Below are 288,358 nucleotides of genomic sequence, written 5' to 3' on the forward strand. Positions count from 1 at the left end.
ACACAAGTCCATGTTCCAGAGTTTAGATAAATGAATTTTAGCCCCTATACCGCTGAAGCTGTTAAAAAGGTTTGTGGGGGTCGATGTTTTATATAAGTATCTCTGAAAGTACTAACTTTGTTTTGCAAAAATATGATGATTCACTAAAGTGGCATGATTATATTTTATCGGTTTTTGTCAATAACACCATAACTGAGAAGGCGCCAGTACCTATGCTTGGTTGGTTGGTTTAGGGAGTAAAAGTACCAAGCTATGGGGTCATCACTCCATTGCTAGTGCCTGTGTGGTGGTAGCCTCTTGTGGGATTTCTGTGTACCTCTTGCCATGTACACAGCATACATCTCCTTTAACAAAATTTAGTTTTTCCTTGCTCTGCTGGATTAATATGAATTCTTGGGTTCGTGTAGATTCCCTCCAGTTAATTATTCACTTAATCAGAAATGGATAGCTGCATAGCTGCAACTTACACAGAGAGACCTTTCGACCTAAAGTAAATCATTTGTTGTGCTATTCTTATTTTGATGAGCATTCCTGTCTAAAAAGTTATGTGAATAGATATCAACTGTAGGAGGGCACTATACCCACAGTATTTCAATTTCCACGTCATGTGCGATCGTACACTTCGTAAATAAAGTGCAGTATCCTAGGAATCTAATAACATAGATACAGTATCCTAGGAATCCAGCAACATAAGTGCAAATATTATCATTAGCACGTGTAATGATGTATGTCTATCTTTTCCATGTTCCTAAAGAAAAGGAACCACAGAATCAAGATTGAAGTTGGGACCGTTCATAACGTCTGTGAGAGTGGACCGCCTGGTTCAAATTATACGGTATTAGACAGTATTAGATACGACAGTTTTTCGTGTTTATCAAGTCCAAGCAAGCTAAAGGACAAATACGATAAAATTGTGAAAATGATGGTAGAAAAAATTCTACAACACAAAAATAAGTTAAAGATTGTGTAAGCAAATTGTTGAAAAAAGACGCAGAAGATGTGTCAGTTGCGAAATATTGAACAAGAACTGAAAGTGAAAACCTCAGTGAATAATAAAATATTCTCACTAAGTGTCATGCAACTATCCTCAGTCGATGACTTGCCGTATGTGCGCTCCACCTCGTCAGAGAGAACACATACTTTAACAGACATCTCGTCTGTTGATGTACACTAAAACAGAAAACTAGGACACTACATTCACTCAAGAATATGTTTCAGACAGACTTAATTACTCAGTAGGAGTTATGAAGCAAACGTGCATTAATTTTCTCTTCAGTTTCTTTTGTGGCCTCTCGAGCCCTTTAGATACCTAGACCAGTTTTTATATTGGTCCCAATGAAAGGCGGTGGTTAGTTGCTTCAGTTCGGCAACAGTTGCCTCACTTCTTCGCTCCACCGTTGCACGGAGTTGACAAGCAGTAGTTACACCGGCGCTCTGTCCCCAGCGTACCAGCTACCTAAAGTTAATTTCTAACGAGCAGATCGGCTCATTACGGGTATCACGAAATTTTCGCCACTTTTAGTACGATCTCTCTACCCTAGCGATTATTCCGTCGTAATCGATTATTTGACAAGTTTATTTTTTATTTAACTCCTAGCCCCCTCCACCCTCCACCCCTGTCACACAAGTGTCGATTAGCACAAGGGAGGGAAGAAGTATGCTCCATCTGTTTGTGAATCGTCAAAACTTTTGTTCGTGTGTGGTCGTATTTGAACTACTCGTGTTTCGTGTTTCCTGAGGTTGAGTTTGGAGAGCAGACGAGCATTTGCCAATATGAATGTCGAAAATCGAATCAAAATTCACAATCAGCCTAGCCGGTGAACTAGACCAACCGTTATTAATCCCCTTCGCTGATTCTGTCTGGGTCTGGCTACCTCTCTATGTTGGAAGCTAACGAAGTACACGAACATTCAAGAAAGGTAATAGGAATAATCCACTAAATTATAGGGCCATATTATTGACGTCGATTTGCAGCCGGATTTCGGAACATATATTGTGTTAGAACATTATGAACTACCTCAAAGAAAACGGTCTATTGACACACAGTCATCACGTACTTTGAATACATCGTTTTAGTGAAACAGAACTAGCTCTATACTCATACGAGACGATGAGTGCTATTGATAAGGGATTTAAAACTGACTCCGTATTTCTATATTTCCAAAAGGCTTTTGACACTGTACCACACAAGCAGCTTGTAGCGAAATTGCGTGCTTATGGAATATCATCTCAGTTACGTGACGGGATTCGTGATTTCCTATCAGAGAAGTTATAATTAGTAGTATTTGACGGAAAATCATCTAGTAAAACACAAGTGATTTCTGTCGTTCCCCAAGGTGGTGCTATAGACGCTTCGCTGTTCCTTATCTATATAAACGATTTGGGAGACAATCTATGCAGCTGTCTTAGGTTGTTTACAGATGATGGTGTCGTTTATCGACTAGTAAAGTCATGAGAAGAGCAAAAGAAATTGCAAAACGATTTAGAAAAGATATCTGTTTGGTGCTAAAATTGACAATTGACCCTAAACAACGAAGAGTGTGAGGTCATCCACATGAGTGCTAAAAGGGATCCGTTAAACTTCGATTACACTGTAAATCAGTCACATCTAAAGGCCATAAATTCAACTAAATACTTCGGAATTAAAATTACGAACAACATAAATTATAAGGAAACATAAAAATATTGTGGGGCAGGCTAACCAAAGACTGCTTTTTATTGGCAGGACACTTAGAAAATGGAACAGGTCTACGAAAGAGACTGCCCACACTACGCTTGTCCATCCTCTTCAGAATATTGCTGTGCGGTATGGAATCCATACCAGATAGGAGCGACGGGGTACATCGAGTATTGGCGTATTGTGACGAGCCAGTTGCTCGGTCTCCATTGACCAGACGTTTTCAATTGGTGAGAGATCTGGAGAATGTGCTGGCCAGAGCAGCAGTCGAACATTTTCTGTATCCAGAAAGGCCCGTACAGGACCTGCAACGTGCGGTCGTGCATTATCCTGCTGAAATGCAGGGTTTCTCAGGGATCGAATGAAGGGTAGAAAAAATGGTTCAAATGGCTCTGAGCACTATGGGACTTAAATTCTGAGGTCATCAGTCCCCTAGAACTTAGAACTACATAAATCTAACTAACGTAAGGACATCACAGACATCCATGCCCGAGGCAGAATTCGAACCTGCGCCGTCGCGGTCGCGCAGTTCAAGACTGTAGTGCCTAGAACCGCTCGGCCACCTCGGCCGGCTGAAGGGTAGAGCCACGGGTCGTAACACATCTCAAATGTAACTTTCACTGTTCAAAGTGCCGTCAATGCGAACAAGAGGTGACCGAGACGTGTAACCAAAGGCACCCCATACCATACGGGTAATACGCCAGTATGGCGATGACGAATACACGCTTCCAATGTGCATTCACCAGGATGACGCCACACACGGATGCGACCATCATGATGTTGTAAACAGAACCTGGATTCATCCGAAAAAATGTTGTTTTGCCATTCTTGCACCCACGTTCGTCGTTGAGTACATCATCGCAGGCGCTCCTGTCTGTGATGCAGCGTCAAGGGTAACCGCAGCCATGGTCTCCGAGCTGATAATCCATGCTGCTGCAAACGTCGTCGAACTGTTCGTGCAGATGGTTGTTGTCTTGCAAACGTCCCCATCTGTTGACTCGGTAATCGAGACGTGGCTGCGCGATGCGTTACAGCCATGCGGATAAGATGCCTGTCATCTCGACTGCTAGTGATACGAGGCCGTTGGGATCCAGCACGGCGTTACGTATTACCCTCCTGAACCCAGTGATTCCATATTCTGCTAACAGTCATTGGATCTCGACCAACGCGAGCAGCAATGTCGCGATACGATAAACCGCAATCGCGATAGGCTACAATTCGACCTTTATCAAAGTCGGTAACGTGAGGCAACACAACAACGTTTCACTAGTCAACGCCGGTCAACTGCTGTTTGTGTATGAGAAATCGGTTGGAAACTTTCCTCATGTCAGCACGTTGTAGGTGTCGCCACCGGCGCCAACCTTGTGTGAATGCTTTGAAAAGCTAATCATTTGCATATCATAGCATCTTCTTCCTGTCGATTAAATTTCGCGCTTGTAGCACGTCATCTTCGTGGTGTAGCAATTTTAATGGCCAGTAGTGTGTTTTCCATTAGGTATACTTGGTGCTGCTTGTATTCTTAAACGCGTATTCTAGACGCCACCGTAGTGAAAATAACTTTCTCACGTGACCAAAATTATTATAGCTATTTTCCTCTTTTAAGTTGTGCGCGTTGGTGAAGAGAGACAATAATTATATAATATTAAATGGAGAGTGTAATTGTAAAGACTCCATAATAATCACAATATTTGTTGTAGATGAACAGTGACTGCCTCCTGAGGTAAAATTACAGAGGCAAATAGAATGTCGTCCTTCGTTATGCTCTTTAGAGTCCTGTTATTAATTTGAAATAAACAAATAATGTCTTGTAACTATGAGGATCTTTCTAAAAACAAAGAATGTTTTGATCCGACGAGCTGCGTAATGCTCCCTCCAAACCCCGGCACCTTGTAATAGACATTTCTAATTGTAGGTGGATGAAAGCGAGCAGGAATTGACGTTTTCTGTTTAATTCTGTGATTGTAAAAAGCGTGACAAAATTAACTATCCCACCAAGTGTGAGGTTCGTAGTGTCGTACGTTTTCTGAATGCGAGAAAGGGCGCCTGTTCTAAATTTAGGGACAGAAATTGAACAACGAAGTTTCAGTTCGAAAGTGCATATCACGCTTAACAGAGGGCGAATGAATATTCGTGATGATGAATGATCGGGCAGAAGAGCCACTTGGGCGCATCTTGCTGCATTCGCGAGACATTTGCTTCGAATGTTTAAGTGGGAAGATTCAGAACACTCGCACTATAGCCAGCACGTGGTCCCCAAACTGGAGGCTATTTTGAGGTGAAAGTACTATGGAAATGACAACGACATGAAAGAAAACTGTTTCGACAGGTGCGACAACTGGTTATGCAGAAGGCATAGGAAAGCTCGTGGAGCGCTATGATAAATGTTGAAATCCGAATGACGGCTACTTACAAAAACAAATAAGAGTTGAACATATGTTGCAAAATGTCTCATAAAGTAAATGTTCTTTGATTTTAGAATGATCATCGCACAATCTGTTGCTGTGTATTCTCCATCTAGACCTACGCAATTATTTTCTTGGGATTCCATTACACAGGTCAAGGACACCATTTACAAACTACAGCAAAAGAACAAAAAATAATGGCCAATTATAGTAACCGGACTTCCGCAAAAATCTGTTATGAATGAACCACGTGTAGTCATCTACCAACCTGTTATACACATTAAGAAGAACATCACACATTGTTACATCAACAGCAGCATTCATTATCATGAATATTTACCGAAAAAAAGCAGAAAATGCAAGACACTATCCTCACCATAATAAATTGCCGAAGGAGATCAACGAGACAACTAAAAACGCAGACGTTCAAAAAAATTATTAAAAATAATGATACATAGTTCAAGGGCTATTCAGAGAAACAGAGTAGGGATCAGTAAGAAATTAGTACAAATTAATAAGGGAGACCTCCGTGATGTTACCGCTTACCGTTAAAAATATAGCCAATCTTACTGTAAAACATTACAGCCAAGGGTTTTGATAGACAATATACTTATCTAGTTCCATTTCTCTGAGTGGAACATCTCACCACATGTGGGGGGGATACTCAGTTTTACAGACAAACAGATGAGAAAATAGGGAAAATATAATTCAAACGTTGAAGTGTCGTCATGGCTTTGTGTGTGTATGTATATGTGTGTGTGTGTGTGCATTTATGTGTATGAGAGAGAGAAAGAGAGAGAGAGAGAGAGAGAAAGAGTGTGTGTGTGTGTGTGTGTGTGTGTGTAGTGTATATAATTTGTGTGTGTTTGCGTGTGTATATGTGTGCGTGATGATGTGTGTAGTGTAAGCAGTGACCAATTAAGTAACATAAATAGTTAGTATTACAGCATTTTATCGATTACTGGTTAATTTGTTTTTAAATATGTATTCTATATACGAAAAAAGCATTGTGCATATCATCTAAATTCTTTTTCAGATAAACCTATATCTATTAGTATGGCTATATGTAAAACTTAATTAACTTAATAGTTCACCTTTTTGTATTAAGATGTCATGTCAAACGTCACTATGTACATGATTTGTGAATGTATAAACTAATGCAGTGGAAGTATACAAAATAACAGAGAAAACTGTTGGCGCGAACAAGTGCGAAGAGTTGGCTCTAGCTTTATCAAATTTACTAACTGGAAGGAAACGAGTGACAGTGCTGATGGAGAAGGTCTGGGAGCAGGCAGCAAAATTTTAAAATTAATTAACCGTGAGAACAAAAATTACTGAAGGACGAACACAATAACGAAAGGGAGTTATTTATTCATCAGCCTCAAAGGAGAAGGAATAAATTATTTTGTTATTACACAGCAATTTCTGCTGTAACATGAACAACGCAACGAAATAGGAGCAACAGAAAATCCAACAGCTTTTGTCAGGCAAGACTGGACAATAAAACCCTGAAAATATGTGTCAATTCTATCGGCTTTAGTTTAAAAGAAAACATTGTAAATGCGTGATCATGTGTGAACCACAGGACGTAATGGAAAAAGAATTCAACTGGCTTGTGGCTCATTTAGACAGGACGTGGTTCTATGGATATTACAACGTGAAAAAAACGCAGAAAAACTGAAAACGCGAAGAATTTTGTCGACCCATAATGACAGTCACGGCTCCCAAGGGCGTAACGACCTTACACTATGGGAATGACAGTGGTTTCTTAAATACACTCACGGGAAAAAAATCGCAACACCAAAAAGGAGTTATGGACGTAATTGAAAGTTGATGGCGTGTTTCTACATCTGAATAATGATGTCGATTCAAATGTAGCGCCAGTCGCATTTGAGGATGAAAATCAGATTTGCGCTGTAACGATCATGAGCGTTAATTACCTTTGAGATTGAAGTCGTAAGTTGATGTTAGTAAAGAATGCCTTAAGGAGACAAAGACGCCATTATCAACACCTCAATGAATTTAAACGAGGTCGTGCAATAGTACTAAGAGACGGTGGAAGTTCCTTCCGAGATACTGCAGAAACGCTTGGCAGGAATGTAGCCACTGCACATGATTACTGGCAGCAGTGGTCACAAGAAGTGCGACTGTGAGAAGACCACACTCCGGACGGTCACGTGGCACTGCCGAGAGGGAAGACCATCGCGTTCGGTGTACAACTATGGCGCATCGTACTGCATCTGTAGCAACAATTTGAGGAACGGTTGGCACTACATTTAAACAGCGAACTGTTACAAATCGGTTACTTCAACTCCGAGCCAGACGCCCAGTAGCGTGCATTCTTCTGACCCCAAACCACGGTCATCCGCGACTTCAGTGGTGTCAAGGGAGAGCTCATTGGAGGGCCGAGTGGAGGACTCTTGTGTTTTCTGAAGAAAGTCAGTTCTGTCTCGGAGCCAGTGAAGGCCGTGCGTCCGTTGCATGGAGGCCAGTTGAGAGCTCGTAGCCAACCTGTCTGCGACACACTGGACCTACACCTGGCGTTATGATCTGGGGTGCTATCTTGTACCACATCGAGAGCATTCTCGTTACTATGCCATGCATCCTGTCTGCAAATTTGTACGTCGGTCTGGTGATTCGACCTGTTCTGCTGCCATTCATGGAAAGCATTTCAGGGGATGTTTTCCAACAATGTAACGCCCGCCCACATACCGCTGTTGTCACCCTACTACACTTTGGCCTGCTCGATCACCAGATCTGCCTCCAATCGAGCACGTATGGGACATCATCGGACAACAACTCCAGCGTCATCCAAGAACAGCATTAGCCGTGCCTGTATTGCAACAGAATGGGACTCCAGTGCACAAACTGACATCCGGCACCTGTAAAACACGAAGCATGTAAGTTCACATACTTGCGTTCAACGTTTTGAATGTTACACCGGATATTAATGTGTCAGAATTTCACATTTGCAATGACTTACCTGGCGCGTACATTAGCCTGTTATCTTCCAATGTTAATCACTTAAATATGTTACCCAGAAAAATGTGTTACAGAAATTTCATTACTCTACATTAATTATTTTTTGGTGTTGCGGTTTTTTCCCCTAAGTATGTAATAATTTGGCTTATTTACTTTCTGAGTAAATTAACAACGTGTGCACTCGTAGTGACGTCTATGGACCGATGCAGATCGCCTTTTTCTTGTTGTTTTTCCTCTGTGGTTTGTGTTCATTTGTCAGCAGGGACAAATTTGTAAATGTAATTGCAAGAGGTGATATTTCAGATGTATCATGCTGTTCTAAAGACATGAATAGACGTAAGTGCGAAGAATGGCGAAAGATGATTTTCGGTTTAACGTATACCGCGTTTTCAAATGTAGGACTACGACGGTGTGTCATTTATTTCAGAGTCGCAGCTGCTGAAAACATGCTTTCCATTATAATGAAACGACAGTTGGAGTTAAATCACGTTTATTCTTTAAAGAAACCACGAGAATACTTTTTCAACAAGTTAAACGAAATGACACAACAGAAAAGAGTTCACTGAACACGTCACAATCGTTACAAAGTTACCTACAGTGCAGCAAAGGTTATAGCGGGAAACCTTATTTTAGCAGCTGCTCTGGACAAGATGTCTACTACCTTCACTGCGTCAGCTGGCAAGGTAGTGGCAGATATGCCTTTGTCAGACAACATTGTCAGTAGTCGAATACTCGGTATAGTTGACAACATTAACAATCAGTTTGTTGAAAAACCCAAAGGTAATCGTAATTTCATTACTCATTTCAGTAAGGCTACAAGCACAAGGATATTCATATACGATGTTACTCGCTGTTTATACACAACAGGAAATTTTTTGAAGATTTTCTGCTACGCAGAAATACAATTCTTGCAACGAAAGCAACTCTTTGAAATACTAGAGTCGCTTATGGAAGAAAACAACAATAACTGGGAAAATGGTGTAGGCGTGTATACAGATGGACGTCTTAGTAAGGCTGGCTGTTACGCCAGATAGAAAGCTCCCATCCACAAAGAAGCTCACCGTGCAATTTACGGTAGACACATTATTTTATTCACCGAGAAGCACTGTCATCAAACAACGTGAGCTCTTTCCTTCATGATGTTCTTCAGTTAGTGACCGACGCGGTAAACTTCATCCAAAGTCACCTACTTAAAGAGAAATATTTTCAAGAAATGTGTTTCGATACGTGGGCCGACTTTTACACAACTCTCGCTGGTTTTCAAATGGTTCAAATGGCTCTGAGCACTATGGGACTTAACAGTGGAGATCATCAGTCCCCTAGAACTTAGAACTGCTTAAACCTAACTAACCTAAGGACATCACACACATCCATGCACGAGGCAGGATTCGAACCTGCGTTCGTAGCCGTCACGCGGTTCCAGACTGAAGCGCCTAGAACCGCTCGGCCACCGTGGCCGGCGCTGGCTTTCAGATGGTAATTCTGGAAAAGCACGTATGAACACAGGAATGAAATATACTCTTGCATTGTTCAAGAGAAACATTTGAATGTTATGTCAACAGTAAATAAAAAGGAACTATTGCATTTTGTTGTTTTCGAAACTTAAGTTTACTTATATCACATTTTGAACCAATAGTCATATGTAAAAGGAACGTCGGGTGATTGTGTCAAAGGGAGCCATGGAGCCAAAAAATGTTTGAAAGCCGCAGTTCTATGCTACACTTCCAGGAAAAAAACAATCAGAAAGATTGAATGATTTATTAAAGAGGAAGATCTTTACAAATTGGTCATATTGACATTATGGCTAGAGTTCTTGGATGTCCTCCTGTGGAATATCGTGCCAAATTATGTCAAAACCTCGAGATGTTTTGAGGACCCTGCCCATAAAGCTCCAAAGTTCTCAACTGGGGACAGATCCGGTGACGTTCCTGGCCAATTAAGGCACTGGCAAGTGTGAAGAGAGACAGTAGAAGCTCTCGCCATGTGCGGGCTGCCATGGTCTTCCTCAAATGTAAGCCCAGGTTGGCTTCACTTGAAGGGCAATAAAACTGGGCGTAGACTATCGTCGACGTACCGATGTGATGCAAGAGTGCTGCGTATGACAACCGTAGGAGAACAGCTATGAAAAGAAATGGCGTCCCAGACCATCACTCGTGGTCGTCAGTCTGTATGGTGGGCGACAGTCTGGTTGGCAGCCTACCACTGTCCAGGGCGTCTCCTTGCATGTCTTCGCTGGTCATCGTGGCTCAGCTCGAATTGGGACTCATAACTGAAAACAACTTTACTCCAATCAGTGATATTCAAGGTAGAAGACGTGCCTGGAAATGGTCCGGATAATTGTGGGATACAAACCAGGCTCTCGTTCGCCATGCAGCCCGATAACCAGGAGTGTTGGTCTGGGATATCATTTCATTTCATAACAGGACCCCTTTGGTTTCATCCGCGGCACCCTTACGACACAGCGGTTCGTAGACGATACTCTACACCCAGTTTTCTTGCTCGTCATGGCAAGCCATTCTGGGCTTACATTATAGCAAGATAATGCCCGCCCAAACATGTTGAGGCTTTCTACTGCTTGTCTTCGTGACGCGCCAATTGGGCAGAATTTGGCACGATATCGCTCAGAAGGAAGTCCAGCAGGCCTGTCAATCAGTCACAAGCCAAATAACTGCTTGCATAAGGGCCAGCGGTAGACCAGAGCGTTATTGACCAGCTCAATTTCTGAAGCTCTTCGTCTTGAATAAATCATCCAATCTTTCTTAAAATTGTTATCATTTGTTTGTCTGTATATGTTCGTTACATTTACCGATTTTCGACCTATTCGTATAATTCCAGCTGCGCGTATCCTCCGCAAAATTCTGTATTTACTTCTCATCATAATGAAACTTCCTTGCTTTACCAGAGATGGTGAATTGGAGGTACTATACGACTGCGTTCCTCCGACCTTTGAACTGACTTACCCAGACTATTGCAGGGTACCTACAGGTAAACATGGATTCCGTTCGCCGGTCGCTGTGGTCGAGCGATTCTAGGCACTTCAGTCGGGAACCGCGTTGCTGTTACGGTCGCAGGTTCGAATCCTGCCTCGGGCTTGGATGTGTGTGATGTCCTTAGGTCAGTTAGGTTTAAGTAGTTCTAAGTCTAGGGGACTGATGACCTCAGATGTTAAGTCCCATAGCGCTCAGAGCCATTTAAACCATTTCTGGATTCCGTTCTGCGTTAGGTAGCAAGGCGGCGCAGAGCTCAGCACACCGAACTTGTGTTCAGGAGAAGGGAGGTTCAAATCTCCTCCCAGCCATTCCGAGTCAGGTTTTCGTCGTTTGTCAGAATATCTCAAGGCAAATTCTCGGAACGTGGTTTTGGAACGGACACAGTCGATTACCTTACGCAGCCTACCTAAATTATAGGTTCTACTTCGTCTGTACAGACTTTATTGTAGACTGGACGTTAAATCTTAGTCTACCTTCCATTTTAACAACACTGTAACTCGGTATTTTTCAGAGAAGCAAAGCACTGTCCGAGATGAATAGAGTGGGAACTGACAGAAAAAAAGGTCTAGAGATCTGATCCCCGTCATTAGTACTCGTAGTTTGGTACTTTCTCTCTTTGCCGTTGAATCCCATTACGATTGAAAAGGAAAACTATCATCCAAAAAAGAGAGCAGAAATTGAAAAATTAAGAAACTCGATAAGACCCAATTGACAGATTACGTCCTACAAATAAATTATTTCTGTTAATATTCCTGATCACGACAGTTAGGAGAATAAAAGAGCTTCCTCTAGTTCACTGAATAATTAAACAAAGTCTTGACTGGCAATCAGTCACATAACTCAAGGGGCACATTTACGGGCAGTCGAACTTCTCTTATATTATACGAAAGTAGAATAATACTTTATAAAATACGAGTACTTATCGCGCAGTTCGTCAGTGCTGTGGGGCTCCCATCTTAGAACGGCCATCTACGAAGAGTGGAATTCTTCCCATACAAAGGATGAGAAATGCTTGTCTCTGAACGGAGAGGTACAGCCGTAACGAGTTAGACTGCATCAGAAAATTTGTAGCTTGCTGCAAACAATATCGAAAGCGCCGCCTTGGTACCTGTCTGAAATTTGAAAATAATCACAACAGGAGACGACGAAAATTTTCTTGGCTCTCCTAAAGCATGCAAGCAAACAAGTGCTTGCCGTCCCGCTGGTGACGTAGATGCTCGTGTTTTGAAGGGGCAGCTGCCTCGAAGAAGGCAAATGGTACAGGTTCTCGGCCGGCCGTCGGCGATGAAAGGGCGAGCCAAGAAAAGGCTGGGGGAGGAGGACCTGTCCAGCGGCTGGAGCTGGAACGGAGGCCACTCTAGGCCGTTTAAATGCGTCCTGGTCTTCTGAGAATGAGGCGACTGTGCGCGTTCACACTTGTGTGCGTGTGCGCTTGTGTGGGGACGGGTACAGATAAAGAACACGTGTGCTCATCTCTGCAGGCGCCCATGGGAAAAGACTAGCTCTGCACTACGCCCCTCACCACCACAGGTTTCCTGCTGGGTTCCTGAGAATACTTAACTTTCACGTCAGGAGACGCACCCTACTATCTAAAGTCCAGCATGGAATTTATGTTGCCTACAAAATCTTCCTTCAAGGAGTATGTTGTTTTAGAAAATCATATTACGCTGTGAAAAAAAAATCATTCTCACTAACATTTGTTTTTATTTCCTTTGGACGGCATTCGCGATCTTTAAATGAGAAATTGAAGGGTGATGTACTGGTAGCGATCATTTACGAAACACAACTCATACGATATCCGTTTCACGCTTCCATTATCAAAACAATGTGATCGCCAGTGATCGAGAAGCATTCATTGCAATACGACGTAGGACTACTTGTAACAACTATCGTATCAGTTTACGGTATAAACTATGCAAATATCTTTTTCAGCTTTCCCTTATGCACTAGATATGAGTAAAAGAAATAATGACAATTTTTATGACACCTGCTCGATTATGATTTGCTCTTAGAATCTTCTATGGATATATTTATGTCCTTCATGGGCGTTCCAATACGTTCTTCGATTGATATATAGTTAACGACTTACATAAACTTACCTTTGCACGGGAAGCATCAGACTACACATCTGTAGAACTGTAGATAAAGCTACTGAAACTGAAAATGCCCTCAACGAAAGTATCGATCTTATATTGCTGGTCGCTAAAACTGTTGCATCATGATGGCGGAATGTAACAAATGTCAAATTGTGAGGACATCTTCTGCATGTTTGCAAACGTAAATGATCACCCTTTCAGTTCAACCGCTCAAAGTATGTAGGCGTAAACAATCAACAAAAAATGGTTCTAATGGCTCTGAGCACTATGGGACTTGACATCTGATGTCATCAGTCCCCTAAATCTTAGAACTACTTAGACCTAACTAACCTAAGGACATCATACACATCCATGCCCGAGGCATGATTCGAACCTGCGACCGTAGCGGTCGCGCGGTTTCAGACTGAAGCGTCTAGAACCGCTCGGCCACACCGGCCGGCAAACAATTAACATTTTGGATATCGGAAGAAGATGCCATAATTGTTGCTTCTTCATGAAATTATGACCGGAGTCTTGCAATTTTTAAAACGAAATTAATCACATGTTTGACAAGGTTTCTTCAAATTGAAAACCGATGTATACGATGAAATAATAACTTTCACGTCCCGTAGTATTTTTTTCTTTTACATGTCTGACACTAGGCATCTCACCCTGAAGATCGCGGTAAGATGGAAAAATGAATTTAATACCACGACCAATTTTATTATATATTTTACTGTCAAGTAATACGAAATAAAAGTTCGTATTGCAATTAACGACCTTCCTACGGTTGATGTTTACTGTTTTACAGCACTGTCGTTACTCATATCTGCTTTGTATGTGCACGTTTTATAAACCACTTCTGACAGTGAATGCTCTGAATTCATCCCACTTACGGTCGGTTTTCTTCGCAGCAGTCCCTTTTACACGCATACAGTAAAAAATCGATTTTACTTTTCTCCCTCGTTTCGCAGTTCTGGAAGTTTGTTTGGTGACAGAACTTATCTATTGAGCTGCCTTTAAACTTTATAGGATTTCTTGGAGTATCAAGAGAGATGCAGTATTCTTGCACCGTTTCTTCGGTGTTTAGAAAGTTAGTTTCGGAAGAATCGTTTCAAACAAGGTCGAGGTGCCTGCACTGGGTGCAACACTTGCGTTAGATGCAATTCCTGCGCTTACAGGTTAATTAGGAGTGCTGGGTTTTTAGTTATCAGATCCACCAAGAATGTTGGTTTCATTAGGACGCTTCTCCGTAATTTTCAGGCATCATGTGCATATAAATAAATACACAAAAAAAGGTTACACGCCTGTCCATCTTCTACCAAAGCAAGTAGAGCATCTTGGCATGTATCGAGATCAGACGGAAGTATAAATACGTGTATTGCAGCAAAATTGATATAACTGGCCGTACACACCGTTAGCATTGGTGAAAATGGATAGAAATCACTAACATTGTTTTTATATATAATTCGATTACTTTACAGCGTAAGTACTAATACATACCACAGTCTTTGGGGTTCCAACGACGAAAACATCAGTTACAACTGCACGCACCACTTGCCCCACGAGACTGACTCAAGAAAGCAATGAACCGCTGAGTGCTACGCTCTCTTGACACAGTCAACTGAAATGAGCAAAAAGCCATCATACCGCAGTTACCATCTTGCCCCCCCCCCCCCCCCCCCCAATTCACTCTAATACAAGATTACGCAGTTGATTCCTCATTCAAAAAAAAGATTTTTATGTTTTTGTTTATGAGAAAAGATCGAATTATTAACGAGCAGATAAGTCCACAAGCAGGTATGGCAACTGGACAGGACCGTGGCGTCTCGAGTCTGCGGCATATAGTTTCGTGATGCTGCTGTCCGCACTGGTCGTGATCCCATGACAGGCACTTGAATATGGAATCGACAGGTTCGGGAAGGCCATACTCAAAGCCATGTAACGATTCTACGCGAGTAGCTAGGATTGCCGGCAGGGCGACCATTGCTAAAGCTTTGCCCGACACGACGGTAGAGTCAGGAGCTCCGCCTGTGGTGCACCGCGTGACAATACTGGACAGAGACGCCTCCCAGTTCAACGTACATCATTTCGATGGATGTATTTGTATGCTGAGGCTATGATCAGAACATATCCTCATCCTCATAAGGGCCCACTACTTGATCTTATGGTATTGTGGTGGGAGGGGGGTGAGGGGAGGGGCAGGGTGCCGGAGGAGGGTGGTGGGCTGCATGAATTGGGTACACAAGACCGCTTGCAGCCTGCGCTGCCCTGACCTACCTCGATACTGAGGGTGTTGCCCTAGCCAGCACGTTCTCCAGTTTCCTCACCCTTTGACAACATCTGGTCATGCTTTGCCGTGAGTCTGGCGCACCACTACTCGCCAGACACAACGTTTGATTAACGCTGTTGAGGCAGCATCACATGATACCCACATGCGTTTTCTGCTCGAGATCGTGCCGCGCCACGACAGAGCCACTGTCGCTGCCAGACTTTGTTGCTGTGTGTATTAAAGTTCGCACCTTCCACGCTGTCAAACCAGCCACAAATTTATGATTTATTACTACTGCAGAGTATATGCGTAATAAGCAAAACTTCATTATCTCCTATCCTCCTTGGCATTGTCATTTTAACGGCGAGCGACATACTTCTAATGACTGACTCTGCCGTCTACAAAAAAGTTTACCAACATTTTCGAGTACTCACATGAGATTCGTCAAATTGTCGATGACTCTAAAAGTTCATAATAGGTACAAGACATTGAAGAAATCGATAATAACAGAAACCAAAAGGGCGAGAATTTTTCTGTGTGGTTGATACTTGTAGTTGTGCCAGAGGAAAATGAAACACGGATACCCGACCCTACGGCTACATTTCCAGACATAAATTCGGGATGAACGAACAAAAGTCATAAGAATCGCAGACGGCGGTGCTGTCGTTAGTGAAATTAAAAATTTCCCCTAACCCTGAGAAAATCATGTCATTACATAACATTAAAAGTCAAAATTCAGATTATCGTCTGGGCTGGTGTGGTGAAACAGGTAATAGCTCGTAATGTTTCGGCAAATTTCAACTATACAGGCAGCAGCTGTTTGAGTAGTTTCGAATAAACTGTGGACAAGTCTTGATAACTCTGCACACAATGGTGTGAGGAAAAAAGATCTTTCTAAATACAAAGGTTGTCACCTGCTACATACTGCTTCCTCTGTTATTATAAATGTCAGCTTCGTGTGTGCAGCTCATTTTAACGGTTATTCAGTCCAAAACTTTACTATGAAAGAGTGATGCAATTATGCAATGTGCGTGCGATCTTAGTTCCTCATACAAAAAGAAGTGTTAGTGCCTGAATACAATGTGGAAGCAACAGACTTTATTTGCTTCCTTTTTGAATCAAAGGCAGCGTATTTCACAAGACATACAGTAGTGGAAATCAGTATAAATTCAAGGTTCCACGAAAGTAATAGCACCATGTCTGAAGCATTCATGTATCGAATTTACTATGAAAGTAGTAGATACGTATAAGACAAATCCAACCATGGCGGAATAACATAGTTTCTTTCGTAACAAAATAAGGCGTTCGCATTTTCTGGACGGAAACTGGTATAAAGGCACTAACTATCTTGTTGATTTACTGCATTGTTAGTACTTTGTCCAACCTGCGTTCTACCTAATTACGTCAAACATTCTCTTAGGCACTGATTTCATCAATGTTATCCGTTCTTCCAGTGAAGTTTTCCCCCACTATTCTCGTTGGGTATCGCGTGTCGCGTTTTTCAGTTCACGTACGGCCTCGAATGGCCTTCCATTGCGGTAAACACGCCTTGCAAGTATTCCCGAAACCTTTCCATGGGGTCCAAATCCGGGCTACGTGCCGTCCAGGACGAGACATAAGTACCTTTACTCTCAAACCAATTTTTGGTTATAGTAGAGACATACACACATGCATTATCTTGTACAAACATTAGAGTTTCGTCCCGTAGGTCGTCATACATTCTGATCAATTCTGTCTGTAGCGTCTCGGTGTACATGTTAGAATTCATTCTAGTGTTCAACCAAGAAGTGCGTGATTTATTTTTAGTGCAAAAGGCTGCCCAAATATAACACTTTCTCCAGCAAAGTTTCTGCTCATTCTCACCTTTTACTCTGTCCTCAGAGCGTGCTAATAACATTTAAATCCATCCGGTCCATCTAAATTAAACTTGTTCTCATCACTGAAGCTCACTTCATCCCATTCTGAAGTCCATGACATGTTTTTCATCTAACTTCAAACTAACCTGTTTTTGTTTGGGTGTCAGAGCAGGCTTCTGTAGTCGTTTCTTCAATGCAAAATGTTTGTCATTTCATAAAAGTTGTTACACACGTCTAGCAGTTACTGGCAACTGTAAATAAGCAACAAGATGGGAAGACTAACGGTTTGTGGCCTTTGCTTTTAGCAAAAGTAACCCTATCTATGATTCAGGTAAATTTCTACTGTGCCCATATTGTTGTACACGTCCATGTCATGGACTTTTTCCACCCTCTGTCACCTGAATCGTTGTTATCTTGCACATCTGTACATCGGAAGGGATACCTTTTGACTCCATTTGTCAGTGTTCTGGATTTCATACTATTGCATATACTTTATGCACAACTATTCTAACTGAATGCCTTTATACTGTAGATGAACGTGAATCTATTGAAAAAGCAATGCTGCTGTATGGGATGGTGAATTACTTATAGAGTCTTCAGTTTCTTTTAATCAGTCTTCGAAGGAAAAATGTACTATTTCTAATCCATCCTTAACGCATTATGCTAAACAAAGTGTTGAACACGAGATTAAGTAACAGCCAGAATGGGAGTTTAGGTACAATTGGCTGTGTTTTGACCGCGAACGAGTTGGATCTTTTTGCAAATTTTGTGAAAAGCATTTAAAAGTGACATTGGAGCTCTACAAAACAGAGCCTTTCATTAAACTTGGAAAAACTACTGGAAGCAGGGGAAAAGTAGAGAAACATGGCAAGTCACAGTAGCATGCAAAAGCCATTCCACTTTAAACGGTACGTTACAGGAATCAAATGCTTCAATTCATGCGCAAGACAATTAAACAAAATGAAACTAAAAAAGTGTTAAATCGCCACACAGAGTCTTCTTTAATTCGAAGTGTACATTTTCTTAGTAAGGAAGAAATACCCCTCACAACAAAATATGAACCTCTAATACTTAAGCTGGTACCGTACTAAAAAATTACATTAAAATTGTAAAGTAGGTTAAATTTCAGAGTGAAAGGCCCACATATGTTAGCAAATATACTGCTTTAGAATTATTAGGTTGCGCTGGTGAGGTTCTAGACAATAAAGACGAATAATTCTCCATGATAAATACTTTTTATCAAAGGCAAACGACTCTACAAGCGTTTATAATCAAAGAAAACTGTCTTTGCTAGTTCGTTATGTTGCACCGTTTTCTGAAGTAAAGGAAAGGTTTTATGTCTGGTTGAAATTGAAGGGTACGACAGATGAATCTATATGTATAGCAATTCATAGTGAATTAAAGAAAAGAAACTTTTTCTACGGCAAAATAGTAATACACTCATTCGATGGTGCTCCTAATTTTAGTGGTTCTGTCACTCGGGTCCACGTTCGATCATCGGAGAAAAGAGAACAAGACTTGCCATACATATCTGCTGACACAAACTATAACAATAAACACCCTATAATAAAACATACATTTGACGATGTTAATTGTTCAGGATGTGTATAAAAATTTTCGTGGTTTTCCTAAACGAGAAAATGTATTGCGTGGAATTCAGTGTGTTTTTGAACAATCTGTTTTAAAAATAACCAAAGCTGTCGTCATCCGCTGGTTAGTATCTATTGCACAGTTCATGCTATATTCCTATAAAACAAGCCCATTATAATGGCATGCGAACATAGACAAATTTACGGTGGGGATTTAGTAATTTTGACAGAAGGAATATTGTTAGAAATGGTGAGCTAAAATTTCATCGTAGGTATAATTATTTCAGGCGGTACATTTTGCAGAAACTATCAGTCAAAATCTTACAACCGACTGTACTTGTTTCTGGAAACATAATACATTTAAGAAACATCGACTGCCTTTGTGATTGTGATGAATATCGTGTGAAAAATGAAACATTAAATAAAGTGAAAAAACTACAAGTGGACGCAACAGGAGTTGAAAATGTACAATTCATGGAAGACCAGAAACGAACTATGAAAAACCTAAAGAAATTTGTGAGAAGTGTGATTAATGAAATTGAGCAACGGTTCGATGATAGATAATTAAACAAAATGAAGCTGAAAAAAGTGTTAAATTGCCAAGCAGAGTCTTCTGTAATTCGAAGCATGTATTTCCTTACTAAGGAAGAAACACACCACACAGCAAAATATAAATCTATAATTCGTATGCTAGTATTACATTTGAAAAATATGTATAACCAATGATGAAAAGACTGATAAATATAGTTTATACGAAGAAATCTGTGTACTAAATAAAACTTTTGAACAATTACAAATATTTTAATTGTCTTAAATGATTTCAAGAATTTAATGATAATGATTCTAATGAACTGTAATTGACGTTAGGACATAAAAATATTGACCACTTAATTGCTGACATGCGTTGATTTAAGTATGTCGCTCATAATAAATCAGAAAATGTTTATTCTCTTATCTTAATGGCCAACGTCGGCTATGAAGTACTAAGAACACTCGCTGAATGAGTGTTGGACATCCCCGTTTCCACTTCCAGTGTGCAAGTCATTCAGCACAACGACCAGGGTAATCATAAAATTACGAAACAGGGTGGGTTAGGATCGAGGCTCTCAGTGTTCGGTTTCTTACCGAACTGTTCGATATTTCATCCCCGTATTCGGTGACGAAGATGAGTGGTTTGGTATTTTTAGGATCCCATTCATATCACTAATTCATTTAACGATTTGTATATTACTTTGGTCACATTAAAAGAGGGTAATAAATCATTTAAGAGGGATTGTTTCTTCGGAGCAAAAGCTAACCGAGATATGTTAAAAATGAATGAGGCTGATAGAAATAAATTCAAGAATGAAGCTCTCGTAGCCTACCAAAAAGACGAAGATTATCTTAGAAAGTGGTTTGACTGCTAAAACTCTTCTTTTAAGGTCTTCAGTTCCACGGATGTAGTAAACGTAGCTCCTACATATGAAAAATATTTTCAGGCATCAGAAGTTGTGAGTACTGAACAGTAAATTGATAAAGATAGTTTATACAAAGAGACCTCTGTACTAAATAAAACTTGGGAACAATTACAAAGTCAGTGATATATGTCCACTAACTCGCTCTACTGAAAAACTTTTTTAAGCGGAAAAGAAACCGCTAACACAAAGAAATTATCGGAAAGATGAAAGCCATTCCACGCAGCAATACCTACGTGGAAATAGTCTTCAGACACATGAATCATTTACGGTCTGACGCTAGAAACAAACTGAGTGTCGATACGGTAAAAGCTGAATTATGCACTCATTGTAATTGAAATTTGTGACGTGGAACGAGTTTCAGTAAAAAAATTAAAGGTAACAACAGTTTGTTGAAAACTGTAACTTCATATAACGTTTAATGTTTACTAAGTGTTTTATTGTGTTGACACTCATCCCCAGTTCAGCAAATCATTTCGTCAGCCAATGTTCGGTAATTTTGTCAGTTTAATCTGGCAACCCAGGTTAAGGATACACTTCAGGCTTGTGTGAAGATATCAACAGCAGAGGACGAGAAACCTACAGAAACTTTCAGTTATGCTGTATCATCTACAGATATGCTGTAAAAACCCTCGATGCATTAGTTTGCTGTAAATGTAAGTTACTGCATGCAGTAATATTATTTTATTGATTCTCATTATTTTATTCTTTAAGATAATTAACTAATTTAGTTTACAGCTAGTTAGTACCCACACATAATTTAATTAAATGTAAGAGACGAAGCGAAATTTTTAAGTACTAATACTGTTGCTATTTTTTTAGTATGGTATCACTAAAATCTGAAGCCTATAACATTCCTTCGGCCCCATCCCCTTTGCGCCCCGGAGGAAAGCAGCTGTATCCATTCCTAGGAAGAATGCTCTGGCCTGTTGGATGGGATGAATAGTGTACTGAGTACAGAATATGGATTGAGAGTAAAAAACAGAAAATTGAAAGTACTGTGAAGTAGCGGAGATATTTATAGCGACAACTTAGTATCGAAGCTGGGGACCTTACGTTCGGTCCCCGTTGGGAAACAGCGTTTTGCAGCAATACGATGCTTCAACAGATGTAAACTGCTAAAAAAAAGCGTAGCGATTCAGACGGTTAGTTACTTGTTGTACTAACAATGATCACGGTTGTTGGAAGGGTACGGTTTCCTTACATAGTGGACATGAGTCACAAAATGTAAGTTAGTAAATGTTGATACATATCCATCACGTAGTTTTAACGTGTTTCTCGACTTCCAATGTATAACTTTCTTGACAAAAATTAGCCTCAGTAATAAATGGCTTGCACTAAACTTTTCCCCACATATAACATACCGAAAAGCTGCAGACCTCGCTAAGAAACGTCTGTTTTACCAATGCATTCATTCAGCTAATGCATTTGAAACATGTTTCAGACAGGTATTTTTGGGTAAATAAATCTCTTTGTTGACAGAATGAAACTGAAACTGTCATATAATAGGTTCTTGACACAACTACGGTTATCAGCGGCTCCATTTTGCGAATGATGCTTATCAACTAAACAAAAGTTAACCTACTAAAAAAGGATACCGCAGTGTGACTTCAGACTCCTTGTAAAACAAAAATTTGTTCCGTGTTAACTAATTCTACTATATCAGAGAACAATGATGTGACGCTTTCCACGTCTCACGAGAAAAGTGCGAATGTTATGTGGCAGTAAACTTATGAATTTTCCGTTAACGCGTGGCAGTTAGCAGAGGCAATCTAACAATTCATCTCCCACATTATCTTGTCTTTTGTGATATATTATGTTTATGGTATAATGTTAGCAGAAGTATGAGGGGATTTTTCGCAACGTAAAAATTAACTTACCTCTACACAAATGTAAAGTCTTCTTCGTGAGACAACCAAGGCCGAAATCACTTCGTAACTGCACAAATAGTTCATCGAATGTTAATAAAAACACTATAACAAGAAAACCAGAAATTTACAACAGTATATGCATATAAGTAATATGACACACTGCTGTGAGTAAATCATCTGCGAAATAAAATACATGTGCTGCAAGGAAGAATCTTAAAGCAGATTTGGAATTCTCGTATTCATCAGTCACATTTTTTCACTTCTGATAGAAAAAACAGCCCTTAAAATAGTGCAAACCTCCTGTACAGTGGTTGATGACGTGAGAAGAAAATGTAAACAATACTTATTGTTACCGTTTAGCTGTTTTTGAATGCCAGAAACCTAAGAGACGTCATATTTGCGCGTCTCTATTCCAAGTATTTGAACTTAGAATGCCCTGTTTTGCCTCAATATATAATACTTTAGGACATAATGGAGGGAAAATAAGCACGGTAACATTCGCTCCCATTCAAATTTCAATGACTTTGGAGATACTCGATATATTAAGAACAGTAGCTCTTAGTTATAGCTCAAGATTCTGAATCGAGTAATTCCAAGTAAGCTGCATATTTATCTAGATTCATTCGTTAGAGCTTAAAATGTGTGGCTTGGCTTACTGGTTCATTATCGCTTTATAACAAAATCAGTGTTTCCCACGAGTTCTGTTACAAGTACTGTATGTACGCGTAACAGTCAATCTGTTCTTTGTAAGCAACAAGACGGTGTTACGTCTTTAGTATTTGTTACAATTCTTTTCATAATAACCTATGTCTTTCATCATCACACTTATGATAACGATACTGAATTTCCTTATAAAGGACTTACTCAGAATGCCCTTTATTTTATTGGAAAAAGTCTACTCATTTAATCTTTTTACAGATTCGTAGTTCATTAGCTAAAAGGAATGATGAAAGAGCGTACTTTAGCCAGTAAGTAGCTTCTTGCAGGGAAGAAATATGATTGCCCGATTGTGAACTAACTGAAATCAAATAATATGGCAGCACAAGTAACTAAAAGTAATATTGGCCTTCTAATTTACAAACTGCAACGGAATATCACTTCTGCTGAAGGAATAGTGGATATGCCATGATTCACAATTGTCTTCCTTTATGGAAACTTATTTCCGTTGGTTTTTTCAGCGACAGTTGTTTTGACTGTAATCATTACTAATGAATCCAAGCAAATAATTGTAACTAAATGAGAAGTTACTAATGGCGAATAGTTCACAGAAATGTGTTTAGGTAAAAGCCAGCATAAAAATCGTCCATTGTTTTTTAAAAGCATCAACAAATCATCCTAAGATGCCTAAAAAAATACGTTTCTCCTCAAAGGCAGGACGCAGAGCGTTATCTGGGATCGAGTGTCATTTACAGTTGGCGAAATAATTTCTAGGTTGTACTTTTTGTTTTAGGTCATCCGTCTTCTGAGTGATTTGATGCTGCCCGTCAGGAACTCTTCTCCTCTGACAACCTTTTCTGCACACAGAGCACCACTTGCAGCATCCTCAGTTATTTGTTGGATATATTCCAATCTCTGTCTTCCATTAAAATGTTTGCCCTTTGCACCTTCCTCAAATATCGCAGAAATTATTCCTTGATGTCTTAACACATATCCTATCGTTGTGTTCCTTGTTCTTATCAGTGTTTTCCACGTTCTTCCCCTCACCGATTCACAGCTCTTTTATCAGGCCACCTAATTTTCAACATCTTTCTGTAGCATCAGATCTCAAACGTTTCTTTTCTTTATCGGTTTTCCCACAGTCCATGATTCACTTACACGCAAAGTAGTGCTCCATTCCTTAGAAATTTCTTCCTCAAATTAAGGCCTATGTTTGATACCATAAGACTTCTTTTGTCCAGGGATACCTTTTTTGCCTGTGCTAGTTCGCTTTTCATGTTCTCCTTGCTTCGTCAGCCGTATGTTATTTTGCTTGCAATGTAGCAGAACTCGTCTACTTCGTGGTCCAAATTTGACTTTAAGTTGATCCCTACGCTCAGTTTCGGTATGCGTCATTACTTTCGTCTTCCTTCGGCTTCCTCTCAGTCCATATTCTGTACTCACTACACTGTTCATTTCATTCAGCAGATATCATAATTATTCTTCACTTAAATTGAGGGCAGCAATGTCATCAGTGAATCATATGATTTATATCCCTTTCACTTTTAATTTTAATTCCACTCTTGAACCTTTCTTTTATTTCCGTCGTTACAGCTTTGGTGTATAGATTAAACAGTAGCGACAAAAGATGACACCCTTTTCTTACATCCTTTGTATTCCGAGAAGTTCATTCTTCCATTCTTTCTGTTCTTGTACACACTTTGAAACGTCCCCTTGGAAAAATTTATGAATGACTGTGCTGATAAACCTTTTACATTATTTGATTTTCAAACAGCTGAGCAGAACTGAACGTACTCAGACATTTCGCTCTTTACCTATTCTGATTAACACTAAACTGACACACAGTATATTTTTAGCGCAACGCAATCTGACTTTGAAAAATCCCTACAAAAGAATGGCCCTGACTAACAATAATCTATACCTTTAATCAATCACTTACCTCACAAAAATCTTCGTTACTCGAACTACTGCAATACAGCGAGCGCCACTACTGCCAGCTAAATAAAAGATTCAAACTACTGAAGGCACTAACTACTGGTAGGCATAGTTAGCAAATGAAAGATTTTGATAGAGAACAAACGATGTATTTACCTTAATAGTGTTCAAAAGTCATAATATATATATATATATCAGTCCATGATATCCAATATTATAAATTTACTCTTTCTGATGGACACACGTCCAGATCGTCCGCTCTCAAAATTCCGCCATCTCTCTCCCCACATCCACCACTGCTGGCGGCTCACCTCCAACTGCGCAACGCTACGTGCTGTTAACAGCCAACTGCGCAACACTACAATAGCAAATTCCAACAATGCCACCCAGCCACAGACTGCACGCAGCACAGCCAGTGATTTTCATACAGAGCGCTATGTGGCGGTGGCGTTACCACTATAAGAACCTAAACAGCCTACTTACATAGCCCCCATGCTCCCCACAAAAAAGTTTACAAATTGTTTTGGGCACTGGCCAATACATATTTGTTAAATTTTTTTCACAATTACAATAACAAAGAGATCAAATGCACACACTTATTGATACAATGTTGGTCAAAAGATAAATTTTCTCACCGTCCATAAAGACAGTCCTGATCTTTCATCACAGTAAAATTGCAGTGTTTTTCTCAAAGTCTGAGCAGTAAAAGAAAATGCACACGGAAGTAGTGGATTTCCATGCAGTCTTGAACAAGTAGCGTTGTCCTTCCAGCGGAAAGACAGTGCTGACTCTTGACATGCAGACAGGTAATGGGCCACAACAGAGCAAACCATAATATATATATATATATATATATATATATATATATATATATATATATATATATATATATATATATATATCAGTCCATGATATCCAATATTACAAATTTACTCTTTCTGATGGACACACGCCCAGATCGTCCACTCTCAAAACTCCGCCATCTCTCTCCCCACATCCACCACTGGTGGCGGCTCACCTCCAACTGCGCAACGCTACGCGCTGTTAACAGCCAACTGCCCAACACTACAATAGCAAATTCCAACAATGCCACCCAGCCATAGACTGCACACAGCACAGACAGCGTTACCAATATAAGAACCTAAACAGCCTACTTACAACTTCATATCACCTGTTATTCCGATAACTTAGTCCTGTTTTTCTCAGGTTTTCTAACATCTTGTCTCATTTTACGTTGTTGAACGCTTTTTCTAGATCGACAAATCATATAAAAATTCCTTAATTTTTCTTAACGCTTGCTTCCAGTATCAATTGCAACGTCAGAATTGCCTCAATGAGGCTTTTACCTTTCCTAAAGCGAAACTGAACGTCATATAACAGATCTTCAATTTTCTTTTCCATTGCTCTGTACATCATTCTTGTTATCAACCTGGGGGCTTGAGCCGTTAAGCTTATTGTGTGATAGTTCTCACATTTACCCGCTGTTGCTATTTTCGGGAATGTGTGGATGATATTTTTCTGAGAGTCTAATGATATGGTTTTCTGCCTCTTAGATTTTACTCATCAACTTGTCGTCTCGTTGCCACTTCCGCCCCTCCCCATTGATTTCAGAAACTCCGTAGGGATGTTATCTATGCCTCCAACCATATTTGATCGAAAGTCATCCAAAGGCGTGACAAACACTGACTCTGCTACAGTTACATCTACACTCCACTAGCCCCGTTACGTTGTATGGCGGACGGTGCTCTGTGTACCAGTTTCGTTTTCCGCTTTCCTGTTTCATTCGCGATTAGTTCACGGGAAAAAAGATTGTTGGTAAGCCTCCGTTCGAAGTTCAGTTTCTCTAATTTTAGTACCATGGTCTTTTCTGTTCTGATACTAGATCCCCCATGCGTTCCATATCGACTCCAATTTCTTCTTCTATCACGTCATCAGACAGTTCATCTCCCTCTCACAGAACTTCAGTGTATTTTTTTCCACTTAACTGCTCCGTACTCTGCGTTGAACGGTCAGGTTCCTCTTGTATTCTTAACGATGGCACCTTTACTTTTAATTTCATTTGAAGGTTTATCTTCATGCTAAGTCTGTCTTGTTTACTAACATTCCTCTTCGATTTATTCGCATTTCTCCTGCTGCCAAATTCTTATGCTTCTGTGCACTTCCTATGTGACTTATATTGCTGTATTTCTGTCTTTTCGTGGACATTTTTGTACTTCCTCATTCCGGTGTCCATTACCGAAGGTTCTTTCGCAATTATCTTCCTTTTATTTGTGTTTGTTCGTCCAACTTCTGGGATTGCCCTGTTTAGAGAGGTCTATTTCCCTTTAACTGAACTGTTATTCTGATATTCATTGTCACAGTGTCTACAACCTGAAGGAACTTCAGCGACATTATTCTTCGATATTTCACTAACACATTTCTCACCATACTGATTCTCCCGGACGATTCTCTTAAACTTTGGCCTATCCTTCCTCATTACCAACCTATGATCTGGGTATACATCTGCTTCTAAGTATGCTTAACATTCCAGTGTTTCTGTCACACCATATTGTTATCCAGCTGGAATCTTCCCGCCTCTCTACGCCTTTTCATAGTACAATGTATTCACTATTACAAGATGAAATTTATTGCAGAACCAATTAGTCTAACTGCTCTCTCATTTTTATTACAGTTCTCTCGTAACTCTGTCTTCTGTTCCTTCACCTACTAAAGCATTCCAATCCTCCATGATTATTAGATTTCCGTCTCCCCTAGACACTGAATTACAAGTTCAATAAGACATTTATTTTCTGTATCCTAGTTTAGTGTAACAGGACCTTTACGTCAATAACGATCCGTATAGAAATAGTTGCAAGTTCAGTCGTGGGTAATGCACGAACTCTGTCCGGTAAAATTTGCAGTAATACTGTCAGATCTCGACAAAATAACTTGTTGTTGCAAAGACTCGCTATTTAATTTTGTCGTAGGGAAATGCAAAGCTGTATCCTTCAAGAAACGTAGAAGCGAAATTATCGTTTAACTTTACGTCCTTCATGTTGGACCTGGATCGACCACATAGGTTCAGTTGTACGTAAAGCAAATAGCAGGCTACGATTCATTGATAGGGTGCTGGGAAATTAATATTCGAACATAAACGGCTCCCTCCATATAACTATATGGCGAATAGCTGAATAGTGTCGACGCACAACGGCTGAACAAAAATATGGAAACACTGTGAGAAATGCATGCATGAACAAAAATGTAGGTGAAAGGCGAGCCTGCGGGTGGCGCTGTGGTAGCTGACCACGAACGGCGCCAGCGGAATGCCCTCAATACGTTGCAAGGGTCATTCGTAGTCTGAACAATGTTCTGTGTAGTTGTACGTCCATCCTTTTGGCAGGAGGTCTTTGGGATGATGGCTGTTTACTATTGTGAGAAAGTAAAACGCCTGCAGCCGTCCTTATGATTTTATTTATTTTGTTGCAACCAGTTTCGGCGCTTTAGTGCACCATCTTCAGGTTGTAGTTTATGCGGAACGGGTTGTTAAGATCGGTATATATATGGCATCAGAGGCCAGCGCACTGGATACCCAGATAATCTGAAAACCTAGGTGTCAGCACTCTAACCATCAACTGCCAACTCAGTCCCGCATCAGCTACAGCCTGTAAATGGTGCACTGAAGCGGCGAAACTGGTTGCAACAAAATAAATAAAATCACAAGGACGGCTGTAGGCGTATTATTTTCTCACAAGTGTTCTGCGTAGCTGTGAGTGCGTTTTGTAGGATTTAAGTGAATCCGAACGTGGGCAAATCGTTGGTGTTAGTATGGCGGGTGCCGCCGTAACCAAGTGAGCTGAAGCGTTTGGTGTTACAAGAGGCACCGTACCGAACATTGATGAGAAAGCGGGAAAACACCATCCGCTAAGTGACAGTGCTGACGAATGTGTCTGCTGAGTGATCGTGACAGACGGTCGTTGAAGAGAAATGTGACGAAAAATAAGGGGACGACAGCTGCGAAAGCCACTGCAGAACTGAGAGCCGTATAGGCGAACACTGTCCGCGCCAAACATGCACGAAGGGAGCTCCGGAAGAAGGGAATTGAAGGGCGAGGTGTAATTCCAAAAGTTAACATCATTGATGCAAATGATCGTAATCGGAAAACGTGGTACCGAAGCCACAAACCAGGGCTAAGGAGCTGTGGTAGCATGTCGTTTGATCAAATGGCTCGTATCTCCACGCTGTTTCCCGTTTCTGGTCGAGTTTACATCTGGCGTACTCCGTCCCAAATGTACGATGCGGACTCTTTGCTGCCAACAGTGAAATACGTATGAGGTTCGATGATGATTTGGGCTGTCATATCGTGATATTCTATGGGCCCCACGGTTCCTCTGCAAGGTCGCATTACTGATAAGGACTACGTGACCTTTATGGCTGATTAGGTCCATCCAATGGTACAGTACTTGTTTTCTAATGGTGACATTGCTTTCCAAAACGACAGGGGCCTCGTGCACAGAGCTCGCATCGTCCAGGGTTGGTTTCATGAGCACGAGGATGCATCGTCGTACCTCCCGCGGTCACCACAGTCCTCAGTTCTCAATATTATTGAGCATTTGTGGTACAATTTTTAAGAGAAGGATGCGTCATCGCTATCCACCTCCATCATCGTTACCTCAACTTGTCACTATGTTGCAGTAAGAATAGTATAAGAATCGCTTGAAAATCACACAGGACCTGTATTTATCCATTCCGAAAATAATGGAAGTTCTCCTGAAGGCGAATGTTTTTGCTCTATCGTATTAGGTATGGTAATTTGTTGTGTTTTTGGTGTTTCCATATTTTTCCACCCCCTGTACATGGGTCTCATACCAGGTCGTACTAATGGGGGCACCGAGAGTATGTAAAACAGAAGGGCAATATTAGTCACAGGCTTGTTTGAATGGCAAGAGATTCTAACACAGTTGTTGAAGAACACTGGGAGACACTCGAAGATGGGCGGCGCACATCTAACGGGAACCTGCTTAGAAAACTTCAAGAGCCGTCTTCCAGAGCAAAAACCACGAAATATCTTGGGCCCCCTTCATATATGTTTCGTAGGGACCGTGCAGATGAGATTATACAAATCACAGATCAGAGATGTACAAGCAATTATTCTTCCCTCTTTCCGTTCATGAATGTAAATGGAAGTAACGTTAGTATATTGACTTATTTATTGGTTGTTTTATCCTGGATAGATTTGGGATTTCATGCCTTGTCCTACATCCGACATATTTTGCATTATGTTAAAATAGCGACAGAGGCGTTATGAAATGAATCAAATGTAATACACTGAGAAGAATCCATAATATAACTAGTGGATACCAGCAGCAACTATATGAAAGGAAAACAGAACAGATACGGTGATTCAAACTAACGCTTGAAAGTCGCAGAAGCGATGCAGATGACACTGAGACAAGTAGTTTAATAGAAGACACAAGGGGCTGCAAACGTCGGGAAATACGCCAAATGTGGATGAAACATGTTGAACATGTGACGTCGCCAAATGACGTACGTCGCCGGAAGTGCAGCGGTGAAACCTACCGGTCTGTCGCACCCGGTCATCCCAACCCAAGTCAACTACTCACGTCGGTGCGGCTTCGGTCCTACGTGCGCGAAAGGCTAAGGGTTCGAGTCTTGCATCTGGCAGATAGTGCTTTTTTTCATTGCGTTACACTGTTATGTGTTTACATTGAGGTAGGATTCTTTACTTTTTACCAGTTCCGCGGTTTATTGGAAAGTACAGTACAACAAAAACCTACCGTGTTCCGTCACAGTTAAATACGTGTAGGGTTCCGTATTTCGTCCTTACAAGTAAATGACCTGGGTTTTCTTTATTAAATAATGTCTGTAAACTAAAAACTAAGGGACAAAAGGAAAGGAAGGCAAAACAAGAATAGCTTTTCCTTGTTACAGCGAGGATAGTTGTTCTATAACTAACTTTTACGACTGACAACGTTTACGAAAGGTATTCGAAATTTGCGTCATTGTGCATTAATGTGTAGCACTGCCGCCTGCCGGAAAGTGTAGGATCGACAAGCCCGTGCGATGAGGAATACCATTTGGTGACGTCCCATGTTCAACATAATCATCCACTTATGGGGTATTTCCCGCCATTTGCAGCCCCATGTGTCTTGTAGTATATTACTTGTCACAGTGGCATCTGCGGCACTTCAGGTGGTTTTAACGTTAAGAACCTTCCTGTATTTCAGTTCATGGAAATTAGAACAACAGAGGCAGATTACAATCAGGTAGAGTTAGACTGTTGGCGCTGCCAGTAATAGATGTAGCAGATTACCATCAATTGCATTTAAACTGTAGGTGTTGGTAGCAACTGGTGTGACAGACTACCATCATAGATTTAAGCTGTAGGCACTGGCAGCAATTGACGCCGCTCATTACCATCAGCTAAGTTGCATATTTGCGTCAATCAGATACAGTGGCTAAAGCGGCTAGCTTCCTCTCATTGATTTAATTCAATTCCCATAACAGTGATTGTCTTTCCTTCTATTTTTACCACCAGGTAGATCTAATCTGTAGGCACCGGCAGCAGTTGGTATGGCAGTTTACCATCAGTTAGATTTAAAACTATACGCAGTGGTAGCCATTGGTGTGGCAGATTGCCACCAAGTAAATGTAAACAGTAGGCACTGACAGCAACTGACAGGGCCAGTTACCGTCACGTGGATTTATATGGTACGCACTGACAGCAAGTGATGTGGAAGAAATGGTGGAAGTCGTAGAGAAAGGGGATCATAATAGAAACCGAAGTGGTGGAGACAGTGGGGAAGGAAGTGGCTTCAGTGCTTGATAATTGGAAACAGAGAGAAGAATAATGTTTAGTATATGGAGGCGTTTTCCTTACTGCTTGACAAAGACAAAACTGACCATACTTAAGGGAGATGTTGTGAGGTTGACAAAAGGAAGTGATTCCGTTTTCTCTTAGATACAAAGCAGGGCACAGAATTTTGCGCAGATTACGGAATACTTGTTACAGAAGCGGATGACGCAATAGGGAAAGAGTAAGCAACGATTATGTTTTTAACCGACGGGCAAAATTAAATACTGAATTAATGAAATTTTGTGTTTATTGTGAGATGACAGGTACTTGATCTCTAATGTGAGGTATCAGAGTCCAAGCACACTAAAGTGTGGTGTCACCGCCAGACACCACACTTGCTAGGTGGTAGCCTTTAAATCGGCCGCGGTCCGTTAGTATACGTCGGACCCGCGTGTCGCCACTATCAGTGATTGCAGACCGAGCGCCGCCACACGGCAGGTCTAGAGAGACTTCCTAGCACTCGCCTCAGTGGTACAACTGACTTTGCTAGCGATGGTTCACTGACAAATTACACTCTCATTTGCCGAGACGATAGTTAGCATAGTCTTCAGCTACGTCATTTGCTACGACCTAGCAAGGCGGCATTATCAGTTGCTATTGATCTTGTGATTCATGTACCGTCAGACCGATGTTCACCATTAATGGATTAAAGTTAAGTATTCCACCAGCTGCATCCGTTTTTCTAAATTCTAATTTCTCTGTCCTGTTCCAGACCTCACGCCAGCCTGCGTGAGCTAAAACGCGTGCCTTTCGGCTTCCTCTCATACCCGGTCTTGGCTCTCCTGCCAACCCACAACATAAAGAGCCAAGGAATTAGATTTAGCATCTGGTAATTACGTACCTTGTCTGGCCACAATCATCCTTACTGGGGTATGAAGCACTGACTTCATTGGATTGTTTGATGTTACGCATGGAACGCTTACAGCCATTCACAGTTCTAACCACCTACATTTCTCAGCACTCATCCACGTTGGGTTGCATCGTAACATTAGAGGGTCAGAGCACGATCCAGATCTTGTGATAACATATGGATAGCCTATAGGCAAGCAGAAGTTTTTCTGCATGTGGTGATAGCATTTTCTGCCCGGCGTAATAGCAATTTTGAGAGGAAAAAAAAGAAAAAAGAAACACTGACATGCAGTTGGTAGAGATTACCTTAAACGTAAATATAGTAAACAGTTGACCTAAAAATTCAGCAGAAATCAATGGGTTTTATTAAAAATGAAATTCCTCCAGCTGTACTTAAGATTTTTTATTTACTTCGCTAAGCGCCGGTCGGGGTGGCCGAGCGGTTGTAGGCGCCACAGTCTGGAACCGCGCGACCGCCACGGACGCAGGTTCGAATCCTGCCTCGGTCATGGATGTGTGTGATGTCCTTAGGTTAGTTAGGTTTAAGTAATTCTAAGTTCTAGGCGACTGATGACCTCAGCAGTTAAGTCCCATAGTGCTCAGAGCCATTTGAACCATTTTGAACAATTTACTTCGCTGCTAGTTTCAGGCCCGTACACTTTGATGAAACCAGTTGTTGTGTGGCTCAGTCTAGAAGTCCGCGGTGAGATCAACACGTGCTCCTCATGAATGGCGGGCAGTAACTATTTCCTAGTTAGTGCCCACCATCCACGTGGTGCAAGTGTTGAACTCGCCGCGGACTTCTAGACTGAGCCACACACAACTGACTTCATCAAAGTGTACGGGCCTGAAGATGGCGTTGACGCAACGCCGAAACTAGTAGCGAAGTAAATAAACGTCTTAAGTACAGCTGGAGGAATTTAATTTTTAATAAAAATTATACCAACTCTGTCCCACCTTCATCCAGTTTAAATGTGGATGTACGAAGAGAAATCAGTGGATTCAAAACAAAACAAAACACGGATCTAACTAAGTCAAATTTGCAGAGAACGGGCCGAGTTAATTAAATTAGCTTAGAGATTCCAGTGCCTCTGGATGACACAGTGTTGTTGGACGTGCTGTCTTTCGGCTGAAGCAACACCAAGCATCTTACAGTGTGGCTCAAGTCGTAAAGCTGATGAGGCTGTGTGAGTGTAAGACTAGCCGCGCGGGATGAGTAATTTTAGTGAAAGGCAGTTGCAGAGGAGTCGAGACGCGGGCCACAGGGTTTCCCACACGAGGCACGGCCAGTGCCACCGGCACCGGTCCTGGATGTTTCCCTTCAATTAAGCGCGGCTCGTCCATTAGGGGCGACCGTTGGCGCGCTGGCTGCAGCGGCGTGCAGCCACAGCCACAGCCCCGGCCCCACACAGCTGGCCGGCAGGCCGGCTGGCGGGCTGCACGCGCCTCCCGGCCCGGCCCGGCCGCCTTTGTCTCGCGCCCAGCGGCCGCCGCCGCCGCCGCCGCCGCCGCCGACCCCGGCCGCTTCCGCCATCCGGCGACGCGCACTACGTGCACTCGCCCGCGTAAATCTCTTGACACTTCACCGCAGTGCTCACCTCGAGGAGATTGCGATGGCAGTAAGGGAAGATCCCGGCGAGAAGATTTGATTAGTACTTGTTCCATCGATCATGAATACGACACTTCGTAATGATGTGGAACGTGTCAAGTTAATAAAAGGTGTCTATACAAGATGTTACATTAGACAAAATATTACATGACAATAATTTTTATTTATTTATTTATTTATTTATTTGGAGGTTGGGAAATTACCTACTTACTATATCCAAAAATTCATCTAATGAGTAGAAGGAGTTGCCATTAAGAAATTCTTTTAATTTCCTTTTAAATGCTATATGGCTATCCGTCAGACTTTTGATGCTATTAGGTAAGTGACCAAAGACTTTTGTGGCAGCATAATTTACCCCCTTCTGAGCCAAAGTTAGATTTAACCTTGAGTAGTGAAGACCATCCTTTCTCCTAGTGTTGTAGCCATGTACACTGCTATTACTTTTGAATTCATTCGGATTGTTAGTAACAAATTTCATAAGTGAATATATATATTGTGAGGCTACAGTGAAGATTTCTAGCTCTTTAAATAAGTGTCTGCAGGATGATCTTGGATGAGCTTCAGCAATTATTCTGATTACACGCTTTTGTGCAATGAACACACTTTTACTCAATGATGAGTTGCCACAGAATATCATGCCATACGAAAGCAGAGAATGAAAATAGGCGTGGTAAGCTAATTTACTCAGATGTATATCGCCAAAATTTGCAATGACCCTAATAGCATAAGTAGCTGAACTCAAACGTTTCAGCAGATCCTCAGTGTGTTTTTTCCAGTTCAACCCCTCATCAATGCATACACCTAGAAATTTTGAATATTCTACCTTAGCTACCGATTTCTGATCGAAATCTATATTTTATTAATGGGGTCATTCCATTTCCTGTGTGGAACTGTATATACTGTGTTTTGTCAAAGTTTAATCAGAGCTCATTTGCAGAGAACCATTTAATGATTTTCTGAAAAACATTGTTCACAATTTCACCAGTTAATTCCTGTCTGTCGGTTTTGATAGCTATACTTGTATCATCGGCAAGACCTTCACCATACCCACTCTACGATGTCCCAGAACTTCGTATTAGCGTTGTTGGTCTCGAAGGGAAAGCGAAAGCGATCATCAGCATAGTGGCCAACAGTTTAGTCTCTTCTTGGGGACGTGATGCTGATGCCGTGTAGCACCGCTTGTAGCCTTGATAATGAGAGTCTGCAAGTTTCTTCAGGTATGCCACGTCAAAGTGGAGCAACATTGGCCCAGTCGAGCAATGAAAGCATACATCAATGATCGGTACAATACGAACTTGTGCGTGAAGTCCTGTAAAAACTGATGTTGTCATCTTGTGAGAGGGAGTGTCCAACATACACATTAAAATGATATAGAAGAAAAGGCGTCACCTAATCACGGAGAATATTGTGTGAGGGTGAGTCAAATGAAAACCTTAAATTTGTAATAACAAATCGAAATTTTGCGCCGCTATGCTGTAAGCAGGTAAGCGTGCTACAAACAGCGAGCAGGTGGCAGCATAGTGCAGATGCACACATACCGTCGCAGTATCATTATAAAGATGGCTGCCCCACTTGAGACTTGCACCGGGGAAGATCAGCGTTCTATTATTCCGTTTATGCGTAGTGAAGGTGTGAAACCTACTGAAATTCATCGACGAATGAAGGTTCAGTACGGTGATACATGTTTGTCACAGCAGCAAGTCTACGAATTGAGTAGGAAGATCAGAAATGGTGTGACTTCAGTGGAAGATGCTCCTCGTCCAGGTCAGGCACAACGAGTTGTCACTCCACAGAACAATGCAGCAGTTGAAGCCATAGTGAAGAAAAACCTCCGAGTGACACTGAATGACATTACAGCATTTTTGCAGATTAGTCACGGGTCAGCACACCACATTCTGCATGATGTGCTCCAATTTGACAAAGTCTGCAAGATGGGTGCCACGGCAACTGACTCCTGAAATGAGAGAACGACGTGTTGATGCTTGTGAAGAACTTCTTCGGTGCTTTAAATGAGAAGGTGATGGCTTCCTTGCAAGAATCGTTACTGGGGACGAAACCTGGGTGCACTTCCACCAACCGGAAACGAAGAGAGCGAGCAAGAGATGGCGCCATTCCTCATCACCAAGTGATTTACATATGTTTGGAACACTCAAAGACGCAATGGGAGGAAATAAGTTTCGTTCTGATGAAGAGGTACCCCACGCGGTGCATCAGTGGTTGCGCGGACTACCAAAAGAAATTTTTTCTAACTGAATTTATGCACTTTGTAGGCGCTGGAGGACTTGCATTCAGCGTGGGGGAGATTATGTTGAGAAGTGATACAGATTTGTACCACTTCTGCACAATAAATAATATTTAAAAAATATTTAAGGTTTTCATTTGACTCACCCCCGTAATAAACATCCAGCCTTGCAGTCTAGGGCTCCTTGTCACGGTCCATGCGGCTACCCCCGTCGGACGTTCGAGTCCTCCCTCGGGCATGTGTGTGTGTGTTGTCCATAGTGTAAGTCAGTTTAAATTAGATTAAGTAGTGTGTAAGCTCAGGGACCCAAGACCTGAGCAGTTTGGTCCCATAAGATCTTATCACAATTTTTTTACAAATGAACATCCTGGCTCATACTCATGGTAACCTGAGCGAGGAGACCTAAGTACGTTACCAAAGATCCCCAAAACATCATCGAACCACCTGCAGCTTGAACCACACCCTCCATACACTGGAGATTAACTGCTCAATGGGCTTTCTGTGCAATAGTCGCTTTGCAGCACATGAAAACAGGCAAAACCGCGACTTTTCGGACCACACTACGTCCTTCCCGTCCGTTGCTGTCCTTCCTATGTAGTCTGGCCCGTTGAAGACGTGAGGCTTTAATGTGCTACTGTGACCAGTGGCCTTTTGCAAGGTACCCGACTCCTAATGTTAATTACATGCAGTTGCTTTCACAATATTCTCTTTGAAACTGATACAGATGGGCCTGCCTTCACAGACAGCATCAATTTCTCTCGCCTTTGAAACCGATTGCCATCAATAAGCACTCATTCTCATTTATGGTAACAGACGGTTATGGAAGCAAAGTAGAAGAAACACCAACAAGCACATAGAATTCGCCAACTTAGAAAAAGCGTTCTACAGCATAAAATGTGCATAATGTTCGAATACTGTGAAAAGCTGGAGGAAGTTATAGGGAAAAACGGGTAATATACAATATAGACAAGAACGAAGAGGCAATAATAAGACTCGAAATGAAAGAACGAAGTGCTCGGTTTAAAAAGGGTCTTTCACCCCTACTGTTCAATCTACACCTCGAAGAAGTAACGACGGAAATAAAAGAAAGGTTCCAGAGTAGGATTAAAATTCAGAATAAAAGGATATCAATAATAAGAATCGCTGACGACATTGCTATCCTTAGTGTACAGAATCTGCTGTATGCAATGCACAGTCTAATGAGTACAGCATATGGAATGAGAGAAAACCGCAACAAGACAAATGTAATGAGACGTACCAGAAATGATAATAGCGACAAACCTAACATCAAAATTAGATATCAAGGTGACAAAGGTCGGAGATTCTGCTACATTGGAAGCAAGGAGGACATAAAATGCAGATTAAAACAAGTCCTGGCAAGGAGATGCCTGCTGGTATTAAATGTTGGGCGTAATTTTAGGAAGAAATTTCTGAGAATGTACGTTTGGGGCACAGCATTGAATGGTACAGAAACATGGACTGTGGAAAAAAGGAAACACAAGAGAATCGAAGTGTCTGAGATGTGGTGCTACAGACGAGGATCAGGTGAAGTGACATAAGGAATGAGGAGACCTTCCGCAGAAACGCGAAGGAAGGAACATACGGAAAACACCGACGAGAAGAAATGACAGGATAATAGGACATATGTTAAGGCGTCCCGGAATAACCTCAATGCTACTACAGGGAGCTGTAGAGAGTAAAAATAGAGGGGCAAGAGAGAGATTGGAATACATCCAAGTAGTAACTGAAGACGTAGGATGCAAGTGCTACTCTGAGATGAAGAGTTTAGCCCAAGAGGGAAATTCGTCGTGGGCAGCATCAAACCAGTCAGAAGATAGATGATTAAAAAAAATGGTTAATCTCTTCCTAAGACCAATATAGACACACATTCGACTGTCCGAGCTGATACGCCATCAAATCGGTCAACTTCATTCCTGGCGTGATCGTAGGCACGTCCAACGACGACAGCACCTCCCTGCCTTTACGTCACGCGAGTGTCTTATTACGCTTACTCCCGATTGGCACGTACGCACCATTTGACTGACACGACTTACTATCACAAGACCAGTGGGTACAACTTCAAATGTTCTGCTGTGTGTGAAATCTTATGGGACTTAACTGCTAAGGTCATCAGTCCCCAAGCTTACACACTACTTAACCTAAATTATCCTAAGGAGAAACACACACACCCATGCCCGAGGGAGGACTCGCACCTCAGCCGGCATCAGCCGCACAGTCCATGACTGCAGCGCCTTAAACCGCTCGGCTACTCCCGCGCGGCAGGTACAACTTCTGCAGCACCTGCAGCGTTCCAAGGCGACCCGTTTACTCCATTTAGAAGCCAACTAATGCTTTGTCTGGTGATCCTGTTACACTACTTTTGCATAGAAATTATCGTATGAATGAAAAAAAGTGATCCTGTGTTAAAGTTTGAGTGTTGGCTATACGTTCTTTGCATTAAAATGAAGTATAGATCTATTTTAGAAACCATATTTTCTGTAATCAAAGACCACAATAATCAAACAATTATTTGTAGCACCTGAACCATAACAACGATTAATTATTCCTACTTACTTAAGCTGCAGATCATTACGATTCTAGAACAACTAATAATATTAACAGTTTGGTTGATCCTGGGGTGTTGATCCTGGAGTTTGTAAATCTGACGAAAACCTGTCGAAACAGGAAACCAAACACTTTCAGACTTCAAATTATTCTTGCCTAAAATTACTTCTGATTTACTGGCGCAAAGAGTACGAAGAGTTCGATGGATGGGGAGGGTGGGGCGCAAAATGTATTTTGCTGCAGGTGCTAGTTGCGTTGGTGCCATCGGCTTTTATGCAACGTAAGTTATTATTTTGTTTTCGTTATTCAGTTTGCATTGTACCTTCTCATAACACTAAAGGCGCTAATAAGCATAGCACTAAAAATAAAAATGATATACATTATTAACTATATAATCACATTCAGGGAGGAAAAGAGGTAACGTATGTGCTCATAAGCTTACTAAAACTCAACAACAGGAGCAACAATTCAAAGCGTTTTTAGTTGAACCTCTTTTACCTAACAGTGGAATGCACGAATAGACAACATCTGTGTGTGCATGTGCGTCTGTTTCAGTAATCAAGTTAACCATAGACTGAGTGTAATATAAACACCACTTACAACCACCGAATAAATACAATGCAGTTCAGTACTGAGAAAAAGTATTTTTCTTGTAATCTTGTGAAAGTCTTACATTATTTCCGAATATCATAATCTTAATCATCACCATTTCCTTGGGGCCTCTGTCCAACTGCAACTCGTTTCGGCCATGTTACTATAGATTTGGCAGTGTTAGTCGCAGAGGGTGGTCAGATGCCTTTCCTGTCGCCACCCCAAACCCCCTGGGACGCAATTTGTGTACCCCAGCTGTCTGTGTCTAGTGTAAGCCATGCAACAGCGCGAACGTCTTCAGATGTCTGCGAGTTGTGTAACTGAGGCGGAACGCGGGGAACAGCCCGGTATTCACCTAGTGGGTTGTGGAAAACCGCCTATAAACCACAACCAGGCTGGCTGGCATACCAGCCGTCGTCGCTAATCCGCCGGGTGGGTTCGATCCGGGGCCAGTGGGCCTACCCAAGTCCAGGAAGCAACGCATTAGCGCTCTCGGCTACCCTGGCGGGCCATCAAAATCATAATCCATGGAACGAAAGGATAACTACCTATTTATCAATATTATCCCTCAGAACGCGGCGCAAGGAGGGTGAAGGTGGCAGGTCTATCAAACCGGCTGCCTTTTGCCCTTTGAAAATATCCTCAGAACTCATTCGGACAGCATGCAGAGTGGCCGCGGGGCAGTAATGGAAGGATTGAAGCAATGAAAAATTCCCGCCACTGTCTCGAATTGAACCCAGGACTTCCTGGGCCTGTGTTCTTTGAAAGATGTTGGGTTAAAATTTTAATATGTTGCTAATTCATCCTTCCTTTCTTTATGACCAGACAGGCACAGGCCATGCTCTATTATTTTAACCACTGTATTTTTATTTTACTTTTGTTTTGAAAACTGATTTTATAATATTTCTATGACCCTATCTTGTTAGGGGATGTATTGGTTCAAATGGCTCTGAGCACTATGGGACTTAACTTCTGAGGTCAACACTCCCCTAGAACTGAGAAGAACTTAAACCTAACTAACCTAAGGACATCACACACATCCATGCCCGAGGCAGGATTCGAACCTGCGACGGTAGCGGTCGCGCGGTTCCAGACTGTAGCGCCTAGAACCGCTCGGCTACCCCGGCCGGCAGAGGATGTATTGTATTACTCTATGTGAATATGTGACTGGAAGTGAATTCAGAATTGGACAGAGTGAATCATTCAGCCCTGGCGCGGACTGCACACGCTTGGATATTGAGCTAATGAAGATAAATCTATAGTAACTGTCAGTGAAGTTAGTATTACACCGTATGGAAGTTAATTAGAGCCAATTTCATATTATCTATTGAAAGTTTCACTCATATCAAAGTATTTCTCAATGAAAAAAAGGAAAAGAGATAAAACGTAACCTATGGACTGGCTTCGGCGACTTTTGACGTAGGTTTTCACTCAAATTTAAGACATTAGCGTAAGTATTAAGCGAAGAATTGAGGTCGTTTGCGTTACACATATACACTACTGGCCGAATGCTGTCTCAGATCTTGGCAATAGACGCCAGCTGCGATGGGCACACTCCTCTGATGCAGTTCGTAGCATCAAATACTTTCTTTGTGCCACTATATGGATAAAAGTACATTAGGAGGACTCACACTGGCCTTTGCGACAAATATTTTCTTTAATCTCTAACGGCCTCATCGTCGATGGATTTTTAACTCCAATAACCCTTCTTTTCTTTTTTCCCCAATGTTTTTCACTGAAAGCAAGTGTCGCACGAAAGTCGAATGGTCGCAATTCATCACATTTGCCCGAAATTGGGTGCACCATAGTGATAAACCTAAACTATAAAAACGTCGTTCAGGTTCCGTTGTTCTTCTTGAATGTGACGTGCTACAGACCCGAAATTTAACCAACAGGAAGAATATGCTGTGATATGCAAATGATTAGCTTTTCAGAACAATCACACAAGTATGCCTCCGGTGGCGACACCTACAACGTGCTGACATGAGGAAAGTTTCCAACCGATTTCTCATACACAAACAGCAGTTGACCGGCGTTGCCTGGTGAAACGTTGTGATGCCTCGTGTAAGGAGGAGAAATGCGTACCATCACGTTTCCGGCTTTGATAAAGGTCAGATTGTAGCCTACCGCGATTGCGGTTTAGCGTATCGCGACATTGCTACTAGCGTTGGTCGAGATACAATGACTGTTAGCAGAATATGGAATCGGTGGGTTCAGGAGGGTAATACGGAACGCCGCGCTGGATCCCAACGTCTTCATATCACAAGCAGTCGAGATGACAGGCATCTTATCCGGATGGTGCAGCCACGTCTCGATCCATGAGTCAACAGATGGGGACGTTTGCAGGACAACAACCATCTGCACGAACAGTTCGACGGCGTTTGCAGCAGCATGGACTATCAGCTCGGAGACCACGGCTGCGGTTACCCTTGACGCTGCATCACAGACAGGAGCTCCTGCGTTGCTGTACTCAACGACGAACCTGGGTGCACGAATGGCAAAAGTCATTTTTTCAGATGAATCCAGGTTCTGTTTACAGCATCATGATGGTCGCATCCGTGTTTGGTGACATCCCGGTGAACGCACATTGGAAGCGTGTATTCGTCATCGCCATACTGACGTATCACCCGGCGTGATGGTATGGGGTGCCATTGGTTACACGTCTCGGTCACCTCTTGTTCGCATTGACGGCACTTTGAGCAGTGGACGTTACATTTCGGATATGTTACGACCCGTGTCTCTACCCTTCATTCGATCTCTGCGAACCCCTACATTTCAGCAGGATAATGTATAACCGCATGTTGCAGGTCCCGTACTGGCCTTTCTGGACACAGAAAATGTTCGACTGCTGCCCTGGCCAGCACATTCTCCAGATGTCTCACCAATTGAAAACGTCTGTTCAATGGTGGCCGAGCAACTGGCTCGTCACAATACGCCAGTCACTACTCTTGATGAACTGTGGTATCGTATTGAAGCTGTATGGGCTGCTGTATCTGTACACGCCATCCAAGCTCTGTTTGACTCAATGCTCAGGCGTATCAAGGCCGTTATTACTGCCAGAGGTGATTGTTCTGAGTACCGATTTCTCAGGATCTATGGACCCAAATTGCGTGAAAATGTAATCACATGTCAGTTCTAGTATAATATATTTGTCCAATGAGTACCCGTTTATCATCTGCATTTCTTCTTGGTGTAGCAATTTTAATGGCCAGTAATGTATTTAGTAGTACCGAATCTACTCGCGTAATTAAAGGTTTTGAGTTCAATCTTTTATTTCTTTTCGAAACGCGTAAAGCCCACATCGCGCACACGCGATCTTAGGCCTAATTTTTCGGGTATACAAGTTTTGAGTCTTTAACGTTATTTCAAGTGCATTACGTTACTATGTTAATAGTATGCGTATATATTAGTGTTCCACATAACTGTAGTGGCTCTTGTGATTTGTAGTTAATAGAGTATTATTGTTATTGTCTAGACAAATTTTGTAAAACGTTCGTAAGCAACTACGAGCGAGAAGTGTGTGAGTTGTTGTAGGGAAGTTAGTTCTGTGGTTCTGAGTAGCTGTTGCGACAGATGGTTACATTGGAAGGAATGTAGTAGCGTGGGAATTGGGGAAGAAAATGGCTCTCTTCCATGGTAGTGCAAAGTATGTTCAAGGGATAAGAAAATAGCTGAACAGAAAGGGAAGGTTAGAGCCCTTAAGGCTGAACTGGATAGTGCTAGGGAGGAGCTGACAAAGTTAAGAGGGGAGAAGGGTGAAGACAGGTTCCCAACTGCAGCAACGAACGGGGGCCACAGAAAGAGAACAATATCTGACGGTTTGATCATTGGCATAAGCGATAGATATACCTTGCTAACTCAGTTAACAGATGAAGAGGCTCAGGTGGATGTAAATGTAGTTAATACTCAACAGACTTTCGCCAGAAAACCGTTTTAAGAAAAATAGAAAGTTGGAGGAAAGTTCTGTTGTTAGGTAGTAGCCATGGAAGAGTTGTGGGCCAGATCTTTCAGGAAAGATTAGGTGATAGGTACTAGGTCACAAAATTTCTCATGCTCAGTGCATATCTTAGCCAAGTGATAGAGGATGTAGGATCATTATGCAAGGATTTTACAAAGCAGGATCGTGTCGTAGTAATGGGTGGAGCAGGAAACAGTATTGATACGGATGAGCTCTACAATATTGAGTGACCTGTGAAAAATAGCATCTGTAACGAACCATACAAATGTTGACTTGGTTCTTGCTTATGCGATATAATCGGTTGAATAGCTCTGTCAGGAGAGTCAATATGGAGCCAGATCAGTTGCTTCATACGGTTACTTTATCACGCATAGGTTTCCTTCCTGTTGATGCTATTGATAGGTGGAACTTCACAAGGTGTGGCCTGAATCTCAGTAGCAAAGGAAAGGTTAAATTGGCCAGTATGATAGCAAACTTTTTAAGAGAGAACACTACTGAAACTCATAGCAGTGCCTCTTTTTTAGGCTAAGATCAGAGTCCAATGAGTCAACACTGAGTGAAATTAAGTTTAATGAGAAGCTCAGGATGGTACAAGAGGCGTTAAAATATCACAAGATTCTCATAAAAGGACAGTGAAAAATAACATTAATACGTAACAAGGTCCTCACAGAAGTACAGTAAAAATTATAGTATATTGCATCAGAGTAATAGGGACTTAAAAAACAAAGTAGATGAGCTTCTTCTTTGTTTAGAATGTTTAGAAACTGTTTGTGGAATAGATATATTATCATATAGTCACAGATATGGAAACGGTAAATGTAGTTCGATATAAGCTATCAGCACACGTAAATAGAGACACTATGGATAGAGGAGGAGTTGCCATACGTGTTAAAACATATCATGGTGTGAAAAATTTAGAAACTAAAAAATTTTATATGGAGTAACATAAAGAAGCAAGTATGCGAGCTTAAACTAAATAATGGTACTTCTATAATCGTAGCTGCGTGTAGGTCCCCATTCGGAAATTTTCAGCTGTTTTTCAAAAACTTGAATTCTTTGCTGTGCTATCTGTTAGACACAGGGAAGCAAATTAATGTTTGTGGAGATTTCAGTGTAGGTTGTATGAAAGAGTGTGACAGAAAGCTAGACACTGAAATATTACATGGTTCTTTCAATTTGACGTCTGTTATTTATTTTCCTACTCAGGTAGTAAAGGAAAGCAGTACACTGATAGATAATGTTTTTATATACCAAGATAAATTTAATCAGCTATTTCCTTTTAAGAATGGTCTGTCTGATCATGATGCACAGCTAACTACAGTATATAACATAGCTCAATACAGTAATGCAAAACCGTCCTCCAAAGCAGTGTGTTCAATTACCATTTTAACAAATGCTAATATGAGGGAAAGCTTGCAACAGTTAGACTGGGATAAGGGGTACAGGGAACATGCCGCTAATTTAAAATTTAACCTTTCTTATGACACCTTTATGAGTATATTTGAGAACAATTTCCGTAAGAAAACAGTGAAACAAACTAGTAAGAAACCACGTAACAAGCCGTGGCTTACTAAAGGGCTAAAAATATCTTTAAACAGAAAAGGGAAAGATCCAGAAACATTCAAACATTATAAAAACTAATGAGCCGTATTAAGGAAAGATACTAAAAAGTCCAGAAGTATGTTCGTTACATCTGAGATTGGCATCTCTGATGATAAAATGAAAACAATTAGGAATGTTACTAAAACCGAGAGTGCAGGAAGACTGTATTTTTATCCGGCTCAATGAAAATCCTGTTAACAAAAAGTCAGAAGTAGATAATATTTCTAATAATTATTTTTTATGTGTCGTAGTGAAAATAGGATCCACCTATTCATTAGAAAATGCAAGGCTGCATATGAAAGAGGCAATATCTATCCAATTTGATAAACCTCAAATTCAACCCACCTCTCCTACTTAAATTAAGAAAATAATAAATCCACTCAAAAGTAGTAGCTCACATGGAATTGATGGCATTTCCAACAGAGTACTAAAAGCTTGTTCTCAGCCACAAATGTAGTACCCCAGCAGGGCATTTTTTTTAATAGACTGAAATATGTAACTGTAAAACTGTTATATAAAAAGAGCATAGGTCTGATACTAACAACTACCTCCCAATCTCACTTCTGATGGTTTTATCTAAAATTCTTGGAAAAGTAACATATTCAAGAGTAGCTTGCCATATTTGTAAAAATGAAGTACACATCAATAAAATGTTAATTTGGTTTTCAGAAAGGCTTTTCAACAGAAAATGCTATTTTGCTTTCACTGATCAAATATTAAATCCTCTGAATATGTGAACATCACCCATTTGGATATTTTGTGATTTGTCAAAGGCTTTTGACTGTGTGAATCATGAAATTATTCTAGATAAATTTGAGTATTGTGGTATGAGTGGTACAGTGCACAAAAGGTTTAATTCGTATTTAGAGTGCAGAAGGTTGAAATTGACAGTACAGATAGTCTGAAAAAATCAGCAGAGTTCTCTAACTGGGAAAGTATCGAAATGGTATCCCATATTATTCAGTCTTGGGTCCTTTATTGTTCTTAATATATATTAATGACTTTCCAGGCCATATTCATGAAGATGCAAAGCTAGTTCTTTTTGCTGGCTATACAAGTGTAGAAATCACACCCAGAAAACAAGAATTAGCTGAGGAAATTGTAAATAATGTCCTTTGGAAAATTATTAAACTCTTCTCTACAAATGGACCCTCGCTAATCTTTGAGAAAACACAGTACATGGACTCCTATACAGTAAATGGCATAACACAACTGATAAATATAGACTTTGAATAAAAGTCTGTTGCTAAGGCAGAATATTATAAATTTCTGGATGTGTGCACTGATGAGAAATTGAGTTGGAAGAAACATTGATGACCTGCTGAAGTGGTTAGGTTCAGCTACTGAGTTATTGCAAATTTTGGTGATAAACGTATCAATAAATTAGCCTACTATGCCTATTTTCATTCACTGTTTTCATATGGCATCGTAATTTTGGGTAATTGATCATTAACAGATAAAGTATTCAGTACGTAAAAGCGTAAAAGCGTGTAATCAGAAAAAAAACTGGAGTCCATCCGATATCACCTTGTAGACATTTATTCAAGAAACTCATGATATTCACAGAACCTTCACAATACTTGTATTCACTTATGAAATTTGTTATTAATAACCCACCCCAATGCAAAAATAATAGCAAAGTGCTTAACTACAACCCTAGAAAAAAAGGAAGACCTTCCCTATTCTGGGTTAAATCTGACTTTGGCACGGAATGGGGCGAATTATGCTGCCACAAAAATCTTTGGTCGTTTGCTAAATGGCATTAAAAGTCTAACAGATAGCCAACCAGCATTTAAAAGCGAATTAAAAGAATTCCAGAATGGCAAGTCCTCGTACTCGATGGATGAATTTGTAGATACTAAGTAGTAACTGTAAGAAAAAAACGTGTAAAGAAAATTGACACGTTCCACATAAGTACGAAATGTCGTATTTATGATCTATGGAACAAGTTTTAATGTGATGTAATACTCCTAAGTTAGGGATATTTCTTTATAGCAGGGGTGCTCAACCCATTGATCGCGATTAACGGGTCGATCGCCATGGCTTTATGAGTCGATCTTTCAAAACCTTTGTCCGAAATCTGTTTAAATGAGCTGTTTTTGTAAAATACCAGTTCTCTGACAATGAGTGTTTCACACGGCTAAATCTGACAGCACTCTCTCCCCCTCTTTCGTCTCCATACGCATTTCACCGCCTTCAACGCTCGCGTCAAGCCAATCTCTCCTTCTGCTTGGTGAGATTACTACTCGCGAACGGTAATTAAATGTGAAACGCTTTACTCAAATAAAGTCAGAACTGTTGAATCAACAAACATCATGGGATCAAGAAGCTGCAAAGACGTATATGAGCAACCTGACAGCACTGAAGACAGTTTGGAAACGGATTTTCGGATTTCGAGGAAATGGAACGTGTTTTAGTTTTCATAGCTCAATCTTTCCAGAAAGAACGTGGAAGATATTTAAAGTGAGTAGTCATTTCTCTTGCAATGAATTGAAGAGGAAATAATTCTATTTCAAAATGATATTTCCTTAAAGTGAAAATAAAACAAAAATAACTTTGGAAATTAGTGAGTGTTAAGACATCCCTAACACTGTGAAAGTGGCATCGTATGTTTTATCGTTTTCGGCTCAACTTATCTATGTGAGACAGCATTTTCAACGATGAACGAAGTGAAAATTCAGTATAGCAATAAACTGACTGATATTCATTTTTCAGACTATGTAATGTTGGGTGTCATAAATTATTCACCAGATCATAATAAACTTTCCAACAATAGGCAAAGCCACGTAGGTCACTAAGCTTTTTTCAACAATTATGATGGTGTATATTTTAATTTTTTTCACATGTGAAATATCTTGAAAACTGGTAGTAGACCTACAACTTTCGACCAAGAGAAAAATACCTTTTATGTATTTTGTGCAATTAAAATGGTTAATATTGGGCACAGTGTTTTTTGTGCTGGAACCTTTCAGAATTTTTAAATCAGTAGATCTCTAAAGCAACTAAGTAACTTGTATTTTATCTCAAGCCTTAAAAGTTAGAGCACCTCTGCCTTATAGGAACCAATTTTAGACGTTTAGCCCCATTTGTCTGAATAGTGCAGCATATTCCTACAACAGTGTCATGCCGGGACCATTCAATTAACGGATTACTATATTCCGAGATTTTTCTAAATCGATTGAGGTGAATACTAAAATGGTTCCTTTTAAAAAGCTATAGCCGATTTCTTTGCCCATCTTTGTCCAATACGTGCTTGCTCTGCATCCCTAATAATTTCGGGGTTGACGGGACATTAAAACCCAATCTTCCTTCTTCCAACATCAGAATGATGTGTATCTACTCGTAGGAAAATGGCAGAGCTGTTTTCAGACAGTACGAAGGCCTCTCTCAGTGACGTGTTTGGAATTTCGTCTGTCCGCGAGTCGTAGGAACGCATTTCCTCAGTGCTCAATTGCGTGTTTGATTCGATGTCATGATTTTTTGACCAGGTACTGGTTCTCTGAAAATGTAAATTTGTTTCACAGGTATGTACCTTTCATTACATGATACTGAAATTATGTGCGGATTAAGGTGTACACTTACCCAATAAATCTGTATCTTTATTTGAAATTTTACAAAACGTAACGCAGTCCAGTGTCTGAGCGTAAGAAGCAACTGTTCATCAAATCTGCGGTTTCTTTTGGATTTTTCTTGAAATCCTTTGAGTGGTGGTCTATTTCAGGCACATGGCGTATTTTTACTGTGTAATTTCAGCACCTAGGAATAATACAGCGATATGTCGTTGCAAAATAACAGTGATACGTGTAAGTGGTACCATGGCAAGCAAGATACGTTTTTACTCGTTTCATATTGAACTGCCTCAATATTATTCGTAGCTTTCGAATTTTAAAAGTTGATTCTTTTTCCATTTCGTGAAATTTATGGCCTAATTATTTTACCTATTTTTTCGTGGGTTCTCATATTTCAAAACTAACGGTCATTTCTGCTGCTCTCTGCTCTAAACGCTCACTGAAGTGTTTCTTAACATCCATAACTTTCAAACTATTTTTTGTTCATAGTGATCTAGTAATCTCGTAAGTCCACCTCTAAAAAGCCAAGTGGACGGAGCCTGATTGTTATGTTGACGTCCACCACCCACCTTTATTAAAATTTCTCCGCTTACTATATAGCTTTTCCGCATTGACCAAATCTGACCTCCAAGTGGGCTGTAAATGCATTGTTATATTTTTCACTTGATTCTTAGAATTTCATGATAATATGTTCATCACCTGATACGTATTAGACATTTTATTGAATTTTTTATTTTTTTGTTAACTGCGTATATTGCCTCATTTCCGAATTTTTGTAGAGTTTTTTCTGTGGTGTTTGCATACATTAACCAGCTTTTCCAGTTTTTCTGTAACTTTCTAGATAGATTTTAAATTTTCTGTTTGCAAATAGTATTAATTTTTTAAAAAATTTCTTTTATTTCATAGCATTCGAGTTTCTGTCGTAGTGTTAACCATGCAGTTTCCGACACCATTTGATTTGCCTTACTCCGATAAGTCCAGTCCTCTTATAAACTCTATCAGTGTTCTGTTCAGTTACTACGTCCTGCTAATCGGAACTCATTATGTTTAACGTGTCTCTTGTTATTTTTATTATGTTATTCCATCATAGTAATCAGTACACCATTCTAGAAAATCGGTGCTGCTTACCCGCAGCTCTGTTGACACATGTGTCACTTTCTGTTGGCCTTCACATTGCTCTCAGGTTCCTGGTTTAAAAATGTGATCCACACAGGTCGACTCTTTAATTTCACTGTCAGTCTCAGGTCCGAGGAGAAACATTTTTATTTTTATTCTGGGATAAATAGATTGAATACTTTCTGGATAAGCAAAACTAATAGTGAAACTTTCGTCGACAAGGCCACCAATGGAAACGCCGGTATAGGATAACCATTTACGCCTGGCCGCGACAATTTTGTCGCCACTAGCGGTCACTGAAGGCCCGATCGTCCGTACCAAAAAGTTGTTTTAATGGGGAAAAATGATCAATTCAGTTTACGAAAATATGTCACTACAACATAATCGATCAAAGGGTACGTTTTTGTAACATCTTTGCACTGGTAGGAAGGGTGAAATATTATTAGTAATGTAGCTTCTCAGACCAGAAATGCTGTACTCTAACAACAGAACAATATTTCTCTTTTCGTCACTACCGTTCTAAATATCAACGTTTCTCCAATTCGTAGCGCTAATCACTTGCAAACTGCAACGTGAGTAAAAAGCCTACCTTAGTCATGAGGCAGTTGTATCTGATTCAGTTTCGTGGAACGGTTCTCAGTATAATGACATCAATAATTCTGGAGATAATAGTAATCATATGATTAAGAGGTGTTTGCAGATACGGAAACTTAACTGAGATGAGACCCATGAATCTTCTTAAGTTTTCCACACTGCAAGAAGTCCATTTACCTGCCATACAAAATTTGTGTCTTATGACAGCATGTACAAGCAACAACTAAATATTTTGGCTGTTATGAGCATCACTAATCCCCCAGCATCTTACCTTGCTTCTGTCTACTGTCTCAGTGCCTATAAGCTAGCATAGAGGCAACTAGGGACTTGAAACTCCCTGGCAGATTAAAACTGTGTGCCGGACCGAGACTCGAACTCGGGACCTTTGCCTTTCGTGGGCAAGTGCTCTACCAACTGAGCTACGCAAGCACGACCTGCGCCCCGTCCTCACAATTTTACTTACGCCAGTACTTCGTCTCCTACCTTCCAAACTTCATAGAAAAGGTCTCGAGTTCGAGTCTCGGTCCGGCACACAGTTTTAATCTACAACGAAGTTTCAAATCAGTGCACACTCCGCTGCATAGTGAAAGTTTGATTCTGAAACTAGGGACTTGTTCTCACATGATGGGCTTATGTGACGCTTATCTTTTGTGTTTGTCGAATGCTGTTCGCACTGAAATCGAATTATATGTGTCGCTGTGATAGGGTCGCTTAGGTTTGAGAACTAGCACGAAAATATTCGCTATGCAGTGATAAAAATGAGTAAAATCTGTCACTAAAACATTTTTCTCTGGTCATCGCTTTTCAGGCTGCTACTATAGGGCACGTCATGACTTTTCTTCGACGCCTGCCTCTCCTGCTCAGAGCAGTAGTTACAAAGTTTACGGTTACTGTGGTACCACGGATGTTATTCCTTGACGTCTAAACACATAATCTGTCATACTAACCATCTTCCACGTAGTCAGAGTTATTATTCCTTTCCTGTTCGCTTCTGTTGAATACTTCTTCACCTATTAGCGGTACACTAAATTGTCACTGTCCTTCTGAAAAACCACATCTCACTCACTTCGATTCTCTTCTATTGCGATTATCCCACAGTCCATGTCTCACTTCCATACAGTAGCGCGCTTTAGCTGCAGTAGCATGAACAAACGGACCTGATCGACCTCAATTGTGTTGCGCCTGGTTTGTATGCAACCCACATAACGTAACATACTTGCAGATCTTTCAATCTCTTTCAGATACAGTCATTTGGCTATACACTGCTCCGTACGACTGTGCAGATTAATACCACGATAATGTGAATACTCGTACTAGGAAACACGTTATTCGAGACGACACAGTCTTTAACATTTGTAAACTCAAATTTATATAGTAAACGATATTTCAGCAGTATTTCAGAGACGACACAGTCTTTAACATTTGTAAACTCAAATTTATATAGTAAACGGTATTTCAGCAGTATTTCAGAAAGCAAGGCTGGACTTAATATTGCATTACGATTTTTTATTTAACTGAACATGGACACAGAACCTCTGTCCAGGAATAAACTGCGCACAGGTTTAACGCTGCTGACCACACACGAAGAGACGTTAATTGTTGAAGTGTTTTTCACCAGTAGCTAGGAATGGCATGTTTGAACCTGAAAGGATGTAATGAAAACTTATGTGTCTGACGGCCAGACGAAACAAACACCTCGTTGACAATTCAAAAAGAGACGTTAGAAGTCACAATTAATTTTCGCATGCAGTTTAGTGCTCGCATACTACAGCGCGAAATTACATGTTGAAAATTTTTGTGCCGAATCGGGATTGGAGCCCGAACACGTGTCTGTTGTGGAGACCGCGAAGAGTTGTAATCTTGGGGAAACAACGAAACAATGGAACTGTATCATTCTAAAGGGGTCACATGTCACTAAATGGGAGATCTGACCTAGAATGCCAGTACAGTATCAATAGTTTCAGCATTTCAACTTCAAATACAAGAAGAAATAATTGCCCTTTGACCTTACATTACTACTGGTTGTTTAATAAAATAAAATTACTGTTGTAAGAAATATTCCTAGTGACAGACAGTTCCTACTTGCAACGCCTTCCACCAATGTAGGCCTAAACTACGCTAACTCTCCTATAGTCGTTACTGAAGGGACATCAAGTTTTATATGGACCTGAAACCATGGTCAACCGTATATTGTTCACTTTACGTTACCAGAGGTGACAAAGAGTCTGTTGGTGATTCAGCGTACAAAGTTAGAATCATTCCATTTGACCACCGAACTACACATGTAGCGAGTTCATGATTTTGTCGTAATATATGATACTCCACACTGGGTGACCATTCTCAGTCCCTGGAGGTGGATTACAAAATGGTTCAAATGGCTCTAAGCACTATGGGACTTAACATCAATCCACTAGACTTAGAACTACTTAAACCTAAGTAGCCTAAGGACATCACACACATCCATGTCCGAGGCAGGATTCGAACCTGCGACCGTAGCGGTCACGCGGTTCCACACTGAAGCGCCTACAACCGTTCGGCCACACCGGCCGGCTGGTGGATTACAACCTTTTCAAAACATTAATTTCCTTGTTCGTCTGTAACGCAATTCGTCAGCTGCCTCGGCTACTCAGTATGTGTATAGTACTTGATTTTGTAATCAGTGAATGGAAATTGCTTAACGACGGCCAGCTGCACGAACTGATGCGGAGGTTTCTACAGGAAGTGTTGTTTTATACTTGAGGCGTTTTGGCGCTGAATGTATTACTGGGCTAGTAGAAAAACTAGCCCGGTGTAAACTTAAAGCCGACATTCGAGCACATTGTTCCCTTTATTATTTAAAACCGGATTTCGTCTCCTATAGTTGCTTTCGTAAGGGCGCTGTGACATTTGCTCATGCAGCATATGATGTGAAGAATGTTAAGTATGTAAGATTCCAGGAAAAAATACACTTGTAAAAAGAAGGATAATCCGTATGTTCGCGTACATCTGGTTTGGCGTGCTATCACGTAGGTTGCTAAAAGTGTATTGATAAAGTGTCATTTTTTATTTGAGGTTCTACAATGGTTTTTGTCGCGACTTATTGAATGTTTCACATTTAAAGGTTATGAGAATCGTTGGTTAAGGGTTGGAAAATGGAGCATGAAGCAGTTAAAAAGTCTAGCAGTTGTGATTTGTTGTTCACGGCGGATTTAACAGACGGTTGTAGGCTGTGGAAGCAGTTGTAAACATTTGTGCCTTGTATGGCGGAAATAGTACCAAACACATCACATCAGAAAACGATTTTTCGTTTTAGTCACGATCGGTTCGACGTGAATTATTTGTCACATTCAAGAAGAACAACGGAACCTGAACGATGTTTTTATAGTTTAGGTTTATCACTATGGTGCGCCCAATTTCTGGCAAATGTGATGAATTGCGACCATTTAACTTTCGTGCGACACTTGCTTTCAGCGAAAAACATTGGGGAGAAAAGAAAATAAGGGTTATTGGAGTTAAAAATCCATCGACGATGAGGCCGTTAGAGACGAAAGAAAATATTTGTTGCAAAGGCCAGTGTGAGTCCTCCTTATGTACTTTTATCCATATAGTGGGACAAAGAAAGTATTTGATGCTACGAACTGCATCAGAGGAGTGTGCCCATCGCAGCTGGCGTCTATTGCCAAGATCTGAGACAGCATTCGGGCACCACATAAGACAATCGACCAAGGAAACTGCATCAAGTGTTGCCACTGTACGAGAACGCCCATCTGTGCTCTGCTGGTTTTCTGAAGAATCTATCCAGAGCTAGCCTAAACCCATCCCTACCACTCTTATTCTTCTAATCTTGTGGCCCCAAACGTTTATCTTTCTTGCTCCATATCTAATAACTTATTTGTGGACCAAAATCCTGTGTAAACATGAATTGATGGTATCCTTATCTCTGAACCAGCTGTTTTCTACAGACCAGGAATCCAAAAATACCTGAGCATCATCAGTCTGTTGTAGTTAATGTGATAGAGTACATTGTATATAGTTTTTCTTTGATGTTTCTCTCTTATATTCAATAAACCAACGAGAGCTACTATAAAAAAAATTTTCTGTTCTAATACAAGTGATATATCTTTTTTCATGATATCCTTACAAAGAACGTATACCTCAGTCAACAAAAAAGATTTGCAATATAAGCGTGCCTAAAACTGCTCAATTAGATACTAACACTTCTGACCTGTTGTCTTTCCGTGTGTGAAGCCCTGAATCATACCCAAGAAGCATTTCGGGGTACCGTGAGGGTTTGTAAATCCGATAAATGGCTCTGAGCACTATGGGACTTAACACCTGTGGTCATCAGTCCCCTACAACTTAGAACTACTTAAACCTAACTAACCTAAGGACATCACACATATCCATGCCCGAGGCAGGATTCGAACCTGCGACCGTAGCGGTCACGCGGTTCCAATCTGAAGCGCCTAGAACCGCACGGCCAAACAGGCCGGCGTAAATCCGATAGTGAGAGTAGACCCCAAAAGAAACCTCGACATCACAGGTAGTAGAATTCCTTAAATTCATCTACTTCGTGATCACCAACTCTCGTGTTAAGTTTCTCGTTGTTCTCATCTCTGCTCATTACTTTCGGTTTTCTTCGGGTTATCCTCTTTCCCCATTATGTACTCATTACGCTGTCCTTTGCACCCAACAGATCGTGTAATTCTTCTTCACTTTCACTGGGAATTATAATTTCATCAGCGAATCTTATCACTGATATTTTTTCACCTTGAATTTTAATCTCGCTTTTGAAATTTTCTTTTATTTGTCATCGTTTCTTCGGTGTATAGATTGAACAGTAAGGACGAAAGACTACATACCTGTCTTACACCCTTTTTAATGGGAGCCCTTCGTTCTTGGCTTTACATTCTCATTATCCCTCTTGCTTGTTGTACATATTCTATATAATCCGTCATGCCATTAAGAATTTCGTATCTCCTGCAACACTTAACATTGTCAAAAGCTTTTCCCAGGTCGACAAATCCTACGTTCGTGTCTTGATGTTCCTTTAGTTTTGCTCCCGTTTTCATCCGGAACGTCAGAATTGCCTGTCTGGTGCCTATAACTTTTCTAAAGCCAGATTGATCGTTATCTAACAGATACACAATCTTCTTTACCATTCTTCTTGTCTGCAACTTGGATGAGCTGTTAAGCTGAACGTGCAATGAATCTCACACTTGTCGGTTCTTGTAATCTTCGGAATTGCTTGGACGATATTTTTCAGAAAGTCTGATGGTGTATCCCCAGTCTCATATATTTGTTGCCACTGTCTCAATGATTTTAGAAATTGCTCTGGATTGTTATCAATCCCTCCTGCCTTATTTGCTATTAAGTCTTCCAAAGCTCTTTTAAATTCTAATATTTCCACCTCGTAAGAAAAGGCAAAGCTTGTATACAGGTCTGTCGTATTAGGTGAACATAGGTGAGGTGTTTGGCGCGTATAATTGCTTGTCAAAGCCACGGCAGATAGGAGGCCCAGAGAGCAACAGGTTCCTCCGACTTGGCTGGAGGTGAGTGGATTAGGGCTTTGTGCGCATGCGCGCAGCAGGATGCGGCTTGCTGCTGCTTGCCGCAGGACAAGACAAACAGAGAACCCCCCTCCCCCCCCCCCCCCCCTCATGCTGCCCTGTCACACCCGAGCCGGGCTGGGGCATAATTGCCCGGCAGTAGTGGGCCGGCCGGTCCGGCTCCTTAAGTTCACCCCGCGCCAGCAGACCGGGCACGGCTATTCAAGAGCTCGCCTTGAAAGGAAAAAGAGCCCCCCTACCAGAAGCACAAGAGAAGATTCTTCCTTTTTTCATTCCTTCTTTCTGTCTTCTTTTCCTTTCCACTGTTGTCATCTTTAACGTTTCATCAGCAGCGATGTTCAGTTCAGTGCTGTCGGGAAAAGAGCGAATGTGATTAAATCTTTCTTGATCATTAGAGCGATCCAGTGAAAAAACGGGAGAATTTTTCGTCTGATCTCGCCAGTTCTAGTTACTAACAACAGGAACAAGAGCTTTTTTTAGTTATTCCTGATCTATGGTATTCTGCTTATAACAACTTGAGAGAAACTCGTGTGGAAGACAGACAAATCTATAATTATAAAATGAGATTTTCTAAGATGCAGTATTAAAATGACACCGCACTCCCCCACCAATTCCGCTAGCGTAACCCTCCCTTATCTAATTTTATAGTGTGGTGAAAAGTTGATAATGAAACTTCAAAACTACTCTTATCTCATAGAGAGAGAAAAAGAAATAAAATCCCGGAAAGACTATCTACATCAAATTACAATTCAGTGTACATTGCCAGATACCCTTTCCAGTATATGGCGAAATGATGTGTTGCGCGTAGTTTGTAGCGAAACTGTGCGGTGAGAGAGAATCTTTCATGAATGTAAACCAAGCAGAAACATTACAACAAGCATGTAACTTCAAAAAATGTGGCGTCTGTAAAGTATGGAAGATGCTGAGAAAATTACTACTTTCCCTGTTTTTACGATAATCCCAGAACGTTTAAATTATCAACTGTAAAATAAGAAAAATTATCTACTCGTAATTTTATATGCAAAATTCCTGTCTACACTTAATAATTCCTTCCTGGAAGTTTATTTCCAGTCCCAAATTCCTGTTAGCCTTTTTTTCGTGCCTCATATCAAAATATTGATGGATACAATATACTGAACTCTATTTCGGTCTATTTGAAATGTAAGTCCTGTACTGTTTCTGCTGCTACACTTGGTGTATGGACGCCAAGCTAACGTAAATGGCTGATATCTCGCCTAATCGCTACAAAAACGTTATTTTCTTTAAGCGCCTTGCCATCTGGAGCTCCCACTTCCGTCACTTGTATTTCTGGACAACCCTTGCATGTAACCATAAACTTGGACGAGTTTGGCGAATGTAAGGCGGTTCTCGCTGCCGTCCCTGCACACTTTCTGAACTTTCTGATCAGAGAGATTCGGCTGAAAAAACATAGAACACGGAAATCAGACTGTCATTCTAAACGGGGAGAAGTCTTTAGATGTATGAGTAACTTCGGATGTACACGAAGGAACTATATATGACATTACTTTTCACAATATGTGTAATAGACCTAGTAGGGAACGTCGGTCGTTCCTCGAGGTTAATCGCGGATGATGCTGTTGTACACAGAGAAACTGAAACGCTAGAAAATTATAGCGAAATGCAGGAAGAGTTGCAAAGGAACGACGCTTGGCGCAGGGTGGGGTGACTGACTCTCAACATAAAAGAAAATGTAACATACTGCGAAACGTAGACAGGAAGACTATGTATTTTATGCTTACATGATTGCAGAACATCCAGTGGAAACAGTTACTTCAATAAAATATACAGGCGTATGCGGACGGAGCGATCTGAAATGGAAGTACCAAATAAAGTTAATTAGGGTAAGGCAGATACCAGAGTGAGATTCATTGGAAATTCTACAGAAAATGCAGTTCCTCAATGAAGGAAATAGATTAGAAAACACTCGTTCGATCAGTACTTGAATACTGCTCGTCAGTTATGGGTCTGTACCATGTAGGGTTGACAGAGGGAATAGATAAGTTCCAAAGAAGAGTTGCACGTTTCGTTATAGGTTCATTTAGTAAGCGAGAAAGCTTAACTGAGATGTTGAGTCATCTCCACTGGCAGACGCTGCAACAGGCGTTCCACACCACAGTATGTTCATAGAAGAGTCAACCAGTATATTGCTTACTTCTAGGTATAGCTCGAGAAAAGACCATGAAGTTAAAATTAGAAACGTTCGAGCCCGCATGAAGGCTCAGCAGCAATCGTTCTTCTAGAGAATCATTTGCGAGAGGAAGAGAAAATGGGGGTCATCGTAAGCTGCTTGACGAGTACACATGTAGAGAACAACTTCACTTATCCCTGATTACAGACTTCTAAAACTCGCGCCGCCACGCCAATTCCGCCACAGAGGACTCAAAACTCTCCAACAGGGCTGCCGCTCGATACTTCGACTTCGCCAGCTACCAGCCAGCACTTCAACGAAATTATTTTGACATGCAGACATTTCGACCAGTCAGTCTCCGGAGCAGAGTCGAGGCACTTCGACTGGCGATTTCCTCTTAACGCGCATAGTGCTGCCTGCGGACTCTTTCAAGGTTTTTGACAGACACCAGCCATCCAACCTGTGGGAAACACTCACCTTTGAAAACCGCCGGGTCGGACTTCGCTACCTCCCTTCTGCCAGTTTAACCAAAGACCAGACCATTATCTCCAGGCCGGAGTGCACAAGCCGTCTCCCGGAAGCCGGGAATCCGACGCTGTCGCTCAAATCAGCGACGAGCAGTTTCCGACGATCGCGACCCGGAACTGATACGTCACAGAGTTATAAAAGAAACTCCGAATGGTACAGGATTGAGAAGGAAATCGGCCGTGCCCTTCCAAACAGAACTATCCCGGCTTTCGTCTTAAGTGGTACCACTAGGATTTAAACAGACACCCTCCTTAATACAGGTTTAGTGTCTTAACGGGAGGGAAAGAAGTCTCCAGCCGGCCACTGTGGCCGAGCGGTTCTAGGCGCTTCAGTCCGCAACTGCGCGCCTGCTACGGTCGCAGGTTCGAATCCTGCCTCGAGCATGGATGTGTGTGATGTCCTTAGGTTAGTTAGGTTTAACTAGTTCTAAGTTCTAGGGGACTGATGACCTCAGATGTTCCATAGTGCTCAAAGACATTTGAACCAAGAACTCTCAAATTCAGGAGGGTTCGAGCGAGAGTGCAATAATACTCCTACACTATTTCTGCGACTTACCCTTCAGATAGGCGACCGCGTTATTTGCGTTTTGGAGGACGAAAAAGCCGTGCAAAAGTTTTCATAGACGTTTGAACTCCCTGTACAAACTGACCCATCTTGACATTTATATTTTTATGAGTAACTTGAGACGACTACTGACTTTTACATTCCGCTTAATATCATTGGGCCTGATTCCGTACCGAAAACGGATAAGAAAACGAAAGAAAGGCAGGTGGGCAAAATACTCGAATGCTAAAATGGTGAAATGGATATATAGCACTTATTACACGATACTTCGCACAACGCTTACTTTTACCGTTATTTTAAAAATGTCTTCTGAATTATGTACGATCTTTTCTTTGAACACTTTTTCTTCGTCGTCCAGGTAGGTAAGGCGTTAAGATAACGATTCACCTTTTTTAAACTGCTGTAAAAAAAGTGTAATGGACCTCTTTAGCTTAGCATTGCCACACTACTACGAAGGCGTGTTGAAAAGTAATACTGCCTAACTTTTCATATGCCGTTAAAGCTTTTGGATAAAACAAACGTTGTTTACATTCTACGTCTTTGTTCTACATGGCTGCATCTTTATTTCCCTACATCGTCAGAGGCGGCTCTCGTAATCTCGATATTTCATGACTAGTTGGTAGTTATTAGTCGTCGTTAATATTGGTTTCTTTCTGATCTCAGGGCGTGGTTGATTTTTTTTTTTTTTTTTTTTTTTTTTTTGCGAGAAGACGCCGTAATTTACTGTCTTTGAAATTCGTCGCAAAACAAGGCTCGTAGTGGACCGAATATTTCGTAGTATCTTTCTGTCTTCAACTTTGATCGATTAATCAATGAATAATGACAATAATATTTAAGCAAGTTGTGTTCAAATAAATTTTACACCTTTGTAAGTAAGTTGAGTTCATGTCAAAAGTTAATTTCGTGAGTTATTATAAAGTAAATGTTCATTAATGCTAGCAGTCAAAGATCCTATACGCATGTTAACTTTCGTTCCATTTAATGAAAACATGACGATCGTGCCACTGTGCTGCGTAATGTAGCGAACGAAAATAAAGTTCTCACTGTTTTGATTTTGAATTAATTCCTGTCCACCAAAACTCCCTATCCCACCTCCCTCAATTCACTTTAAAAAAATTAATCATTAGTCCCGTTTAATAATAAAACTTTTCCCTTTCACAAAGTTAACTGCTTTGTGAGATGGAAGATACTTCTGAAATTCAAGTTTTGAATACTTCCATGCACATATTTTCACAATAAGCGCTCACACGAGCTAAAACAGTACAGACAACGTGGGACAAGATGAGCTGAGGTAAAATGATAAAATGACGAAATAACAGCGAAATACTAATGCCTCGACTATTGACGGACTTACAGGTTGAAATAACTAGAGTAGTTTCATCATCGGCTTGGTGACGAACATATTTCTCCTTCTCCCAATGGGAGACCAGCTTGTTGATACCTCCACTGCAGAATGTTTGACTTTGTTGACACACCACAACCTCGCCTCTGCTTGCACCGCTTTGTCAGTGTCAAAGAGAAGTCCTGGAAGGTACTTTTTAAGTTTTTAAAACAGTTCAATATCGAGTGGGACCAAGTCGGTGCAGCAAGGGGAATGAGCGATGACAGAGAACCCAAGGCGTCAGATTTTTGCGGATGTCGCAGCGCTCGTGTTTGGTTTGACATTTTCATGGGGACGGAGAGGTTACTCCATGTATGGACGAACATTTAGAATTCGTGCTTCAAGTTTTCTGAGGGTCTCGTGGTACTACGCCTTTAGGCATGAATTCCAAATGCATCACACCTTGAACATCCCAGAACACTATGAACGTGACTTTTCCTGCTGATGGCATGCTCTTTAAAATTTTTGGCGTCAGTGATCCTTCGGGGCGGAACTCCATTGATGCTCTCAGTTGTTTTCCGAGTCAAAATGGTGGACCCAGCTTTCATCACATGTCACAGTGTTATTAAGGAACGCATGGCCTTCACGCTCAAACCGCAAAATAAAATATCGATGGACCTTCATCCAGCTCTGTGTGATGTCAGGAGTGAGCCTTCGAGCCAGCCACCGTGCACACAGTTTTCCGTAACGCAAATCTGCAGTGGTGGCCTGTACACCTTCTCGTGATATGCCACTCTTACCTCAGAGTTGTTTCTGTGTCGCCCGAAGATTTTCTCTGGTGAGTTCATCGAGCCGATTCCTATGCGTCCCGTCGGTTGCCGTACGCAGTCGTCCGCTCCGAACTCTGTCACAAATGTTGAGGTTAACACCATCATGCCGGCCGCAGTGGCCAAGCGATTCTAGGCGCTGCAGTCTGGAATCGCGTGACTGCTAGGTTCGCAGGCTCGAATCCTGCGTCGGGTATAGATGTGTGTGATGTCCTTAGGTTAGTTAGGTTTAAGTATTTCTACGTTCTCGGGGACTGATGACCTCAGATGTTAAGTCTCATAGTCCTCAGAATCATCTGAACCATTTGAACACCATCATTTCCTTAATTTAGAACATGAACAACCCAACGTCGACACTGCTGATGTCGATAGAATCGTCACTGTGCACAACTTTCATTCTTGTGTGGATTTCAACTGGAGACACTTTTTCTGCGGTCAAAAACACGATTCCAACATGCTTTACCCACGTACCGACGTATTTCAGTTACACACCCCCATATTATACGCTTCGAAGCTCTCTAGCGGCAGAGGATTGCAAATTGCATCTGCGTAGAGGGAAAGTCGGCCGAGTAATGTGCGTGGCATGTAATACCTCAAGCGATATTGGGAATAAAATAAAGAATTCGAAGGCATTACGTTTCAACACGCCTTCGTATAATATTGTCGATTAACGTGTTGCGAGCAGTGGCTAAGAGAAAGTAATAGGCCTGCTGTTAGCTGTGGAGTTCGTGCACTGGAGATAAGGGCAGTTCTGGACGGTTTGTGAGATTGGTCTGTAGAGAAAGTAAAACTGGCGGAGTTCGTTTGAGCCAGAGCCACCTCACTTGATGGCCGATCTGGTGCTTTGTGTCAGTCAACAAAAGATCTCCATGATAAACATTATGGAATGTGTTAGACGATTGCGTAGCGACTGTGATGAGTATTGAAATAAAAAAAGTAATGTGCCCCGACCATATTTCACAGCTAGCGTAAGGTGGGAACCGGTTACTTCCAGACGGCAGCGCGGCACACGTCAGATCGTGGGGGAGAGCGCACGGGAGCTGGTTCGGTGCAGAGCCCGCTGCGCCGCCCCACGGCAGCAGCGGCGGTTTGCATGCGCCGGGCGGCCCCTGCGCCGCCCCAATCTGCGTCGCCATCGGCCCCTGACGCCGCCGCCGCCGCCGCCGCCGCCGCCGCCTCCAGCGCAAATGAATTCCTCGCCGGACAGCATCGCGTCACGCGCCGCACTCAGCCTCTGGGAATCCCCTCCGGGCAGCACAGTACAGCGTAGTGCTCCGACACGCGGTACAACCTGTTTCGCTGCAAAGCGGCAATTTGCAGGTCTCTTATATGACTGTAGTCATAAAGTTTCAATTGTCACTTCGCAGTATTACGTCCCGCGCGAGAGTACCGTAGCACGCCCCTAGAGGAGCCAAATGAAACGGCGCAGTCCGCTATGAAATGAAAATCCGTTTTCTGCCTTTGTGACGGAACAATGCTGCAACGATCCATGCTCAAAAAATTGTGGAGCAGCCAAAAGTCGCATACAAGTTATCTTTGTTTACACCTTCCGTTCGTCAGACGCGAGCAGCTTCAGAAGTTTAGCAGTCAATGGGCACACTTGGAATGTTTTTGGCTGTGTACAGTGCCGTCGACAAACACACACACACAAAAATTCCTGCTGTTATGTAGCACAAATACTTTGAGCGTGGTTAAACAAGCGTTTGCAACTGAGAGCTGTCTGGAAAAGGTGGCGTTCACGGGCGCTTGCTTTCATGTGTTAAGGAGGTAGGGAAAGGTGACTCTCGAGTCTGGGAACGATGTTCATGATTTTTTTCTACAAAATAACAAACAAATTACAAAACTAACTTTAGACCTGTATTGCACACCCTTAAGCCCAGAGGACAATACATGACATGGCCGAGAGCCTTCGCATAGTGCGGGGACGGTTGGTGGGATTCCTGAACGCCACAGTTTTCAGCCTAGAACAAACTTCAAAGACTGTTTCGAACCTGGTAATGTTATCTAATGTAGTACGTATGGATACTTTTTGAATGAACGATTGTTTACCAACTGGCGACACTCTCAAATAAAAGTCAATCTATTCGCCAAAGAAGTCGTTATGAAAACGTGCATTCAAAACAGAAATTAAAATTTATCGCAAAAATTATATGTGCTGCAGTAGAAAAAACGCCGACTCGGAATTTACAGAAAGGCATAATGGAACTGCATGTGCATTTCTTGTGTTATATCTTCGGCAAACGTGAAGAAATGTTGCTTCGAAAAAACAAGCGTTTAAAGTTTCAGATTGCGTTTCTTAATATTGAAACTGAACAAACCTTTAATCAGGAATGGCAGCCAGCATCGTTCACTTGGTCTTTTTGTATCCAATGTCGAAACACTCTTCTTTTGACGAAATTAAATCGATTAACCGGGATCCGCTTACCAATCGAAGTATTTTTTTGAGATATGGATTATTTTTCGAACCTTACCCAGCCGTATAAGAACGTTTGTTTGACATTTTCAAAGCACTCATGTTTTACTTCGGACAAATAAGCAGATACAAGCACGTGCTTTCAGACTGTTTACCACAAACGAATCATGTTACAAAGAGAAATATTTTTGAGAATAGCACTTTAGTTTATACTAATTCTCTATGTGATGCTATTCGAAACTAACAGGACCCCTATTCCGTCGGTAACTCTTATAGTATTACACTGGCGGCAACCGAGCGCTCGGATGTGCCAATCGCCATGCAGTAAATGGCGGTTTTAACATATTTCGACATTTATGGCACACTTTATATGAATGGATCTTAAAAATAGACACTCGAAGGAATATTTGAAGCCAATAAAAAAATTGGCTCCAAACCCAAAAAAAAAAAAAAAACGAAGTTGTACACTGGTCTAGGTCGGACGTGGGGTGAACAAGAATATCGCCTAGGTGCGTGTTAGAGATGGCGCCCACATGGCACTCCATTAGGTGTGTGTGAACATTATGCCGCAAACCACACTTGCATATCCATCCCTATTTCTAAAATATACACGACAAAGTTGTAAAGATAATTTTCGGACACCCTTTACTTACCAGTGCCATCCTTTATATCAGTGCTCCAGTACGAATTAATTAATTGAAATTTGGACTCTCAATCTATCAAAGCGGAAAGGCTATTAGAGAAGACGGAGTCTGAAAGATCATCATGGAGTTATATCTAGGGGAGATGTCATGACGTCACAAGTTTTTGACCGACGTACGCCATGTTAGTTGCCAAGAACATTAGTTTCTGCTCAGAATGTTTTTATATAAAATGGCAGCTAACGTCATTTAGGGTGTAATAATTAGTCCGATTATAGTCTTCAGTGCACGGGAATAACATTTCATTCGTAAGGGGACTAGTTCAAGCGATATTTTCTTTCATGTACATGAATTTTGGTTACCTATTTAGTTTTACTATAGTGGTTTTATTTCCGTCATACGAGTTTATGTTTCCTACCAGTCCAACTCGAGAAGTACTTTAGGTGAACGCTATGGAAAGGAAAGATAGGAGATCGACTAAACAGAGTAAAATATGTAACCAACATTTTTGGCAAGAAGACGTAAGCTGAACATCAGTCGCGTCAGACCGTGTTAAGGAGAGTGCTGGACGACGAAACAGGCCGTTTCGTATCACATACATCTCTTCTTGGTTATTCGAAACGTATAAGTAAAAGAAAGTTACTCAAATGGAACGAAATGCTTCGTATTACTGGATCCAGTATGCGTTTAAGGCCAGTAAAACGTCTAAAAATGTCTTTCTGACTCTATAGGAAGGACGTAATTAGGGTTTAACGTCTGGTTTGCATCGACGTCATTAGACACGAAATAAATGTTCAGATTGTTTCAAAATGGGGTACGAAACCGGCCGTGCTCTTTCAAAAGAACCATCATGACACTTGCCAAAGAGCGATTTAGAGGAAATCATGGTAAACTTAAATCTAGATGGCCGGACATGGAATTCAGCCTTATAATATTGATCAGGACTGTAATAAAAAAATAAGCATCAAAGAAATTGTTCCACTATTCCAAACATTCCGACGCTGAGTCAAGGGCCAAAACTTCGACGGACTACTGAAAATCGTACAACGACAGTAGTCTAAGAAGGAGGATGTAAAATCACGGAATGGTGGGAGGGGGAGGGGTGGGAGCGGAGGGGATGGTCAAAGACAGAAACGTGAAAGTTGATTCCGTGTGACTCCTTTACGCGTGACCCATTTTCTTGGTCAGTTAACGGAGGATACGTGCTGCGATGGCGTGGCGGCAGGACAGGAGCCTGGGACGTTCTGGCAGCTGCCTCGCGGGTGACCCTGCTGCCCTTTGGGGTCGTTCCCTTCCCGTTGCCAGCTGCTACTGTTGTTCACCTCGCGCTCTCACTGTGCCACGCAGATGGTGCCCTAGTTCCGTGGTAGCTCTCCCCTTGAGGTTACAACAGGTGTTCCCGTCGCGTAATCCCGCACGCTGATTTTCGTCTGACTTTCTCGTTCGTTTGCAGAGACACCTGCTGAGCGGTAAGTAATTTTCGTGCTTTCCAACATTTGCTTGTATACACGACGATTTAGCTGACTTTGGCTATAGGTTTTACGCTACCCGCAACGCCTTCAAAAACCACACGCAAGATTTTCATACTCTCTCGTCTTGCTACGTATAAACTATTAAATAACTATACCTTTTTCTAGGAAATATAATGTAGTTAAATTCTGTATTGGGACAGATTTCTGTTGGAGGCATCTGTACTCGAATTACTCAAGAAAAACGCGTTTAAAGTTCGCTTTTATATGTTTCTCTTGAATAATTTGAATAACTAAGGCCTCAATAGAAAACGTATCCTAGTACAAAATTTTACTACACTAAATTTCCTACAAGAAGCTCCTGTTCATTTTCGCTGTAGGACTAATAGTTTGTTAATAGCAAGTGAGAAAATACAAGAATAATGTGCGTGGTACTTGAAGGCATTGCGGGTTGCATATCACCCATAGGCAGGAGCTGCTGAATCACCCTGTATATGTGTTTAAAGCACTTGGCTATGTAGTAATTGGTACATCTTTTTTTAAATAAAATATATTCAATTCATGAACAGCGTTAACATAGACTTTATGTCGTTTGTACTATATAATTATTGATTTACCTCTTTATTATATCCATATCTATTCCCCGTAAAGCATCTATGATGTGTGCAAATGCTGTTGACCCCGTCCTTCCTCCCTTTCTCACTTCCAGTAGCGAAGAAGCGGGAACAAAGATTGTTGGTAAGTGTGCGTCTGAGCTCCAATCTCGCCAAATTTACCTTCATGATTTTTTCGCGCTATTTACATTATCTGATCAAAAGTATCAGGAAATCTATATGTAACGCGATACTGACCACTAGATGCCGTGAGAGACGGACCTGCCAGTATAAAAGAGGACGAGGAGTATCTTGTTGACAGTAGAGAAGCAGTAACAGCAGACTGAGTTGGTGATGAGCCATCAGTGACATCGAACGTCGCCACGTAACTGGGAGCCACCTGCGTAACAAATCCACCACAAACATTTCAACCCTTCTAAAGCTGCCCAAGTCGACTGTTGGTGATGTGGCTATGAAGTGCAAACGTGAAGGAACAATCACGACTAAACCAAGACGAGACTCAGCTCATGTAGTGGCGGAGGGGGACCGTCGAGCTTTGTTGAGAGTGGCAGTAAAAATAGCGTGGAATCAGTGGAAGAAGCCACTCGTGAGTCCCAAAGTGCTGCCAGCAGTCCAGCTGGCACAATGACTATGCGTAGAGAATTAAAAGTGGTAGAGTTGGGCAATGGTCGAGCATCTCCTGCCGGCCGAAGTGGCCGAGCGGTTAAAGGCGCTACAGTCTGGAACCGCACGACCGCTACGGTCGCAGGTTCGAATCCTGCCTCGGGCATGGATGTGTGTAATGTCCTTAGGTTAGTTAGGTTTAAGTAGTTCTAAGTTCTAGGGGACTTATGACCACAGCAGTTGAGTCCCATAGTGCTCAGAGCCATTTGAACCATTTTTGAGCATCTCCTCATTACCCACATATTTTTGTAGTCCATGCTAACCAATGTTTGAGGAGGGGTAAAGAGCGGCGACTGTAAAGCGTGACTTGGAGTCATGAATCTCGCTATGCCCTACGGATATCCAATTCAAAGGTTTGCTACTGGCGAATGTCTGGCGAATCTTAACAGTAAATACGCCTCAGGGCCTAACGCCTCTCTTGAAATGTCTACCACTGGAGCTGTATCAGTATCTGGGACGCTCCGCCCTAATTAAACGAATCTGTGACCAATGTCGGTGCTCTTATTTGGACATATATTACACTGCCGGAAAAAGTGCTACCTTCTCAAGCACTTCGTTCAGCGGCACCAGCGTATAATATGTGCATACTAAGGAATTTTAGTATTAGTGACTCATTTGTCACAGTTGTTGGATAAAGACGGCTGCTGTCCACCCAGTGTTTTGAGTCTGCAGGCAGTAACAGGGCTCAGTTTAGAAGAGAACAATTCTAAGGAACAACCATGCTGCACAGACGAATTTGTATTCCTGTCAAACAACATCAACAATTTGAACGGAGCCGCTGGGCCTGCGGGAAGCTGAATGCACGTTGAGCCATTGCGACTCTGTGGTTACCGATTCTGCAACTACACTGAAGCTAAAAAGAAATTTGTATAGGCATGTGTATACAAATACAGAGATATGTAAACAGTCAGAATACGGTGATGTGGTCGGCAAAGCCTATATACGACAACAAGTGTCTGGCGTAGTTGTTAGACAGTTATGGCCGCTTTAATGGCAGGTTATCAAGCTTTAAGTGAATTATAGCAGACGCACGATCGATGGGCACAGAATCTCCGAGGCAGCGACGAAGTGGGGATTTTCCCGTGCGACTATTTCACCAGTGTACCGTGAATATCAGGAATTCGGCATAATATCAAATCTCCGCCATCGCTGCGACCGAAAAAGGATCCTGCAAGAACAGGACCAACGACGACTGAAGAGGACTATTCAACGTGACAGGAGCGCAACCCTTCCGCAAATTGTTGCAGATTTCAGTGCTGAGCCATCAATAAGCGTCAGCGCGCGGACCATTCAACGAAATATCATCATATGGGCTTTCGGAGCCGAAGGCCCAGTCGTGTACCCTTGATGGCTGCACGACACAAAGCTTTATGCCTCGCTTGGGCCCGTCAACACCGACATTGGACTGTTGATGACTGGAAACATGATGCCTGGTCGGACGAGTCTCTTATGAATTAGTGTCGAACAGATGGACGTGTACGGGTACGAAGACAACCTCACGAATCCATGGACCCTCCATGTCAGCGGGGGACTGTTCAAGCTGGTGGAAGCTCCGTAATGGTGTGGGGCGTGTGCAGTTGGAGCGACAGGGGACGCCTGATACGTCTAGACACGCCTCTGACAGGTGACACGTACGTAAGCATCCTATCTGACACCTGCATCCATTCATGTCCATTGTGCATTCGGACGGACGTGGGCAATTCCAGCAGGACAATGCTACACTTCACACGTCTAGAATTAGTGCAGAGTGCTCTAGGAGCACTCTTCTGAGTTTAAGCAATTCCGCTGACTGGCCACCAAACTCCCCAGACATGAACATTGTTGAGCATATGACGGATGCCTTGCAACGTGCTGTTCAGAAGAGGTCTCCACTCCCTCGTACCCTTACGGATTTATGGACAGCCCTGCAGGATTCATGTTGTCAGTTTCCTGCAGCACTATTTCGGACATTAGTTGAGTCCCCCCCACATCGTGTTGCGACACTTCTGCATGCTTGCGGGGCCCCTAAAATATGTACCAGTTTCTTAGGCTCTTCAGTGTATATACATCATTTGTCCATGAGGGCGTGGTAACGGGTATCAGCGCGCTCTGGCTGCGATTGGAGTGAAGCTAAAAGTTAGGCCAGTCGCGATTAAGAGGAGGGTTGGCAATCGGCACGGTGGGGAAGTGGTTCTCTCCGTGGTTGAGAGAGGTGAGAGAGAGACAGAGAGAGAGAGAGAGAGAGAGAGAGAGAGAGAGAGAGAGAGAAGAAAGGGGACTGGCTTGTTTGTCGCGAGTCCAGCTTGGCAGCTTGTGCGGTTGGCATCTTATGTCGCTGAAGGACTGCTGTTGACTTCAATAAGACTGCTACACGTGGAGCAGTGGTCACAGGTTTAGGTGATGGTGACTGCCTCCGTTTCTGGTGACATATATTCTCGTCCCCGTGCTTACAACGGCAGTGGACTTGTCTGTGACATAATCGAAGCATTTTGAATAGCCTGTTAGTTGTTTGTTGCGGCGGGTAAAGGAAGTGATTGGTCCGTCAGACTGTTCCCGACAATGACTCCAAGCGATCTGTCACGGTATTAAATTTCTGCTAGTGGCATGCTGGTATTTATATGTAATATTTTACGAATTTGTTTCTTAATAAGGTTTCTCCCCTGAAGTCTTGAGTTAGTTTGTTGCAGGCTATTTTGTGTACCAGGAAGCAGGTGATACATTTGTTAATCTGTTTCTCCTGCTCAGAAGCTTAAAATATTTGGCTATGGTCTGCCTTGTGGTCAATTATCGTACGCAACATTTAATATAACATATTAAGTGATGTACGCATTCAATTACTCCAAGTTCATAAATCTTGGCAGTCGTGTGGCTGTGGAGTAAGTCAGGAAAACAGTCAAATCTGGTCATTCAAGAGTTTTTGTAGTTCGGTTTTAAATTTATATTGTATTTTTAAATGATTGTTAATTTATACTGTTCTAGGTGAAGTAGTCTCACCTAGGGTTATGTTTAATATTTTATTCCGTTCACCTTAGAGCGAAAATAGGCCTTGTTACTAATTACAATTTGGTTCTTGTGTGATCGTGTGTAAGCACATACTGCTCCTCAGGTTTCTGTTTGAATCTGTGATCCGTTATAAGTAAGCGGGTCAGGGTGGCCCAAAGTGCTGAATCCTGTGTTAAATTGTCTAGTGGGTTTTTGTTTGTTACATCTGATCTTTGTATGCCATCTTCAAATTTGTTATTTGAATGCACTGATCTTTGTTCTGTATGCCAGACAGCCGCCTCACGATTACACTAGTCCTAGCCCGGACTGGCGGTTGTGCATCGTGTACCAACTTCCTCTACGCTTTTCCTTTCCTGCTTGGTCTTTCGTGGTCGGCCGAACGCAATTCGACTACCAGGCAGACGAGTGTGCCCGCGCTAGGTGTTCCGTGGTCCCGTGTTCGGTCGCCGAGCTTGGCACTAAGACACGCCATATCGTCCAGCAGTTCCAGAACAGAAGTTAAATTACCAACTCGATCTTTTTCAGATATTCTGGCATCAGCTACTATAGTCCAAGCACCCCAAGGGACCACTAGCCACAACATATGAAATAATACCTTGGCCGTTAGTTTGTATACCTTTATTGGGACCACTATTTACCTTTTCCTTCCTGTATGTTCTAAATTTTCTTTGTGGGAGCTGTATTGGCGATCTTATTATTCTGTTCATTAAAGGCTGCGTACTGCTGAGTATTTGTACACTGGAAATTGTTCCGCCTTGCTGCTTATGCTAATCGTAAATTTGCTTGAGTAATGGGACTGAAGCCTTAATGTTTTTTTTTTAGGATAAAATTCTCTTCCAGGTTCTCAACAAAGATTAAATGAATACTGTAATTATTTGCCTATTTTTATTGGCATTTAAGTGCCTTTCATGTTAATTGATTGTTTCTTAACTTGCGGTACGCACAACCTCTGTTCATATTAACTAGTATTGCAAAATTGTTTGGTGAACACTATGCCAAAGATATTTAATCACTGAGTAAATTGTTAAATTTAATGGTGAATAAAAGTATGTAGTAAGAAAGCGAATGAAATTTTGCTAACCTCTGGCCCAATTCTTCCCGAAATTGTCGGTGGTTAACCGTTCAGACGTATCTATCGTCTGATTGCTGCCATGTTGAGCCCACTGTATCTGTGGTGTGTGGCTGCATTTAGCAGTAGTATGTGGAACACTCACACATCCGTAGACCACATTCTGGACGTCCTCGTAGTAGAGACGCAGGTCGAGATCGACGCATTGTGCGACCAGGTGTGCGGACCGAACATTAACAATGACCTATTCTGCCCATATGTTGCACCTGCTGTGACACCAAGGACCATTAAGTATCTGCTGGAAGCAGGACTAATTTTAAGATCACGTGTGGCTCTGGTCGAGCTACTACTGATACGACACCACCAAATATGGCTACTCTAGCTTCGTCAAAGAGTCCGCTGGAATGAGGAATGACACTCCGCGATTTTCAGTGATGAGAGTAGGTTCTGTCTGTACGAGAGAGCTGGATGTACATGTGTACAGCATAGACCTGCTGAGCGGCCTATTCCATAGTGCAATTGCCCAAGACACAGAGGTCGCGTTCCGAGATTCACAATGCTCGGAGTCCTCAGTTACAACTTGCGGGAACATTTAATGTTTCTGCAGTGATAAAAGTACCAATACCCGCTACACTGGACAGCTTTTATCCCCGTGCCGCTGGCATTTCTTCGACACGAGATAGTGCATTTTTTCTGCAGGACAATAGATGTCCACATACGGTTGCTGTGATGCAAAGGGCTCTTCCTGTTGTTCAACAACTGCCCTGCCGAGCAATATCGCCAGATCTCTCGCTAATTGGACACACAAAGGACGTCAATCGTGAATTTACTAGCTCCCCGGAGCCCGTAAGAACTATTACCGAAATGCAACAAACGTTGCAAGGATCCTTTCTGAGCGTATGTATGCGAGAATACACGTCTGAGTTACAGCCAGAGGGGTGTATACTGTGTACTGATGCGACTGTTTGGACACCCTTTACTGTGACAGCAATCCATAGGGTTTTCATTAAGTCCGAATTCGTTATCGTGTCCTTCTACAATGATGAGCTACAATGATGTCAGTACAATGAGCTTGTACTTGAACGTGCTACATTTTTTTCCCCAAGAGTGTCTGGTACGCTTACGAAACTATCAATATTGAAGGGTTTATCTAATGAATCTCAGGCTGTCAACTGCCTTTCTTGCAATGATTTTTAAGTGGTTATTGCGTTTACTAAAACCTGCCGTATAAATGGTACTGCAAGTCGTGTTTTCTTAATCATAAAATATTAAGAGAGATGCTATCAATTTGTGCATAGTAAACTGGACAGGTGAATTAAAGCGTGTCAGATTTACCAAGAAAATGTAGATAACAGAGACTGGCAGAAGAATAAGTGCAAATAAGAGAAAGAAAGAGAAGACAAGGGACTACCTTATTCTCTGCCTTCAAGCGCTCAATCTGAGGAGTAGTTAAAGTGTGGCAAGAGTAATTTTTATGTTAACGCTCATCCTTGTCGGAACCTTTCCTAATCTGTGTGCCTATTCGCCTAGTTCGCCTATCAATAACTACCTGATAACGAAGCAACTATTTAAAAAAACTTCCTAAAGGTTCTTTTAAAAATTCATCTTAACGCGATGAAAAGCAATCGACGAGTCGCAGGCAATGAACTCATCTGCGATATATTGCAGCATCGTTGGCAGTCGGAGACTGCAAACTGTGGCCTCCTTCATTCTGGCAGGTTTCAACGTCTTCACATTGATTATTACTTTGATAGTAAAACATTACCTCCCACATACACGAGAGTGTGTTGAAAAGTTATGCGTCCGAATTTGTCCATGTGAAAATTCTTAAAGCTTCTTGAACTAAAAAAAATTAAAAAAGACATTATTAATCTTCTGCATCTTTATTCTTAATGTCTACATACATTTTATTTCGCAACATAGTCACCCGGGCGACGAACACATTTTTCCCAATGAGAGAACGGGTTGGGGATTTTCTCTGCTCGGGGACTGGGTGTTCGTGCTGTCCTCATCATTTCATCCTCATCATCATCAATATTCGTGGCAGTGGCTAGATTGGACTGTGTAAAAAATTGGACCGTGAAAAACTGGTACTTTGTACGGGCGCTGATGACCGCGCAGTTGAGCGCCCCAAAACCAATCACCATCACCACCAATGAGAGATAAGTTCGTTGATGTCGTCATTGTAGAGTGTTTGACTTTGTCGTTCGAACCACGACATCAACGTCTGATTGCACCACTTCATCACTATCAGAGTAAAGTCCTCTAAGATGTTCTTTTAAGTTTTGTAAACGAGTGAAAATCGGATTGGACCAACCCGGGACTGTATGGAGTGAACACAAAGGTTTCGGAGTGTAGCAAATGTCGCAGTGCTCGTGTGTGTTCTGGCACCGTTATGCTGAAGATGGTGCACCATCTGTGGATTAACTCTTCGATTTAATGCTCTCAATTTTCTGAGTTTTCTGTTTTCGCACGGACAGAATTACATTGTACGCCGCCATACTACACGCTACAATTTGTAGTCCTCAAGCGGCAGAGGGCTGCAAGTATGTAGGCATGAAGAATGAAGATTTGGAGTGTTAATAACGTCTGTTTTATTTAAGAATCTTTGAGAAATATCATATGAAAATTCCGGAGGCATTACTTTCCACCATGCCATCGTAACAAGGCTACTCTCCGTTTCCTGGGTCTTTAGCCCTCGCTGATAATTTCTGCTGGAGATTTTCGTTTCGTAATCTGTGGTTACGGAATCATCTGATGCCACATACAACACGAAATCTTCCAAAACCACCTAGAAACCAGTCCACGCAGAATTTCGTTCCTAATGTGGACCAGTCGCTACGAAGCAGGTGGGTATGGTAAATCATTGTAAACCCTCTGCCCTTCGTGATTCTATCAGGGAACCAGAGGTAATGGGCGTCAAAGATGATAAAACTTCACATTATTATACTGTCTAAAAGTTTAAGTATTTGTGGAAGGCTTGTTGAATTTGTTTCTCCTAGACTAACTAAAAGAGAGGAATCTTAATCAGATCGGTTGAAAGTAAGACAAACAAGAGAAAAATACTTTCAGTATATCTGTAAGAAAGCTGGTGCAGTAGTATTAGTAAATCCAACTTGAGAGAGAGATTCATGCTTGCTCTGAAAAATAAAATGAAAAATAGTGCAACTCCAGATATAGATATTATACCTGGCGAACTTGTAAGCGAAGAAAGAACAAAAATTGCAAAGTCGGTTGCATATCCTCGTGAGTAAAATTTAAGATCGGGAAAAGCTAATCAATAGCTTTCAGCGGAACGTTATAAGATAAACGCCGCAAAATGTGAAATTTATCGAATCGATATATAAGAGTAGTGTGCCAATATAATGAATATGATTACATGATACCCTGAAAGCCACCTAATGGTGTATGACGGAAGGTGCTTTCGGTACCACTAACAGTGAGTGTCGGTGAGCCTCTCTGTATTGGCTTTAATGTCTCAAATTTTCTCGTGGTTATTACACAAGGTGTATATGGGAGGAAGTATTACATTGTACGACCCCTCCCGGAAACTACTTTCTCAAAATTTCAGTAGTAAACTTCTCCTGACGCACAACGCTTCTCTTGTAACGTCTGCCGCTGGTTTTAGTTGAGCATCTCTGTAACGTTCCCGCGCCGACCAAACGATCCGGTGACGAAACGCGCCGCCTTTCGTTGGATCTTCTCTGTCTCTCCTGTCAGTCTTATCTGCTAAAGATCCCATATTGATGAAGAAATGATGTTTTAGAAGGAAGAGAAACAGCACTAAGACTAAATTTCTAGCTGATGAGGCTGCTACTTGAAAACGAAGAAACGCCTACATCATATCTGACCAGGTCTGATCTCACAAGGAAAAAACAACTATTACGATACCGTAGATACAAAAGATATCATATCAAACTCTTCAAAATAAGTTGAGAGCAGCAATACTTCCCATGTGCACTCGCTGTGTGCCGACAAACTCAAAGAGGAGGGATAGTACAGCTAAGCTCTGGGTCCCTCTGGGATGCGTGCCAGGTAGACCTCATGTTGGTCACGTCCTTCCAATCTCGCCAGGGTTTTAATGCGCTTCGCTTCGAGACTAAACTGCTTCTCGAGGTGGAAAACACGAGTTACGTTGGTGTTTGACTACAAAAACAGCCGTAATCTGCAATTCTGGCAACAATCTCGACTAGCGTAAAAGTATTTCGACTACGTCAGAGGCCGTGAAAGCGCGTGGGTTCAACAACTGTAAGGACGTTCATCCCAAAGCCACGCCTCGCAGTTTAGGTGAATTGTCGATCTAGTGTGGAAATAAACTGGCAGGAGTACTTCTACAAGAACACTGATGGGTGTTAGTTGATACATGAGTAAACGCATTATCGGAGCGCTGAATACACTCTTGTATTTACCCCTGTCATCAATGCGTCTGAATACTGATTCAGTCATCAGAGACTTGCTTATGCGTAAGATTGTGTCTCTGGATTTAACTTCTACTGCCTCTTTTTCTCATACTTCTTTTTTTTGGCGTTTTTTTTCCAAGATAATATGTAAATGGCGTGTGGCTAGGGCTTCCTGTCGGGTAGACCGTTTGCCTGGTGCAAGTCTTTCGAGTTGACGCCACTTCGGCGACTTGCGTGTCGATGGGGGTGAAATGATGATGATAAGGACAACATAACACCCAGTCTTTGAGCGGAGAAAATCTTCGACCCAGCCGGGAATCGAACCTTTGCCGTTAGGCACGACATTCCGTCGCGCTGACCACGCAGCTACCAGGGGCGGACTTTACTAAGATTTTTCCTACTCTTTTGACAGCTATCTGACAATTTCGGATTTAGCTCAAATTTTCCTCAATTTTCACTGTCCTACTTTTCATCATGGCGTCATTTGTCTTTGTTCATTTGTGTTTTTACCTGTGCTTCATACCACTGCATAGCTCAAAATCTTATAATCATCTGCTGAACGGTAGGCTTTACAGTCAGTAATGGGGTTCCTACATAGTGGCTAGCTCTGGAATATGTACACAAAGGTGTGCCTACCTGTTGTGGCTCAGGCTGCCATCTGCTAATCAAAGCTTCTTCTACTCCAATTCTTTTTTGATGGCTTGTGTTTTTATTACTGACCACTTACTGTTATCGGCCGAGACCAGCGATGTGTCCACATACACATTCTCTTTCGTGACTGAGCTCCTTATCTACTAGTATGATCTTGTTTTTTTGTTTTTGTTTTTTGTTTTCCTTTATTTCAGAAGGATCTCTAGGCCTTTACTGTTTAGTAGGGGACAGTTAAATTCAAACGGAACGGGAATCGGTACACGTATTTGTTGTACGTTTACAGATAAACAAATGATTTAAATTTCAGAACAATTTCATAATTCATTCAAGAGAAAGGGTTTCATAACGATCATGCGAAATCCAGCTAGCGCTATTCATCCACGAGACTCAGAGGGCCATAGACACGGGTTCCCAGGTAGATGCCGTGTTTCTTGAATTCCGCAAGGCGTTCGATACAGTTCCCCACAGTCGTTTAATGAACAAAGGAAGAGCATATGGACTATCAGATCAATTGTGTAATTGGATTGAAGAGTCCCTGGATGACAGAACGGAGTATGTCACTCTCAGTGGAAGTAAGTGTGATTTCAGGTGTGCCACAGGGGAGCGTCGTAGAACCGTTGCTATTCACAATATATATATATATATGACCTTGCGGATAGCATCGAAAGTTCACTGAGGCTTTTTGCTGATGATGCTGTAGTATATCGAGAGGTTGTAGCAATGAAAAATTGTACTGAAATGCAAGAGGATCTTCAACGAATTGACGCATGGTGCAGGAAATGGCAATTGAATCTCAATGTAGACAAGTGTAATGTGCTGCGAATACATAGAAAGAAATATCCTTTATCGTTTAGCTACAATATAGCAGATCAGCAACTGGAAGCAGTTAATTCTGTGAATTATCTGGGAGTAGGTATTAGGACTGATTTAAAATGGAATGATCAGCCGGCCGGTGTGGCCAAGCGGTTAAAGGCGCTTCAGTCTGGAACCGCGCGACCGCTACGGTCGCAGGTTCGAATCCTGTCTCGGGCATGGGTGTGTGTGATGTCCTTAGGTTAGTTAGGTTTAAGTAGTTCTAAGTTCTAGGGGACTGATGACCTCAGATGTTAAGTCCCATAGTGCTCAGAGCCATTTGAACCATTTTTTTTGGAATGATCAGATAAAGTTGATCGTTGGTGAAGCGGATGCCAGACTGAGATTCACTGGAAAAATCCTAAGGAAATGCGCTCTGAAAACAAAGGAAGTAGGTTACAATATACTTGTTCGCCCACTGCTTGGATATTGCTCACCAGTGTGGGATCCGTACCACATAGGGTTGATAGAAGAGATAGAGAAGATCCAACGGAGAGCAGCGCGCTTCGTTACAGGATCATTCAGAAATCGCGAAAGCGTTACGGAGATGATAGGTAAACTCCAGTGAAAGACTCTGCAGGCGAGACGCTCAGTAGATCGGTATGGGCTTTTGTTGAGGTTTGGAGAACATACCTTCACCGAGGAGTCAAGCAGTATATTACTCCTTCCTACGTATATCTCGCGAAGAGACCACAAGGATAAAATCAGAGAGATTAGAGCCCACACAGAGGCATACCGACAATCTTTCTTTCCACGAACAATACGAGACTGGAATAGAAGGGAGAACCGATAGAGGTGCTCAAAGTACCCTCCGCCATTCACCATCAAGTGGCTTGCGGAGTGTGGGTGTAGATGTAGATAAACTGAACAAGACAACAACGCCTTAGCCCATCTATGGCCCTTATGCAAGCAGGAATTCGACTTGGCATTGGTTGATAGAGTTGCTGGAAGCCCTGCTGAAGGATATCGTGCCAAATTCTGTGCAACGGGACCGAGCTAGTTGGCAGACCCTGTCCCCAATGGTCCAAACGTTGTCAGTTTGGGAAAGATCCGGTGACCTTGGTGGCCAAGGGATGGTTTGGTAAGCGCGGAGACAAGCGGTAGAAACGCTCACCATGCGCGGGCGGGCATTTTGTTTCTGAAACGCAGTCCCAGAATGGCTTGCAATGAAGGGCAACGAAACGGGGTACAGAATATCGACTTAGTGCTGTGCTGTGAGGATGCCGAGGATGGGAAGCAGAGGCGTCCTGCCATGAAAAGGAGCAGGACCCCAGACCACCAGTTGTAGTGGGACGCGAAATTGAAGCGTCACCCATCCACCAGTGTCACCCCAGTTTGCAGGTGAATATAAGTTAATTTAGTGTTTTTCATGTATTTTTGTAATATTTGTAATAGTTGTGAATTGTCTAAAGTTTTGTATTTAATTTTTTATGTTTCATGTACGGAGAGGGCGGCGGAACGAACGGAGACAGCATCTTCACTGCCGGGACCAGAGAGAAAATTGCTGGTCACTAAACGTCGCGGGTCGACAGCCAAAGAGCAACAGAAGATCCAGAAACCGAGTTGTTGCGTCGTGCTTCTAAAAACTGGAAAAATAAGAATTTGTAATGTTTCTACAACAATGATGTCATAGAAAGTTTAATCATGTTGTAAATGGTCAGTCCTATCTTGTCAAGGCTCAGGTTCACGTCTATATGTAGGAAGATAATAAACTAGTGGATACTACTAAAGTTCAAATACGTGTTCGGAGAATTTATTTATGAAGAATTATGTTAACGAATTATTAATTTATTTGACAAGATTATTAATTGTGACAACGTTCATCGCGAGTTTGAATCTGGAAAGTTTATTCAATGTGGTTCTAATATTTGTTAAATCAGATAACTTGCATTAATATAATTTCTGAGAAGAAACAAAACGACATCTAAATTGAAAAAAGTTTGCACAAACAAATTGGACTGAGTGACGTAATTCTGCGCATACGACTCAAATGATGATGTTTTACAGTTTCGTTCAAGAACCATTCAGAGACAATTTAAAAAGAATTTGAATAATTTTGAAGTGTGTTGTAACTGACGTAGGTGACGAAGTCTGCACACGGTCATATGTCAAAAGAAAATCATTTATACAAAACTTGCGTCGTTACACTACACAGTCTGGTTATCGGGCGACTGACAGGACGGTATCCCCTCGCTGTCCGGGGCGTCTCCAGACACGTCTTCAGCCTGGAATCTCACTCACTGGAGTTGAACTGTCTTCAATGGTCAGTCCCGCTTCGAGCTGTGCCCAAGACCAGCGAATACTTTTTTCCGATGATATTGCTCCTTAGCTTCCAATGATTTCTTTCGCAGATATTCATTATATATATAAGAAAGAGATAACAGAAAAAACAGCACAGCTTAAGGAAGAACGCAAGAAGTTCAGACCCCTGCTGGCAGTGCACAGTGTCTCAACATATCTAACTGACCAGGAATTCTTAGAAGAGCTCTACGAAATAAACCTGAGTGAACACATTACTAAAGACGAGCTAGATAACAACGTTAAAATAAAATTTAAAACAAGACCAAAGGGCAAAAGGACAGCAAACAATATTCTGGAAGTGTCGCCAAGTGCACGATTACTGTTGATTCAAAAAGAAAGGGTTTTTATTCAATGTGAATCTTTTTACATCAAAGACTTTGTTGCTGTACAAAATTGTTTTAACTGTTGGGGCTTCGGTCACCCATAGAAGCGTTGCGACAAAGATCCAGTATGTGTAAGATGTGCAAAACCGGGACACAAAAAGTCAGAATCCAGGCAGGAGAATCCTGTAGGCTGTATACCATGCAAACACAGTTTTGAGGCATCAAGGGATCACAAATTTAGCACTGGAGGGCAGCGTGGAGGGTAAAAATCGTAGAGGGAGACCAAGAGATGAATAAACTAAGCAGATTTAGAAGGATGTAGGCTGCAGTAGGTACTGGGAGATGAAGAATCTTGCACAGAATAGAGTAGCATGGAGAGCTGCATCAAACCAGTCTCAGGACTGAAGGCCACCACAACAACAACAACAACAACTTCCTAAGGGTTCACCAGAAATTACCTTTATTCCCATTCGGCAGGACGATAATTTCGATCCCCATCCAGCTATCGGCTTACGTTTCCCTTGATTTGCTCATACCGTTTAAGGCAATGCTCGTAGGCACGACGGATTTCCTTTCCCATTCTTCTCTAATGAGTTCGTTGTCGACGGAATGTAAAATACTGACTTTCTTTCCTCCTTCGACTTCGCTCCATACCCAAACGACCGACACCGGTACCTTCTCTGGTTTCAGCTTTTGAGGAAGAATGGGTTGCCATTCCTCTGCAGTCACGCATACATTGAAAGCAAACCCAGCAGATTTCAAGCAGTCATAACGACGCAGTCTGAATACAGCCCATTTTGTCGTCGACAATACACTTTTGATCGGACAGAGTACTTTGTGCTCCAGCAGGGGGTGCCCGCCCACAGGCCTGTGCCGGGCGCTCCCGGACGCGTGCCGGAGAGCAGTTTTTGCGAGCGCGGCCAGCACGTGCCCCGCTCGGCGACCGCAGTCGCTCCCCGCTGATTGTTACTGCCCAGCGCGGCAATCTGGCCGCTCGTCTGCGGTCGCTCCGGCGGGCCTACATCTGTTCTGCAGCGAGAACACGGCCGAATCACTTCCTGCACGGCCGTCACCGTGTTCCGCGAATTGAATACCGAGTGGCTACACAGAACGACGAGCGAAAGAGGCTGTAACATTTTGTTATTACTATCCAACTTAACTACCTCCGATAGAGGGCAGTACTGGAACGATACCGCACTCATCCAGCAACCAGACCTATCACGTGTTACGAAGGAGATTGTTACAAGTCAATTCGATCAGGTGAAACAGCTGCGTCGACTGCTCTTTTTTTTCTTTTTTCACTGGCTACATTGATAGCAACATTTACAACACAATCGTATGTGAACTGAGTCGAAAGTCATAAGCCGAGAAGCGTCGGCAACTCTGACCTGCTTTCCAAACGTTACAAAATTCTCCTACATACCTCGCGAGACTAACACTATTGGAACAAAGGTTATTGCAGAGAAACGATCTAACCGCTGCCAATTCGATTGATCCCAGAATGAATCTTCCACGCTGCAGCGGAGTGTGCGCTGTTTTGAAACTTTCTCACGGACTGAAACTGTGTCGGACTGGGACTCGAACCCAGAAACTGGCCTTTAACGGGCAATGTTACTATCAACTGAGCTATCCCCTCAAAGATTCACTTGTGCCAGTACCCCCCTACAAATATTCTCAACGAAATTCTTGAATGTGAACAAATTAAACTTCCGTGACATCAAAATTTACACAATGGTGGCTTCCCGCAGCGCTTTACATTGACAAAGATTCTCTCGCTAACAGATCGACTCCTCTCTTTGACATCTAGCGTCCAAGTGAACGCCGTATTTCAGCGTGCTTTTTAAAATACATACTAACGTTGCGAGCCTGACAACGCCAAGCTTACTCGTAGGCGTTTCGTAAACGGCGCCCAGTCTTCCGCCGCGGTATATTAATCGTAGGCATGTAGGCGCCCCGCAGCCCGACAACCATCAATCTCGGGGCCCAAGTGGGCCACAAACCGCACCCCCACCGTCATGCAGAGCATGTCGCCAACAAGAGGGAAAATCTAGCAAGGGCTCCGCACGCCCCCCATTCGCATACCAAGCCTCGCAATTACCGAACAGTTATCCTGCCTGCCCTCACGCATGGCCCCGCTGCATTAGTGTCACCAGAATGCGGACGCTGCAGCGCCTGCAGAACAAGGTGCTCAGGTGGAGCCGAGCCCGCACACCCCACCACTCACGAGAATTGTCACTCACCGCGAGGAAGCGGATATCGTAACCCTCAAGACGACCATACGCAACAACGCGCGGCGGCTCTATGACAAAGCGGATGCCTTGCGGTACACTGTCCATCGATTACGCCACGTTGGGACCACACCTTCACGCCGCTGGCATCGACATCCGGTTCCCCTAACCATCCTAGAGGAATCGGATTCCAACCATGGCTAACGATAGGCCTGGCACGCCCACCACGGATGCAGCCTTTGGCGGGACTTGCCTCCATTCTATGTCCAATACTTTCTCATCTTATCTGCCCACGTTAGACTAAATCTTTCTGCCTGACTGATGTAGTACTGTCACCGTCGGAGGGTGGTACGCGACTACAAGTCCCACCGCCACACCTCTAAAGTGCATTGCAGTGACGCAGTGTCACTGCCTTGTGGATAGATTTACTGCCTCACCAGCACAGTTAGACCGCAAAAAACCGGTGATGCTGTATTGTAACATATCACAAAAAAACTCCATTCGTTTGCACGTTCATCTCGCTCAAAATTTGTAAGCGAAGTGAAGTATGGAAATAACGTTACCAGTTAGACACAAATTTGCACGGAATATACGCTGCCACGGCGCACCTCCACCCCTATATGCCCCACGCGCCACGCACCCCCCCTTTGCTTGGATCTCGGTATCACTACTTAAAAATATGTCAGCATAATTTAACTGACTAAATCAAGCCATATGTGCTTTGTGAACCGCTCATTTCGTCTGTACCTCAGAGCTTCCGCGATGCCACGCGGAAACATTGCCAGGCGCGGCTAGAATCCATACGCTCTTGGCGCTGGGCAGCATGCAAGACATATTACGCATCTCTACTGTATATATTTAGTTGGAAACGTTTATTGTCGCATTCGTATTAATTTGTCTGCTCCGTTACACTACCACTCATTCTGCAAGGAACAGACGGAAATAAGTAAGTAAACTGTTTTATTAGTTTAGAGGTAATCGTCATAATAGTGAATAAAGTTTTCTCCCTGTGAAACAAGACGCTCAAGGCCTTCATTGAAAGATGTTTCCAGTTGCCTACAGCGCCATGAGGATGTGCAAGGGCTTCCCAGCCAAACTTGTGCAGCCTTGCCAACAGCCACGCCAGCCCCGAAAATGTCATGATGACCGTTTTTCTTTGACTATCTAGAAAAAAGCGCCACAATTAGCTCACAGTAGTAAGTGGACTTACTTTACATGTGGCAAGGGCCTTATCGACCATACGCCTGCTCTATGAGCCTCTTCCACTTCTGCCTGTCCAATGTGCTGTTTGTCCAGTTGCTGCTGCTGTTCATCCTCATTGTGTCCTCCCGAATGTTATCCCGCCATCTGATTATGGGTCTCCCTCTTCTTCTCGTTCCTTCTATTGTTCTGCTGAATGCCATTCTAGGCAGTCTATTCTCTGTCATTCTTGCTATATGACCTGCCCAATTCAACCTTCTCCTCTTGAGCACTTCGACGATATTACGGTGTTTGTACAGCCCTCTTAATTCTTCATTTTTTCTTTTTCTCCATTCCATGTTATTTTCGTCGTATACAGGTCCAAAAATTCTTCTTAGTACTTTTCTTTCGAATACTAACAGTTTTTCTTCATCTTTCTTTCTAAATATTAGTGTTTCACATCCATATAACATCACAGGTATAATGGTCGATTGGTATAAGCGGATTTTGAAGTTACTGCTAAGTGATCTTTTTCTTAGAATTTTGATGAAACTGAAAAGTGTCTTGTTTGCTGTTGATAAACGGGCATCTATTTCTATATCTGTTCTGTTGTTATTATTAAAAATACTTCCTAGGTACTTGAACTGGTCAACAGTCTTGAAATTGAATCCGTCTACAGTCAGAGGTGCAGCTTATCTGGTTTTCTTACTTATGGGCAGGTATTCTGTCTTTTCTTCATTAACATGTAATCCTGTTTTCTCAGCAATTTTGTAGTAATTTTGCATCATTCTGATTAATTCTCTTTTGGAACTACTTATTAGTGCTATATCATCTGTGTAGGCAAGTCTTGTAATGTTCACACCCTGTAGCTGGATCCCTTGTGGACTGGTTTTAGAAAATTCTCTATCAATCTTCTCTAGGACAAGGTTAAATGAAATATGTGAAATGGCATCCCCTTGTCTCAGTCCAGTGCACACCTTAAAATCTTTAGTTTCTCCTACCGGTGTCTGTATGTGACATAAAGTTTCATCGATACACATTTTAAGTAATCCGATTAATTTTGATGGTATTTTAAATTCCATCATTATATTTAGGAGTGTCTGTCGGCGTATGCTATCATAGGCCTTTTTAAAATCTACGAATAATATGTGGACATCCACACTGAATTCCCACGCCTTCTCAGTTACTTGTCTTAGGGTGAATAAGTGATGTAATGTGGATCTATTTCTGCGGAAACCGCATTGGTAGTCCCCAATCTAGTTCTTTTGTTATTGGTATCAGCCTGTTTAATAGACAGCTTGATAAGATTTTGTAGGTGACATCCAGTAAGGCAATTCCCTTGTAGTTATCACAAACTAGTGGATCATTCTTCTTAAATATGGGGCACACAAATGCAGTTTTCCAATCTGCAGGAATGGTTTCCGTCTCCCAAATTGTTTCTATTAACGCCTGTATTTCTAATTCCAGTTGTGGGCCTCCATTCTTTACTAACTCAGCGTGTATCGTGTCCTCGCCACAATCCTTGTTGTTCTAATTTCTTTATTTCTTGCTGTATTTCATTTACTGATGGGGTAGTAACTGTATCAGCTGTATCAATTGTATCAGGTTCTTCCAATTTAAAGTAAGAGTGTGGGTCATTGCAGTTGAGAAGTTGTGAAAAGTATGTCTTCCATCTGTTTTGTATGTCACTTTTGTTGGTCAATATTTTCCCATACTGATCCTTTATAAACTGTTCCCTTTTATTGAATTTACCAAAGAATTTTTTTATATCTTGATACATCTGCCTTGTCCTGTGATGTTGGAAACCATCCTCTGCTTCTCTGATCGTATTGTTACAGTATTCCCTTTTTTCTTGTCTTAGAGTTCTTTGCGTTTCTTGCCGGAGTTTATAGTATCTTTCCTTCAATGTCATATTTTCCCTTTCTTTAATCCATGCATTCCCCGCATTTCTTCTTTCCAGCACTTTTTCTTGACACTTTGTGTTAAACCAAATTTTATTAGGTCGTATTCTTTCACCTATGATTTTGGAAGCTGTTTCTTGAATACAGCCCTTCAGGTGTCTCCATCTGCTTTCGACATCCTGTGTTTCTGCATTGGTCAGTCTCGGTTTTGTCAGGTTGCTTCTAATTTTTTTTTGCAAAATTTTCTTTTATATGTACTTTCGCCAGGTTTCCTATTTTATATCTTGTAATTTCTTCTCTATTTCTATTTACTTTCCTTTTGAGTTTTACTTTCATTTTTGATATTAATAACATGTGGTCTGTGTCACAATCTGCTCCCCTAAAGGTTCTGACATCTTTAATGCTGTTTTGGAATCGTTTCTGGATAGATACATGATCTATTTGATTGACTACCTTTCCATCTGGTGATATCCATGTTCCTAAATGAATGCGTTTATGTTGAAATTTTGTGCTGGTTATCGTGAGGCCATTTGTAATTGCAAAGTTTATAAGTCGAACCCCATTCTCTGAAATTTCCTTGTGTAAGCTAAAACCTGCGATGGTTGGCTTGTAGATTACTTCCTTTCCTACTTTGGCGTTAAAATCTCCTAACACTATTTTCACATTGTGCCTCCTTAATAAGCTGTACGTTTGTTCCAGTTGGCTGTAGAATTCTTCTTTCGTGTTGTCATCCTTATCTTCTGTGGGTGCGTGTCCATTTAGAAATGTAAAGTCTAACCACTGCGTCTGAATAGTGATGTATGATATACGGTTATTAACATGTTTGAACTCCCTTACTGAGTCATCTATTGATTTATGAATGTAGAAACCGGTTCCAAACTCATGGTGCTGACTGCTGTCTCCATACATTATTGTCCCGTCTGATATTTTCAGTGAACCTGTTCCCTGCCATCTTACTTCTTGGAGAGCTACCAGTTGCACTCTATATTTTCTTAATTCGTTTGCTAGTGTTTGGGCAGTTTCAGGACGATACAGGCTTCTAACATCCCATGATCCAAAAGAGAAATCCTTGTAGCTTTGCCACTTTTTGTTTCAGTAAATCCTGTCCTATTTCTGAGGCTGGCGTTGAGTATCCTGGCCCTTTTTTTTTTTTTTTTTTTTTTTGTTTACATGAGCGGGTTGGTAGCCCTCCGCACAACCCCCAACCTGGAGGACCGGGAGTCTTGATTTTGGGGTACTCTACCCCTAGGAGGGTTGCCTTCACCGCAGCCGAGCAAGCCTCTCCTGCCCGTGCTAGTTTGGTTCACCCCGGGTATTTTATTTCCCTGGTACCCTCTATATCTAGAGAGCATTCCCCTATCTGGGGAGGCGCCCGATGGGGGACTAGCAAACCCCACATGGGGACACTCTGCAAAAATTGAAGCGCGCCATTAGGTCCAGGATGGCACCATTCTGTTGCAGGATAATGCCCGCCACATGTTGCCAATGTTGTTTCGAGTACGCTACATACGTTTGACGCGGAAGCCCTTACATATCCTCCAAACAGTCCCGATCCCTCCCCTTGCGATTTCTATATTTTTTGAGCCGTGAAGAAAGGCATTCGTGTCTGTCGATTTGCTTCGGTCGAAGAATTGCACTGCTGGGTGCCATCATGGTCCTGTAGCCAACCGCAAACATTTCTCCATGAATACGTTGACCATCTCGTCTCAAAGTAGGAAAATTGTATTAACAGTTAATGACGATTATTTTTGGAATAATAAATAGTTTACTTACTTGTTACATCTGTCTAGTTTTCATTTGAGTGCCCCTTTTAATTAACAGTCGCAAGCCAGTGACGCCTTAGCCCACAAGACGCGGTTAACCTCATCACAGCTCCAGCTCTATAATAAAAAGCCCTGTAGTTTGTAACCTCCCCACAAAAATTCTTTCTCATCTATGTAACCTCAAAACAGAAAAATTCCTAAACTTCTCAGCAGTAAAAATTATAATTATATCGTTCACATTCAGTGTAACATCCCAACAAAAAATAAATTCAGTACCCTGGTAATAATACAATGTAACTAAACTCTCAATTAAATTGTCGCTCACTTATAACTTTTCAATAATTGACTGTGAATTTAACCTGGTAAATTTTGGACGTCAGCAGTGCTGCGTCATGGCCCTGAAAGATCATTCTGAATAAAAAAGAAAAATTCTTACCTCAATGAAGTTGCCGGATAACGCATATATATATGCTCTTACAATAAATTTTTCTGGCACAGCCCTGTGCAATGCTGGCCGATAGATTTGTCATTTATGAAAAGAAACAACTGATTTTTCTTTTGCAATAATCGGGATGATCATGGATTGAAGAAATTACTAGATTCTTTAAATTGAAATGAATGGTTGTTAAAAGTTACTTTTTATGAGAAAGATTATTATTAGGACAATTTTAAAACATTTACATGGGACTTGAGATAACAAGGCTCCGGCATCGCTGCACCACGACCGGCCCAGCCAACACGATACACCAGACCAGACTGCTCGCTAGCAACAACTTACTCCTACAGCTACACAGTTCCAACTGCAGTCAACACTGCTCTCTGGTCTGAGATTCTCTTATACCTTACATATCGCAGGCAGCGCGTGAGCAAAACATCGAAATTACATCTGCTCGGACCTCTTACATAACGCTCCACTGGGGGAGGGGGGGGGGGGGGACAAAAATTTGGCAGCGATGGTGAGTCATTTGGACTTGCCATGAGCAACAAATTTTTCTAAAATCTATTTAGTTACTAAGTCTACAGTCACAGAGTATATACGTTATTGATAAGTGCAGAACATATTAAGTAATGAAATAGAGTGCACACGCACTGAGTACAGAATATATCAAGAAATGACAAAATGTACATTCAATGGGTACAAAAGATATTAACAAATGACAAAGTGCACACGCACTGTATAAGTCTTTAGCATTTTTACATAACATATCATGAAGTGAAATAAAGTGCACACACACTGAATACAAAATATATTAACAAATTACATAAAGTGCACACGCACTGTAGAAGTCTTTTGCATTTTTACAATACATCATGGAGTGAAATAAAGTGCACACGCACTGAGTACAAAATATATTAACCAATGACATAAAGTGCACACGCACTGTAGAATTCTTTAGCATATTTAGAACGACTGATCATATTAACAATTGAAATGAAGTGCACACGCACTGTAAAAGTCTTTAGCATATTTAGGAACTAGGAAAGGAATGGGAAGGATTGCATCATGGTTGTAGCACAGTAGGTTCCACGTAGTTGCACCGAAAGTCCATATCTTTCTACAGAAGCACAACACCAAGTGAGACAATCTGAAGTTCTCTTCTCTGAAGTATTTATCAGTGTAGGCAGGACACTGAAATGTTGTATTAATATTGTACGTTATCATTTTCGTAGTACATTTGGTACACCAAACAGTAGGACCATAATGACATCTCCATCGTTCAAGGTGGTGGACAGCTTGATATGTCAACACCACATTCTTGTAGAATCCATACTCTCACATCAACGTAGAATTAGTGCAAAAATCAAATATAGTGCTCCATGATCATGAGGATGGACAGGACAAACGGATATTGCAATAATTTCTGGTAATTAGGTCAGAAGGTGAAGGACACTAAGTCTCATGCAAGTCATCTTGAGAATTACATTAATGTATCAACCGATTTGAATAATTATTGGCATTCATTGGTTAGTTACTAAACATTTCTGTACTATGTATGGAGTATTACAGAACAGTATTCATAAGTCATCTTATTACAGTAATTATTACAGAACATTATTCATAAGTCATCTAATTACAGTAAATATTGTCACTCATTGGCCAGTTACAAACCATTTTTATGCATTATTCAGCAGTCATCATTCAAAGCAAGAGTTAATTAATGGCATTGCACTTATACATACGTCATCATATTACAGTAAACAGTGGCATTCATTGGCCAGTTACTAAACATGTAGCAAGTATTGAGTATTACAAAACACTATTCATAATTCATCTGATTGCGGTGATTCTTGGCACTCATTGTCCAGTTACAAGGTATTCATATAGTTTTACAAAACATTATTCAGTAGTATTCACAAGTCACCATTCAGAACAAGAGTTATTGCGTGTAGCAACAAGTTGCTAGTGACTATATATGATATCATGTAAGTGACATAAGACATATTTAAAATGTAAGACAGTGTAACTATTAGTCAAGGTCTGTAGTCCACTAATACATAGACATAATGGAATCAATACATCAGAAAAATTTGCGTTAAATTTAGGACTAGAAATATATCTTAAACTGGTAGCATTATTTAGTTAAATACTGGGAATAGTTGGGACTGGTAATAATATATATATATATATATATATATATTTATTTTTTTTTGCTAGCAGTGCATTGCGTTGGGATCGATAATTGCTGGGGCATGAAAATATATGCTTTTGACTTATTGCTGGAAATAAGGATTAATAACGTCATTCGTCATGAGTCAGCTGTATCAAGGTTATGAAACAAGTAGAGTATATGTGATCACATTCATAAATGATAGACACAACTGGGTAAAAAAAATGCAAGTACTGGAACAGGTTTAATAACTAAATGCCTATAGCATATTAATATCATGAAAAGCTTCTCCTGAAAAAAAATGTACAAAATGGATTATTACCCTGAAAGAAGAAATGTATTCATATTACGCTGAAAAGTCGTAAACTTCGAATTAACAGGTAATGAAACGTGTACTTAATGTCTGTGTACTGTAGCTGTCTTTCCCAAAACATTCAGTCATTATACTATGCGACATACTGTCAAAAGGAACTGCAACAAATACTTAAATAACTACATAGCATCTCTTAACTAATAGTAAATATATAAACTTCTTCATTATTCTCATCTGCAAAGAAAAACTTCATTATTCATATTATAATAACTTCATCATTATCATCATCTGCAAAGAAAAACTTCATTATTCATATTACCATATTCTTCGTATAACCATTCATCATCATTTATTGTCATCTGCAAAAAAATAGACACTTCATTATTCATATTCATATTACCATTTACTTCATACAACTAGTCATAGTATAGAGCTTCTTACTTCTAGCATATTTCATCACTAAAACTAACATGTGTAGTTCTGTCTGACAGCTTGCTCAATTGCCTCGTATTCTGAAAGAAAAATAATTAATTAAGACTGCTATTGTACAGTGTGTATAGTATATTCTTGTTAATCCTTGTTAATTCTGACCCATTTACTCTTCATGACAAGTTATTGCATTTTCTTTCGTTCATTCCGATGGTAAAATTTCCATTTCATAGTAAATCACTGTGGTTTGTTTAACTTATTTCTTTTACACGTTATTGCTTTCTGAAAAAGATGAATAAGGATTAATATGTTGCATTTAAATCATATACCCATTAAATAAAAACTTGTTTCTAGTGATACGACTAGGCATACAGCATAGCATGACAGAAAACGTATTACGTCAAAAACACAGACAGTTTTCAAGTGCAAAAAATGTATACACAGTGTCATAATGTAGTAGCAAAAAATGTAGAATAGTAAAGATGTTGAGATATCATAAGGCAAAATGTCAAAGTCAACTGGTGTTTGTTATATCTTAAAGATTACATAGTGCATACAGACAAAAATTCTACTTTCGATAGGAAAACAATCATACATACACAAAAAATGAAAAATGTGCACGGTCTGATATATAACGACAAGAAAAGCGACCTGCTAACCTTACCATGCCGGGCACTTGCCAAGAAAAAGTATGATAATCATCAGTAAGTAGTCATATAAATATAATTGCATAAGTGGCCATATAAAATTCAGGAAATGGCATTACAGTGTGATAAACCATAAAATATATTCATTCAATAAAGGGTTTAATATTGGAGACATGGTGATTGATTTTGCATTTTCTGGTTCTCAAAAATTCGACGTGTACTACATTGGGGTGAGGAATGCTGCGAATTCGATATGGACCTGCGTATAGAAGCTCAAATTTACTGCATCTACTGTTTCCTCTGTTGGATAAATAGTGTGTACGTACTCATATCTTCTGTCCAACGTGAAGGTCATGGCGTGTACAAACCAGTTTTTGCTGTCGTCTCCGGCGCTCTGCGGCACGCTTGATGTTGTTAAGTGCAATGTCAATTATTTCATGGTGGCGTAGTCGACGAGATGTAGGAAAAGATACTAATTCTTTAATTTTGTTAGGTGGTTCAACATTTTTCAATACAACAGTCGGAGATAGCATAGTAGATTCATTTGGTATGGAGTTCATTACATCCTGGAATGAGAGTATGTGTGTATCCCAATCAATATGTTTTTTGTGGCAGTATATTCTACATAGTTTACCAATTTCTTTCATTAGTCGTTCACAAGGGTTCGAAGAAGCGTGATACTTGGATATATAGATCGGAGAAATGTTTCTAGCCCGTAACATACGTGTCCATATCGCAGATCGAAATTGTGGTCCACTGTCGAACATTACTTTCAATACATGCCCTACATGAAGTAGAAAATGCTTTACAAATGCATTCGAAATAGTTTTAGCAGTAGCTTTGCGTAACGGAGTGAAGGCAACAAATTTTGAAGTGAGTTCAACAGCGACAAAGATGTAACAAAAACCTCTATTTGTTCTGGGAATTGGACCAAAAATGTCTACAGCGGCCATGTGTCTCAATTTAACGGGTACAATGGGATGTAACGGAGGAATATGTGAAGTCGTGTCTGATTTAGCTTTCTGGCAGATTTTACATGACGCTAAAACTCGTCGAATACGTTTCTCCGTATTGGCAAAATAACAGTTCTGTCTCAGTATAAGAAAACATTTTCTGGCTCCATAACTCAAATGAGTATACCAAATTAATTTGTTAACAAGTTCGTCAGGAATGCATAATAACCGATTGTTGCTGTCAGGGTGAGAGCGGCGAAACAGAATGTTATTGCGTACAGTATAATGGTTTCTAATGGTAACATTATTCCTATCGTGCCAAAGGTGTTTTATTTCTCTCCACACGTTGTCCTTGCTCTGCTCTTGTGCTATGTCTCGTAATGACGACGAAATGAAATTTTCAAATGCGACTTGTTGAATATACATAACGCTAAAATTTGCTTGGCAGAAGTTGGTTGCGATGTCTTGCTGATTATTGTTGAGAGAACGGGATAGTGCGTTTGCTACAATATTTTGTGTACTGGGAATGTGAACAATGGTAAAATTAAATTCCTGTACATAAAGTTTCCATCTGCTTAATCTGTCATGTGTAAATTTCAAGAAATTTTATAGAAGTTTTGCCAAAGTGCGATTTGTTAAGATTAACTGTGAGTCCTTGTGCACGAAAAGTTTGCAACAGTTGTTCCAGAATCAGATTATGTTCAGACCAGTTAGCTTCTGCAATAAGAATGTCGTCTACATACGTTGTGATTCTGTCTTTAAGTTTTGTCGGAAGTATAGTATTCAAACCGAGAATAAACGCTGCTAAAGAAATTGTTAAACCGAACGGTAATTTACAAAATTGATAACAGTCACCAAAACAGAGAAATGTTGTGTACTTTCTGCAGTTCGGATGGAGTTGAATTTGCCAAAATCCCGATTTCAAATCTAATGTGGAATAAATAGGAGTACCATAAAATTTCTGTAAAAGTTCATCTTGTGTCTGTGGGCATTCTGTTTCATTAATAATAATGTCGTTCACATGACGCGAATCAAGTACGAGGCGAAGTGAACCATCCTTTTTCTTAACAATATGGAGCGGGTTTATGGACGGACTAACTGCCGGTTCAATAATTCCTTGGTCAAGCGTAGCTTGCAATTCTTTATTAACTTGTTCTCTATGAATATATGGAATGGGATAATGTTTGGCTTTAAACGGGTCGTGCTGTTTAACTTGAAATTCATACAGAAAACCGAACATACTACCAAGGATGTTGTCAAAAACTGGAGCTTGCTGTAAAAGAATATTGCGTAGTTGAATACGTTCGTCGTCTGTATTTGCACTGCTCTGTTTAACTTTATCAGAAATCATTTGCATAACGTCATAGTCGGCTTCGTCTGGTGTATTATAATTGCGTACGTACATATCTGTGAACAATGTCAAATGACAGTCTATGTAACGCGATGTAGAAATGACCTCTGTTCGATTAATTGTTTGTTCTTCTACAGATAAAGAGTGCTGAAATTCTAATGCCAGTTGTATATTTTCATCCTTTAACATTAAATAGGAATTTTGAAAGTCAATAATTGCGTCGTGTTGTACCAAAAAATTCGTACCTAAAATAACGTCTGTTGTCAATAAGGGAACAATCCAAAAATTTGAGTGGAACGTATGACCTGCAATACAAAATGATAAGTGTGTCTGTAACTTTACATCTACTTTACCACATACTGCTCCTTTTATTTTAGTTTTGCCTAATGGTAACGTAGGATAAGTATTCTCTTTGTTGCATTCGTTGAAGGTTTCTTCATTTATGGCTGACATAGGTGATCCAGAATCGATTACTGCTGAAAATTTGGATGATCCAATCTTTACTTCAATGACAGGGTGGGAAATGGTTTTTTGAATAACTGGTTTTTCCTGCAAAAGAGTGTCTCGGATGTCGCCAAAAGTAATAACATTTTCGTGAACAACATTCTGCGTGTCAAAAGTAGTACTTACGTTGTTGGAAGATGCAACCTGTACTGTATCTAGTCAAATTCTTTCTGACGTGCTGTTATTTGCGGGGGGATGCTGTTGCATTTCAACTATTTGAACTGTTCTGTTATTTCTTCCTGACGTGTTACGTTCGGGATGATACCGACTGTCTGGTTCATTCATGATAATCTGTTGTTGTGGTTGATTCTGCTGCTGGTAAGACCGACTGTTATTAAATGAACGCTGAAAATTGTGCTCATTACTTTTACGTCTGTCATAGTAGTCATTGCTATACAGCGCGTTGCGATAAGAGTTGAAATGACGTGTTTTCTGTACGTACTTATTTCCTTGTTGCTGTGCGTTACTATTTGTCGGACCCGACGCTATACGTGTAGGCGGCGAACCATTTAAGCTTGGTTGACCTTACTGACTACATTGTTGGTTAGGTATGCTAACCAGCTGGTTTTGTTGCTGTTGTGTGGAAAACCCTCTATTTTTACCAAAATGTGTTTGCGATTGCTGAAAATTTTGTCTTATTAAAATTATGCTGGTATTTCTTTTTATTTCGTGAGTGTCTAATGAAAACTGTCACTTTCGGTAAAACTTGTCATATCTGGTTTTCTTTACTCATTCTTAATTCTAAATAGATCGATAGTTGAAGAGATGTTTTGATAGATATAAAGGATAGTAAAAGAGAAGGCAGCAGTGCAGAAAACTAAAGATGAAATAGCACTACTACGGCTCGGGGCCCTGTGCACGCTACGGCACTTATTCATCGAAGTGTAATGAATCCCCTGAGGTCACTTACGCACTGCAAATAAATTTTGGTTTCTGTGTTACAGGCAATGCCGGTGAAAATTCAAAAGCAAGTTGTTGTATCCAGTTCAATTGTAGTTTATGCATTACAGGCCAAGCTGGTGAAAGTACCAAAACAAATTGTCGTACCCAGTCCAAAGAGTGAATCTGTGTTCTGTCATTTTGAAATACCTTAAATTTCCTAATGGATAGAAAGTGCTTGTAATCAAAATTATCGTCTCTGTATGCCTGAACAGGTTCAGGATTGTATGAGAATCTATTTGTCTGTGTCTGTTCAGATTCTAAGTCACGTACTCTCTGTAAATTACGTAAGTTACACTGGCTGTGTAAGTCTGACAAATGTTCAGAAAGTGGCGTATGCTATGATGTGTTACAGGCTGAGACATTTTTCATCTCAGTCAATTCGTGCTGTAAAGATGACAATTTTCTACGTAATGTATTATTGGACGAACCTACCTCATTGATCGTCTGCTGTAAATTTTGGAATTCGGGTGATTGATTAAGCGAAACTGGTGACGTATCGTCTGATTTGGTGTCATTATTATTTTCGATAACATCAATACGACTGGCCAATTCATCATATTTTTCTGTCAGTGCTTTTACCTGATCATCGTTTTTAGTATCACAAGCATTAATTTGTTTTTGTATTTTACATGTGATTTTGTTCAATTTCTTAACGTCTGCTTTGATAGCATCGGGATACTGTATTAGTTCCAACTTTTCAAGTCTGTTGGTCATTGTCTGAAAGTCTAATGGGTGTGTGTCTGTTTTTGTTTTAAGATCGGAGATTTCATCATGCAATTCGGTGTTCAACTGTTTGATTTCGTCCGATACTGTAGCAATATCGTTGTCTACGTATGTTTTTGGTTTCGTAAACAACTTTCGCTTATCTTCCTGTCTCTGTGCAGTAATTGTTTCCATGACTTGCTTCTTTACTTTCTTCTGTTCCTGTACAAATTTACGGTAACGCGTTTCACTATTTTGTAGGTAGTGATTAAAACGTTCGTCAATTTGACTGTTTTGTTGGTCAAATTTCGTGTCTACTTTCTCATCCAGTGTGCGTGAAAGTTGTGATGACATTAATTTAAACTCGTAACGTAACTGTGTTGCGTTTTCAGAACATTGATTAGCGACTGCACTAATTTCATCTCTAAGTAATTTGGTTGTGGCTGCATGTGTATTACTTAATTCTTGTGCAACAGATCTAATTTCTTCACGACTATTCCTAGCATAAGCCTTAATTTCCTCACGTAATTGTTCTTCAGTATCATGACATGGCACGGCAACGGCTGCAATCTGTTCACTAAGTTGTTTGAAATTGTTGTCTTGATCTTTCTTCGACTGTTTGGAATTGTTGTCCAGTTTTTCATTAAGTTGTAGCAATACTGCCATAACTTGATCCATGCTGTGTGTTGGTGTATCTGCATTTGTCGCGTTTTGTGTAACCATTAGGTCATTGTCTGATTCACGAAAAGGTTTGCTAACTGGATGTGCTCTGTTGGTCACTGAATCAAATAAATCTGACGTATTATGACTACATTGTTCATCTTCGTGAGAAAAATTTATCTGTTCACAATGCAAATTTTGCAAATCGGGTGTGTCAAACTGGGCAGCGTTCATTGTAACGGAACGTGCCACGTCATCAATTGTTACATTTACTGTGGACGTAATTGAATTTGTTTGTTCATCATTAGGATCAACATCATTACTAGTGATCGGCACGCACTGATCATCTGTAACTAGAGGATTATCACTATTACACTGACTGTCGCTAGTATGATCGGTCAAATTATTCGAGTCGGCTATTTCACTCATTGCACATCGCGATGTACTGTTAACAGTTTTCCGCGGCATTTTCACAAATCAAAATTAAGCACAAAATGAAACAAAGACAAAGCAAAAATGGAACAAATACAATTACAAGAAAGAGCAATAAATTGCCGATGATCTGTGAAGGAAAGAGTGACAAATTAGTAAATGCGTTGCGCCAGATGCAAACTACATTTAATATTAAGTAAATAAGAGCAGATATATAACTGACTACTTCTCAGAAATTCACAAAGAAATACGATCCTGGCCGGTTGTCGCCAAGTGTAACCCTCCCACAAAATAAAAAATAATATGAATAATATTCACATTTAGTGTAACCTCCCAACAGAAAAGTTCCGAAACCTCCCAACAGTTATAACATTGACATTTAGCGTGACCTCCCAGTAAATAAATTCCATAAACTACCAATAATAAAATGTGACTAAGCTCTCAATTAAATTGTCGCTCACTTACAACTTTTCAATAATTGACTGTGAATTTAACCTGGTAAATTTTGGACGTCAGCAGTGCTGCGTCATGGCCTTGGAAGATCATTCTGAATAAAAAAGAAAAATTCTTACCTCAACGAAGTCGCCGGATAACGCATATATATCTGCTTTTACAATAAATTTTTCTGGCACAGCCCTCTGCAATGCTGGCCGATAGATTTGTCATTTATGAAAAGAAACAGCTGATTTTTCTTTTGCAATAATCGGGATGATCATGGATTGGAGAAATTAGTAAATTCTTTAAATTGAAATGAATGGTTGTTAAAAGTTACTTTTTATGAGAAAGATTATTATTAGGACATTTTTAAAACATTTACATGGGACGTGAGATAACAATACTACATATGCGCGAGTTTGCTTTTACCTTATACAATAATGCTCAGGCTCCGGCATCGCTGCACCACGACCAGCCCAGCCAACACGATACACCAGACCAGACTGCTCGCTAGCAACAACTTACCCCTACAGCTACACAGTTCCAACTGCAGTCAACACTGCTCTCTGGTCTGAGATTCTCTTATACCTTACATATCGCAGGCAGCGCGTGAGCAATACATCAAAATTACATCTGCTCGGACCTCTTACAAGTTAACCAACTAATTTCAAGAAAGATTCTGATATCCAACGAATGGACTTGAGTACGTTCGTAACAACCCTACCGCCTTCTTTCTGACTCTCAAACGCAGTTTTTTCTTTATGTCTGTTTTTACGAATCTGGTGACCTCAGTGAAGCAGCGTGACCTTGCTACAACTTTATCTTCTGTAGCGTCTAAATTCTGTCTCGCAAATTCAAGTAATAATATTAACACCTGGAAGACAATGCTAGTCGATAATGCACTCTTTACTTAATCTTGACCTCATATTTGCCTGACTGAATTGTAATTCCATTGTAGAAGCATGTAGCAGACAAATTATTGAGTCGTTTTATTCAGCAACAAAATATTTGGTGGACTTCACTGATTACCTTGAATGATCGTTTTGGTAACTTATTTTTGCTATGAAACGTAGTCACAGTATTGATCACTGGAACACGAACTGTGGCTAAACTCACTTAAGTTTTAGTCTTAAAACTCATCTCTGATATTTACAGTCGCCACGTTTGATGGAACGATTTTCAAAGTTAAATCCGTTTTTCAACTTGGAACTGTTACATATGTTGTGTTTTAATAGAATTAGAACTAGCTTTTGAGAACTAGAATGAAACTGACAAGATATTTATCGACTTTCAGTCGTCACTTGATGTCTTTTCAAAAAACGTTTTAAGTTAACATTTGTCATTTGAATAAAGTTAACATACTCTTGAAAGTTTAAAAAATGATTTTATGCAAACAAGTGTCACTCAAGTATTGCAACAAAATGACCCGTCAATGACGTGTAATACTCTGTCCCAATGAATTGAGTATAACATAGAAATTACAGTTGCTGCTGTTACATTCAGCGTTTATAAATTTTTAGGTGGGAATTAAGAATATTGAAATGAGTACTTGAAATTAAACACTCACGAGTAGTACAATTTAAATGTCTCTATATGGACCAAACACAAAACACTGGAACAACAAAATAAATAGTTCGTAATTTCCCTTGTTATGAGCAGTGTAACTGAGGTTCAAATGGCTCTGAGCACTATCGGACTTAACACCTGAGGTCATCAGAACTTAGAACTACTTAAACCTAACTAACCTAAGGACATCACACACATCCGTGCCCGAGGCAGGATTCGAACCTGCGACCTAGAAGCGCTCGGCCACAACGGTCGGCTGTAATTGAGAATATGGTGCCAAAAACGCTTCTGCAAATTATTCACGACTGTGGTTTGAATGATATAATGGCGTAATAATGGCTGCACTTGTCAAACCTGTTTACAGCCAATTTATACATATATTACAACACCACAATATAACTAGAGAAGCCATGCAACCACAGCTAATATTCAGTTGGTGCATAATTTCGTAGCATTTTTGTCTTGCATATTGGTATTCCGATTGCTATGGGTTTATTTCTGGGGTGTCATAGTTTCATTTGTAGTTCACGGATGCTATTTGAGTTTACTTATTGTCATTTTGTCATTCGGAGATAGTGAGTGTAGCCGTGGACGCTACAAAATGGAGTGCCAAATGGGGAAATCGGAACATTTCTGTCACATTCTTCTGTTTATGTTCAACAGAGGGATGACAGAAACATTTGCGCAATGTATGGAGATGATGTCGCTGGACAGAGCATGGCAGGAAAATGGTTTTCTCGTTTTAAGGAGGATCTTTTTGACATAAGTGACTCTCCACGTTGAGGAAGACCTTCGAACTTCGATGAAGATTGTCTAAAGGCATTAATCAACTATGATCCACGGCACTGTAATTGAGAATTGTCAGTTGTGATGAATTGTGGTCATTCCACCATCGTGCAACATATGTGTGCAATGGGAAAGATTAAGAAACAGGGTGTATGGGTAGCGCATGCTCTAAGCCAAAATCACAGAAATCACCAGATGGCCATCGTGCATCTCTGTTCGTTCGTCATCAGTTGGCTCGTGATAAACGTCAACCATTCCTATCCTGTATGGTTACTGGTGACGAGAAATAGTGTTTTTATGGTAGCTTAAGGAAAATAAAGGAATAGTTCAGCCGAAACACAGCAACAGCTCACAGTACAAAAGATCTGCGCACCTCCGCAAAAGACAGTTTTACGCATCTGGTGGAAGAGCGACGGCGTAGTGTACTGTGAATGCTTCCCCGAGATATAACTATCATTGCTGACATTTATTGTCAACAACAGACACGCAGTCCACAAACAAATTGCAGACGCAGAACCACGTCTGCTAGAGTGACAAGAACCGCTGTAAGTACTGCGCCTTCAGTCCGTAGCTCGTGGTCGTGCGGTAGCGTTCTCGCTTCCCGCGCCCGGGTTCCCGGGTTCGATTCCCGGCGGGGTCTGGGATTTTCTCTGCCTCGCGATGACTGGGTGTTGAGTGCTGTCCTTAGGTTAGTTAGGTTTAAGTAGTTCTGAGTTCTAGGGGACTGATGACCATAGATGTTCAGTCCCACAGTGCTCAGACGCATTTGTGAACCTGCGCCTTCAGATTTTCACGTTTTCCGCTCTCTGTCAAACATCCTTCAAGGAACTTCCTTTTCGGGCGAAAATTCATTCTGAACATAGCTCGAAGCGTTGTTCGTCCCAAAACCACGTCATTTCTACAGTCGTGGCATCGAAAAGTTACCCCAGCGATGGCAGTCTGTTGTAAATAGTGGAGGAGAATATATTAACGATGTCTAAAGTCTCTGTTATGTGTGCCTGTTGTTTAACTTACGCACCGAGTCAATAATTATGAGAGACGAACGCAGAAGCATTAATAAATGGCTGGTAAGTACTTATGGTGGCACAGGACAGAGTGCGCCAAAACATGACCGCTTCCAGTTGTGACTGGCTACTCCTCATAGCTCAACGTGTCTGCAGTTAAGGCATTTCCACATAGAAAGTGTTCCCCAATATGAAATGCGACAAGGCCTCCTATTACCCATGACTCTACACTGTCTGCCAGGTCTGTGGTCTGCACCTTTAGCCTCTTAAAAAAGGCGTTCACCGAATGGAACTGCGAAAGGCAAAAAGTTTGCCTTCCCTCAGGTATAACGGCTTCCTCTTTTCTTATGCATGATATAGTATTTATTCAAAATAATATTTAATACTGAGTTAATAAGGAACTCAGACCATACAGAAATTTTGTGTTTTATCATCTTCATTCAAGAACACCACTTCATTCGTGCACTTGGCATTATAATTAAATTTTAGAAAAATTCTTAAGTAAACGGGACAGATCACTGCAACACACTATGTACGTGGTTACTAAAACTGTCCGTTTTATGTTCACCGCTTATAGATCTGCACACTGCTTTCAACTGGCTACGAGCAGCTGTCTAAGACGATCAAGGACAACAACAAACAGTAGTACAGTGCAGAATCAGTAGGGAAAGAGTCACATAAAAATATGACTCTGAAATCTGCATCGAAGGAAAGGAAATTTGTTGGTACGCCTTAACCCTAGGGAAGTCCGTCAGTTTTAGCCAACACTAGCTCCAGGTAGCTGACGGCACCACGCTGTGAGGCTTCTTTGGACCGCGTATGTTCACACTCGCTAATTCACGACTGGCTTCGAAAAACAGGAAACATCTAAGCAGAAATAAGAGCCCGAGCATGGAAACGCAGTTCAGAGAGTTTGTTAATCTAGTTGATCACGGATTATCACTAACTCCAAAACTGCTAAATGCTGACCACATTAAAACACAAACTCCATCCCAGAGGGTCCACGACTTTTCAACTCAACCCAACGAAGACTGGCGGCAAGATTTAGGCTTTCAGTCGATCTGAATGGAGAACAGAAATGCAGGCATTCTCATTCACCATTTCCTGCTCCTCCTAACAGCACTTCTATAAGGCGTAGCTTCCTGGTGGGATATTAAGAACTTTTCCTGCAACGGGTGTCGGAACCGACAATTTACCCCCCCCCCCGCCACCCCCCCCCGCGCCCCCCCCCCCCCGCCACCCCCCCCCCCCGTACCCCAAGGCCACATTCTACGTGAGGGACACAAGCGACTGAAAGCGCGCATCATCTTCAGGCGACAAAATACGACCCCAGATATAGCTACGGAAATGTCTCAGGTTGGCGTCGACCATTGTCTGCTTGTCCGCTACATTTGGCAACGTTTAGATTCAAACATGTTTCAATTTTCTCGCTGCATCAGCACGCATTACAGTGACAGCGACAGCTGTAAGTCTTCTCGGAGAGGCAATGGAGCAGACACGACGGTTGCTGTCAAACACTTATGACCCGATTTTAAGAACACCATTCAGTGAAGAAATTTGATTATTTTGCATCTTACAGCTTGATATCTTCGGTCAATAATGGACCGTCATGCTTTTCGTTATTCGTCATAGTTACTGCACTCCACGGAACGAAGTAAATGATTTTCAAATTTTTTTAAAGAGATTCAAAAGATAAAAACGCATTTTGGTATAGATTTCGTATAGTTCATTTTACTCCTAGATTTCTGCATCTGAAAAGTAGTCTACATATCAAAATTTTATTTAAAGTTGAGAACAGAATGATATCTCTCTTAGTTCTCGACATTTTGGAATGTACACTCATGTTCAGAAAACAAGAACACCTTGAACGACTAGCGGTAGAACGTTCATATTCATGGGACGCATAGATTACTGTGTTCTCCGGGTATGATTAGCATTTGAACCATGTCGGCCCGCGGATTCAAGGTCAACATCGATATCGCAGCGCAACACCACCTACAGGTAAAATGTGGCTGCGGCCCTCATTATCGCTATAAACCGAGGGTAATGGATCAGTGAGACTCGAGCAGACGTGCAGGATGCCTCGCAGATGTATGCATGAACCGTACCTTCGGAACAGTGAGTTGGAAAGAGGGCGCAATATTGGCGCGAAAGAATGTGATGCATCCATCTGGGAAACTGCTGCTCGTGTACGACGAAGGCTTTAGACAGTGCAACGGGACTGTGCCGAATAGTTCGCGGAAGGCCGTAGAACACGGCAAGATGGGTAAGGTAGCAGCACCCAGGCCATCCCCCCTCCAACCCCCGCCCCCCACCTCATCCGAATGGCACTACAGTACAGATACGTGTCCTCCTCAGCTCTGGCGCAGTGGTGGAACAGTGTAAGATATCGTACACCATCAGGCGCGACAGTCCGTCGCCGTTTATTAAGGCACGGGTTGTGTACAAGTCATCCACTTCTCCGCCTACCTTTGACGAATGTGCAGAAATATACTAGACGGCAATGGTGTATGGAACGACATCACTTAGGATAGGACGAATCCCGATTCCGCTTGTTTGAAAATGATGAGCGCATTTTGGTTCGCTGCAGATAGGGGGTGTGGCCTTACAGTGACTGCATTTGCACAAGACATACAGCGCCAGCTTAACGCCTCATGGTGTGGCGTGATATTGGGTAAAGCTACAAATCACAGTTGGCGTGTCTCCAAGGCTCTGTGACCAGTGTGACCTACGTAAATGACATCCCGCGATCCGTCGCCACACTCTTTTTGCACCACACTCCAAACGCGATTTTTCAACAAGACAATGCACAACCACATGTTGGTGCACGAACATTTGCCTTCTTGGTGTCATAGGGTGTCAGGCTTTTCCCCTGGCGCGCCAAGTCACCAGTTTTGTCGCCAATCGAAAATGCGTGGGTCGTGGTGAAGCGACGGGGGCAGCGCTGTGGCACGATGCCAACCACCACAGATGAGCTGTGGAACCAGGTGAATGCTACATAGATGGCTATACCACAGAACGCCATTCGCGCCTTATACGCGTCGATGCTGTCACGCATGGAACAAGTTATCAGGGCTCATGGTGGACCGTGTTACTAATAGGCAACAGGACACATGCTGAACCGAGGTGACTGAAATGCTAATCATTTCTACAGAACATACTAATGTACATGTTCTGACTCTAGTCGTTCAGGGTGTTCCGTTTTTTTTTTTTTTTTTTTTTTTCTTAACGTATGGATGTGACAGACGGCTCGAAACGAGGGCTTTTGCAAATGACAACACGCAGAGAGGATGTGTTTTGTCGTGTAGTTAGAATTTTGGTTAAATGTTTGAGCGAACTGAAAATAAGACTCCCTATAAGTTACAAAATGGTTTTTTGTACGAATTTCCACAGCCAAACGAAGAGTGGGAACGGATAAATGGGGTATCAGATTGACCAGCATGAGATCTAGTTTAGGAAATAAATATTTAATCCAGAATGAAATTTTCACTCTGCAGCGGAGTGTACGCTGATATGAAACTTCCTGGCAAATTACTATGCGCCGGACTGAAACTCGAACTCGAGACCATTGCCTTTCGCGGGGGAGTGCTCTACCATCTTTTCTTTTTTTTTTTAATCTCAATTTTTTCTATCTTGTTCGTTGAATTCGTTTGGGGTGGACGTCCAATGACTCCCGTTCAGGCTCTTCGTTGATTCGTTTACTCAGTTTTTATTTTATTTTATTTTATTTATTACAGACTTCAGCTAACCCTCTGGCCCTACACACTGAGCTACCGTGCCGGCAACCATCTCAGCTAACCAAGCACGCCTGACGTCCCATCCTCTCAGCTCTAATTCCACCAGCACCTCGTTCACTACCTGCCAAACTTCACAGAAGCTCTCCTGCGAACCTTTCAGAACTAACTCGTGGAAGAAAGGATATTGCGGAGACATGGCTTAGCCACACCCTGCGGGATTTTTCAAGAATGAAATTTTCTCTCTGTAGCGGAGTGTATGCTTATAGGAAACTTCGCAAGTTCGAGTCTCGAGCCGGCATACAGTCTTAATCTGAAGCAAAACTTACTAACTTGAAGGAAATTTGAAATATTTCACAAATATCTATTACTGCTTTTAGCTATATAAATGAATTGTCAAAAATTTCATTTCTTCAAGGTTTAGCTAATTTGTCCATAAAAAGATCCACATAAAAACATACATTGGTGTGATATTTAACTGTCGAAAAGGTTTCCTTCGAATCAGGTACTAAATTTAGAACTTTTTTAGAACGTACGATGCTAGGAAGGCAAATGAGGTGTCAAAAAGACAATGCTTTCTGAACAAAACTTCACGATAAAAAAATTAAAGAAATTGGTCTGATGTTTTGTAAAATCATTTGTCTGAAAAGAAATAAAATAGGTTATAGAAATGATTGATGTTCCTTTGACTGATGCTTGAAATCATGTACAGCAAATGAGGCACATTAAATGCTTCTCTATTCTGTTTTATTCCTTACTTTTAGACACATCATTTCAAAAAACGTTTGATCTTTCTATCAAAAATTTTGAATGCTTTATTTATGCAGACTATTTAGGCGAATTGAAACACTTGGCATTTAGATAGTTTGCTAATGAATTACATTCCCAACTATCAAATATCAATCCTATTTCATGGTTGTTCAGTGGTTTTTTTAGGAATTTAATAAATGTGAAAAGTGTGGGCACACACTTAAAAATAAAGTAATTTTTCAAGACCTTTAAAAAATTTTGAGATGCTGTGTAAAGAGTAGAGATAACATTTAGAACACAGAACAAGTGATTACATTGTAACCGAATCAGTTAAAACATAAGAAATGACCATATCCGTCTACAGTCCCGAGAGCCTCGACAACGCCGATTACTAGCCAAAGGTTGTAACGCCGGAAATGCATATCCTCGTATTTTCATCTATTGTACTATATTTTTTTCCCTTGTTTTGTTACCTGAAGATATAACATTTCTGTGTCTTTACATATTGTAATTGTTTTAGTATTTGTATATATATATTTATGCATTTACGTCGATGTATAATTGGCTTGTTTCGTAAATATTATTTGTATTTTACTCTGGGTCTTGCCTAGGGGAAACTATGCTATCGAACGAATACATCGATAGGTCGTGTGAAGAACGAAAGTGTGTAGGATCTTTGGTAGTGTGAACTCGGCCGCGTGGAGCGCGGGCGGAGCAGAAGGGGTCTGGTTGGAGTAGTGCGATTGAGCAGGTGTGTTGTGTGACGCTCCCGCAAGTTGCCGGGCTTTCGGGGTTTGGCAGCATGTAATTGCGATCGACTGGCTATGGTAGTTTCTAGCACGGTGTCGCGGACGGGAAGCATTAGCTGGCACACATCAAGAGCCCGTTTCCCCTGGTGACCGTGTCGAGAAGAAGGCGCGCCAGCATCCAGCTTCTGCAACAGCGACGGCCGACAATGAGGGACTGTCGCCACCTCCTCGATCGGCGACTTCAAACCTTCAATCAACCAACAAGGAAGACTAAAAGCACGTAAAGTTTCAGAACTGTATGGCAGACCTCAGCTTTTCAAACTGTTCAAATCACAAAATTACAACAACGTAGCATGGACCTTTGTTGCTCATTGTCCCAATTGCATTGCCAAGCAGGGTCCCTTCCTTTTCCGAAATGAACCTGAGTGTCGTTGAAATTCAAACGCCAGCATTAAGATAATATAATTCAATTTCACTGCTTTAATTTCAAAGTTCAGTTAAAGTATTCATAGCTGGCTACAATATTTAGATTACACGAGCACAAATTAAGAGTGCGAGTTTTGTTAGCATATTTTAGCTTACCTGTGACTGCAGTTCAGCTTGGTACGTACAAAATTTTACTATTGTTAATTGTTCAGAATCATTTAATTCAAGTTCAAAGTTAAATCTCTTATTTCTAAATTGCGTAGAGTCAAGTTGCTGTTGAAATGATTGTTGAGGTAGTCCAAGACTAACCGTATTTTAATGAATTTCGATGTGCTTCAGAAAGAAAGCTCACTATCAACTTCAGTCACTAAATTAACTTTCGATTTTCCGGTTTTATTAATTCTTTTGCTAAATTAAGTCAGAGTGTAGCGAGATTTATTACTTCTGACAAACTTTCAGTTTTCACACTACGCGTGTCAACCTTCAGTTGCCACGCTTCTAGTGCTAATTATATGTGTAGTAACCTTTCTTTTTCAGTTACTATAGTAATTGTCCTTAGGACTGGCGACCGTAATTTCCCCCAAATCTCAAATATCTAATTACCGCTAGTTAATTGTTAACGTAACGGCCGCACATTTACTTTCTTCATTAACTTTACCCCTTTTCAAAATTAATTTCCACCAGTTTCATTTGCATTTTTCCTTTCATTTAGATGTAACCCTTTCCTCCCTCTTTACCGACAGATTACCTTCGGTGATGATTGCTTTTCCCAAATTTCCATTAGGTACACGCGGTTTAATTTTTCACTGTCATTAAGGTCGATAAGTGAGGGGGAGGTTACAAGGTGTGCAACAACACCATTGGCACCTCATTGCGAGGGACAGTCACTTCTCACCAATTACGTCAGTCAGTCATTCTTTCACACTTATCAGCTGCTGAAGGTTCATGGTCAAATGAGACACATGAGACTTCAATTCATTGAGATATGTAGTTCAACGTACCTGTGTTCCTCTGCGTGTATTCAAAGAATTAGTTGTTGATTTTCGTAGTTGATGATATTGTCGCAGAAAAAACTGAGTAGCACCGTCACTGTGTCGTAGCGATTATGATTCTAGACTGTTACATAGAGGGTCGTGAGTTAACTCACCTGAACAGTTGAAACGTCCCCTTAGAAGAACTATGAATGACTGTGCTGGAAAAACTCTTACGTTATTTGATTTTCAAACAGATGAGGAAAATTCAACGTACTCAGACAGTTTTCTCTTTACTTATTCTGATCATCACTAAACTGACACACAATATTTTTAGCGCAACGCAATCTGACTTTCGATAATCCCTACAAAAGAATGGCCTTGATTAACAACTATACCTTTCATGAAACACTTACAAAAATCTTCGTTACTCGGAACTACTGCGAGCGCCAATACTGCCAGCTAAATAAAAGATTCTAACTACTGAAGGCACTAACTACTGATACGCATAGTTAGCAAATGAAAGATTTTGATAGGGAACAAACAATGTATTTACCTTAATAGCGTTCAAACGTCATAGTATATACATAATTTTGTGACATCCAATTAAACAAATTTCCTTTTTCTGACGGACACACGTCCAGATCGTCCGCACTAAACTCTGCCATCTCTCTCCCCACATCCACCACTGCTGGCGGCTCACCTCCAACTGCACAGCGCTACGCACTGTTCACATCCAACTGCCCAACACTACACTAGCGAATAATCCAACAATGAGTCCAACGAGACACAGACTGCACACAGCACAGTCAGCGATTTTCATACAGAGTACTACGTGGCATTACCAACATAAAAACCTAAACAGCCTACTTACACATTAAAACTTTAATTTCTATATTCGGTTCGAGGACATTCTAGAAGTGTCCACAGATATCAAGAATCATTGTACTGGAATGTTCTGTAACAGTAAATATACCATATGTGCTCTGGCCGGAGGCAGTTCGCTCCGCGCTCTTGTATGTGCAAGTGCTGAATAAACCTTCGTTAAGTGAAGTTAGTGTTCGTCATTTATCTAATTACACCTTCTTCTTTTACTAAATTCTCCATGAAGACCCTTCCCTTTGTAAATTGCATGCACAGCGCTCCTTTATCGCCTTATTTTCCTAAGTAAAGCTAATTTTATTGCCTTACCCTCGAGATACAACATTCCACGACTTATGACCGCCGTTTTATAGAAACAACTGATTGCCTCTAATAGCCATGTTGCAGCGGGAGTTCGTGTTCACAAGCAGGATGCCAGGCCATGTCAGCCAACGCTGCTGCTTGTAGCTGGAATGTCACGCATCCAGATGCCGCACAGTGTCCGTCACCTCCTTCGCTGACGCAGAATGCGGTTTGAAGTCCGTCATACAGGCTCCGGCCACAACCTATTTAGGAGGTTTTAGGAAAGTCTACATCATCAGCTCCAAGCTGAAGAAAAACCTCCTTTCCCCTGCAACGCGATATTGTCACAGCCGCCTACCGTAGCCAACAGGGCTACCACATATGGGCGACCAGGAAATGAAGTGTTACAACTGGCGGACCTTGATTTTCATTCCACTCCATGCGTTGATGGGTCCTTCACCTACCGAAGACGTTTGTAATACTGACATTCGGCTACAGATTCCATTTACGAATCAAGTCGAGTATCATGACCAAGTGAGATGGCACAATGGTTATACACTCAACTAGCTATCAGAAGAGTGACGGTTCAAATCCCATTACATCCATTCTGATATAGGTTATCCATAGTTTAGCTAATCTGGTTAAGGCAAATACTGGGATAATTCCTTTGAAAGGGACACAAACGATTTTCTTTTTCCAATCTGAGCTTAAGTACTGAAATTATTACTATGTCATTGGATGCACTTCATTTTTTCTGGGATAGCTCATGTATTCAGATTTGCATTAGTGTTTGGCTGTAAATTATCATAGACTCACAAAGCTGTAAAAACGCGTCTTTCAGCTTGTCTGACAATCTGCCAGTTATGGAACATTGTGTCCTGCAGAAAGGCCATGGCCATGTGAAAAATCAGCCGTCCAAATTCCCAGCTTTGGGATTTACCCTTTTCTGGTGACGCTGCTCGCTTTTGTACCTGGCTGGCCCGTACCGGTTGCTGCAGCTTGCCCAGCCGCCGAGTTTCGGCTGAGGCGGCCACGCTGCACCCAGTGCCCTACGGAGCCACAAACAAATTCACCCTACCCACTACCAACCCCAGGCGGCCAAATCGAGCTTCTGCATATGAGTAATGTTACACACCTCCACTTAATGTGACACATTAGCTCGCTAACTTGACACATTAACTACCACCAAATTTGACATACCTACGCAACATAATAAGTACATACATATCACAATAAACAGAATACATTACTTGCGTATCAGAACAATAGTGTAAGTACCTTTGTGGTGATATGGAACAGCATTTACCTCCTAGGATATACTATAAAATTTTATTCTATCTGTATACATTTACTAAATATAACACAAATTATAATTAAGGCATATTAATCAAATGTCCAAATAAGCATTAATCATATTAGTTCAGGTGGCTTTCGAGACAAATTGAATTTTGCTCCTTTGAAATCGTATACCGAAGTGCCAAAGAAACTGGTGTAGAAGTACGTATTCAGATACAGAGATATATGTAAAGAGGCAGAAAACAGCGCTCCGTTCGGCAACGCCTATATGTATAAGACGGCAAGAGTCTGGCGCAGTTGTTAGTTCGGTTACTGCTCCTATAATGACACGTAATCAAGATTTAAGTGAGTTTGAACGTGGTGTTATAGTCGGCGCACAAGCGATGGAACACAGCATCTCCTAGGTATTCCCGTACGACTATTTCACGAGTGTACCGTGAATATCAGGAATGCGGTAAAACATCAAGAACGGGACGACCGACGACTGAAGCGAATCCTTCAACGTGACAGAAAGGCAACCCTTCCGCAAATTTCTGCAGATTTCAATGCTGGGCCGTCAACAAGTGCCAGCGTACGAACCAGAAACATCATCGATACGAGCTTTCGGAGCCGAAGGCCCACTCGTGACCCTTGATGACTGCATGGCACAAAGATTTACGCCTCGCCTGGGCCCGTCAATACCGATATTGGACTGTTGATGACTAGAAACATGTTGCCTGGTCGGACGAGTGTCGTTTCAAATTGTCTCGAGCGGATGGACTTGTACGGGAACGGGTACAATCTCATGAATCCACGGACCCACTGTGTCAGCGCGGGAGTGTTCAAGCTGGAATGGTGTGAGGCGTGTGCTTTTTGAGTGATATGGGACCCCTGATACGTCTAGGTACGACTCTGACAGGTGGCACTCACGTAAGCATCGTATCTGATCACCCGCATTCATTCATGTCCATTCTGGATTCCAACGGATCTGGGCAATTCCAGCACGATAATGCGACACCCCACACGTCCAGAATTTCAACAAAGTGGCTCCACAACTCTCTTCTGAGTTTAAACATGAACATTGTTGTGGATATCTGGGATGCCTTGCAACGTGTTATTCGGAAGAGATCTCCACCCGTTCATACGCGTACGGATTTGTGGACAGCCCTGCAGGATTCATGGTGTCAGTTCCTTCCAGCACTACTTCAGACATTAGTCGAGTCCATTGACGTGTCGTGGTGCGGCACTTCTGCGTGCGAGCGGTCAAAGGCGCTGCAGTCATGGACTGTGCAGCTGGTCCCGGCGGAGGTTCGAGTCCTCCCTCGGGCATGGGTGTGTGTGTTTGTCCTTAGGATAATTTAGGTTAAATAGTGTGTAAGCTTAGGGACTGATGACCTTAGCAGTTAAGTCTCATAACATTTCACACACATTTTTGAACTTCTGCGTGCTCGTGGGGGCCCTACACGATATTAGGTACGTGTACCAATTTCTTTGGCTCTTCAGTGTATTTTCTTTGAACATTTCTTCGAGGCACTTCACTGTCACAGACACAGAATATGTTTGATGTTGTGGCATCGAAGTTTAAATTGTTGGCGGTGCAGCTGCCTGTGCAGAAATTTCGTGACCAGCTCGGCCACGTACTGCGCTGAACATGGGTCAATCCGCAGTCAGCGTCAGTGCTGCAAGGCGATAGCTGTCGAAATACGTGGTTTTATTGCTAGTAATTACATGTCTTCCCGAACCTCCATACATCAGGCACTGAACGCCCTCCACAGTGGAATAGATACATCATGAAACAGAACAGCAAGCAGAAAAGGTTTTATAGCATAGGCAAAACACTTGGTTCAGCTGGACATTTTGAAGACTCCGTCTACGTTCCCACCAGAAAATACGTCTTTCGTGCTACGAAATTTGTTCGACGCCTTAAATCAACTAACATATTATCATTACAATTTTATAGCTCCTAATAAGAAACTTTAAAACTACTATTACCCTGTGCAGAAATCGCCCATTTAATTCTCCTTTTCTCAGCTAATCAGTCCGTGAACGGACTCTTACGCTTAGATGCAAAATTGTGACTACAGCTGGAACGCAAATTTTAGTTTCATATATGCACAGTTCCTTTCATCAATCTCCTTCTTTGATGATAAAACACTTATCCCTAGAATTATTCTCATGACGTTTGTATGGAGTAATCCCCAACGTTTAGTTATACGAATCTATACACAACCCTTTCAAAATAACATACTTCATACAATTAACCCACTTAATACACTCACAAGACTTTGCTTATATTTTTTTGTATCCAACCACTTGTTCTACGCTCACAAACACTTCAAATTTTTTGAGGTCTGGTGACTTTCACACATCTGATTTTGGGCGAACAATGATTACAAATAAACTACATATATTACATGAGACAACAATCCAAAATACTACAATCAACACACAGAAATAGCCCTTAGAAATTTCTCCTGCGAATGTCATGCACAGTACAGTTTATACTACTGTCTTACGTAAATAATGAGACTAATTATGTTCTTCTTACCTCCGCACACCAAAAGTCATGCGGCCAAATGTCGACACTCTCCTTGCAATAAGTTGTACCTTCATACATTTTGCGTATATCATAAATTCACTAAGTTACCCCTTGCACGAAACAGAAAACCCCCCTGAAATTCTTAAAGATACATGTGAAAATACACTCATATATACACTTATGTAAATGCACACGCCCAATTCTTCTTTTACAAGGTGCAGCTCTGCCACCGTACCCTCCTGAAACATTTATCTCGCCAGTGTGAGTGTCTTGCGAATCTCACTTTTTTACGGTTTTTCATTTGCTCAAATTCGAGCCCTCTTTCCACGTCCGTCAACGGACTCTTACTCTTAGGTGCAAAATTGTGACTACCGCTGGAACGCAAATTTTAGTTTCATATATGCACAGTTTCTTTCATCATTAACATCGATCAGTTCACTTAAAGGCTGCATGCTTTTAATTTCACCCCTCATTAAATATGGTTTCCTCAAAAGGACATTTTCAACTTCCCTTTGTTTTTCTTCCATATGCACGATACACATTATAACTTCAGAAAAACCTAAATTTTCCTGGTCTACTTCCAATTCATCTGTATGATTTAAACCACATTACAACCCGTCATTTCATCATCCTCGTACATGGTGACAGTTACTGAACTATATGAAAAACAAAAGTAAAGTAGTTACAAACTCCGACCTACACATACTTTATTCAACACGTAAACGTCACTGCAGATATTCGGATTTAGGTCATGACATTTCGATATGCCTGCCATCATTGACTATGATGTGGCACAGACGAATAGCGAAATTTTGCATGACCCGCTGATGTGTTGCCGATGACCTCCTGAATGGCTATTTTCCGCTCAGCAATGGTTTTTGGGCTATTGCTGTATACCTTATCTTTAATATAGCCCCACAAAATGGAGTCCCATATGTTCAGATCCGGAGAATATGGTGGCCAACCGAGATCCATAAGAGTGGTCTCTGGGTACCCCAGAGCGAGGATGCGGTCCCTAAAGTGCTGCTCCAGGACATCAAACACTCTCCTGCTTAGATGGGGTGGAGCTCCATCTCGCATGAACAACATCTTGTCAAAATCAGAGTCACTTTTAATAATGAGGATGAAATCACGTTCTAAAACCTTCACGTACCGTTCGGTAGTCACCGCGCGATCAAGGAATATCGTACCGATTATTCCATGAATAGATACTACTGCACACCACACAGTCACCCATTGAGGGTGAAAAGACCTCTCGATGACGAAATTCAGCTTCTGAGTCCCCCAAATGCGCCAATTTTGCTTATTGACAAACCCATCCAAATGAAAGTGGGCTTCGCCGCTAAACCAAACCATACATGCACATACTAATTCCCACCGTGCCCCGCGCCCTTGAACGTCCTAACGCGAACTGTTCAGCAGTTATGACGATTTTATTTCGTACAGTTCAATAACGGTCACCCTGTAAGCATCAAACGTACTGTTCGTCTCCTCCGAAATAACGATATCACTAGCTGCAACATACAACTAACCACACAATTTAAAACATCGTCACTCTTATACAAATCCTCATTTATTTCCACCAAACCCCATAACCTTTATCACAATTAATTGCATGAAGATCCGCCAATAACTTGTAAGCTTCTTCATGTAAATCACCAATTACATCCATGAATACATTTCGGAATTCACCACCAATAACTCCATCAACCTCCGCAGATAAACCATATAAATTGCGGTTACTACATCGTTTCGCATTAGAATCCACTGTACACATTAATTCTGCAAACTCTCAAACCATTTCTCTTTCACATCTTCTCTAATGTCAGGTTTCTCCAACAGTTTGCATTCTCATCTACTACCTAACTCATCACATTCATCCATCCATATTCGCTCATAATTGACGCTTTCATCAACAGCTATAGGTTCACTTCCATCAATAGAAATAAATGCACAAATTACTTCCTTCTCCTAATTTTTCTGATACAAAATCATCTTCATTACTTTCACCTACATTACTATAGTTATTGGCACAGGATGATTAGTGCCTCACAAGAATTCGTCGTACACTCCACCTCCACCAAATTCAGAGCTATCTCTGTCTCTCTTTTGAATACAGTATCTTTCAATAAACATACATTGATTCCGTTATTCATTCCCTTTCACCACCAATAAATTCTTGAGCCTCATATCATTATTATCGAATCTATCAAAACATTTTATAATATTTCTTGCCCCCTGCATAAAATTATTCCCCATTTAATTTTTATTTCTTATAACCTCCATTTACAACTTTTGTAACCTCTTTGCCAAATTTTCGGCTCCAACAGAATTTTTAAAACAATGTGTCCTTTTCGACGCCAGTTTATTTCTTCATCTCCTGACCTGGGACGCAGCGATTTCTAATTTCCGACCTCCCATTCTGGCTATACATTTCCTGAGGCTCCTATTCCTCAAATTTTCGTTCCCGTTTTTGATTTCCATTGTGAAAATTCCTATTTCCATTTCCCCTTTGAAAATTATTGTTACTATTCCAGTGATGATTATTTTTGTGATTATTGTGGTCATTACTACTGTTCCTGTTGTGATACCCATTTCGCTGTGTACTCTTCCAATTATGTGGCTTGATTTTCAATGACTGTTCAAGTTCCTCAGTAAAATCTAAAAACTCGTGAGTGGAATTTGTCGGACCGTGGTCAAGATCCCATTGTAAAAGTTCCGGAAGTCTTCTTTTAAGTGCCGTAATCTCCGTCAACACTCTCAGTGGACGGTTGATATGCATCAACTTACCCTTTTCACACACACAAAAATCCCACATCGACCCATTTCGGTTTTTTAAAATTGGTGCGTCATTCTTAAATCACGCTTGTTTCGCTTCACTCCAGAATTTGTTCAGGAAACAATTTTCAGACATTTCCTAGGTAGTAAATGAAACACATGCCCATGACTGAGCACTGCCTTCAAGATGTCTTTTTACGAATTTAATTTTTGCCTCTTCTGACATTCCTCTCACAAAACCATCTCTACATGCAGCAATAAAGTCAATGGTTCTTTCCATCGTCTGAACTGCCCTGTGGAATACCTATTACACTAGTATGATTTGCTGCTAAAGAATTTAATTCTGTCCTCATGTATTTAAATTACTTGTCATTCTGCACAGCTTCTTTAACTAATGCAGTTGCAATATGTTCTCCGTTCTGAATCATCTCTTTCCCCATTCTACTACTCTACCTGGGAAATTGTTAACTGATTTAGTGGTCATATCCTCAAGCGCATTTTGCTTCAGCATACATTTCTAAACATCGTTACTCAGCTCGTCCCTTATCTTTTCCAATGTTTCCCCGAATTCCTACTTTGATACATCGACTCTGCTGTTAACCAGCCAATCTCAGAAATTCTGCCCATGTCTGCCCTTATTACTTCTAATTTTGTATCTATAACCCCTTCAATATCTGACTCAATTTTTTCCGCCTGAGCTTTTGCACTTTCAATTTTTGAACTGAGATCACAATTTCCTTGTTGCATTTTTGTAGTCAATGCCCCTCACATTCCATGGACTGGTTAGTAATCATTAATAAAATAAGCCTTTCCACCTGTTTGTGTGCAATAGGCTACAGTAGATTTGTTTATGTTGCAGATGAAGTTCTAATGCCTGTACCATGTATCGAATTCTATATGTTGCTAAAAATTTTCTAGTATTACAGCGTTCTAGTGGCTGGAGTAAGTATGATACCCTTCCTGTCGTCGGATCTGTAGTAACAATGGACAGAAATGAGGAATGACGTGCCTATCACTGTTTCCTTATCAGCCAGACAATCTTCTGTCCCCAGATTGATACATATATCTTCTTCACCTTCTGAAGGTCTCCAAGTGTATCACCACCAAAACTGATTATTTAAATTGAGGAAAAGGCTACGGTTGGGTAGCTAGAAATCAGTAATAACCACTAATTGGACTTAACTCTGAATAAATTATAATAAATAAGACACAAATGTGAGATAATCGTGTTACAATGTTTTGTCGAGTTCACTCGCAATTCTGAGTGACTTGCCAAGCTGCCACCTTGCTGCAGAGTAAGTAATGAAGTATTAGATGCATTAGAACACAATAAACAAGAATGCTTTATCCAGTCACTAGAGAGAGACAGAGAGAGAGAGAGAGAGAGAGAGAGAGAGAGAGAGAGAGAGAGAGAGAGAAATGCTGAACAGAGATGAATTAAGAAAAGGGAAGATACTAGCCGTAACATGCAAAATACCGTCAAAAAGACAGGAGCGGTACGACGAAGCTTACCTGTTTGTTATTGGTGGAACTGTGTTGACAGATGCTCACGGTGCAGACGATGTGAGCTCACAGTAGCCGCTTATATAGTTGCTGCAAGCGTCCAATCGAGAGACATACTGACCAAAGCAGACTGCCATTGCACATGGATGCTTCTAATGTAGTGCAAGACAACGTTTGTGTATCAAAATGGCAGTAACGTGGATGCCACGCCCTGGTGCGCTTCCAAGGAAGCATTAGGGCAAAGGAGAGAAGGAGATAATCTTCGAATAACATGTGGTGTCGTATTAAAGCTGAGACAGTTGTGCATGTTATATTTCGCTGACATCAGAGGAATGCACTTCTTTATCGCCAAGGCCATTTCAGAAAAGGCTAAGAAGGGGAGAGACCGGGAGGATCCCCCTGCGCCCCCGCGCTTCTGCAGTTTGCATGAAGCACCCCCACCTCAAGCGTCCGCCACTCCACAGTCAACGGCATGTGTGTTGGCAGCATCATGTGCACTGCTGCGTCTGTGCATTTCATGAGATGAGAGTGAGGAATGCCTGACGTTATGTATTGCACTATATCAAAATTAATATGTATTAAAATTTTTGGATCATCCGATGATATTCGTAACTTATTATGCACACCATATAGTGCCATCACTACAGCATGTGTTCAGTTGACGAGATGATTGGATTGAGGGGGCACGGTAGCTCAGCGTGTTCGGTCAGAGGGTTAGCTGCCCTCTGTAATAAAAAAAAAAAAAACTGAGTGAAAGGATCAATAATGAACTTCAACGGGCGTCACGGGACGTCCGCCACGAACAATTGCAGCGAACTATAGCGAACAAAATGAGATTCAAAAAATGATTGAGCAAAGAAGCAAAAATCTACCGGTTAAATATGCTCACAGATTTGAGGATGAAGAATGTAAGTGTAAGCAATTGCAGTGAATATTCATCTACCTATAATTGTTATGTTTCTGTGTAACATTATGGTTCAAATGGCTCTGAGCACTATGGGACTTAACTGCTGTGGTCATCAGTCACCTAGAACTTAGAATTACTTAAACCTAACTAACCTAAGGACTTCACACACATCCATGCCCGAGGCAGGATTCGAACCTGCGACCGGAGCGGTCGCGCGGTTTCACACTTTTAGTGCCTAGAACCACTCGGACACTCCGGCCGGCTGTTCAAAATGGTTCAAATAGCTCTGAGCACTATGGGACTTAACATCTGTGGTCATCAGTCCCCTAGAACTTAGAACCACTTAAACCTAACTAACCTAAGGACATCACACACATCCATGCTCCAGGCAGGATTCGAACCTACGACCGGAGCGGTCACGCGGTTCCAGACTGAAGCGCCTAGACCGCACGGCCACACCGGCCGGCCCGGCCGGCCCGGCCGGCTGTAACAGTATACTTAGGCACTTGGCGATTTTTTTGTTGCCATTGCAGCGCTAGTGGAGGAGTTCCCAGCAGTAGCACGAGTCCGCAGGTTTTTTTTTTTCAATACTTTTTTTTTCACAGCAAGACATGATGGGAGTGCTGGCGATGAAATGACTGAAGCAACTTGTTGTTGTTGCTGTGGTACTTTAGAAATTGTAATGAATATATTGTCAGCAGTTATGAAATAATAAGTAATTATAGCTTAAATAATTGTTTACAGCAATAAGGAGGAATAAATATGTCTCACACAACCCACCACGCTAGCCGAGAGTGCTAATGCGCTGCTTCCTGGACTCAGGTAGGCGCGCCAGCCCCCTGTCGAATCCGCCTGGAGGATTAACGACGAGGGCCGGTGTGCCGGCCATTCTGGATGTGGTTTTTAGGCGGTTTCCCACATCCCAGTAGGTAAATACCAGGCTGGTCCCCACGTTCCCCCCAGTTACACGTGTCGCAGACATTTGAAACATGTCCGCACTACTTCCCACTGTACACAAGACGCAGACAGTTGGTGTACACTGATTCCGTCCTGGGGGGTATGGGGTAGCGGCAGGAAGGGAATCCAGCCATCCCTCAGAAACTGACATTGCCAAATCCGTTGTACACATGGCGACCCTGCGATCGCTGCAGGACTATGGCGTAAGCGAAGAAAGAAAGAGAAATATGTCTCATACACATGCAGTTTAAACTTTTTAAATGCATGTCGTACTGCCTCTGGCACTGAGGTGCTTTTCAACCCCACAGTGCGATATTCAGCATGTTGCCTAAATGTCGTAACCTCGAGACCATTGACGTACGTACGATAATAATAATGGCAGTCGCAAATATACAGTGTGTCCCACTCAAACCTCCGTGATTTCAGAACCCAGGGAGAAAATCCACAGTAGATACAACAGTGAAAAATTCACCACATTGCAAATCATCTCAAATAATTTATATTCCCATGTCAGAACTATATAAATAGTTCTACTGACACCATAAATACTGTACTTTAGCAACAGCATCTTGTGCATTTTCTACTCATATAATTACTTGAAAGTCATTATCAGGTGTGAAACCTACAGGGTGTTTCAAAAATGACCGGTATATTTGAAACGGCAATAAAAACTAAACGAGCAGCGATAGAAATACACCGTTTGTTGCAATATGCTTGGGACAACAGTACATTTTCAGGCGGACAAACTTTCGAAATTACAGTAGTTACAATTTTCAACAACAGATGGCGCTGCAAGTGATGTGAAAGATATAGAAGACAACGCAGTCTGTGGGTGCGCCATTCTGTACGTCGTCTTTCTGCTGTAAGCGTGTGCTGTTCACAACGTGCAAGTGTGCTGTAGACAACATGGTTTATTCCTTAGAACAGAGGATTTTTCTGGTGTTGGAATTCCACCGCCTAGAACACAGTGTTGTTGCAACAAGATGAAGTTTTCAACGGAGGTTTAATGCAACCAAAGGACCGAAAAGCGATACAATAAAGAATCTGTTTGAAAAATTTCAAGGGACTGGGAACGTGACGGATGAACGTGCTGGAAAGGTAGGGCGACAGCGTACGGCAACCACAGAGGGCAACGCGCAGCTAGTGCAGCAGGTGATCCAACAGCGGCCTCGGGTTTCCGTTCGCCGTGTTGCAGCTGCAGTCCAAATGACGCCAACGTCCACGTATCGTCTCATGCGCCAGAGTTTACACCTCTATCCATATAAAATTCAAACGCGGCAACCCCTCAGCGCCGCTACCATTGCTGCACGAGAGACATTCGCTAACGATATAGTGCACAGGATTGATGACGGCGATATGCATGTGGACAGCATTTGGTTTACTGACGAAGCTTATTTTTACCTGGACGGCTTCGTCAATAAACAGAACTGGCGCATATGGGGAACCGAAAAGCCCCATGTTGCAGTCCCATCGTCCCTGCATCCTCAAAAAGTACTGGTCTGGGCCGCCATTTCTTCCAAAAGAATCATTGGCCCATTTTTCAGATCCGAAACGATTACTGCATCACGCTATCTGGACATTCTTCGTGAATTTGTGGCGGTACAAACTGCCTTAGACGACACTGCGAACACCTCGTGGTTTATGCAAGATGGTGCCCGGCCACATCGCACTGCCGACGTCTTTAATTTCCTGAATGAATATTTCGATGATCGTGTGATTTCTTTGGGCTATCCGAAACATACAGGAGGCGGCGTGGATTGGCCTCCCTATTCGCCAGACATGAACCCCTGTGACTTCTTTCTGTGGGGACACTTGAAAGACCAGGTGTACCGCCAGAATCCAGAAACAATTGAACAGCTGAAGCAATACATCTCATCTGCATGTGAAGCCATTCCGCCAGACACGTTGTCAAAGGTTTCGGGTAATTTCATTCAGAGACTACGCCATATTATTGCTACGCATGGTGGATGTGTGGAAAATATCGTACTATAGAGTTTCCCAGACCGCAGCGCCATCTGTTGTTGAAAATTGTAACTACTGTAATTTCGAAAGTTTGTCTGCCTGAAAACGTACTGTTGTCCCAAGCATATTGCAACAAACGGTGTATTTCTATCGCTGCTCGTTTAGTTTTTATTGCCGTTTCAAATATACCGGTCATTTTTGAAACACCCTGTACATTTACACATTTAGAACCAGCGATAGCTACATTGTATGTGTCAGTGAATAACAACAGTCTTGTGGAGCTTGGCTGCTGTGGTTGTGCTACAGTGTGATAAGATGGCACCAGACCTGAAAGGTCGAGAAGACATTCCGTAGACTACTACTATGGAAACATCTAACTTTCCTCGTTCTTTACTGGATAAGGTGCTCGTTGCAGCTGGTTTGTTTGTACTATGGCTTAGTCTAGAACACCAGACATCCTGTAAACTGTAGCTGCTGATGTGATACACACATATCTGCAACAATGATTAATGAACGACATAATAACAAAAATAACGATATACACGCATAACAATAATAATTACAGATGTACTGATATAATACATAGTGATAATCTTCTTCCCCACCGATCGCTTGTGCTGGTGGCACTTCATTCTGGATAACAAATGATGATGAACATGGAATCACGTTATTATAAGAAAAATGCTCAAAGGGTGGGGGGGGGGGGGGGGGTGGGGGGGGTAGCTGAGCATGCACGCCGTTGGCTGCAGAGTGTGAGAGCTTGAGATATGAAGTGTTTCATGCAAACAACAAGAGTGTCAGGGTGCAGGATGGCTCTCCCTCTCTCCCTTGGCACGTTGCTAGATCTCATGATTCCTGGAATGGCCTGAGAGATAAGGAGGTGCTGATGCTGCTGTCAGCAGGATATAACACGCACAAATGCTTCAGTTGTAATATAACATGCAAGGTCTTATGAAGGTTATCTCACTCTCTCCTTGCCCTACCACTCATGGATACTAAAAGGATTCCATAGCCAGCATGACATGGGTGGAGGCGGAACTCATGCTGCTGTCTCAGTCCCGTGGGGACAGCATGACCGCTTGCCACACATGTTAGGAGAACTGTCTTGGCACCAGTTCTCGGAATGGGGGAGGAGTTGCTGCCCCACTGTATTAGCATGGTTTAGAATTAAATTCGAACACAAAAGCCCTAAAATTGATGGATTTCCGCAGTCTTAATGTAGCTTCTAAATTAATTAGATGGTGAATTACTTCACCCCTGCCTATCAGCGGTCCTTCATGAAGGCAAGCTATTAGTGGTGTCCGCTATTAGTGGTGTCCATTGGCTGGAGAAAGTTAATCTTATTCCATAAATAAATTAATTTAGTTTAAATACTTTCTAATTAACTAGCAGGCAGTTCCACAATTACTATCAATGAACTCGCAGATCTGCAAGTAAATGGAATCTGTGATTGAAATTAAGAATTTAGTTTTATTCAGCCCTTTTTCTTTATGATTTGGACTGGACTCGACAGCCATTGTGGATTTACCATGCACACTGCATGCCTTCAGAAAATCTGGTGTTACAAGTACCCTACATACAACAGCGTTATCTATGAACAGTCTCTTATTTCATTTTAAGATAGTCATGTGATATGTTTAATTAAATTTGGTTACGCTGTTGTCAGTTTTCAACTGAATAATGACGATGTGTCTACTCTGCTTGCATGGATTACGAGTATCCGTCTGATTACTAACTTCAATAACATTTAATTAGCTACTTCCATGTTCATAATTCTGTAATAAATGTCATTTTAGGACTGATACTCGGCTGTAACAGTTAAGTACTCCAGGTTGTTATTTAGTGTCACCTCTGACTCAGTGTGTACGTCTTGCTGCTGACTCTCCTTGAGGTGGATAAACGCTATCAGGATGCAAAGTTTCTTCCTACTGTTAATGGGGATACCATTCGTTGGTCTACTACAATCGTTTAATGATTTCCTTATTCAGAAAAACGAGGAAAAAATGCATTTCATGTTGTAAATTGTATTTGGACTTTATTCGTTTCCTGTAGAAGATTTCTCATGATTAGAACCAAAGATATATGAACCTACTAGGGTTTCCTTTTACTGATGACACCCAGGAAAGCTTATTATTGGCCTATGCTGAAAAAGCAAAACATTTTGACCACCTGCTTAATAGAGTATTGGTTACTTTTGGAACACAGTCCTACGTGTCATGCATTCGACAAGTCGTTTGTAGGTCTCTGTAGGTGTGGGGCACTGAATGGCTGGGCACACGTCATTCGGTTCCCATAAATTATGACTTGGTGGTTTGTAGGCGCGCGGCAGGGGCCCGATAGTGTCTCTGACGTGTTCCATCGAATTCATGCAAGGCAAATTTGTTGGCCAATACATCAGAGTGAATTCGCTATTGCGCTTCTCAAACCACAGTAACAGTATTGTAGTGCCTTCGCTGTCGCGGAATACACCAAACGTGAAGAGGTGTAGATGATCTGCCATAAAGTGTCCAGAGTTCACAGCTGTCACGGTACATTAGTTTACCACCGTAGGTCCCATGAAAGTCTAGGCGAAAGTCCTCCGTAACATATTCCGCCCCCCAGCAGCCTACGCCCGTGGCTCATTCCATGTCCAGTCGTCTACAGCGGAGCCCAAGTTCAATTACATGTACTGAACGGGCTCCGAAACACTTCTGCTTGCACCAGCACTGTACTATGTTGTCAGAGTTACCACAGTTCGCTGCCCATCCTCTTGTACAGTGTGGGCAAGCCTCCGATCTCAATGTTCTGTGATGAGGCATGGGCGTCCAACACTTCATCACTCACTCGTGGTTTCACTGTTCTTCAGCCACTGTCCACAGACTCTCACGTCGTTAGCACGTGAGCAACCGACCTGTTTCACCGTTTTCGAAATGCCCTTTCCCAGGCTCCAGCCATAAAATCGGCCCTTTGTCGACGTCATATATATCAGTGGATTTTCATATTTGTAGCCTATGTCTGTCGCTATAATGACTCCTCATACGTCTCTAACTCGCTTATATCCAGGGTGGTTGTAACTACACTTTCGCTAATACAGAGAGTCATAATGAAAAACGAGTGGGTGTAGGTCAATGAAACTTTGTGGAAACATTTCTAAGGACATGCCGAAGAGAAATAATGAATAAACCCTTGTTAGAGACACATTTTAAGACTCACATGGGACGGTAACACTTGTTAATTGCGTACCAGGATACAAACGTTGCCCATCCTGCGTCCACGAGAACCTAGAACCACAGTAGAGATTGCTCTACTGTTGCCCGAAACATCTCATGTGGGATGATGGCTGCTTCCCTCTCTATGCTCATCTTCAACCTCCAACGTGTGCCAGTGTCCCGTTAATAAACACTGTCCTTCAGGTAACTCCACAGCCAAAAATCATAAGGGTCCTAGCAATGTGATCTTGATAGCCATGTAGTCTGAAACGATCGGTCAGTGATTCGATTTTCTCCAAAGGCGTTGCGGGGGAACCGCGTGAGCCCAGAAGCAATGTGCCTCGATACTCGCGAAGAGCAGTAGCACCGTTGCTGTTGTGTTGATGAAGCAACTTTACGAGTAAAGCCCTGCTCGCCTCATTCAGATGCATGTTGAGTGTCTGCAACTGTAATGCACAGTGATTCTTATGTTTCGACATTACATCGCCTAACGATAAGTGATAACACAAACTGTGCTAACAAGGCAAATCCTACAGCACACAGTCTGAACATCATTCCTATAAAGTTGGTTATCCATATGGTAAATAGTTCTCCGCCCACACTGGCTCATGTAGCGAAAGTTTAATTATAACCACTTTGTACTCTCTGTAGTTCCGTCGCGCGCTGACAACATCTCCAAGCAGCTTTTAGCCTCGTTGTGGGAAGTGGTCATAATGTTTTGAAGTGTGGGTTAATATCAAACCTGTCTTACTGCTACTTCTGGTATCTTTCTTCCTTCTTTTGTACTTGGTCTGCATCCCTTATCTTCACAGGGTCGACATATTAATTTCCAGATTTTTAAACGTTAGTGGTAGAGTATGACCAAATAACTGTTCCGTCTCCACCTCTTTCTTCCCCCTACTCCCTCTCCCCTTCCCCTTCTCTCCTCCCTGTTCCTCCCTGGAACGGAATTGTTACAACTATCTCAGTCTAGTAGCACATAAAAAAGTACGTGAACACAATTTCTAAATGTTTGAGCAACGTGTAAATGAGGCGGGATGCAGGAAACAGCCCGGTGTTCACCTTGTGAGATGTGGGAAACCGCCTAAAACCACATACTTCCTGGCTGGCACACTGGCCCTCGACGTTAATGCGCCAGGTGGATTTGTTCTAGAGCTGGCGCGCCTCCCTGAATCCCGGAAGCCTTGTTAATAAAGGTATTTAAGTAATCATTGGTACTAATTCAGAAAAATTTGCACAAGTTAAAAATCAACATCGCCAGTTTAGTATAGAAAGCTGGTATTATTAAGATTTCTTTTGGCTCTTTAAAGATAACGTAAGACCTTTATCCTCAATCTGGATGTAATCCTCACAAAACTTCTTCATACTGTCAAAATGGGCCAGATGTCCCTCTAGTCTCTATAAGGTTCTTAGTTTCAGACTTATTTCTCTTGATTATTTGAGCGTGAACTTATGGTTGTTGATCATCCGTCTGCATGCAGTCGTTGTTATTGCCAGTGGATCAACAGCGTCCTCCACGAAATCCTTCTGGGTGTCAGCTAGCCTTCGTACTCTAGGGTTTTGCGCCTCATTTATGCTGGGAGATAGTCTAGAGTGATCGTAGTTTCTGCATCTGTTACATCTAGATAAAATTTCAGAAGCTGTTTCGGTGCAAAGAAACTGTAAACAATCCGTGAGAGAATGTGTATCCAGATACCATCTTGGTTCCTGGGTCAGATTTTTTCTGTAGAATCTGTCTTCCATTTTCTCGCTGACATTGATATTAATAGTTAAATGATGAAGTCTCGACTGCGTGGAGTGCTTCTGAAAAGAATGGATGTTTCGGAGTGTCGTAGTTTGGGCTTCATGAAAGAGAATTTTCTGTTATAAGTATTTCAGTTGATTGTGCATGCTTTACACTATTCTTCTGCATGAATTTCGCTGCTCACTCTTCCCGACGACTTCACTTAAGTATCGGGTGGCTGTAATTACAATGAGGTAACAAAAGTCGTGGGATACCTCATGATATCGTGTCGGACTTCCTTTTGTCCAGCATAGTGCAGCAACTCGACGTGGCAAGTCGTTGCAAGTTCCCTGCAGAAATAATGCCGTCCACAACTGTAAAGTGTTGCCGGTGCAGGATTTTGTGCTCGAACTGATCTTTCGATTATGAACCATAAATGTTAGATGGGTTTCATGCAGTGTGAAATGGGTGGCCAAGTCATTCGTTCGAATTGCCCACCATAATCTTTAAACAAATCGCGAACTGTGGCGTTGTCATCCATAAAAATTTCATTGTTTTTCGTTAACATGAAGGTCATGGATGGCTGCAAATGGTCTCCAAGGTAACGAACATAACCATTTCGACTGAATAATCGCTTCAGTTGGACCTGAGGATTCAGCCCATTCCACGTACACAAAGCCCACGCCACTATGGAGTCAGCAACAGCAGTCACAGTACCCTGTTGACAACTTGGGTCCATGGCTTTGTGGGGTCTGGACTACATTCGAACCCTACCATTATCTCTTACCATCTAAAATCGGGACTCATCTGAACACGTTGGCACATTCCATTTCGGATATCGTTATGAATTCAATATTCCGAGATCCACAGTGTCAGGAGGGTACCGAGAATACCAAATATCAGGCGTTACCTCCCACGATGAAAAACCCAGTGGCCGTCGGCCTTCACTTAATGAACGAACTCAGTGGTGTTCGGGTAGAGTTTTCAGCGCTAACAGACAAGGAAATTAATGTGGGACGCACGGCGAACGTATCCATTAGGACATTGCGGCGAAATGTGGTGTTAATTGGTTGTAGTAAAAGACGACCGACGTGACTGCCTTTTCTAACAGCAGGAAATCGCCTGCAGCGCCTCTTCTGGAATCATGAACATATCATTTGGGCCGAAGACGGCTGGAAAACTGTGACCTGTTCAGACGAGTCCCGATTTTAGTTGGTAAGAGATGATGGTAGGGTAAGAATGTAGCTCAAACCCCACGAAGCCAGTTCCAAATCCAACTACCATTACGCATTCAAAGTCTGTTACTTCGCGTCGTGCGGCCATAATCACGTCGGAAGCCTTCACACAAGAATCACCTGAGTGCGAGTGACAGCTACGAAAATGCACTGCCCTTTTGTACCATGTGTACGCTATAGTATCGCCATCTATATGTGTGCATATCGCTATCCAACGACTTATGTCACCTCAGCGTAGAGTGCAGCTACTCAGAGAGATCCAGTGTGGGCTTTAGCAGAACCGATTTACGCTGGAGAAATACTATTTCCAATGTTGGCCACTAGGTGCACACCTGACGCTGTATCTTGTTTGTATGACGGTATGACGTCCACACCGTCATTTGACAAGTAATAACGTGAGTGTACGGTATGGCTATGGAGAAGAGAACCGTGCATTATTAGCGAAATTGTTTTATGTGAACGGCAGCAATTACAGTGCTCCATTGAGATTATCGTCGACTGCAGCGTATGTCTAAAGGCCCCACGTCATTAAAAGGTTTGAAGAAGATTATAACGATGTTCGAAAACACGGGTGAGCTTGATGTGGCACCTGGGAGATGAGAGAGACCTCTCCCAGTAGAAGTTATTGACCAGGTTGCTGTAACTGACCATGCAGCAAGTACACCGGCTAGCGCTAGTGTTCATTCAGTGTCACAAGAATTGTCCATCCAATCAATGCTCAACAGTACGGAAATTTTTGCGGTCTTTTTACACTGGTACCCAGACAAGGTCCAGAAGGTGCGGCAACTGAAACCTAATGATTCACAGCAGCGTCATTTCGAATTTGCTCTTCGGTTTCTGGCACGGATCGAAGTTAATGGCACGTAGTCGGGCAGTATTCTGTAGAGGGACGAGGCACATTTTGCACTACAGGCTGCAGTGAATGCACAGAACTGCCGAATTTGGGGTCCTGTTACACCAGTTGTAGTGCACGATGAGCCACTCCACTCACAGCATGTGACTGTGTGGTGTGAATTCACAAGCACCTTTATTCTCGTTCCGTGCTTCACTGGAGAGAATACACCCAAAGGGCATGTCGAGTGTATCCGTGACATCTGCATGTTATCGAGATCTCCTTGTACGGCGTGTTATTCCTGCTCTGGAAGAGCACAACTATGTGGAAATCACTGTTTTCATGCAAGATGGAGCAACACCTCATGACGGTCGCCCATTGAAAGCTCTGCTAAATGCAACGTTCCACGAATCGGTTATCTCCAGAGCTTTTCCAGATTCATGGCCTGCGAGATCATCTGGTATTAACCTATGTGACGTCTGGCTCTGGGAAATCCAAAAGTACGCGGTCACCTGAGACACATTTGGTCTCTACCTGATCTCAGGGCCATTACACATGCATAGGTTGTTCACATTCCACCACAGTTGCTGCGACCCACTGTTGATCATGTCGTTTTACGGATGCACCATCTCGTCAAAGTCTCCGATCCTCAAACTGATTAAACTGTGTACGCGGCGATTAATAACAAAATCAGCAGTATGTCTTTCCCTTTGTTTGACCTTTATTGCCAATGTCCTGTTTCAGATCCGTAGCATTTGGGAACATTTCTATACTTCTTTCTTGCAATCACAGGGCCATAGATGCAACTGCTGGCCAAAGTTGGAATTTCTTTTTTTTCCAGCGTAAATAGGCTCCGCATTAATGCATTAGGGTATCTACCACAAGATAATTACTAGAATATCGACCATACGATAATTACAGCCCACAACTGACCTCTGTGAGTAGCTGTGCTTTAATTATAACCGCCCAGTACTTGAGGTGCAGAACCTCAGTAATGCTGAGGTGTCCCAAGTCTGCATGTTTGGAGTCGTTGGCCAGTTCTGACAGTGGTATCATGAAGCTCTTGTGGCGCTTGTCTGACATCAGTGGTACTCTTGGTAACTACTACCTACCATTTAATATTGATTCTTTGTCTTTTTATTCACATATGTATTTCGAGTTATTTTTTGCGCCATATTTTGATGGTCTTATCTGTTATTCCGCTGTCCTGTTGTGGTAATCAGTCCTAAGACTGATTTGATACAGTTCTCCACACTATTGTATCCTGCGAAAGCCTCTTCCTCTCCAAATGACCACTGCAACCTATATGGTTCAAATGGCTCTGAGCACTATTGGACTTAACATCTGAGGTCATCAGTCCCCTAGAACTACTTAAAGCTAACTAAACTAAGGACATCACACACATCTATGCCCGAGGCAGGATTCGAACCTGCGACCGTAGGAGTCACGCGGTTTCAGACTGAAACGCCGAGAACCGCTCGGCTACACCGGCCGGCCAACCTATATGCTTTTGAGCATGCTTACTATATTCATCTCTTGGTCTCCCTGTACAGTTCTTCCCCTCCTCCCCCACTCCCCCCCCCCCCCCCCCCGCTCTTATCGCTCCAATACTAAAATGATGATCCCTTGATGCCTCAGAATGTGTCCTATCAACCGATGCCCGACCCTTGTAGCACCACCTTTCAAAAACCTCTGGTCTCTTTATGGCTAAACTATTTATCGTCCATTTTTCACTTCCACTACCTTCCTGACAAATATGTTGGTAAAATACTTCCTAACACTTAAATGTATATTCGATGCTAATAAATTCCTCTTCTACAGAAACGTTTTTCTCCCCATTGATAGTGTACATTTCATATCCTCTTTACTTCGACCATCTTCAGTTATTTTACTGCCCAAATAGCAATGCTAATCTACTACTCTTAGTGTGTCGTTTCCTAATCTAATTCACCCAGCGTTGCTTGATTTCATTCGACTACATTCCTTTATCCTTGTTCTGCTACTGTCAATTTACAATGTGATCGGCAAACCTGAAAGTTTTGATTTTTTTTCTCCGAACTGCAGTTCCTTCTTCAAATTTTTCTTTGGTTATCTTTAGTGACTACGTAACGTACAATTGAATAACACCCCCCGGGTTCCCGGGTTCGATTCCCGGCGGGGTCAGGGATTTTCTCTGCCTGGTGATGACTAGGTGTTGTGTGATGTCCTTAGGATAGTTAGGTTTAAGTAGTTCTAAGTTCTAGCGGACTAATGTCCATAGATGTTGAGTCCCATTGTGCTCAGAGCCATTTGAACCATTTTTTGAATAACACCCTCGACTCTTACAAGCAGCATCTAGATTCTGTACAAGTTGTGTAGGAGGGCTTGCTGAAAATTAATGTCTCAGAATATTTTTTGTGAAAACTCTTAAAGCTTTTTAAATAAAACAGACATTACTGACATTCTATATCTTTATTCTTCATGTATACATGTCTGCATCCCTCAGCCGCTAGATGGCTCCAAATTGTGGTGTGTAACATGGCGATGTGTATCGTAAGTATCTTGGTGCGTGAGAAACAGCTTTTTGTAATCGAGTTTCGAATTCGAAGAACTCGTCCACACATGGAGCACCCTCTCCTTCAGCATGACAACACCACACCACCCACGAGCGCTACGACGTCTTCAACAATCTGACACCTTGGGTACACTCTCATCGTTCATCCCGACTTGGCCCCCTCCGATTTTCATCTGTTTCCAAGACTTAAAGAACACCTTCAAAGAATTCACTTTGATAGCGATCAAGCGGTGCAAGCAGAGAGAAGGTTGTGGCTGCGTGAACAAAGTCAAACACTCTACGGTGACAGTATCAACAAACTGGTCTCTCGTTGGGAGAAATGTGCCGATAGTTAGGGTGACTATGTTATGAAATAAATATGTGGACATGAAGAATGAAGATTTAGTATGCTAGTAACGTTTGTATTGTTTAAAAAGATTCAAGAGTTTCCACATAAAAAATTCTGAGGCATTACTTTTCAGCATGCCTTCGTATAACCTTTCTGTCCCTGTATTTTCTCCCCAATAACTACAGAATTTCAATTATCGTATTCCAGACGACATTGTCAAAAGATTTCTCCAAATCTACGAAAGCTAGAAACGTAGGTTTGCCTTTCCTTAACGCATCTTCTATGAGAAGTCGTAGGGATAGTATTGCTTCCTGTGTTCCTACATTTCTCCTTAATCCAAACTCATCTTCAAAAAATGGTTCAAATGGCTCTGAGCACTATGGGACTTACCATCGAAGGTCATCAGTCCCCTAAAACATAGAACTACTTAAACCTAACTAACCTAAGGACATCACACACATCCATGCCCGAGGCAGCATTCGAACCTGCGACCGTAGCAGTCGCGCGGTTCCGGACTGAAGCGCCTAGAACCGCTCGGCCACCGCGGCCGGCGAAACTGATCTTCCCTGAGGTCGGCTTCTAGCAGCTTTTCCACACTTCTGTGAATAGTTTGTGTTAGTATTTTGCAGCCGTGACTTATTAAACGCATAATTTGATAGCATTCACATTTGTCTGCAACTGCTTTCCTTAGCATTAGAATTATTACATTATTCTTGACGTCTGAGGGTATTTCGCCTGTCTCATGCATCTTGCGTACCTTGTGCAATAGTTGTTATAGCTGGCACTCCCAAGGAAATCAGTAGTTCTTATGGAGTGTTGTCTAATCTAGAGGCCTTGTTTCGACTTAGGTGTTTCAGCGCTCTGTCGAATTCTTCTCTCAACATCATTTGTCCCATTTCATCTTCAGCCACGTCCTCTTTCCTTTCTTTAATATTACCTTCAAGCTAATATCCTTGAATACTCCTTCCACCTTTCAGCTCTCACTCCTTTGTTTAGTACTGGTTTTCCATCCGAGTTCTTAATATTCGTACATTTGCTTTCGTCTCCAAACGTCTTTTTAATTTTCCTATGAGGGGTACTGTCTCTCCCCTAGTTAAATACGCTTCAGTATCCTTACAATCGTCCTCTAGCCATTCCTGCTTGGCCGTTTTGCATCTCCTATCAGTCTCATTTCCAATCAATCTTACTTTTTAGAATTCCCTTTAGCCTGCTTCATTTGTTTGGTTTTTATATTTTCTCGTTTCATAAAGTAAATATAATATGTCCTGTGATGTCCAAGGATTTGTTTTAGGTCTTGTCCTTTTACCTAATTGATCCTCTGCTGCTTCACTATTTCATCTCTCAAAGCTACCCATTCGCCTTCTACTGTGTTCCTTTTTCCTATTTCAGTCAATTGTTGCCTAATTCTGCCTTTGAAACTCTCAACAATTTCTGATTCTTACAATTTATCCACGACTTATCTTCAATATTTCCTGCTTTTTTGCTAATTTCTTCACTTTTAATCTACAGTTCAACCAGACACAAAATGACTAGAGATAACCCATTGCCTTGCCTGACGTTAGTTTTATATCAAAAGAGTTGGAATTATCTCCTCTTGATTCTTCCTCATTTCTAATTGTGTTTGTAGAATCTCTATTTAGTTCACGTCGGACCATTCTATGAAGTTTTTTTCTACTTTTGCGTATAGTGTGACGAATTCTCGTTTCTTCAGGAGATATTCAGATTCCACGGGACGGCTGTGTGTCTACCCTGAAAACAGTTACATACGGCAAAGTATTCGTTACAGATTTCCCCTAAAGTGCACGAATTCTTATTAGACATGTACTGAAGGGATTACACATACAGAAATGTGCAGTAGATTTTCTCAACTTTTAATATTTCATTCTGCTCCCATTGCGTGTTATAGCCTTTCAAAAAAATGTGTTATGCCATATGTACCCTGAATTTTAGGACGTAAAAGGTTTGTGACGTTCCCACGAAGGTAGTTAACGCCTTATCCAACATATCTGAAATATCGAACTTGCTCAAGGTTCTAGTGGTTGGTGCAATTTTAAAACTGAGTGTATTTTTCTTATTAAAAGCCAACACCTATCATGTTCATATCAGCATTTTCCGATAACGCTTTATTGATAGTACTCTTCAGACAAGTACTTACTTTTCGAACTGATGTCCATGTTGCCAGTACTGTGCGAATAATTAATGGAGCATATCTAATTAAGAATGAGCGTCGCAGTAGCAAGATTCTCCACTCTTATTGCTTGATTGCCAAAGAGAGACTGTAGACAGCTTTGCTGTTCAGCCTTCACCCAGTCTCAGCGACCAGTATTTTCCGTCTGAGCACTTTGTATCCTCGATAAGAGGTCACCTTCTCTACCATTTACTCTAGGGACTACATTTTTACAAGATACTAAATCTTTTCACTATTTAATATAAACCTTCCAGCAACTGTATCGAAAACATTTCTACAATATTTTCCATATAACAAACATACTTTTATCTTTACAGGAGAATTCTTATTTCTGAAAGTTTTAATCTTAAAAATTTTCCAATTAAATACTCAGATCCTTAAAGAAAATAAATGTGTGTGTGTGTGTGTGTGTGTGTGTGTGTGTGTGCGTGTGTGTGTGTGTGTAAGAAGTGTAAGAGAGAGAGAGAGAGAGAAAGGCGGAGCTGGGGGAGGAGCTAACTAGATTATACAGGTAGATTACAAAACGATATTTTGTATCAGGTACGTTACAGGAACGACAGCACTTGGTCATCCATCACGTGGCGTTCAGAAGCCTTGAAAGAAAAAAAATTACAGATATAATTCAGTTATGACTCTGTACGTAATCAACTAAAGGTGATGTTGAAAGACAAATGAATTGTTGCCAACGATTGAGGTACTTTCATTTACAAAGCGCAACACTAATGAAGCATTGTTTCGAGTTTAGTCGACTGAGCGAAGAAACAAATGGCTGCGAAAAACGCTACGATGTATTCATTCGGCTTAAGTTATGTTAAGAACGGCAAACGCGGACACCATTCATTAAGTCAACTGTCAGCAGCGATGCTCCCCGTCTTGAATCACGCCGAAGGCACACAGTGACATGGCCGAGCGACGACTGGAATGCCCTCGGTCTCCTTTATAGGTAATAAATTCCGTCGTTGCTGGTCATGCATCTGCATTACCTTGCAACACAAGCGACCACGCGCTCCGCGGTCTTCGGAATGACGGGTGTACTAGCATCGGCATTGATGACACGTAATTAGCTACTTTCCATTCTCCTTTCAGGAGTCTTCTGTTTCCCACTCTGTTCCTCTCTCTCTCTCTCTCTCTTTCCGTATAACATGACTTGTAGATATTCATCCACTGTACGATGCAGACCTTGTTTATGATAAGTGTTCTTCTTACATAGTCCTTTGAAAAATGTGGTGAAACGTGAGTTAACCTGTTCAGAAAAAAGAACTCTATTTCTTTATACAGTTCTCATTATTGCCAATACGTTTAGTCGAACAATTTACGATCTTTTTCATTTCATTGATAAAATACGATTATTAGACTCTGCGAAATGCTCATGACGGCAATAAGCACTTTGTCATATGAAGCAAATTGCGTGTCATCTCGTTCAATTTTTAAGAAGTCACTTGCGTTAAATCTGAAAATTAGAAACGCCCGGGTATCCGTGCGTGTTAACCTGACCATTTCTTGAACGGGAATCGGCCCCGCGTACTAATGGCGAAGAGTCTGTGTGGCGGACAGCCTGGATGCGGTTTTTAGGCGACTCTCATATCCTACTAGGTGAATACCGGGCTGTTTCCCAGGTTCTGCCTAAGATATATGCTACGCAAACATTTGGAACACTTTCTCGCACTTGCGCATAGATTTTCTCTATACTCAGACGGGTTGGGTAAACTGCTTCTGTCCTGGGGGTGAATAGGAGACATGAAGTTAGCTAGTTGCTCTCCTTACACTCTTACTCAGCATCAGCATATGGAAAGTAGGGTCGATGAGAAACCATTGCGAAGGCCAGTTGATACTCTTTTGCCTCTGTGGCTGCTGCACTGTCTTGTGCGCCAATAAATCCAGCACAATAAATCCCGTTATGGTCACATTATTTTTCCAAGAAACCTATGACTACAAATTGGCAATCTAAAAGATCGTGGAGGCTGGGGAGTGAACTACGAACGGCCCTTTCCTTGAGTGGCCGGATAAGTAAATAATATAAAAAACCCTTACCAGCTGAAATTTCGTCCCTTATTCTGATTGTTCTTTCAAGTCTACAAATTCGGTTCGGTCATGAATTGTCTTATCAGGCTGACTGTTATTGATTGCCATCGAACAATCTCAGAGATTGTGTTTAAATAAACTTCAGCGTTTCATAGTTTATGTCAAGTCACGCAGCGTACGGTATTCTCGCTTCCAGTTTTACTTCCCAGTTACTATATACATGTTCAGTTGAGGTACTCAAAATCTTAACTGTACCGCACAGTTTTACCTTGTAGTCTTAAATTACAATATCGCGGACTGTTTTTAAAAGATATCCTCTGCTGTTACCTTGACTGACGGCCTTATATCCATATTCAGTACATCAACTGTCATGTTTCAACTCGTTAACCGAAAAATAATTGATTTGTCCCGCAGTCCAACACTTCGAGTGAAAGTATTCCGCAGCTCGTGGTCGTGCGGTAGCGTTCTCGCTTCCCACTCCCGGGTTCCCGGGTTTGATTCCCGGCGGGGTCAGGCATTTTCTCTGCCTCGTGATGACTGGGTGTTGTGTGCTGTCCTTAGGTTAGTTAGGTTTAAGTAGTTCTAAGTTCTAGGGGACTGATGACCATAGATGTTAAGTCCCATAGTGCTCAGAGCCATTTGAATCATTTTTTAAAGTATTTAATAACAAGAGGGAACCAGGATTTTTCCCTTGTGCTGTGCAGAAGCTGCTTCGACTACAATTTCTGTTCACTGCCAGACGTGACCTGCCTGATACATGTAGTTTCAATAGTCGTCAGAAAGGTTATAAGAATCACATTTAACAACAACGATGCCGTTTAACAAAAGTGCCGACGATGACGGTGAAATTCATCAGATTTACATTCCGATCTCTGAAAATCGCTAATCATCCGAAGGCACAGTACTCAAAGGGTACTGTGCTCCTTCCAGTACGTGAGTCTAGCGCTGCAATTGGAGAACCACCAAATATCTAACATGTGCCCGGACTGGCGGGGCTGATCGTAAAATGTCTAAAATTTTATGAATTCTATTACGGAAAAAAAATCCACGAAAAAAAAAAAAAAATGCAGCACTGAGGAGGAGCTGTGCGAGTTAGACGAAAGTTTGTAGGCGTATTTCTACATATGAAAGAAGATGTCTATCTAAATTTTACACTAATTGCATAAGAGGGGCACTACTAGCGCCGCTATGATGCAATTTCAGCTTTGCTTTAAATGATCGCTGTAACGTTTCTTACCTTTGGGACTGGACGTGATGAGTTGAAGTTAGTCAAGAATGCCTGTTTTAAGGCGACACACACGCCATTATTAGCGCCTCACTGGGTTCGGACCAGGTCGTGCAATAAGGCTACGACAATCTGGATGTTCATTCTGCGATACACTAGAAAGATTTGACAGGAATGTAGCCACTGTACAAGACCGGCCTCCAGACGGCTCCGTGGCACAACCGACGGGTAAGACCATCGTGTTCGTCGTGTGGCTGTGGCGCAAGGTGCTGAATCTACAGCAGCAGTTTGAGCAACAGTTGGCACCACTGTGGCACAACGAACTGTTACAAGTCGGTTACTTCAAGGACAGCTCAGAGCCAGATGTCCCGTAACGTGCATTCGACTGACCACCAAACCACCGCCAGTCGCGACTTCAGTGGTGGCCAAGCGAGACCTTAATGGAGTGCAGGGTGGATGACTGTTGTTTTCGTATGACAGCTGATTCTGCCTCGGTGCCAGTGATGGCTCCGTGTTGGTTAGAAGGAGGCCATTTTAGGCCCTGCGACCAACATGGCTTCTTGCTAGACACATTGACTTACATCTGGAGTTATGGGCTGGGGTGAGATTTCGTATGAGAACAGGAGCTCTCTCGTGGTTATTCCATCACCCTGACTGCAAATCTGCACGTCAGTCTGATGATTTGACCTGCTGTGCTGCCATTCATCAACAACAGTCCAGGGGGAGTTTTCCAACACGATAACTCTCGTCCACATACCACTGTTGTAACCCAACATGATCTGCAGAGTGTCGACATGTTGCATTGGCCTGTTCTATCACCAGATCTGTCTGCAGTCGAACACATATGCGACATCATCTCGGACGACAACTGCATCGTTCTTTACTGAACGACCAAGTGCAACAGGCATGGTACTCCATCCCACAAACGGACATCCAACACCTGTACAACACAATGCATGCATGCTTGCATCCAACATTCTGACGGTTAAACCGGTCATTAATGTACCAACATTTGACATTTGTAAGGGCCTATCTCGCGCATACATTAACCTGTAATCTTGGAGTGTTAATTACTTAAATATGTTACGTAGACAAACGTATTCCCGAATTTTCATTACTTTACATTTTTTTGGCGTTGCAATTTTATTTCGTCAGTGTATTCAAGACTCTCTCAAATATAATGCTGATGGCCCTTTATTTTAAGTATCGGCGGCCGATGAATTAACTACGACTTCAAGGAAGAGTCCAGCGAAATTTGTGCAAAAAAGTATCAAACAATGCGGAAGCTTTTTACTTCCGTCACTACCTTTCATTCTATGATTTCCGACAGATCGCTATGAAGTGATTAGAACAACGAAGAAAATGTTATGCAATCTTTAGAAAATTTACGAGATTTCAAGGTAAAAAATTAAAGTCTCAGCTTGAAGGAAAAACTAATTTTGAAATTCTTTTTCTAAACAGTAGATTTGCTTTAATAGCCGTTTTGAACTCTTCAAAGTAGGCTATATACTGATTTTTCTGTGATATTTGTCATAAGTGTGATACAAAATATTATTCAGATCTTTCGGAGTGCCAAACAGGACAAACCTCTTCCACCTAGCATGTAAAATATATGACATAGGTAAAATACCCTCATACTTCAAGAATAATGTAGCGATTCCAATTCCGTAGAAATCAACTGCTGACAGATGTGAGTACAGGGTGTAACGAAAAGGGCTAGTCAAACTTTCAAGAGACATGCCTCACACGTACAAGAAACACTCTATTTCCCTGTTAGAGCTCATTTTCTACTTCTCTCCACAGTCACATTAATCATGGAAAACAAACAGAAAAAGACAGATACAGTATTACATGAAATGTTCGAAATACACTCTTAGTTGGATTATGAAACACTTTCCTAAACGCATTGTTCTCGCGGTTGCATTGAATCCCTCATGTGCTGGTGTATCCGTGGAGATTCATATGGTCAACGAACATTTTCTGTCAATGTTTGGGTCGACATTATTGGTGACTGTTTCTTAGAGCCTTATGTTCTTCCACCCAGGCTCTGCGGATAAACTTAACATGCTTTCTTAGACAATACTGAATCTGTTCTGTTAGAAAAGTGGTCCCCAACCTTCCTTTGACCATTACCCCTGAGTGCAAGCAGACATTAGCTAGTACTCCCCTCGCACCACCGCTCACCGCTGGCTGCTGCACCCCCCCCCCCCCCCTTCCCCCATCTCCCCGAACGTCACCGACTGTAGCACCCAACCAAATTTTGGAATGAAAAAGCATCACAGTTGGTGATGTAACTGCCTAGTTTCACAATCACTTCATGCACCATAGTCCTTGCGGCTGATGGAGAGTTTTGCGTGCCTCAGCGATACAAATAGCCGTACCGTAGGTTATAAATACAACATCAAATAGGGCTAATGCGGGAATAGGTTTAATAACGAGTAAAAAGTATGAACGCGGATAAGCTACTATGAATAGTGTAGTGAACGCATTATTGTAATCAAGATACGCCCATACCAACCAAAGTAGTACAAGTTTATATGTCAACTAGCTCTGCAGATGAGGAGCAGATTGAGGAAATGTATGATGAGATAAAATAAATTATTCAGATAGTTAAGGGAGTCGAAAATTTAATAGTCGTGGGAGACTGGAATTCGATAGCAGGAAAAGTAAGACAAGGAAAAGTAATGGGTGAATATGGACTCAGGGAAAGGAATGAAGCACTAAGCTGAATGACAAAATTTAATCATAGCTAACGCTTGGTTCAGCAATTATGAGAGAAGGTTGTTTACGTGGCAGAGACCTGGAGACACCAGAACGTTTCAGACAGATTGTATAATGGTTAGACTCAGTTTTAGAAACCAGATTTTAAAATGTAAGATATTTCCAGGGGCAGATGTGGACTCTAACCACAATTTATTGGTTATGAACTGCCGATTGAAAGTGAAGAAACTGCAAAAAGACAGGAATTTAAGGAGATGCGTCTTGGATAAGCTGAAAGAAACAGGGGTTGTAGAGGTTTTCAGAGTGAGCATTAGGTAACGATTGAAATCGTACAGGAAGATCAAATGGCTCTGAGCACTATAGGATTTAACATCTGTGGTCATCAGTCCCCTAGAACTTAGAACTACTTAAACCTAACTAACCTAAGGACATCACACACATCCATGCCCGAGGCAGGATTCAAACCTGCGACCGTAGTGGACTGAAGCGCCTAGAACCGCTCGGCCACACTGGCTGGCAGGGAGACCAAGAGATGAATACAGTAAGCACATTCAGAGTGATGTAGGTTGCAGTAGTTACTCGGAAATGAAGAGGCTTGCACAGGATAGAGTAGCTTGTAGATCTGCACCAAACCAGTCTTTGGACTGAGGACCACAAAAACAACACTTTTTTGTTCTCAGTCAGTGCATATCATAAGTTGTGCTCCAAATCAATTCACTTCCTTGTTTATACTTTCATAGCCATGATAATCAAATATCTATTTCCAAATCTATACATTTTGAATGCCAAATTTCTTTTCCATCTCTTGTATTCGGATTGTGTGTGCGTGTGCGTGTGTGTGTGTGTGTGTGTCTGTCTGTGTGTGTGTGTGTGTGTGTGTGTGTGTGTGTGTGTGGGAGCGTGCGCATGTGTATGTTAGAATGAATGACAAAGCAGTTCGCGCCGCATTGCGTGTGGTACCTACAGCTCCTACTCAGCTAAGGAAGCTAACTCTCCTGTATGAGAGTAAATACTTGTTACAAAACTAGCTTCCCCAGCGTTACTCTTCCCCGTAGCAACACTTCCTTCGCCGTACCCTGTAATTTCGTTTAAAATCAGACAGATTCAAACGCGTGCATTGGTGCTTAGTGTTTGCAAGTCACTTGATTGCTGAACTCCACATTATTGAAATGCCAGAAATTGGACGACTTCAGGCTGTTAATGCTTTCTGTCTGACCATTCAAATAATAATAATAATCAAACTGTGTACAATGTTGATTGGAATACTCTCTTTCATATTCTGAAGGTGGCAGTGGTAAAATTCGAGGAGCAAAAGGCTATTTACAATTTGTACAGAAACCAGATGGCAGTATAAGACTCGAGGGGCGTGAAAGTGAAGCAGTGGTTGGGAAGGGAGTGAGACATTGTTGTAGCCCATCCCCAATGTTATTCAATCTGTATATTGAGCAAGCAGTAAAGGAAACAAAAGAATACTTCGGAGTAGGAATTAAAATCCGTGGAGAAGAAATAAAAACTTTGAGGTTCGCCGATGACATTGTAATTCTGTCAGAGACAGCAAAGGACCTGCAAGAGCAGCTGAACGGAATGGACAATGTCTTGAAAGGAGGATATAAGATGAACATCAAAAAAAGCAAAACGAGGATAATGGAATGTAGCCGAATTAAATCGGGTGATGCTGCGGGAATCAGATTAGGAAATGAGACTCTTAAAGTAGTAAATGAATTTTGCTATTTGGGGAGCAAAATAACTGATGATGGTTGAAGTAGAGGGGATATAAAATATAGACTGCCAATTGCAAGGAAAGCGTTTCTGAAGAAGAGAAATTTGTTAACGTCGAGTATAGATTTAAGTGTCCGGAAGTCGTTTCTGAAAGTATTGTATGGAGTGTAGCCATGTATGGAAGTGAAACGTGGACGATAAATAGTTTAGACAAGAAGAGAATAGAAGCTTCCGAAATGTGGTGCTACAGAAGAATGCTGAAGATTAGATGGGTGGATCACATAACTAATGAGGAGGTACTTGGAAGGAGAGACAGAATTGGTCGTACTTTTTTGTTTTATTAACCGCAAAATCGATGTTTGATGTATACTACTTGTTCGCACCTTATATTTTTAAATTTATTTCAATAACACAATTAGAATTATGGGTACTTCTTAAGTCTGCTTTTATTTCATTTGGGTCCCACTGCTACTATAAGTTATGTAAAATCAAATTATTTTATTAATATTCAAAACCGGTTGCTTGGCAATTTTATTACTGTTTTACCAACCTGTGAATGTACGTATGGGTTCTGACCCAGTGCGTATGCGGAAGCGTACAACCAGTGATGGGACAAATGATATGTACATTATCACGTCGTTAAATATGATAACAAAATTGTTACTCTACACCCTCAAACCTTTTTTTGTTGTTGTAAGGAATATTGTTTAATGGCATTTGAATTGTTACTTAGTGGCATTTTCGTACTATTACTATTTTTATATATTTGACTTCTCAGTTTTAACGTAATATTTACGTAAATCAAGAACAATATACTTCTAATTTCCCACGCCACATGGTGGGTGCTATCTACATCTACAACTACATCTACATGACTACTCTGCAATTCACATTTAAGTGCTTGGCAGAGGGTTCATCGAACAACAATCATACTATCTCTCTACCATTCCACTCCCGAACAGCGCGCGGGAAAAACGAACACCTAAACCTTTCTGTTCGAGCTCTGATTTCTCTTATTTTATTTTTATGATCATTCCTACCTATGTAGGTTGGGCTCAACAAAATATTTTCGCATCCGGAAGAGAAAATTGGTGACTGAAATTTCATAAACAGATCTCGCCGCTTCAAAAAACGTCTTTGCTGTAATGACTTCCATCCCAACTCGCGTATCATATCTGCCACACTCTCTCCCCTATTACGTGATAATACAAAACGAGCTGCCATTTTTTGCACCCTTTCGATGTCCTCCGTCAATCCCACCTGGTAAGGATCCCACACCGCGCAGCAATATTCTAACAGAGGACGAACGAGTGTAGTGTAAGCTGTCTCTTTAGTGGACTTGTTGCATCTTCTAAATGTCCTGCCAATGAAACGTAACCTTTGGCTCGCCTTCCCCACAATATTATCTATGTGGTCTTTCCAACTGAAGTTGTTCGTAATTGTAACACCCAGGTACTTAGTTGAATTGACAGCCTTGAGAATTGTACTATTTATCAAGTAATCGAATTCCAACGGATTTCTTTTGGAACTCATGTGGATCACCTCACACTTTCGTTATTTAGCGTCAACTGCCACCTGCCACACCATACAGCAATCTTTTCTAAATCGCTTTGCAACTGATACTGGTCTTCGGATGACCTTACTAGACGGTAAATTACAGCATCACCTGCGAACAACCTAAGAGAATTGCTCAGATTGCCACCCAGGTCATTTATATAGATCAGGAACAGCAGAGGTCCCAGGACGCTTCCCTGGGGAACACCTGATATCACTTCAGTTTTACTCGATGATTTGCCGTCTATTACTACGAACTGCGACCTTCCTGACAGGAAATCACGAATCCAGTCGCACAACTGAGACGATACCCCATAGGCCCGCAGCTTGATTAGAAGTCGCTTGTGAGAAAAGGTGTCAAAAGCTTTCTGGAAATCTAGAAATACGGAATTAACTTGAGATCTTCTGTCGATAGCGGCCATTACTTCGTCCGAATAAAGAGCTAGCTGCGTTGCACAAGAACTATGTTTTCTTAATACATGCTGATTACGTATCAATAGATCGTTCCCTTCGAGGTGATTCACAATGTTTGAATACAGTACATGCTCCAAAACCCTACTGCAAACCGACGTTAATGATATAGGTCTGTAGTTAGATGGATTACTACTACTACCCTTCTCAAACACTGGTGCGACCTGCGCAATTTTCCAATCTGTAGGTACAGATCTATCGGTGAGCGAGCGGTTGTATATGATTGCTAAGTAGGGAGCTATTGTATCAGCGTAATCTGAAAGGAACCTATTCGGTATGCAATGTGGACCTGAAGACTTGCCAGTATCAAGCGATTTGAGTTGCTTCGCAACCCCTAAGGTATATACTTCTAAGAAACTCATGCTAGCAGCTATTCGTGTTTCAAATTCTGGAATATTCCATTCATCTTCCCTGGTGAAGGAATTTCGGAAAACTGCGTTCAATAACTCCGCTTTAGCGGCACAGTCGTCGGTAACAGTACCATCGGCACTGCGCAGCGAAGGTATTGACTGCGTCTTGCCGCTTGTGTACTTTACATACGACCAGAATTTCTTCGGACTTTCTACACAATTTCGAGACAATGTTTCGTTGTGGAACCTATTAAAGGCATCTCGCATTGAAGTCCGTGCCAAATTTCGCGCGTATGTAAATTTTAGCCAATCTTCGGGATTTCGCGTTCTTCTGAACTTCGCATGCTTTATCCGTTGCGTCTGCAACAGCGTTCGGACCTGTTTTGTGTACCACGGGGGATCAGTTCCATCTCTTACCAATTTATGAGATATGAATCTCTCAATTGCTGTTGCTATTGTATCTTTGAATTTGAGCCACATTTCGTCTACATTTGCATAGTCAGTTCGGAAGGAATGGAGATTGTCTCTTAGGAAGGCTTCTAGTGACACTTAATCCGCTTTTTTAAATAAAATTATTTTGCGTTTGTTTCTGGTGGATTTGGAAGAAACGGTATTGAGCCTAGCTACAACGACCTTAAGATCACTAATCCCTTTATCAGTCATGATGCTCTCTATCAGCTCTGGATTGTTTGTGGCTAAGAGTTCAAGTGTGTTTTCGCAACCATTTACAATTCGCGTGGGTTCGTGGACTAACTGCTCGAAATAATTTTCGGAGAAAGCATTTAGGACAATCTCGGAAGATGTTTTCTGCCTACCACCGGTTTTGAACAAGTATTTTTGCCAACATATCGAGGGAAGGTTGAAGTCCCCACCAACTTTAACCGTATGAGTGGGGTATTTATTTGTTACGAGACTCAAATTTTCTCTGAACTGTTCAGTAACTATATCATCGGAGTCTGGGGGTCGGTAGAAGGAGCCAATTATTAACTTCGTTCGGCTGTTAAGTATAACCTCCACCCATCCCAATTCGCACGGAGTATCTACTTCGACTTCACTACAAGATAAACCACTACTGACAGACACAAACACTCCACCACCAATTCTGCCTAATCTATCTTTCCTGAACACCGTCTGAGACTTCGTACAAATTTCTGCAGAACTTATTTCAGGCTTTAACCAGCTTTCTGTACCTATAACGATTTCAGCTTCTGTGCTTTCTATTAGCGCTTGAAGCTCAGGGACTTTCCCAGCACAACTACAACAGTTTACAACTACAATTCCGACTGTTCCTTGATCCAAGCACGTCCTGTATTTGCCACGCACCCTTTGAGATCGAAGCTCACCCCGTACCTTCCCGAGGCCTTCTAACCTAAAAAACCGCCCAGTCCACGCCACACAGCCTCTGCTACCCGTGTAGCCGCCAGCTGAGTGTAGTGAACTCCTGAACTATTCAGCGGAACTCGAAAACCCACCACCCTATGGCGCAAGTCAAGGAATCTGCAGCCAACACGGTCGCGAAACCGTCTGAGCCTCTGATTCAGACCCTCCACCCGGCTCTGCACCAAAGGTCCGCAGTCGGTTCTGTCAACGATGCTGCAGATGGTGAGCTCTGCCTTCATCTCGTATGCAAGACCGGCAGCCTTCACCAAATCAGATAGCCGCTGGAATCCAGAGAGAATTTCCTCAGATCCAAAGCGACACACGTCATTAGTGCCGACATGTGCCACCACCTGCAGCTGGCTGCATCAAACCAGTCTCTGGACTGGAGACCACAACAACAACAACTGTGTACCACACAACAGAAGTGCCAGTTAGCTGATTTATGTGAAACTTCCTGGCAGATTAAAACTGTGTGCCCGACCGAGACTCGAACTCGGGACCTTTGCCTTTCGCGGGCAAGTGCTCTACCATCTGAGCTACCGAAGCACGACTCACGACCGGTATTCACAGCTTTACTACTGCCAGTAGCCCGTCTCATACCTTCCAAACTTTCTTTCAGGAGTGCTAATTCTGCAAGGTTCGCAGGAGAGCTTCTGTAAAGTTTGGAAGGTAGGAGACGAGATACTGGCAGAAGTAAAGCTGTGGGTACCGGGCGTGAGTAGTGCTTCGGTAGCTCAGATGGTTGAGCACTTGCCCGCGAAAGGCAAAGGTTCCGAGTTCGAGTCTCGGTCGGGCACACAGTTTTAATCTGCCAGGAAGTTTCATATCAGCGCACAGTCCGCTGCAGAGTGAAAATCTCATTCTGGAAACCTCCCCCAGGCTGTGGCTAAGCCATGTCTCCGTAGTATCCTTTCTTTCAGGAGTGCTAGTTCTGCAAGGTTCGCAGGAGAGCTTCTGTAAAGTTTGGAAGGTAGGAGACGAGATACTGGCAGAAGTAAAGCTGTGAGTAACGGTCGTGAGTCGTGCTTCGGTAGCTCAGATGGTAGAGCACTTGCCCGCGAAAGGCAAAGGTCCCTAGTTCGAGTCTCGGTCGGGCACACAGTTTTAATCTGCCAGGAAGTTTCATATCAGCACACACTCCGCTGCAGAGTGAAAATCTCATTCTGGTGTTGATTTATGTGTTTAAGTGAGTAAAGAAGCAACTACTGGTCTACTGCAGGAGCTACCTACAACTTGGAGAAGACGTTTTCATGAGATATTTAGCGTTCGTTGGGTATATAGACGATACCGTTCCCGACGTATGGTATAATATTCAAAGTATGTGTGTAGTGGGCGGACTACTTGAGGAACATGTAACCTCCACCGCATAGTGTCACGTATTAATGCTGGTAATTGAAGAAAATTAACTATACATAACGTATACAATCAGTATTAGAGTCTTACAAAGGCAGTTTTTATTTGCAGAACAAATGTTACAAAATTGTGATAATAGTAATGTTCTTTTAAAATAATTTAGTTCTGCCTTTCCTCTGTGCTACGCGTACGTGCCTTTATGAGTGCTATAAATCACGTGACCATCTTAATTTCAGTGTCAATCTTACCAGGCTTCTAAATAACAAATTCCATGAGAAATGGATAGGTAGGGATGGAACTATTGCTTGACATCCAAGCTCTCTGAGCCTAAACCCACCAGTCTTTTATCTGTGGGAAAATTTTAAAGCTCTTGTGTGCAGAACACCGGTACAAAATTTACAGTCTTCATGCCCGGATTGTGGAAGGCCGTGGAACAATACGCAATTCTCCAGCGATACGTCAGTGCATCGAGGATTCAATCCGACGTGCACCCTTGATAACGGAGGGCATTTCGAACATTTCACTTAGGAAAGTGTTTCATATCGCAGCCAAAAGGGAATGTTGAACATTCCACGTAGGACAAAGTTCCACGCAATGCTGGTAATCGATGTTTCTGCGTGTTTCCCATGATTAAAGTCATTATGAAGAAAAACAGAAAATGAGCTCCAACATGGAAGTAAATCATATGGGAATGCAGGCCCACTCGGAGAATTTCGATGATGAAGTCTTAATGGATTATCAGCCGAGTCACGGCGTCGTTCTGCGGCCGCAGAAATACGCCTTGAGTCACCTGACAACCCGAGAATTTTTTCATCATGGAAGTAAGGCGTTTTCGGGCCCATGTCTCTATAACATATTTTTTCCTCTCCTTGTGATGAATGTTTCCTGAAAGTTTGGTCGTACATTTTTCTTATATACCGTATTACCGAACCGTGAGCTTAATAATTTATGACTACGAAATACTGACACGAATTTTTAGAGACTGAAAAAGCTGGTAGACGCATATCTCAGGGAAGATCAGTTTGGGTTCCAGAGAAATGTAGAAGCACGCGAGGCAATACAAGAACTACGACCCATTTTAGAAGACAGCTCGGTAAAAGCAAACTTAAGTATATAGCATATGTAGACATACAGAAAGCTTTTGACAATGTTCCCTGGAACATTCTCTTTGAAATTCTGAAAATAGCAGAGTTGGAATGCAGGAAGCAAAAGTGTAAGCTTTCATAGCCGGAAATGCTACAGTTATTAAAATATTACATCGCGGATGGATGAATATCTTATTGAAACCCAACGTTTCGTTCCCATCTGAAGATGTCCTCGGTAAATGGTGGTAACACGTTGGATTCCAGACGCAAATGCCCCCGATCACTACATAATAGAGCGGAATGTTTTAATGAGAGTAACAGAGCAAAAGGTTAACTACAACTTGTACGTATGAAAAGCAGAATGCAATAATAAGAATAGAAGAACATGAAAGGGAAGCAATAAATGAGAAAGGAGTTGTTCAGTATGTACATTGAACAAATTGTGAAGGAACCTAAGGAGAAATTTCAAAAGAGAATTTTTTAGGAAGAGATGACAAAGGAGTTGGAAAAACAGTTAAACAGAACAGACAGCATCTTGAAAAGAGATCGTGAGATGAACACCAAAAAAGTGAGACTTATGCAATGTAGTCGGACTAAATTAGGGCTAGAATTACGCAAATAAATGAGTCACCAAAAGTTGTAGCCCAAAAGAGCTTGCTATCTGAGCAACAAAATAAGTGGCTATGGTTGAGGTAGAGAGGATACAAGCTCTAGATTGGAAATTGCAAGCAACATTTGCAAGAGAAATTTCTTAACATCAAATGTAGATGTTTTACGAAGTCTTTTCCGAAGGTATTTCTCTGGAATGCAGTCTTAGACGGAAGTGCAACTTGGACTGTAAGTAGTTCAAGTAGCTCAGACAAAAAGAGAGAAGCAGCTTTTGAAATGTGGCGCCACCAAAAAAAATGTTGAACGTTATATGGGTAAATGGGATAACTAGGGAATATGTATGAATCGAATTCAGTAGAAAACAAATTTATAGCACAACTTGACTGAAAGAAGCGACCAGTTGATACGACACAGGCTGAGCATCAGAGCGTCATTTATTTGATAACGGGGAAAGCGTGGGGTGTAAATATTGTGGAGGAATACCATGTATGCAGCACAATAAGTAGGTTCAAACAGCCGTAGGTTGCAGCAGACATGCGAAGACGAGTAGGCTTGTATAGGACAGAATAGCTTGAAGAGCTGCTTCAGACCAGTCTGTGAACTGAAGATCACAGCAACAAGAACAAATAATGACTCATACGGCCGTTACCAATTGTTTTGTTGCTTATTATGTCAATGGGGTAGCAGAGACTGAAAAAACCACTATTACCTACGATTCAAAATTGCTTGAGCGGAATAAACTAGCGCCTGGGCAGAAAAACATCGTAAATATTCCTCTTTTTGACCCCAGAAATGTTACTTCGGCTGCACATTACATTATTACATTGGGTCTCGTCAAAAAGTTTATGAAAACCATGGACAACACTTCACATGGATCCATGTACTTGTATAGAAAGTTTTTTAAAAAATTAATGATACAAAATAAAGGAAGAAATATTTGTAGGAATATAAATTACACAAATTAATGTCTGATGGACACTTTCTTGATTAGCTGGATGACGTTAAAACAATGGCATGACAATCTTTCGCGAGTTTCTGAAGAAATATTTGACTAACCATAGGGCAGACACCTACCGTGATTTTGTACAAGAAGTACTGAGATGGTAGCACCTTACGGGATGTACGCATCACTTAAGATACAATCATTAAATTATCATTTGGTCTTCTTCTGGAAAAACCACTGCGTCCTTAGTGAGGAAGAACAGTTCGAACTGGAAAAGTGTTAGTAAGGCAAATGGAGCAGTTCAAATTTCGTCCAAATATTTTCGTTCATCCTGCTGTTCCTAAGGCAAAGTATGACGAGTTTGTTTACTTTTATTTACTCTTACATTACTCATTTTTTTCATTTTGCTATTTCAATTTGGAAGTATTACATGGAGACTAAGGCCGGCACAGAAATTCTGACACTACATCTGAAGTCAGGGCCGAGTTATCTTCCTTAAAGTAGCGTATATTGTTCCTGAATTTGAAATAAATTTTTGTTGTTGACCTGTGTATTGCATGTACTACAGTATTTTATTTAGAATGTGTCCAAAAGGTGCTGAATGTTCATCCTGTATAGTAATAATCTTGCAGGCGATATTAGTATTTCCGATGATGCAGTTATCTACAACAAAGTACTGTCTGGAAAAACTTGTACAAATGTACAATCGGATCTTGACAAGATTTCAAAGTGGTGCAAAGATTGGCAACGTGCTTTAAATGTTCGGGAAAGTAAAATTGAGCATAGCACCAAACGGAAGATCGTCTCCAATATCAACGAATCACAAATAGAATCTGTCAATCTGTATAGATAGCTAGGTACAACAACTTGCAGAGCTATGAAATGGAATGATGATATAGGCTCAGTTGTAGGTAAAGCAGATGGCAGACTTCGGCTTATTCGTGGAATAAAGGGAAACAAAATCAGACTACTAAGGAGGTTGTTTACAAAATACTCGTGCGACCAATTCCAGAGTACTGCTCAACTTTGTGGCACCCATACCAAATAGAACTAACAAGGGATACTGGACGTATGCAGAGAAGGGCAACACGAATGGCCACAGGTTTGTCTGACCCTTGGGGAAGCGTCACTGTGATACTGAAGAAACTGAACTGGCAGAAAGATGAAGATAGGCGCAAACTATCCCGAGAAGGCCTACTTACAAAGTTTCAAGAACCAGCTGTAAATGAAGAATCTAAGAGTATGTACTAACCTGTACATATCGCTCCTAATGGGATAGCGAGGACAAGATTAGATTAAGTTTCTATTAATCCACCGAGGACAGTGGGACAACAGCAGGACATGAATTATCTGAATAATGATAACTGAGTCCAACAGCTGTATTTTAATCCAACGCAGTTTATTTTTTTATTTATTTATTTACACGTGAAGTTCAGTAGGACCAAATTGAGGAACGCGTCAGTACGTGAAATTACGTAATAGAAGTAATAACAGATAAAATAAAATGTGCACAAAAAAGTGAAGCCATAAGTTTAATAGACGCCATCAACAATATAACATTGGAATCAATTTTTCAAGGAATTCCTCAGCAGAATAGAAGAAGTGACCCATGAGAAAACTCTTCAGTTTCGATTTCAAAGCGCGTGGATTACTGCTAAGATTTTTGAATTCGAGTGGTAGCTTATTGAAAATGGATGCTGCAGTATACTGCACACCTTTTTGCACTAGAGTTAAGGAAGTGCGATCCAAATGCAGACTGAATTTCTGCCTAGTATTAACGGAGTGAAAGTTGCTAACTCTTGGGAATAAGTTCATATTGTTAACAAAAAACGACAGAAAAGAATATATATATTGAGAGGCCACTGTCAGAATACCCAGACTAGCGAACACGTGTCGACAAGACGTCCGGGAACTTACACCTCTTATTGTCCGAACTACCCGTTTCTGAGCCAGAAGAATCCTTTGAGAATGGGAAGAGTTATATACCATACGACATAGGCGAATGAAAATAAGCAAAGTAGACTAATATTCGTGTCGAACGATCACTTACTTCAGATACCGTTCGAATAGTAAAACATGATCCTGAAGAGTCCGCAGCTCGTGGTCGAGCGGTAGCGTTCTCGCTTCCCACGCCCGGGTCCCCGGGTTAGATTCCCGGCGGGGTCAGGGATTTTCTCTGCCTCGTGATGACTGGGTGTCGTGTGATGTCCTTAGGTTAGTTAGGTTTAAGTAGTTCTAAGTTATAGGGGACTGATGACCATAGATGTTAAGTCCCATAGTGCTCAGAGCCATTTGAACCATTGCTCAGAGCCATGATCCTGAACGTGGACTTTCGACGACAGTTTGCTGTCTATCTGAACACCGAGAAGTTAGAACTGTTCAGTTTCACTAATCGTATGCCCATTCTGTGAAATTTAAAGATCAGGTTTTGTTGAATTGTGTGTTAGAAACTGTAAAAACTGTGATTTAGCGTTAGTTTATTTTCTACAAACCATGAACTTATGAACTGCACTATTTGAAACAGAGCCTGTGGTGCATACATCCTTTCCTACCAAGCTAGTGTCATCAGCAAACAGAAATATTTTAGAATTACATGTGATATTAGAAGGCACATCATTTATATAAGTAAGGATCAGGAGTGGCCCCAACACTGATCCCTGGAGCACCTCCCATTTGACTGTACCCCACTCAGACTCCACATCACAGCCATCCTCAACATAGTGAATAATGACCTTTTGCTGTCTGATGTTAAGGTAAGAGGTGAACCAATTGTGTGCTACTCCACGTATTCCATAATGATCTATCTTCTGGTGCAATATTTTGTGACCAACATAATCAAAAGCCTTAGTTAAATCAAACAATATGCCTAGCATCCGAAATCTTTTGTTTAATCCATCAAGAACCTCACAGAAAATAGAGAATATAGCATTTTCAGTTGTTGGACTTGTTACTGGAAGTCACGGAATCCAGTTGATTTTGGCCCCACTGCACTCGCCTTTGTTGGTTGCACATGCTGGCGTATCATGCTTAATTAGTTGTACTGTATCCATTTGAAGAATCAGTTGATCCTTGCCATTGTGGATCGAACGTTGATGGCAGATTAGATCTACGCTTGGGGCCCAAAGGCGATACTTTTTGACCTCCAAGCTGGTAGCATGTTTTGAATAAACGACGTTGGATTACAATACATCTGTTGGTTTCATTTATCAACCCGCCAGGGTAGCCGAGAGCTCTAACGCGCTGCTTCCTGGAATCGGGTAGGAGCGCCGGCCCCAGATCGAATCCGCCCGGCGGATTAACGACGGGGCCGATGTGCCGGCCAGCCTGGATGTGGTTTTTAGGCGGTTTTCCACATCCCGCTAGGTGAATACTGGGCTGGTCCCCATGTTCCGCCTCAGTTACACGGCTCGCAGACATCTGAACACATTCGCACTATTCCATGGATTACACTCGACGCAGGCAGTTGGGGTACACTAATTCTGCCCCAGGGGGTACGGGGTGGCGGCAGGAAGGGCATCCGGCCACTCCTTATCCATTAACATGCCAAATCCGATTAACGATGGCTGACCATGCGTAACTGAGGGACAAGGCTCAAGTGATAGATAGATAGATAGATAGTTTCATTTATTACTGTCCATATTAGAGTAAGTACTGCGGACGGAGGCGTTTAAACAGTCACTCTTGCACCACTCCATACGTGAATCGATCTGGAAGAAAATTGGTACAATGTGAAGTGCCCCCTGCCACGCACTTCACAACGGGTTGCAGAGCACGGATGCAGATATACGAAGATTTACAAAGTACAAAAATCGCCGAATGTAGGTTTTCAGGATGTGCTCCTGTACAGCGTCTGGTGAGCACGCCGGACGCCAAACTAGAGCTGGCAGGCGGCGCGTGCCTGTCGCCCAGTCAGCGACCTCGCTGGCCGCGTCTCCTCGTCCCCTGCAACCAGACCGCCCGCGCTCGCCGCAGCGCCCGCTGCCCACGACCGCGGCGGCAGCGGCGACGACGGCGGCGGCGGCTCAGCCCTGCCCTTCGAAAAATCGCGAACCAAAACAAACAGCACGCCGCTAGCTGCCCGGCCCGGCGCAACACGAGTAAGAAGAAGCAGGCCGCTCCATTGGCGGGCGGCGCCGGCCCCTGATTGGCCGCGCCGGGCCCCGCAAGTGCAAGGAACTTGCATCAAGGGCACGCCAGTCTCGCCAGCTGGCCGCCAGCGCCAGTCTACGTCCAGGTCGCGCCGCGCTGCGCAGCGCAGACGAGGTGTCGAGGGGGGCCGCCTGCCAGTGCTTCACAGTGCCGGTGCCGAGTGATTGCCCCGCGTGGTCCACGGGCCGCCTAGGCGAACGCCCCAAAGGTAGCGAAGAGCCTCTGCCAGTGACAAGACGCGACGCGACTCCGTGCCGGCCGCTCTGCGAGACTTGAACGCCAGATCAGAACAGCAGCACCAGCGGGCGCCGCCAGGGCTTTCTCCGCGGTCGGGCCGGTCAGACCAACGGATGTGACGTAAGTAAGGTTCCGTCAGTCTGCTGTGTACAACCAAGTTTCTGAACGGTGCGTTCCTCCAGTCTACATTTTATCAACATTGCTGTGTTCTGGATCTGTGGAAATTCGAATTAAAAAAAGTTCTTAATTATTCTTCGATCTCTCATGCAAAGAAATACTTTTGCCATTAGAGTGTGACTTGTTTCGACAGATCGAGGTCTAGGCTAGTTCGGAAAGCGACAATTGGGTTGAGAGTTGATGAAGCCAATGAGTACCAGTTAACAATACAGGTTGCGCTAATAGGATCCTCTTCAATACTTTCTATGAGTATTTCTGGGATCCGTAGCTGATTTCCACAGCTATAAACTTTTTCTTCTCCGCTAGTCTTGACTCACAGCCCATTTGCAAGCTTCGATTCTCGTTGAAATTAAACTGTCATGTTGCAGCCTGGCTTCACGGCTGCGCAGAATAAGGCTGCAAATTTGTCTAACTATGGGCAGCGATGAGGAGAGGTTGCAGGATGACCTGTTGTTGAATTTGAACGAAAGTCGGCGCTTGAGACTAGAACTGCGACATCAGACAAGTGAAATTAACAGATCGTCGGTCCATAATTAACACACATTTCATTAATAATAATTAATACTGATATACTGCATTCAATTCAGAAAATATGTGTTATGTAATATACAGATCTCCGAAAGGAATATTGGCCAAATTATAATTACTATTTACACTAGCAGGGAAAACTACCGGTGGAGGGTGATGGAGGCTCTTTTATCCATTTTGAGGAAACTCCAAGGTACAAGATTCATTTCTATGTTTATTTAAATCGGGAATCCCCTTTCATGTTCAACCGCAAAAAGTGTATATTAACTTGAGGAAAAAATGAACACGAACTTTGGAAAAAATGAACACGCACTTTGGAAAAAATGAACACGCACTTTGGAAAAAATGAACACGCACTTTGGAAAAAATGAACACGCACTTTGGAAAAAATGAACACGCACTTTGGAAAAAATGAACACGCACTTTGGAAAAAATGAACACGCACTTTGGAAAAAATGAACACGCACTTTGGAAAAAATGAACACGCACTTTGGAAAAAATGAACACGCACTTTGGAAAAAATGAACACGCACTTTGGAAAAAATGAACACGAACTTTGGAAAAAATAAACATGCACTTCGTTCTGTAAGTCAGTTTTATAAGGCTTCACTGTAGTTCCCAATATACCGGAACACAGATTGGTGCCATACTGCACAAGGTAATACTTGTAACTTTATAAGGATATCCTTATATTACACGAAGTGTAGGAACGGGGGTTGTAGAGTGCGTACAGTGAGAGGTACAGATAAATTGTGAGAAGTTTATTCAACTCATTGTAAAAGGTCTGAACTGGCGGGTATTTTGTAGAGACCCGAAAATGTCGCGGCGTCTATGTACTGATGAATTCTACGAAAATCCTTCGGCTACTTTCACTGCCGAAGGAAAGAGATAGCTGCATAGAAATCTTGCGTTTAAAATGTGACAAGGTAAAATAACTGAAATTTTTGGGAGGATTTCAGGATAAACTTCGTTCGAAGATAAAATGTCTAATGACAACACGCAAAGTAGTATCTAAGGAGCCAGTCTTACCACCCTTCATCCATGAATGGAATGAGAGATATTCTTAAAGTGCACTGTCTCTGCCACGAACCTTACCGATTCAGAGTGTAAACACAGATATTTCTGAGTTAAGTAACTCAGGCAGGACGCCAAGACGATAGATGACACAAAAGTCGAATTCACTTTGGAAGAATGCTACTAAATTCACCATAAACGTCTTCTTTTTCCATCGAGCAATAAATTCGCGGTTTTGATTTTCTCATTGCTTTCGTTGATTTATTGTTTACTTATTTTATTTTTTTCCCCTGGAGACAGAAAGGTTCCATATCAACAGCCGACTCTATTTTGGAACTGTAAATATATGTCAGAACGAGAGCAAGTGGACAGCAACAAATGCCACAACGAAAAACTGAGTTCTTCGATTTGTGTGCGGATGAATCAGATAAACTGCTTTCGGATGACAAGTATCCCGGAACATCTCCCGATCCTATAGTTTTGTTAAAACTTAGTACATAGAATTTAGTGATTAGAGTCCCAACTTCTATACAAAGACTCGCGCCTCCCATTTTCAGTTCTTAATTTATTGTATTTAAACAACTTCTGCCAACAGTATTTGTCATTTCTACAATCCAGTACGCGATGTGGCTTAGAACTGTTTGGTAACGGAAGGACAGATGCATAAATATAGCACTGTGCTCTCATTACGATGTTTTTCCTTGTGTATGTGGTTTGAGTGTCGTCTTGTTTTAAGCTCTTCGAAAGTTTGTCTCAGGAAACCTGCGTGGAACACATCTTTCCGACGACTGGCATTTGATAAGTGCTCAACCTAAAGACTCGGGGACTTTGTGAGATTATTGTATAAGGTGTACATTGGACCGAAGTTCTCAGGACGTATGAAGCTGCGATAGTTTTCCTCTTCAGAAGCTCGTTGATGACATAGTGACAGACTTTCTTACGCAACATCATCGCCGGATATCGGCACAAGAACTTTGTTACTAAATCTGAGCATTACTCTTTTTTTCCCATGGATTTCCTTTCTGTTAAACAAAGTTCGCAGCCTGTGTAGTTATATTAGCATCCAAAGGGAAAAGAGTGAAAACAGACGTTTTTAGCATACTTACGATTCTCAGCTTGAAACAGAAAACATTTCTGAAAACATTTCTGAAAAGACTAGATCAGATATTACAGTTATCTAATGCACATGAAGCCAATGTATAAAATAGCTACTAGTTCAGCAACTGAAAACTCTCACTAACCAATTTCTAAACTGATCTTCAACTCAGCAAAGATTTCTTCAGAATTATACGTCAGACAGGATAGATTAATTATCCTTTCACACTACAGGCATCTACAGGCGAAAATTTATCATTCTGAGATATGTGCCAATCACTTTCTTGTTTGGAGCCGTTTAACCTCATGCGGACTCTTCTTTTTTCAATGCCCTACTCGATGTCTGGTCAGAGTAACTGATGAATGGTCCATAATACTACTACTACTACTACTACTACTACTACTTCTTAAGACTATTTATTGCAGCAGTCATCCATGATAACGATTAATAATTAATCGGTTACCGATTTTCATTTTAAGTCCTATTGCTTGCTGTGTATAGTGTGCAACAACAATTCCAGCATCCATGCTTACTTTAGTAAGATTTCTTATTTGAGGATACAGTGGAGGTCAGTGACTGAAGGAGGATAAATTGGTGTCGTTAATTATATTAAGTGTAAGCTTAGACTACTTGCACGTTTCACATAACTAAGTTTATCTGCTACGAATATCTGTCAACCGCCTAAAGTATCATCGGAGTCTACATGGCTTTTCGGCGAGAGCAAAAACAGGTGTTAAGTTACAAATAATACTCATGTCGTCAGTTTGAAAAATGGCATGAATTATGTTTAATTCAGCTGTCCTGCATGGCGCCCCGACTGCTCTAAGCAGACATTAGAGACAAGGCGAGCAAAAGCGGGAAGGCAGTAGTAATTAATGGCCTGTAATGGTAGAGCACTTGAATAGGTTAGCTCATATCCCTACATGTATAAATAATTATGACGACGTTAGAAGTCGTTTCCTTTCAAAGGAACACATTTCATAAGTAGCACTGGCTAATTTCTGTAAGTGCTTACCACTTTCCCATGCTAAGCGCATTCTCAACAAAACAGCAAAGGCAACTGTTTGGCAAAAATTACAGTATTGACTGGTAAAAAACAAAATTAGTTTGTGAGATAGTAACTGTGTTCATAAAATCTTATTTCCACGTAGAGATTACTACTGACTTCAGGAGGTATCGGCTCTTCTTTCGTAAAACTTTGACAGATTGATCAATCCGTTATTCGCATTTACCGCCAAATACTGCTAAATAAACGCTCCCAACATATTCATATTACACAGCTACCACACGTTCTTAGCCATTTTTTGACGTTTTGTTCCTCAGTTACAATAAAACAGTTTATAAGAATTTGGTAAATTTTTAGTTTTTTAAACCGATGTTCTTTTTAGCCTTCTGCACATATACTTCACAGTGCGGTGGCGTCTAGTACTTTTAGTATATCTAGACAGGAACAGCTTGTAACTGCTGACGAGAAGTACATACTCGAGAACGCTAGGACGAAAGACGTATTAATAAGTAGAACGGAGGCCACAATAACGTTGGTCATCCACTACAAATCAGCCAGAACTTTGCCAGAGGAAGTTAGTCGCGCGTTCTGGTTACTGCGATCTCTTTAAGATCTCAATGGACAACGTAAGCGCAGCGCGCTCAAACGTCCGGTAGAAGCTCTGCCTGTCTTCAGAGTTAACGCTTCTACTATCATCATCTACACGTCTGTGTCAAACAAGGAGACAACGCCGCAATTCGATTTTTGTAATTTATTGTATCTGTGGTACGTTCAGAACTCAAATCTCGTTCGACGCAGTTCTATGTTAGTACAACAGATTCTCGAGAAAACACTTTGAAGTTTACCGTGGAAATTTAATTCCTTAAAATTACAGCGATTTCGATGGCCTGCTTTGTGACTTACTCGGTAGCGTTGGAATGTGGTGATCGGGTAATCAATGGACCGTTGGTTCGAATCATGCTGCAGTCTTTTTCGTTTAATTTTTAGTTAAAGTCGAATACCTACGTCATTGAAGTTTAAGATTAATCAAATATATGCGAATTAACACATTCCTCATTTTTATGAAAAACGCACGTCATCTTGTCTCAAATTACATATTTCAGACATTACAAATATTCTTAAGTATGGATATTTTATAAATTGTCGTTAATAAAGAGCGTTTACTAAAGAAATTGTAAATTAAGTCCTTCATAAAATATCAATAATTAATAATTTATATTTGTAACGAAAACTGCGTGTGATACGTTATTAGCAACAAGAAAACAGGTATTTTTTCTAAAAACTGTTATACATGTGTTAATTAGCATAGGTTCGATGATTTTTTAAACTTCAGCTGTCTAGGTGTTCCAGATGAACGTAAGAAAGGAATCTGAGACAGACAAGACTAAAAATCGAACCAGTGATCCATTGGTTAACCTGTTACATTTCTCTAACTCTACTGAGTAAACCAAACGGCCAGACGTGAAAATCTTCTTAATTTTAGTGAATTAAAATTCCGTGGAAAACTTCAAAGTCGATTTTCTGAAAATGTTTAGAGAGCTTTGGGAACTGACGAGTACTGAACTTCACATGTCATAGATACAAAAAATTTCAAAAATCAGATTGCTAGGTGATCCTCTTGTAAGTACCATTACACCAACATTCAAATGGCCTGAAGTAGCGACAAAAACCCCATGCAGATGTGTGGCACAAAGCAACAAATAGGAGCTGTACAGTCGACATACAGACAACGCGACAGGGCGTTACTGAAGAAGCAGGATGTTCCTCCCACCCCTCTGCTTCCTCTCCATTATATTAAAGTGATTTGACAAAACCACCGAAAATCATAATGAGATTTCCGCACGATGATCAGAACCCCGTTTCTGCTGAATAAGTGTCTAAAAACTCGGTATTAACGACAGGTCATTATTTTGGTTCAATGATCCATGGCTTTCAGAAATTTTCATAACCTTATACTCTGCCATTATCTACTTAGTCCAGAAAACGAATTCCTGCCGAAGTAAATAACAGTAAGAACGATAAAGTCTCGAATCTAGTGTCGCTTCACAATCCCCAATGTTCAGCAAGAAGTGAAACCTTTCTTCAAACTTAGTTACTAATGGCGCATGAGATAATGGGAGACCTGAGAGGCAAATAGTCTTCCCAGTGTTGAGGTTCAAATCCGACAGATCGCTGATGCCACTCGCGCGTCATCGTTAGTGGATCACTTAAGCCCATGTCATAAAGGAAAATGTCAGGAGGGGCGGCAGTCACCTATCCAAGATTTCCAAGGAAATTTTCAAGTTTAATACTTTACATGGAGAAGCTTCGTTATAGCGTCTTTGGAGTGTTCCACACATAACATACCAATGCAGAAAAAATTGAAGATGCGGATTGATAGCTCACCTTCCTCTTCAGTTTTTGTGGTATTGTATTGTTCTCCTGGGAGAAAGAACTCGCCTTCTGAATGACCTTGATAAAAAGGTGGAGGAATCGTTTTCGGAATTAAGTATATTTCACTGCCCACAGATCTCACAAAGAAAACGTACTCACTTCGCATTATGACCCCATATTGGAACACTAGTAGCCCCATCCGAACTACTTAAGTGTACTATCTCACACACTTTGAGAGTACTAGAGATTCATATGAAATCTAAAATCCAACGTCTTTCATTCCCACTACACACACACACACATTAAAAGTGGCTTTCATATGAACAACAAATATCTGTACAGCGGTTATTTCATTTATTTATTTATTTATTTTATTCATCTAAGAATCATATTACAGTGATACAGATTTTTTTGCGATAATGCAGTGCCAGGCCAAAATATAACATGAAGCATACATAAGGAGCTTAAAGAGGATAGGACAGGTAGCCTACGGTGGCGAGACGCGTGGTCGGCCGTGACCTTGACTGTGGAACCATTTCGGCATTTCTCTTGGCATTTGAGGAAAACTACGAAAATCCCAAACCAGGATGGCAGGATAGAGCAGCTCCATCCTCCCGAATATTAGGTCAGTGTCAAAACAGCAGCGCTCCTCATTTGCTAATTTTACACTGTATAATGTTTCCTCATTTAAAACAAACTGTTTCAGGTAACTTATAAAACATGACTTCTGGCGTCGTGGGTTCAAGTGTCACCCTCGTCTCCTCTTCACCCATCAACAGACGTACCAAGGATGAAGGATACTCTGAAAAATACCCTGAAATCAGGAGTGAGCTGTGGACCTCCGCCAGAACTGAACCTTGTATGCACCCCTCTCTGTGTACTGATTAAGAGTGTAAGACGACAATGATTTACCGTGCATAATGTGGCGTAGGTCATAGTTGCGGAGAACAGATGTAGATTTGAAAATCCTCAGAGCTATTTTCTGACTTTCGGACAGGACCAATAAAAATGTTTGGAGCTTCCATATCATTGGTGCTGCCATTAATCAGGATTGCGTGCGTAGTGTCACTGGGTTAATTCTTTGAACTCGCGAAGGACTTAAACTGTGCATCTGACATAAGTTGGTTCGATATTCCTTCGTTTCTTAAAAAGTGTAAAAAAGGAATCTGAGCTGCATGGAGAGAGCAGTTAGAATTCACAAAGATTCATTATACTGATCGTACGATTTCGCGTTAACAACAATTCTGTACATTTTCTCAATGTATTGTGCAGTTACAAACTAGTGGAGATATTCTTCTTCAAAGAAGAAATAATAAAGTAAAGCAAAGTGTGACTTGTAAGCGATCATACATCATCAGAGGAGGGTCCACAATGAACTTCAAAAACGTTTATAAGTGAAGGCATTCTGTAATCAAAAAGAGTAAAGACAGTACTGAACACATGCAATACAAAATTAAGTAATTACTTTTACAGCTCTACTGCGAAGCACCTCATTTCAATCTGTCATACATATGTGCACTCTCAGGGAATACTGACCCGGAAGAAATCCTCGATATACAGCCATATTCAAATTTCTATTGCTTTTGGTTTTCTTCAGATGTTGCTGCTTCGTAGAAATATCATGTGTTGACTCAACATCAAAAGTTGTGCTCGAGGACCTTATAACAGGATTCTAATTCCCATGGTTTCGTGGAGCCATTGCCGTGCAATTTAACGCGTCCTAAAACAGAGACTGACTGATAGCTCCAAGAATGCATAATGACGTCAGTACCTAGCGTTTAATAATAATAATAAATAATAATAATAATAATACGAGGGTAAGTCAATTATTATCTGAAATTTAGTTATATTTTTGTTTATTTTGGCAGTACTGTCGTTTTACGTTGATGACGCATGCTTTGTTTATTTGTTGTTACATCTTTGAAGTTTTCAAGCTGCTATGATAGTTTCGCTATCGTTGTCGTGCTGTTAATCATGGCTGTTCCGCTGTCTATTTGCACCAAAGAAGAGCAATGTTCAGTGGTACGTTACTTTTGTGTGTGTGTGTGTGTGTGTGTGTGTGTGTCGGAACGCGTATCAGGGGCCGAAGTTCATCGAAGACTTTCGGTACAGTACGGGAACAGTGTTTTGCCACAACGGAGTGTCTAAGAATGGATTGAAAAATTCCGAAATGGTCGCTCAAGTGTTACGCACGATGAAGGAGCCGGACGACCGTTTACCGTCACAAATGAAGAAACCATTGAGCGTTCACGTGAAATGATTCTCTTAGACACACGATTAACTACTGACGAAGAAGCACATCATCTGCAAATTAGTCACTGTTCTGCCTACAAAATCATTCACAGCAGACTTGGGTTTCATAAAGTTTGCACAAGATGGGTCCCAGAACAACTCACACAGTTGCATTGACAAACGCGCTTGAACATCTGCAAAAAACATTTGGATCGCCATGGTAACGAAGGGGACAACTTCTTAGACATGATCACTATTGGTGACGAAACTTGGATCCATCACTAAGAGCCGGAGAGTAAACGGCAGAGTATGGAATGGAAACGTCCAATAAACAGTTTACGTTACGGTGAGATGCTTACTGCCAGGTTAAAGCGTGCAATTCGAAGCAAACGCCGAGGATTGCTGTCAAAAGGTGTTGCGTTGTTGCACGACAATACCCGTCCGCATACTGCTGCCCACACTGCTGAAACGCTCCAGAAACTCAAATTTGAAGTACTGGATCATCCTCCATATAGTCCCGACCTTGCCCCATTCTGAGTATCACTTGTTTGGTCCACTCGGACATGCATTAAGCAGTGAAAGAAGCGGTGCATTCCTGGCTCGCAGCTCAACCGAGAACCTTCTTTTATGAGGGCATCAGGAAGCTTGTACAATGATGAACGGAGTGCGTTGAAATGCAAGGGGACTACGTCGAAAAATGATGTTCTTGTAAGTTTCCTATTTGATTACAATAAAATTTTTTAACTACTTAGCGGATAATAATTGACTTGCCCACGTCATAATAATAATAATAATAATAAAGAAAAATGTCAACACTTTTAATGCTTGATAAAGAAGTAAATGTAAAGAGGAAGATCTTTACCGTTTTTGATTTGGAAAACATTTTGACATCATGAATTAAAAACTGATCCTTCAGTCTATGTGAAGACTGCGGACTGACTGGAAAGACACAGCTGATCTGCCAAAACTATAAGACTAACCGCGCACAACTAAAACACGAATGAATCGAAAGATTGAAACAGTGCTCTATCTCATTCATCATACCGGTACTTGGTCAACATATTCATTCGCCAAGGCCTCAAAATTTTCAAAGGAATAAAGGAAATTAATAAAAATAATAACATACTGTCATTGGCGTACTATTTTTTGATATGGCCTTACATTCACGTCACTAACGTGAACGGTAGAATACTCTTGCAGTTTAGAGATCATCATTTCTAACGTTGCAAAATGTACACTGGTGATTATAAAGTGGTTCTTCTTTGCTAAAGATTACACAATGAGATAATTCCTCTTACTGAGCAAATCCATGATGATGTGACAAACGCTTTTACTAAGTATTTTGCTTGGAGTGTCCTGACCTACCGAAGTCACATCTGGACAGAGAAAGATGAATAACAGCTACAAGCAAAGCAAAAATAGAGAACAATAACGTACTTGTTTCTAAAACAAAGGCAAAACGTTATATTTTGTGTTAACTGTCATTCAAAGATGTAAGATACTGAGAGATTTCATTGTGTGTACAAAAGTTGCACTTGCTCGTTATTCAGCAACCGATTTCCGCCTATACTGGACCACCTTGAGACCATATAAAGCATGATCAGCTGGTCATGGTCCAGTATAAACTAAAATCAGTTGCAGAATAATAAAAGTGCAGCTGGTGCACATAATGAGTCTTTGAAGGAAAGTGACTTTCCAGGAAAATGTATATACGGAATTACAGTTTGAAGACTGTGTTATGAGGATTGCACGACACATTTTAAGGCAAAATAATCATTGACTGGGAGATATGAGAAGGACAAAGAAATACAAAAGTTATCAAGTGATGGAAAGTGGGAAGTGTGTATACAGTGACAAGGGATAGTTTTTGTAAAATACTAATAGTGTTACCCTAAAAACAGATTTTGTCACTCCATCTGTCTATATTTAGTGGTAGCAGTGCTTCCTGTTCCACATTGTATTTTGTTTTGACAGACGCAAGCAGTGCGTTCTTACAATGTGCTCCTAAAATTTCCGCCTAGTTTTGTGAATTTTTACACTTTTACTGTGCATTTTAAATTATGCCCTTATGCCATTATTCCTTAAGACAAGATCTTCTTAAAATTTTCCTCTTGACCCTTATTTACCTAGTTCACAGGTTATCCATAAAGCACTTGCATACGTTAATTTGGAGCACCCATTACTTTACATAATGTTGTGGCAGATCCTTTCATTTACGTTACATTGATAGTGTCATACATAATCGGTTTGAGAGCTTTATTCGATTATTTATTCCCTCTCACTTAGGAAATTTAAAAATAAAATTACATTACTAAGAAGATAGCATTAATTCATGCACCAAAAATCTGCTTCGTAAAATACTTACGTGCAAATGAGTTAATGATCTCGCTCGTAACATCTGAACTTATGACTAACGTGAATATATTTTTTGTGAAACGTTGAACGGTAGTGAATAATTATCAGAAGAACAGAATTCTGTTCCGCTGACGTTATACGAACAGCAGTCAGAATGAGTCGCTACGAAATTGGCAGACAGAAGCTTCGGATCACGCAACAAATCTGGTGAAGATTTCAGGGAATAGTTATTTACTTTAGAGGTGTATAAACTGTAGACAATAAATGTAACTGTTCTTGGAAATGATGTTTGGCATACCTTACGCTAGACATTTCTTATGAAAAATTTGTGAAATAGTGGTTAGCACTTGCCAACGGTTTAAATTTGACTACATGGAATAATGGGAAATGTGACAATTACCGTGATGAATTGAAGCTGGAGTACTCATAATCACAACGTTCGTGAAACATAAGCCAAAAAAAGGAGTATAATTATACTCATGCCATCACATTATTTAGTTCCGCCAATAGTCAACAAAATAGTAAACTTTAAACGTGCCTTAGTTCCCAAACTACGCTAAAAATTTGTCAGAAATAAAGGTACTTTCCAGAAACTCTTTCACTGGCTTCCTTTTTTTTTTTTTCAAAAACGTATAAATACAAATAAACTTTATCAGTTTCGGTTCTCTTTGATTTTGAATACTTACTCGCAGTAACACAAAACGTCATTGCAAATATACCGTTATTGATACTACATTTTCCGAGAAGACTCCAGCACTGCCCCTACGGCTACTCAAGTTTAACCGTTAAGACTATAGTGTTTCTTTCTCTAAGTTTCACGAAGGCGCGTCGACATCGTTTGCAAAAAATCATTTTAGCTGGTACTCTGCTACAGGTTCAACAGTTATGTCGGAACAAACTAACACTGTAACTAGCCTGTAGTAAAAATAGATTTGCGCTAGTTTAGGTAATATGGATTTTTAGGGAAGTTTTGAATCTAAAAGGACAGTCACGCGATTTCAAAGGAATCATAATTTTCGATGAAAGAAGAACTAGTGCTTCTGTGGGAAACAACGTTCATACTAAAAATCTAGAACATTGCGATGTACAAGGTTTTCGAAAGAACTGTGCCTTAAAATAGGTAAAGACGCTTTTTGCCACAACGTAACAGCGTAAATAGCTGCTTCATATGTATTTTGTTGTACAAGGTTTAAACGCACTGGCGTAGGTGAAGTCGAGACAAACAAAATTATACAGACATTTGTGGTCCATCAAGCCGGAGAATGCCTCAAAATGGCCTACAAAACCAAGCTTAGCTAAGGCGCATGCGCGCCCTGCGAGATTTTGTCTAAAATTGCCCTTTAATATTAAAAACCCCTTGTTCTTGCACGTACAAAATGTAACATTAAAGTTTGTGTAAATTTTGCTTCCAAATATTATGAATTTTAACAGCATAAAATTAAAACTTCGGACCTTTGGTTTGTCTGGCCTTCTTTCTATGTTTAGATCGAACTGTAGATGGTATCAGTTTCTTTATAGTGTCTACAAAACTTTGTTCTTTCATTACAATCGCGGGAATGTTTAAATTAATGAATTTAACGAAACAGCAGACTTTACAAGAGGCGTAATAGAGCGAGAGGATATTGAATATCACGTTCAGCGCGCATACATTCTGTATCTAGTGGGTTTTGTAGGCCTGTTTTAGTTTGTCTCTCGGCTTAATAGACCGCAAGTGTCCATAAATGAAACTGTGCGTATGGATTCCCCCTAAACCATTGTGGCACGTTATGAAGTTATCGTTTACGCCTTGTATAATGGTATAGCATTGCTTTCTTCTGCTATCACTTCAATAAAGATATACCCCGTTATTAAGAAAATGTCATGTCACAGAAAAATCTTGATGAACCTGCTTGTGCTTTCATTATCTTCCATAGACATCGTGGAAGATGGTAATGTCTAAGACACCGCAACGTTGTGAAAGTTGCTAGATAGTTCATGTATTGCCAAGAAAATATTAATGATAATGCAAAATGGAACATTGTGTTGATCATCGTCCTAATATTAAAATTCTGTTTATTGCTACGAAGCTAATATTGTTTACGAACATAGTAATTACGAATACATCTGTCAATATTAGATCTGAAAAATAATTATCGCTGATATTCCAAAAATGTATGGCACGATAAACGAACCTACGATTTAGTTCATACGGAAAATGAAACAAAGAAAAATCAACAGGGAGCAGTTAACGTTTCCCAGTTTCTCCATCCAGAATTTTATTAACTATTTTTCCATCCTAAATATTGTCCATACCTGAAACAAGTGTCGGAGGTACTAACAATATCGGAAAAAGTGTAAATAATGATCAGTAGCAGATAAATTTAGGAGCATCTCTGATGGAGTTTTTTGAAACGTATGGGAACTGCTCTCCATTAAGTAGAAATAAATGTTTAGTGTTGAACGGTAAGATATTTCTTGTGCAGTTTACTCGTATCTCTTTCAAGCAAGTCACGTGCAACTTATGCAACTTTGTCTTTCTGTACCATTTACCTGCCGTAGAATCGAGCAGGCGAATTATTTGAAGCGCTTTTGTTCAGAGATGTCTTGATCATATTTTATATATATATGTATTTTTGTTAATCTGATCCAACTCTAGAAGCAATACACATCTAGCAAATGCGATAGAGAAAGAAATAAAGTATTCCCACATCAAAAACAGCGGATACATTTACCAAATGGCTTCATTGTGTTCAGATCTTCCGAACACCAGCGAACCCCAGTTCCATAGACAACTCCGTGATTAAAACTTTGGTAGGATCTATTACTAAAGAATTCAATGGTTACAGGAGTGCTATTAAAGACTAATAAATTACTTCTCATTACATTTAGACCAGTATACTAATTTGTAATCTGTAAATGATCATCATGTGGCTACACAAAGTAATGAAGCAAGCGTAGTCAGTAAAGACTCGCTGTACATGTTTTCACCAAAAATTGTACAAATTATGTACGGAACCTGTAGTTAAGTAAATAACTAAACTTACTAGCCTCATGTTTCAAGACGGTAATCATTGTCCAGTCAACAGTGCGCTAGCACCCAGAAAATGCTAAATAATCTATTCTCGTGTGCAAGGGGTCTTACGGTACGAAAATCGCAGACTGCCCCACAATCCAAACATCATCATCAGCATGAAAATCGCGTAGCAGACAAAAAAGTTGTCTTGAGATTCGAAGATAATTTAGACGCCATCGTGCTTTTCTAGGCATTGTGGTTTTGGAGGCTATATGACCGCGGTTTCCTGCGAACTGTGAATGACATACTCCTTTATAACGGACCTACAACATGATCCAATTTTCGCGTTGAATTTGTTTTTCTTATATAAGAAGCAAGACCAGATGAAAGAGAGATGATCCCGGTAACTCTTACCCTTTTTCTCTAGAATGTGTTACAAATAGGAGGTCTAGTGTTGTAAGACAACGCGCCTCCATTCACACGATCAATAGGCACGCTGTAGCGGCGGGCAAATGTGGTGCAATACATCGCAATGTCGCGGTAGCTATGCATACCTCAGTTGTTTCTGATGGCAGCTGCGTGGCTTCAAAAATATTTTACTGTAAAATGATGTACGTCACATCATCTGTCAGCAGACACTGCGTTGTTTTAGGCACGTACAATAGCGTGCCAAAACTCGAGCATTTTTCGTACTCATTGATGGTTAGAGGTAGATGGTTCATGGCTTTTGGGTTTTGCTGTAGGGTATTCACTTTGTTACAACACATCAATTAGTAATTATTAACACCAAATTGCCCTCCATTTGACTAGCTGTTTCCCATACGAGGATAATTTTTCTAGTATGGAGAAAACAGAATACATTTACACGTTTCCACTAAAATAAGGCCTGACGGCAAAACACTGAAAGTCGGGCTAAATAGACGTTGTGTATTGCAACGATTCGGATAGAGGTATCAAAACTGTTTCTTATACTACCCCGCACGCTCTGTACTTACTCTAAGCTCATGTTCAGTGTTAAGTTACAATGTACATGAACACTTAAAAAACATCGTCGGATCGTCAATAATTTTTTTAGTAGCTAACTGTGACGCGCTTTCCGTAATCCCACATTACAAGCAATTTTCACTGTTCAAGAACACACTCTTAATTAACTGCATACTCCTCTAACAGGTCAACAAAAAATATTGCAGAATATAATGTCTTAAACTCGCCTCAAACCAATATTAGCTATAGAAATTAGGCTTATATTTGTGTGCCTACTGAAAATAGCATATAAATTTTTTTTTTACAGAATGTCTAAACTTTCGTTTACAACAACTGTTTTGACAAACTTGAAGTCTTACATAGTCATTAAAAATAATACGGAAGATGGAGTAACATGTAGACACGAAACAGGAAAAAATACAATAAAAGCGAAGCTAACAACAAGGTAGCCTGCTCAAACGTGCTCCTTAAGGCGAATTACCGACAACAAGCAGACCCTGGGTTTGAGCCCCACCATAGCACGGTGAGTGAATTTTAATTCAGTTGTCCTTTTTTTCATAGTGTTCTGTTCAGAACTCTTAAACAGCAAATACTTAAATACCAATATACTGAACTCTCCACTACCAGTTTCACATCAGGGCTTGAATAAAAATTCTATTTCTCGTTAAAAGTTTTAATTCTTTGTTCTTCAATAAAGTGCACTTTACTCAGACAAAAAGATGGCTTAAGATATTCGTAAACAAGTAGCCATTCTCGTTTTGTTTACCCCTAAATATTATATTTCAGTGGTTCAATGAACCAGTCAGTTTAGTAGATACATTGAATCATCGAATTTGTCACAAACCATCCAGTGAATAATGCTGGTAGATTTCTGAAGCTGTCGGCGCACGATGCTGCTGCCTATAGAAGTGTTAGAGAGCCAGAATACTGCAGCGAAATGCAGAAAGACATTCAAAGGCACGACGTTGGGCACAGGGCTTGACTCTTGGCTCTCATTGTAAATAAATGGAACAAATTGTACATAAATATGCTAAGATACTTATTAGGCCTTGTGTTCGCTATCAGTTACTGCAAAGAATGACTGTAAAATATCTAGGAGTAGCGTCAGATGCGATTGAGAATGAAATGACTGGACAGAACTAGCTGGAATACCAGCTTCGAGGCTGAGAATCCTCGGAAGAATATTAAGGCAGTACCACCAGTTTACCAAGCAAGTGGCTCATAAAATATTTTCGACAAGTTCTTGTGTGTTAGTCATCAGCTGTAGACCGTAATTAGGTTGGATTAATAGAAAAGATAGAGAATATCCAACGAAGAGCGTTGCGTTCCGTCAAGTCGTCGTTTAGTAAGTGCGAGAGCATTGCAGATGTGCTTGATATATTCGTGCCAGGCCACAAGAAGCTTTGTGTGCCATGGAAAGTATGCGTCCCAGGATGGGTCTGACAGAACGTCTCGTGAAGGCAAGAAAAATCAGAAATATTAGAGCTCAAAAGGGAAGAGTCGTTCTTCCCATAGTCCATTCGTGATTAGAACGGAGGAGTCCTCTCCGCCTCACACAGCGTAAGGTGGCCAGCGGACGGCTAATGTGGATGTACGTAAATGGTCATTTCGCGACGTATTTGTGGAAGTAATGCTGCATGACTTTTCGTGGAGTGTGCGCTCTCGGAATATTAACAGTAAAACTCTCCGTAGTGCAAAACACTTACCCTGTTGCGTCTTCCACTTCCATGAGTAACTTCGACTTTCTCGACCTTATTTAACGAGCCTGTAACGGGACCCAAGTTTCTTCTTTTTCTTCCCCTCCTCTCTCTCTCTCTCTCTCTCTCTCTCTCTCTCTACCTCTGAATCGATCGAACGGATGTTTTGTAAGTCACTTCTTTCATGGATGAATTGCATTTTCCTTTCAAGCCACCAACGAATCCCAGCCTTACGCCAGATTTTCCTACAATTACTTTTATGTCCTCATTCCACTGCAGGTCACTCAGTACGGCAACTCAGATGTTTTACTGTTGTTAATCTTCCCAGTCATTTACCACTCCTAGCGTACAGGCAGAGAGATGGGTCTCTTCGCCCATTTATGCACGTAAGTTACATTTATTTACGTTGAGGGTCCCAGCACCAAGCATCGATCTCCTGCAGTTCGTCTCGCATTTCGCTACGCCTCCTAGTGTTGCAGCTTTCCCACAGACAACAATACAGTCCGAAGTAGCCTCACAGAGCTTCAGGCTTTATCCACTAGATCACGATGAATAGGAACGACCATGAAACAATCCATTGCGGTACAACCGATCGATTTTGTTCCGTTGAGCAAGATGTGTTGCTTCGATCTGCTACATTTATTATAAATGCGTCTTTGATTCCCATTTAGCGCGATGTTCTGAAGTTTACAGAGGAAAATTATTACCTTCTGGCGGTGACGCAGTGTCCAGGAACTTTTCGAACATCTTGAACATTTGCGATTATATATAAATTTTCAGTGGTGTTTTTGACGTGCACTTCTCCCTGCTGTAATGCAGCTGCTGAAGTTACGTGTTTCACTCTTTATCAGAGAGATCACTCTCTCAGAATCGTAGGGGACAGCTTCTATGGAGTCTGCGGGCTGTGGAGGCGAACTTGACAAAGCCCATTCTGCTCCTGAGGCGTCTTAGAGTAGATGCGCACCGCCTGCTAAAGGCGAGAGCAGAGCTGACAAATGGTCAACGGTGCAAACAAAGTACGCTCGTTAGCCACATCCATTATAATGGAGTAAATGTATGGTGAAGTTCTTGGTTATACGTCTAATTGCGCAAGTAGTTTTATGCATGGTGGGGTTGAGTGGGGGGTTAATAAACGTAGTATGTTATCTAGAAGTCTAACAAATCACATACGTTATGTATTACGCTGAACAAAGGTAGGGCCACATTTGTGGGACCGACCAAAGGGTGGTGTTGAAGTCACCGACTTTGTTGTGTTTGAATTGGTTGTTATGTAATATAATTAATGCCAACATGGACAGAGAAATATTTTTGTTTATACTAGTTCCTAAATTAGTCGTCCTGTGTATGCGTTTTGTTCACATGGCTGTCTTGGAATGTCTCATTAGAGAATTACGTAAAATGTACTTCATCCGCGATTGACAAGTGAGACTGTTCTTACAACCAATAAAGGATGCTTTGGCAATGAGTACGCTGAAGGAGTTGAAGTAAAAATTACTGATATATCCACTTTGACACCTCTAACGTCCCCTAATCCAAAATCTTAAAGAAAATATTGGATTCAAGACTTTCATTCCAGTGAGGAGGTTATGAAGTGTCTAATTTTTATGATCTTAAACTAAAATTAGTTCATGGAGCACTTGTTTTTATTCGCGACTACATCGCAGTCTGTAAGAGGATACCACAGCCTGGTATGTATTTTGTCCAAAATCATAGTTTTTGAGCAAGTAAAGTAACTGTCAAAACACTGAACAATCGGAATTCATTTGTCATGGATATTGTCATTCACTGTAAATCCCGTATTTTCAATTTTACACAGATCTCACGAATAATATAATATTCCCGTCTCCTAATAGAACAGGTGTAAATATTACTAAGTCATAAACAATAACACGTACTATATACAGAACAGCGTAAAGACTGGTAGAAGCTGACCTCTGAAAATATCAGATTTGGTTCCGGGAGAATGAAGGAACACTAGAGCTAACAGTGTTAAGCACATCTTACTTTAGTAGGTAGACTGAAAAAAGTCAGATTTACGTTTATAATATTCTTAGGTCTATGGAAACCTAGCTGCAGGGCCCGGTATTACACGGGATGTTTAATATCTGACACACTGTTATTGGCCTTGTGCCTCGTTGATACTCATAGCGACTGCAAGCAGCATGGGAAACTGGAGACCCTTTAAATCGAAGGGCACATTTGAATCACTGGTTATCAACGGAATACGAGCGATGAATGTCTTCATCTGCGGCATACCCCATGATGTTCGGCAATAGGTTCTTCATTGCCAGCTTTCTTCCGTTGCATATGTAAAAACGGTAACTAATCAATAAATAACAATTTGCAGTTACGTTCATCAAATTCTCGAGCTTTCCCTCGTTCTAGTGATGTCTGACGGTACAATCTCCAAGATGGGTGTTTCCGCTGTAATTTTTTTAAGTAAATCGGTCAAGTGCTTTTCGAGATGTTTGGTAAAAAATTTATAACCTATGTCACCCAAATGTTCATTAGGAGGTCGTGTAGGAATCTGAAGTACATCGGCCGAGAACTTAGAAAGATGTTTGGTAACAGCTCTTCTCTTTTATATATTACATACACAAGTTTCAAGTCAGATTACGAAATTTATGTAGACAGCGATCTTCCTCTTGTCTCGAAAGCAAAGTGTGCAAAATTTAATAAATGTCTGAATAAAGCTGAAGATTTCAGCGAATTACAAACAGACACTCTTCTTTCTAAATATAGATTTTTGACAACGTTGAATAGAATGCTTCTTGTCATTGTGTATGTAGCAGAGATATAATACTAGCAGATAGTAATCGTCTAAAACCAACAATAAACCAGACTGCATTGATGAGTCGAAGGACATCGAGAAGGAAGCGAGACACGGTGGTAGCCTATCCCCCAATATTAATCTGTACAATGGAAAAGCAGTAAAGGAAATCAAAGTGAAATCGGTAAAGTGAATTAATTTTTAGGGACAAAGAATAAATACTCGACGGTTTCTGTGACGATGTGATTCTACTAGAGACGGTAAAAGACTTTTAAGGTTAGCCCAAGGGAATGAGTTACGTATTGAAATGGGGTAAATGATGAACATCAACAAAAGTAAAACAAAGGTAATGACATGTATTTCTAATAAGTAAAGCGAAGCTAAGGGGATTAGAATAGTAAATGAGAAACTAAAAGTAGGCGAGATTTGCTATTTCAACATCAAAATAACGTACTATGGTGGAAGTAGACGAAAAAAAATGCAGTCTGACAATATGAAGAAACAAGTTTCTGAAAAAAAAAGAAGCTCATTAACCGCGAATACAGATTTAAACGTTAGGAAGTCTTCTCCTAAGGCGTTTTTTGGGGTGTTGCGTTGTACGGAAGTGGAACGGGGACGATAAAAAGAGAACAGAAGCATTTGAAATGTGGTGCTACAGAAGAATGCTGGAGATTGACAGGTAGAGGTCGAATATCTAATGACGATATTGAATCCAACTGAGGAGAAGAAAGATTAATAACATAACTTGACGAAAAGAACGGCTCGCTCGATAAGGACACATCACGAGGCGTTAGGTAATTATGAGTTTTGTAATAGGTGAGAGATGGGGAAGAAGTGGTACGAATTGTAGGTGGAGACCTAGGCTTCTCTACAGTGAGAGGAGGTTAAAGTGGATGTAAGCTGCAATACACAGACGGAGAGGAATGTGTAGCGTAGACTAGCTACGAGAAATGCATCTACCCTGTCTCCGTACTCAACAACATTTCGGAACAGACAACCATTATTTCACTCCTGCACGATAAAAACAATTGTTACTATAAAGCACGAATTACTTAGGCAAAGCAGATTTACGTACGACACTGTAGTGCTGTGTAATGCGTAGGGGAGTTGTTAGGAGACTCCGCACGTGGAGCAGAGCAGCAGAACGGCGAACGGCGGGTCTCGGGTTGCTGCAGGAGACGGCGTGGTCTCGGTTGCTCTCCATTGTGGCCGTGGCCACTGACCTCGGCTGCCGCGATGCGTATCAAAGAGCTTAATTAAACCAATTAGCAGCCTCATGCGCGTACGTGTGTGTGTATGTACGTGCAGGCTGTATGTGTGTATGTACGTGTAGGTTGTATGACGCGTGGCCACCGGCCCGGGAAGAGCCGCACCAGCTAATGTACCTGCACACTCCGGAGCAGGAATTTTCATCCATATTCATACGTCAGTCTTCCACGTCCGCGTCACTTTAGATCTATATCAGCCACCGCATCCCAGGCAAGTTCCACGCCTCTGTGCGGGACGACCAGAGACCACTTGGGGTGTTCTTCATGCACTCTACTGCGAATGTGCGAGATTTTTCTCACTGTCCTTATACAGGGTGATTCACGAAGATATGCAAATATTTTAATATGTTATTTTACAAATAAAACTAAAGAAAAAAGTTCATATAAACAAAGGTCCGCAAATGTTTAGTAACGGAGTTACAGCTAATAAGATTTTGCCTGAAATTTAGCAACTTCGCTAATATGAAGCCATCGCAAAACTGTACGAGGTTAAAGTAAAGCACGATTTCTATTTATTTTGTTGTTATTGATCTGATGACTCTAATGGCCTTGACGTGTATCTGCAGTAATTTTCCAGAACATCCAGACAAGCAAAGAAGTAATTTCGTAAAATATTTAATTTATTAACTATATGGCCCAATTTTTTTTTTAACTTCCGGTCTAATGCACTAAGTTTTCAACAGAAGTTGTAAAGAATTTAACTTTGGAAAAGTGATAGTAATAACGTATGGGGCGCTCGTACTGATTATGAACGCTAGGTAGAGAACATGTCTCCCGTAACATTCGAAATACTCCACTAACGGTTCGTGCATTCAAAATCCTCCGACCTGGATAAAGTACGCGATATTTGTTAACTTCAGCCGTAGCATTACCATTAGATTTGCCATTAATAAACACCATATCGGCGTATTCCTCTGTCGTAAATTTGAGAGGCATTCCTATTTCATAAATAATCTACAAACTACAACAGTTACGATGTGATTTCACTTGAATATACTGTTGTTATTACGTTCTTTCACTGAAAAATACAGAAAACTAACCCGTTTCAAGGTTAATAAGCGGCTCAAACAACTCACTAACGGTTGCCAAGAATGACATAAACGTCTATATAGCTGGTTCAAATGGCTCTGAGCACTATGGGACTTAACTTCGGAGGTCATCAGTCCCCTAGAAGTTAGAACTACTTAACCCTAACTAACCTAAAGACAACACACATATCCATGCCCGAGGCAGGATTCGAACCTGCGACCGTAACGGTCGCTCGGTTCCACACTGTAGCGCCTAGAACCGCTCGGCCACTCCGGCCGGCTAAACGTTTATACATACTTAATGAAAAGTAAACAAATTTATTTGTATAATAATCTTTGTTTCTCTGGATGTTCTGGAAAACTACTGCAGATACGCCTCTGGGACATGTTTTATTAGATTCACCAGACCAATAAAAATAAATTAAATGCAAATCGTGCTTTACTTTAACCCTGTACAGTTTTGCGATGGCTTCATATTAGCGAAGGTGCCAAATTTCAGACAAAATCTTTTACTAGCATAACTCTGTAACTAAACGTTTGCGGACCCTACGTTTATACGAACTTTTTCTTTAGTTTTACTTGTAGAATAACATAATAAAATATGTTTGTAAATCACCCTGTATATTGCTAAAGCGGTTGGGACTCAAACGAAAGAGGACAAAAGTGGAGACTGAATATAGAATTGCAACGGGTTTGTTTGATCTATAGGAAAGTGTAAGAAATCTTATGTGTGTGACAGCTGACTATCCCGCAAAAGTCTGCTTACTAAGTTAAATGAGCCTGCATTAAGAAATTAACTGTCTACAAGGGGTTGTTCCCGTACAGACAGACAAGATTAGATTAAAGCACGCGTGCTGTGATTTTCGAGCACCATTCGTACCGCGCTTCATACGTAGTTGGACTCGACATAAATACTAATACTTAGTACAATGTTGTGTAACATCTGCGATGGTTTGTATAGTAGTTTGCACTGTATGGGTGTAGGTTACCTAAAAGTAAAGCCCTTACAGAATTCTATAATATGCGCAGTGTAGGTAGGCTGTATACCATCGTAGCACCGCAGAGGTCACCCAGGTCGCAATTTACAAAGCATCCCTTCTATATAGAAATTTTGCTCGAAACCTCTGTAAACAAGCGATTCAGTCGAAACCGGTTTTATGAATTTGGTGAACTAATAATTCAAAGAAATTTTCCTCCCTAGAAAGAACACTTTTCTTGATGTTTAAAGTTCAAGACACAAACCTATTTTCTACCACTTACGAGAACACAGCAAGTGGTATAACCGGATTTCCCAGTAACTTCGCTCATTGGAAGAATGGTCAAAAGAGGCGAACACGTGTGTGTGCTTATCCGTAGGTATCCCATCGCTTCTGAGAAAACGACGTTCAGAATTTTTGAGGCACTTTCTGTGCCTTATACCTATTCAATAGTTCAAGAAGCGGTGGCACAGTGGTTAGCAGTGCGGCTTCACACTTCTGCGCCCCGTGTTGGATCCCGATTATTATTTTACTTCTGTTTTGTTTGTCGTTCACCTACCCAGGTCCGTAGAAGATAACGACACGAATGTTTCCCATTATAAGCTGAAATAAGGATGTCATTCGTCTACTAATTGTATATCTGGTAAATGAATTTGGAAACAGAAAAAAATAAAATGAATGGAAAAATTATTTGAAATGGTTTTCGGTGAAATTCCTGTACTGTATCTTGACTAATCAATAGTAAGCGCCAGTAGTCAGAAAAGTAATCCTTTATGCTGGGGTTCCCTTCAGTAATGTTAACGATGTTTCATTTCGGAGTGAGCTTCATGCGAAGAAACGTAGCTGTGTCTAACCAGCCCTCGCGGGATGCTGGTGTTGGGAATTCACAGAATCTTTCTGAGCAATAAACATAAGAATAAAATAAAAGAATTAAGAGGTGATATAAGAATGAAATGTAAGAATCTCAAGTTAAAGAGACTGAAACCTTGAAAATAGCACAGTCACACACAGTGTTCTTATTGTGAAACACAATAGTAATTTTTCAATTAATATAGCGCTGTTGTATCTCGTACTTGATGAGAAACATCGGTTAGTAATCTACGGACATGGGCTGATAAACGAAAAATAAAACAATCGGATTCCGAACACGGGACACAAAAGTTAAGAGTCCGCGACCCTAGTCACTATGCACCAGTTGTGTTGAGTTCACACCGAGCTGAAAGGCATCTAAATTGCGTCGAAACCTTTGACAGTCGTTTTCTGCGAACCGGTCAAGTATCTACGGATATGCTGAGACTCGTGTTCGCTTATTTTGGCTCCTCTTCCACCGAGCGAAGTTTCTGGGAAATAGGGTTATGGGGCTTGTTATGTTCTCCTCTTCAGTCCATCGTCAGGTAGCAACTAACAGTCGTTCCCCACATGAAACAGGCTTAGTACAGATTGAGACAAGACAAACTACATTATTGAACATTCATTTTTTCTGCAACAAAAGCTGCAGAACGGAGAAGTATTCTGCAATGAATCGCAGAAAATCAGAAACTCGACTCTCGACGGCGAGAAACAAGGTACCAGTATCGGCCAGGAAGCTGGTCGGGAAGACACTGCAGAAAATCAATAAATCAATGTCCTCCCCCCCCCCCCCTCACACACACATGTGTGCATTTACTTAGCAATTGATCTACAAGGCCTGTTCACTTTGTATCATCCACTAATCTCAAAAACAGTTGCAGATCGCATCCCGGCAAGAAGTGGCACAACTTTAAAGTGCAATATTTGAGAAAACTCGACTTAAAGAAGTAATTCTATAACACCTGCTTTAAAATAATGGAAACTTTCTGTGGACGTTGGGGCACTTCACATATTTTCAGTTCTTACTAAGAATCGCCGTTTTTAGATATGTCACTTTGCTTGCCGGTCTGTGATATTTATATCAAGTGCCACATTTTAAAAATGTGAAAATGTTGTAAAATGTACTTTCGTTTTAAAATGTAGCCGTCTGTGTGTTTGATACTTACCTGAAACTGATCCCACTTTTGGAAAGTGGTAACGTCAGTTACAAACACTGAGCAACAGCTGTTTGTGGACATTTATACGGGGTTTGTCCACCCTTCTCCTTCATGCCGTCATGAACTCTCCTGGAGAGAGTCAGTGAGGTGTGAGAACGTGCCGGCCGGGGTGGCCGAGCGGTTCTAGGCGCTACAGTCTGGAACCGCGCGACCGCTACGGTCGCAGGTTCGAATTCTGCCTCGAGCATGGATGTGAGTGATGTCCTTAGGTTAATTAGGTTTAAGTAGTTCTAAGTTCTAGGGGACTGATGACCCCGGAAGTTAAGTCCCATAGTGCTCAGAGCCATTTGAACCATTATTTTGTGCGAACGTCTGTAGACGAATGTCAACCTATTCTTCAGTGCCAAAACCTGGGAAGGTAGTTATGTTGGACACTTGGTTCTGGAGCGAAGTCGACGTTCTAACTCATTCCCAGCGGTGATCGATCCGGCTCAGAGCGGGATTCTGGGTAGGAAAATCCATTTGAGGAATGTTATTATGTACAAATCATTGCCTCGTAGATCCTGATTCGACAGGGCACATTCACTGATCATCTAGCACACAGTGTTGTAAAATGTGTTCAGGTCCTTCCGAATTTAACGTAATAAGGGGCTACACCCTAGCCACCAAAAACAAACCATACCGCAACACCACCACCTCCTCTGGAAGATGATGATCTGAGGGCATCAACCAAAACCAAACCCTTCCATCGGATTGACATTGAGTATAGTGTGATTCATCACTCCAGTTATCCACTGTCCAGTGGCTCAGCTCTTCGCGGTTCTTACAGCCTGAAGTTAAGCTCTGCATTAAAAGCAGAAATGTATGGCTTGTGAAGAGCTCCTGACGGTCGTACCCCATCCTTTTTATCTCCCTACGCACAGTCGTTGTGCTGGCTGAACAGCTGGTAGTGCATTGGAACTCACCACTGATTCCTTTACAAGCACCCTCTGCAGTTCTCAACAGTTCCTATCCATCGGTACTTGAGGTCACACCTTCGCATTTCCACTTCGCAATCACATAACAAATAGTCGACTGACCAGCATTAGCATTGAAGTTGCCCTGATGGATGTGTTACTCAGGTGACATTCAATGACTAGTCCACGTTTGAAATCACTGAACTTTCCCGACCGATCAATTCTGGTAATACTGCTTCTCTGCTCGCTGCATATTACTCCCCTCCTCTTTTTGTACTTGTAGGGTCAGCCTCTCCTGACGTCTGATGGTTAATTCAGAATTACGTGTGTGAGTTCTGATACTTTAGATCAGGTAGTGTATCTATCCATAGCGAGCTATGTTCAAACACAAAGTTACATTCTCTGCTTGGCTCTGATTTATTCTGTCAAACACAATTTCAAAATGTGTTCTGTGATCGCATCGTACCCATTTCTCCCAGAGCCTAGTAGCAGTTCTGTTTCGTCTTCTGAATAAACCGGGCGACACTCAGAGAAATACGTTCAACGACATACGAAAGTCTGAGAAAATACACGTAAAGATGTGAGCGTGATAGTTCTTAACCAGATACGAATAACATATGCTTCACCGCGGACTGCTGATGTTTTACTACGGACATCTTATTTTAAGGGAATACCACTTTTATATGAAACAAAAGCACATTTTTAAAAACAACATGAAAACCTAAACTTCCGTCTATTTTCCAACCCAGTACCCGTGAATATTCAGACATTTATCATAAGAAACAAACAATCCGAATTCCAATCGTAAACAAATCCATTGCTTCGTTTAGTAACACCCGCCCTTCGGACGCTTTGTATTTAAAGTCGTCGTGGAAGTGACAGCCTCAACAGAAAACACTTCTTGAAATTTGATAAATCTCGTGAGGTAGTTAGGAAATCGTAATGTGCTTTTTTATTGAACTTCTACATTAACTTTTCGCACCCAAGTCTCCATAAACTTTACTATTTTGATCATGAATATAGACTTCTTTCATGTATTTTGCACGCAGAAAGCGAATCACTGTGCGTATTTCGCAGTGGCAGGTTCCACAGTTAACTCAAGCATTTTAAGGAAGCACATTGGTTCGCAAATAGAGTATAACAATTGTGTTGTATAGTCTCTGGGTAAATAATGGTTGTAGATATTCAGAGTGCGCTTATGCTCGACCCACGCATTGAAGCATCCACGTTTAAAACAGGTTACCAACGAAGGATAACCATAAAATTTAATTATCACCTCGAAAAAATAGTTCCGTGTTCAGTTCTTGTGTGGTTGCAGATTTCCATAAAGCACCCCGAGGAAAATATTGATGGTTCTCAGCCTTCCTTCAATAAGAGATAGTTTTACTTGTCTGCCGTGCTGAGTGGCCGCGCGGTTTCAGACGCCATGTCACGGATTGCGCGGCCCCTCCCGCCGGAGGTCAGTCCTTCCTCGGGCATGGGTGTGTGTGTGTGTGTGTTGTTCTTAGCATGAGTTAGTTTAAGTAGTGTGTAAGTCAAGGGACCGATGGCCTCAACAGTTTGGTCCCTTAGGAATTCACACACATTTGAAAATATTATTTCTCTAAAGGCCTCCTCGTCATTCCTTCCTTCCCTCCTACCCACTGAACCATATCACAAGTCTTATAGTACGTTTTGGGACAAACTTCTAAAAATATTACATTATGTAGCTTTACATTACTACTTAATATGATGTATTAGTGCTGTACCGTATTATTGTACTCGTAACTTCCGTTGAGAATTACCTGATGCAGTTTAACCATCTAGGCAGTGGGCTACATATGAGTTCCGTAATGATAAACTATTAAATATATCAATAGGGATACTTTGATACTGGCGGTTCCTAGGGTTAGACGAAAGTGATGGCCGGAAAGTGTACGGAAATGGGTTTCCTAGAAAGATGGGAGGCAGGATGTCCACCTAGAAAATATCATGACGTTCCTTATGCAATTATCGAAAGCTAACTGCGCTGTCAGAATTTCGGGAGGTGAACTGGGAAGCTAAAAGTGGTATACAGAAGAACACTTGCACTTGGGTGCGCGTGTGAGAAATGCCGTGAATCTCTCCTGGCCTATCTTTGTCCCCGCACACTCATTATTCTGAGCAGAAGTGCGTGAGTTAGTTACTTTTCGCTAGTCGTTCCGCCGAAATAGAATCCTATCAGCAATCACTGAAAGTCGCAGTAACATCGATTCGCCACTGATGCAGATACATCTTACTTAGGTCGTACATGCTTTCTCGTAAAAGTGTTTAATGATCTTCTAAACTGAATATGGGTTAAGCTTTTTTCTTCTGTTTCGTACGCCACTGAGTAGCTACCACGTGTTGGTGAGGCCTGTATGACTATTGCCGAGGCAGGCGCTGGCAGCAGCCGCAAGAAGTGTACGCGGCACTTGCAACTGCAGACATCCGGCAGGCACGCTGCTTCCTCGCGCGGCCGGTTTACGGTTTCCGTTCGCGGCTGCCCATTCTTTTTCTCCTTCTCAGTGATGCATCATTGCCCGCCGTTTTTCGCTACTCCCTCCACTTATCGCCCGGAAACATTATTTCCGGCTCGCGACTGCAGATCATATTCATTTTTGGCATGATTGTTACCGTACGCTGAAGAATAAAAGTACAGTGGCGCCTAACGCGAACGCTGAGTTGAACGTGGCTAGCTTTGGCACGAATTGGTCTTGGTAAGTAGTTGTTTATCCCACGTTACCCATTCAGTCATGGTAGACACATGCAAACACCCATTTTTTCACATGGTTCAAATGGTTCAAATGGCTCTGAGCACTATGGGACTTAACATCTGTGGTCATCAGTCTCCTAGAACGTAGAACTACTTAAACCTAACTAACCTAAGGACGTCACACACATCCATGCCCGAGGCAGGATTCGAACCTGCGACCGCAGCAGTCGCGCGGTGCCGGACTGCGCGCCTAGAACCGCTAGACCACCGCGGCCGGCATTTTTTTTTCACATGCATGAGCAATTATTAAAGATCTTTTTTATTAATTTGTTGTTATCCTGCTCATGGTTTACTATCTAGCAGCCTGGCAAATACTGCAAAAAAAAAAAAAAAAAAAAAAAAAAAGCCAAGCTGTTTACAATGGAAACAAACTCTTCATAATAACACGACCGTAGCAGAAATGAAATGCGTCTAAATTTTGCAGATGATCAGTGATCCTTACTACAATATTTCCTTCTGGTTTAACATCCTACTACATACGGTGATTTGCCCTACAGTGCCCCAGTGGCAACTCATCGGAATGGTAATACTTAATGTAGGTAAATTCACCCACAAGTCTTCTACATGGAATGCTTCAACGAATTCTCCATCGACACAGTCAAGGTAACCCTTAACAAGCCATACGACTTTGCGGTAACCGTATCGAACGATATAAGCTCTCATCCCAAATTACTCATAATTAATGTGGACGAAGTTGTTAATGCACCACTGTCGAAAAATATACTTCCTGTCAAATCTACAGTTATCTCTCTTTCAGCTCTTCCAGCGTCCTCTAACGGCATTCACCTGCTGTAGTAATTATTTGTATTTTAATTCTTGTGGTCAGATACAGTTCATATCACCACAAACATCAGTTACCGCGCCGGCCGGAGTGGCCGAGCGGTTCTAGGCGCTTCAGTCTGGAGCCGCGCGACCGCTACGGTCGCAGGTTCGAATCCTGCCTCGGGCATGGATGTGTGTGATGTCCTTAGGTTAGTTAGGTTTAAGTAGTTCTAAGTTCTAGGGGACTGACGACCTCAGAAGTTAAGGCCCATAGTGCTCAGAGCCAGTTGAACCAGTTATCGCAGTGAAAGAAAGTTACGTGTACTATCTGACTGTACAATAAGTAAACGTTCAAATGTGTTTTCACTGTTGATGTATTCCGTTCCGTAGGCAGAGATGCAGAGCAGACCTAGCTTTACTGTATACAAATACAGGAAACGCCTATATCATAGCCAGGTTGTTGAGTGAACTACACCACTTGACAGTAATAAATAAGTATTGAATCCACGTTTGGCTAGTCTCCTCTAAAGAGCGCTGCGCCTTAAACGACACTAACTATACTTAAATCTTTTGTGTAAAGTAGTTAACCTAATTTTAAAGCATCTATTTCTTAACTCAAAAGTTGGCAGTGAAAACTTTAATTTTGCTAGTGGTTTATACGTTCTAAGTACACTTTGGTCCAAGGCAACAAATTTGCTTTTGAATTAATTGATTTCTGTCAATGCCAATGCCGGAAGTAATTTTAATTCAAGAACAAATAAATTTAATTGCAGTTAGCTTTTAAGCAACGGTGCAAGTATTACGTGTAGGCCTCCTACTTGCGAGCCAATTGGCTACATTCCTACTGAAGTTGTAAAGCTGATTTTTGATTGCAAGTACGTTAATAGAATTTGATTGTTCTGTTTTTAATATAGAATTAATTTCCAGAGACTCTGGACTAAATCTTGGCAATTAACGTAAAATAAGAGACTTAGTTCAGTGATTACGCCACAAAATACATTTACACACACGATTTCATCTATATTATTTGTGCTTATCCTCACATTTGCGAGCGTGTGAACGTGAGCCAATGACATCTTCACTTCCATTTCTTCTTTCATTTTCTTCTCAAAACATCTTCATTGATTAGCTGTTCTTTCTTCCTTCCTTCCATCTGCCTATTTCTCCATGTTGTTTTACACGTTTTCGATTTTGATTCCGAATTCTTTCTCTCCTTAATCTCTTGCTCTGAGACTTTAAATTGCTCCGGGTCGTCTTATATTCCTTTGAGCAGAATGGTCTTCGATCTATCTGCATAGCATGAGCAGAATCCGGGACTGTTTGCAGGATGTGTGAGGACCTCCTAGCAAAACTTCCGCATCGTAGTCGAAACAGCCTTGGCAACGCGTGGACGCGTGGGTCACATTGCAAATCCCCCGTACAGTCCCTATCTCTCCCCATGCGATTTCCATATTTTTAAAGCCCTGAAGGAAAATTAGTGGCCGTCGTTTTGCTTCAGACAGAGAGGTACATGCTCATTGTTCCGTAGGAAACCGCAAAAAATTTTCCATGAAGAAGTTGACCGTCTTAATCACAGTGAGATAAATATTTTAAGTTATGGCGATTGCTTTTGAAGTAATGAATAGTTCATGTACTTCCACAAGCGTCTTGTTTTCATTTCTCTGCAATTACATTTGCTGTAAGTGCTTTTGATAATGAATGCCAATGTAAGTACTGGTAGTGAATGAGTCCTTCCCCTAAGTAGGTGAAGCTGTGTTTTGCTTTGTAATGAGAAATAGATACCCTTGCAAATGTTAACGTTTCTACTAACAGTATTTACAAAGTTCATTAGTAATTTGCATCATTAGCAGAGGCGTGTCTGAGCAAACGATGTCGGCTTAATTTCAGAGGCGCCTGCATTTTTTGGGGCACTTCATTTTACTATTTACCAGTAATTTTGATGTGGCTAATACTGCATCTCATGCAGTAAAATAAGATTTAAATGTCGTGTCACTAGGGCCTCCCGTCGGGTAGGCCGTTTGCAAGTCTTTCGAATTGACGCCACTTCGGCGACTTGGGTGTCGATGGGAATATAGTGATGATGATCAGGACAACGCAACATCCAGTCCCTGAGCGGAGAAAATCTCCGACCCAGACGGGGATCGAAGCCGGGTCCTTAGGATTGACATTCTGTCGCGCTGCACACTCAGCTACCGGGGGCGGACATCTCATTGAGTTATTTCGCAGGACAGTTCGAACGATAACCAACCTGTAGACAACCCACTCTGTTTTGTAACAACTCATTATGTTCTTCTGCAGTGATCTATAGCATTCGGAGTAATTAGTACACATGGGCGCAGAATAATGTGTTCTCTTTTGTACCCTAGTGGCGCTTAGTGTCCACCAACATGAATTTAAGCGAGAAACTAAGCACAAGGATGCATGGCCTGAACGGTCACACAGCTATTGGCTCTGAGCATTATGGGACTTAACTTCTGAGGTCAACAGTCCCCACACACAGCTATTGTTTGGTTAAAGATCAGTGAAAGAGATGAGTATGAATTTACGAGAAACCTTTGCGTGCCTTCATTACTCTTTACCTGAAACAAACTCACAGCTTTTCTTACATGGCAGTAGAAACACTACCTTCTCACTTGTTGTGTGTTGATAGAATACAAACGCGTGGCTGTTCAGGAAACTGTCGCTTCCCGCGCCCGGATACCCGGGTTCGATTCCCGGCGGGGTCAGTGATTTTCTCTGCCTCGTGATGACTGGGTGTTGTGTGATGTCCTTAGGTTAGTTAGGTTTAAGTAGTTCTAAGTTCTAGGGGACTGATGACTATAGATGTTAAGTCCCATAGTGCTCAGAGCCATTTGAACCATATTTGTTCAGGAAACAACGCTTCGAACTTACTGCTCGCCACCTTCTATGGACCGGTGGGGATACGCGGTAAGATGTCAGTACTGATTTAATGTACTCGTCTGCGGCTCGTTAACTCTTGATACAAATGTTATAAATAGCAAAATTACTTGAAGATGTCCTTGTCATATTTGTCGAAATCAGCTACGTAGTGGCACCGAACGTTCAACGTGAAAAATGTTAAAACGTAGTTTCTTTACAATTAGAATTAACGGAAGAGAAAATAGGATTAATAGTCAGAAAAGTTGATTTGAGCGGAATTTGAATTTGTGATTGTCGCTAATTGAATCAGTCAGGTCACTAAAAGCTGTTACACACGATTATGTGACACTAACGTGGCTGTGGAACAGCTGAGGAACGCAAATAGAATAAATTCTAGCTTGAGAGCCAAGTATAGAACATCAGTGTGAGGAACGCGTATTGTGGGTTCTTAAGGGGAACTTCCTACTCCATAGTAAGACTTGGCCAACAACATAGCATCCTAGTTGCTCTAAAGTCATATTTGTTTTAGTGAAAAGTAGGAGTGCGTTTTGGTCGTCGTTTATCGCCCCAAAGATTCCTTTGGCGTGAATTATGAACTGTGCCTTGTGCCTCAAAGGCGGACTGCAGCGGCAGCCTGCAGTGAGGCAGCGCCGCCTGCAGTGCGCGGTGTGAGTGGCGAGGAGGGGCTGCTGCCTTCACCTTTAGCTGCAGCGCACTGACTCACGTGGCGCGGTGCCGGCGCGTCCCTCTTTTTGGCAGCGCTGGAAAAACAGCGGCCGGTGACGCGACCATTTCGACACCGCCCGCTCCGTGCAGATCCGGTAGCGCCGCGTCGGCCAGCACCGACCCAACACGTGCGGTCTGACGCTGCACGCATTAATAGCACTATCACTGCCCTGGGCGTGGCGGAAGGATCTTTTTCAATTTTATTGCGAGTAGTCACACATTTCGACTACGAATTATGATGATCCATTCTTACAATTCAAACGAGACTCGTCATAAAATGCCTACGTTTAAACTGGGAAATCGTGGGGGAAATTTAATAGAAATTCAGCGTGACACCTCCACGACATATCTACACTGTAGGGCCAAAGAAACTGGTTCACCTGCCTAATATCGTATAGGGCCCCGCGAGCACACGCAAGTGCCGCAACACAACCCGGCATGGACTCGACTAAGGTCTGAGGTAGCGCTGCAGGGAACTGACACCACGAACAGTGTTGGGCTGTTCATAAATCTGCAAGAGCACAAGGGGCTGGAGATCTCTTCTGAACAACACGTTGCAAGCCATCCCAGATATACTCAATAATGTCCATCTCTAGGGGGTCTGGTAGCCAGCGGGAGTGTTTAAACTCAGAAGAGTGTTCCTAGAGTCACTTTGTATCACTTCTGGACTGTGGGGTGTGGGTGTCGCATTGCTGAAACTGCCCAAGCCAGTCAGAATGCACAATGGACATGAACGGACTCAGGTGGTCTGACGGGACGCTTACGTACGTGTCACCTATCAGACTCGTATCTAGACGTATCAGGAGACCCATACCACTCCAACTGCACATCATTATAGAGCCTCGACCTGCCGCCGGCCGCGGTGGTCTAGCGGTTCAGGCGCTCAGTCCGGAACTGCGGGACTGCTACGGTCGCAGGTTCGAATCCTGCCTCAGGCATGGATGTGTGTGATGTCCTTAGGTTAGTTAGGCTTAAGTAGTTCTAAGTTCTAGGGGACTGATGACCACAGATGTTAAGTCCCATAGTGCTCAGAGCCATTTGAACCATTTGAACCTCCACCAGCCTGAACAGTCCCCTGCTGACATGCACGGTCCATGGATTCATGAGGTTGTCTCCATACCCGTACACGTTCATCCGCTCGATAAAATTTGAAACGAGACTCGTCTGACCAAGCACCATATTTCCAGTCAACACTCCAATGTCGATGTTGACGGGCCCAGGATAGGCGTAAAGCTTTGTGTCGTGCAGTCATCAAGGGTACACGAGTGGGCCTTCGGCTCCGAAAGCCCATATGGATGATATTTCGTTGAATGGTTCGCACGCTGACACTTGTTGGTGGCCCAGCATTGAAATCCGCAGCAATTTGCGGAAGGGATTCATTTCCGTCATGTTGAACTATTCTCTTCAGTCGTTGTCGGTCCCGTTCTTGCAGCATCTTTCTCCGACCGCAGCGATGTCGGAGATGTTTCACCGAAATGCTGATACTCACAGTACTCTCGTGAAATGGTCGTACGGGGAAATCCCCACTTCATTGCTACCTCGGAGATGCTGTGTCCCATCGCTCGTGCTCCGACTACAAGACCACACTCAAACTCACTTAAATCTTAATAATCTTCCATTGTAGCAGCAGTAACCGATCTAACAACTGCGCCAGACAGTTTTTGTCTTAAATAGGCTTTGCCGACCACAGCACCGTATTCTACCTGATTACATATATCTGAATTTGATTACGCATGCTCATTCCAGTTTATTTAGCGCTTCAGTGTCCAAACGAAATGGAGGTGTCGAGCTGTCACAGAAATTATATATATTTCTGTGATTCCTCCAGTGCATTTCCTTCCGTGCGGATGCACTAATATCGTTCGAGCTCCTACGGGAATCAGCAATTTGCCAGTAGGAATTTAATGCACCAGGGTCAGAGAGAGTGCGCACATGGCAGCAGCGATTAACGTAATGGCTCATGAGAACCAGTATATATGGGTTCCAGTCCCGGTCCGGCACAAATCAACTTTCGCCATTGCATTTCCACAATGCCCTGTGCGGCTGGAAGTCACTAGTTTCCCACCCACACACTCTCTTTCCTTCCCATTCCGCGTCGATATATATTCAACTGAAATCACTTAAGAGGAAAGGTCGCTGGACCTGACAGGATACCAGTAAGATTCTACATGGACTAAGTAAAAGAACTTGCTCCTATTATTACGCTGGTAGAACGAAGTGGTACCTACTGAGGGAAAAAAGCGCTGGTCATACCGTTTCCAGAGCATTGAGGAATACCCACACAGAACTATAGGCCTATATCTGTGAGGTCAGCTTATTCTAGAATTTTGGAACATGTTTTATTCTCGTGTGTTATGACATTTCTGGAGACCGAAAATCTCCTCTGTAGGCATCAACACGGGTTCCTAAAACTAACGTGAAACGCAGCTCTCTCTGTTCGTCGCCAAACCCAGAAGACAGCACATACCTGCGCCTTCGTTTAAGGCCACGTTCTTTCACTTCAGGAATGTGTTAGATACAGTTCCGCACTGCCGTCTACTGAACAAAATACGAGCGCACGGCATATCAGATAAGTTATGTGATTGTATTAAGTTTATAGCAAACAGAACACAGCAAGACATTCTCATCAGAGAGAAATCTTCTGTTGTAAAAGCAACTGGGTGTCTACCCCAAGCGAGTGTTACAGGACAATTACGTTGCAGAACATATCACCAAGTGGATAACATCGGGATTTCCATGAGACATTTCGCGGATGATGCCGTTGTATACAAATCAGTAGCAATGCCAGAAAATTGCAACGAAATCATGGAAGACTGCAAAGACTGCAAAGATTCGACGCTAGGAGCAGGAATTGGCAGCTGACTGTCAAATATAACGTATTGTGCACAAGTAGCCAGGACGACCCAATATCGTATGATATCTCTGGAAAAAATCAAATCAATAAAACATGTAAGATTATAATTTTGGATATAGAGTCGAAGGCGAGGCAGGTGCCAGACTGAGACTCATTACAAGAATCTTCAGGAATTTAGACCACCCATAAAGCGGGTAGCTTACATGAAGCCTCTATTGAATATTCGCAGTCCGTGTAGAATCCGTGTCCTGTGAGATTGTCAGAGGAAACAGAGAAGGTCCAAAGAAGAGCAGTGCGTTTTGTCACAGATTTATTTTGTAGGCACGAAAGCATCACGCAGATTCTCAACAAGCTCAAATGAGAGAGCGCTGCAGGAGGCGTTCTGCATGACGGCGTAGTTTCCTATTAAAATGAAGAAGGCGTAAGTTTTTGGAAGCGCGGACCAACACATTTCTTCCTAAATATATTTCCCGAAAATATCATGACTGTAGGATTTGAGAGAGTAGAGCTCCACGGAGGCTTACCAACAGTCTTTCTTTTCGCATACCATTCACGACGGGAACAGAAAAGGGGAAGTGAAAATGCTACACTATGCACCGTCCACAACCCTCTTGTGGAGAATGTATGTAGTTGTAAGATCTCTAACTCGAAGTTGCGGAAGGATAGATTTGGGCACTTAAGTGGAGAGATTTTATTACTGTAGATTGGACTGCCCCTCTTCAAAGAATGTGTGTGTGTGTGTGTGTGTGTGGTGTGTGTGTGTGTGTGTGTGTGTGTGTGTGTGTGTGTTGCTATCTGAATACACAACTTAAATACAGGCTGCACGTAAAGTCCGGGAACACTTCCAATTACGCGCGGCTGCTACGGTCGCAGGTTCGAATCCTGCCTCGGGCATGGATGTGTGTGATGTCCTTAGGTTAGTTAGGTTTAAGTAGTTCTAAGTTCTAGGGGACTGATGACCACAGTAGTTAAGTCCCATAGTGCTCCGAGCCATTTGAACCATTTGAACTTCCAATTATTTATTGCACAAGAATTAAACATTGTACAGATGTCACATATATATTTTGAAGAGAAACTCTGAAAGTTTTTTTTTACAAACATTCGATATGCGAACCATCGAATTCTTGCCATACCCGTCCCAGCATGGCATCGTCGACTGTGGCAGTCGCTTCCCGTATTCTCTCTCGGAGCTCTGCTACATCACCAGATCTTTAATGTGTCCCCACAGAAAAAAGTCACACATCCGTTGAACAGCTATAGCACACTTGTGTTTGTCAAACTCCAACATACAGAAAGCTCGCTCCGCACCTGGACTCGCCATGTTTGCGACTATCGCAGGCTATCGCCAAATTAACAAACTACGCTGTGGTGATATACATGACGAAAAAAAACTTTCAGGGTTTCTCTTCAAAATGACGTATGTATGATATCTGTACAATGTTTGGTTCTTGGGCAATAAATAATTGAAAGCGTTCCCGGACTTTATGTACACCCTCTATAGTTACTTATTAGTATATTAATTAGTAAAAGTACGTAAGTACTACACTGGTATAGATTCGCAATGATTTATATACTGTGTGAATTGTTCCTGCAAATCAGTAAACTGAAATGTCCTAATTAGTATCAAACTATTTTTTAATACTTGATTGCCAGTAGCTGTAAAATGTACGTTATGCACGCAGGGATCTAATTAACTTGTTACACTTCGACAAATTGCTCTCCATTTTACATACGTAATACTTCGCTGTATAATATGTATATTTGACATAACGTGTAGCTCCCTTTCTACGTGTGTTAGAATTGGTTCTCTGAAATCTCTTGAGACAATTTATTGTCTTGTCTTACTTTCTAGTTTTGAAACTGTAGATTCGTAATTGAGTTATGTCTCCGTCATTCTATAACTGGAAGAACTTGCACTATACTGAGGATAACAACAGAGCTTTTGATATAGTAGTTACTGATATTTCTCTCCCTGTGCGTAATGTATTTGTATACATACCGTGATGGTGTAGTAGCTATCTCCCAATTCGTTAAATGAACTCACTTTTTTTTACATACTAATATTGACTAATATGTATTTTGAAAACCGTTTCTTGTTGCGGAAGTCTGACACTGAAACAAATTAATGCACAGTTAAGAGATGCATGTACATAGGAACAGCATTTGACGATGCATTTGCTTTACACGTTGTGGGCAGGATTCTAAGGGCATACATAAAATTCTAATTACTTACTCTTCTGTAGTGTCTTCGTGCAATCATTTCACTTCAGCTGACAGTCAATAACAGTACCAAAATATTTCTGTGAACTACGTTTAATTCATTTTCCAGTTTTAGGTTGCACTTCTTGCTATTAGTTTTCAATGACAGTTTATTTCATTTTGATCTAAAAATCAGAGAGGATTACTTCCTTTCAGTTCCATGGGTTCCAGTGTTTTCATTGTCGTTACATTGCTTGTCTTTCCCAGATGATTTTTGACATACTCTTCTAAATTTGACACATATCAAAAACATAAATTATCTGAAAATGCTACCCTGACAAACCCCCTTGTTGATTTAAATCAATATTTAAATAAAAATTGCTGGCGATAAACTATTTAGTTGCTGTTGGAGGTTATTTTCTTCTGTGGGCGTTGAATTGTTTCCTGAAATAATTTTGTCCATTTATGTAACATAATCCTTCAATGATATTCAGTGAAACCTCATACGATTGTCAGCTGCCATAGATTTCAACCATGTCAATAAAATACAGAAACAGGTAGCATGCCTCTTAACTGCAACTTTCTTTGGAGTTGACTTACTAAGCTAACACTGTCTCCCTTTTGTAGATAACGCTTGACTTCTTCCGTGCTTCGAACTAACGTTGATTATAGGGCGTGCTACAGTTTGGCGTGTTCTCGAGGCTCTGGTTCAGTTGTTCAGTTTTCCTTTTTTTTTCATACTTCAGATAGGACCTCTAACATTGTGTTGCCTTAGTTATAGTTAATGATTACTGTTATGTCTTGTATTCACGCTGGTTTTTATTTCCAGAAAACTGTGGTTACTGCAGGGAAGATATTCAACGTGTTACGTGTTAAGATTTATCTGTTCCTACTCATCTTGATCAGTTGCTTTTAAGCTTTTACATTGCTCTAGATTACACGAGATAAGTCTTTGCCTTCCTAATGTTTGAATCGATGAACAATTCTAAACAGTAACACAGTTGATGTGGATAACCTAAGACTTACAAATATTTGTAACAAAACAGTTTTTGAAAATGGGCGAGTCTTTTGAAATGAAATAATAAATCTTCCAGAAACTATGAAAATCATATAGTCTTCTGAAGAGACTGCTATAATATTTCAAATAAATCACAGTGTAACCACTTGACATTTGGCACACCATAACAGATTTTGTATACAATGTACGGGAAGTGTTTAGTATGGCTAACCAAAAATTAAAAATGTACAGAACAGCATATATTCGTGGAAGGCTTCATATTCGTACCTGTGTTAACTTAATATAGTCTATATTAGGACCATACCTGTACACACAACATTCCCTAGTGTCAATAGACTTTGTGTCTGTATGGGAGATCTGGATGCAGTGTTCTATCCGCTTTCAACCTCATCTCATTATACTCGCGGATATTATAAAGTTTGGAAAATAAGCTTTTTTTTAAGATCTGGCTTGAACGAATGACGCGCCAAACCTTCCCAATGTTCGGAAGAGCCTGGCGTAAAGAAAAATAAAACTTCTCGCAAATGTTAGTGTACCAACGCAGGCTTAGTAACGACTCCTCCGAGGCAGCGATTTAACATGAAGTTTTCCTTACCTGCCTCAAAAATGTAGTAGCTATGATAATTTCACGTAATACGAATTTTATTTCTTGTTTAAACGCTCAATACCTTATTTTCAGTGTTTTTTAAGCATGAAACTGTAAATAGTTCTTCGCTTGGTGGCCTACGTGTCAGTTCTTCTGATTTTTCCAAAATCCGTTAACGCTTACTGTTACGGACATCCTGTTTTCATAGTAACAGATATAGACGATATTTGAAGCTGATATTTTTCTAGACTACTTCGAAACATGTCCTTTGTATGTCATTTCTATTTGCTTACAAGACATTCCCTTATATGAACGCTTACAGCTCAACCCTCAAATTTTCGGTCTTTGCGTTATTTTGCCTGGAATTAGATTTATTTATGTAGAGGTAAAATGAAAACTCGCAATTTTTAAGACAGCTTTTTTGAACTAAGTTACCACGATCTCCCGGAAAATGTATTACATGTAAAGAGAGTACAGTTAATAATCGAACGCCAGTTAGCTATTAGTATATATAACTTGTTGCTAAACATCACCTAATCATATTCTTTGGCCCTTCTTTGCAGTGCTATTTAAAAATTGATCCGTAGCTCCACACAGTATTTTATAGTTAACCTTACTCTGTTATGTAACTGCATGCAAGTCTATAACATTTCAATCTCATATCAGTACTGTTGTAATCAACCATACCTATATTACTAAGCCTATCTGCTTCCACGAGCTACACGCATTTGAGTTTCAATATTTCGCGTGGTTATTGTTTGAATTTAAAAATTTAACGGTTTAATTGACACTAGTAAACGTATATACCACCGGTAAAAAACTGTAATTACAATGTATAATTGCCTTTCTGCTGATTTATTAGTACGATTACTTACCAACCCGCACCTCATGGTAGACTTGAGAATACATAATAAATTGATCAGATTAATTCATTACTGTTACTGAGAGTACAAACTGACACACTTAATTCTTATGCTGGTAAAAACCTTTTGTCACTTACAGGGTTGAAGTGCCATCATCTACTTATTAGGAAGATATGACATTACGTTAATAGTTCAAAACAATAAGTCAAGTATTACATCTCGAAGCTCTGTGTTTGTCTTAAGGCAGAGTAACTGTCGGCGTACAAATACCTAAACTTCATTCATAAATTGTTTCAGGATGATATCACTTAGCGTGTTCCTACAAACTCCACACGTAATTTGAAACCTTTACGAAACTACTTCTCGCTGACACTCCTCACAAAATGATGCGAGAAAATGGTTCATTGTTCACTACATTTTCTCTGTTCATTCAGTAAAACATCAGCTTCCGACATGACCTTTTAATTTATTACATCTTCTTTACCGATTCTATTCTCAACTCAATTTGCTGACGAGAGCCACATTTAACACTGAGTGTGCCTGCAAAATATATCGTAAGATACATAGTTCAGGAGACACGTCATAAATAGATGTGCGTGAAAAACTAGCCTTTTGCTTAAAATGGAGCGCAAATTCCTCATACTACATTCATCCATTTTTTCACAATAAGATCTCTTAGCGACTTCCGTTAAACTTCTAACCGTTGTATCAAACCTTTCCTAAACTTTTCTCGCTTACATTCATAAAGTCAAATCTTTAAAACATTATCAGAGTGGTAAAGTATTCAGACGTATGAAACTGTTTTACATACGGGAGTTCGATTCTTTAAAGAAACTGAGATTAACTTTGTAAGTAGGCTGTTTAGGTTTTCTTATTGGTAACGCCACGTAGCGCTCTGTATGAAAAATCACTGGCTGTGCTGTGTGCAGTCTGTGGCTAGTATGCATTGTTGTCTGCCATTGTAGTGTTGGGCAGATGGATGTGAACAGCGCGTAGCGTTGAGCAGTTGGAGGTGAGCCGCCAGCAGTGGTGGATGTGGGGAGAGAAATGGCGGAGTTTTGAAATTTATAAGACTGGATGTCATGAACTGCTATGTATATTATGATTTTCTACACTATTAAGGTAAATACATTGTTTGTTCTCTATTAAAATCTTTCATTTGCTAACTATGCCTATCAGTAATTAGTGCCTTCCGAAGTTGGAATCTTTTATTTAGCTGGCAGTAGTGGCGCTCGCTGTATTGCAGTAGTTCGAGTAACGAAGATTTTTGTGAGGTAAGTGATTTGTGAAAGGCATAGGTTAATGTTAGTCAGGGCCATTCTTTTGTAGGGATTATTGAAAGTCAGATTGCGTTGCGCTAAAAATATTGTGTGTCAGTTTAGCAGAGTCATGTATAACTGTTCAAAGGGGACGTTTCATAACTTTTTTCATCTAATGTCTACCTGCTTAGCAAGTTCTCGTGAACAAAGAAATCTTCCACAAATTTGCCACGGTATAAAAACGAGTTGAGAATGCAGCCTGATAGTCAGATCGCTCACAACAGATATTTCACCGGCCAGACATTTCAAAATCCTCAAGGCGAACTGCATCTGAGACGATTCAGCAAATGTGATTTAAATTCGCTGTGACGGAACAGCAAGTGCATTCCTCAGATATCAACGTGGCTGCGCGGCTGCATTCCCCGGAGTTTTGTCAGCAATTGATACGTCGGGAAAAGCTAAGCCTGCACATTTAATTAGCCACTTGGTACATTGTAACCAACTATATTATCCCATACACAGCTCTTTTTTAATGGAGTTCAATAATGGGCTCTCGGTAATTACAGCAGAGATAATACAAACAAAGCGGAAAATACTATTATCAGGTACTTTGATGAATGGGGACATCGATATTTAAGTATTTACCATTATCCAGAACGTAAATCTATATCAGAAAGATGTATACCTACTTGATACGCATGTTTGTCAGTAAAATCGAAACTAGCGAGTTCCTTTAAAGCAATGAGTTTTTATTTTTTTCTGTGTTATTTCCAGAAGCAACATAACTGATAAGCAGTTTCCGTGAAAGTCAAAATTGGTTTTCGAGACATACGCAGATACTGTTATCACACATTTTCACGGTGTAGGTACGAATTTGGTTTTAAAGTTTTGCAGTGTTATTAATAGGGACTATTTCTTCCCTCTATTTGCAAAAAGTTAAATTAGCCTATAGAACTATGTTAAACATCTCTCCGCAAATCGAGCTCTTACACTTTCTATTGATGCATTTGTAGGCGCCGCTGGCCTAGCGGTAACCACGTGACTGGGTATAGAGGTCGAGGCATCTATGTCCGGTCGGACCACAGATTCTGCGTTTTAACTTAGACCTCGCCTGTCAACGATGTGAGGGGTCGCCGCAGACGACACGTGATTCGGATTCCACGCTAAAATGTAGTTCCTCTCTTCCCAGGTGGCTAACTGGAGTACCTGAGGACACAAAACGGCGTAGAAGTTGGGCCCAATTGAGCCACACGAAATAATAATAATACTTATTATTATTATTATTATAGGTGTATGAGCTGTCGGAGGCTACGAACTGTCCCTTTGGTGTCACCTAATATAGACTGCGAAGCAGAACAAAAAGCAGGGACTAGTTTCGGTGCAGTCTTCCATAATGTGGTCGGTGTGGTAATCCGACTGTCATACGCCGGAAGCACCACTTACCAGTGGATATCCTCGCGGTGAAAGGAATTTGTACGTCGCAGAGCAGTGGTCAGAAGGCAGGGACGGAAGGATCAGTGAAAGAACAAGGAGGAAGTAATGCTTCTAGTGGACAAAGCGTCTTAAATATTTATCACTCCAAAATGAGATGAATGTACATACTAAAACTCTGACTGTTTTGTCAGAGTGCTGTGTATTAAGAACTGCTAAACGACATCTGTTCCTGTCGAATGAAGAACTGTCAATGCAGAGTATTCATTTACTACAGGTCACGGAACTTTCAGTTTGCATAATCAGTGTAGAGTGGTAATGTGTCCCAATTTTTTCTTCTGTCAGTATTGTTGAAAGTAGAATCATATACAGATCCAGACGTATCATTGTAAAGAGACAAAGAGGAAGTTTTTGAACCATGTAGCGTTTAAAAGAGCTTAGAAAGTTAGGCACAATTAAGTCGGTCGAAGTGTATGGGTAATATTATTGGCAGAAATTATTAGACATTATCTGAAATAAAATTATTAGATTCCTGGATGCCTTTCAGAAGAAAGAAAGAAAGAATGAATGTAGTATGACTGGGGCCAACCTTCCGGTGCCAACAAACTTATTAAGAGACAATACAACCTCGAACAGGTCTAGGATTGGGAAAGAAATAAGCCGTTCCAGTGTTCATCGTATTCTCTTTAGGGGAACAAGGAGAATTTTAAGCCTCTATTACTGGACGAGGATTTAAGCCTTGCTGCACCTGAGTTGGAGTCCACCCGGTTCAGAATCCCTGCCCGTGAAGCGGCCACAAGAATTATTATTATTACTAACGAAACTGCAAGAAATCATCAATTCAATCGATCGAGTAACTTGGGCGTTGTACTTGGAGTAATCATAATCTGGCTCTTGCTTCGCATTTGGAAAGAGACATACATATCTGTTGGGATGTGAAATCTTTTTGAAAGGTTATACCTATGAAATCATGCCAGAAATAAAATAGACAAATAATTTTGATAATCGCCAAATAACTGAAGAAGTATACCGAACAAAATTTAAATCTTTCCCGGAAACGTGCAAACAGTCGTTGAAAATAACTGCGTAACAAACGAAAGAATGAGGTACCGATCTCAGCCCAGAACGCAAAATTGTTTAGCGATGCGTGGAGGTGGCGCTCTCTTACCGTTGTGCCACTGTTACACACTCATGAAGTCGTTTACGTAGTCCTGGAGTGACTTCGTTGAAAGCGTACGCTGAAAGTGTAAAATGAACAAGACGGTAAGGCACAGCTGGTGCAGTTCTCTCAAATTATTTGAATACATTTAGAGAAAATAAATCTCCAAAAATAAAAAAATAAAATTATGTAGAATGATGGGACAAAATTAGCAGAGGCTAATAAACAAATCTTCTGATTTGCGGGTTTTCAGGCCTAAACTTCTATTTTTGTTCGTTTCTCTATTTTTGTTGCCGGCCGGAGTGGCCCAGCGGTTCTAGGCGCTACAGTCTGGAACGGCGCGACTGTCACGGTCGCAGGTTCGAATCCTGCCTCGGGCATGGATGTGTGTGATGTCCTTAGGTTAGTTAGGTTTAAGTAGTTCTAAGTTCTAGCGGACTGCTGACCTCAGAAGTTAGGTCCCATAGTGCTCAGAGCCATTTGAACCATCTATTTTTGTTCTTTTCGCTACTTTATATATTTTTATACTTCTGTAAACGCACACTGCAACGCCCAGAAGGAATGGTATGAATCAGTCCAACTGGAGGTTGTTTAGAACAGTGGAACCACAATAATGGATTAAGGTTACAGAGATATACCAGGCACGGAGGCTCCGCAGTACCCTCTATGATGTGATCGGATAGAGGAATGTTGGGCCACGCTCAGTCGCCGCAGAGCCATCAGACGAATTGAAAAAGTACAAGCAAGTGCCGGCATTATTTCTAACAGGCCTCGATGATGGGTCTCTGGGAAACAGGTTTCCTGTACCGTGATATTGCGGCTCGTCTGTGTCATGCTGCTAAGACAGTGACGTGTGTGTGGAGCCAGTGGACGCATGAGGGTCATAAACAGTGATAATCGGGCACCGGACCACTCTGCGATCACAGCGTAGGAAGACCGCCTTCTTGTCCACATTGCCGTAACCGACAGAACAGCATCGCCCACAGTGTTGGCTCTGCGTTGGATCACTGCAACAGTCGTGGACATGACAGCGTCGATGGCCCGCCACCGCCTGCCGGACTGGTGGCGCTCATGGCACTGCGTCAGCTTCCATTGACCAGAAGCCACCAACTACTCGGATTGAAATGGGCGCATGAGCGCAGCCACTGGCGCGCTGAGTTGTAAGACTTGTCGTGGAGTCTTCGATGAGCACACTCGACAAAAAATTGACAGAATCCAGGCATTGATGTCTCTGGCTATGCATGCATCGCTGTATCGGATTCTCTCTACATGGAGTGGAACGCATAGGGGCCTGAAGACAGCATTAATGAGATGCCGAAACTGGTCGCGTAAATAAAATAACTTTTGAAAATATACGGCTGGTTGATGATTATTCTTTGGTAAATTGCTGTGGTGCGGTTGGTGGGCAACTAACGGCTCAGAGTGCAGCGTGTGGCGGCTTCACACCGGTCGGAATTACTAAATTCAACAGGCAGGAGCAGTTATGTAATTCTGTTCGTTTGTTTATTGCTGTCTCAAATTTTTGAAATAGATTTCATTGTAATCAAATGTCTCCTTTTTGGTGTTTGTTTTCACAAAATGGTTACAACTAGCCTCAGCCAGTGTAGACGGTAAACTATTTAGCATATGTGCACCCAAATTTATAAAAAATGATGATCGCACTGTGCGCTTCAGGAATTAAGTTATTAGTATTGTTAGTTTCATGACTTACCTTAGGCGCCAGTACTCGTGCGGCGACGTTGGGAACAAACAAAAGCATCAGTGGGCGTTACAGTTGCAGACAACAAGGGTCTGAAAGGCGAGCGGGACTTTACTCGTAAAGACGTTTTATTAAAACAACAGTGCTGCTGCTCTTCGCATTTAAGAAATACGGAGAGGTCATCTTCCGCGCCGAAATTAAAATAACATGATTAGGAAGTCCGAATTAACTAGCGATTCGGACGGGAACTGCTGCTGGGAGAGGCCGACAGCCAATTTCGCCACACATTGTTGAAGTTACTGTTGTCATGGTTGAGAATGCTGGTCGCGCTGAGCGATTTTAAAACAGCCGCCGAGCTGTGTGAAGACATCTCGTCGTTCCATTGTCCACCGTTCGAGAAGTGCTGCGAACAATGGTGAACTGGTATTTCCAGTGCGATTCCACGCTATCGTGGATGCAGATGGTCGTCTCAATGAAAAACTTTTGTCACCTGGAACGTAAACATGGTACACAATTAACAGATGTTTTCCCTGATGTGGAAATTAGAATGTGTTTCTTTCAATCGTTTAGTCGTTATCTCTCTTTCGCATGTCCTTCGAAATGTTTCCACAAAGTTCCATTGTACTACAATCACTCGTTTGTCATAGGGCCCTCTCCAGCAGCGAAAGTAGAACTATAACCACCCTCTGCTTTTGGTGAATATTCGTGTAGCCTTATTGGAAGTTTTGGAGAATTTCACTGATAAAACCTTATAGATTTATCACATGAGTAACAGTATCTCCGTGAAGACTCTTCGAATTTTCGTTTATCAACTGTGGCAGAAGTGCTGCTCTTCTGATGGAACATTGGGAGGGCTATTAGCGTGCCTCAGTAACACTCTCCTGGTGACGGTGGGTGATGTGATGGTCAGTGGTCAGGCATCGAGACTCGGTCCTTCCAATCCGTGTCCGGCCCGGTAGCTGAGAGGTCAGCGCGACAGATTGTCAATCCTAAGGGCCAGGGTTCGATTCCCGGCTAGGTCGGAGATTTTCTCCGCTCAGAGGCTGAGTGCTGTGTTGTCCTAATCATCGGCATTTTACCCCCATCGACGCGCAAGTCGCCGAAGTGCCATCAAATCAAAAAGACTAGGGCCCCATGTCGAGTAGACCTTTGGCCAGGTGCTAGTCTCCGATTTGATGCCACTTCGGCGATTTAGGCGTCGATGGGTGTGAAAGGCTGATGATTAGGACAACACAACATTATATATCCAATCCGTCCGGTGTATCTACGGTTATAGCTGCTGGCGTTCTTCACTATTATTGCTCTAGTGCGCTGTTTTGTAAGAACATCTGCCGGGTGGATGGTAATTTCAGCTCTGCCGTGAGTTATCCCAAGTGACCACAATAAAAAACCATCATTGTTAAGGTGTGAAAAAGTGTTACGGGAATGAGTGAAGGGGGTGGAGCGGGGAGAGAGGTAATGCTTACTCTCATCCAAGCTCTCTACATACTATTTGAGATATTCTGTTGAGCCGAATGGAGGTAATCTCAAAAGCATTTTGATAGCAACCGTTACAGACTACCGCAATGATTCCTGTTTTGGGGATGGTGGTCAAATACTGTTTAATCGGTAGTGATAAGAGTTGTCGCTGTAGCATATAGCTCAAACGACTGCTGTTATATGAATTTTGAAATATTGATACGTTGTCACTCCTTGTTTTCATCTAGCTTTTGGGCGGTAACTCTAATAATCAACTTAGATATGTCAATTTTTAAGCAAATTAGGCATGCGACACAATCAGTATAGCGCTATTTTTTGAATTATTACTTCGTCGAGTTATGATTTGCCATCAGCAGTAGCCTCGGAACGTGTACAGGCCTACAGACGTTGGCGCTCATTCGCTTTCGAAATCACAGCGTTCAGACTATGGTGCGACTGACCTCCAGTTAAATTTATTCTTGCCCTCTCACTTACATAAAAGTAAGTTCAGTGATTTATTACCTGCTAACCCCTGCACGGTTGTGAGGACTTCGACAGATAGAACAATACGAATGGTGTAGCTGGGCAGGTCTACATACAGTCAAGGAAGAAGCTAGCTAACAGTGTAATAGTAATTTATATATTTATTTACTTCATGTTGCTCAAGACTCGTGCAACTGCTTCAAGTGGACGCCGCTTCGGCCACTTCGGTGTACCTGTTGGGAAAGGCAACCTGCAGTTCGTAGTGGAATCAGAATCACGTCTCGTTCCTGTCCAATGTTGACATCATTTAGACGTGAAGTCTAAGTTAGAGGTAGGCTGAAAAAGTTCTGTATTTTGACTCGAATTAAATCCGGTGACCTCTCTGCTCCCAGACACGAGCTTTACCCATCTTTTGTCATCTTTCCTTCGATCTGTTTTTCGTCATTGGTTTTGTGTGGGTGACAGCTTTCAACTTCAATGAAGAGAATGAAATTTTCACTCTGTAGCAGTGTGTGTGCGCTGATGTAAAAATTCATCGCAGATTAGAGCTGTGTGCCGGACCAAGACTCGAACTCGGGACCTTTGTCTTTCTCGAGTAAGTGCTCTACCATCTAGGCTACCCCAGTACGACTCACAGCCCGTCCTCACACTATTAATTCCGCCAGTACCTCGTCTCCTACCTTCCAAACTTCACAGAAGCACTCCTGCAGACCTTGCAGAACTAGCACTCCTGGAAGAAAGGATATTGCGGAGACATGGCTTAGCCACAGCCTGGGTGGTTTTTCCACAGTGAAATTTTCATTCTGCAGCGGAGTGTGCGCTGATATGAAACTTCCTGGGAGATTAAAACTGTGAGCTTTCGTAGCTCAAATGGTAGAGCACTTGCCCGCGAAAGGCAAACGTCCAGCGTCCGAGTCTCCGTCCAGCACACCGTTTTAATCTGCCAAGAAGTTTCAGTCAAGAGAATTTCACTCGGTATTTATTCCTGAACGTGACCATTCCCCTGACCGAACACGCTGAGCTACTGAGCTGGCTGCTCGCTAAACTGCCAGTGAGCTCGGTATAAAGTTACTTCGCTCTCGAAGCTGAGAATCTAAGGCTCATTGATCAGAGGTCTGACCCTGGCCACCTCTCGATCAGTTCGGCACACCATACAACGAAGCAGTGCTGTTCTCACCATACCCTTCAATTCAAATGGTTCTGAGCACTATGGGACTTAATATCTGAGGTCATCAGTCCCCTAGAACTTAGAACTACTTAAACCTAACTAACCTAAAGACATCACACACATTCATGACCGAGGGAGGATTCGATCTTGCGACCGTAGTGGTCGCACGGTTCCAGACTGTAGCGCCTAGAACGGCTCTGCCACAACGGCCGGCCCCTTCAGTTCCAGTCAAGTAGTTGGTCGACAACTGTTCAGCGTAGTGTTGGTCGATGACAGCGTTGATAAATTAAGATTAGCTATATGGCGGAGTGGAAGTGAGCTGAAGAACTTAGTTATGTAAATGATTTGAAATTACGCAGCGACTTCGTTCGAGATGACGACAGCAGGGGATTTATCGCCACCTGAAGTGCGACTGGCTAGCGGCCTTTACTACGACTGGGCCCCCACACTGCATCCTGACCACCACAGATCTGACAGCGACCGCAGCTGTTTACCGGCGACTGCCGGACCCGCGGACGTGGACCCGCCACAGCAACCGCCACCGCCGCCGCCGGACACCCCAGGCTGGCCGGGAACCGGAGTCCGCGCGCGGCCCGCGATAAATCTCCTCGGCGGTCGCGTCGCTACTCTCTGGGTGGTATTTTGCCGCTCGCGCCGTGGCCAACGCGAAATTATACGTTTTAAAAGATTTGTTGCTCAATTCTCCGGCATCCCGGCTGTCCCGTCGCGCAGCGGTAATTTAGCGCCCGGCAAGTACCGCTCGGTACCAGATTTGCTCGATATTAATGCTGATATTAATGTTGCCGTCATGTGGTCCGCACGATGTTTATCAATTACGGCTTCCTGTGCCAGTGAATCCGGCGAGGGCACACTCCTGTGAATGACCTCAGCGGCACTATTTGCCACATATAATGTGCTCTAGTGCACTACACTTCGGCACCTAATGTGTCGCACCGACTGCGGCAACAATGTAGCAATCGCAACACGACGTTCGTGTCGATTTCTCAGTAGACACCGTTTTGCGTTGCCCTTCAACATGCGAATGTCACTTTCGCTGCCGGGTACTGCAGTTAACACTTACCAAATGCTATGTTACGGAACAATCTAAGAGTGAAAATAAGACAAACTAAAGAATTGATATTTGCCACACTCTTTTTGAACAGCTTAAAAAAATGGTTCAAATGGCTCTGAGGACTATGAGAGTAACTTTCTGAGGTCATCAGTCCCCTAGAATTTACAACTACTTAAATCTAACTAAGGACACCACGCATATCCATGCCCGAGGCAGGAGTTGAACCTGCGACCGTAGCGGTCGCGCGGTTGCAGACTTTAGCGTCTACAACCGCTCGGCCACTCCGGCCGGCAACAGCTTAAAGAGCTGTTGCGTATAATCTCTCTACCTGAATTATGACAAGCTGTCTCTTACATTCTCACTTAATGACATGAAACCTTGAATCCAAATTCATCACATTAACGCTGAATGACCTAATGGATTACTACCCTCGAAGTTCTCTTCCCCCGCTTGTTAATTTTGTTAGATATTCAATCACCAATTTCCGGTAAGCTTACCGTTGGCACCATCTTTATAGTGATAGGGGCCAGGCGGGATTAGCCTAGCGGTCTAAGGCGCTGCAGACATGGACTGTGCGGCTGGTCCCGGCGGAGGTTCGAGTCCTCCCTCGGGCATGGGCGTGTGTGTTTGTCCTTAGGATAATTTAGGTTAAGTAGTATGTAAGCTTAGGGACTGATGATCTTAGCAGTTAAGTCCCATAAGATTTCACACACATTTGAACATTTTTTATAGTGATAAAGTAAGGATGTCTTGCGAGTTAGAATGATACTATGACACAATTAAAGCACAAGTCATTTGGAAGAAGCTATTAATCGCGTTTCCGACCTGAATTTTGTGAAGGGGGAGCCGTAGCATCTAGGCAAGTAGATCTTTGTCATGGTTTTGGGCGACTAGAAATTTTAAACAGGGAATACTCAAAGCAGCTTTAGATTATTTTGTGGTGTCTTTACAACAGTTAAACTCTTGTGAAAATTGCTTCATAATGCAGCGTACCTACTGGTGTTTCAAATACCTCAACTGCCTGAGGTGCCGCAGCGGTCAGCACATTGGAGAACAAGCTTCAAATCTCCGTCCAGCCAACCAGGTTGTGGTTCCCCGTGATTCCTCTGAATCGCTCCAGGCAAATGTTGGTATGGTGCCGGTGAAAGAGCGTGGCTGATTTCCTTCCTCACCCTTAGACAATGGGAACTTCCGCTCGATGTCGACGGGATGTTAAACCGGAATCTTCCTTTTTTCCTTTCTTCCTTCCTCCTTAGAATATATCTGGCTCTGAGACGTCGCATGATGGGAATCCCCATTGCAGTTTTAATTAGGGATATCACTTAAATACATGTATTGAACTAAGACATTTAAAAATGGAGAGACATTTACAAATTCGTAACGCACGCATACACATGCAATTTTAGCGCTTTACAAGTTTTAGGATATAAGCAATCTTAGCTGCGAAATTATGTAAAGTCAATGACGCGCTTCAGTCTTTTGAGACATCATCCGTGTGTGTAGAAGTGGCTGGATATGAAACCCATCTGTCATAGGGCTACATAAAATGTCTATGACGCATCGGTTTCATATTCAGCTAGTTCTACACAATCCGATGATGCCCCAAAAGGGTGAAACGCTCCACTGGAATGAAATAATCTCGCAAACCAAAACTGTTTTTACTCTGAAACAATCCGAAATTGGTTGCTGTACCACCTTTCCACAATGGAATGGAATAATTTTTATAGTTGACATGTGTTAACTAATTAATCAAACAGTATTAAATTAAAGACTTCAGAACAGAGTCCCACTCGCGGAACTTCTTTGTATCTGCACAAAAAGTTGTTTCGTTAATTCTTAAATTTTCGTCAAAAGTAAAACTCGGAACGAAATTTTAATCGTTCTGGAAACGCTAACTCGTGTCGCTTGGCCGGCCGAGGTAGCCGAGCGGTTCTAGGCGCTTCAGTCTGGAACCGCGCGACCGCTACGGTCGCAGGTACGAATCCTGCCTCGGGCATGGACGTGTGTGATGTCCTTAGGTTAGTTAGGCTTAAGTAGTTCTAAGTTCTAGGGGACTGCTGACCGTAGAAATTAAGTCCCATAGTGCACAGAGTCATTTGAACCATTTTGTGTCGCTTGTCATAAGGAAGCAAACACCTATTCAGCTATAAAATATCCTACGTGTGGAGCTAAAATAAAATTGTAAAACAGTACAGACTACGTGTTTCACAGAAACATTACAAAGCTCGAAGGTGACCGCATCGTTTGATAACGCTACCAGAATGAAAGTGATGAGTATGAGAAACTTGTTCTGTGTTTGATCGTAACCGGTAATTATAAACACAAATGCGACAAAAGACTTAATTGAAAGATATATTACAATAATTCAGTTGTCGTGGATTTATCTACACTTGCCATAATGCCAAGATTCCATAGGAGACGGTGCAGGTGAATGTACAGACTGGCGCGAAACAGAGAGAGTGTGTTCTTAATTCAGAGACAAAGTTTCTGCGGAACTGTTTTAATGTCTCCAGGGTGGCTGCTGTGATAACATATATGCTGCAGATACTACCTACACACAAGAGAAATAACGTTCAGGAAGTACATGTCGAGGCATATTAGTGAGAAAGTATTTCCCGACGCTGAATTGTCTCTGCAGGTGACAACATTTTTTAATCAAAATTGATGTCCACTGCAGCAGTGGACGATCGGCCTACTGCAGATATGTCCTTGCGCTCTGCAGGAAGGCAACAACGGTGGAAGTGCTGGGCAGCCTTACGGGAACAGACCTGCACAAATCTTCTGAACGCTGGAAGGAACGGATGCGGAAATGCTTGTATTCGAATACACAACACTCAGGCGGCGAACCCAGTAGTAGGTGAGAGTGTTTGTAGTGCAAGCCTCGCCACAGAACGTACAGGTCAGAGGTCAGCCCGACCTGTAAAGCGGGGTAGGCGGCCATCTGTGGCGGACCAGGCGACAGAGTAAAGAGCTGACGCTGGCACAGGCACAGGTGTTTCGGAGCGCACAGTTCAGCGCACATTGTTGAACATGATGCTCCCTGTACGTGTTAACTCTGCGACATGGCCTGTTAAGACTGCATTGCGGCACGGGATCTTCGAGATTGGATCTTCATTCAGTGGAAACGTGTCGTCTGACAGTATGAATCAGGCATCTTGTTACACCAGGTCGACGGTCGTGTTCCGATACACAATCATCCAGGCGGAGAGCTTCTTGAAACACGAACCGCACTACCGACGCAGGTCGTGATAGTAACGAGGAATTCTTTGGGAACCTGTCGTAGTAATCGAAGCACAGCTGTGGACTACATGAACATTCTTGATCACAAGCATCCTTCCGTGACTGATGTCTTTTTCCCAAGGCGATGGCATCTTCCAGCAGCATTATTATCCATGTCACAGGACCAGACTCATGCTACAGTGGTTTGAGGATCTTGATAGTGAACGCCAGTTGATGTCTTGTCCACCAAATTCGCCAGATCTGAACCAAATGGAAAATACTTGGGAGGCTCCGCACCCACAAACGACCGACCAATAAGTTGGGGAATGGTATCTGGGCTTCCAGAAACAAACGAAGAACCACTGGCGGATTTCGTTTCGGGTGTGGACCAACACGCTGTTAAAAAAGTGGTCATACATTTTTGGTTCGTCAGTGTATTTCATTGGAGGCAGTGATCGCAGAATGTAAATCATTGGAAGGAGAGTAGGCGATTAAAAACTGTTATGATAAGGCATTAACGACCGAGGGTATGAGCAACACGATTGAATATTCCTTCAGAACAGTACCTGTATCATAGTAGCGCTTAGGTCTTCAGCGATCAGTGCGAGGATCTCGCTCAGTCGTCTTCAATGAGAAGCGTATGGCTTGTGTTCCACCGACACTGGACAGCTATTCAGTATTGATACCGCATACATCTTTCGTAAACTGCCACTAAACAGTAAGATTTGGATGACCCTCATCACAATGTAACGAAACTTTTTACGGTCGAAAAACAATAGCTCAGTGACATGCCAAAATAGTGCCTTGGTAACGCGAGAGAAGTGTCATTTGTTTGGTTTGCTGTTATTGTATCGAGCATGTTTGGCGAAAGCAGCAACCAACCATCATCAATGGTTTTGTTTTCGCTACTCGTTTGTGAGAGTAGACAACATGAAAAATACAACAAATTTCATGTAACACCCGAATTGGGTGTATCATAGTCTGTAAAGTCATTAGGCCACCCTCTGAACTCTACGGCAGAACGATTTGCAAAACCAGTCATTACGGCCCAAACTGCTCTAAAAAATGAATTAAATTGCTTTTGCAATAGTCTTTGCTCCAGATATTCTTCATTTGGCACAGTACAGTAATTAATATCATCACTATTGGAATGAGTTAAAATGAATTACAGAAATTTTTGACTTCAATAAGGAGAAAACAGACAATACCTTTGTAATCGCTTCTGTTTCGTCATTTTCTCGGAAATTTTGTATCTGCATTTGTGAAAACAGAGTTTTCAAATATTTATCGTAGATTTACAGGTCACATGTAAGTAATCGTGGTGAATATTATTTTTAAAGTATGCTTTGTCGATCTAAACGGTTAAAATAAGTGGTTCTAAAGTAAAACATGTCTGTTACTTGATCAGTGCTCTGTTGCAGGTCTTCTCAAGTCAGTTGGTATGAGTATTGTAGACATTAGTGGCCCACACTTCATACACCACACTTTACTTGTGTTGTAAGCAAACTTCGTCAAATCTGATAAGACGACACTTTGATTACCTGCGTTTAGATACAAAATGTGGTGTTGAGGCCAATAAGATATATGCGTCCTTTTTCTACAAGGAAATATATACGGATTGGTCTGACAAGGGCGACTCCACTGACTACTGACTGGTTTTCCTTGAAGTGTCTTCAAGTCATACACTGAAATGATGAAGCGTGTTCACACAGAGGTGCATTCAGTCTTGAGGACTCTGGAGCTGGTGTGACGTATTCCTGCTGCGAAATTAGTCGTATGATCCAGTACCCATCGAACAGACGCGTCCAGAATATGCAATCCCCCCTTCTCCGCATACGAGAGGCTGGGAAGGTGGCATCATTCTGCTGGTCACAAAGGCACACGGGAATTGAGGCGAATGATCTAGCAGATGTTTATTTAATAGGTATCAATAGCAGAAATTTGTTCGTCATCCTGTAGAATCGTTTAATTTGTAAGACTGTGACGGAATGTCGTTCATGAAATGTGTGCAATAAAATGGGATAAACCGTGCAGAGCGGTGCAAAATAGATTTCGACGTGTGCTCCGAAGTGTTCATTGAAGTAGCGAAAAATTGTGAATTTAGTCGGGAACTTAATGCAGGAACAGTGTGGCAATAATGTGCGCCAGGGAGGAGCGCATCTGTCTAGGGGGCCGCCAGACGCCAGCACCACGGCCGCTGCAACAGCTGCTTCCCCCACTGGTCGAGGACTGCGTGCTTAGTGTTTCCAAATAAATTTGTTCTGTTTAGGGCTGATGTGATGTTATGGCGGATACCTGCTTTGGGTAAGATCTTTTGTCTGCTGCTGCGTCGCTTATTTTTGCACGTCCTTGAGGAAAACCAAGCGTCAGCCTAAAACGTGATTATTGACATTACCAAACTGTTCTTCTCCTTCAACCAATGTAAAATTGGCGCAATTCAATTTTTGCAGTGGCTATAAATCTGTTTCAACTTCTTTTATAGTGTATGGATGCACTGAATGAGACAGCTTAGCTCTGTGGCCAGGGTGGTTGTCCACTCAGCTTTGGATTGAGCTGGTAGCACCAAATCTCATTCTCTCTGATGATCGTTTTCCGAAAAGACGCACAGATGACGATTGGATTTTCAGTAGTGGGCAGTGAATGTGTTAGGTCCTCCACACTTTTCCAGATGGCTTCCTTCAAATCAAAGTTGTCCATTCGGATTTCGTACTACCGATTTTAAATGTTTAATTCATCTAATGAGTCAAATTTACCACTACTTTTGAAATCTGGTAGTATCGAGCTCTGTTTACTATGACCACTATCTGATATTCATCCTCGATCGTCCTGTACCGATGCTTCACACTACGCAGCAGCGTCGTCAGCGAACAATGTTATAAATGTGCTGTGTATCTTATAAGTTGGCTATGTACACTGAACACATCATTGATCATCCATGCTTCCTTGAGGAGGACCCTGTGTTCATTTCGTTTGCATTGAATATTCCCCTTGCGATATAATGGCTGGGATTGGTTGTTTATTTTCATATTACATGGATCATTTGTTCGATTAATCCTAATGATGTGGAATGAGTTGCTTCACATTCACATTACACATCCATATTTAAAAATGGCAAAATATCTATCATTTAGAGGTATAGGTTGGACCTCAAGTTCTGGAGGTCTTAAGTTCAGGTTTCCACAAAATAAACAAGAAATGGACAATAAATCAACGCATTCTCCGTTGCTGTTTACAACTTCTGCCGAACGTTCAACAAGCTGTTAACTGCCTCAACGGTAGAAATCACATGGTATCTACTCGAAAAAACCGTCCAGCCAACCATTAAATTCCACGCCATTATTGAGTGAACGCCGCGCAATGCGTTCGACAGAGGTCGAAACGGATTGAAATCCGAAGGCGCTAAATAGGAAAAATACAGAGGATGTAGCAGCAAGCCGCAGCCAAGCATTTGAATGGGTCCCTGGGAGACGAGGGCGTCTTGTCAGATAAGAACGGCATGTCGCCGATCAGTCTCTTCGCTGGATAGTGTTGATAACTCGTTGGATCTGGTGGACGCTAAATTCTGCGCCCGATCAAACAATGAGGTGGATCAAGTATGTCCTTGAGGTAGAAAATGCCATCTATGCATCGCTTCTTCACCATGCACTTCACAAATTCCTCGAGAAGCTCCTGTCCCTTTGGGACATAGATTAAACGCAAAAGCTAGCTGTCGAAAATGCTCTTTTGTGTCAACTTCACACTCCATCTTGGTGACCTAAAAAGAACAAAGTATATTAGCTTAAAGAAACAAAATACAATATATTGTACAGCACATAATTCACTATCAAATAACATAAAACGCATTGCCAAAACATTTTATTTTTCACCCTATATTTTAACTTAAATCTCGTCAGGACTTACGGGCCAATCGATATCTTTTAAATACTCTGTTAGTTAGTAATTCTTGCTGTCGGACACTTTACCATTTGGTAAGTGTTCAAAGATTTTGGTGGTTGCACTGTGCAGCCCTTTTGTGTTAATCTGCAATGTCATTTTATCTTCTGTTATAGTAACGATATACATCACTTTACCTTTTCAGCTGTATCGGGTTGTTCTCAATAACCGTTGCAACAACGTTACAGTTTAGATACACTTCTAGAATCTGGCAACAGACGGAGGTTACCTATGTTGATGTAATTCGGTGTGTCCGTTTGTTATTGCAAATCGTTGCAACGAAGACGTGCTGAAAAGTAATCTCCGAAGTCACGAGAAAACTCTTAAAGCTTTTTAAATGAAACAACGTTAACATTATACCCATTTATTCTTCATGTTCACATCTTTATTTCTCAACATAGCCCTTCTGGCGACGAATACGTTTCTTCCAACCAACGAGAGGCCAATTTCTTGCTGACGGAGCCACAACCTCACTTCTGCTATCAAAGTAGCAGCAGCAGCAGCACTCCGTCTTCAGGCCACAAATGGCCCATCGGGACCATCCGACCGCCGTGTCATCCTCACCAAGGATGCGGATAGTAGGGGCGTGTGGTCAGCACACAGCTCTCCCAGTCGTTACGATGGTTTTCTTCGACCGGAGCCGCTACTATTCGGTCGAGTAGCTCCTCAATTGGCATCACGAGGCTGAGTGTATCCCAAAAAGTGGCAACAGCGCATGGAGGCCCGGATGGTCACCCATCCAAGTGACGGACACGCCCGAAAACGCTTAATTTCGGTGATCTGACGGGAACCGGTATATCCATGGCGGAAAGGCCGTTACTATCAAAGAGAAGTCCTCCAAAATGTTTGGATACAGATGAAAATCGCATGGGGCCAAGTCGGGACTGCATGGATGATGTTCAGTGACACTCAACACCAGACTTCGGATTGTTGCAAACGTCGTACCGTTCTTGTCTGGCATTGTAATATTGATGGAGAGGGGCCTCCATGTGTGAGCGAAATCTTTGAATTCGAAACTAAATTCCAACACGCATTTTCTCACCCACCGATATAGTTACGCAACACACCGCTTTCTTAATTCGGGTCTCCCTAGCGGCAGAAGGTTGTAAATACGTAGAGATTAGTAATAAATATATATAATGTTAACAACGTTCGTTTTGTGTCGCAGGTTCGAATCCTGCCTCGGGCATGGATGTGTGTGATGTCCTTAGGTTAGTTAGGTTAAGTAGTTCTAAGCTCTAGGGGACTGATGACCACAGATGTTAAGTCCCATAGTGCTCAGAGCCATTTTGACATAAAGAGATACAATTGAATTTTCTAACTAATGTCATTGATAAGTTGCCCAAATCTGCTCCTTTTTGTGGCTACGTGATCTAATGCAAATAACGTGAGATGACTGACATCAAAATACATACCAAACACTAGAAGATAATACTTTCAAAGATGATCTACAGTTGTGTGCAACCTCTGTGGAAATAAAACTTACGTGATCACAGCTATTTAGCTTTATAGCCCCACCGAGCGAGGTGGCGCAGTGGTTAGCACACTGGACTCGCATTCAGGAGGACGACGGTTCAATCCCGCGTCCGGCCATCCTGATTTAGGTTTTCCGTGATTTCCCTAAATCGCTCCAGGCAAATGCCGGGATGGTTCCTCTGAAAGGGCACGGCCGACTTCCTTCCCTGTCCTTCCCTAATCCGATGAGACCGATGACCTCGCTGTTTGGTCTCTTTCCCGAAAACCAACCAACCAACCAACCAACCAACCTTTATAGCCCTAATAAGCAGTTAGCAATATCACTTTATGTACTGCGTCCGGTGCGTCGGAGTGATGGTTCTCATACACGTCTGCGACGATGGAAGAACTCCAGCCACAAAATAAAAGCTCTTTAAAACTCTAGGATGGCAGAGGGAAGTCCTCTGACTACTATAATCTAATACTGTCTTCTCCTCTCTGTGTTCTACAGAGAAGGAACGCGAACTCCCAGCCACGAGGACGGAATTCAGATAAACTCTCAACATTAGTATAGACAGAAGAAGTGCTCTCAATCACTGAACTCTGCGTACTCAATGACGAATCCCTACACGGAGGCGAAGTCGAGAATCGTATAAGTTCGCAACAGAAGAGTGCCTAACCGTTGTAATTAAATATTACCTGAGAGAAAAGACAGCAAGTCCGTCTATATCAACAAAAGCTGATACTGAGCGACCGTCAATCACGGGTGCTCAAAACGGAAGACCTGTTTCTCTCTACAGCTGGCTTCCCAGAAAAGCTTGGTTCCCCTCCCTTGTAACTGCAGAAGGTGAAACATATTGTCGAATCCACGGAATATTCTCCCTCTCGACAGATTTTTCCAAACGCCGACCAACCATGGTTTAGTCTTTTGGCGTCCAGCGCGGAAAATTTGCGAGGGAATACCTATCCCCGTCAATTACGAATTCATACAATGGTACGCTTGTCAGACTAAAAATCCTCGGAAATAACTCGTCCTGCCAGATTTCCGAAATAACGCTTCCTTTTTGCCGACCGGTGTGGCCGAGCGGTTCTAAACGCTTCAGTCTGGAACCGCACGACCGCTACAGTCGCAGGTTCGAATCCTGCCTCAGGCATGGATGTGTGTGCTGTCCTTAGATTAGTTAGGTTTAAGTAGTTATAAGTTCTAGGGGTCTGATGACCTCAGATGTTAAGTCCCATAGTTCTGAGAGCCATTTGAACCAGCTTCCTTGTTCCTCTCTGTTGCGTCCAAGATTTTCAGAGTTTCTGAAGTACTATCCCGTTATCCTTCTGACCTCGCTACACACCGGCCGGCCGCCGCTGTATTGTGCTTCAGCGCTCATGTTCCCCGAACGTCCGTCTTGGGGCTACTTCCTGTGCAAAGCAGGACCAACACACCTGTGTGGGCTTTTCCACCCAGGGCTTGAGTTACGCCAGCCGTTTCATTTCCACTGGCTTTCCAACCTCTGCTAATATAGGCAATCATTCATTACTGCATTTTGATAATAAAGACAGTCCATCACCTTTCATGCAATAAGCGTTAACAACTATCTACAAGGTGTATGTGACAACGTCAGTCTTCTTTAAATATTCATATATACGATATACAACCTATCAAATGATACCTAATTCTGGTTGTAAATCACGGCAAAGTATGTAGATGAGTGCTTGTAAGGTGCGAAATTATAGCCACCTTACACTAATTTTCAGCACGCCATCGTACAAAGTCTGCCACTGTGGTTTCGAACTAGTGGCGCTTTCTCATAAGGCGGTAATTTAGTTATTGATCCCAAACGAGGTAGAATTATGGTGTTTTTAAATGTGCGGGTACTGTTTATGTGTGTTCTTTGTATACACTAAATATTGACTTAATAAACATTGACTTAATAAACGAACGTAACGAAATCAAATTGTGGTGAATATACAATGTATTGCAGAAGAATGATGAATGTTCATGAATATGACAGGAAACGATCATTTGAAACAAAAAATTTCTAGCAACCATGAGCTCTAAAATTCATACCTTAAGATTTATGAACCATTTTTCGGTAGAAAAGATGTTTCGGAATTGCGAAGATGGGCCATAGTTCAACAGAATTTTTGCTTGGAATGATAGTTTCTGTCATGTCCATGGATATTGACCGTTCCTCATAGGATACCCTGTATTTAAAAGATTGAAAGATGTCAGGTTTCAACATTGTCAAGTTGGCACAGATCTTAAAACCCAATAAAATTTTATGATTGTGTATCTTATCGGAAAATTGTATCAGTCTGAATTTTTGAAACATCCTTCGGAATTAGTAACGGAGATTTTTTCGTAAGACGTTGAGAAAAATGCATATCAATAAGGCAATCAGCTGTTAAAGAGAGCGACGGAGGAATTCGGCGAAAACTTAGATTTCATTTTAAACCTAAGCGGTTGGGAACAGGTTTCTTCAGTCTACTTTAATCTCCTCTGGTTTAATGCGACTCACAACTTCTATACAATGACGGACCACCTTTCTTGTGTACACATATCGTGTCTTTAACACAGTGGTTTCACCTGCCATCTGCATTCTCGTGCCGTTGATCATTGCTAATTCTTCAGTCTTAGCACGATGCACCCTCTCCGCCATCTTTTGATAACACATTTGATATCATACAGGTGATTCTTTATACTGCCAACGGCGTTGCCGCAGTGGTAACACCGGTTCTCGTCAGTTCACCGAAGTTAAGCGCTGTCGGGCTGGACTAGCACTTGGATGGGTCACCATCCGGTCTGCCGAGCGCTGGTGCAAGTGGGGTGCACTCAGCCCTTGTGAGGCAAACTGAGGAGCTACTGGACAGAGAAGTAGTGGCTGCGGTCTCGTAAACAGACATACAACCGGGAGAGCGGTGTGCAGACCACGTGCCCCTCCATATCCACATCCAGTGACGCCTGTGGTCTGAGGATGACACGGCGGTCGGTCGGTGCTGTTGGGCCTTCATGACCTGTTAGGGCGGAGTTTTTAGATTCTTCGGTTACCATAGCGTGGAACTCCTTTCAGTGTGCAGTCCTTGGCTGGGCTTGAAGCCTGCGCCCAGGAGTCCCTGAAGATACGCCTAACGTTACCACGTAGGGCACGGTGGTGACGCTGTAGTGAATGAGTGATTTTTCGACAGATCTCGTTGCAGTCGCTGATGCGACAGATTACTAAAAGCAGCCTGATTTGTGACGTGACATATTTTCTCTGATACTCGTGACAAAATGTTGATCAACTTCATACAATGTAGAATCATCTTCAGATAATCAGTCATGGCAAAAAGCAATGGGAAAGTGACAGTGCTACTTCAATTATTTTAGTGTAATTAATGAGGAAATCATTCCTCAAAACCAGACACTGACCGAAGAACATCCATCACACTATCAAAAGAAGGCAGGACTTAAAACTAGTATTTGCTGCACAATAGGGTCGTTGCGCACTGGTTAAAATCTTTCCTAGAAAACTGTTACCATAACAAACAATCCTGTTGCAAGAACACCCGAAACTGAGCATTATAGCAGAGGATGAAAATACAGCTTCAGTTGTAAATTATTCCCTGTTCTGCGCTCATAGGCAGCACACCGGGCCTCGTACACGCGGCGCTCGGGGACCACAGCACAGCTACGACACCTGAGGATGGGCTTATAATAGTCCGAAACCGGTCGTGTGAAAGTAAAGTAATTTACAACTGAAGCGGTATTTTCAACCTCTGCTGTTACCATAACGTGATATCTATCCCGTTTGCCCCAACTTCCACATCACATGTTCTATTTGCTGCCGCTATTAAGCTACACGAATTCTTAAGTAGCGGAAAATATGGAGTACATTTGCTAGGCTATTTCTGTAAGAAGGTTCCAGGCGTACTTCCACCACCTACAACGTATAGTTCCGGAGGTGCATCAACTCGCGGCGGTGTAATGTAAAAATAAGTACAATAAATAGTTGTTGTGCCATCTGCGATTAGGTAAAAGACTGTATAGAAAGCGTATTGTCCTTAAAAAAAAATCACAAGAGTTTGATAATACTCAGCGTATCAACGTTTCAAGCATAATTTACATCGTCACCAGAATTTGAGCGTTTGTCGAATTAAGGGGCTAGTCAAATCATTTTGTTAAGATAGAGATCTACACTCCTTTTCGACAAACATTTTGCTTTTAAAAAATCCGGACAGATTTGGCTACGCTTGACATTCGTCAGCTGTTACTCTAAAGAGCATTTTCCTCTTTTCGTATTCGGGAGGACGACGATTCAATCCTGCGTCCGGCCATCCTGATTTAGGTTTTCGGGGTTTTTCCTAAATCGCTCCAGGCAAATGCCGGGATGTTTCCTTTGAAAGGGCACGGCCGACTTCCTTCCCCGTCTTTCCCTAATCCGATGAGACCGATGACCTCGCTGTCTGGTCTCCTCCCCAAAACAACCCAACATCCCTCTTTCCGTAGAAGACTATACATGGTTGTTGCAGACATACTAACATGTTGTTGTTGCCTTTAGTGTGAAGAGCGACATCTCTCCACACTAGTCTCCTGTGCAAGCCTCATCCCTGCACAGCTTCTGCACGCTACATCTATTTGAACTTGGTTACTACATTCAAGCCTTTGTGTCGCTCTACAGCTTTCATACCCCACACTTCCTTCCCTAAGCAAACTGACGATTCCTAGGAGTCCCATAATGTGCTCTATCAACCTGTTCCTTCCTTTAGTCAACTTCTGCCGCAACTTTCTTTGCTCCACATTTAAATTCAATACCTTCTCAGTAGTTGTACGAACTACCCATGCAATTTTCAACGTTCTTCTCTAGCATCACATTAGAAAAGCTATTTTCTCTTTAAACTGCTTAACCTCCGCGTTTCACTTACGCGAAAGGCTACTCTCTGCACAAGCACCCTCAGAAAAGACTTCTTAACACATTACATTTATATTCGATTTAACAAATTTCTCTTTCTCTTAAACAGCTTGTTTCCCTAGTTATCTTACGATTTGGTCTCCATCAGTACGTTTACTAAAAGATTAAATGTTCTGAGCTCCAATACCATTAGACGTCTTAGCCCTTGCGTACAGAGTACGTAGTAAATAAATCGAATGTACAGATACTATCCTCGCTTCCGCCGACGTGGAGTGTATCTCATTTATATGATGCTTGGTCTTTGAGAGAGGGCTCTTTGACAGCCAGTGTGTCGTTGACCTAAGTTGCCCAGTTGTAGCCGTACTCGTAAGTTGATGCTCATGCTCTAACTCTGGGTAAAAGAGCGGGAGATGTTTTCGCAGAGAACAAAGAGTATTGTGTGCCGTATTGACCTGTGTCCGGCGTGCCCGCCTTTGTTTCGTGGGCCGCTGTTACGGCCGGCTGCCCACTGTGACGCTCGTTTGCGGCTTCTCGGCTTTAATGTCCGACGCTCCACTGAGTGCCCCTTCTGCTCCGCGCACTTCTTCAGTGAATCGGCTTCGGGTTGTTGATTGAAACGAGAGTGGCTGGACACTATTCGATCAAACACGAAATTAAAAGTGCAGATCATATCCATTTCTGTATTCTATAAAGATGAGTAACGTAATTAGTAGCTGCGTATGATCTACAGGCGTCCATTCAGGAAACAACTATGTTTGTCAATTATTGTCATTCTCTTAAATTAATTTCTTTTATAATGGTTCCTCAGATAGACACCAAAATTACCCAAAAGCACCAGAATTACCCAAAAATTGCAATGCAAGAAAATGAATAAATTATATTGGCGAAAGATATCGTCGCATCTGATTCTGCATCGAATAAATCTAATGGAAATATTAAAGCACTATCTGTTGGGATGTCGGAATGCCACTCATTATCTCTGGATTCTGCATATCGCATTAGTAGTATCGAATAGTCATTCTCTACTTTCCAGTTAACGTACTGGAGGATTACTAAGGAACTACGCTACCGAGCCCGCACAGCAATTCAGTCGTTTCCGCAACATTGTTCGAGTAAACCAGGCATGGGAAAACTTCGGTGACCCGCGGGCCTGATAATGTCACTAACCTCCCAAAACGAAATGGAAAATCTGCTTCTGGCATTAAATCATCAGCTACGAAAAAACAGTCTTAAACTACAGTATAACCACTGCTACTACCTCAGACAATATTCTAAGTTCCCACACAAATCTATTATTTGACACTATTCAGCACCACAAAGTGAGATCGAATTATCGCCGATCGGCGTTAACATCCTCCAACCAAGCCGACAACAATCTCACGGAATTCGCCTAAACGACTGCAGCGTTGACTCAAACGCTCCAGAGTCCAACCAAGATTCGGAGTGACCGTAGTTCGGCCGCCAACAAACGACGACTAACTGAATTTCTCATGAGACAAACCAAGAACCATTTACTTTGAGCAAACAAAGCACAATAATTCTCTCTCTTAACAATAGTTGGGTTTCCTTTGCGGCTGTCGTTGGAGTCCTGCGGTGGCCAGATGCGCTGTAGATGTTACATCCGTGCTTAGCACACTCACTGCTCAGATATTTTCAGACGAGAATCTCTACAACATTTTAAAAAATACGTATAAGAACTCTTTTCGGACAACTCATTACACCCTCATTTCTTTTCGTAACCACAAATTTTGATAAGGCGACACATCCTAGTAACACCGATATAAAACACATTTTGGCGCATTACACTTCCTGCTGTCTTCGATTCGCTACAATCTGTTGTTCGTAATTGCAATACCAAAGTATTTAGTAAATTCAAAGGTTATAGGCTTTTAATAGCTGTGACTGTCTGGAATTGTCTTCAATATGCATCAACCTAATATTTTAAATCGTGTGCGTTTTTTAGTGGGCGTTAATATTTGTGATGCGAGTGCAAGTGGCAGTTTCGAACGCTTATTAGGCTTATAAAGAATAGACAGAATTATACATTGGAAATTTTTGTATTAATTGTCGTCGAAATAAATTTAGATTATACAGATTTCGGTTCTGGCTAACGGATCTTTGTCGTCATGTTGGCCAGGACAGTGAATAACATTTGACAAGAGTCTTGATCTTCATTATTTCGGTATCCACTTGGGTATTTGAATCCCCCCACTCCTGCAATGTCTTAAAGCCTGCGCCACCTCGCCCGCAAGTTAAAGATGTTTTCCACTTGCCGATTCGGAAGTTCTGGAGATAAACGCAGACCGCGTGTGCAACGAAATTTTCTCGAATGCAGTGGAATCGCGGTAAACAGCAGCAAAATATGGCGTGAAAGGAGAAACAGCTGTGGCGTTTTGAGGCAGAAGGCGAAACCGGAGCCGTCAAACCCCAGCTGGCCTTGTGGCGGCCTTTTAGTGGGCTGACTGGTTTCAACCTGGTCGGCTCCCTCGTTCACTTCATATCGGCATTTCGCACCACGCAGAATCTCCCAGCTGAGTGATTTTATTTGTTTAGTCTGTACTGTACCGAAGTTGCGATAGGTTCACACATACGTGCACAACGTTTTCTCTTTTCATTCACCAGCGCTGCTCCGGAAAGATGATTCACCTTTGCTGTTTGTCTTCTGATGTCTTCCATTTTCTCGGCAAGGATTCTTCGTGACACTTAGGGACGAGTAGTACATACTTCGAATTCCGTGAGACTTTATTTAAAAATTGTGAAGTCAGTACGTTAAGTGCTGTATGACTCTTCTTGCTGGTTACCATATAAAGTTGCTCATCTATTTATCGATCCCATATACTTGCCACGAATTAAAACGTACTGATGGTCTTCACACTAGCACTAGTCGAGGAATTTCTTTCTTTAGCAGAAGGACTATAGTCCCCTATAATATTACCAATGAATTCAGTAACTGATAATCGTTGATACCGTGATTCATTTGGTCACTCAGTTTTGTCACTCGGAAAGATCATGTTGAGTTCTTTAAATTTCATTAGTGCCTGGTGACGACATGGTGAAAATTATTTCAGTATGAAACAGATGACTTCTGTGCAGTTCCGCGCGTAGTGTTTCAGGTAATATATCCAAAAAGAGCCTCAGTAGACGAAAAAAGTGCTTCCATTAGGCAGTTAGCCCAGCGTCACAACAGCTCTCTGGAGAGTCCGCCAACAGCTTAAGAGATACACTCACGTTACTGATCAATTCATTCATATGGCAAAGACCTTTCACGAGTATCCGTCCAGAAGAGCATAATCGGTTCGTCTGAGGCGCTTAAAACAAATGAGTTTATATAAGATTTCCCAGGACGAATGGTCAGTATTCAGGAATTTGACACGAACAACCATATGAAGCAAAAAATACGTATCTCAAAAGGTACGAACACTCGCACAGAAGAAGAGCGAAGATGAATAACTGTTCATAGCTCCTAATATAAGCATTTTAGAACTCACGTTTACCACACATTTTTTCTTGTTTTGGTCCATACTACCATCCCTGAAACTATGGAAACCAAAGAGCTTGCAGAAAGAGATTTGTTTCACAGTATCGTAGATGAAGCACTGATAGTTGCATTTTAGAGTCCAAGTTCACTAAAATTTCTTCTGTGTCTAACGATCGTTCTTGTCATATCCCTGGATTTGACCACCCTTCCTGGGACACCCTGTATTCAGGAGGCATGGGAAACAAATCCCTCTCCATACAGGCACACGAAAGCTTTCTTTCCCTAAATGTAGGAGAGTAGTGTAGTTCCTGTAACGGGTCACGCCGTATTCTCCCTGTCATTCTCAGACAATGCCGCTACTTCCCCTTTAACGCCGTGATTTCGGCGAGGCACTGTAATCTAAAACTTCTTGTACAATAGAACACGAGTCTTTATTCTTTGTAGATTGACAACGGTTTTTTCTGAAGTTTCTATGCCTTCTCGAGTGCAGAATACACTCAGACGTATTTCCTCGCCATCGAATGTGGACAAGCGGCGCTGAAACGACGCCTGTCGCGTATCTGGAAGAAGCCGTGATCAGTTCTTGGTGTGGTTGCAGTGACTTGCGTTTACCTTTGTTTCCTTGTAACACAACAGCCACACGTTGAAGCTATTCCTTCAGAGAAACAAATACTGGTATATTCGCAATACTTGAAAGGTAAGTATTGCTTCTTAATCCGAATTGAAGGGCATTTTTCTTTTTAATTTTACTCTGTTTTCCTTTGCGAAAGAACACTTGATAGTGGTGATGGAATGACACCTACACATGTTAACTGATTTCTGCAACACATTGCTTGAAACATAATGCCAATTCTTGAAGAAGGTAGCTATCTCCTTGGCAGCCAGGATTCTGAAAACATAGTATGCTGATTAAATACTGAGAATCCTTCCCGTCTGTCGCGTCATCAGTTGACAATCTCAGGAACTCCACTCCGAATACATCTTACGGAACCGTTTGCTGTTATGTTGTAAATAAAATACAATCACTTATTTAATAGAAACAGGCATTCACATCGGAAGCCATCTGAACATGAGGATGAAGGCCAAAAATATCATATCACTGACACAGCAGCATAGGCAAAACTTCACATACTTTTGTGTATCACCTACTAGTTTATACTAAAGGTTACATGACATATCTTTCTGTACATGCTGACACTAAAACTGATTAGAATATGTGATGGTAAGCTCTTATATGTAATTGGAATGTTATAGCAAATTAACTAAAAATCTTACATTTCTCCATTGATTTATATTTGTAAAAACAGAGAATGTAAGTAAATGATTTTCCTGGTTTCTACGATATACAGTTTCCTAATGACAAGAAGAGAATAATCTTATTCGCACATGATTTAGAATTTGAAACTAAAGGGCAAAAAATTAAATAACGGGATGTACATATAACTACTGTTTGCTTTCGCCTGATTATCGCCCCAGTACAGTTTTCCCTCCACATTTTAACTTCATTTCCACGTCAGTATTACGAACTTCCTTGCTGTAGATTGGTTTCTTCGTCTGATCAATCTAATTGTAAAATTACCTTCTTTTAAAGTTTATTCGTTTCTGCTACTTCAACGTAGTTTCCAAACGTAACATTCAACACAACCTACTCTCCTCCATATTAATCTCTCTCTCTTTTGTCTTCATCCTCAAGTCAAAACATTTCCATTGTTCTTCTTATCGTTACATCCATTGCGTCTGCAATCATTAAACTACAGTGGCGATGATTAGGTGCAACTTTGTCTCAAACCCTTTTAAACAAACTATTCTAGACTTGTTCCTAGTTTTGTTACTTCCTACCTATATTTTAAGGGCACTGTAGGTCCGTCGCCTCTGTTCTATATTCTTTTAAGGATTTCCAAATATAATTCCATATGTCGTACATTTACTCGTCATGGACGACTGTTGAGATGTTTCCCTTCATTACAGTCTGCTGGTACGCCTATCCTTTCTCAAACTAAACTGACCTTCGTCCAGAGCCTCTTAAACTATCGAATCAGCAATTTTTTTTTCAGGTCAACCGGCCACCATTTCTCATAAATATCAACTCGATTATTCTTCGGCAGCGTAAAGATAGTGTACCTGGAAATCAAATGCTACGTATCAACCCTCATCCTTAGCTTTCACAATATTTCATGGACCTCTTCTCAAAAATTTTACGAATTCTTGCAAATTCTAAAGCGCTAATCATTTCGCCTTGCTTTCTGCATTCTTATGGCATTCGTCAACAGTATCGGTTAGCGTTTAATTAAGTTTCTCCATTGCCTCCAGCTCCGCAGACACCCGCGTCTACCCTGCACCTCTTGTAAACCTGAGTCCCAACAGCCTACAGTGTTCCACATATGTGAGAACCGTTGCCGGCTGCCGCGCCCCTGTCACCAGATGCCACCTTCGATCCACCTCCGTGCACTTCGTATTGTTTACCATCGGATTTTCAATCGCGAATCCCTTCCACACTGTGAACTCAGCCCCGAGATCGCTAAACCGCCTTCCAGCCTTAACGTAACCTATCCATTACATCACAAATAAAGACTCTAACATACGATTTCCTTACCAAGCTGGCGTCTCACCCCTATACTAATACCTACACCACCAACTATTCCACAAGAACGTCATTCATCCGTTACCATCTAATATCCTTCCCACTACCTCCTACATCCAGTCCCCAATCACAGTTATCAGCAGCTATCATTATTTTCTTATGATTTAGTACATACATCACCTCATCATCCTTGTCATAGAAGTCATCTGTATTTTAAACTCATAAATTGTGACTCTGAACTATTTTTAAATCAATACAGACGGGGGAATAGAAATACTTCTGAGTATAAAGATATGTCTGCTGTTAAATACACTACCGGCCATTAAAATTGCTACACCAAGAAGAAATACAGATGATAAACGGGTATTCATTGGACAAATATATTATACTAGAACTGACATGTGATTACATTTTCACGCAATGTGGGTGCATACATCCTGATAAATCAGTACCCAGAACAACCACCTCTGGCCGTAATAACGGCCTAGATACGCCTGGGCATTGAGTCAAACAGAGCTTGGATCGCGTGTACAGGCACAGCTGCCCATGCAGCTTCAACACTATACCACAGTTCATCAAGAGTAGTGACTGGCGTATTGTGACGAGCCAGTTGCTCGGCCACAATTGACGAGACGTTTTCAATTGGTGAGAGATCTGCAGAATGTGCTGGCCAGGGCAGCAGTCGAACATTTTCTGTATCCAGAAAGGCCCGTACAGGACCTGCAACATACGGTAGTGCATTATCGTGATGAAATGTAGGGTTTCGCAGGAATCGAATGAAGGGTAGAACCACGGGTCGTAACAGATCTGCAATGTAACGTCCACTGTGCAAAGTGCCGTCAATGCGAACAAGATGTGAGCCAGACGTGTGACCAATGGCACCCCATACCATCACGCCGGGGGATACGCCAGTATGGCGATGACGAATACACGCTTCCAACGTGCGTTATCCGCGATGTCGTCAAACATGGATGCGACCATCACGATGCTGTAAACAGAACCTGGATTCATCCGAAAAAATGATGTTCTGCCATTCGTGCACCCACGTTCGTCGTTGAGTACACCATCGCAGGCGCTCCTGTCTGTGACGCAGCGTCAAGGGCAACCGCAGCCATGGTCTCCGAGCTGATAGTCCATGCTGCTGCAAACGTCGTCGAACTGTTCGTGCAGATGGTTGTTGCCTTACAAACGCCCCCATCTGTTGACTCACGGATCGAGACGTGGCTGCACGATCCGTTACAGGCATGCGGATAAGATGCCTGTCATCTCGACTGCTAGTGATACGAGGCCATTGGGATCCAGCACGGCGTTCCGTGTTACCCTCCTGAACCCACTGATTCCATATTCTGCTAACAGTCATTGGATCTGGACCAACGCGAGCAGCAATGTCGCGATACGATAAACCGCAATGGCGTTAGGCTACAATCCGACCTTTATCAAAGTCAGAAAGGCAGGTACGCATTTCTCTTCCTTACACGAGGCATCACAACAACGTTTCACCAGGCAACGCCGGTCGACTGCTGTTTGTGTATGAGAAATCGGTTGGAAACTTTCATCATGTCAGCACGTTGTAGCTGTCGCCACCGGCGCCAACCTTGTGTGAATGCTATGAAAAGCTAATAATTTGCATATCACAGCATCTTCTTCCTGTCGGTTAAATTTCGCGTCTGTAGCACTTCATCTTCGTGGTGTAGCAATTTTAATGGTCAGTAGTGTACGTTTTGACCCTCGTAGACAGTCTTCCTATGTGAATTCAGAAACGCTGCTTCAGGCCACATTTGTCATTGCAGAGCGCTCTGAATCTTGCAGGATGGCGTGGTCCCCACGGCTCTAGCGTTGTCTCTAGATTTATGCAGAGCGGTACAGTTGGCAGCACGCGGCTGGGTGATACAGAGAAGGCGGCTTCCCGTCAAAAAACCGCCAACGTGTCGCGCCAGGCGAGCCTCCGCACACCGTCGTACGGGGAGTGTTCTTCCTCTGACGCACGCAACACACACTCCTACGCTGCTCATCTTCCTCTCGCACTTAAAAAAAAGAAGAAAACCTCTGTGCAGAAGTTAACTCTGCATCTATCACTGGTAACTGTGCTTTTATTCATGACCGTCATCTGAACCGCCTGCCACTTGCTGTTCCGTTTACTTCTTAGGAGATGGAGAGGAATCGAGAGTTACGGTCTACACGACGAATGAGGATAAAACTGAAATTTATGACCCTTCGTCTTCGGTCTCTTGTTTACAGATATAAGATCAACTCCACTCCGTAAGTATTTTATAGCGTAGTTCGTCAGTACACTTTCCGTTTACGTACATATAAATTTCCTGTAAACTTGAATTGTCACGGACGGTTTATCGGAAAAATCAACCTCCGGTACTTCGTCTGGCAGACTATAATTTCACGAGATAAGTTGTTCAACGCTATTTAAAATTAGAGGCCAAAATTCTAAGGCAGTAAAAGGTAGTAATACTAATGAGAATCAGATAAAATGAGACGTTGTTATTGACTAGGAAAAATCTGCGATTATTTATACGACTAGCACTCATAACAGCTCCCTTTGAATTCCTGCAAAACAGTAATCGTTCCAAAATCCTTTGCAAGACATCAACATATTCGTAACTCTCTCCAGTGTTAGGATAGACAGTTGATCAACGGCTTTGTATTCTACAGCGTAGGGTAGACACCACCAAATTCTTACAAATCTAAACATATATTGCCATGTTTTAGCCTTTCTGCAAAACTTGTTTCTTTTGCAGTAAAATTATTGCGCTATACTTAAATTACAAAAACCTAAAAACAAATCAGTTTATGGGCGAGGAATACCATGCCTCAAGCTAGTAATAACATGTTAAAAATAAACTACTTCCATGGAATCAAACATGGCTCCAAATATTTGTCTATAAACGCAACTTTAAGATTAGAGCAGACTTTGAACTTAATCTCTGTTCCAAAACAGTTAGGCTTCTCATTTTTTTCGGTATAAGAGCATATAGTGGAACAAGAAAGTGGTAACGCAAGGTTGACCTCCAAGTGAACATTGTTTTTGTACATATTTTATCTCATAAAAACTTCATGCATAGAAAAGGCCAATGATAAGGAAACTAACTGCAATAACAAATTTGACTTACCGTGAGTGGACTATGGAATTTCATCGTTGGGAACTGAAGTCACATGACTTCACTTCGCCAAAAATCATTCATACTTCAGTTTTTGGTGCAGTTCCGTACATTACCACCACAAAAAATGGTTCAAATGGCTCTGAGCACTATGGGACTCAACTGCTGAGGTCATTAGTCCCCTAGAACTTAGAACTAGTTAAACCTAACCAACCTAAGGACATCACAAACATCCATGCCCGAGGCAGGATTCGAACCTGCGACCGTAGCGGTCCTGCGGATCCAGACTGCAGCGCCTTTAACCGCACGGCCACTTCGCCCGGCTTACCACAACAACTTAAGTGTAATACATGTACGTGATACAAATTTTGACAAGCGCCGCAACTGGGCATTGAAATGAATTCAAGGGTATCAAGTGAAAATTTATGCCGGACCATGGCTGGAACCCGGATTTCCCGCTTCATCGAGCGATCACCTTAGCGGCTTCAGCAATCTGAGCAGAGAGAGAGAGATATTATGGCCGTCAAGATACACTTATTAGCCGAACATAACCTCCGACCTACTAATGATATAAACCCTTCCACGCGACAGCATCGCCCCCTGGTGAGGAATGACTGCTAGTCAGACACAGGCACGGTAATGTAGTATTAAGCGTGCTGTCCCTGTGTAGAATGGGGAATGTCAGCGATTTGAGTTTGATTGGGGGCACACTGTGATGGCCCGTAGGCTCGGCGCGAGCATTTTGGAAACTGCACGACTTGTCGGATGTTTCAGGAGTGCTGTGGTGAGTCTTCAACAGACGTTTTGGGGTTGGGCGGTGACCTCTCATTAAAGACGTCGGACGTCGTCGGCTGGGCAGGCTGGTAAAACAGGACTGACGGCGTACTGTGGTAGCACTAACATCAGACTTTAATGCTGGCCAGAGCACAAGTGTGTCTGAACACACGGTGCACCGGACACTCATCTCAACAATGAGCCTCCGTTGTCGACGATCCATGCATATGCCAATGTAAACACTACGACATCAACTACGACTGAAATGGGCACGCGACCATCTGCATTAGGCGTTACCGTAGTGGCAGAGTGTTGCATGGTCTGATGAATCCCAATGGATTCCTCATCCTGCCAATGGTAGGGCGCGAATCCGTCTTCTTCCAGGTCAACAGCTCCTTGACACCTGTACTACGGAACGGAGGCAAGCTGCTGGCGGCTCCGCTATGCTCTAGGTAACGTTCACGTGGGCATCAATGTGTTCAGCGGAGCTCATGCAAGGCATCATGATGGCCAAAGAGCCGTGGCCGTGCGGTTCTGGCGCTGCAGTCCGGAACCGCGAGGCTGCTACGGTCGCAGGTTCCAATCCTGCCTCGGGCATGGGTGCGTGTGATGTCCTTAGATTAGTTCGGTTTAAGTAGTTCTAAGTTCTAGGGGACTGATGACCTAAGATGTTGAGTCCCATAGTGCTCAGAGCCATTTGAACCATTTGAACCAAAACTTTAATTACTCTATATTATGTAGTATAAAAACCATTCAAAATTATTTGCTTATAATTTTTTGTGTTAATACATGGGAATGAATGAGTGTATGCGGAATATACTTTAAAACTTAATGTCGTTTTATGTAGAAGCTTATGAAATTGGACCGTGGGAAAATTGTGTTGTAACCACGATGCTGAAGACAGGTCAGTGTGTGCTTGCTTTTTTAAGAGAGCAGCCAGAATAAAAGTCGGAAGAGGAAAAAGTTTCCACATTAATTTAAAGAATATTTTGCATTTCGTTTTATTTTATTAAAGAATATATTAGAAATTGAAATTGTAATGACGTAAATGACTATCTGATTATGGTTGGCTAAGGCACGTTTTGCCGTGAGAATGATCTGGAAGGATCATTCTGATTGGTCATTCAGATCAGTAGCCAATCAGAATTAAGCGGTTTCCGCACGCAGATAGTTAGATAGGAAGAGAGGAGAGGAGCATCGAGGGAGTCGCTCGCTAACCTGCTTCCGAGTAACACCGTGATAGATGTCTCCGCGAAAATAATATGTTAAATGAAGAATTACGGAGTTCATTGTGTTCAGAATGTGTCGGGACTAAAACGGCTGTAATTACGAACATGTTGAGGAAAGTGGGATGTTTTGAAAGTAATTTATCGAAGTGTTATAAGCGTGTGATCTTTTGGTCGTAGAGACCATTTCTCGTGCAATATTCCGTGTTCTTTATGGAATACTTTGGCGAGCACTTCTGACATATAAGACCACTGAAACGACCGAATGCTCAACTCGCTGATAGTGGTGGGTCAGTGACTGTTAGATTGCAAAATTAATCGGGTCAGACTTGCAGAAATTCTGGCTGTTTTTTAGTGTGAAATATGTTGTATAGTCGGTGAACTTGGAATGGTAGAGCATTTGCCTCATTAAATATGGATTTGATAGCCATTTCATGTGCTTCCTTACGGATAAGAAGACGTTAATAGAATTTTGAAATGCTTACTTCAATTAAACTGCATTCTCCTACCGCCCGAAATTTCTGATTTGCAACTTGAGTTACGAGGCCTCTGTGTGGTAGGTGGTAGGTATTAGGTAGTGGTTTCATCAACGTTCCTTTACACTGGCTGGCCATGTATCCACTACTGCAAAGTGAATGACGTCGGAAGAAAGAAATATAGAGGTAGATGAGACGAAAGAACGACAGACCGATCCCGCCCCACCGCAACCCCTTCATGACGATTATATTTCCCGACGGCAGTGGCATTTTTAACAAGATGAAACACCATGTCACAAAGTCAGGAATGTATGATGGAATGGCTCGAGGAACACAGTGGGGAGTTCCAGTAGGTGTGCTAGCCCCCAACTCATCAGGTCTCAACATGATAGAACACATCTTGGATGTGACTGAACGTGGCGTCAGAGCTCATCGCCCCCTCCACCCCCACCCCTTCCCGGAATTTATGGGAATTACGTGACTTGTCCTGCAGATGTGGTGCCAACTCCCTCCAGCGACCGACCAAGGTCTCATTGCTTTTATGCCACGATGCTTCGCCGCTGTTATCCGTGCAAAACGTGGACATATTGGCTATTGGGCAGGTGGTCATAATGTTCTGGCTGATCGTTATGTAAGGCGTGTTCAAAAGTAACGCCTCCGAATTTATGAGAAAACTCTCATCGCTTTTTAAATAAAACGAACATTAAGATTCTACATCTTTATTCTTCATGTCTACAGATTTGTAGCCCTTTCCCGCTAGAGGGCTACGAATTGTACCGTTAACATGGCGGCATGTAACTTACATGACGGTGAGTAAGTAACCCTCAGAAAACCGAAAGCACTGACTCGAAGATTTCGTCGAGAGATGGAGCAACTTCTCCTTCAGCAGGACAAAGCCAGATCACAAACGAACGCTGTGACATCTGTAACAATCCGACGCCTTGGGATCACTGTCATCGATCATCCCACATCCTGTTGCGAGTTGGCCTCATCCGATTTTCATGTTTCCCACCTTCGAGGTCTTAACGTTCCTAGTGATGAAGCGGTGCAAGCAGAGGTGAGGCTGCGGTTCTTCAACAAAGTCAAGTATTCCACATGACTGTGTTAACAAACAGTCGTCTCGACGGGAGAAATATGATCGTCGCCAGGGTGGCTATGTTGAGGAATAAAAACATAGACATGAAAAATAAAGATGTAGAATGTTAACTCATATTTTATTTAAAAAGCATTCTCACATAAGTTCTGAGGCATCAGACCGCCAATTAATTAAATAGCACAATTCATGCCAGGTATGATGTAACAAAAACATTAACTCTGTATTAATTCGCCAAATCACTGAGACTAAAACTTGTATTTACATTTCGTTACATGAGAGTTGCACTAAGGCAATTAAGACTGATTAAAATAGTCTAATCTATGAAATTGTAATATCACTGGGGCTAGCACTCATGTGACTCTTGCTATTCGTGCACTACATTTAACAACGAACATGGACTGTAAGCCGTCACCACAACTTCACATTTAGATGTAGAGGGCTACCTGAAACTGCCTGTAGCTGAGACACATTGTCAAGTCGTAGTCAGACCTATTTAACAAATTCTGTACCAATTACACAGTTCCAAAAATGCTGTTATACCCTGTTACTGGAAAAGTTACGCCATGAATATATCTATCGCAATAAGTCTAAAACGCAACCATTACGCGGTTGCTGTAATAAGGCTGCTGCATCCACAGTTCCAACACATCAGTTAAGATCAACACATTGCCACAGTTAAGATACCTTAAAAGGACAAGATCGAATTAGCTTTACCAACACGGAATAACTGAAAAGAAACACTGACCATAAACACCACAATGAGGTTAAATAAAAATATCTCCACTGCCCATGCCCTCGCTCAAGCTAAAACCCTCTCCAGGTAGACACACTATCCAGTAATATTACAGTTTAAATACAAAAGTCATCCAATAACCAACAGAGCTCGCAGTTATTTTGCTGTTTATGAAACGCACAGACCATGTGGTATCCAGAGTGTACAGTAATCCCAGGTACAAGAGCTCAGCCTCCTACAGGCCGCCGACATCACTTTTTGTGTGTCGAACCATCGTGGTCTTTGATCGCGACTGACGATCGGCGCACAACGCTCGTCGTGCGTAGAAAGGCCTCGATTTTCGGCGCACACGACCAGAGGCTTGCTCTGTCAGCAGCGTTTGCACGACCACACCCAGCACTTCACTACAGCGTCCGCAGCTCGTGGTCTAGTGGCTAACGTTGCTGCCTCTGGACCACGGGGTCCCGGGTTCGATTCCACGTCGGATTGGGGATTTTCTCTGCCCGGGGACTGGATGTTTGTGTTGTTCACATCATTTCATCATCATTCGTAACAGTGGCTAGATTGGATAGTGTAAAAATTAGACAATGTTAAAATGTTAAATGTGTGTGAATTCCTAAGGGACCAAACTGCTTGTCTCATCGGTCCCTAGACTTACACATATCCGTGCTCTAGGGAGGACTCGAACCTCCGGCGGCAGGGGCCGCACAGTCCGTGACATGACGCCTCAAACCGCACGGCTACTCCGCGCGGCTCAGACAGTGTAAAAATTGCAACTTCGTACAGGCGCTGATGACCGTGCACTTGAGCGCCCCACAAACTAAACGCACTTCACGGCCGCGGCGCGGCCATCGCCATGGCACGGCATAGGTGTGGCGCCTCGTGACTGCACAGAGCAGTAAAAAAATTATATATAAATTGTTACCCTCGGATGAGCTCACTTAACAGTAGCTTTGTTGTCATGGGTGATGGTGAGTAAGCAAACTACTATGTAGCGTCAGCTGCCCTAACGACTCTGCTTGTAGGGTAAGATTAGCTCGTGATGCGTGCCCCACACTCCCCACCCCAAGCTGTGCCAGAGCACGATGCGTCGGCATGCCTATACTTAAGTAACCTGCGAAAGTCCCACGAAAGTTTCCCTAGTAATTTTGGAAATGAGTATTCAGACATTCACACACACTGACAGGATAGTCTTACAGATTTTTTATTGGTATAGATAGATTGAAACGCGTCTTACTAAGAAGCCTGTATTTGTCATTTTCCCTTATTTTATGTACTATCTAAGTAAAATACAGTTTCACCCCATTTTGCTTTAAATTATCAGAAGTAGATTTGGAAATCTAAGGAAAAGCAGAAACACAGTTCGCTTACATCGGTCTAAAAATCTGGATAACTTTCAAGATAATATTCTTGCATGTAAAAAACGTGTATTCAGTTGTTCAGATGTGGAAACCGATGTTAACATTCTCCCCCTTGGGTTAAAATTGAGCTTTTGTAGTGCGATATACGTGATTTGGAATATTAAAAGCGGCGAAACGATTGTAAATGGGTACACTACTTCCGAGTTTGCTCATACATCGAAAGTTAACAGCAGTCATCGATGCAGACTTCAACGTGCAATTAAAGCAATCATTATATATGTTGTATCGCTTAATGCCTTTCTTCTTTTGTAGGGGGTGTAGTGATAATATGGGGCGTAGGCCTAGTTATAAGTAAGATACTCTTCGTGAATTCTTCCCGTAGTGCGAATTAGAATGATTATTTGAACACCAACACCAGTAACAAAATTCTGTCCGGACTTGTGATCCACTTCACAGAATGTGCAACAGTTTCGGCAACTGTTCATTCCAAAACTGCTAGTTTGTACTGAACTCCAGGCGCATGTGTAATTTAAAATAAAGCAACGAATATTAAAAAATGTCCCCATGTCAATACGGTGATTCTGAAGATTATATCTGAGAGACATCTTAAACAAAAAGAAAGAAGCTGGTCCAATCAAACCGTAGCATATCTTAATTTCCATGATAGGCTTTGCAGGTTCAATCTCTAATGTTGAAAGTTGCGTCTTTCATGCATTTGTGGGCGTGTACTATTGTTATATCCCTAGGTGGACTGTGCTATGAAGCAGAAACGCTGACTAAATAATAAGTAATGCTATACAAATTCGGATTCTGTATGACGCACATATGACCTTCAAGCGTAAAAGTTTCTTCTTGAAATACCACCAGCAATCTAAACCTGTATATTCTGCATGAAAGTGCTGTCTTTAGAGTTAGTTCAGTCCAGGCTCATGTCCCGACCGTGGCACAAATTTTACTTAATTTATTCAGCTTCCACCATTATGTTAATTATATTATACGATTAATCTTCCAGTCCAAATCATAATGTTCTGAATACACCAACATCCGAACATTTAAAAAATCTTGTATTTTCCTTTCAGTCGTATGTTTCTATGTAATTTACCTGTATATGAAATACTGAACGTTCTTTTTCAAAAACTTCCTCTTCGTATAAGGCGTCCTTTAGATGTATTAAACAGCTGAGCAATACAGACGGTTTTGCTTGCGAAGCGCCATGACAAAAACTTTAATCACAGTGAAATGCTGGATTTGAAATAATGAAATTGGATCTAATTAAATCCCAAAAGAAACTAATTGCAAACTCAGAGAATACTATTTAACTGAAACACAACTCTGAAGTACGTTATGGAAGTTACGTAGTATGAAGTGTGAAGTCTGACTTGGAGTATCAACAAAACAAAACACTGCTCGACGCGGAAGAAAGTAACACTCTAAGATTACCTTCACTGTTCATTGTAAATTAATCCGTTTGCTTAGCACAACACCTGAAAATTATGACTACCGACTGCTTGCTCACAACAATGCAAAGTCAGATTTTCCCCGAAAGACAAGTAACTTACTTCATGCGCAGCATGCTGTTTTGTGTCTGGTATACTGACGTTCTCGAAAGCAAACTGAGATCAGTAAATGCAGCATATATTTAATTAATATTAATGAGAATCGTGGATGTCTGTTTTAATTTAAAGAAAAGAGTCCTTGAAAATGCTCTCATTTTTGTCAAAAAAAAAAGACTGTACAACAAAAGAAGACCCTAAAACTTAAGAAATTGACTTGTTACAAAAATTAAAGACATTTAAACCAACAGCGTTATTTGCGACACAATGAAAAGAGAGATCAAATCATCGCTAACCATGAATATTCTAAGTTAGCTAAGGGATAAAGGTTTCCTTCAATTAATGGTTTTGACAAACATTTCTTTCTTCCCCATGCGTTGGTTCTCTTGTAATATTCCTCCAAAAATCTTCTCCATCCATACAGTTAGGAAAATATCTTCACAGACAAGCTTAATAAAGAACTCCAGACAATTCCTCCCAGATTCACAACTTTCAGATCTCCCTTCCCTGAACTCAACTGCTGGCTACTAGCCTGTACACCTAAAGAGAACACCCTGTTGCTGCACCAAGCGCACCACAGATTACATTAAACACAGTTAAGAATGTTATCCACTACTCATGCAGCGTGTTACGCCGCTTTGTCCCAGTACAGTAAAGGTGAAATATTTTCAATGGCAGAAAACGTATGAAAACCTTACACAGTATTCACATCTAACTATAGTGTCCTCAAGTATTGGTACCGTGCGACTGGTTACATCTACAGCTACATTTATACCCCGACTCCCATTTCCATGTTACAAAGTGTGGATTCTGTCAGTAAGTCTATGTACAAGCAATAATTTCTTTGATTTTGATCATTTCGTCAGAAAGGGAAGGAAGTATTACATTGCTTCGCTCTTCTTGGAATACGCGCATTATAAAACTTTAACAGTAGCGTAATTTTCTCTGTGATGCACGCTGCCCGTGACGCTCTCGATCCAACTGAACAAATCCTTGAAGAAACGCAATCCTTTCACTGTTTTGAACAGACTAGTTAAATTCATGACCTGGTCGAATGAGTCTTCACGTTATTTCATTCTTGGAAGAGTGAATCTGCCTTACGGCTCTCCTAGAGCTCATTTTATGCTATCGTTCTATGTCAAGCGGCTCCGGATGCTTGCTTCTAAACAATTTATGGTTGTGGCTGTTTACAGTGCGTGATTACCAGTGATACAGTTGACTAGTTCTGGACCTTTCTGTAGTGCGTCCAATTTGTTTATATTCTTATTTCATACTTCGGTTACAGTAGCTACAACCATCTTGAAATAAGTCATTTTCGTCTGTGGGGCTATTTGAAATGCACTTCATTTCATTTGCGATTAGTTCAACACATATGCTGACCTGTGTTGGGTGTACACGTAGCGCGACAAACTCCGTATAACCATTGCACTTCCTTCGCATCTGTTGTTGTAAGATACACCACCAACCGACGGTAATGTGGCACGACAATGTTATATTCTTTAGCGAAACCTACGTAAAGCTGGCATTACATACTCGCTGCGCTCGTACCAGACTATTTTCTAATTATGAAAGCTACTTCATGTTTCTTTCACACTTTATGTGGCTCATGACGTGTTGGAATACATCTGATGGCTTTTGCGAGAGATATGTAAGTGGAGAGAGTATGTATCATACGAGAGCGTGCTGAAACGTAATTACTCCGATTTTCTATGCTAACTCTTCAAGCTTTTTAAATAGTGTAAACGTTACCATTCTGCATTTTTATTCTTCATGTCTACGTATGTATTTCTCAACATAGCCATCCTGGTGACAAACTAAATTGTCCCAGCGTGAAACGTATTTGTAGATACCCTCACTGTAGCACTTTCCACTCAGCTGACGGAGCCACAATCCCACCTCTGCTTGCACGGCTCCTTCACTATCAAAGTGAAGTCCTCGAAAGTGGTATTCAAGTTTTGGAAACAAATGAAAATCGGAGGCGGCCAAGTAGGGACTGACTGGAGAATGATGGAGGACACTGAACCCAAGACATCGGATTTTTGCAGAAGTTGGAGCGCTCTTGTGTTCTCTAGCACTGTCAGGTTGAAGGAGAGGGTGCCCCTTGTGTGGACGAACTCTACGAATTCGAAACTCGGTTACAGCACGCTGTTTCTTCATGCACAGACATAGTTACGTTACACACCGCAATGTTACACACTACAACTGAGAGCCCTCTATCGGCTGAGGGTTGCAAATAAGTAGAAATGAAGAATAATGTAGAATATTAACCTTTTTATTTAAAAAGCTTTATGTTTCCATGTAAAAATTCGGAGCCATTACTTTTCAGCAGGCTATCGTATTTTTAAGTCTTGTGGTTTCTTGTTTTACCTGAGGCTTGCCATAACTCCTTGCCACCAGATGACTTGATAATGCCCAAGGAAGAATAGTAAGAAATCGCAAGTTAAATGAAACTGCCGGCCGGTGTGGTCGAGCGGTTCTAGGCGCTTCAGTCTGGAGCCGCGCGACCGATACGGTCGCAGGTTCGAATCCTGCCTCCGGCATGGATCTGTGTGATGTCCTTAGGTTAATTAGGTGTAAGTAGTTCTAAGTTCTAGGGGACTGATGACCACAGCAGTTGAGTCCCACAGCGCTAAGAGCCATTTGAACCATTTTTTAAATGAAACTGTGTTGTTTCAAATAAGTGACAGTTTAGAGATAAATGATTTCTTCAAAGATATTTGTATACATGTTTAGTGGTCCTTGTACCAAGCGTCGACTTTGTCTTGCATTTCGCTACGATATTCAGGCATGAGACGTTATACAACATTAAAACGAGGGTGATGCGACGCAGTCGATTTAATTCAGGAAATGGATAGGGAATTACAGCAGGAAATTACACTTAAACTAGTACACAACTTATGCAGTTTCAGCGGCAAAATAGCCGACCACAGCAGAAATAGTGGATATAAAATACAGACTGGCAATAGCAGAAAAGTTCATGGAAAAACTAAAATACCGGGTGATCAAAAAGTCAGTATAAATTTGAAAAGTTAATAAACCACTGAATAATGTAGATAGAGAGGTAAAAATTGAGACACATGCTTGGGATGATATGGGGTTTTATTAGAACCATCCCATATTGCTAGACGCGTGAAGGATCTGTTGCGCGCATCGTTTGGTGATGATCGTGTGCTCAGGCGCCACTTTCGTCATGCTTGGTCTCCCAGGTCCCCAGACCTCAGTCCGTACGATTATTGGCTTTGGGGTTACCTGTAGTCGCAAGTGTATCGTGATCGACCGACATCTCTAGGGATGCTGAAAGACAACATCCGACGCCAATGCTTCACCATAACTCTGGATATGCTGTACAGTGCTGTTCCCAACATTATTCCTCGACTACAGCTATTGTTGAGCAATGATGGTGGACATATTGAGCTTTTGCTGTAAAGAACATCATCTTTGCTTTGTCTTACTTTGTTATGCTACTTATTGCTATTCTGATCAGATGAAGCGCCATCTATCGGACATTTTTTTAACTTTTGTATTTTTTTGGTTCTAATAAAACCCCATGTCATTCCAAGCATGTGTGTCAATTTGTACCTCTATATCTACATTATTCCGTGATGTATTCAGTTTTCAAATTTATACTGGCTTTTTGATCACCCGGTATGTTAATGTTGGATCTCTCGAGGTATTTGTTCAGGTTGTAGCCTCGTACAGAATCGAAACACGGGCAATAGTGTTAAGACAATAAGAGAACAGAAGCTACTGAAACGTGATGTAACAGGAGAATGCTGAAGATTAGACGGATAGATCACATAGTGAACACAATTTGGGGGAAAGAAACGTTTGGCACAACTTGACTAAAAGAAGGGGTAGGTTGATAGAATATATACTGAAGCATCAAGGAGTCGTCAGTTTCGTAATGGAGTGAATTACGGGGATGTAAACATCGTACACGGTTACACAGACTTGAATACACGAAGTAGGTTGTTTTCGACGTGAGTTGCAGTAGTTATGCAGACATTAAGACACTTGCACAGGATAGAGCTGCACCAGATCAGTTATTGTAGTGAAGAACAATAATCTATTAGGTTAATCTACGACATTATGAGAACGTGGACATGTGTAAATGCTGTGGCAGCAGCGCAGCTACTGCACTAGCGGCTCGGCACGCCCAGACCATTTGGTCTGTATAAGGCGGCGTGCAGCGGCAAGGAATCCCGTCCGCTGGGCAGGGGGTGCCGGCGGTCGCCTTTGTCCAGCTCCAGGCAGGCTCCAGGCTCCAGGCTCCGGGTCTGGGGCGCTGCACCTCGGCTCTCCCTGCACGCCGCGCCACACAACGCTGCCAGTGACGTCACGGCTCACTGCTCCGATGTAATCTCTCCCCTTTGCGCCCGACGCCGGCCATATGGTGCCGCTGGACAGTTATTCTAATACACAGCCAGTGCCCCGCGAGGAGCAGTGGCTGTTACCGGAACAGCCCGTGAGCTGTTGCGTATTGGCTCTCTGTAATGCACAGGGATGCAATCGTAGAACTGACTCTTGCCACCTCCATTTCTATGCGTCCTAAAGAGTCAGGAACAGCGTGATGTTAATTCATTACTTTCAGAAGTGAAGAAACGCCGAGAACAGCTAACGGTTTTCCTTAGTACATAAGACTAAAACTACTTGTGGCGTTCCCTGAGCATCCACGGGCATCGGCGTTCCATCTCCCATCTCTGCTGCGTCACTTACCCCGATTTTTTTCTGACATCTCACACTGCTACAGGAAAAGAACCCATCGGAAAGTGCTAACGTGTTGGTCCGTATGGACAGGAGATGGGTAGATTTTAAGGAACCCTGCTTTTTTGTCGATATTTATATATACTGCTAGTGATTATAGGGAACAGTTAATTTTTTACTGTTATTAAAAGAAGGAAAGTAGATACAAGAGAATTGTGGTGTCAGTCATTAAACCGAAGGTGTTTTTCGTTGCAGCGAGATGTTTCTACGAAATTAAAATCACCCATGTTCTCCTCTTAATGCCGAAATATGTTTACTCCCACAAACATGCAGAAAAATGACCATCACGACAAGAGATAACAGCTCGCACGGAAGGATTGAGGTGTTCCTCTTTCCGACGTGCTATTCGCGAGTGAAATGGTAGATGTAGTCCGAAAATGACTCCCTCTGTCACACACTCCACAATTGTAGAGTAATGCTGTAGATGTAACTGTAGATAATAGAGGTAAAAGGTTAATTCCACGTAGTACAGATTACTAGATGACTTCTAAAATAGCTATAGTTAATAGCTATAGTAAATGAAACAATTTAAGAAAATTGGCGACAGGAAAACTGTTTCTGCTCATGGACTCATAAAAACTTTCAAGGATGATGAAGTTCTGTAAGCGACTAGGCCGAATTCTAAAATCGAAAATAACGTAATTTCTGGAGTAAAACGAAGCGAAGTGGTTTAGTTGTTAAGGCATGAAAGAGACAGTCGGCGGCAGCAGTGTTCAGACACCCAACTGCCCGCCCCCCTTTCTTGCATGTCCTGACTACGCCACATCAACTGAACATCCTCCTCAACACTTAAATCAAGCCACGGGCACTTTTCTTGTGCCACCTCCGAACTGACGTAATTCTGATTGTCTAAAGACACTCTGCGTCGACGAGACTTTGAACTATCGTTTTTTTACAGTGTGAAGCTGTAGGAATGGTTTAGTCAATACATGGCTCACATTTCACTAGCTTTAAATCATCATTTGCCTTATGCAGATGTGAAGAGAGGATGACATGCAAGGACGTCACATCAAAATTGCGTAAAGATGGGAGAAGGACTAGTCAATCTGTAGCTTCGACTCTATTATCTAAATGTTTCTAAACTGCAGTAGTTGTGCAGCAACGCATCACGATTTCAGCGAACGTCGAGATATCGTATTCGTTAGTTTGCTTACTTGTGCGCTTCTCCCATCCAAGGAGAGGAGCAGGCCTCATTATATCTATTCAGCGTCATTCTTCCAATTTCCTCTGCCATTCATCTGAACTCAACATAACGGAAATCTTGTGTCAATAACATTAAAAATACAAATCAAGCAACCTAGCTCATGATACAAAAATTTCTCCAAATTGCAAAGGGCACACACATTGTCCATGTGATGGAAACGCTGTTGGATAGACACGCAGAAATGAGACAAAGAAGTACTAGTGCCCACACACGGTGCCAGTCCTCAATACAGTGTCTTAATAAATCAGCTGCCCTCGGCTATATTACGCCGTACCGAATGAACAAAAATATGAAAACCTCGACCAGCAGAAATAATTAGTGAGCAAACGTAGCGTAGGAGTCTCTGTTAGCTCTCTGCAAGGCCTGTGTTCGGTCAGGGTTGATGAATAAAAATACTTCACGGTGAATAACGTAATTTACCAATGCTCTCTCCGTACAAATGTCTGGGCAGGTTAGAGAAATAAGAGAATTAGGTAGTGAGGGTGAATCCTGCTGTCCGAAAGATACAAGCATTTGTATGAGATCCTGTTATTGACGCTGAGGAAGATGCTTGCACGTACGTTAATGTTGACTGTCCCAACGCATAGGGCTGATAAAAGCTCCCTGACTTGCAACCGAGTGGCAGTGTTTAAAAATCGTTACTTTGTGACGAGTGTCACACACATTATCTTCCCCACAATAAACTCCAGCACAAAACATGTGGTTTTGAAACGTCCCCTTAGAAAAATTATACATGACTGTGCTTTAACTGACACACAATATTTTTTACCGCAACGCAATCTTTCAATAATCCCTACAAAAGAATGGCCATGACTAACATCAACCTATACATTTCACAAATCACTTACCTCACAAAAATCTTCGTTACTCGAACTACTGCAATACAGCGAGCGCCACTACTGCCAGCTAAATAAAAGATTCAAACTACTGAAGGCACTAACTACTGATCGGCATAGTTAGCAAATGAAAGATTTTGATAGAGAACAAACAATGTGTTTACCTTAATAGTGTTCAAAAGTGATAATATATATATATCAGTCCATGATATCCAATATTACATATTTACTCTTTCTGATGGACACACGTCCAGATCGTCCGCTCTCAAAATTGCGCCATCTCTCTCCCCACATCCATCACTGCTGGCGGCTCACCTCCAACTGCGCAACGCTACGCGCTGTTCACATCCAGCTGCCCAACACTACAATGACAGACAACAATGCAAACTAGCCACAGACTGCACACAGCAGAGCCAGTGATTTTCATACAGAGCACTACGTGGCGTTACCAATAAGAAAACCTAAACAGCCTACTTACAGTTTGAAAGATATTTTCTCAAGGAAGAGTGGACGATGATGAATGTGTTCATAACTTGGAGAAACGCAGAAATCTGTCCGCTTCTGTTTCCCGGGAGGTAGTAACTCCCGTTTCCCTTAATGAGTAAGAGTTGCTCGTCAGCTTCCTCTGATAGACGTCCAGCAATCACCGAACGCAGGGATTCCATACTGAGGAAAACCACCAGGAAGGTCAAAGGTATCCGATCAACGGTAGAGACGAGAAGAGCTGTCCGAAGTTTTACAGAAATAGTGATTATTTGATTCGTGCTCACACTCGAGTACTCGGTCAAGATGCTCTCTTAGCTGGATAGTTCTTCCACCTGTAAACCGTCTTCTACAAGCTGACGAGGAGCTACAGAAAGTAAAGAACGAAATCATATATTCCGGATCACCAGACGAAAAACTTCTTTACAGAAGTGTCTTGCGCACCGCTGTCGTGTCGCTTCGCGTCGCGTCGCGAGACCTTCAACAGTCGCGTAATGTACTATACCATGCAGTGTTCTTAAATCTCCCGCCGGTCGCGAACATCATTTCCTGCCACGAACATGTAGTGCTTTTATGGGTGATCTGACAGACGTAAACAGAGCCCTACGTTTTATTAAACAAGCCTTCCGTAATCGTGTTTCAATTTGCAGTGACTCAATTAGCAGTATCCAGACAATTGATCACCGTCACTGTTATAACCATGTGATACCTGCTATTGATGATCTTCTCTAGTCGTACTGCCTTCTCAGTTGTCTTTCTCTAGGTTCCAGGTCCTGTGTGTATCCCAAGGGGGAGGTTACCACGAGAAAAAGATTGAATAATCAACGAAAGGATAACGTTCTACGAGTCGGGGCGTGGAATGTCAGAAGCTTGAACGTGGTAGGGAAACTAGAAAATCTGAAAAGGGAAATGCAAAGGCTCAGTCTAGATATAGTAGGGATCAGTGAAGTGAAGTGGAAGGAAGACAAGGATTTCTGGTCAGATGAGTATCGGGTCATATCAACATCAGCAGAAAATGGTATAACAGGTGTAGGATTAGTTATGAATAGGAAGGTAGGGCAGAGGGTGTGTTACTGTGAACAGTTCAGTGACCGGGTTGTTCTAATCAGAATCGACAGCAGACCAACACCGACAACGATAGTTCAGGTATACATGCCGACGTCGCAAGCTGAAGATGAACAGATAGAGAAAGTGTATGAGGATATTGAAAGGGTAATGCAGTATGTAAAGGGGGATGAAAATCTAGTAGTCATGGGCAACTGGAATGCAGTTGTAGGGGAAGGAGTAGAAGAAAAGGTTACAGGAGAATATGGGCTTGGGACAAGGAATGAAAGAGGAGAAAGACTAATTCAGTTCTGTAACAAGTTTCAGCTAGTAATAGCGAATACCCTGTTCAAGAATCACAAGAGGAGGAGGTATACTTGGAAAAGGCCGGGAGACACGGGAAGATTTCAATTAGATTACATCATGGTCAGACAGAGATTCCGAAATCAGATACTGGATTGTAAGGCGTACCCAGGAGCAGATATAGACTCAGATCACAATATAGTAGTGATGAAGAGTAAGCTGAAGTTCAAGACATTAGTCAGGAAGAATCAATACGCAAAGAAGTGGGATACGGAAGTACTAAGGAATGACGAAATACGTTTGAAATTCTCTAGCGCTATAGATACAGCAATAAGGAATAGCGCAGTAGGCAGTACAGTTGAATTGGAATGGACATCTCTAAAAAGGGCCATCACAGAAGTTGGGAAGGAAAACATAGGTACAAAGAAGGTAGCTGCGAAGAAACCATGGGTAACAGAAGAAATACTTCAGTTGATTGATGAAAGGAGAAAGTACAAACATGTTCAAGGAAAACCAGGAATACGGAAATACAAGTCGCTGAGGAATGAAATAAATAGGAAGTGCAGGGAAGCTAAGACGAAATGGCTGCAGGAAAAATGTGAAGACATCGAAAAATATATGATTGTCGGAAGGACAGACTCAGCATACAGGAAAGTCAAAACAACCTTTGGTGACATTAAAAGCAACGGTGGTAACATTAAGAGTGCAACGGGAATTCCATTGTTAAATGCAGAGCAGATAGGTGGAAAGAATAAATTGAAAGCCTCTATGAGGCTGAGGATTTGTCTGATGTGATAGAAGAAGAAACAGGAGTCGATTTAGAAGAGATAGGGGATCCAGTATTAGAATCGGAATTTAAAAGAGCTTTGGAGGACTTACGGTCAAATAAGGCAGAAGGTATAGATAACATTCCATCAGAATTTCTAAAATCATTGGGGGAAGTGGCAACAAAACGACTATTCACGTTGGTGTGTAGAATATATGAGTCTGGCGATATACCATCTGACTTTCGGAAAAGCATCATCCACACAATTCCGAAGACGGCAAGAGCTGACAAGTGCGAGAATTATTGCACAATCAGCTTAACAGCTCATGCATCGAAGCTGCTTACAAGAATAATATACAGAAGAATGGAAGAGAAAATTGAGAATGCGCTAGGTGACGATCAGTTTGGCTTTAGGAAAAGTAAAGGGACGAGAGAGGCAATTCTGACGTTACGGCTAATAATGGAAGCAAGGCTAAAGAAAAATCAAGACACTTTCATAGGATTTGTCGACCTGGAAAAAGCGTTCGACAATATAAAATGGTGCAAGCTGTTCGAGATTCTGAAAAAAGTAGGGGTAAGCTATAGGGAGAGACGGGTCATATACAATATGTACAACAACCAAGAGGGAATAATAAGAGTGGACGATCAAGAACGACGTGCTCGTATTAAGAAGGGTGTAAGACAAGGCTGTAGCCTTTCGCCCCTACTCTTCAATCTGTACATCGAGGAAGCAATGATGGAAATAAAAGAAAGGTTCAGGAGTGGAATTAAAATACAAGGTGAAAGGATATCAATGATACGATTCGCTGATGACATTGCTATCCTGAGTGAAAGTGAAGAAGAATTAAATGATCTGCTGAACGGAATGAACAGTCTAATGAGTACACAGTATGGTTTAAGAGTAAATCGGAGAAAGACGAAGGTAATGAGAAGTAGTAGAAATGAGAACAGCGAGAAACTTAACATTAGGATTGATGGTCACGAAGTCAATGAAGTTAAGAAATTCTGCTATCTAGGCAGTAAAATAACCAATGACGGACGGAGCAAGGAGGACATCAAAAGCAGACTCGCTATTGCAAAAAAGGCATTTCTGGCCAAGAGATGTCTACTAATACCAAATACCGGTCTTAATTTGAGGAAGAAATTTCTGAGGATGTACGTCTGGAGTACAGCATTGTATGGTAGTGAAACATGGACTGTGGGAAAACCGGAACAGAAGAGAATCGAAGCATTTGAGATGTGGTGCTATAGACGAATGTTGAAAATTAGGTGGACTGATAAGGTAAGGAATGAGGAGGTTCTACGCAGAATCGGAGAGGAAAGGAATATGTGGAAAACACTGATAAGGAGAAGGGACAGGATGATAGGACATCTGCTAAGACATGAGGGAATGACTTCCATGATACTAGAGATCACATTTTCACGCAATTTGGGTGCATAGAGCCTGAGAAATCAGTAACCAGAACAACCACCTCTGCCTGTAATAACGGCCTTGATACGCCTGGGCTTTGAGTCAAACAGAGCTTGGATTGCGTGTACAGGTACAGCTGCCCATGCAGCTTCAACACTATACCACAGTTCATCAAGAGTAGTGACTGGCGTATTGTGACGAGCCAGTTGCTCGGCCACCATTGACCAGACGTTTTCAATTGGTGAGTGATCTGGAGAATGTGCTGGCCAAGGCAGCAGTCGAGCATTTTCTGTATCCAGAAAGGCCCGTACAGGACCTGCAACATGCGGTCGTGCATTATCCTGCTGAAATGTAGAGTTACGAAGGAATCGAATGAAGGGTAGAGCCACGGATCGTAACACATCTGAAATGTTACGTCCACTGTTCAAAGTGCCGTCAGTGCGAACATGAGGTGACCGAGACGTGTAACCGGTGGCACCCCATACCATGACGTTGGGTGATACGCCAGTATGGCGATGACGAATATACGCTTCCAATGTGCGTTCACCGCGATGTCGCCAAAAACGTAAGCGACCATCATGATGCTATAAACATAACCTGCATTCATCCGAAAAAATGACGTTTTGCCATTCGTGCACCCACGTTCGTCGTTGAGTACACCATGGCAGGCGCTCCTGTCTGTGATGCAGCGTCAAGGGTAACCGCAGCCCCGGTCTCGGAGCTGATAGTCCATGCTGCTGCAAACGTCGTCGAACTGTTCGTGCAGATGGTTGTTGTTTTTCAAGCGACCCCATATGTTGACCCAGGGATCGAGACGTGGGTGCACGATCCGTTACAGGCATGCGGATAAGATGCCTGTCATCTCGACTGCTAATGATACGAGACCGTTGGAATCCAGCACAGCTTTCCGTATTACCATCCTGAAGCCACCGATTCCATATTCTGCTAACAGTGAATGAATCTCGACCGACGCGAGCACCAATGTGGCGATACGATGAACCGCAATCGCGATAGGCTACAATCCGACCTTCATCAAAGTCGGAAACGTGACGGAACGCATTTCTCCTCCTTACACGAGGCATCACAACAACGTTTCACTAGGCAACGCCGGTCAACTGCTGTTTGTGTATGAGAAATCGGTTGGAAACTTTCCTCATGTCAGCACGTTGTACGTGTCGCACCGGCGCCAACTTTGTGTGAATGCTCTGAAAAGGTAATAATTTGCATTTCACAGCATCTACTTCCTGTCGGTTAAATTTCGCGTCTGTAGCACGTCATTTTCGTGGCGTGTCAATTTTTATGGCCAGTAGTGTAACAAGCGAAATTTAGAAGTGAATCTCAGAGTGTTCGGATATGATCGAAGGTAAGCTGCGTAGTACTGCTGCAAGTACAATCGCCTCGGCGAGAGCAGAATGCTGGCGTCCGGCGGCGTGCATCTCGGCGTGTGAGAGCGACTCCGGGGGCGTGGGTGTCGCGACCGCCGCGGCAGACGGCGCCCGCCGGGCCGCCGTGTTTGGAGGAGATGGGCCGCGGCTGACAGCGAGTGTGCTGCCGCCAAGGCCGCCGGCAAATGTCGAGGCTGCGCCACGGCACAGCGGTGGGCGCAGGGGCAGGGGCGGGCAGGCGGCGCTCCCGTTCCGCCACCTCACCTCACACTCTCCGCTGTCGTTCCGTCTCCACGCTGCGGATCGTCTACACGGCCCAAGGCGCTACTGTGTTGCGATGGAGAGACCTGCATAAAATGTCGCTTCTCACACAGTTATTGCGATGTATCTTGTCATTACTAAATACTGGAGCTTAGTCAAACTACCAACAGATGTTAGTGACATTCGGTCTATCAGATACAGTACTAAACGGACCAACCACTACAATAATAATGCCTTCGGACATCTTCTATGGGGGGGGGGGGGGCAGTCAAATGAAAAGCGAAGCTGGCCGGAGTGGCCCAGCATTTCTAGGCGCAACAGTCTGGAACCGCGCGACCGCTACGATGCCAGGTTCGAATTCTGCCTGGTGCATGGATGTGTGTGATGTCCTTAGGTTAGATAGTTTTAAGTAGTTCTAAGTTCTAGGGGACTCATGACCTCAGAAGTTAAGTCCCATAGTGCTCAGAGCCATCTTCAAAAGCGAACACCCGCCAAAACGGGACCATGGACTGGTTCTATTCAAAAGTAGATCAATTCCTGTTACGTAGAACGCGGCCGGCCTCTGACGGATCCACAGCTGCATCAGCTCTTGCACTCCTCATCCGACTGAAGCCGACGTCCATGCTTTCTTTCTTCAGACCGCCAAAGGTGTGAAAATCGCGTAGTTAAAGCTAAGGCCTGTATGTAGGATGATGATGCTGCAATTCCCTACCAAATCGTTGAAGCACAGCCTTCGTACGATCGGCAGCGTGGGGGCAGCCCGAGGACGAATCGCAGGAACAACAGTGGAAACATCCCACAACTCCAGAATGAGATTTTCACTCTGCAGCGGAGTGTGCGCCGATATGAAACTTCCTGGCAGATTAAAACTGTGTGCCGGACCGAGACTCGAACTCGAGACCTTTGCCTTTCGCGGGCAAGTGCTATACCAACTGAGCTACCCAAGCACAACTCACGCCCCGTTCTCACAGCTTTACTTCTGCCAGTACCTTGTCTCCTACCTTCCAAACTTTACTGAAGCCCTCCTCTGTTTCAGGAGTGCTAGTTCTGCAAGGTTCGCAGGAGAGCTTCAGTAAAGTTTGGAAGGTAGGAGACGAGGTACTGGCAGAAGTAAAGCTGTGAGGACGGGGCGTGAGTCGTGCTTGGGTAGCTCAGTTGGTATAGCACTTGCCCGCGAAAGGCAAAGGTCCCGAGTTCGAGTCTCGGTCCGGCACACACTTTTAACCTGCCAGGAAGTTTTATCACACAACTCCCCTGCCAAAAAAATCCACAGCTGTAGGCACAAGTTCTGGTAAAGTCATGATGACCTCCTTAGGCTGCAAGGACTCTCTGCTCGTTGATATACACCATCCTGGAACCACAATCAACGCGCAGTGTTATGAAGACACTTTGGAGGAATGGCGACATACTGTGGAGTAAAATCGCCCGAGAATGCTATCAGACAGAATCACGCTGTTGCACGGTAACACCCGCCCCCACCGTGCCATTCAGACGAAGGTTGCGCTTCAGTAATTTGGTTGGGAAACACTGCAAAATCCTCTGTACAAACCGGATCCTTCACCGTGTGCTTTTTACATCTCTGGCGTCGGTTTGAATACGACAATGAGTGTAAGAGAGGGTGTAATTGTGCATTCGTCAGCGGCCAACCACATTAAACAAAACAAGAGTTGATCGTCTCGTCGTAACAAAAGTGTTGATTACTTTTGAATAGAAGCAATCCATGGTTCCTTTGTGACGGGTGTCCAGTTTTCATTTGTTTGTTCCTTATACACACATGTACTCACCTGGTACACAAACAGATGTTCCTTATTGTCAACATTGCCATTAACGCTATTGCTACGTGATTTTACCACTGCTGTTAAAATAATGCTCGATCATCATGCCTAAGGAGTTTCATAGAATGATGGAACATATCAAATTGCCATGTCATACTAGTTTGTCACATGACTCTAAGTGAGAATACATGTATATGAATAACAATTTTATGTTGCATTCTCGTAAACTTTCTGAATGGAAGAGCAGGGCCTGTGAACTCTGGCGTTTTAGCTCCCGTTTCTCCCATTTCTGTCATGTGGCGAGACAATCCATCTGCAGGTTTTACGCGGTGACTGGGCAATGGCGAAAATCCGGGAGATTATCCACCGGGAACTCCCACAGGCACTTGGTGCACAAATAGGCCGCTTTGGGCCTCTCTTAAGCCAAAGTACTTATAAGCACCATTCAATGCAGTGAGGGCCACTTGAGCTCCTGTGACATTTCAACAAAGACCACAGATTGCCCAAAAAGCGGAAGCAGACAACTTCCTGGTTGCCGTTCCGTGTTTTGTCATGAAAACAGCACTGTTAATACATTCATTTATTGCTCAGCAAACAAGGATGGTCGTGACATCCTCAGAGAAGCCAACGCGCGCAAAGTCATAGCTGTACACGGTCAGCGAGAAGCTGCTGCGGTCAGCGGGCATCTTACCTCTGCCCACTGCCCGGTGTCGCTTTGCCAGTGAAGATGGCAGCTGCGACGACAAGTGGTAGCGACAGAGTGCGACAGGGTGCGCGGAACCAGGCTGCGGAGGCAGCGGCTTTCAGCAGCAGTGCCTGGCTCGTACAAGCCGAGGTGGAAAGCAAGGTTACTGCTGGCACTGGAGAGGTGGGTGACCCGCTGTACGGCCCCCGCGTCGAACTGTAGACCCCCAGGTTAGGAGGCCGGCTGCAGCACAAATACTCCCGCAGGTGGCCCACCGGTTGGAGGGTGCTGTCAGCAGCACTGGACTCAGCACGAAGAGCTGGGTCGCAGCTAGCAGTTGTTCGTCTGGCGATGGCGGCTTGCAGGTTCAGGTGTCGACAACTGCCGTGGACCTCCCGCTGTCCTGTCTAAAAATGACTAGTATTTATAAGGGCTTGGCCGATCTTTGTTTACAAAGGTGTCGATTCCCGTCACATAAGCCACAACAGAGCTAAGGGTCGGACGTCAAGCGATCAGGGGACTCGTGCCACAGAGGATTTGCGTTTATGTTGTAACAGAGGTTCTGCCTTTCTGTTGTACGGATGGTGTTAAAGCTCTGATTCCTCTGCTGTCGGGTTCGACGCCGTGCGGCAGAACGTGTTGCAGGTACAGCTCGTTGCTGCTGGAACTTGGCCCTGCCAGCGCCAGTGTGACACAACTGGATGAATCTCCTGCGTTACCCGTGTCACGTGTGCCAGATAAGCCGCTTCGCAACAACACTCTCAGATTCCACCCTCGTTCAAGAAGAATATAATAATTCCAATCCCAAAGAAAGCAGGTGTTGACAGATGTGAAAATTACCGAACTATCAGCTTAATAAGTCACAGCTGCAAAATACTAACACGAATTCTTCACAGACGAATGGAAAAACTAGTAGAAGCCAACCTCGGGGAAGATCAGTTTGGATTCCGTAGAAACACTGGAACACGTGAGGCAATACTGACCTTACGACTTATCTTAGAAGAAAGATTAAGGAAAGGCAAACCTACGTTTCTAGCATTTGTAGACTTAGAGAAAGCTTTTGACAATGTTGACTGGAATACTCTCTTTCAAATTCTAAAGGTGGCAGGGGTAAAATACAGGGAGCGAAAGGCTATTTACAATTTGTACAGAAACCAGATGGCAGTTATAAGAGTCGAGGGGCATGAAAGGGAAGCAGTGGTTGGGAAGGGAGTAAGTCAGGGTTGTAGCCTCTCCCCGATGTTGTTCAATCTGTATATTGAGCAAGCAGTAATGGAAACAAAAGAAAAATTCGGAGTAGGTATTAAAATTCATGGAGAAGAAATAAAAACTTTGAGGTTCGCCGATGACATTGTAATTCTGTCAGAGACAGCAAAGGACTTGGAGGAGCAGTTGAATGGAATGGACAGTGTCTTGAAAGGAGGATATAAGATGAACATCAACAAAAGCAAAACAAGGATTATGGAATGTAGTCTAATTAAGTCGGGTGATGCTGAGGGAATTAGATTAGGAAATGAGGCACTTAAAGTAGTAAAGGAGTTTTGCTATTTGGGGAGCAAAATAACTGATGATGGTCGAAGTAGAGAGGATATAAAATGTAGGCTGGCAATGGCAGGGAAAGCGTTTCTGAAGAAGAGAAATTTGTTAACATCCAGTATAGATTTAAGTGTCAGGAAGTCATTTCTGAAAGTATTCGTATGGAGTGTAGCCATGTATGGAAGTGAAACATGGACGATAAATAGTTTGGACAAGAAGAGAATAGAAGCTTTCGAAATGTGGTGCTACAGAAGAATGCTGAAGATTAGATGGGTAGATGACATAACTAATGAGGAAGTATTGAATAGGATTGGGTAGAAGAGAAGTTTGTGGCACAACTTGACCAGAAGAAGGGATCGGTTGGTAGGACATGTTCTGAGGCATCAAGGGCTCACCAATTTAGTATTGGAGGGCAGCGTGGAGGGTAAAAATCGTAGAGGGAGACCAAGAGATGAATACACTAAGCAGATTCAGAAGGATGTAGCCTGCAGTAGGTACTGGGAGATGAAAAAGCTTGCACAGGATAGGGTAGCATGGCGAGCTGCATCAAACCAGTCTCAGGACTGAAGACCACAACAACAACAACAATTAAAAAAACACAGTGCACATGGCGAGTAATGTAGGTAGGTAGCCCTCTCATCACCCGTGCCAGAGAGATCATCTCCACTGTAAGCATACTTCCAGTATTAAACTATTAGATTTTCCATGGTATGAGCACCGCTACTCCCCTGCTGTGGAATGTACTTATTAACGGCCACTCTATTGGATGAAAATGCTTACTTTGTTCGACGACCTGTTTCGGCTTTTATACTGAAGACATTTTCTAATGAATTCTGAAAATTTTACTGTGGTCTGAAGTTATGCCAAATAGGACTGCACTAACAAGGGAACCTCCCCATCGCACCCCCCTCAGATTTAGTTATAACTTGGCACAGTGGATAGGCCTTGAAAAACTGAACACAGATCAATCGAGAAAACAGGAAGAAGTTGTGTTGAACTATAAAAAAATAAGCAAAATATACAAACTGATTAGTCCATGCGCAAGATATGCTCCATCAAGGAGGGACAGAATTCAGAAGGAACCGTGGTCCCGTGGTTAGCGTGAGCAGCTGCTGAACGAGAGGTCCTTGGTTCAAGTCTCCCCTCAAGCGAAATATTTTTCTTTATATTCCCAAAGTTATGATCTGTACATTCGTTCATTGACGTATCTGTTCACTGTAATAAGTTTAGTGTCTGTGTTTTGCGACCGCACCTCAAAACCGTGCGATTAGTAGACGAAAGGACGTACCTCTCCAATGGGAACCGAAAACATTTGATCGCAAGGTCATAGGTCAACCGATTCCTCCACGAGAAAACACGTCTGATATATTCTATACGACACTGGTGACGGCATGTGCGTCACATGAGAGGAATATGTTGTCGACCCACCTAACTTGTACACTTGCCGAATGGGTAAAAAGATTCATCTACGTTGCGCGATTTAGGTTTTCTTGTGGATATGATAATCACTCCCAAAAAAGTGACGAAAACATAAGAGTATGTCACATAAACTGCAACAAATGTATCCAAAAGTCTCACAGTCGCACACTTTTCCCTGTACCCTGTCAAAACATATGTTTTTAACTTTTTCAAATTTTTCCGTGCGTAGACCGCCAAATCCTGCATATGTCCAAGCAAATCTGAACATGTCCTGGAATTTTGGAGAGCGAAGTTGATTTATGTGTGAGTGCCTGAACTTTGATAATTGTCTGAAAATAAAAAGTTTAACTTTTTGCTCGAAGGAAGACTCGAACTAGGGACCTCTCGTTCCATAGCTGCTCGCACTAACCACGGGACCACGGCGCTCCTAAGTTCTGTCTCTCCTTGATGGAGCATATCTTACACATGGACTAATCAGTTTGTATATTTTGCTTATTTTTTCATAGTTCCACACAACTTCTTCCTGTTTTCTCGATTGATCTGTGTTCAGTTTTTCAAGGTCTATCCACTGTGGCAACTTATAACTAAATCTGAGGGGGGTGCGATGGGGAGGTTCCCTTGTAAGTAGTGCCTGTACATTATTGCAAATGTTTGCAATACGGATGTGCGTCGTCACTGTAAAGAAGACGTTTCCATTAACGCGTGCTGCTTAAATTGGGTCAAATGGGTCTGAGCATTATGGGACATAACTTCTGAGGTCATCAGTCCCCTAGAACTTAGAACTACTTAAACCTAACTAACCTAAGGACATCACACACATGCATGCCCGAGGCAGGATTCGAACCTGCGACCGTAGCGGTCGCGCGGTTGCAGACTGTAGCGCCTAGAAGCGCTCGGCCATCCCGGTCGGCCGGCGTGCTGCTCACTATTAATAATGTAGAGAAATGTTCTTTGCTCCCTTGGCCCGTGAATAGAATTCAGAAAACAACTGGTCATCATCCAGTGCAGAGGAACAAGGCAAAATGTATAGGATGAAGAGTAATACGGTACACCAGTTGCCGTTCAGAACTATTTCTTTACGACAGCTGTTGAAAATGTCGACCGTCATAGTGATGAAAGATGATACAGTGATGCCCACGCACTGTCCTATACAATCTAGAATCTCAGCAAGTTGGTTTCAAACACCATCTGTGACGGCCCTCAACCCAGGTCAGTGTAAGTAACGACTGCCGGAAACAAAGTTGTAGATAGAATTTAGTAGGCGTATGAAGTCGGGACGCGGTAAAATATGAGAGACAACAGAGTTGTCAATAGCCGGTACCGCGACTAGTTAGTAACGATGTCCCTACAGAACCGTCGCACATTTAGCATTAAATTGGACCGAACAGTCGGGCACGTATTGTGAGTAGTGCACTCACTGGGCTAGCAAACCGAACAACACTCTGTGGCTAACGAGTCGCTGTAAATGAAGAGCCGTTCGTATTTAAACACGAGTTATGGCAGTAGGTTGTCAGTCCGTAACCAGTGTTTACGACGCAGCGGCGCACTGCGCCTTCGTCGGGCGCCCATTGACAGCGCGAGTAGGAGAGAGAGGTGAGCGGCGTGCTCGGAATGTGGCCTGGTTGCCGCCGCGCTCTTGACCTCGCGGCCACAGCGCAGTGGCTGGGCTCAGCTCAGCTCAGTAGCTGCATCGCGCGCTCCGCTGCACACGCCTGCTTGTGACTTCTCCTCTTGCCCACTTCCATAATACTTACTCCTGCCCTTGGCGGTTACTGAAAGTTTATCACGACTGTATTACGTGTCGAGTAGTTGAGTAGAGCTCATCACCCACAATCACTGGAATGCCACTACCAGTTCATTGTACACTCTCTTGGACCCGATTATTGGATTATACTAACAGACGTATACCACATTCCCTACTTGATAATTAGACTTCACCCGACAAGTGACCGTACAATTCGTTACAGTACTCAGACACCTTTGGGCTGCTTCCTCCGACCGTATCTGTAGACTCGGCTTCAGCGACTCCCACACAGGCGTGTGTTCAAAGCAAGTAACAGCGGAACGCCTCCTCGAGGCAGGAGATGCGTAACAAATAGTCACACCTCAGAGGTTCTACCTGCTCTCGTACCGATCACGATGCAACGTTGGTGGTCTTACATGCTGCGTGCTCTTCCTTTACGACAGCCACTGTTTCTCTCGTCTCTGACGTAAGTGATCAGCCGTCCGCGGTGGCCGAGCGGTTTTAGGCACACCAGTCCGGAACCGCGCGACTGCTACGGTCGCAGGTTCGAAGCCTGCCTCGGGCATGGATGTGGGTGATGTCCTTAGGTTAATTATGTTTAAGTTGTTCTAAGTTCTAGGGGACTGACGACTTCACATGTTAAATCCCATAATGCTCAGAGCCATTGAACCATTTTGTAAGTGCCCAAGCGTACTCCTGCGTCGTTATCAATAGAACATTCATTCACGCTATCACACTGCCTCCTTTTCACGAGCTATGGACTTCGCGCCGTCGTGGTTCCAACGATACCCTAAACTGTACTGTAGCTACAACCACATTGTAGATGTATCTAACGAGGTTCTCCAAAGCGGTAGAAGCATTTTCAATACTTCAAGGGAAACTGTCAGCATCACTCACTGATGCGGCCTTACGCAAAAATAGACATTGTCTTCCTATATTAATACTGTGTACGGCTCAATGCAACGAGAAGCTAACAGCCCTTACATTTCCCGAAGACATGCAACTCTACTGCATGGCTTAAAAATGCCGGAGAAAATAATTCAGAGATAAAATAATCCGCCATTCGCATCTCAGGACGCGGACTACACAAGAGCACATCGTCATCGAGAGAAACAAAACTGCGTTCAACGCGTCGGTTGCTGTAACCCTGAATACGTTAAACGGGGAGTCAGGTTACAGAATTCAGAATTGGAAACCGATAGGTCGATGTTAGGTACACCGCGGAGGCAGATGGAACAGGACTTGTGCACAGGAGCGTACAGGTTTGTAAGTACAAACTTAAATGGAGATAGTGCAGGAGTAGATCTGCACTCATGCTCATAAATTAAGGATAATGCTGATACATGATGAAACAACGCTCTGGTGGGCGGTTTGCGGGTTTAAATCACCTCTTGGTATGACCATGCGGTGCATTTGACCTGCGATCGTCGATCGGAGGCGCTGGCAGCAGTCCACATACGCAGAGGGGTGTTGGTGCATGTCAGAGTACGGTGCAGCGAGTAAGTGTGTAGACGTTTTCAGACGTGCAAATGGTGACTGTGTGTTGAAAATGGCTCAAAGAACACATATTGATGACGTTTTGACGGGGAGTATACTAGGGCGACTGGAGGCTGGTCAAACACAGCAGGTCGTAGCACGGGCCCTATGTGTGCCACGAAGTTCGATCTCAAGATTATTGCAACGATTCCAGCAGAAAGGAAACGTGTCCAGGCGCTACAGTACGGGACGTTGACAGTGTACAACACCACAAGAAGGCCGATATCTCACCATCAGTGCCCGCAGACGGCCAGGGAGTACTGCAGGTAGCCTTCCTCGGGACCTTACCGCAACCACTGGAACAGTTGTCTCCAGACACACAGTCTACAGACGATTGAACAGACATGGTTTATTCGCCTGGAGACCTACAAGGTGCATTCCACTGACCTCTGTTCACAGGAGAGCCCGTAAAGGCTGGTGTCAGTAACACAGTACATGGTCATTGGAACAATGGTCCCAAGTTATGATCACAGACGAGTCCAGGTATAGTCTGAACAGTGATTCTCGCCAGGTTTTCATCTGGTGTGAACTAGGAACCACATACCAACCCCTTAATGTCCTTTAAAGGGAGCTGTATGGAGGTCGTGGTTTGATGGTGCGGGGTGGGATTATGATTGGTGCACGTTCACCCCTGCATGTGTTTGACAGAGAAACTGTAACAGGTCAGGTGCATCGGGACGTCATTTCGACCAGTAGGTCCGCCTTTTCAGGGGTGCAATGGGTCCCACCTTTGTCCTGATGGATGATAACGCACGGCCCCACCGAGCTGCCATCGTGGAGGAGTACCATGAAACAGAAAATATCAGGTGAATGGAGTGGCCTGCCTGTTCTCCAGACCTAAACCCCATCGGGCACGTCTGGGATGCTCTCGGTCGACGTATCGCTGCACGTCTTCAAATCCCTAGGACACTTCAGGAGATCCGACAGGCACTGGTGCAAGAATGGGAGGCTATACCCCAGCAACTGCTCGACCACCTCATCCAGAGTATGCCAATTCGTTGTGCGGCCTGTGTACGTGTGCATGGTGATCATATCCCATATTCATATCGGGGTACATGCGCAGGAAACAGTGGCGTTTGGTAGCACATGTGTTTCGAGACTGTTTTCTCTACTTACTACCAATACCGTTGACTGACAGATCTGTGTCGTTCGTGTTCCCTATGTGCCTATGCTATTAGCGTCAGTTTTGTCTAGTGCCACGTTGTGTGGCAGCACATTCTGCAGTTATCCTTAATTTATGAGCATGAGTAATGCCGGTAAGCTACTGTGAACAACATACTGAACACATCACAGTCAAGACAGACACAAAGCTAACACCAAGCACAATATTAAAACTAATAGTGTACCCCATGGTGTTCTATCGACATCTTATTCCCAATTTAATGGAACCAATAATTCTGCAGAACACCTGGAATGACGTTATTAATCAAACGCCCTGAGCAAACACGAGAGAGCATGCAAGAGTACATCCCCATGTATCTACCACGTCCGCAGATTATGGAACACCTTAATAGAATGTAGGTGGGCTAAAAAAACTGTTTAGATAGTTAACGCCGTCGTCGTGGGTTTTCAAGCGCCTTGGAAGCTGTTAAGTGACGCGTGACGCTCAGCGTCGAAAATGCGACAGGCTTGTCACTCTTCTACTCTGTAGCTCTTGGGCTGTCTTGCGTTCTCCATCAAAGTTCCGGCGGACATGAAGTTGCTCTGAGATTCGTTGGATTCGAGTAACTTTGCTGATAGAACTCTTAGAAATAAGCGCTAAATCAGACTTGCGTTTACGAGGCTTATAGTAACAGTTTTAGATATGGTTCTCCGGATTAGAGCCCGATTTTTTTTGTTGTATCTCCACCAGAATTCTCCAGTTATGTCAGGTGGTGTAGGAACTCAATACCATAAACAACGCGCACAATAAAATTGGATTTGCACTGTCAAGAAATGATCTATAGACACCAATAGTCGCCGACCAACGCGCCCCCGTTGTCTGCATGCCACTCTCGTGTACCATATTAAAAAATTTAATAATACTCAAAAAGATACAGTTTTGTAAAGTAGCCAGTGCTCTTTCTCAGGGTTCGAGCTATCTCCAAACCAAATACCATCAGGATCTGCTCAGAGGTAATCGTGAGAACGTAAGAGTGGGCTACTTTCGCAATTAATAATACTGATATTAATATAGAAGGATGGATTAAAGACTTCAGGAATTGAATAAGCGTTGTATTTATTACGTCTAATCAATTATATAGAACATATCAACCAATAACAGCATTTTCACAAATATGGTAAAGTTCAGAAGATGAACAGAAAGTAGCTTTTTCAAAGAGTAAATATTTTTCCTTAATTTGCACAACATTCGTTATATCAATAAATATCTTGTACTACATACTTCGGAAAGTAGGTTATCTTCATCACTGCTAAAGCTACTTCACGCCAAATGTCATGGATATCGGTTCAGACGATCAGTCGTGAAACTTAAGACAGAGTTACTTTCACATTTATAATATTAATTTGGTTTATTGATTAAACCGTCAGGGTTATAAATTCACGAGTCATTACAGAATGTGTTTTGCAAAATATCTACCGAAAATCATGTATTTTTAACACATTCGCCTTAAGTAGTCTCGTACACGTCAAACGACAGCTGTGCACAGTTCATAATAAATGTTCGAATATCCGATACTCACTTTCAATGTATTTGTGCGCGCTTTAGAGAACATGTTTTATTTCCTGTCTAAGTACCTCAGCAGTGTGCTGAAAACGCTGGTGAACTCTCTACGATCAGCAGTTGGAAGAATTGAAGCGCGTCGGCGCTTCTCTTCTACGGAATTAGGAACAGCACAACAGCAGAAGCTGTAAACATACACCATATGTGCATGTTGTTGATTAGTGTAAACCTGCGACATTTTATCCAGCGCGTGTAAAATCATAGTTAACCGATGCTTCTCTTTGCTACAATCTGTCTTCTGCATACTTCATTCACAACATAACATGGACAACTACGCGTTTAACAGGTTAGTTCAATCGCAAGGAGAATTACCAAGTAGAGGTGAAAGGAACACAGTAACTTGGGCTAGTATAAAACTTCAGAGAGGTTCGGTGGTTAAGACATTTATATGCGCGCCACTAGCTCGAAAACAAGAGTTCATTAACTTTTCTGTCTCGGAAACTATTCGGAATATGGCACATTGCAGAAGTTTTTGCTTCAAAGGAGCGTTGCTGTCATATTCCTGAATATTTACAATTCGTCAGGGATATCCTGTATGTGATAGGATTCCTACCTTTTCTCAAATTAAGACTCTGTCGAAGATGTTCATAATATCTATCCATCTAAACAAACAATAGCCAAGAACTTACAAAAGTAAGTCCAATGCGTGATCGCTAGCTCATAAATTACATACTGACAACGTAATTTTTTAATTTAGCTAGCATTTCTCCTTGAGGGGGTAGTAGCTTTGTATGAAACAAATTCAGTGGTATAATTGTATCGTACCTCTGAGAAAAATGACGGAGTAACGAAGACATAGAAATTCTGGTTTTGTGCTATTGTTATGGCCATCCAGAACTCCATTCCACTCTACACAGAAAAGTACACAAGCCGAGGTAAACAATATGTTACAACACTCTAAATGGAGAGTGAAATCCCCAGATTCAATTATTTTTGCTACGTAATCTTGTCTGGTTTACCAACTATAAAGCACTATGAAAGTGCCAGAAATCACAAACCTCACGGTAGATAGTTTAAAGTATTGTATAGTGAATAAACGACTGAGGACTTAATCAGTAATGAATTAGTAGTGTGTTTACAAATCTAGTTAGTAGGGATATATTGCCACAATAATAGAACAGAAGCTTCTGAAACGTGATACAGGAGTGCTCAAGAACGGATGGGCAGACTGAATAACCAACGAAAATTTACTGAATCGAATTGTCGAGAATAGTAGCTTACACCTTAACTTGGCTAAAAGGATGGGATGCGGCAGTAAGGGACACATCCTGAGACGTCAAGGAATCGTAAATTTGGTAATAGAGTGAAGTAAACGTAAATCCCGTGTGGCTAGGACCTCCCGTCTGGTAGACCGTTCGCCTAGTGCAAGTCTTTCGAGTTGACGCAACTTCGGCGACTTGCGTGTCGATTGGGATGAAAGGATGATGATAAAGACAGCACAACACCCAGCCCTGAGCGGAGAAAATCTCCGACCCAGCCAGAAATCGAACCCGGGCCCTTAGGTTATTTATATTATATCTATGAAAAGAGTATTAAATTATAGAGTAACATTTCAAGTTAACAATAAGATTTGTGGGTTATTTTAGAAGTTACACTAAGGTGGCCAAGTCGTAGGATACCCCCTAATATCATATCGCACCACCTAATCCCATCGCAGTGCAGTAACTCGACGTGGCATGGACTGGACAGGTCGCTGGAAGTCCCCTCCAGAAGTATTGAGCCATGATGCCTCTATAGCTGTCCGTAACTGCGAAAGTGTTGCTGTGCTGGATTTTGTGCACAAACTGACCTCTCGATTATGTCCCATGAATATTCGATGGGATTCAAATCGGTTCATCTTGGTGGCCAAATAATTCACTCGAATTGGCCAAAATTTTCATCAAACCAAACGCTAACAACTGTGACCCGGTGACAAGACATCGTTGTTTGGGAACATGAAGTCCATGAATGGTCTCCAAGTAGCCAAACATAACCATTTTCAGTCAATAATAGGTTCAGCTGGACCAGAGAACCCAATCTATTCCACGTATACACGTCCCACATCATTATGCAGCTACCTCCAGCTTGACATCCTTGGGTCCATGGCTTAGTGGGGTCTGCGCCACACTCGAACCCTATCATCAGCTGCTACCAGCTGAAATCGAGGTTCACCATGACTTTTGTCGCGCGCGCATTTGTGCGTGTTATACATACATTAATAAAATTGGCAAACTGGAGAGACGGGTTACTGACAGGAAATTGAGGAAAAAAGTCCTGTGAACATATGTTTAGAAATGCATCGTTGGTATGGTAGATGACGCTGACAAATGAAAGTTTCTCTTACCAATTACCGTGTGTTCCTAGTGTGTTGCAGGCTGTGTGATTGATGGAGCGTACTTCAAGCAGGATAATGGTCAGGTATTCATGTTGGGAACAATGCGGTCAAGCTGGAGGAAACGGTCGAGAGGCAGAACCCGGTCCTCCACATCCGGTGTACGCACAGTCCGCCCACCTCCCTGCACGTCCACGTCTTAAAGACGCCTGAAAGATGTGTTAGCATTGGTTACCTGCTTCGGACTGCCTTAACAGACATGACTTAAAAATGGCCTAACAACCTTAACATTGTACTTGATAACGGCACGAAGCCTAAATCTAAGTAGTACATAAGATAAACACAGCAACAAAGTAAAATGGCGGTATACTCTTTCAAAAAGTATTCCGTGACTGTGGCCCAACACCATCGAAAACTTTAAAGAACATCGTTTGAGGAAGAGTGTGGCTGTAACGCTTCATCGTAACATCCTGATTTAGAATTCCCTTTGTTTGCTTACAGAGCTTAAGGGAGTCGTAGGACTGATTACATCGCAAATATTTTAGCAGATTTTCTCCTCACGCCCATCCTTGTTCTAGCTGTGCATGAGCTTCATCTCCAATGACCTTGTTTTTTATGTACGTCAAACCAAAACCAACTGAAAAAATTGAGAGCTCGGGTCGTTCCGAAATAGCTCAGTCTTTAGAGCTCTTTCCTGCAGAAGGCACAGATCCCAGGTTCGAGTCCTTGTTTGGCATAAAATTGTAATCCGGTAAAAAGTTGAAATCAGCTCAACTCGTGTGTAGAGTGAAAATTCAGATCGACTTTCTTTACTCTCTTCAGAGTCCTCACTGTTAATGAATCGCTGGCCGGGGTGGCCGAGTGGTTCTAGGTGCTACAGTCTGGAGCCACGCGACCGCTACGGTCGCAGGTTCGAATCTTGCCTCGGGCATGGATGTGTGTGGTGTCGTTAGATTTATGTAATTCTAAGTTCTAGGGGACTGATGACCTCAGAAGTTAAGTCCCATAGTGCTCAGAGCCATCTGAACCACTTGTTAATGAATCAATTTTCTATGAATGCTATATTACCTGGATTTGCGTGGCTATCCGTGCATATGTCTTCATACCATCCATCAATATTTTACTGAAACAGAACAGAGATATTGGTATATTCCAGATGCAATTTACAGTCTCAATACCCACCCGATTCCTATACCCTTCTGTTATGTACGTATGTAACGTTCTTGTCGTCTGACGTAAGTTTTAATCCTTATTTCCCAAATGTTGGTTATAACTACTTCAGATTTTCACCGATTTTTCTTTTTGTTAGTTTTATTGAATAATTTTCTGTATTTGGGTATCCAAAATTTGTGATATGTATATTATCAATTAGAGATCATTTAGAAAGTTAGATTATTAAAGGTCGGCTGCAAACCTTGAACATTCTTATCGAGTATGGGTAGGAATACAAATATGAAGTTGTTACTTTCTGCCATTCATCGCTTTTTTCACCTTCCTAAACGATTTACAGTTGTGAGAAATGGCATGTTAAACTGCGCTTTCTGGTCTACTGTAGGTCCTCCAATAACTGGCCAGCTAAGGTAGTTAAATATAGGAGGAGGGTGAGTTGATACAATCTCGATGGAGACCATCGTAGTAAAACGCTGCGTTGTTCAAACAAAGTTCGCTGCTGAGTACAATGTCAGCTAACAAACGAAGTAACTGATGAGAAGTAATTGCTGCGCATCCCTACAAATATTTGTGTTTCCATTTATGGCTTTTTAATTGGTGGGTGAACGCATGCATAAAGAACCAGATATTATTAGAATCTTGACTTCAGCAAGGTGCTGGTTATTATGAAACAAACGAAAAAAATCATAATCCGATGTGAAGAAGAATGTGTAATATTCCAATATTCTAAATTAAAATAATTGATACCAAGATCTATTAAGTTTTAAGTCTCACTGAAATGTCATACCCTCCAACAAATATCAGATTTCAAATGCCTATGATGCACTTCGGGAATAGCATGACTCACTAGTTGCTCAAAAGAAAAACAGAAAAATAATCCACCAATGTGAAATACATTGCTAAAAATGCACTCTGCATCCAATGTAAACATCTGTATGCAGCTGAAATTACACATTAAAGAGAAACAATAAATATGTGACTAACGTAACGAGCAATAATATATATTAAGCAATAATGTATATAAGAAACATGGCTTGTCATTATCAAAATGAAGTAGTAATTGCTTTGGGTGCTTGAGAAAGTAACATAGTAACTGATTCTAGTTTGCCGATTTCACACTTTTTGAAAAACGAAAGATTTGCTACGACATAATACGGGCATCTGCCTATCCGGACGGGTAACTTTCCTCTGTTTAAACCGGCCCCTACTGAGGCTGCACCGACAGTTCGGCTCGGCGTGACGCAGCGATATCCCGCGGGCACGCACCGCCAACTGGAGCTGACGGCGCCCGCCGTGCACCGCGGTGTTGCATATACTGTGGGCGCCACAGCCGATGCGGTGCCAGCCGAACGGGCGGCCACGCATGCGCAAAGCGTTTCAGCAGGAGCCGCTGCAGTATCGCTTCTCAGGCCGTGGGCGTCGCTGTAACTAACATCGACACGAAGCGCCACCAGGTGTGTTAAAGCCTTTCTCACAGTAGAACGCCCACCTACGCTTTCAATAGCTTTCACTGAAACGCTGTAGCAATGAAAGTGACGGACGCCTGCCTTCATTATGTGATAAACAATAATCGCGTTATGATTTCATGCTGGAAAAGGCATACGAGACGACTTAAAAAAACTGATTTTTGTTCTTTTGGATAGACTTCTATGTATTCATCGACACCACTGCTTTCCGCTTAATAGTCCCAATTACATAATACTAGGTATATATACTTAGGCCAGCGCTTTTTTCCAAATTCTGGTACGGTTCTGGAACTCTGTGTGTGAGATACCTTTTGGCTCTGTGTTGCGTTTTCAATATTATCTGTACTTCTGAAACTATGGCCATTTGAGGTTTGTTTTATTCTGGAGAACAGGAAGTTCCCCAGTGAATATATGGAGGCTGTGCGTCACTACAGTATCTCATTGCATTTGGCTAAAAAGTCACGAACAGTTAACTGGTATGAGGGAGTATGTTATCGTCGTGCAAAAGACATCAAATTCTGTCCATAGTTATGGCGTCCTTTTACTAACAACGTTGAAATTTTAAGCAGTGTTATTTATTGATACTTCGACATTGTTGCAAGAGCTTACGGTGTAGTATGCCGCTAAAATCAAAGAACACAGTACAAACTTTGTTTGATCTCACTTGATGGGCGTTTTTAGATCTCAGCGCTCCATGAACCACTGAGCCATAGTTTTTTCGTAGACCCATGTTTCAACACTTCCGACACGTTATTCCTTAGCAACTCTTGAGCTATTTGCATTCGGACTGTTTTTATTCGACATTCAACAATTTTAGAATAAATTTTGCTGTAAATGCTTCGAACTTAAAATATTCGGCGAAATGTCATAGCATGATCCCACTGATATGCCAACATCATCAGTGAGCTCAGTGGTTCGGTGATGGATCATAATCATTCGTTTCACTTTTTGCACGATTTCAGTCGGTAGATGTGCTGGTATGTCCAGGGCGCCCGTAATCTCCAGCCTCTTCTTGGGCTTCTTCAAACCATTATACTTAACATTCATACATACTCTGCAAGTCACCGTACGATGCGTGGCGGAAGGTATGCTGTAATTAGTCATTGCTGGTCCTGTTACACTCGCAAACAGTGCGAGGGAAAAAGACTATGTATATGCCTTCGTACGAGCCCCAGTCTCTCTAATGTTACCTTCGTAGTCCCTAAGCGAAATGTACGTTGGCTGGCAGCAGTAAAATCACTCTGCGGTGAGCCTCAAATGCTGGCTTTCTAAATTTTCTCAATAGTGTTCGTCTACAAGAACGTCGCCTTCAAAAATGGCTCTAAGCACTATGCGACTTAACTTCTGAGGTCATCAGTCGCCTAGAATTTAGAACTAATTAAACCTAACTAACCTAAGGACATCACACACATCCATTCCCAAGGCAGGATTCGAACCTGCGACCGCAACGGTCGCTCGGCTCCAGACTGTAACGTCTAGAACCGCACGGCCAATCCGACCAACGTCGCCTTCCTTCCAGTCATTCTCATTTGACTTCAAGAAGCATATCCATAATACTTCCGTGCTGTTTTAATCTATTTGTAACAATTCTAGCAGCCACGTTCTAAGCTGCTTGGATGTGTTTCTTTAATCCGACCTGATGCGGACCGAAACACTCGGTCAATATTCCATACTTATAGACTTTTGCTTTACCCACAACAGACTCTCCAAAGATATTTAATATTTCTGTAACTTCGTCATACTTTTCTGTTCTTGTGATAAAATTTAATACACATTTTCTCATACCTTTTCAAACAAAATAAATAATCGCTGAACTACCAACACAAGTAACCTCTTTGACAACTGACAGCATACTAAATGTCCCATATGGTCGATACACTGCAGATATCTTTTCAGACATGTTTACAAACACAACCGAAAAGGGCGAGAATATGGCTAATACGACGCGTGAAATAAAAACATTTCAGTTACTTTTTGAACACACGTCGTACAACTATTGTCATGTTTGTTTATACGCTTCAAAATTTTGCAATGAGATTCTTGCCTTTAAGTCTTAGCACGTTTCTCTAGCACGCTTCCTAATACTTTACACGCCAACATTAACAGGAGTTACAACACTGTACTTGCTTTCCATGAGTTTTAGAGTACGGTTGAAATATATTTCTATTTAAAGAACCATACTCGTTTCGATATGTATTGATAAAAGTATTATCCATACAAGATGACGTGCACTCTGCCTTTGTCATTTGCCGCAGACCTTGCTTCGACACGTGCAACCATTCTGTAAATAGAAGGGGTGCAAGGTTAGACAAACAACAGGAAACTCCATCCAGGTGGGTCTTTGAATTCTGTTCCTCCAGAAAGCTAGTCCACTGCGTTGAAGACGTGTAGCACAAACCGAAGACAATATTCAGTTCAGCAGAGCTAGGAGACTAACGTTTTTGACATCGTCACTGATAAACCTCAACTCCTCAGACAGCAATCTCGAGTAAAGTCGCCGTTTTTTACGACCATTTGTGAGACTGGCTCCACGTCATCAATTGCTGTGCCTGTTAGCGATTGTCAGGTTCATGGTGTCTCATATTCTATTGCTTTCAATCCGGAAAGAAATTAGTTTCGCACATATTTAACGTTTCTGTCCCATACTCCTGTTCGCCTCATGTAACTCCGTTGCCATTCTTATCTCAAACTGTAGCACACTTTGTTTACAATTTCCCACCAGCAGTACGACGGTATTCTTCAACCTTCAAATTTGTTGGGTGGCATTAAGAAAATTGGCTTTAGAGTATGTTCTAGTGCTACGTAGCGCTCGGCCAGATGACTCCACGAGCATTAACTTTTAACATTGTTCTCTCTCTCATACACAAGAACACCCACACGCACACACGTCCTAGGAAATGACGTCTTAAGATCCAAAGCACGCTCATGACCGCTGCTGCAGTGCATGTCTTCATAGTAAGGTGAGGCGCGAAGGACAAATACGCTACATTAACACCACTGAGAAGATAGAAAACGTTTGTTTAGTTGGATCAACTAGGGGCATTTGCTGCACCCATACAAACAATGAGTATTGCGTCTTGCGTTAACTTGTGAGTCAGGGCAATAATTTTAAATATTTCAAAGCCATGTAGCTATCGAACTGCATCGAGAAAGATTGAGGAGTCTGGCCAATGTAATGAAAAATGTGCGGCGGATCTAACTCATTTATTTAAATTTACGCAGCAGTCTCCACAACGGCGAACGAAGGGAGCTCTTCACGGATATGTAGGTCGAAATTACAACAAAATCACGGGTAAAGTTTGTACGGAAAAATAAGTTTAGTAGCTTCCTACAGACCTCTCCAAATCCTCACCTTTCATTAAACACTACCTAATCATCGCGTTGTCCGATAAGAGGCTTGTGTGTATCGATCAGTCGTAAGACTTTCGCCAAAAAATAAAAGAATTGCTGGAAGTATATGACCAATTAGAATACCTCGCCTATCCACTGGAAAGAACTTACAAATTTTTCTAATAATTTTGCACAGGCAGAATAACTTTATCGATCACTACGGATCTCTGACTCAAGAGACCTCACACACCGAACACTTTCAAACATTAGCTCTGCCGATTGGTCCAACACCCAGGAGAACTCAAAGCTTTCGCGACATCTAAGGAGTCCCAAAATTGTTTCAACGTTCAAAACCCTCGAAAGCCTCACTAGAAAGATGCAGGTATTCTCACAGGTAATCCGTCATTCCCACTGTTAACTCATATGGAAAGCGCTTCTTCCTCCGAGGACTCCTCGCAACTACATTTCCTACTAAAACGGTGCAGGTGAAAACCTGCCACACTGGCAGCCGGTCCACTGAGCTCCGTACACAACATTAAAGAAAAAACTACCTATCAGCATGAGACTGGTGCATCCAAACTGCATCCGTACCTGCCAAGAGAAGGTCCAACGTGGCAGCTTTTCGGGTCAGGCCACTACCGCAGCTGTCTACGCTGAAATCTGAAATATAAAAGCATTTATTTTAACACAGTGGTGCGAACCGCTTTATAATCATGAACATAAATGTAGTTTTTGTGTAGGGCCTCAATCGTCTTGAATTTTTCAGTGGGCAGTTGATCCAAATTGAGCCGAACGTTCATCTCTCTAACCCTTCTTGCTGTTGCGTCCGATTCCCAAAGGCAACCGGTCTGACGGAAGGCACTTGACTGGGAGAAAACACTTTGACTTTAAAAACAACGGTTAACCGATAGAATCCAAGTTAAGGGTTTGGGTTTGGCGAATGCCTGGAGACGGTTACCTACCATCAGATGTTGTGTCAACAGTGAAGTACAGAGATGGTGGTGGTACAGTATGGCATATTTTTCGTGGTTAAAGTGTGGTCCCTGATTGTGCTTAAGAAAACGCTAATGCGGGAAGTTGTGAAAACATTTTACACCGTTGTGTACTGTGTGCGGTGGAGAAGCAGCTTGGAGACTATGATTGTATCAGCATGACAATGCACCTCGTCGTAGAGCAGCATCTGTGGGGCAACGGTTTGTGGACAATAACGTCTCTGAAACGGACTAGCCTTTCGTATATCCCGACGTGAACCCAACACGTTTGGGACGAGTTAGAACGTAGACTTGCCGGAGACGTCATCGTCCGATACCACTACCTTCCCTGGTTTCGGCAATTGACGAATAACGGGCTGCTATCCCCTGAGAGACATTCAGGCGCCTCATCGAAAGCGTCCCCAGAAGAGTTAGTCGTCAAAAGGGGGAATGATACACACTCCCCACATTAAGGTCCATTAACAGGTGTGTGGGTACATTTGTTTAGCTAGTGTAACTTCATACGTTAACAAGACATTGCAAAAAAGTTAAAATGTATTCTAATATCCATTGCGTCAGGTAGGTAGATCAGTGACTGTTGACGTCGTAACTAAGGCCCGCAACAATCATGAACGTTTTAGAGGGATATTAAAAAGGTAATTAAACAAGTTAGTTTTAAGAAACTAATGTATTTTATGAAAATGTTACTTGCTTACAGTTGCAATAAGCTACTTTTAAAGTTGATGTACTGATTTCTAGATGACGTGAATATGACCTCGTTTGTTTAAGTGCATTTGTAATGATTTTCACGACTCCTTTTGTATATCTCATTTCATTTTCTCCAGCTCATCAATTTACTAAATCATAGAATTTCGCACTAAAACTTTATACAGTGATACAAATAATCTTAAATGCTATACTGTGAGCTTTTAATTCGCAAATTGCTGTAAAACGCTATTTTTGCGAGTTAGCGTGCACATCATCCGTTCTGGAAGGAGCTGCTCCGCAGATTCAAACTACGGATCTACGTATTCTGAATGTGGAATTGGGTCGAATTCGGAAAAAAGTGTCCCGATTAGGATCTGAATCGAATAGTTATAGCCGAGAACGCTCGTTGCATCGCACCCGCGAGTGCCCAGTTAAGTGGAGTGGTCGAGGCTACAGGCCGCGGGCAGACGGGCAGGCGGCGCTGACTCAGCCGCGGGCCGCCCACTGACTCACTCGCCCCGCGGCCCGCTGCCCCCTGCCCCACCAGGTCGCTACCGCTGTCCCGCACTCCGCTAGCGCCCTCTTCTTTTTTCCCACATCACTGCCACGGTCAGTGTGAAGACACTCTTCCTTCCGTGTACGTCCATCCTTCTGACTGAAATGAAATGATCGTATGCCATTCTTGGCCGGGATGTCCCATTCGGGTTCGGCCGCCAAGTGCAAGTGTTATTTCAGTCAGCGCCATATTGGGTGACCTGCGACCCATGATGAGGATGAAATGATGATGACAACACAACACCCAGTCCCCGAAGGGAAAGAGTCTCCGACCCGGCCGGGAATCAAACCCGGGCAGCGACTTTGGCCGTTCACTTACGTTATGTAATGGAACACCTACTGACTGTTGGTAGTTGATGGTTGGAGACACAACATCGTTATTACAGTGTACCGTAGCCAGTTCACAGATGTTGGCCGCTGATGAAACCATGTATACGACGGTAGTTAACACACTCAGCGTCAGTTGCTGGAGCACCAAAACTGGTAGCCATATAATAAATAGCATCGGAAGGACGGTTGTAGGTGTTCCTTTTTATTACATTCCTTCCTTTTATTCACAGAGTGAATCCGCACAGTAATGACACACAGTCCGGAGAACGACGGTTTAAATCCCTGTGTAAACATTCTGCGTGGTGTCTGTTCTATATCGTGTCTCCCTACCACTTTCGCGCAACGACTCTCTGAGCGTGTTTTTTAGGGAATTGACTAGTTTGAACCTGGGACCTGTTGCTGGTAAGGAGACGTCAGACCACACATGACATGTAGAATTCAGAAGAGTTCAGTGAGACTAGCGATGATTAAATACTTAATGATTTCAGCGTCAGCTCCACTGCACTCCCTGTAAAGGAATCTTCATACTAACTAAATTTAGTGGAAGGGGTTCAAGGCTTTCCTATTTTTAGTTAGCTGGTAAAATAACGTCGAAAAAGCAGTTAAGTTTACCATTGGAAATTTTATTCTACTCACAAAACATCGTTTATAAATTGCACTATTGATAAAAGGAAATGTTTTAATACAGGATGGTAAAAACCAACTGCGTTCAACAAAAATGTGAACGAATATTCCCTGAATGCGTTTCCAAGTTCTACAATGGATCGAAGGATCTTCTCAATAACTATATAACAGAAAAATCATCACGTTTCAGATGGCAAATGGGAACACCATGAGCTTTAATTGACGATCGACACTAGTACTACGTAAAGGGGATGTAACAGATGAGACTTCTGCAGTTCTGAGTGAAGCCTTATGCGCTCAAAAATGCGGCATCGCGTGCATTCATTACCTTGTCGGTGTTCGTCAGGGGGCGGCGGGCAGCACAGCTCCGCTCACCTCGCTGTCTCGGAAGCAACTCTCTAGCCACTCTCTCCTAACTTCTCCTTACGATAATTTACCAAATTTGGTTTAAAAAAAAACTATCTGGCTGTGTTTTCATCTGACCAATCAGGGTCTCAATGTTAACCTTAAGCTCCGCCTACAAAAATTCTGTCTATCCAATGAGAAACGTTATACTTTTCGTGGTGGGACAATGTTTTTAAAGTTTGCAACGTAACAGAGACGCGAAAAAGTCTCACGCTAAAACTTGCGGGTGGTGTAGCCCTTTTTGTGTTATCTTAAGATCTATACTGTTCTTCTGGAGGGCTCTAGCTTTTAACATGGGCTGGGGGGTGGTCCTAACGTAACAGAGACGCGAAAAAGTCTCTCGCTAATACTTGCGGGAGGTGCGGTCCTAGCGGTTAGCTGGCGACGTGGGTGTCCGTCCGTCCCTTATCGTAGGGCCTTCCAGCTTAACACGGTTCTGCTCTCGGCTTCTCGTTTCTCCCCTCGGAACTGCGTCTGTCTCACGGTGGGAAGGTATGACATGCATTTAGGCATTCTTGTGTTAGTCTGTGGTATTCCATTTGCTCACTCGTTACTCGTATTACTTTGGTTAAATTAATGTCACGATTTATTTGGAGCTATGTGACATACTACTGGATTTGCTTATCATGTCAGGGTTTTCATGGAAGGTGTTGGATTTGCCTGACACCTTACACCTGTTCGGCCATTCATATTTCGTTTGTCAGTAGTTTTGTTCAATTTTTTGAGGCCAATGACACGGTAGTTTGTATGACACAGTCGATAACGTTCTCCATCCTTCGTTTACCAATCCTACCCTCTGCTCCGTCTCAAATAGCGTAGTTGGCGATGGTGCATTAAACCCTAATCTCTCTTGCATCCTTCCTTCCTTCATTTATTCCTAGGAGCATCAGTTATTCGCTTCAACTCTCGCCCACAACGGCACGTTTCGAAACGCCTTATTACCGCCATCAGACCTGAATCGCGTCATACAGAAGAGCAATGACAAAACGCAAACCCTGGATACAAAGTCGAAATACGATGATCATATACAGCCAAACAGTCCCTCGAAGCGTCCTTTCCACACAGTTAAGCCAAATAATTGCAAATTCTATAATTCACAAGAGATGTAATCATGGATCATTCCCGAGCTGTCTTCACTGAATACACGTTCAAAATAATCCTTACTATAAATGTGATGGAGCAATATAGCAGATATGAATCATTTTTTCTTCTTCTTCGAAAGTCAGATGTTTGCTAACAAGCAAACTGATTTCATAGAACAATTAATCAGACTAAAATAGCAACTCAGCCAATGTCTGAATCACTGTCACCAGTTATAACAAGCCTTACATCTACGTGGCAGTGCGGAGAGGTTTGTAATTTTAATACGTTGGGTTGGGTTGTCTGGGGGAAGAGACCAAACAGCATTGCCTGGAGCGATTCAGTGATATCACGGAAAACCTAAATCAGGATAGCTGGGTTCGGGATTGAACCGTCGTCCTCCCGAATGCGAGTCCAGTGTGCTAACCACTGCGCCACCTTGCTCGGTTTTTATTGTGAGCATGAGTGCTAAGATATAGGATGGCAAACGTACAGCAAAGCCTTCCTCTCACACGTACTAGTAATACTTCCAGAGTCACATTCATTTTACAGGTACAGTGGGTTTGTATGAACACTGTACATTTAGCACCGTTGATTAAAAACGTACATATATTCTTTACGAGAATTTTATTTTTCCAAGTGTTAAAAAATCTGAGAACTTCAATATTTTCGCTTCAGGAGTTTTTGTATGAACTCATTTCGCATTAATCACTCTTGTGTTGACCACCATGAAATACATAATTTATTTCGAGATATGATGATAGACATTAGTATCGTGTAGCCAGTTCAGTACACACTGATGAGGCAAAATATTATCAGCACTGCCCGCCTCGACTTTGGATGCAGCCCGGTGGTGCTGCAGGCCAGTGACGCGGTAGCAAAAGTATGTCAGCTGAGCAGACACACAGGGATCACCCTATCGAAAATACGGGCTACAGATGGCGAAAGTCATTGAGATAAACGACTTTGACAAAGGCCGGATTATCATTATGCAGAGCTTCTCAACGAGTGTCTCAAAAATGACGAAGCCCGCCGAATGTTAAAGTGCTACTGTCTTGAGTATCTACGCGAAGAGGTTGAAGGACAATAGAACTACCATTAGGCGCTAAATGGTTGGACGTCCACACCTCTTCACCCAACCTGGGCTTCGGAGGATTTTCTGCTCTTTAAGTAGAACAGAAGGTGATCGGCGGCATCTCTGCCGAAACAGCACAATGATCGTGCACATACAAGTGTTTCAGAGCACACTGTTCATCGTACTTTGTTGGACGTGGAGCTCCGCAGCACGTCAGTCCTGTGTGTTCACCCAACGTCAACATCAGTTAAGATTGCAGTTGGCACGGGACCATCGCGATTCCACCGTCGATCAATGGAAACCTGTCGGCTCTTCAGGTGAATCACATTTTTCCTCTACTAGCTTGATGGCCGTCTTCACAAACTCAATCATAGAGCTGAACGGCGGTCCGAAACGTGCAGCGCTGTACGGACGCAGCCTGGTGGGAGCCTTAATACACTATGGGAGACATTCTCCTGCGCTTACATGCGACTTGTGGCAGTAATCGAAGATACGCTGACAGCTGGTAACCATCTGCATCCTTTCATGCTTGATAAATAAATGTCGTGTGACTTGGGCCTCCCGTCGGGTAGTCCGTTCGCCGGGTGCAAGTCTTTCGATTTTACGCCACTTCGGCGAGATGCGCATCGATGGGGATGAAATGATGATGATTAGGACAACACGACACCCAGTCCCTGAGTGGAGGAAATCTCCGACCCAGCCGGAAATCCAACCCGGGCCCTTAGGATTGACATTGCGCCACGCTGACCAGTCAGTTACCGGGGGCGGACTTCATGCTTGATGTCTTCCCCGAAGGCCGTGCCATCTTGTAGCAGTATAAATGCCTCGGAGCCAGAACTGTTTGAGGAGCATTATCGTGAACTCACGTTGATGTCTCGGCGACCAAATTCGTCTGATATAAATGCTATGGAAACCATCTGGATCGCTGTCGGGCGCCACTACTGAAGACGCAAATCAGCGGTCTGTAATTAACGTGAATTACATGACCTGTGCGTAGACTTCTAATGCCCACATACCTTCACAAACCCAGCAAAAAAACTGTCGTATCCCTGATACGCAAAGTCAGTCATATATTTTGGTCCAAAGACGGACAAACAAGCTGTCGACCCGGTGTTCGCAATGTATTGTCTCTTCATCGTATTTCCTACATAGTCCAGTGGTTTTTAATGCTGCGCATCACATAGTTACGTCACTTAATGTTAAGTGCACTGATGGTAATTTTAGGTAATTAGATGTTACAATGCACTTATTACGCTACATGTTGCATGTATATTTCCATGCGATCACTAGAAATGTGACGTGGAATAGAACGACAGACTGGTCATGGTCACTGCCTCGAGCAGCGGTTAGCGGTGCCACTGTCATGTCAGAGAGATCGCAGGATCTCGGAAATGGCCCTACATTAAGGTAGAACATTGGTGCAACAGAGTTTCCGCGGCTAGCAAGAACACCAGTGAGTCTTCCCAGGGGCAAGTGCTCCGCATCAAGTACTCTCTCAGCTAACCACAGAACAAAGAAAATTGGAGGAATACGACAGTGTTTAAAACTAACGTTGGAAGAGATACAGATTACCTTACGATAGAGACAGAGCTGACAGAAACAAGAAAATTACAGCTTTATATACAAGTTTATATATCAAAAACTAAAAGGTAATAGCAACAATCCAGAGATGGTGGCCCTGCGTCTGTCTGGCGCTCCTTGAGAAGTGCTGACCCAGCAGGAGGTGCCGTCTGCCCGTGATTCTCTCCCCACTTCGCAGGGGTAAGCGGCGAAGTTCCCTTGTAGCGGAGACTTGGCGCACGGGAGAAGGCAACATGTTGTGCCGTCTTAGTAGTTGCTAACGGTGTTGGTTCACGCATTTACGTTTCTGTTAAGATTTTTTTTATATGCAGTTACAGTGAGTTATGGTATAATCAGCATCATATTAGACGTCCTGATATTGGCAATGCCTTTCTAAAGCCGTTGGAAAGAAACTTTAAGACTTCACTTGGCACTGTCTTACGATTTTAGGCATACTTACAAGGGGAGGCCGCCAATTGTGAAATTCAGATTCGATTCATACTGCGCATAATAAAAGCTCATGGCCAGAGGTGTAATGTGGCAAAGCACCAAGATGCACTTCTCAGCCGTTGTCGAGAAAATCGGCAGTTAAAAGAAACCGTTGCGGTGAAATACTCTCTACGATTAATAATTTTTCACAGCGTCGTGGCGCAGCGGTAAGCGCTTGGGTTCGTAATCCGAAGGTCGCCGGATCGAATCTCGCGCCATGCGATTTTCTTTATTATTAGTTTTTTGTAATTCAAATATATATATATATATATATATATATATATATATATATATATATATATATATATATATATTAATGAATTGCTTATGCATGTTGGTGAAGGTAGATCGCTCTCCAATTGTACTGCCTCCATTTTTCTGTTTTTTTAACAGGGTGTACCAAAGCTCTCCCGTCCGCACTGATTTTCGACGATGTTACAAGTTGCGCTAGGGACCGCATCTACCTTCTTTCGAAGTTAGCAGGCAGCTACGCTGTTATGCGGCGGCTCGTTTCGGCCCATTCAACATCTGTCCTTCAAGTGTAACGAGCGAGTAACGGAGTTTATATTTCATACCTGCCATAGCGAATTTGTGTTCGTGGGGTCTCTATTCTAATTCGAACGTTTGACTTACGCTATACGTATTCGTTTCGGAATATCGTTTCTACGTCTTCCGTTAACTATACGTGGTTAACATTATGAAGACAATTAATAACATTTGTGAAATACAACTTTGTATGCGGAAAACATAATGATGTTCGAAGTCGCCAGTTTTTCCACGACAAACGACATTCAGCAAGTTATTATATTCATAATTGTTGCAATTGATTGCCGGGAATTTTATATATATATATATATGTGTGTGTGTGTGTGTGTATACACATTTGAATTACAAAAAACAAATACAAAAAAAGAAAAAGTTGCATGGTGCGAGATTCGATCCGGCGACCTTCGGATTACAAACCAGAGCGCTTACCGCTGCGCCACGACGCTGTGGAAAGTAATTAATCGTAGAGAGTATTTCACTGCAACAGTTTCTTTTAACTGTCGATTTTCTCGACAACGGCTGAGAAGTGCATCTTGGTGCTTTGCCACATTACACCTCTGGCCATGAGCTTTTATTATGCGCAGTATGAATCGAATCTGAATTTCAGAATTGGCGGCCTCTCCTTGTTAGAGCAGTGAAGGACTTATTTCAGTTCATTAGCATTTAGACTAAGAACTGTAGGTAGTTGCTTGTAAGCAATTAATTACTCCCATTGTCGAAAATATGCTATGTTTTCACGTAAATCTGGAAATAACGTAATTCAAGTTGTTCAGCACACTGTTGATATTGTTACTGTTAGCGTTATGTCGTACTGCCTATGTCCTACACACATTCTATTCTGAACTTACTAAATCCTGATTAGGGATATGAAATTACTTGAACATTCCAAACACGAATGTTGAAATAAATTCAAATAAATAAAACAGTAATGTAGCTATGTAGGTTTCATGTGTTCCCTCTGGTGCGAGCAAACTAAAACGTTCGCGTACAATTTGGTGTAACGAGCTGTCCATTTTCCATCTGGTGACAAAATACCGCGCTACAAAGTTGGCCGCTGCCAATTACGTGTAATCATTGCATAATTGAGGACTGCAGTGTCAGTCAAATGCATTACGACGCCTAATGCGCGTACAGTGACTTTTGGAAGTGGATGTTGCTTTAGAACAACATTGTCAGTTCAACAGTTTCCTTGCAGCGCTCGCGTACCTGGTGACGCCGTGATAATACGAATTTTAACATAATTGTTAAATTTTCTGTTAACTTGCCCTCGTAGCGTATGGCCATTGCTTACAGGAGACAACCTAAACTCAAGCAGAAGCATCAAGGTGTGCCTGAACCAATTCTTGTACATTTGTAACGAACTGTATTGTGCGATTGCCTCGGCGTGCAGGACAGCAGCACCACAACATGCCGCACAGTACGGCAGTAGCAGCTTGCGGTGCAGACATTTACATGGGGCGTTCCCGATGGCAGGGGCAGCTGCTGTGGGGGCGGGGGCGGGGGCGGGGGCTGTCCGCTCCCACGGCCCCCGGCGCGGCGGCCGTCTTGTCGCGGCGGGGCGACCACGGCCGCGGCCGTGCTGTCCGGCCGCACCGCGCTGCGCCGCGCCCTCTTCCGTCCAGAGACACTCCCCCCAGGCATCATGTTCCTCCTCATATTCCACTCGCTCAGAGTCCGTTGCGCCTCATCCTTTCGTTGTCCACAAAACACCCTCAGTTCTTCCTCTATAACATCAACAATGAGAACAAAAACGTACTGGACGAAAAGCTGGTCACTCCCCAGGTAGCGCCCTGTTAGTGCTGTACATCACGCTCTCCACCCGGCGAGGAAGTGTGTCCGCAATATACACATCATGAAGATGTAAAAGAGGAGCCACTGAGAATTTTCAGATAAACCTGCTGCTTCATGTTCACGATAAATTGAAAGGCCAGGTCAAAAAAATGTACCAGGAACATGACCGAAGTATCACACAACCAACTATATATATAGGGTGGTCCATTGATAGTGACCGGGCCAAATATCTCACGAAATAAGCATCAACGAGAAAACTACAAAGAACGAAACTCGTCTAGCTTGAAGGGGGAAACCAGATGACGCTATTGTTGCCCCGCTAGATGGCGCTGCCGTAGGCCAAAAGAATATTAACTGCGTTTTTTTAAATAAGAACCCCCATTCTTGTTACATATTCGTGTAGTACATAAAGAAATATGTTTTAGTTGGACCACTTATTTCGCTTTGTGATAGATGGCGCTATAATAGTTACAAACGTATAAGTACGTGGTATCACATAACATTCCGCCAGTGCGGACGGTATTTGCTTCGTCATACATTACCCGTGTTAAAATGGACCGTTTACCAATTGCGGAAAAGGTCGATATCGTGTTGATGTATGGCTATTGTGATCAAAATGCCGAACGGGCGTGTGCTATGTATGCTGCTCGGTATCCTGGACGACATCATAAGTGTCCGGACCGTTCGCCGGATAGTTACATTATTTAAGGAAACAGGAAGTGTTCAGTCACATGTGAAAGTCAACCACGACCTGCAACAAATGATGACGCTGTCGCGGCTAATCCTCACATCGGTATCAGACAAACTGCGCGAGAATCGGGAATCTTAAAAACGTCGGTGTTGAGAATGCTACATCAACATCGATTGCACCCGTACCATATATCTATGCACCAGGAAGTGCATGGCGACGACTTTGATCGTCGTGTACAGTTCTGCCACTGGGCCAAAGAGAAATTACGGGACGATTACAGATTTTTTGCACTTGTTCTATTTAGCGTCGAAGCGTCCTTCACCAACAGCGGCAACGTAAACCGGCATAATATGCACTATTGGGCAACGGCGACAAGTGGAACATCAGCGCCCTTGGCGCGTTGATGTATGGTGCGGCATTATAGGAGGAAGCATAATTGACCCCCATTTTATCGATGGCAATCTAAATGGTGCAATGTATGCTGATTTATTACGTAATGTCCCACCGATATTACTAGAAGATGTTTCACTGCATGACAGAATGGCGATGTACTTCCAACATGATGCGTGTCCGGCACATAGCTCGCGTGCGGTTGAATAGCATATTTCATGACAGGTCGATTTGTCGTTTAAGCACCATACCATGGCCCGCACGTTCACCGGATCTGACGTCCCCGAATTTCTTTCTGTAGGGAAAGTTGAAGGATATTTGCTATCGTGATCCACCGACAACGCCTGACAACATGCGTCAACGCATTGTCAATGCATGTGCGAACATTATAAAAGGCGAACTACTCACTGTTGAGAGGAATGTCGTTACACGTATTGCCAAATGCATTGAGGTTGACGGACATTATTTTGAGCATTTATTGGATTAATGTGGTATTTATAGGTAATCACGCTGTAACAGCATGCGTTCTCAGAAATGATAAGTTCACAAAGGAACATGTATCACATTGGAACAACCGAAACAAAATGTTAAAACGTACCTACGTTCTGTATTTTAATTTAAAAAACCTACCTGTTACCAACTGTTCGTCTAAAATTGTGAGGCGTTTGTTTGTGACTATTACATCGCCATGTATCACAAAACTAAGAAGTGATGCAAATAAAATATTCATATTTCTTTACGTACTACACGAATATGTAATAAAAAATGGGGATTCCTGTTTAAAAAAAACGCAGTTGATATCCGTTTGACCTCTGGTAGCGCCATCTAGCGGGCCAGCCATAGCGCCATCTGGTTTCCCCCTTAAAAGGAAACGAATTTCGTTCTTTGTAGTTTTTTCGTTTGACGCTTATTTCGTGAGATATTTGGCCCGGTCACGATCAATGGGCGACTGTATATAATATATAAACGCGTTGAAAGCCACACTGTGCAGCCGGTGCACCCGACGCCTTGCAGAATTTGAAAAGAGAGAAAATCGCAACTCATTGAATCCGGTTCCGTCTTCCCTTGCCGTCCTTGGAAGTCATTCTCGTGATTTCTTTCTTGGGATTTTCGTGGTTCCTTCCGTAGTAGTATTCCCGCCGGGTGCAGCAATCATGATGCGTCACTTTGATAGAAAAGATCTTGCGATTGTTCTACTTTGTAAGGCCGATGCTATTTTTTAAAAATTACTCTAGTGCGATTATTGTACTCTGTAAGGACGATGCTATTTTTTTTTAAATTACTCTAGTGTTATGTAAACATTGATATGATACACAATCTGGCACCAAGCAACATAGTCTTAGTAAATTACTTATAGTTTTTAATGTGCCCTGCGTACGGTGCGTTAATAATGCACTGTTTATTCACACGCTATATAACGGACTGTGTCGATTATTTAAGATGACCTGCGTTATGATTCACTTCAATAATTATGTTAAACTATCTAGACTTTCCTACCATCCAAAGCCCAGAAATGCGATTTCATTGTCGGAAAAACTTGCGGCTAGCTCACGTAAAATTTGACCGGAGATTTTATTATCAGCGTCGTATTAGACATTAAAGTTAATACATGACTCTCACTGTTAATATCTTTGTGGCTCGTTGCGAAGTGTTCACACTAAAGCATTCTGATTAAAATCTAAACTCACAGCCTATTCAGCTGATTCACTTCTTAAAGAATTCTCATTTAATAAGCGGTTAACGTCTCTCTCTCTCTCTCTCTCACTCTCTCTCTCTCTCTCTCACACACACACACACACACACACACACACACACACACACACACACACACACACACACCCTTCCTCCCTCTCTGAGACTACTTGGAATATAAATAATGTTGAACTTCGGTAGTTTTTAGTAATAAAATGAAATATTTAAGGCAGATTAAAATACGTTGCCTACAACTCACTGGAATACGAGAGGGGCTTCATCGTGGGACTACATGACACACTTCCAGTTAGCTGCCTTTCAGTTTTTGTGTTGTTGAAGACTTGCATGTTTGCATGTAGCTCTGAGCGATTGGCCTTCGCGAGGTACCTAGTCTGAGTGTCCATTACACGCAGCTCCCTTAGCTATACTCGCTGGCCAAGTGGTTGAGATGGACCTGCATTGACTGATGACAACTTTTCCGGGTTTCAGACAGTTTGCTACTGAGAAGGTGCGACACCAGTGTCCGGTCTTCGTTGGTGTCTTTCTACTACCACTCTTCTTATGCCGTGTTACATAGCTGCGTGTGTGAAACCACTCATTGCAAACCAGTTAGTCAATGCTGATACACCGAGTAATTGGGCAACTCTGTTCAAGGTATGGTATAGGTACGTCCAAACAAAATAGCCACTCTCCGGCATCCGCCACGCTTCCACGTCGAACAACCTTACTGCACTCATTCTACACAGCCCATTCACTCACACAGCTTTACAGCCATGATTTATCATGGCGGTAGAGGTTCACATGACAGCTTGGTGTCATTGTACACCACGCACGTTGCTCCAAAGAGACCAGTGCGCTCTTTTAAGACTGTGGGGAATACTTCGTCTAGTGGGCTTGCTTGCTGCTTTATTCCTTCTTTTATGGGAATGAGACATACTGCTGAGGTAATAAAGCTATATAAAACGTGATCACTACACAAATAACACTCTTAAATAACTCCACGTGCAGAGAAACCGTGATGAAAACGTCTGACAGACTACTGCACTGAAACTGCCCGTAATGATTGCAGGACGTACGGGACGGACATAACACTGAGCCAATGGACAATAAGAACGAATTACGTTGTCAAGTAGTTAACGTCTCTCGTACTGTTAGTCGGCAATCACATGGGATAGCTACCTTCTAGGATGTCACCTGCTCGACGTCCGTCACACGGGACGTATACAGCCTGATGGACTTGCTGAATTACTACGGCAGACAGTCATTAGCACTTGCCTGCCGCTATTGCAGAGAGCAGAACACAACTCGAGCAGTTAGACATGTTCATTGCTCAAGAGTGCTTAACTGTGTTGTCTCTCCTTCGTTAAACTTCCGTTACTCTGACACACACACACACACACACACACACACACACACACACACACACCAATGAATGCCATCGATCTAGAAGACGAGGATTTCTCCATTAGTACTTCCTTCAATTTACCAGCACACTTTAGCACGAGGGCACGGGATTTATTGCATCCAGGCTATAAATGTCACTCCTTGTAAAGCCAGGATACAAACTATTTACAAGTGTTTCAGTATATGAAACTCGGCGTGTCATTCCTGAACTTAGCTTGCCGTTACCGATTGTAGAACAAATCCATTAGTTTCCGGTGTTAGAATTTACGCTGAGAGGACACGAACGCAAGTCAACATGAAACTGTAATACATTGAACGGCTGTCCCCAAAGGTAGCATTTCTTATACTAACCGCATAGAATCCTTTCTGTACTTGGACTGCCCCTCGCAAAATGTTACATAAATACTACCATAGAGAGAGGAGTGACACTGGTTAACATACTGCGTTCATGTCGAGTGTACAACTCTCAGTGCATTTGATCGTTGGATACAATTTCTGGATGCCAAGCGGGTGGTCATAAATCACCACCACTTTCAATGGACATTGAAAGCATTGACCTTACCACAAGTATACGTGTTCCATCTTCCAGTGACCCTTCGTCACTGCATAAAATGGTCACTCAGCGAGGTAGAGCAGTGATTAGAATACTGTTACATTCATTGTCCTCCCCTCCGTAAGATGCAGTCACACGTACATTTGGTCTAAACAACGTTCGAAGCTCGTCATTTGATTTAATTACGCCATGGCTGTCAAAGGAATCATATCGGAAAACCTATACGTACTTTACACACTCAAATACTCGTGACATCATTTTAACAAGAGTTACGTCATTGTAATCATATGATAACACTACGAGGCAGCTCAAACCACTGGTAGCCATACACTGAACCGTGTCCACTTAGCTCTCAAATTGTTTTTCTAAACATCCTGTCCCAGAAACACAGACTCTGAATGAGACAGTATGCACATCAGTAGTAGTACAGAATCAAATGCTTTGGTTTCCACAGAAAAAACAACCCTTTGTTTTGTAATTCGCTAAAATTTATTTCTTTAACATCGCGTCTAGTTAGATATTAGAACTACAATCTAACACGAGGCCGTTTCCTAAAACGGAGAGACTTAGATAAACAGTTAGGTCTCAATAGCCTGCTCCACTGTGGCCGCCCTACCTAAGTAAGCGCTGCTGCGATTGCAAGTGCTCTTCACATCTGACGCAAATCTCTGCCAACCCGTACAGACCGCCATTTTCACCTTTCTAAAATGATTGCATCTCTGTAAATGTGGTGCAAATAAGGAGAAATCCGAACAAGCAGTCACGGATCGAAGCGGCAGGACTAGGAAGCGTGGGAGGGTACTCCGCGGCGAAGAAACACTCAACAAATACCACAGGAGCTCAGTACTGATCTCGACATGATAAGCCTCGGCAGGCAGTAAGTGCCGCCCCCACTATCTTCCGGATAGGAATTCAACTGCAGCGCTAATCGAAGAAAAGTCTCAACAGCAAACAAGGCGTGGAGGAAATTCTGGGAACTCTGTAAGGTCAAGCGCAGCCATTCTCTCTATGGGAGCAAGCCCTACGCGAATTCTGGCCCTCCAACTTACGGGTTGATCGGCGGACCGTCAAGCAATCCAGTTAAGATGACCTTCCACGAAAAACTCAAAACAAGCCTCGGAGATAGAATAGTATTTTGGTGATAGTGGCAGAGGAAAAAGACTAAGATACAAACACTTACGGACGGAGATGGGGAATGTCGAAACGATGAAAGCATCGGGGGCTGTGAAGTCGTTGAATGACGAATTATGCACTACAATAGGGATGCGTCCCCTTACAGATCGGATGGAGAAATAAAGACAAACAGAAGTGAAAGATTTTACAGTGGGACTGCAGAAATTGGTACTGAATATGAAAAATAAATGCGAGTTGACCGTACACCCTTCACAAAGAAACAAATGACATTGTGTAAGACTCCTAACATTTCCAGCTAAGGAAAATGCAGATGTTCTGTATAATGTTTCTGCATAAGAAGATACACTTAGAAAGTTCGGATATTCCGGAAAGGGAGTGTACCAACAACATTGACGACGTATCGGAGGACTCAAAGCATTAAGTGGCATCGAAAATGTCTGGGTATTGCGAGGAACAGGAGTGGGAATTGATCACAATTTGGTACTAATTAAAGTAAAAGAATGAATCGCGAGAAAATACGACAAAAGCCAACACACCAAAAGGCAAAATACATGTAAATCCACTGGGAAATGAGAGAATAAGATGTGAATACCAGGTGCAGCTACCAAACCTATTTCAAATTTTGCAACAACAAGAAGAAGCAGGGACACAGTCCAATCCATCATGATTCAGATGCGAAGAAACCCCTATAGGCGCGAGATAGGAAAAGGAGGGATAAACTAAAGTTTATTGAAGAATGCACAGTGCCGATAAGAAAGAGAAATGAGTACACAGCATGCAACGTAACAAGCCCCCACATTCTTGAAAAGAATACGCAAAGGCAGCTAGGGAAACAAGGAAGGCAACAGAAAGACAGAGGTGACAGTCCATCACTCAACAAGTAAGAAAATAAGTCTGAAAAAGACAAAGAAGAACAATGTAAGGTAATTCTGACATGTATTTCAAGACAGGGTATAAACCAAAAACTGCACCAGTGGAAAACAATGGAGGTAAATAGGAGGTTGCCCGAGAACAGGGCTTGAAATTGTGGAAGAACAATTTCGCAGAACTGTTGAATATTACTGTAGGAAAATAGATAACTGAGGAAACTGCAGCCTGTGGAGGACCCCAATCAAAAGTGGAGGAGCCTACAATGAGAGAAATGGATGAAGTTAGAAGACAAATGAACAGTAAAGCCCCAGGAAGCAATGGTAGGGCAGTAAAACTGCTGAAACAAGGTGCAAAAGCATTGAGAAAAGCTCTCTATAGACTTACTGCAGTTGCAGAGAGGTGGAAAGATACCCAAGAAATGGCAACAACCAGTAATATGTCCAATACACAAGAAAGAAATAAGAAAAAAGTGTAAGAAATACAGGTACAGATCGTCATTATGTAGCATGTAGAAGGTCTTTGTACGCATTGTTTGCAAGCTCTTACCATTTACAGGGTTTCTCAGGAGGAAATGACAAGAACAATCATTCGAAAAAGTCAGCCCAGTAAATATGGGCTCTAAATGCATACGTTAAGAGTTATGAAATGTAAATCATCGATACTGTGAAAAACATCTCCACTATTGTCCGCAGCTCGTGATCTAATGGCTAGTGTTGCTGCGTCTGGATCACGGGATCCCAGGTTCGATTCCTGGCCGGCTTGGAGATATTCTCTGTCCTGGACAGGGTATTTGTGTTGTCCTCATCATTTCATCATCCTCATCATTCGTGACAGTGGTTATATTGTATTGTGGAAAAGAAAAAAATTGTAGTGTGGGAAAGAGAAAATTGGACTGTGGGAAAGAGAAAATTGGACTGTGGGAAAGAGAAAATTGGATTGTGGGAAAGGGAAAATTGGATTGTGGGAAAGGGAAAATTGGACTGTGGGAAAGGGAAAATTGGACTGTGGGAAAGGGAAAATTGGACTGTGGGAAAGGGCAAATTGGACTGTGGGAAAGGGCAAATTGGACTGTGGGAAAGGGCAAATTGGACTGTGGGAAAAGGGAAAATTGGACTGTGGGAAAAGGGAAAATTGGACTGTGGGAAAAGGGAAAATTGGACTGTGGGAAAAGGGAAAATTGGACTGTGGGAAAAGGGAAAATTGGACTGTGGAAGAAGAGAAAATTGGGCTGCGGAAGAAGAGAAAATTGGACTGTGGAAGAAGAGAAAATTGGACTGTGGAAGAAGAGAAAATTGGACTGTGGAAGAAGAGAAAATTGGACTGTGGAAGAAGAGAAAATTGGACTGTGGAAGAAGAGAAAATTGGACTGTGGAAAAAGAAAAAAAATTGGGACTTCGTATGGGCGCTGACGATGGCGCAGTTGAGCGCCCCACAAACCAAACATCATCATATCTCCACCATTGAAATAGTGCTCATAGATCTTAAGGTATGAATTTCGAACCCAAGCTTACTAGCTTGCTTTACTTCGAATTATCGTTCCTGTCATCCGCCTATGAAAGTTCCCGCAGATAAAAGATGTGGAATATAATAGAAGAGTCGAGGGTACCTTAGAAACTGGTCCGGTTAACCGGAATGTGCATTAAGAAAACAAAATGTAACGTGAGGGCTGAACGGAGGGAGTCTGAAAGTTTTACAGTGGAGACAAGTGGCAAACAAGATGACTCCATCTCGCCCTATTTATTTAAGTTGATATTGGGAAAGGCTGTAAAACGAACGTCATCGGTTGGAAGCGGCGTAAATGTAGGTGGCAAAGCGAAACCGCGTTTGCCGATATTATTTTCCTTATAGCGGCAAGTGGGATCGTTTTATAAAAAAACGTAAAGTTGTAATAGAGGATGCATAAAAAAGTCAGAGGAGTCAAGATAAAACTATGTATGATTGAAAGACGAAACACTGAAGAGGAAACGGAAGAAACGCAGACAGTAGAAGGTAAGGAATTTACAAAGAATAGATCATTCAAATATCTAGAAAGTAATGAAAGAGCGAACAATATGGAGAGGTGTCTGTCCTCAGTGGGCAAGCTATTGAGCAGCAAACCACTAAAATGAACAACATAACTCTACAAGTACAAGTACAAGACAACTATGTGACCGGTAAGTCTATGGTTATGAAACAAGAATACTGAGCCAAACGGTGGAGAGAAAAATTGACGTACCAAAGTAGTGTCAAGAAAAATCTTTGGACCTATCAGAAAATTAAATTCTTCGAAGAAGGAAAAAAGACATAAGTCCACACGCTGTTCAATGAATCTCATGTGACAGCTGTAAGTAAAGAGAAGAACTGAATGGCTACGCCATTTTCTGAGGAGAGAAGAAAGGATGGTGAAAGCAGTGCTAGAAGGGAAGCTGCAATGACGAGACAGCATGCTGCACGAAAATTAGATGGTAGGATGGAGTTGAGACCCTAAAGCCCACGAGAGCACGGCCAGACACAGAGGACTCCGGAAGAGGCAAAACAATGAAATAATGAACCGACTTCCACTAGTGTGGCTAACTAACTAAGTGAAATAAATATCTTTCGGAATCGTCCACTCACGGAACGTAACGTAGGACACAAATTCCCGCCTTTAAATCTCGAAAATGATGTACGGCACACTCCAAATTCCAGAGTTCAGGAGATAGTGTAGTGTTAGACGTTTTAGCTACACAAAATGCTGCAGACTGATAGGAAATCACTTTCGCACTGTATCTAACTCACTCCTAATTTTACGTTTCAGAACTGCGCTGCCACTTGGAGACACTTTTCGGAGCAAATATTCAGTTCCCACTGTTCAGAAAAGAGATTCCATGCAAATTCTGGCATTTGCGCCATCCCGGAAAGCTGCAGAGAGAGAATTTCCTGAGCATGTCAAACAGCTAAGAATGTAAAACTGTGCTGGGTTTAATGAAAGACCACTTCAAACGTTATTGAACTGCTACGACGAAAAACTGCATCTCAGACTAGAAAACCGGCGGGCGCCCGTCCCTTGTCTCAGCAACAAGAAAATCCTGCCCACATTACGGCGGTCTCCCGAGTCGTACGTGAGCAGAGCCTTTCGCTGAATATAAATGCGAGTCGAGTAATTGGCTGTTACCGACAGTAAATTGCACGTTGCATTTTTTAGCAAACTGTAAATATGGCGGCTATTTATTTCATTTTAATCTATCTGAAATAGAAGTATATGATTCATGAATAAGCAATTATTCGATGTCTTATCCCCATAACAAGCCTCTGGAACTTATTTTTCTGTCTACCAGAGGCACGTACCATATTGAATTAAAAAAGTAAATAAAAATTCTGTAAAGGTTTACAAATTGCTTACAGATTTATCCATATTAAACTGACACATGCTTATAGCCATTTCTAATAATTATAGTGGGAACTGGAGGACACACAATTTATTTCACAGCGTGACGTCTGGCATACTTTGAAGGACTTCACGGTGACAGTGGTGGTGGTAGAGAGAGAAAGTTCGATGACTTTTCTTTGAAAAATTATAGAGTGAGAGCGCGAATCAAATATTTGTCTCTAACGGCAATTTGGTGATTTGGGCTAGCACAGCCAAAGAGAGAATTGTACAGCACATCGCCATAAAAGATATAGCGTGTGTAGTTACCTGCACTTGACTTCGGCCCCTTCTTTACTGTAACAACCTGTGACGGTTTCGAATAACACGAGGGGTTCCACTGGTTTGGGGACCCAGTGTGCGCTCCTTACAGAAAAGTACTCCAATTTCGCTAAGGAAAGTTCTCTGGCACTTTAAGACCAACACTCGGATTTTACAGCGCAAATAATTACAATAATGGAGTTAGCCTGTGTCCTACCGTATGCTTCGAAAATTCTTTGAAAAAGTGGATAATAGCAATGCGCCATCTTTCGCAGCTCGTTACAAACTGGACCCATACGTTGATTAATTAAAATTGCCATTTTGCTTTAAGCTCGTGACTGGCTCAGCAGTTCAGCTGCTGTTGCTGCTGCTGCTGCTGCTTCTATTCCTGGTCCCTTCCATCTGAAGAATGGCTGTTGCAGCTCTCCGCGGAAATCTATCCTGTGCAAAAGGTTTCAACCTACTTCCCGGCATTCGAGCCTCGAGAGTTTGGCTGTTCCTCCTCCATATCCCTCTACTACTAGGTCAATATTCGTTGACGACTCAGAATGTTTTCTATTTCTTTAGGTCCAGTTGTGCTGTACATTCGACTCACTACCTCTGCATCAGTTATCCGACCTACACACCTAATCTTAAACCTTTATCCCTATACAACGGATTGCCTTTTACTTCATTCAGACCTGTTGAGACTTCCGTGGCCTCTTGTTGACGTTTTTATTGTATGCTTTTGTCTTGGGATGTTCTACATTCAGTTAATGCTTTTGCGAACGTTTCGCAAGCAACAACGGCAGATGATGTGAAAAACCTTCATTGCTGGCAATGGAGTTGAGTCTAGTCCGAGGGTTGTGATTATGAGTGTATCTGTTCCACAAGCATTTCAGGGCCTATGAATTGTCATCACCGCTGTGCATAGGCGTCCGGAAGCCTTGGGCTCCCCTCCCCGCCGCCCTCTCGGAATCTCGGGCACAGAATTTTTATCCATATATTTAGTGGATAAGGAGCAATGCTCTGGGATACATTAATATTTTTGAGTCACCTATAAAATCTTGTTCTTATTGACTAACTAATCTATATAAAAATATGAGTTTTGCATTCCTGCGGTTCCTCTCTCTGATCCCCCCCCCCCCCCCTCCACTCTTCCCCGTCCTTGTGGATAAATACCTCAGAAAGCCCGGTATTGCTGTGTTCTCTCTTTGTTACCTGCAAAGGTCGTTCGCGGCAACGCGGGAATGCGAGATGCGTTTACTTCGATTTTGTTCTTTTTAAAACTATCGTCACCGTGAAGTTCTGTGTATTCCGTGAACGGACCGGCGTGCTAGCTCTTCCCTGCAGCGGACTCGCGCAGCACGCGGTCTATCACGGCTAATTCCTCCACTCGTTCCAACCTGCAATACTATGGATTACGGGGCAGTGTTATTTATGCATCTTCCAGTCATTCCAACATATACTTCTGCACAAATCTACGGTATGAGGCTCATTCTCAACACTGCGAGCGGGTCCCTTTTGTCCTTCGCCAATCTATATTTTATTCTTACGAGAAAATCGCAATTGCCATCGCCAGATTTCCCAGGAACTTCGCTCGGTGTGGGAGGAGCCAAAACAAGTTAACTGTCTCGTAGATATCGACCGTTTCTTAAAAACCGGTGGTCAAAGATTCAGGGGTGCTTCACGTGCCCTTTGCTGCGAAACATCCGCAGACGAAATGGTGGCTCAGTGACTAGCGTAGCAGCTTCCTAATTTTGCTGTCCGTTTTCGATACGCGATTATTGTTTTTATCTTAATTTCATTGTTTTCATTCATCTACGCATATACGTAAGAGGTTCCTGCACGAATGATTCTTACCAAATTAGGGGGGACGTCACAGTATTTGTAAATGCGCGCGCGACCACACACACACACACACACACACACACACACACACACACACACACTTTCTAGATACATATGGGTGCATTACAATCCTTTTAAATTACCATATTCTTATATGTTATTCACGTGTTTATTCTTCAGGAAGATTTGGTGCATCCTCTTGGATGTCACCGATCGTGGAAATATTCGAAACACAGAGGAGATTCCTAACACCACGAGTATCACAGGAAGGCAAGTTTGCCACAGTGGCATGTCTCTCTGTGTGACTCTCACTCGGGGAAGAAACGTAGTTAACAGTGGTGAAGATTTCACGTGTTGGCAAAAATTTCACGGCAATCGATGAGTAACGGATCACTTTCCCGAATTCTGGCGCAGGGTAGGGAGCACATAGCATGTTACCTTGGACGAAGAGGCATCGTCAAATGCAAGAGTAACTTCATGTGTGCCCCAGGGAAGTATGCTGGGACCCTTGCTGTTCATATTGTATACTAATGACAATATTAACGGTAACATCAGACATTTTGCAGATGATGCAGTTATCTATAATGAAGTATCATCTGAAAGAAGCTGCATAAATATCGTCAGATCTTCATGAGATTTCAAATTGGTGCAGAGACTGGCAACTTTAAATTTTCAGAAATGTAAAACCCCACACTTCACAAAACGAAAAAGACGTAGTATCCGATGATTACAATATCAGTGAGTCACTGCTGGAATCGTCCACCTCACACAAATACCTGGGTCTAACACTTCGTAGGGATATGAAATGGGATGATCTCATCGGGTCGGTCGTGGGTAGGTGGCAGACTTCCGTTTATTGAAAGAGGGAAGTGCAATCAGTCTACCAAGGAGACTGCGTACAAATCACTCGTGCGACCAGTTCTGAAATATTGCTCAAGTCGTTGGACGCATACCAGATAGGACCAACAGGGAATTTTGAACGTTTGCAGAGAAAGACAGCACGAATGGTCAAAGATTTGTTTACTACGTGGAAGAGGGCCACAGAGGTACTGAAGGAACTGCGCTGGCAGACTCTTGAAGATAGACGTTAACAATCCCGAGATAGTCTATTAACAGTGTTTCAAGTACTGCCTGCAAATGATTACTCTAGGAATATGCTCACATAGGAATCGTGAAAATAAGATTAGAATAATTACTGGAAGCACAGAGGTATTCAGTCAATCATTCTTCCCGCGCCCGTATGTGAATGGATCAGGAAGAAACTCTAATAACTGGTACAACGAGACGTACCCTCTGCTCTGCACCTCACGATGGTATACGGAGTGTAGATGTAAAGCTAGCACTTATGAATGAAGATATACTACAGGAATTTCACAGACAACAGTTTCAAACAATTTTCTCATTTCTTTAGAAAAGTAATGCACATTTGCACTCCATCTCTAGGCCACATCGGGACCATCCGACCGCCGTGTCAGCCTGAGATGAGGATGCGGATAGGAGGGGCGTGTGGTCAGCACACCGCTCTCCCGATGGTTACGATGGTTTTCTTTGACCGGAGCCGCTACTATTCGGTCGAGTAGCTCCTCAATTGGCATCACGAGGCTGAGTGCACCCCGAAAAAGGCAACAGCGTATGGCAGCTGGATGGTCACCCAGCCAAGTGCCGGCCACGCCCGACAGCGATTAACTTAGGTGATCTCACGGGAACCGGTGTATGCAGTGCGGCAAGGCCGTTGCCGTAGAAGAGTAAGGACAACTTTATATCAATATACACTGTAATCATTCGTGTAGTAGTCTTGTACAGATATGGATATGTAAATGAAAAACAAAACTAATAGAAGTAAGTGGGGTTCGAACACAGGGCGCAAAATGAAGAAGCCACGATGCTAATCATGCCAGAACTTCGTATGAGGATATCGTGCGGTAAAAGGCACATAAACTATCTCGAACGTCGAAAACATAGAGTACTTTTTTTCAGAAACGGTAGAGTATATACGGGTAATCACACATGTTAACTTATTCTGAGCCCTCTTCACTGAGCGAAGTTTCTAGAAAATTGGTTTATGGCACTTGCCGTGGTCTCCTCGTTAGACCATCGTCAACTATTTTGTTGGCCAAACACCGAAACTAATTTATAGCATCTGTCGTCTCGTTAACGTAATTCCCTCAGAAAATGACACTAAATTGCAGGTGATACTTAAAAAGGCTGTATATTGACCTCATCGTCACCGAGTGTTAAACTTCAAATCTCCTTTTCTGTTCACTTACTTGATACGACACCATGTGTATTCTGTCCTACAAATGTTGAAATGGAGGAGGGGTGGGGTGAGGGTGGGAGGGAGAGGTAGGGAGGGGGGGAGAGAGAGAGAGAGAGAGAGAGAGAGAGAGAGAGAGAGAGAGAGAGAGAGAGAGAGGGGGGGGGGGGGGAGGGAGGGACAGAAACACGCAGAGTACGGTGGTCGCCGCGCCGCAATCTCCGTTTCTTTTTTGTGGTGCAGTTGTAAACGCAGTAACGGGTACCCCGCGGC

The sequence above is a fragment of the Schistocerca americana genome, chromosome 2 (genome assembly GCF_021461395.2).
Source record: "Schistocerca americana isolate TAMUIC-IGC-003095 chromosome 2, iqSchAmer2.1, whole genome shotgun sequence".
NCBI lineage: Eukaryota > Metazoa > Arthropoda > Insecta > Orthoptera > Acrididae > Schistocerca > Schistocerca americana.